This window comes from Lonchura striata, chromosome 10 (genome assembly GCF_050655825.1).
Source record: "Lonchura striata isolate lonStrDom1 chromosome 10, ASM5065582v1, whole genome shotgun sequence".
Classification (NCBI taxonomy): domain Eukaryota; kingdom Metazoa; phylum Chordata; class Aves; order Passeriformes; family Estrildidae; genus Lonchura; species Lonchura striata.
The window spans coordinates 21421784-21642450 of NC_140712.1; the positions used below are offsets into that span (position 1 = coordinate 21421784).

General features: G+C 43.7%; 1 protein-coding gene across 3 annotated transcripts; it reads right to left on the reverse strand.

The window, feature by feature from the left end:
* Window positions 1-882: 882 nt before the first annotated feature.
* Window positions 883-172179, reverse strand: IGF1R (insulin like growth factor 1 receptor). 3 transcript variants are annotated; one of them, XM_021552606.4, is made up of 21 exons: window positions 171941-172179; window positions 141794-142339; window positions 45270-45582; window positions 42664-42809; window positions 41070-41214; window positions 36667-36881; window positions 34598-34724; window positions 33123-33361; window positions 32492-32659; window positions 32114-32318; window positions 27687-27973; window positions 26119-26255; window positions 25660-25819; window positions 24540-24642; window positions 23124-23194; window positions 21601-21830; window positions 21212-21322; window positions 20426-20585; window positions 18139-18268; window positions 14418-14552; window positions 883-8381 (listed from the first exon to the last, which is right to left on the reverse strand). In XM_021552606.4, the coding sequence occupies exons 1-21, from the start codon at window positions 172032-172034 to the stop codon at window positions 8015-8017; spliced, it is 4089 nt and encodes a 1362-aa protein (XP_021408281.1). In that variant the 5' UTR covers window positions 172035-172179; the 3' UTR covers window positions 883-8014. The 3 variants fall into 3 exon arrangements, with proteins under 3 accessions (XP_021408281.1, XP_021408280.1, XP_085445048.1); XM_021552605.4 differs by having other exon boundaries at window positions 24540-24645; XM_085588922.1 differs by lacking the exon at window positions 171941-172179 and adding an exon at window positions 170481-171185 and having other exon boundaries at window positions 24540-24645.
* Between the last annotated feature and the right edge of the window lie 48488 nt (window positions 172180-220667).

Genomic DNA, 220667 nt, shown 5'->3' on the forward strand with positions numbered 1-220667 from the left:
ACAGCCACCTCCCCCAAATTCTCAGTGCCTGTCACAAGGGAAAACCCTATAGTCCTTCCACAAAGCCCAGCCCAAAGGCAAATCCAACAGCTAACCTGTCCTGAGAAAGGCAATCCTGAAGCACTGTGCTGTGGGGAGGGCTAGGGCACATGAGGTTACCTACAGAACAGGCACCAAAGGAGATTCCAAATTGTAAAATATAGGAGCAGACTCCTCCACATCTCAAACTGCTCCATACAGAAGTGCTGGGTACCACAGAGGTCACAGCACTGCCCTTCAGCACACAGGGAATGTCCACGCTCTCCTCTGAAATCCTGCTGCCAGCAGAAAAGGACAAGATGAAAATCACTCAGGAGCAGCACAGCAGCAGCTCAATCTGGACACCTGGGATTTCTTGAGGGAAACAAAAGCCTCTTCCTCAAGCACCATCAGTAAAAAGCACAAGAGACAAACACAACAGCACAGGCAGCTGCTGGGGCTTCAGGCCACCTCTGAGCTTTGTTTTAGTCAACATGTTGATGCCAAGAGTCTGAGGAAGTGGAAACACCAAGCTAATCCTGGTTTTTTGAAACCAGGTGCTGGCTGGCTGAATGCCTCACACGGGGATTGCTCTGTAGGTAAATAAATAACAATGCTCACCTTATTCATAGGAACGGCCTCATGCAAAACTGCTCAAATCTCAGCCATGAAGGATCCAAAAGCTCAGTGTCTCTGGATGAAAATACTTTTGATTTCAACCAAACAATGGCAGTACTAACTCTAATTAAGAGTAGCTCAATTAGATGCAGCAAGAAAGGGCAGAGGAAGACCAGAGCAGCTTTTCTGAGTTTTCTAACCTGTTCTTGCTTTGCATAAGAAGCAACAAAATCAGAAACAAACAAATGCATACAGAATTCTTTTATTTAACTTAAATCATGTAGTACTGAAACTACTAGAAAAAAGCAGAGTAAGAGAAACTAAAGGAGCCTTAGCTTCAGCCATTCAAAATAGACAAAGTTTCTTCTTTTCATAATGTAAAGAATCCCGAGTATATCGCAATAACAGGAATAAATTCTTACAACAGAATATACAAAAACATTTTGAAATTTTTTTTATCTACTGATTTTAATATAAACACAGGAATTTCTTTAGGAATAATTTATACACAGCAAGTCTTTTTATGTAGTAAATTGGCCATGTTATTGTTTAATTTTCTCTTAAAAAAATTTAAACAAGAAAAACTGGAAAATGTATTTGCAACTGCATCCATTCCTTAGCACTTTCTAGTTTTTTTGTCCCAGAGGTAGACAAACTCTGGCCAATCCTTTCATCTCAAACCTCACTGGTTCAGAAAACAGAAGAAGATAAAGGTGTCCCTGTCCACAGCAGAGAGGTTGCATCTTCAAGATTTTTAAATAACAATAAATAGGAACTCTGCCTTGCTCATTTCAACAAAGCTTCCAATGGTGCTCAACAGCTTCAGAAGCTGCACACAAGCATTTAAAGTGATAAGAAATTTGCAAAGAATTCTTCAATAGTAATTACCAAAACCACCTTTCCTCTTTCCCTGATGCAGTTGCATCCTTCAAAGCACGAGGCCCCCGTGGCACAGGTGCTGAGCGCCCCGAGAGCCTGGGGAGCAGCAAACCCCGCTCTGTTTCCCGACCAGTGAGGTTCCTGTCATCCGTGAAGGTAACTGCCCTAGACAGCAAAGTGAAATGACCAGGTAAGAGGATCCCACCCCAACCAGAGGGCTCTGGAAGACCAGGATACTGAAGATACAGAACATTTTCCCACCTCCTTTACTCACTTGCTGTATACTGGGTCACAAAGCTTGGGCGGGACGGGGGAGAGGGACAAGCCATGAATTGGACAAGTCAGCGATTCCTTTTTGGCATATTGTAAAGCTAACTAATAACTGGTACCATGGAAAAACTGATCACAGACAGACACACCCACACACGGACACAGAAAAGTGCCCTTAAATTATATTTTAGGCATTTATAAACTACAAACATTTTATAAAATTATTCTATGTACTTACAAAATGCAATGAAACATTTAGTTAGTTCTTGTAAACCAGATCTTCGTCAACTGACTACCCGTAATCTACTGGACTTAAAGCCCTATTGAAAATGCTAATTAATGGTTACTAATCAACAGAACGCATACCCAAAAAATATATATGAGCACACACACATATGCACACACACAAACTAGTGAAGTCCTAAGCTACTTGCAGAACAGGCCGGCTGTAGGTGAGACCGATCCGCACAGGCCAATGACCAACCACTGCCACACTCCTGGTAAGGAATTTACTGCTCCAGCTGCAAAGTCCAGAGGTTCATTTACAAGTACCAACAATCAGAACTGGGACACCTGAGCGCAGATGCTGTCCCACAGATAAAGCTCAGGATACTACCTCAAACTTCTGCCAAGCCCTGTGTCTCTGTAAATCCCCACTGCTGCGTCCTTTGTTGTCAGGTGTCTCCCCACAAATTCCTCTGTGCTGACTGACCCAGCTGCTCCATGTCAGAGGCTGTTCAGCACCTCTAAGCAACCAGTTCTGAACTGAGGTGCCCTTTGAAGCCCTCCTGTCTACTTGAGTTCTGTATCTTCAGCACCCCTGGCCACTTGTGTTGTTTCTACACATCATTCTTCAATCCTTGTCTGCACATCTACTCATGGGTTAAGTTGCAACATCTGGCTTTATCACTGGTTAGTAAGGAGTGGATCCCTTGCACCTTCCTCCACTGTTGTTCAGCCCAGTGATTGAATACACGGTTGACAAACAAAATAGGAATAACAGGAAACAAGTGTTACTTGTACTAATGGAATGAAAAGGGTTTAAATATATATATATCTATATTATAAATATACATATGCAGATATATATATGTATATATAGATATATATGTATGGAGTTACACCAACAATAGGAGCGTTGTTCACTTAGACTTGGATTGAACCCAACACCCCTCAGCAGTTCCCAGAGGGGATGACAGCAGCTCCCTCTGGTCACAATTGTCCTGGGCAAACTGGGCTTTCTTTCCTTTAAAAGACCAAGAGGAGCATCAGTGCACCTGGCACCAGCTGGGAGGAGCAGGGGCATCACACAGGGAGGCTCCACACCTTGCCCCGTGCTGGGCTGCCACCTCTGGTTTATCCTCCCACCGAGGAGCACCTGGTTGAGTGCCACGGCTGTGTCTGCACAGCAATCGTGTTCCCTGCAACCAAACCACCTCCTCTGCCAGGGCACTGTGTGGTGCCACTCGGGAGAGACCCAGAGCCGAGCCCTGGGTCCCGCTGCCGCCTGCTCCCCTCGGTGACGCCAGCTCGTTATCCCACCGCATCGGAACATCTCGGTGCCGTTCCTCAAAATGCTGGTTTTCAGGGCTCGGTGGGCTTTTGTGTTTAATTTATAAACAAACTGGATTACTTTAACTTTATTCAAACATAGCTGAAGTTCTAAATAAATTTTCCATACCAGACAAGCCAGTGGTCTCAGGGAAGAACAACATTACAAACCATATTATGACTCTATCAAGCCAACATTAATTCTCAGTTGTTCACATGCACAAACAACTCGATTTACTGTCCAAGGGAAGTCTGCATGAAAAACCCATGTGAATAAAGCTATTCAAAATGCACAAAACACAACAAAAAAAGCTATGGAAACAAACAGAACAAAAAAGGAATTAAGCTTGAATTGCAAACACAGAATGCAATGGTATCATGAAGGTGGTTTGGTCCAGGAGAGCTGACTGCCATCACACACGGACACGAGGCCTCGTGGCTGTCTTCTACTGAAGTGCTTTTTGAAATGCTTCTTGTGATGCTATGTCATTAGTGTTTCTTCCTAATGCATTGTAAAACCACCTATGTACAATTCTACAAACCAGTTACTCGGACAGTTTTAACAAAACCCTCCTAGCCAGCTGAAAGATCTGAGGATCTCCAGTTGTGGTAATCAATATGTGCAAGGGAGGGGAACAGCCACTGCACCCAAAGGTCACTTGAACATCAGACATGGAAAACCAAATGAATCTAGTGAAAACTTCCAATTTTGCTGGTTTCTCAGGACTAGGGAGAAAGTCCCCCCAAAGCCAAACTCTAGTAATTAACCACAGCGCTGTGTATCCAAGAGGCCGGGTACAACTCCAAGTAGCCAAGCACCACATTACTCAGATACCACAACCAACACCTGCACGAACAGCTGCCAGAGCTGGAAAAAAGGAAACATTATACAGCAAGCTGATGGCAAGCTCGTGTTAGTCCTGTGTGCTTGTAAACCACTTACATGCTGTCAGAGGGCAGTTAAAATTTGATGGCTGGTCCATCAGAATCCACAGTTATAATGCATATAAACTGGGGAAGAAAAGGGAACTGACTTTTTACTGGCACATTAAAAAAAATCAATTCAATGTTAGTTTTGAAAAAAAAAATGAAAAAAAAAAAATCAGTGCTCTCATCAAACAGAAGCAGCAAAGATCAAAGCTTTAAATTTGATGTATCAGCCAGTGACAGGTTTTGGTCAAGAAAGCCATGCCATCCCATATGAGCCAATTTATTTTGGGGATCTGATTCAGCCAAATATCTTTTTGATGCTTGTGACATCTGAGCAAGAACTGGCAGGAACGACAGTCCATTCTACAGGACAAACAGAAAGAACATTCCCTTTAGTATTTCTTCTGGACCTTCAAACATTGTAAACATTTGATTTCTGTAAAAGATTTCAGGAAATACTCACAATTTCAAGTTCCTTTATCAGGTCAGCTGCATTTCCACTCATCCAAACACGCAGAATTTTGCTGCTGACCCAAGGGCTGCTGTGACAGCATATTAAAAAGCCTCTGTGTTTCCTTAAAGAATGGTCACCCTAAGTCAGACAACTCTTGGGTTTCTCCTCACAACAAATTTTAAGAAAATCTCCTCACAAATGTTAAGAAAACAGAGAAATCCCTTGGAATTGAGGCAAATATTCTGAGGTGACCGTCTGTGGCAGGCAGTGACTGTTCCCCTCCAGAACCTAGAGCATGTGGTATATGGAGTGAGAGGTTACCAGTATCAACGGCATTTATTGGCTGCTGAGAAATGTGAGATGTATTTTTTTATATACACACATATAAAAAATTAAGAGTGAGGTAGATAAATGTTTGAAAAAAAAAATCAAAAACTGTCCCCCTGTCATACTCTAAAACCCTTATCTCAGTATTTAAATTCATTATGGGGCATCTCTACAGTGATTTAAACTGATATCACAAAAATAAATAAAAAATCCTACATAGAATACCTTCTTAATTAACTTTTTTGTCTTTTTCATTTTCAAAAGGGAAAAATAACTATGGGACAGAGGCAAGAGAAGATAATGGGACCTAAACTACACAAGCAAAAAGCACTACAAACTTTTAAAAATCTCCAGTCAAAACTAGCAATCAGTATATTTTTACTCATTGTTCTTACTCAAAAGATTTGAACATTTCCATCCCAGAACCACCTCTTCCTGCCATCGTTTGGTTGGATCAGTGCTAAACAAAGGCCTAGACTGGAACTAAGGTAAGATGAGCGACTGCAGCGACTCCTTGGGCCTCGACTTCCTGACGGCCCCTCCTTCCCCTCTCACCAAGGCTTCTGCAACTGAACAAACAAGCTCACTCGTCTTCTTTTGTTCTGAGGTTTGGTCTGTGATTTAAGCCACAAGCTTGGACTTGTACAGGTTTCCATAGCTGCCAACACTTCACTGTCTGCTAGCCGAGCCGCCGGCCCCAGCTCCGCGCTTCCCACCGGCCCCACGGAAACGGCGCGGGGGCTTCCCTTTGCTTGGGGGGGCTTTTCTTCACCAGGGCTGGGAAGCACAGCCCAGGTGCCCTCCACGAGGGCTCCCTCCACGAGGGCTCCCTCCACGAGGGCTTCCCCATCAGGAAGGTGAAGAGCTGGGGTTGGCTGGAGCCAGGTGATGGATGGCTACCCTAGGAATGCCTGGCATCAACAGCTGCACCTGGCACAGCTCTTGTTCACAGGGTGGAAGGGGTGAAAGAATTGTTTTAAGGATCAGTGACCCAAAAGCCTGGTGTCTGCTGTTGTACCCAACTAATAATTTAAAAATAATACATGTGTGTGTGTGTGTGTGTCTGTGTGTGTGGGGATGGGCGGGTGGATGTGTGAACAAGCAGGGAGGGCAGGAGGGGTAGGACCCTTGTACAACAATGAATAGAAACACTGAACAAGAATGCACTAAATAGTTAACCTTTTGTTTCTGACCTGAGTTTGTATCACGCCTAGCACTGTAAGAGACTCGCGTGCTGTCTGGGCAGAGGTTAGTGGGAAGGAAGGAAAACTGGGGCTTAAAAACACCACACCACAGCACTGCCAGAGTGTTCCTGTGCGGGGTGTCCCTTCTTTCTCCTCATCCCCCTCCAAAGCCCTGTAGCCCACACAGCCAAGATGTTGTAAAACAACTAATGGGAAGGAAAATAAAATAAAAAAAAAAATTTAAAAAAAAGGAGGAAATGTATTTATAAAAAGGCATTAAACAGTTCATGGCAAATCATATGAAAGGTATCAGTTACTGGGAAGGAGGAAGTAAAAGTTACACACTATAGTACAAAGCATAAGAAAATTTGTTGAAGTGGAAGGGAAGGAGGGCAGACCTGAAGGTTTTCATAGATTAAATCCACAAAGATAAAGAACAAAAAAAATAGCAGCTTTTTTCTGTACAGACATATAGATGAGTATCTGAACCGTAAGAAAGTTATAAAAGTGACACAAAAGACAATGTGTATGCAAATGATCCATGGTCTAACATAGAACTGCAAGACCCTTCGAGAAGTCTTAATAATAAAGAGAAAAGGTCAACAAAGCATCATATACTTGAATCCGGTTACTGCTTTTTTTTGTCTTCTCCAATTTATGTTTCTAGGTGTTTTTTCCTTGCAAGCCTGGGAAGGAAGGCAGGCTGCAACGATGGAGATCTCGGCCGCTTATTTTCAGGTTTTTCGTAACTCATTTTTGGCGGGCGGTTGACTTTTTTTGTACGAAATGCACATGTTTGTTTAGCTCACCACTGCCAGTTTTGTCCAGAATTCACTGGGATGGGGACAGGGGTGGAGGGAGGGCTGGTTCTTTACCCCATCCCTTTTATCTTCTCCATCACAAGAAAAAAAAAAATAAAAATCACATTTTGTCCAGTTTTGAAAAAGGATCTAGACAATTTGACTTTTTAATTTTTTTTTTTTAAATACCAGTGCATGACTGAATAGAACATATTGGTCAGGATCTGTTTTGAACAGAGCAGTTGATTACTGTGCTCCTTCCATGACTACAAAAAAACAGAAAAGTAAGCAAAAAAAAAAACCAAACTAAAACAAAAAACAAAGAGTTCTTTTTTTTTTTTTTTTTTTTGGCAAAATTTGGCAGCGTTGAAAATGGTAACAGCCTTGGACGAATGATGGCCCTTTTTTATTCTTTTACATGTTCCTAAAAAGATTAAAGAGCAACATTAAAAATCCAGTCATTTTTAGTTTAGGGTTTTTTTGTGTGTGTTTTCTTTGTTTGTGTTTTTTTTTTTTATAAAGACCTACAGTGTTAGGCAGGTGCTTGCAGGGGTACTGGGAACCACCTGGCCTGCAATATCTTTGATCTGATAAAAGTGCTGAACGGTTGAACTTGCACGCAGATATGTTTCCCATTATGAAGCAAAAAGAGAGACAGAAAGAAAGAGAAAGGAGAGAGAGAAGAGAGAGAGACATCAGATCTCAAGTTTTCTGTTGCTATTAAGTGCTAACATTAAGAGTTTTAAAAGGCCAACTGTGTGCCCCATGACTGGAGTCCTTGACTGAAACAAACATCTGCTTGCATATTGAAAAAAAAAGAAAAAGACGGTAACTTGTTTACTGAAAAAAGGGTTCTCCCAAGTGCAGCTATGGCAGTTCTGAAGATCCACTGAGGTACAGTAGGCTTTTGAATATATTGTGATTTTCTTTCTTTCTTCCCCCAATGCCTGTGTGTGTGTTTTGTTTCTGCGAGGCTCCGCGGATCAGCAGGCCGAGGACTGGGGCAGCGGCAGGGCCCTCTCGTTCTTGCGGCCCCCGTTCATGTGCGCGTAGGGCTGGCGCTCCTCGAAGCTGGCCCGCAGCACCACCACGCCGGGGCCGTTCTCGGCCTTGTGTCCTGAGTGCTTGTCAGTGGGTTGCAGGGTGGAGGAGGGGTCTAAAGGAATGCTCTCCATGTTTTCAGTCTCCAGGTCAAGCTCCTCTGTGTCCGGAGGTTTGTTCTCTTCACTGTAGAAGAAGGAGACCTCTTTGAAGGCTGGGTCTAGCTCGTCTTTGATGCTACCAATGATTTCCAGGAAGGAGGGTCTCATTTTCGGGTTGTACTGCCAGCACATGCGCATCAGTTCGAACCTGGGCAGGGAACACACAGGAGAAACTTTTACTGTGGGGTTTTAGAGCCATGACTGGGTCAGACCACACGTTTTAGAGAATCATCCCACCCCGAGGGAAGCCAAAGTGACAGAACTTTCACAGGCTGAGATCCCCAGGGTTGTGGGTTCAATACCTACAACTCACCATTTACTTAAGAGTTGGACTGGATGATCCTGGGGATCCCCTCCAGCTCACAATATGCTGTCAATCTCTGTGTCACATTTCGACCTTCCTTCTCATCACCCGTTCACTCCCATACCTCCTGCCTCACCTGTTCTGCTCCCTCACACACACCTTGTGTCTCGCGGGTACCTGACATCCAGAACCATTGCATACTCTTATTCTGACTTGGTATTTCTCTTTTTCCCCTAAATTACCCTGTGCTTACTCAGCCATAAGCTACATTGCACCTCTTGGAGTATCTTTTTCAAACAACTCATCCCATCCCATCAATACTGACTTGGAAAAAAAATTAAAATAGGAAATACAGGCAAGGTAAAGCACTGCCTTTTTCCCCTGAAAGAAGAAAATTACATTAAAATTAATTGTAATCCCCAGCAGACATTTGGCAATCTCAAAGACATTCTCTAATCTTTTTATTTTAAAATTAGGTTGTTTTCATTTACGGCCAGGGATGCATTAATATTTTACAGAGTGTGAGATCATCTGTTTAAGCACATCCATGATTAGATCTGTACAATGTCCCATGCTGGCAAAACAAAACCACAAAATGAAACTGTAATACAGACATAATGAAAACAGCATTTTCATGACACAGCAAAATTGGATATTCCCAAGAGATCGCCCTGAGCTTTAAACATAACACAAGAAAGGATTTCACCGTCTGTGAAGGTGGAATAGGGATGTCTTCTGTTAACACAGCACAGTAATAGGACAAATTTAAATAAGAAAAGGAAGATTAGCATTAATTCTTTGAGCCAATCCTCTGTGTACACAGCGCTCAGAGGAACACGCTGTGTGGAGGAAGTCACTGCTGGCCAAAACTACTACTCTGTGCTAGAGTAAGAATGGATCTAAAAATAAAATAAAACCAAGAAAGATCTCTCAGTTAAGGTAATGCACATCTCTGACTCACCTGCCAGCACTGGGACCTGCAGCCCCAGTGAGACCCCCTTGGCTTGCTGGGGTTTATTACCCACCTCTGCCAACCTTCCCTTAAGCCAGGTCAACCAAAATTTTAATTTCAATTCTAGATAAAAACACCGTATTTCTAACTTCCACAGATTTTCAGGGCTCAAATGAGCAATTCTATTTGAACTTTTCATTAGCTCTCACTGCCTTGTGCCCTCAGTTGACCAGATCTCTGCATCAGTGTGAAAAAAAATTATTTTTAAATTAAACAGACAAAAACAAACAAGCAAACAAATTCACTCTCTTTTTGTATAGGACCTAAATTCATCCCAGAGTAATGCCCCTGTTGTAGAACAACCCTTTTAATAGGACTGACACTGAGCTGGAGAAGCCTGGGCTCTGCAGCCCATGGTGGGTCTGGAGAGAGCTCAGGAGCCCTGGCCTGAAACAAAGCCCCAGCAAAGAAAGCCCCTGCCCAGAAACTCGGGAAATTGGGAAATACTGTTGCACCTCCACTGTGTTCTCAGCTGACGTGAGCCAGCAGAGAGGGCAAGTGGCTGTGTTTGGGCTGCAAACACTGCTGAGTGCTTCAACCAAACCCAAAGCAATCTTCACTGAAGTGCATCTAAAGTGCCCAGTATCCCTGCCAGAGCTCCACTGGCACGGCTCCGCGTGAACAAACGTCAGCCACCTGAGAATGGCCTTGTGACACCCAGCAAGAGCTGGCAAAACCAGTCTGTGCTGGGAGAACTCCCCGGGTACTCAATGCTGCATTGTAACCGCACGTAGACACGTAAACACTGCCCAGCTCCTGCTTGTTTTTGAGTCTGTGAAAAGCCTTTCAGAGCAAAAGCGCAGCCAGGCTATAAAACTGCACCGTACCCTCGCCCACAAGGGTGAGGAAAGCTTGAGACATAAATATATAAAATCCATTTCTGTTACTTCATTGCTGTTTCCCTTCCAGCTGACTGCTGTGTCCCTGAATAGAAGCTTGGCTGGAGCCAGGAACTCTGGATATTCGCTGGCGCGGCGCCCCGAGGCCTAAGGGCAATGCTAAGGAGATACCACAAGCAGCGGAGTAATGCATGTGACATCAGCACAAACAAGGACATGTGATGTTTCTTTTAAGCCATTCCAGATTTAAAAACCCTACAGAGTTCCCATAAAAGGATTTTTTTTTTCTTTTTAATTCTGTGTGTTCGCAGGCCTTGTTTACATTATCTTAAACAAAATAAAAACCTTTCCAATAGACAATGGAGGAATTTACAGGCTGTTAATACAACCTGAGCAGATTTATAAAGTACGTTCCTGACTGGTGGCAAGTGAGCTCCAGGGAGCTGGAGGCACCACCGTGGGTTAGGGGAATAGTCAACATCCCTCTGTGCATCTTTTGCTTAAGGAACTGAACAGAAACTGAGTTCTGTTTGTACTGAGACATAAAAAAAACCCAGAAAATGGAAAGTTCCTATAGAAGCTGCATTCCATTTGTGCTTTGCAATACACTTGATTTGGTGGGGAGAAGCAAAAGGACCTCCCCTCCCCTGCTGGTGCCGTGTGCTGCCAGTGCCTCTGCAGAGCAGACCCCGGATTCTGAGCAGGAACAAAGGGAAATCAGCACTGCGTAAATAGTCTACAATGCATGTGGGGGAAGCAATCCTGCTTCAAAAACAGAGTGGAATTCCAGCCTCCACGACTTTTAAAAGCCCCATGGGAACACACTGTCTGAGAGCTTCAGCTGTACCAAAGCTTGGTGCCACGCAGCCGTCACCTGATGAGCAGTGCCATAACAATGGGAGGACATAAAAACATCACTGAGTGCACAGGAAGAGGAGAAAAACAGCAAAGCTTCTCCTGGCACTGTCTTACTGAACCATCTGTCTTATTGCATGGATCTGTCTGCAGAGCCACGCGAGCTATGCCAAGAGGGTGTAGCATAAACACAACTGAGGCTTGTTTCACCCTGTACAACAGTAAAGAGCCTCCAGAAATACCCTCCCCTTTGTGCTTTGCCCTTTTCACAGGAATTCACTACCTCCCAGCCACAGGACAATCCCCTGTAAAATCCCCCTTTGGCCAAGCATCCTTTGCCCTGCACAGCCACACTGTAGAGAGAACCTTTCTGGCTCCATCTAAAAGCTGCTGACCCACTGTGCCAGGGTAGGGGAGCACAGGCACTGACCAGCATGATCAGCTTGGCAGGGTTGGAGACACAGAGGGTCCCAGCCTGCCTGCACCCTGCAGAATTCATGGGGGGATCACGAGGTCCTGAGGGGATCTCCTGCTCTGTGGCTGGAGGGTGCAGGGCTGTGTCACCATCACATCACCTGCATGGCTAAAAGTAGCAGATTTGGTGACAGCAAGACTCTTCTCTCTGTTCTCATCTACACTTCCCCACAGCAGTTACCTCCTCCACCTGTTCTGGAGGTTTCTCTCTGTCAGCACACTCCCCTCTCTCCACAGACAGCTCCGCTGATATTCTGACCAGAATTTCACCTGCTTCCAAGCTGAGGAAGAACAAAGTTCTTGTGATTTTGTACCTACCCCATGAGACTCAGGAGCACAGAGCTCCCCTCCTCACCTGCCTTCAGGCAGCAGCAAGCCCAAGTGACCTCCCTGCAGCCAAGCTTTGCTTTTGGGACATCTGGAGTTAATATTAGGAGTCAATACTAAAGTATCACAGACCAATCTCCACCAGCAAGAATTTGTGCTACCTAAAAAGTACCTCCCACTAGCACAGACATGCCAAGAAACCTGCCTTTAAACACAATCTTTTAGCAACCTCCACAAAGAAGAGGATCCCTTGGTTTACAAAGGGTTCCATAAAGCACTGGAGAAAGCAGTGGCCTGGAACATGCTGGGATGCAGGGTAAGATCCATGTGCCATTTCAGGGCTCTTAGACACAGTTAGAAACACTCTTCTACCCATGTTCTGATCTTCCTGCAGATCCCCAGCTGAGAAGGAGGTTACTGGGCCCTGGAGAGGATCTCTGCCTACAGAGCAGCTCTGGTCCTGCCAGCAGGGTGTGGGTGAGGGCTGGGAGCAGTGGGGAGGTCACCGAGGGTGGCACAGCACTGTCACAGCTTCCTGGGCAGGGAAAGAAGTGAAAATGTGCAAAGAATAAAGCACCACAGGAACATAAGAGGTTTTTTGATTGCCAAGTGCATGTGCAGGAACAAAGGTGAAGGTTACTCTTGGAGCTCCCTACTGTTATTCCTACAATTGCCTACTTGAATTTCAGCAGATTTGGGTGTCTGTACTAAAAGAAAGACAAAACAAGCTGAAAGGGAGCAAAAGCAAGTCACAATAAGGTCATACTTTTTTTTTTCTTTTTACATTTGGGATAAAGCCAAGATGTTTTTTATCACTAAAAAAAAAAAAAAAAAAAAAAAAAAAAAGGTAAAACAAAAAATCACCACTAATGTGGATGTGCCTTAGGTCGCAGTTCAGCCTCATTCTTTTTTCTGACAGAGCAAAGCAGCACAATTCAAAGGCAGATTTTTTTTTATTCTGCACCTCTGCTGGGCAGAACCAGCATGTGAACAGCTTCTCCACGAGGAGCACCACAAGAAAGGCCTTGGCTCTTACACACCAGTGCAAAGATTTGCTCTGCCAGACTTTAACCAAGTTCTCCCAGCTCACAAGCCAGGACCTTGAAAGTGGATTCATCCAGTAGCAACAGCCCTGGAGCAGAGGAGATTCCCTGAGGAGGGGGAGGAAGGAGAACTGGGTGGGCTGCAGCAGAGAAAACTTCTGGCCTGACTCCCCTCCCACCCCTGCTCATACCACACACACCCCAGCTTAACAGGAATTTCTAATGCTGCATCTCTCCCCAGTGAGGCTGTTCTCACTGCAGAGGTGCTTCCTCCTGTGAACCCATCACATCCCTGTCCTTCCCCATTTGTGCCCACCCCATTACACAGCTCTGACCATGTTAAACAATGTCCAGTCAATCCAACTGCCAGGAATTCTGCACAGCATCTCGAAAGGGAAAGAATGTGAAACCAAGGAATCACATGGCAGCTACACCTCCCCCTGCATATACCACCCACCCCCCTCAAACAACAAAACAACACTGCCTGTCATCTGAAACCACAGCCAGGCTCCGGCCAAAAAAGCTATTTTCCTAAGAATCCCAAGCAGCTGAGGCCCTTAAGTGATTGTATCCCTTCTGTGGGCCTCCAACAAATTTCAATAACTGCAAGATGCAGTATTTCCTTCCCAAAAGTCAGTTTGGGAAGTATATCAAAGCAATAAAGTCTGAACAACTGAAACTGCTGTACACAAAGGCCAGCAGAAGTATTTCAGCAATGTAAAGCTAAAAACTGAAGCTGCTGCACTGCACATCCTCTGCTGCTGTGAGGCTTTGGGTCAATCCTGGGGCAGGGAGAGGTTTTTCTGTGGAAAACCTCACCCTGTGCTTGCAGGGAAGGAAACTGTTAGCAGGGGGGATTGGTTTATCTTAATGGGACAAGTGCTGTGCCTGAAACAGTAGATCAAATCCAGCTTCAGATACATTGATTTATCTGTATGCTGAACTAAAAAGTTTAATTCCAGTGTTTACACACATTTCAGCTTGTCCCATGCTCTCTTCTCTCTTTATGCTCAACAGAATTACTTTAAGCAGAAGAGATATGATTTAGGCACAGGGCCTCCTGATTATGTAGCAAATGTCACTTACAAAGTGACATTTTTATTAAGCCTAATTTTATTCAGTAACACAAAGCTTGGATTTTGTTTGCTTATTAGAGGAGATAGCCCAACATGAGATTCTGGCCACAAGCAAAGTTTGCCTGGAATGTCTCACTACCATGAAACACTGGATTGACAGAGACTGAGCAGCCCCTCCTGAGGTAGCTGGCAAGAGCAGAGCCTGCAGGGCTCAGAGGCAGGAGCTGTGCCCACAGGGCAGTGGTGGCACTTACAGCATGTCGGGACAGTTGTCTGGCTTTTCCAGCAGCCCCCCTTCCATGACGAAGCGCAGCACCTGCTCGTTGGTCATGCCCTGGTACGGCTGCTCCGCCAGCGTCGCGATCTCCCACAGCACCACGCCGAAGGACCTGCAGGAACAGCACAGCTTCAGGGCTCCCAGCCATCCCAGCCAAGGGTGCACTTCTTACAACATGCTGAGCCTATCCACGGGTATTTTCAAGGTGTCCATGGGTGTTTTCTTTTAGCAAAGAATTCTGGTTACTCAAAAAACACGTGCCTGTGGTGACAGTCACAACTCCTCCCTCAAGAGACTGCTGACTTCAAACATCTCCACTCTAGTGGGAGAAGGGCTCAGTGAGGAAAAACCCCTTTGTGACATGCATGTAACTGTGTTCCTGAAATACAACTTCCAGCTCCTTCCAGGTAACTACAAAGGACGGCAGAAGTGAAAAAAGCAGTTTGTCTAATAATAGGAATTGATTACTGGCAAAGGAAGATAAGCATAGTTATGTAATTGGGTAGTTTGAACGTAAGTATTGACACTTTCTAAAAATATCTCAATTTAAAATTAGATTATTGAGCAGACACAGCTCAAATTGTCTGCCCTGCACTGAAGAGTCATCTACTTTTAGAGCTGCTGGGCAAAGAAGGAAAATCTCGATGCTGTGTGGTAAAATGCTGAGTCAAGCTGAGTGAAAAACACGCAGTTCCACTGGGGGGGTCTTATGAAAACAGGAGTCCAGTGTCATTAGCTGGTTATGGCCCTGTGGTTTTATCTTTCAGATATCCCTGGGATCTAAACTGGTTTGCATCTGGAGCCAGAAGCCACAAACTGCCTTGCAATTGTTTTCCTTTTAGGGGAGGGAGGGACAGGGGTCAACTCAACATTTGGGTGCCTTTGAAGCTTCTTTGATCACCGCAGGGATAACGAGGACAAGCCTTGCACACCTACTCGTCAGATTATCCTAACAAATAAACTCAGATTGCTCCTTCCAGGCAACTTCCAGCCTTGAAAGAATGCAAGATGCTGAGGATTTATTTATAGAAATCCACCCTCACCCTGAACAGTATTACATTAATTTTAAAATGTCCTCCTAACTACAACAAAACCAGCCCTGTCTAATTACCTCATTCTTCAGCCTGAAAAGCATTAAAAGAATGAGTTGCTAAAATAAAGCTCCACCCTTCAAACCTCCAGACACTCTTCCTTCCTGCAGTTGCCATTTCACCTTACAGCTTATAAATCCTGGACTCCAACCACTCAACAGGATTTTGTCTTATTGACATCTTGGCTTCTAAAACTGATCTCAAAGAACGTGGAACTACTATGTCACAATATCTGCCCAGAAAGGCAGGAAAAAAAAATCACAACCTTTTGTTTACTGTTTGATGCAAATAAATGGCCCCCAAAACAGCCAAGCTCCACAGTTTACACTGAGCAGCTTCAAATCTGAACCAATAAAAGGATTCAGGGAATTTTTCCTGGCATGAAGAGATCTCAAATGTATAGTGTCTGGTGTAAAAGTCACTGAGAAGGAATGATCCTTTTAGCCATAAGCAGATCAAGTAAATAGACAGTATTTCATGACATTGTTAAGTCAAGTTCCACTACATTTGGAATTTAGATTGAAATTTCTCTGTAGCTGTGGATACATGTTCTAAACAAACAGCAAATTTCTCATGTTGAGCCTGGTTTTTTGTGCCTCCAGACAAGTACACCAAATTTCAGAGTAAATCACTTCCAACAATTAAGATGCCAAACCATCCCAAGGAGAAACTCTCTGAAATACCCATGAGTACCTTGAGCCTCCTCTCCATAAGATAATTAATTTCCTCTCTATGCTTACAAGTAAAAATCCAAGAGTCAAGATTTTACTGCTCCCTTCTCTTCAGCTTTCCAATCCTGTAATCAGTAAACTACTTCCCAGGCCAGGGTATTCACTCAGATTGTCCCACTGATGAACTGCAGTACCATTTGCACAATCCTGCTTTGGACTGAGCAACCAACAAATGCCAAATCATGGAATCCCAGGATGGGGCTTGGGCTGGAGGAAAACTTAAAGCCCATCTTGTTCCACCACTTGCCAAGAGCAGAGACACCTTCCACTATCCCAGGTTGCTCCAAATCCTGTCCAACCTGGCCTTGGACACTTCCAGGGATGGGGCAGCCACAGCTTCTCTGGGGAACCTGTGCCAGGGCCTCACCACCCTCACAGGGAAGAAATTCTTCCCAATATTCAATCTAAACCTCCTCTCTTCCTTGTTAGGGAAGCACTCAACATACTTCCTGCAACAACTACAGCACTAATTTACATCTGACACCTTATTTGGCATCACTTGGGTTTTATTGTTCGGAATTTAAGTTATTTTTAAAGAATAACATAACTTAAGAGGCCCAGGCTAAAAGAAAGCACGTGGAGAACACACATGGGACATCCCCAGTGCTCACCCCTGAGCTGCTGAAGAACCCTTTGGAGGCAATGGCTGGACCTGAAAATTCCTGTTGTGGGGTTGGAACAGGCAGCTCTGCCAGCTCCTCACTCCAGGCTTGCTCAGTTTGCACCTGGGGATTTTTTTGTGATATAGTCCAAATTTCTGACTGCTTTGTGAAGCCATTACAAGTCCCAAAATTCTTTTATTGGGGGGACTGCCAAAAGCATGCCTGCACTGTTCAATGAGATAAATGGCTAATACAGGGCTTCCCTTCCACTTAATGTGGTTGTTTTCATCTGCTTCCAAGTCTGAGGGTTACTGGATTCAAAAGTAAGTTACTAGCCATATGTAAAATAAAATTTAAGCATCATTCTAGTGCTTTGCTTTTTCACTTGAATTCCTCTTAGGAACTTTCTGTTCAGAGCTGGTGCTGTGAACTACAGACCACTGACTCCAAACTCCTCAAGCTGCTCACAGAAAATGCAGTTTACTCCTAAAACACCATTCCTACTGACTTGTAGACATTTGGAGGCAATCAGCTGCCAATTCTGTAACAGATCAGCAGTAAAAACATCTTGTTAGGAAGGCAGAGAAACCATAAAAGACAGAGGAGAGGTTTTGCCAGTACACAACCATCTTCTGCCAAGTCCTCTCTACCTATCTCCAAAAACTGAGGGGTGTGTGGGGAATTGTTCCAGGGGATTACTTCTCCTAAGTACACGCCTCTATTAATATCTGCATAGATACAGCAAGCATGCAGTGTGCTTTGAAAGAAAACCCTATTTCTGCATCTTGCAGTATATAAACCAAGCAAAAAAAGCTCCAAATAGAGAGGGATATGCACAAGAGAGAACTCCCCCAAAAAAGCCTGGGGAAAGTGATGTTATTTACATAGAAGGTTTTGATGGAAAAGCAGGTCAGCATTAGGTAAACCTTTCTATATTCTTGGAAACTTTTAATGCTTTTTTTGAAGGAGGACAATTTTAAAAATGACAACTTGCTCTTCCAGGTGAAGGTAATTTTTTTTCACTGCACAACTGATTTTACAACTAACAGCAGGAAACATGTTGCCACCTCCAGTTCTGGAAATCCATTTAATTCTGCTCTCCCTGAGAGCAAAATTCAACCTCCTGAGTTCTTGCTGAAACACGAACTCACAGAACAAGAGAGTTACCTCTGAATGGACAGCACATGCAGTACATTAGTTAAGACTACTAAAACAAGAAGAGAGGCTGGAAAGAAGGAGGTTTAAGCAGTTTTTCAGAGCCCCCTTTTTGTTACCAGACGTCGGAGTGCGTTGTGAAGACTCCATCTTTCAGTGACTCCGGGGACATCCAGCGGACAGGCAGCAAACCCTTCCCTCCTTTCCGGTAATAATCTGTCTCGTAGATGTCTCTCGTCATGCCAAAATCTAGAAGGTAGAAATACTCTGTGTTTGTGTGAGAAAATGATGAGCATTTCCCCTTCCTACAAGGCAGAGAATCACACTTGGATGTGAGGAGTCTGTGCTGCGTTCCCACGCCACTTGGCTTTGCAGACACTTCAGCTGCTGCCTCAGGGCTGGTGACCTTCCCTCCCAACACCGACAGGCTGTGCCACTGACTTCAGGGGTGACAAGTCTGAATGGTTTAAAAATAGGAATGTGAAAATTACACCATTTATGCTTAAGCTTTGCAATAAGATGAGTGTTCTGAAGGTCATATAATTCACTAATTGTTCCCCAAATTCAGTGATTTTATTTTTTTTTTAAGGAGCTCCTTTAGTACGTATAACTATTGGGTTTAATTGAACAATCTCACATGCTGAAGGAAATACTTCTCTTGGTTTTCATTTTCCTATTTCCAAAGGTAATTCTCAGTTTCTGTACAATATTCCATTTCAAGTGCTACAGAGGATTATGCTGTTCATTTGTGATTAACACACCCAAGTACTAAAGACATACTTCCGGTTTATAGCCATGCTTAGCTGTAAATTCGTAAGCATTTGCAAGACTTGGATCTAAAAATGCTCATCCTCCTGACTATAACTTGGATTTATTCCAGTGGTTTTTCTCTCTACAATCAGCCTGAGACAGAATTTCTGGGTTTCACACTTGCCTATTGAATCCAGTCACTGTGTTCTCAAAAAGTTAATACATTAGAGGTCATCAGTCCTCTGACTGATATTAAATGCTGTCTCATGGCACACAGGACAAAATTCATTTCACCAACACAGACCTGTAATTGCCCCTTTTTTCCCCCAGGAAACTTGCACAGAACTCCCCCAGCTCTCTCAGTTATCACCAGTCTGTGGTGAGTGACCAACCAGGGGTACCAGGGACACCAGTACCCAGGGTGACTATGACTGAAATCCCATCTGTGCAGCTCTTCCATCACTCCCACACACCAGGGTGACTTTATGCCGGCTGAATGGAAGATTCTTTCAAAATGTAATGCAAATAAGAAACAGACACGCAGTGAGCACAGGGTAGTGTGGCATAAAGCTCTTCCTCTGAGATCTGAACAGTCTGAGTTGGTGTATTCCAGCCAAGATGCTCCTAAACTGTTTCAGCATGAGGGGATTTTCAATGCTGCTACATAAACAAGAGCAATGTAGCACGTTTACAAAATGCTTTTGGGGTAACCATGAACATGTTAAAGGGAAGAAATGTACCATATCTTCAGTTTACAGAATTGTAAAAGAGGCTGATGGGGGCATGAGTAGAAAACTAAAATGGGAAGGATTTAGGCTGACTTCCCAAGAACCTGCAGAAAATACACAAAATCCCCAAAAGATCTTATTTCCTAATTAACTGACTCAAAATGAAATCATTTTTTCTTTCTCCCAAATGACAGGATTACTTACACAAATTATCAAAATAGCTGAGTTAAGCTCAGAGAAAAAGAATTAGTTTCCTACAGCAGAAGGCTGTTGCTATACATGTTATTTTAATATGCACAACTCAAAAACAGCCAACAGCTTAAAATCACTCTCTCTGGAGAGAAGACTGAAAAAACTCATCTGACACTATTTTGGAGGGATGGTGAAAGGAAAAAAAAAAAAGGGTGATCTAACAGCAGAGCAGAAGAAAAGCCATTCAGCTGTCTGGGAAGCAGAACTCCAGTTTAGACTGGAAAGCACCCAGCTGAAGTCATTCCACTTCCAACTCAGATATGATTTAAAATAATCCTAAAATTCTCATTCTTGAATCAATAAAAAGGAGGCAGAATTATTTTTGTGCATTGTCAGAGACATGAATGACACACCAGTGATAACTACACCATCCACCCAGATGTCTGCAGTACTTGAACCTAAATCACTGCTTCTTTTTAAACCCACATGCTGCACTGTTGGCTCACTGGAACAACAGCAAGCAGAGGTATTCCAGAGGTTTCAACTCAGTGTTAACCGCTCACAGGTCTTAAATCACAGCAAATCTTTACAAGGAACATATTTCATTCTGCAGATATTTCAACTAGAGCTGAGTTAAAAAAAAAAAAAAAAAACAAAAAAAAAAAACAAAAAGCCTTCCAAGACACTGATTTTCCAGGGTGATTCTACGAGCTGTGTCAGGGTCAGGACAGCCCACCTCCAATTTTGACTGTGAAGTCCTCGGCCACCATGCAGTTCCTGGCGGCGAGGTCCCTGTGCACGAACTTGTTGGCGTTGAGATAGGCCATGCCGTCGGCGATCTCCCCCGCCATCTGGATCATCTTCTTCAGCGTCGGGGGCGCCTGCCCAGGGTTGTTCTGAGCAAGATGAAGATCAGTTAACAGACCACATCCATTCTCCTGTGCACATACTGTGCTCATGCGCTGTTCCTTTAATTTATCCACACTGGAATTTCTAGATCAAGGGCAAAAGCTGCTGAGCTCATTTTCTACATAGGCTGCTGTGATTTCAGTGGCAAGTGACCTGTGTGTCATCTTTATCCTTCAGCCTCTGCATCATATGAGACAATTTTAGCTGTTAGACTGATGGCCTATGCATGAGAGTTTGCACAGGAGCTAAGATAACAGATATTTACTTTTCAGCAGGGGCAATGGGCAGGACACACAACATGAAACAATTATCCTAACACGTGTTCTTAAACCAGCCAATTTCTGTAACATCTTGATGAGAAAGTAGATCTGACAAGAGACCTAATGCAAATCTGGAAAAGAGGACTCGGTGGCTAAAGAAGGGACCTATTCCATGTGGCACCCTGGGCTGCCTCACGAAAGAGCTGCTGGAGATCATGCAACAGCTCATGTTTTGTCCTTAGACTGAAGGAGAAGGGCAGGAAAGGCTAATTGCCTGCTGCTTCCAACGTGAGGCTGTCTTGTTCAAGATGATTCAAACTGAAGAAATAAACATCCAGCGACTCATGACTCACCTCTGTGTCTGGCCTCAATGATCTCAGGTAACTTTTGAGGTCCCCACGTGTCATCAGCTCCATGATAACCAGTGTAGGCTGGCCCTGAGAAACAACACCAAGCAGCCGAACCTGGCAGAGGAAAAACAAATATTCAGTACAAGTATAAATGTTAAAATTAACAGTTTAAACAGCTAATTATCAGTTATTCACGTTGATATGTAGCCCTGTGGGAAAGGTCTGAATGTACATTTGGTTCCTCTTTCTGACTGGGGTTTCATGATAATATTACAAAGCTGTGCAGAGTCGAAGCTAAAATCCCAAATTCCCACTTCAGACCCAGAACAGCCTTGTGTCTATGAGCACCAGGGCTGGACGAGTCACAGCCTCATCACATCTTTAGGACTCACCACATGGTGACAGTTGAACTCCTTCATCACCGAGGCCTCGTTCAGGAACTCGATCCTCTCGCGCATGCTCGCGGACTCATTGACCGTCTTGATGGCCACCCTGGTCTCTGGCTCGTCCTTCACCACTCCCTTGGCTATTCCCTCGTACACCATTCCAAAGGAGCCTTGCCCAAGCTCCCGACACATGGTGATCTTCTCCCGGGGCACCTCCCACTCGTCAGGAACGTACACTGAGGGGAGAGAACAGGCCCTGATGTTCCACAGCTGCCCGTGCTGGGACCGCTCCCTGCCCCACGACAGCAACTGCCCCGACAGCTCTGGGGCTCCAGCTCCACACAGAATGCTGAGACCCTGCACCATGTGTGCAACCAGGACAGGGGCTGTCCCATACAGAGGCAGGGGGATGGTGGCATACAAATAAATCTGAAAGAAAGGTGGACTTGAAGCGGCTTCACTATGGTACTGACATACAGGGATAGAAATAAGGAACCTCAAAGCCAAAACTAGGGTGGGAAGAGGCTCAAATCAATGCTTTAGGTAAAATCTTTTATCGGAATCCTTGCTCTCCTAACTCTCCCAGACAGCATCAAACATACTTGATCATCTGTATCAGTTTAGTGTCTGCTGTATTCTCTATTAACACTGATTTTATGGCTAGAGGGAAGCAGACTCTGATCCAGCAGTTCTTTGCATGGCACTATTCTGATCCCTTGCACACACACCATTGCACCAGCAAAGGCAGAACTCGCTGCTGCTGCTGCAGGTCTTTGATCTGAGGCAGAAAAGAGCTCTCAGAAGGTGACTGCCAGGAGGCAGGACTGCCTCAGGCAAGAAGACATCCGAGTACTCACTGATGCTGCTGCCTATCAGTCACCAAAGGAGGGGACAGTTGTGTCACATGCTCTGCATGGGTGAAATGACAGGATGAAAACAGAGGATTATAGCATGAACACTGACAGACCTTTAACCTTAATGGTGTTGCTACAAAAAATAACAGTAAAATAATCTGCTGCCACTCTGGGTAAACCCATTACTCTCCTGGGGGCTTTTGGAAATACTATTCCAGCAAGAATTCTACAACAACAGCACCAAACTAAACCATAAACAGGAAAACTGAGGTCTCAAGGACACCTGTCTGGTGTTGTGATTTCTTCAAGTAGTGGGTTTGTTTCAATAGGGCAAAAACAGAGCTTAAAAAAGGCAAACATGAATGAAAGACCACAAATTCATTCATTCTTTTTTCATTCCAGTGAAAACATCACTGGATGAGTAGATGTTAATCTGAAAGTGAAGCTAGTGAATCTGTACTTGCCTCAGGTGGATGAAACTACAGGAAAACAATTCAAAAACTCCCCAGTTTCAATAGAGAAGTGGCATTTACGTATTAGCAATTGTGGATTCCAGGGCTGTCCTAATAGGGCAAGTGGCTTTACAACATAACTTTTAGGGTTTCATACCTTTCAAAGTCAGACACCAAGAGAACACAGGGCAGTAAAGGCATCACAAGTTAAGGTCACACTCACCATCTGAGGCACTGAAGTACTCGGGGTTCACAGAAGCATAAAGTACTCCATTGCCCAGTCTGTCACTGTTCCTGTAGAAATACTGGGGTTTATTTCTTTTATCTTTAAATCTGAGTATATTTCAGACCATCTCTTCCACAGCTTTTCCACCACTTGCTCAACCACAGAATATTATTTACTGCATGTGGAGTTTTTCAGACAAAGGGACAAACTGAGATCTTATCTACCTGACATAATCAATGGGAACGCAGTCCGGAACAGTTTGTCAGGAATTCTGGAGTCTTCTCTATACCAAATGAGCAGCAGGAAAATGTAAACACAAGGTACTTCTAGCTGCCGGGTAAATTTCTTTTAAGAATGGCAACTATATTTTTATACAACCAGGAGAGAATGAGAATGCTCTTTACCATCATCAGCTCTGCGACGAGAGTGAAGTTTCTTAGCAAAAGTGGGGGATTCCATTCAACTATTTCCCAAGTGTTTATAATACTTTATTTTAAAACCACACAATAACACACCTCCCAATTTTACTGGGGTGATTTTCAGAATAATAAATATAATAAATGCACTTTGAGAGATTTTGCAGGAGACAGGCTCACTGAGAAAATATTCTTGCATTAGAACAACAGTTTAAAACAGGACAAAATTATCAGGAATTTCACCTAGGAGAGCCTAAGGAAGGCAAAGCAGGTGTTGTAATCACCAGAGACAAAGCCCTGCCTGGAGAGCTTGAGCAGAACTGGTACCACTGTCTGCAGTACTACCAGCAAATTAGAGCTGGAAATCATGGGATACCAATGAGCATAATTAATGTGAAAGTAATAAAAAACATCCACAGCTAGGAAGTGGCAAGACTGAACATTTGTACTGCTATTAAGTTCTCGTTATGTATTTCAATGAGATTAAAAAAAAATAAATCATTAGCTACAAAAAACAAAACTGAAGAAAACAAATTACCAGAATAGTCCCAGTGATAGCTCTCTTGGCCAGAATATAATTTTTTGGGTGGATGTAAGACTTCAAAAAACCCTCCAGAATTTGAAAAAAATCAGATTAACTTAAATGGACCTAAATTTTCATAATTTATATTGACACATATTTCAGTCAAATCTTCTTGTTATACAGGTCCAGCGTGTACCACCAGTGCCTCACTGATATGTTCCTCACAAGCCTTCCTCTTCCCAGTCAAACATGATACTGCAATAAAAACCCTCTTCATATCTCCAGCAGCAGCAGCCAGATGCTGCTAACCCTAAACCACCTCCTTTTCCATGCCAACAAGGCAGAATCTACCTCAGCCTCTCAACTCCTCTGAATGTCATTTCTCTTTTTAATTTCCAACTCGCTCCATGGGCACGGATTTGAAAATAAACAATTCCCCTCCTGCAGCTTTAAACACCAGCACATGGAACTCACCTCTTTTTGTTAACGACATAGAGCATTACCAGCAATGCCCCAAGGATGAACAGCAGAACAATAGGGAGCACAATTACCAAGTGCAGGAAGTTTCCATAGTTTGCTGCTGCAACCAACAAGAAAACAATTGTATCAGAGTTTCTGTAAAACCTCTGTTAACAAAGAAACATTCAAAACCCACTCAGTGTATTTCCATACAGGGAAGAAATCAAAGTTCTCATTTTCTTGTCTGATGTGGAAAAATGCACTCGGAAACCCTCCCTGACTGCAGATGAGTGAAACAAGAAAGCAGACACTGAAAGGCATTAATTTTGTACAGAACAGTGTCTGTCTGGGCTTTGTTTTCACAAGTTATGCTTAAAGGACTTGCATTCCTCAGTGAACAATATCCAATTGTTCACTTGAACATTCACCTTTTTTTCCACCTTTTGTTCACCTCGCAGCTGCTTATATTCAGAACATACATGCGCTGCTCTTCACTTCAAATTGTTCGAAGTTCAGCAACCAGAAAACCAAAAAGGTATAAAAAGGTGTTGCTGCAGTTTTCTGGGGATATACCTGCTTTACAACTAAACACAGAATGTCTTAAAGAGGGTCTCTGTGGTCATGTTCTTCCAAAATATCAATTTACTCCCATTGTCAGGACCAGCATCACCCTTTGATCAGGACACTTTTTATCAAATGTCACTCAGAACAGGTCAACCTGCCAGCCAAAAATCTACACAAATGATTTGTTTCTCCAATTATTTTGCAATTTTAAGCAGGTTTGCCTTTTTGCCACAGGTTTTGTACATGGCAGCTCCCAGCTGTTGTAGCTAACATCACATTCCCAACATAGCTGCACATCCCAGGAAGCCACAGCAGGGTGTTCACAGTCACACCTGGCTGCACCTCTCACAGACACCCAAAGCTGCAAGGAAAGGACCACACCTCACATACCCCTCCTGGTTGTCAACACTTGCCAAAGAAATGGACCAGAGAAGAGCTCCCAAAGAACCATCAGCAAGTCAGAGGAGAGTTCAGAGGCAAGAGGCTCAGATACCCACTTACATCAACATCAGGAATTATTAACAAGACAATTAACCCCCAATTTGACAGAGACTATAAACATTTGTCTTACATTTGGGCTGCACATAGAAAGAGATGGGCTCAGTCCAGGACCCATTCCCAGCTAAGGAAGTGGCCTGAACTCTGGCAGAATAGTTTCCAGGGTTCAAGTGAGTTAGTTTAGCTCCTCCAAGCTTCTTGTATTCCTGTCTGGAAACACATTCCCGCTTCTCCTAGAAAAAAAAAGCAATTTACACATGTTATTAACTTTATATTATGGAGAAAGCAAAATAGCTGTAGGATAAGCTCATTTTTATAACTAAAAGCCCCACCTGATCAGTTTTACTTCAAACACCATAAGGAGATATGTGGAATTTAAGAACTCAAAGGAAATGAAGGAAAGACATGATGGCAAGTGCTGGGTGCCTGAAATCACAATTTCTGTTTGTGCAGCACTGCACAAAAGCATGTTAAGAAAGATCCTTTTTTGTGTATAAATTAAGAGTTATGAGCAGTAATGTCAAATCCTCACCTCACCATGCTGCCCATATTTGATTTCATACATCAGGATCAGCCCATTTGGATTTGCAGGCTCCAACCACTTCAGGTAGACAGTATTTTCCTCTTTTGCTTCCCATGATACCGTTCCTGGAATGTTGTCTGCTCCCTCTGTAAAATATTTACAGGTGATGTGAGAACAACACCTATGACTGAAACAGGAACTTCAGCAAGAGTGGAGGAAAATGGAAGGTTCACAATATTCTTCAGGTGCAAAAGCTCAGCAACAAAAGCCATTCAAATCCAGGGAACAAACTCCACTGACCAAGGGCCTGCTGGAGATTAGCTCACTCTGAACTACTGGTTCCCAGAAAATCAGTGCAGAGCACACAGCTCCACCAGGCATGGGCTCTGTGTGCCAAAAAACCCTGGTTATTAGCACCTGATTCTTCCTTCCTAACCCCCCCAACATCAAAACAGTGCAGGGAGCTATTCCCACCAAATGGCTGCAAACAGCTGTAAACACACAACATCTGCCCCACTGACAGCCTTTTCCTAAAACTGTCATAGGAAATCCATCCCCATTTAAAACAGAATCTCAGCAGCAATTCAGGAACTGCTTTATCCCTGTTTAGTTCCTAATAATTTTGCGTGACTTATTAAAAACTTAACAGGACTGTGAAGCACGTTTCAATCTGGACTGAAAAAACACCACCTTCTCAAAGATCTCAAAGATAACAGAAGAAAACGGGATTGTTTAGCTTTTAATTTTCAGAGCATGAGAACACTTCTTTCCTCTTCTCTGATCTCACAGATTTCCATATTTCCTTGAAATAAGCAATACTTTTTGCCTTTTTTACTGACACAGCTGGATCTGGATTATGATAGCCTTTCCTTCCAGAAACAAAACAAAATTGCTACCATTCTGCATCCAATATCCCCAGACATCTGCTGGAGTCAGAAGCTCGTTGCTGGATGCATATGAGCTTACACTAAAATCATCTCTATTCTTCTCAGAAGTACAATCTGCAAAAGTCCCAAAGACGAGCACAGCATTCAGTGCTTCCTATTTGAAATAGTCTAGAGGCCAGGGAATGGGCACAAAGAAACACAGTATTCCTCCTGTTCCCAGGCTGGACAAATGCATGGTCGTTCTGTGACAGAAGAAACATTTGGCAAACATTCCCACCAGCAAAACTCCAACATCTGCAAACAGTTCTGAGCAAACACAGCAAAACCAAACATTAGCAGAGAAATGTTGCTGTGGCCCTATTCAGCACACAGGGAGCTGAGGAACAAAACCTTTCAGCCCACCATGTCTGGGGGTCTCACTTCTATTGCTGGGAAACAGAGCCTCTCCTAATGATCCTGGCAGTCAACTTCTCCCTTTCTCCAGCTCCTAGCACAGACTCAAACACATCACTCGGTACACACACCAGTCAAGGATGCAAAACAAAAAAATCTATGCAGCTCCAATTTATCCTACTGCATGGAATTTTTTTTACTGTACCCCAACGTAATTCTAAGTGTTTTGGGAGAGCTTGTCCCCCCCTGAGCTTGCTCTCTGCCCAGGAAAGGCAGAGCTGCCCCGTGTAAGCATACCTGAGGGCATCGTTCTGGCAAACACGAAGTTGGAGGCGCTGCAGCCGAGCGTGTCGGCCTCGTGGTTGCAGCTGTGAATATCGATGCGGTAAAGAGTGAAAGGCTGGAGATGGGAGATCACAGTCCTCTCCTTGCCATCCACCTTGGTCTCAAAGAAGGGATATTCCACCTCGCTCTCCTCCGTGTCAGAGGCGTTGGTGAAGTGGTCGGTCCCGGTCGCGTTCCGGCTCCGAGTGGCCAGGGTGGCGTTGGCGATTCGGAACACGTCCCTCCGCTTCCGGTCAGGCCTGGGAGCAGACAGAGGTACAGAAAAGGGCTCTTTAGAGAAAATCCACTTCTCCAGCTTCAGGAAAACTGTGCCAAACACCCCAGCCAAACAGGCAACAGCTGATAAAAAAGCTAAATAAAGGAAACTGCGAAACAAGAGGAAAATTTTCTCTAAATCTGAACCACCATATGCCAGCACATCTCATGTCTCTCTTTTGGTCAGGAACCAACCAAATCTCTGAAGCTCACTCTGTTCCCTAAGATGAACATGCAAACTTCTGACCTCACACAATAAACGAACCAGCAAAGAACAGATTCAACATTATTCAACAAGCATCCTGGATTTGTGTTTCAGCAATGCTGATGTTTAAAATAAAAATCAGATGCTAAAGGTTGAAAGGGTAGGGGGGAAAAATTGTTTTGAAGTTTGCTGGATTAGCAAAGGAAGATGAGCCTACTGAGAGTTAGCTTTGCAGTTGTGATGAAATTAGAATGCATTGCACTGACAGGAGAAACCTTGGAATGCAGCTGAAGGCCACGAAGGTTCACCACCACTCCGGTGGTCATCTGTGTGTCTCTGCTTCTCTCACCCAAACAAAAGCTCTGCAAATCCTCCCACGTAAGAAGACTCAGTACTAATATTGTGTAGAGGCAAAAGTTCAATGAGCAGCTTTGCCTTTACAGGCATTAGGGTGAAATTTAGGCAGCGTTAAAAAGTTGAGGATTTACAGCCACACCATTGCCTCCTCAAGCCCAGGGAACTGTCGTAGTGGACAGCCCCAAGTGACAGGACAAGGATCACTCTCAGAACCACATGGATCAGGTAACCAACACCCTGTGGCCAGACACTGGACCTGTCCCTTGGTCCTGCCCCAGATCTGAGGCTGTTCTGTACAGGAGCACCAACTACACAGGGCAGCCTGGCTTTACTGCTCCTGCTCCTTTGACTCCAAGGGCTGCAGGAATGCCCACGACCAGAAAGCAACACCCCAGGGGAGATAAAGGAGAAAGGTAGAAGAGTCACACTACAAAACTTATTTGGGCTTGGATCCTACCCCTGAAATCATTTCACTGCTGCCCCATGGAACAGGTACCAAGGGCATGAGGTCCAACAGCTCTACCAGAGAGCAAACTACAAACCAGGCTAATGAGGCCTCCCTCGAACACACAACAGGGGGAAAGATGACTCAACAGGAGAACTTAATTCACTGTCAAATATATCATCTGAGTACATGCAGCCACAGAGCACACTGCAGAGAGAGCCAAAAACAGGCTCACTCAGTTTTGAAACCTTCTGGCAGAAGTTGGATGAATTTTTTTTTTAGGAGCTCACTAGAAAAATTTTCAAAATCCCTTTACTACGTAGTGAGTAGTCGTTTTGACACTCTAACCACCATGTAAACCACGTCACAGAAATAAACACAGACAAGAAAGAATTTCCTAGGTTAGCAACAAATTGTTTAAGCAACACCCAAGTGAATATCTTGTCAGTTAAGGTAATTTCATAGGACATAAGCATTTGTGCCTTGTCTACACTGGTATCTATGGAAGTTACTAAACCTATTCACCCTGCTTACAATGTGTATTGATTTACTGCTTTAGCTCAGTGGAAAGAACAAACTTCTCATCAGGAAAAAGTTGGATTCCTAGCCCTGACCTGATGAACATTTGCACACATTCTGTGGTTAAAGCAGTGAAAATAAAAAGTTTGTTTTTAATCAACCACAAAAGCGTGTGCCAATGCAAGAACCCAAAAGGCCTGACTTTTCACTGGTTTTCTGGGATGCATGGAGCTTCAACTATTTGGTGGTATCTGGGGGTGGAAGAGGCTACAGCCCTTCCTTGTCTTTGGAGGAAAAGATAAAGGAACACAAAACTTGTTGGGGAAAACTATAGCCATGTCAGGAAGAGAAAAGAGCTGCAGGGATAACCACAAGGCAAAAGTAATTAAAACATCATGAGATTTGAGCTCGGTGCTTTTCCATCATGCAGCTTCCTGCATTCATGAAATGCAGAGATAAAGACAAAAAACTAGTATCCAAGGAAGTAAGGAAAATTCTCGAGATAAAAACTTGAAAAATCATTTATTCTATTAAGGGAGAAGAAGGAAAAGAAATGCAAGAGAAAAATTAAAAATAACACTATAAAAAAATCAATCAAATAAAAAAGATTTTTTAAAAAAGTTGGGCTGTTTAACAGCAAAGCTCACTCTTTCTGTATCTCATGGCAATTTTATTGCTCAGACTACACACAGAGCCTGTCCCATCCTGCTCATTTGGGAAACAAAAACCTTGAAGAAGAAACTCATTCCCCTCTGGTAGTGAGTGTTTCTTCAAGACTAAGCAGAATCCTGTCTGAAATGCATCACAGCACTAATACACATGAGGTCATCCAGAAGTTGCACAAGAGATTAGATCAATTGACTTCTTAAACAATCTTAAAACCTCCCAGTCAAATACTTTCATGCTGTATTACACACAGCAACTCTTTCATAATAACCTGGACACAGGTAGAACACTAGAAATAAATACTCCTATTGAGGTTTACACTAACACATTAATTAACTTCTCCCTTGGGAAAGAGAGAAAAAAATGACATAAAGTAACAAGCTGCTTAGATTTGTCCCATGGAGATGTCTCACCAGCTCATAAACTTTAATTTCCCTGACATACAGTCTCTTAAAAGTTGCTTGGCTATGCAGCTATTGCTGAGCATTGTCCCTTATCTGCTCCTGCTGTTACAAAACACCCTAATGGCAGTAATTTAAGAGAAAAGGACAAGCTTTCAGGAAATTCTCTATGAACTGATCAGTTTATTTGTTACTGAGTTCAAGGTTCTGTGAGTTTTCTTGGAGGGGGGCAGGACTGCAAAAAAATTTAGGAGAAGACAACACATTCTGATTTACAAATGACTGGGGAAACAGAAAAACTTCCTTTTCAACAGACTTTCAAGTTGTTTACACTTGACTCATGGCTTTCAAAACTCCTCGCTGTGCATTTCATGAAGTCCAAAATCAGATGTTGTGATTTCCCATGGCTCATGATTTCCATCATGATCAGACATGGAGGCTGCAACTTCCCTGTACCTGATCTTGGCTGCTGCTTCTCATCATCACTGCACAAATGCTCAGTGTGACCCAAACACAGCTCAGATAACATACTTCACACCTCCCAAGAGAGGCAGGATTTAGCTCCTCATTTTTTGGATAAAGCTAAGAAGCATTGCAAATAGCAAGGTCTCAAGGCCAACAAGTCAATCCAACACATCCTTGAATAAAGGTCCAAAAAATCACAATGGAGAATGATATGAACCAGCATCAATGAGCAGCAATGCCACACTTTAGAGCTCTCAAACACAGGATTTGACCACAGACTTCCCCTGCCAGGAGGGAGAATGAGACAAGGTGCACCACTGAGGTCTAACAGTGCATTAAAAACTGTAACACAACAGCTGCACACTGCGTGCCCTGCCCTGCATCCAATCCCCCAAAGGAACGACAGCTTACCTGAAAGATAAATTGGAAACTCAAGGATCAAAATCACCAATTAATTCAGTAGGATCTACTCTGTGTAGAGTATCAGCAGCACAGAATCATTACAACTCTACTTAACATGTAAGCAGGTGTTTATTGTGGGAGAGTGGAAATATTTAATACCTCTCTGCAGTGCTGACCCAGGAAACACACAGGCCCTTTGCAATTAGTGCAGTGAGAAAAAGGAAACCAGTTTCAATTCTGTGAGGCAGCTGTGCCCTTAATTTCAAAGATAAATTCAGATTAGGAGCACAAGCACTTAAATGGTTATTTAGAGAAAAATCACATCTGAAGCCCTCTGTCTGCCTCATGTTGCTCGTCTCTGAAACCCTTACAGACAACGAGCTCCTTAAGTGACTCTTGAGTCTGAAAAGAAACCATCACTGAAATCCTTGATCAATATAGGTAAGAACCCTTACTTATGGGCTAGAATTGAAAGAAAGAAAGGAAAATTGGCAAATAAGAGAAACTGCAAAGTAAGGCTGGGGATTGTCTCACATGAAAGGAAAGTGTTTCAGTGTTTCAGTTGTTTCTGTGTGCTTTCATGTCCAGGAAACCTCCGCTCTAGGGAATGTTAAAAGATGGAATTATCAGCCCTACTTCCAAAGAAGCGTCCAAAACCCATTACCTGGGGACAAAGATGGAGTTATGAAGGAAGTTCTCAAAGACTTTCCGGTACTCTGCTTCCTCCTTCTCCGCCTGCTTTTCTGCCTCTGTCTTGGGACAAGCACAACAAGGTCCTTTTTCTCCCCCACAGCCCTCTGGCTTGGTGGGCTCAGTGGCTTCTTCTGTATCAATGGTCCCATCAGCATATCTTCGAATTGGGACTTTATCTTGAAAGGAAAGAAAAGAAACAGAGCTGGTTTCTTTCTCTCCAGATCATGGACACAGCAACAATTCCTATTTACCCATCCCCTCTACTGGCTGTTATTTAGCTCTTGCCAGTGAAGAGCCCTGGCAGGCAGAGTCCCAGGCATTTCAGCACAAGAGCACTCAGCTCGCCTACCTTTGGAGCAGTAATTGTGTCTGTACAGGTAACTGTCCTGAGGCTGCTGCTGCCAGCGCACAATGTAGTAGGAGAGGTTCCCATTGGGAAGAGAGGGAGGATTCCATTTCACAATCAGCTGGGATGAGGAGTTGGATGCTGAAATAACATCCAGGGGAATGGATGGCACTAGAGAAGGAAAAAAGAATGAAAAAATAAAGATATTTAAATCTAATATAACCCTAAATGTATTTCCATGTAAGCTGTTGAGTGAATCCCAATGCATTTCTACAGTGCAAGGAGAAACACCACCTAATTTCAAATAAAGGATTTTCTACTTATGCCAACAGTTAAAGGTTCAACTGCAAACAAGTCCCAACCCAACATTGTACTTAAATTAATCTTTACAATGGAACAAAGCCTGTGATTCTAACTTCATAAACCTCCCATAGTTCCTAATGAAAGTGATATCTAGAAAAACAGTTTTAATTCAAATTTTAATCCTACTTTCATAATTAGTGAAACTGCTAGCACTATGCATATCATCTGCACACAAAATTTTATTTCTGTATCAACAGCAAAACTTGCACAATAATGCACTAATCACACCTGCAGCATTATCAACCTCTCACCCCAGAGTCCAGCATCTCACCTGCAGCATTGGTTCGAATATATATAATTTCACTTTTTGCTCCATGAATATGATGATTTTCCATCATTGTGAGTGTAACAGCCTTGACATAAATGGCATACTGAGTCCAAGGTTTCAACCCCTGCAGCAGAATTCCAGGATTGTTCTCCTTGTTTGGTGGCAGGTCAACATCAACCATGTTCCAGCTATTGGAGCCACAGGCATCTTGCCCGTCATACTCTGTCACATTTTTGAATGGTCTGAAATATTCAAAGAAAGTAGCACAAATATTTATTTTCTCCCAAAGATTGTCATACACATATGAGAGTGCCTCACTTCAAAGTTGCTCAATGAAACAAATAAAGCTTACTTGTTTTCCACAGCAGAATATACCAGGAAAAAAAAATCTGTATTTCCAAGAAGTACAAAATTCAGAGTTCAGTTTTAGTCATGAGCAATAAAGCAACATTCTCCAAGAGAACACTATATTTATCTTTTTTTTTTTCACTCAAAACAGTCAGTGAAATGCTTCAGACATATTTAGACTTTAAATAAACATATATTAAACAGAAGCAACTCAAAACAGTTATTGATAGTGGCCAAGCTTTTTACCATAAAGAACCCAAAGTTCCAAGACTGGCCTTGACCAGTCCAACGGGCTTTTTACCCTTTTATTTCTACACAATACAAACACATTTATACAGTTCTACTTTTCAGAAGTTGCAACACTGGTGCAAGAGCATACAAACTCTTGTTATTAATATCTGTAATCTTGCCAGAGCTGGCTTCTTTGTAGAACAACACAATGACCTTTTTCAAGTGATGCTGGACATGAACCATTTGTGCTTCCATGTCTTACATCTTTGCTCCATGTATCATTATCAGCATTCCAAACCTCCCTTTCACATCTCCACACTGCTTGGACAGTTATTTCCGTGCTCATTTGTTGTTTTTTATTATTTTAAATCTGAGCCATTACAAGGACATGCTAAGGCAGAGGCATCTCCTGAGTAATTTGGATTTCTCCAGTAACTGCCCCACACTTGCATTATCAAGAGATACTAATGCAGGAAATTACCAAAGCTGTACAGTCTAAATAACCCCAAACCCTGAGCAGACAATTTATCCACGTGGCAGGGCAAACTCCTGACCTGGGACGCCCTCCAGTCAATACTCTGACTACAGAAAGCAAGTATCTCAGTAAACATGATTACTTAGGAGGAGCTCCAAATCAGACCCCTGAGAAGAGCCAAGCCATCCACCTTTCTCTTTTTCCAAATTTGAAACTTCCTGATAGATTTGCAATCCATTTGTAGGACTCATTCAAGCCAGTCCTCTTTTTAAAGGAGGCTTGTGCTCCACCAAGAAAAGAATCAGAACAAAAGCAGGACTTGAGGAAGAAATACACAAACTGGATGAGCCATCCCCACTGTAGGAACAGAATCTTCTGCTCTCTCTTGGACTGCCCTGGTTCATCTCTGATGACATCTACTTACGCCTCTTTGTAGTAAACGGTGAAGCTGATGAGGTCTCTGTAATCTGGAGGGCGATACCGCTCCCATGTCAGTTTAATCCGGTTCTTGAGCGTCGTGTTGGAAACAAAATGCAGAATTTTGCTTTCACCTGCAATGCAAAAGGACAGGACATGCCAGAGTTGGCATCACATCACCTGTCAGTGTTTTTTGTTTCTTAGATACTGGTTTTAGCTAAGGAGCCTTTCCAGTAGCACCTATGACACCACAGGATACCAACAGCCTTTGCAGAGCTTCCTCTTTCCTCCTACTACATTTGAGTGCGTAAGGGAAAGCAGTGGCCTTGGCAATCAATTTAAAAAATGCTTGAGCCATTTGTTATTAATTTTTTGAGGTGGATTTTCTTTTAATACATCATCAGAAAGCTCTTGAAAACTACTTCATTCTCTCCCTGAGGGAGGAATGGAAGCCCTGTTTATCCACAGGACTGGTTTTGAAAGCCCTGAATTCATCATCCGGCTCCAAAGCACGTGCAGAGCAGTCACTGGCCTCTGTGTGCTCACTCTCCAGGACAACTTTTGACAACTACCATTTGTTTTTCTGGAGACTGGACAACATGGAAAAGACAAAGGAGTTTACATTCCTATTCATCAGAGGCTGGACCAAGAACTCCAAAACCCAGTTCATATACAGCACAACCATTTGATGGCAGCAACTTCCAGCTACTCTTCTGAACAGACCTGGATGGAAGCCCACAGCTTTGAAATGAATGGCTTCCCATTACCAACTCACTGAGCTTTCCAACCCAAAACAAAATAGCATTTTAAAAACTTAATTCTTGGATGAAGAAATTGTGTTCTGTCAACTGTGAGCTGGTTTCTAATGTTCCATAGAAGTTCTGAAAATAAAGAGGTTTTCACCCTCGTGTACACTGGCACTGTTGGTGCTATCTTTGCAAAGGCAGTTGAGCTTTTGTTGATTCTTTTGCCCTTCTCAGAGTCAGAAAGCTTTCTGTACTGGTTTCTTAAAAAAGCAGGCAGCAGCTGGCACTGGCCTCAGTGGTAGTAAGGCCTGGCTGTGTGTCTGTAACTCCTCCAGGACTGCAAGGCTTTGCCCTATTGAACGTGCAAAGAATGGAGGGTGCTTACAACAAGGATCTGGGCCATCTGCGTGTGCATCGTGCCCAAAGAGACATTCAGCAGACTACGTGTCCCAGTTTTGTAAGCACCATCCACAACAAGGGGACTTGACTTATACACAAGATCCATTTTAGTTTACTCAGCTCCAAAAACTCTACGAAGCAACCAAAGGAAAAATGCATTGCCAGTTTTAAGGGTTTGAGGTGAAACTTGTAGGCATTCTTCATTCCTAGAAGAGAGATTGCTTTAAAATGTCCTGTTACACCTGCAGACCTGATGTGCAGACCACCAAAGCCAAGAGAGGATTTTCCAATAACCCTAACCATTGTAGAATCCAAAATTAAATGCAGATACGCTCAGGCTTAAGAATATTTCAGAACATTAAAAAGTGTTCTCAATTCAAAAGCAAGTAATTTGAAAATGAAGCAGAGCAAACTAAGTTTGAAACAAGCATTTCTAGCGACCAGGTACAAAATTTGGCAGGAGCTTAAATGAAGTTGAATGTAACAGACACAATTTGTTTTGGTGTCCATGGAATTGTTATTCAGCAGTTTAGTATCAAGAAAGAATAAGTATCAGAGAGGGGAAAACCCCTATAATGATGCACAAAGGAGACAGAGAAATTGCTCCTTGTTGGAGACATCAAACTACTGGATTTCATTTCTCATGCTTCTATTGTTATCTGCTGCTGTCACAAAACAGGGCATGTGGGAAGAAGTCATCTCCTACAAGTGGGTTTTACAGATGAAATAGGTAACCACATCATTTTCCACTCATGTAGAGGTACCTTCACAGCTACAGTTTAAAGCCTGAACAAGCAGAAGGCCTGAAAACCTCCTGCAGATCCTAAACTCTAAATACTGCAATGGTCAGCAATGTGTCAGCATGTTGGGTTTGCTCTTGTGACAACCGCCTATGCAGCTGGCATTGGGATTTTTTTGTTTGTTTACTTACAAGAGGCTCTCTCCCCATTGTTCCTTGGATTTATATCTCCTTTGCTCTGTCGTCCCTTGGTTCCTGAAACCTCCTCCATACGGTAAATCTCAGAAACACACAGTTTAGGATTAAATGCAAAGTACATTTTCCCCTCACTGATTGTCAAGTTATGATGGTTCCAGTCCCACAGCTGCTGAAGATTGTGGTTGTCAAGCACGTAGAAGGAATAATTCCTAGAAGGAAGTTTTTGAAGAAAAAATACTCATTTTAATTCACAGCTCATTCCAACAAAGAATACCTTACTACAAGAAAACTTTGAAACACTCTATTTGTTTCAGCAAAGAGCTTTCTTCTCTTCCATGGAGCAAGTTAACCTTGACTGTTTAGGGGGCGAGGAAATGAATGTGACACAGGACTCCAAAGGTGACACCACACCATCTAAACCCCACTCCAACGTGTTTTAGGAGTTGTATAGGAGTGCTATGAGGAACACACAAATTTATGTCTTCTGAACAGCAGGTCTCTACACTGGATTTTCCATTTGGTGGCAAATGGGAAGCAGTAACCTTAGATACTTTATGGAAGGAAAAGCCTTCTGGAGTTTTGAAAATAAAACAGTCATTAACACAGCTCTTGCTTATGTTTACAAAAACAACTCTAAAAGTTTGCATAGTGAGGCTTCCCAGCCTCTCTGTTCTACCTCTTGGCCCTATAAAGATTTCCTACATTGTGCCAAGAACAGTTGCACCTGCACATCAAAACCCAACAGCAAACAGTTGTACTGACTGCAGAGGATCCACACTTCAGAGCACAGAACTAAACACAGGCAGCTGTGCTGAGCCCACTCCCTAAGCACTGCCCTGGAATAACATGCGCATCCTTTATTTCCACAGATACTGTACACAAAGCTGTATGCAAAAGGCCTATTAAATATTATGAAAGCCCTATTAAATATTATGAAGAAATTCCTGGTACTACTCAATTGGGCTGAATTGGGGAAAAAGCCATACATGCAACAGAAGCAAGATTGTAGGCTCTACATCAGCTGCAAGACAACACCTGCAAGGACACTCATACTTTAGGATAGTAGAGACAAGAATGCACTGGGAAATGAGACAAAGGTCTGTGTAGCTGATGAACCTAAATCAAGATAACCCACCATGGCAGCATTTATTTCACTCTGCTGGGAAGTTCCCCCATCATTAATTACAGCAACACAAAATCCACTATTAACACTATGAAGCCCATCTTACATTGCTAAGCTCTTGTCAACAGAGCTACACCGGGCTTTCTACAAACCCTTCCAACAGAGTTTCTGCAGGGAAATGTGCAAACCAACCATAGGGTTAATAAAAATCTGCCATATTATTACTCATTTATGGTTTTCCATCAATTATTCCATTTTAAATTTAGCATTAATTCCTCCCTCACCAACCTGAAACAAAAACTGTGCATTCTGGCTCAAAACTGCACAGATTTTCCATTTCTTGTAATAATGTGAAAGAAAAGTTGTTTCTCTTACTTCCATCTGTCCTCTAATTACCCAGGACTTGATTTCTAATGAAGTTGCTATACCTGGTACCACTTCACACAGATGCTGAGAAGAATGTGCTCAGTTAACAAAGAAGCAGAGACATGTTTGTGCTTTAAATGCATTCTGCCAGGAGAGAACAAGGATGTTGAAGTGCCTGTGGGATTTCACAGACATCACCAAATCATGTGTTGATTTGAAAGTACCACACCTTAGTGAAGTTCAGTGTTTCCTTGTTTGAAAAGCTAAATATAAGAGCTTCTGAAACCTCCATACAAACCCAGCCTCACATCTCAGTGTACAAGCTACCCAACTTTTTCAAACTTGACTCACACAGGCAACTGAGAAACCTCCCCCAAAATCAGGGCCGAGCTGAGGAGCATCCCCATGGGAGCCTGCACTGCAGCCAGGTGTCACCACAGGTCTGGAGAGTGTCATTCATTCCCCACCCACCCTCGGCACAGGGTGCATGCTCTGCTGGAATGCTGTGGTTACATCAGTCCTTGCTGCTCTCCTGAAGACTGTCTGAATTCACCACACCCTGACAATAATGATCCCAGGAAAACAAGCCATAAATTCCTCAGTGAGGAACCACACAACAGGCCTGACAGCTGATGCCTCTGCTTCAAAATGGTGTAGAAAACAGGGGGGAGGTTGTTTTGATTTTATAGGCTGTCCCCCAGTTTGCTGCAGAGGTTGAAGCACAACATCAGAGCAGGTCAGTGCCACAAATGAAACACCTCCTCAGTCATCATCTCACTTGCTCCTGAAGGCCACACACTGCTCATTTTCCAGTACCCAAGCTGGGATGCTCTGGGATGTGCTGCCCACACACCATCCATACACACAGCAGTGAACACAGGGATCCCAGCTGAGGATGGTGGGGCCTGGCAGAGTCAGCACCAGATGAGAACATAAAACCCTGCAACAGACACTGAGACCCCTCTGGCAGCACATCTCCACCTCAGTTTCCCTATTTGCAAGGAGAAATTACTTTCTTGCTGTGGAAGCACGTTCACTACAGACATGGTTTTCAAAAGAGGCAATGAAAACTCTAAACACGAACAAAGCAGATTTCCCTCTAAACTTTCCACTTTCTGTGATAACCAAGGCAAGCAACAGCAACTGAATAAGGACCAAAGAACATCTGAAGTGCTGTTTTGTCAGTCCAGTTCAATAAATAAAAGGACAGTGGCTGTGGGGTCAGTCACGAAATGAGCAACAATCATAATTGACCTTAAGTTACCCTCTCTGTCACACCTCAAGGCACTGCTGACACAAACAGCTCTTGTTCCAGCAGCCCACTGCTTTCCAGGTTAAGATCCCACTCCTTGTTTTTCATAGTTCTGCCCAAGTAATTGTTCAGGCTCAGTCCTTCCTTGTCAGGTGCCTACTTCCACCTAAGTATTTTCGGACATTTTATTTAGACTGTGGTAATGTCTAAATTATGCCAAGCATTTTCCAAGCAAAGAGACTGCCCCTGGCCCTTAGTATGTCACTACAGTAATTTCCTAACACAGGGGAATTTTAGCACAAGGAGCTCTTTACCATACATGTGTTCACCTCCCCACTCAGCCCCGTTTTCTTCTTTAAAGCTGCACCTACTTGCTTCTCTGTTTGGGAATCTGACTGGTAAACCTCCCGTTTCCTCTTGGTTCAGCTCTGTTTGCTGACAGACAAGGTACTATAAACACAATCACTACCTGAGACACAAAGCTAAACTCAAATTCAAAGAGGTCAAGGGAGAGAAGCAAAGACAAGTCAATAACTGCAGTGCCTGTGAGGGCACGGCCAATCCCACGGGATCTGCAGTTGGAAACAAACTCCACGGAGCCAGTGCCCTTCCTGGGCACACAGCATGCTCTGCAAGGACAGCAGGCAGAGCTGCCCTCGCACTCACGCTGTCAGATGCTGGAATTTTAACTATTTAAGGCTGACAAAAAGACTATCCTGAGAGAAGGAGGAAGGCTATGAAAAATCCCTGTTGCTTTAACATTATACAGTCAGGGCAGATGTCAGACATGAGCAACCTTTCCAATGACCCTCACATTTCCTGTGTTCTACAATTTCCCCCAATTCTTCATTTAATAGTTCTGTCATTATGGAGGGGACTGATTTCTTCCACAGAACACTGGTTTAAACTTGGGATGGCTACTTGATTTGGGATGAGAAAGAGCAAGACAGTTTGCTGGAGGACCCTCGCCACACCTCAGCATACACACTCTGCAGGAATAAAAACTTTTGCCTTGAGAAACTTTCACCATAACAGGAAAACAGAAGTTATGTGCAGCAATAAGCATCACATGGTGAGTAATTATAGAAGCAATATAATCCACAGCAAACATTTCAAGGGATCAACTTTTCCTGACCAGTCTTCTGCATGCTTAGTAGATAATCCATGTAATGCTAACATTTCAGGGAGCTGCAAACAATTGCAACTTGCACTGTTTTTCACTTCCAGTTGCACTCCCTGGCCAGTAAAACTCATATTTTCTTTCAGCTGAGTTCTCCACAAAACCCAACAGTAAAGAACTACAAAGAAATCCAGTTGTTTCTGAAGATGCTCTTTTCTCAAACAGAGCAAAAATAACAAGCAAAACTGCTTTATTGATGTAAAGAATCTATCTAGAAAAACCTAAAGTGAAAAGCAACAGTAAAGGTACCATAAAATACTTGTCATATACTCAATATAACATGCTGATTTGGACAGTAATGCAAATGAGCAATGCTATGCAGAGATGCTCAGGAGGAGAAAAACACTGAATAGTGAAAAACACTAAATTTATGGAAGAGGCAACTCCATAAATGAAAGTGAATGGGTTTTAGGAGACTTATTCTCCACAGCTTTGTACTAAAGTGAAATTGCAGTCACAAATATCTGAACACTTACCCATCCACCTGTTCCTCTCCCAGAATGTACCGCAGGTTCTTCAGGAAAGACAGGGAGACCAACGCATGGGAATGACGAATCTTCACATATCCTGTTACTGTCTCAATCAGACCCATAAAATTCTCCAGTTCTGAGGCAATGTTATCTACAGCGAGAAAAAGATAATGGTTATTTTAACAGAATTCACAGCTTTGACTAATATTCTGCTTTGTGCAGCATTAGCTCAGTAAAAGAAAATGTTTGTACTTGCTACTTTTGAAAATGAGAGACACTGGTTTTCCTCCCCCAAAACAGTTGCCTGTGCAACCAGATGGTTGAAGGGCAAAATAAAGCCACAGAGTAACAGTGGGAAACCAGTCTTGCTTTTCCATCCTGGAACACCTGATTTTTCCATGGGCATTGCCCTCTGAAGCCAGCACCAAATGGTGAGCCAGCACTCTGGCAGGGATGAAAAGACCCTTGTGTAAATGTACACACCATGAGATGGAATTGCTCTCTAGATGTGGAGCAAAGGTCAGGCAGAAAGCTCCACTGGAAAGCAGAGAATGAGATTGAAGATAAACAGGAGAGGGTATGTTCCTCATCTGCTCTGGGCCACAGAGCATTGCTTTCCATGACCTGAAAAGGTACAAAACTGAACCAGTTGATGAAACAGCAAAGATAAAACCATCAGGAAATCCTTCTGCCATGGATCATGTTCCAGACAACTCACTTTCCCAAGCCAAATAATTTGATGCTCTTTGGCACTCTAAAATAATGCTTAAATAAAATAAAAAAACCCACATGCTTGCCTCAAGTAACTGGAACATCTCCCCTAAGGGAAGATTGTACCTGTAGCAGTGTTACCACAAATTTAAAAATCTACATGCTGCTGTAACTAAACCCTGGAACTTTGATTCAGCATGAGGTAGGGAATCAAACAGATCCCAATCTTTCAATCTTATTCATCAAACTAAAAGTGACCTTCCATAGGGACATACAAGTCCAATAAAAACTAACAGCAATTTTTACTCTGCTTTTAAGAGCTCATCAACTGTCAACACCTCCCTGGCTGATGAATCACTGCTCTGACAAATTTAATCCATTGCTTGCTCAAGACATGTGACAGAAGTGGCCAGCTCACTAATGCTGACCATCTAGCAGCATAGTGTTAGGCTTTATAAGAGCTCTCAGCACTCTGGATTCCCTGTTCTAGCAAAACACCACACCTTGCCTCAAGAAATGAGGCTCTGCAGTCTTACAGTGCCACGTGACAAGTTATTTACCTATCCAGATACAAGGATTTTAAACTTTTCCACCTTCTTGGGCCTTTATTACTCCTTTGGGACCACTGCTTGTCTAACTGCCTAATCCTGGTTCCTTGTCCTGCCAAAAAACCTAACAAAAATGCCAGCTTTCCCCAGGAGCTGAATACCCAATCCACCCGCGTGGGGCAGGACAGGGCTGCAAGGGCCAAACCAAACAGGAGCACTGCTCTGGGCCTGGAAAGCAAACAGCCTGCTGAGTTTTTTCATGTTCTTATCATTACGCTGACGACAGAAGGAAAAACGTGAAAAGCCTTATCGGGGTTCCGAAAGGGAGGGCGATCACTTACTGCCACGGCGGATGTTGATCAGCAGATTTCCCTTGAGAATTGTGCATCCCTGCAACATTTGTGCTGATGTCACCGAGTCAATGGTCTTTGTTTTCCCATCCTCACAGATTTTGGGGCAAGGCCCCTCACAAGGGCTGCAGAACATGCTGTGAGGAAAGAGGGGGATATTAAAAATAAACAGTGATATGCAACTCTGAATACACAGACTGCTCTGAGTTGAATTTTGGAAGATAATTCCCTCTAAAGCTTAGGCAAATCCTCCAGGCCAGAATGAAAGCTGCCATGCTTGTTCAGGATACTCTTGCCTGCTGCACTCCAGAGAAGCTGGAGCATTGTACCTCATACAGCGGCCCATACCCATAGTGTGCCAGCTTCTGGAAGGCTCTGTGGTCCTTCCAAAGTCAAAGGCACTTCAGGTAAAACCCAGCGCCCTTACAGCTGTGCATTTCCTCCAACTGAATTGCTCCCCTCCCATTTACAAAGGCAGCCTCAAAGTGCAGGGAGGTTTCATGCTAATCCAAGCCCAACCTCACAAAATAGGCCAGCCAGGAACTGGAGATGGGAAAATACTGTTCACATTCTTATAAAGTTGTCTGTGTCCATGTCCATAAACCAATATTCAAAGCTCTGCACTGGGGAATTCCATGTTCCTAGCCATTTAACTCAGAAAGACAAGTGTGGGGACAGAGCGAGGAGGGATGTGGAGAAAGTGAGCAGTCAATTAGTCACTACTTCTTACAGCTTAAGAGGCATTAAAGCAGCAAGTTGAAGGAAAGAGAAGATTGTGTCTTGATGCAAGGACAACTAATTGGCAACAGAAATCGGGAGAGGAAGGCCAGAAGTCTAAGCAGGTTCAAAATGAGTGATATAGATGGAAACATCAAGAAATACACACCCCCAAACACAGAGCAACCAGACTGCCAGAAGCTGGGAGGCAACACTGAAACACAGGCTCATTTCTCCTTATAGGCATTCAGATACATTTTTAGCAGCCAAACTCAAACAGCAAGAACTCAGCCTTTGGCTGCAGGAGCTTTTTAAATGCTCCATGTTTTTTCCTACATATTCATCTCAAAGTTGGACACTTCATGTGTGCACAACACAGGCCCTCTGATCACTCTTCCTGGTAAATGTCTTTCCTCGTTGAAGGTAATTTTTATTTTCCAATTTATTCTAGCCATTTTACTTAGTATTTCACAATTACTTACTGCACCTAGTATCACTTTAGAGAGGAAAAATAAGAATTACAAAAACCCAAACCCAGCTCCAAAGACAAAGGCTTCTGCTGACAACACTGACGGACAGAGACTTACTATTAATTTTTTTTAAAATAAAGTGAACCCACTTTCCTCTGAGGCATAAAGAAACGTGTAAATTGGTAGCAGTTTTCCATGCATAAACCATAAGAGAAAGAAGCTCCTTTTCTAAGTAGTAAGCTCCTATTTCAAAATCCTGCTCTTTAACATGCCACAAACCACTAAAAGCTGCAGACACAAGAAAGAGGATTCAACTAAATGTACAAAGAATGCTGGAAATGCTTTCCATTTGCAACTATTTGTTAACAGCACCTCTGGGGAACAGAACATTCACTAGACTTGAGTTACAGCTCCTTTCAATGTCTGCAGAGAGCACAACACCGAGATAAGACAGGATGGCCGCGCACTCCAGCGTAAGCGGCTCAAACAGCTGCTACTACAAGCTCCAGGAGATAACAAAAGCTGCATTTCTCAGGTGAATATCTGGATTTGGGCAAAGGCTGTGTTAAGTTGCTTGTATCCAAATGCCAACTGGAGACTGCCTGGAACAGATGGATGACACGCATGCAGAGACACACAACTGCTGCATCACCACAATCACCTTTCCAGAAAACACAGCAGCCTACAAAGATCTTTTAGCATAATACTGAAGCACTACAAATTTTAGAACACTGACTATCCTTTACTGAAAGACCATGATTTCCAAGGGACAGTAGGCAACGAAGGCTGCTTGCTTAAGCCACTGGAAATTACAAAAATCACAAGCAAACATTGCTCCACCTCTTAGAATTAAATAACAGGAGGAGAGTGACACTCTTACAAGGAATTATTCTGTGTGATACTGTTGGCTGCTGCATGATTTTTGTCACCATCTATATGATTACTTCTTTCTAAAACACCATTTTTATCTCCTGGAAATAGTGAGAAAAGGGAAATGAAATACACTGAAGAATACACATGTCTAAAATGCAGGCACACATAAAGCAAATAATATGCACGGCAAGATAACTCCCTATGGCTTGTTTTGTGTCATAATGGTCATCAGCCAACTCCAACCTTGGGCTTCACACTTGCTTTGTTACTCTCTACTTGAAGACCTGGTTCTGCATTGCATGAGCTCCTCCAGCCCTTTGAAGAACCACAGCCCACTGACATTGCACAGGACTGCACACACCCATCAGGTGGATCCCTCATGGAAAGTTCTAAGCTTCTACCAGGAAGCCACCTAATCCCCCACGGAAATTCCCCCTCCTACATCCTCCCCTCTACCCCAAATAGTTTGCACCCCAAGCTGGCCCTGAACAGGGAGTGGCAAGCCCACAGGGGACAGGCAGACGGAAGCCGCGTTACCTTTGGCTGCCGTTGCGGATGAAGCCCGAGGGACACTCGGCCATGCACTCGTCGTTGTGAATCACGAACTTCTCGTACTCGCTGGCGTCCGTGGCGGGGACTTTGGAGCAGAACTCCCTGGTGACACAGCGCCAGCCCTCGAACTTGTAGGTGTTGGGGGGGCAGGTGGGCAGGCACACGCCCTCGTAGTAGTAGTTGCGGCAGGCCACGCACGCCGTGTTGTTGTCGGGCGCCGTGCAGCTCCCCAGGCACTCGGGGTGGCAACACTCGTTTTGGTCTGTGCAGGCTCGCTTCCCACACGAGCTGGGGCACACTGCAGGACACAAAGAAAAGGAGCATCAGCATCACCTGCTGAGGGTGTGGCACTAAAGGAAAACTCTGCTCTATGCGACTCTGTGGTGATTCATTCCGTGCGATCTAGAGCATCTCTAGAAAAGAAAAACAAACCCACTACTGTAAAAAATTATGGTTTTCTCAGCTTTAGTTGCCTGAAAGTATCTTTTTCTCAGATCAAATTTATGACATGAACCAAGTAAGTAAAAAGAAAACTGCTGAAAGCAAGATCAACATAAGGATAATGGAAACAGGCAGTACTGGAACCTATTCCATAGCCCCAGTATTATGGACAATTTTTTTTTTGGCATACTGACTTATTGTCTTTCTAAGCATTTCTTGCCTTTCCTATCTGTACTTCAAATTGGTCTTTTATTGGCAAGAAAACAAGCTTCCTTCAAAACAACTTAATTACACTTGTAGAAGGAAGCACTGATCTGTGCAGCACACATGGTTGGGCTGACCCCAGTGCAGCATCCCAATGTTGCTTATGTGTGCAAAATGCGGTTTAATAAAGTATCAAATCATCATCCACATCAAATACCGAGGAATTACGGAGCTACTATTTTCCCCTGAAGAGCATAACAGTTCTGCCTTATCCTCAAATTCTGGGTTCACAGAACAAAATATGAAAGGGAGGGAAAAAAAAGGGGTACAAATTTATGGAGACATTTGTTTTATGTGAAAGCGTTTCAGCTTGGAAGACACGAACAAAGAGCAGAATCCTCAGCAGCCGAGCTCACCACTGCTAGATCAAAAGAAGTGGCAGCATTATATTTATGTAACAACAGCATTTTGATTACAGCACTCTATGGCCTTTTAGCCACACGAGTCGTGTGCCAGAGGCTCTGGAAACACACAGATTGCAAATCTGGTTTGCATTAAGTAGCTGTTTGCCACTTTCTAACTTAGCTAAAACACTGTATCAGTAACAACAGCAGCAAACTGGATTTCAGTGGTGCCACTACAGAGAGATCCAAGTGAAGCAACAGACATTTAAAGTGAATGATTTCAGCGGAAAGCAGAGAATCAGGAGAGAAGTTAACATCCCAAAATGACCATGCAAGCAGCTGATGAAATTCCACACAAGTTCTTCACTGTGATTTATCTCTCAGTTTGCAGCTACAGTATTGTTTTAATGCAGGACTAAACACTCTAAAATTTTAACGCCCTCCTCTTCCCACTAAGTCCAGGCTTTGCAGTTTTTACAGTCCCATTCAGCAGAACTCCACCACCTTGACACAGGACAAAATGCTCAAGACTGCTATTAGGCAATAATAATAACAACAACAATAACAATAATTCCCCCACAAAAACAAACAAAAACCCACAAAAACCCGCTTGCTCACAGCTCTGCATTCAGGATGTTGACATCTTACACTGACTTCTGATTATAAAGAGCCATTTTCTGACAGCTTTAAGTAGTGTCCACCTTGAAAAGGACTTGTCAAAATGCTATTGAAGAATTTTGCATTTCTTGTCAGAATGATTCTATATTGACTCTGATTAATTTTAATCACCTTGTTTTGAAATAGATGGAGGGGGGAGACTGTGAGAACAAGGAGGTGGGACCATAAGCACTGCTGGTGCCTGCTCAGGGACCACAACTACTACATGAAAACCAAATTAAGAAATTTTTTGCAGAGCCTGTAAGACTACAGAGAGCAGGAATGTAGAGGCAATCACTGCTAAATAATTCATTGTCTGAAGATGCTGATGATTTTTTTTCTTGAAAATAAAACAAACCATATACACCAAACCCATATACTAAAATAAAACATGCATGCAGGCGTGTATTCTCTTTTTGACTGTAATCTGCACCAGTGCAAAAGAAGTCTGCCCAGATGCCACCTTAGTAAGGCAGCACAAATTGCCTCGCACCTTACGCTACACAGGACTTGCATCTGGCACTACTAAGGGATTAAATAAAAAAAATAAATCAGTGTGTCTTGCTAGCAGATGGACTGCTGTGCTGAGTGGGTGCCAGAACTCAGATTTCATGTGGTAGCTACATTTCCAGTTCAAAGCCCTACTAAAAAAAACCACACACACCCCACTCTATGCCTCCACAAAGTTCATTACTGGATGTATTGATCAAATACATGATGTCTTTGTTTTCATCTGAAAAATTTGCTGGGAAACAAACACTGCTGCACTAAGTATTGGGATAAACATAGATTAAGTTTATTTCATTCCTGGGAAAGACTCCTGTATTCCCTTAATGCCTCTGTCATTCATGAGCAGTCTGCTATAAAAATAGGATTCCCTGCATCTCCTGCTAAATCTGCTGACTCTGGTCTATGGAAATATAAATTGGAGCACAGAAGGATGCACAAGTTCACATGAAAAAGGCAATCAGTGAAACAGGTTTACAAAACTATTGTAATATTTTAATCACAACCATTTTAACGTGAACTTTTGAAAACTTTATAAAGATAATTTTTTAAAAGCTCAGCAACCTCGCTTTTTGCTCAGTCCTATTTTCTGCTTGTTCTTGCTAACGTTGGCAGAGTTTTCAGCCTGGAGACAATACGGGCATCCTGTTTCTTTGAAGAGGCAGAACAAGAACTTCTGTGTGTGTGTAGGACATATTATCAACAACAAAAAAAGCCTTATCTGCCTTACATGCCAGCTCCCTCAGATATCCCTGTTCTAAAAACCTTACTAAACAACACATGCTGACCTCACAGTCCAGACCCATCTATTCTCCCCCCACCCTCCTGCTAGTTGGGCTCCTAGATTTGCACCAAAACATGTAAAATGCAGGTTCCAAAGACTTTAGCCAAAAAAAAAAAAAAAAGTGCTCTGCAATACACTCAGTAACTTTTTGACTTTATTCTTACATTAGAGGTACAAACAGGAGAAAACAGTGGGCTGACATTTGGGGACAGAACTTATCAGCCAGGTACAACAGAGTCTCAGAACATGAAGGCTGATGACGATAGACAAAAAAAAAAAAAAAAAAACTACCCTCGGAACAAATCCTTGCTGACAAGTCCAAGGGCAAAAAATGCTTAATTGTCATCACATGGAGATACCAAAATAATGGAAAATTTCAGAGACCTTGGAGGGCAGCCATGGGAGGAGGAAGTCAAAGCAAGATGTGGAGAAGGGCAGACCCTTAAGCACTTTAATAAAGACATGATGGAGGCCTGACTAGACCAGCATCCATTTACATTTTAGGAGTGAAAGAAGTGTCAGATCTTCAGAGAAAGATAGTACAAGAGTATCAGTAACCACTAATCCAATTTCCCAGAGCAAAACCAACAACAGAACTTTCCTTTTCTATCCGTACTTCACCTTCTGATTTCTTCAAATGAGTTTTCCCTGCCAACAAAACATTCACTAGATTTTCCAAATACTATTAAGATACTGTGATCACTGATAAAAAAGAAAAAAAAAGGCAAAACTTTTCAATCCAAGATGCCTGTTTACTAAGCAAATCAGATTTAGACCTGACATACAGCAAGGGGACACCTTAAAACAAAATGCAAGAAACATCTTAGAAGCTCAAGGAGCCCCAAGAAAATCTGACTCAGAGACTCATTATCCTCAATTAAAACCCCCAAGATGCTAAACCAGAACTGCAAACACAAAGCAAGGTTTAGAAATCCTCAAACACAGCTCTAGGGAAAAAAAAAAAAAAAATTAAAAAGCAAGCAACAAATCATCTGCCTGCATTTACAACAGCTCCCCTTTGGACAGGCTCAGGCTGAGGAGGTGGCAGTAAGTTTGTCTGACATCTAATCCCTCCCTGCTATGCCGAGCGTGCGCCACGCCAGGGCTCGCTGCAAACGCCCCGCGTTGACATCATGGCCATCGCACAGTTTGGGCAGACAAAGTGTTCTTATCATCTCCAAGACGCCATGAGTTCAGCCATGCTGGAGCACAAAAATCAGGTGAATAAACAATCAGTCACAGGGAGTGAAAATGCAGCCAGAGGAGGAAGACTCCTGGCAAGCAGAGGCGCCGGCCTCGGCCAAGGATGGCACCGCGCCAGTCACATGCGGGCAAGCAAAAGGTTGCCAAGTGTGGGATAAATATTTTTTAAAGATTCTTTCTCTCCTTGTAAAAAGATATTTGATTTTTTTTTTTGGTATACTCTTTTTGGCTTTTTTAGAGCATCCTTCAGATAAAATAATGTTTCAGAAAAAAAAAAAAAAAGGGGGAAAAAAACACCTCGTTTTGAGCAGAAACTAGAGGAGGAAGGGAGTGTTTTCTCCTAGCCAACTACTGAAAAAAAGTAGCTGTCTAAATTTATCCACAAAGACAGAAAAATACAGTCACTTTTGGAATGTTAATCCTTCTACATGACAGGATTTTTAAAATATTGCATTTTAATGGGCTAAACTTTGGTACGGCCTTTCAAACAGCTGACTTCAAATGCTCAAACAGCCTATACAAGACCTGATTTCTTTTGCCCAATATTCTGTTAGAATAGAGAGACTGGAGAGACATTACTCAGAAAATCCAGTTCCAGTGATTCATGGTCAGGGCTGGAATCAGAAAGTACATAATAAAAGGAAATACACATATTAAATACATGCAGTAGTGTGTTCTGATCACAGAAATATGGGTAAAAGTAATCTCCAAGGCACTGAAGAGGCCACTCAGAGCAGTGGTGTAAATCTTTATATTATCACAGAAACAACTATTAGCAGCTTATCAACAATGGTGTAGTTTCTCTTTTCTGTTCCATCTCATATTCAGTGAAAATCCTGAAGGTAAAAAATGCTGCCATGTTGAACCACTTTCTAACAGTTAAAGCACAAAGTCTGGCAGCTTTTGACATTAACTGCCAGGTCTCAAAAGTTCAGTTCAACCCAGCACTGATCTAGGATCTGAAAGAGATCATCTCCTCCTTTTAAACCTCCAGTATGTAGAGTCATGTCCCCCAGCAAAATACTTGGATACATACACACACTAAGAGGGCATGAAGTCGATGGCCCACAAGCTATGTCTGACTCGAGATCAGTCATGTATTTCCACATTTAAATCCTAGTCACTACCAAGCCATTTTTATCCCTGGGACCTTTCCAAGGATCCTGAAATTATTCTGAAGTTGTTCAGGGAATTATTTTCTTCCCACTACACCTGGTCAGCCTCCACATAAGGCTTTTTGGTCTCTTGCTTTTTGGTATTTCTGTTTGTCATAAATGCCTTTATCCCTGCATGAAGGAGTGGGTGTGATGAAGCATCCAGAACCTCAAAATAACCTCAGTGGATTTGCCCAGCCTGATATCAGCCCACTAACTGCACAATTTTTAATCATATGAAAGATTGATCAGGGAATCTGTTCTTACATTCCCCTCCTCAGGATTTTACAGGTGAAAAACAATACACAGCCAGTTGTGCAGCAGCTGGAGCCAACTGCTCAGACGGAAGCACCTGTAGATGATTCTGAAGCAAAGGAAGTGGAAGAAAGGAGTGGGAGACAGGTTAGGAGAGGAAGGTCCAGCACCATCCAGCACCTGGAAACTCTCAGATTCCACCAGATGCAATGAGGAAACGTTCATCATCCAATGAGCATATTCCAGTTGGATGCCCTGGAGTTTGATGACCCCACACATCGCTCTTTTGGCCACCTCTCATTCATTCCTTACCCTAGAAGTTGTACCAAAACAGCCTCCAGGCTTCCCAGCTGTGATACAAAACAACATGTGTGCCAGATCCATTTTATTCAGAGCCGAGGACTTGGGGACACTCTTTGGCACCGCAAAACTCCCAAATCCCTTCAGTTTTCTGCAAATGAAGCAATCAACCCTGCTAAATGCTCCAGCAGTGTTACAGGAACTCCCATCACACCGAAATGAGAGCGAAGTGAAGAAAACAACCACCTTGTCCCACAGTCAACAGGAACCCATGGACAGCACAGGTAGTGTGCATCTGCTCCCAAGTGCGTAAGGAAGGCGCAAACAAACACGAGTTACTGACTAACCCAGGCAGCACAAACTGCATTCTCTTTCAAAACAGTTTATGTTGCCCAGCACAGCCCAGACTGGCATCATTGCAGCTGGCACTCGGGAGAATGAGGAAAAAAACAAGTCCATTTAGTTCCTTCCACACCAGTATGAATTCAGCACATAAAAAAACCCACGGAGGCAGATACACAACCATCTCTGGGGATTTGGGGCCAGTTGCACTCTATCTTCAACACTGGGTAAACAAACTGGCCAGGAATGTTTTACCATCAGTACTGCACTGTTCCAGAAACATTTCCTCTATGCACGAGGAAATTTCCCACTGGAAGATGCAAATCAGAACAGTAACATTGATCAGAGTGGGGATGAAGGCAGGAACATGAGGGTCCCCCGGGGTGGTAAAAGCTGCTCCCCCATCCACTGCCATCCCCCAGCACTCACTGTCACAGATTTCTCCACTGAAGTTCCTGAACTCTGCAGTAACAGATAAGGAAAGCAAAGTGCTGCTGAAGAACAGCTCTGAGGCAAATTATTTTTCTTTTTTCTGCAGATTACGAGCGATATATTGGGGTTTTACTTGTTCTTGCTTAAAGCTAGATTTAATCTGTCTGTCTTCCAAATGCTGCAAGTGTAAGGCAATAAGCTTTACAGGATTTAATTAATATACTGCAAGCAAGGAGTGCTGGTCAGCCATCTCCTGGCAAAAGCCCAGCTGGAGGAGGACTACTATTCACATTCCAGATTTATTCTAAAGGAGGAAGACAGGCTGATAACATTATCACACTGGCCTAAATTATGTAGTTCTCTTAATGCTGAAGGATCACAGCAGTTTAATCCAGGGCAAACGAGAGTCACTGGTTTGGAGGGATTCAGCTCCTGCTCCATTTCAGGAATGCCCTTTTGCTTTCATGCCTCTACACCCATCAACAGCTTAACCATTCTGGCACCAGCAATGAAACAGAATGTTCGTCTTGGAGGCTGAATCAACACGGCTCCAGCCAAAGGCTAATTACACTAAAATTAAAGGGGAAAAAAATGCTTCAGGAAAACTGTTCATAATACACACAGTGGGGCAAACCTAGAAAGTTTTTGTTCATCTCCAATTCAGAGATGACAACAACAAATGACAAAACCTGTTGAATTCTAAACATTAGAAAGATGAAAATTCAAGGTAACAGCCAGAAAGACCAAGAACATTCAAACTGCTTTACTACAGAGCAAGATTTTTCAAGCTGTTCACCTGTTATTGAGATAGGCCACTAAAACCAGGATTAAGATCCAGATGTTCAGGAGCCTGAGAAAAGACCAGGATGATACTGGAAGGGCAGAAAAAGATGGTTTGCAAAGTTATCAGAGACACCTAGTGCATTTGTTTTAAATAAAAACTACTAAATCTGGGAGTATGGCATCACTTATGATATTTGTACATTGCAAGTGAAAGGCACCCTGCTAACAACAGCAATGATGATCCAAACAATATTAAGGCAATTATGCCAAAATGATCAAATAAAGTATTTCCTTCAGGACTTCCAGAAATACAAGAGTGTAAGCAAATCTGACAGCAACTGAAGATTGTGCTCTAGAGATCCACAACAATCAAAGGGTGAGCTCTTTCCTTGGTTTTAATAACTATGGAATATATTTTTCATTCTAAAACATCCTCTATTATAAACGCAGAGGGAATACAGAAAGTTCCAAAATTTCTAAGACAGGAAGATTGTGCATTAATCCATTTCTTAATGCATTTTTACAAATTTACAGGCAACACTGACAGTGGGAAAGATACAGCTGACTTTAAAGCTGTATTAGAATTACTTTCCTCTCATACACTACAACCATGGATGGAAGCGTCCCAGAGGGAAATGGGAAAATGTTATCTTTTTAGACCTGATGCAAATTGCTTTAATAATCTGTAAATCACCCTGAACTATCTGGATCTAAACTTTTAACTCCACCCTCCCTGGTCTGATCTGCAAACAACAGAACTGCTGCAACAGTTGCCTGTGTGTACAGGAAAGCTGGAGCTGGGCTGCAGAACCTGCTTTGGGAAGTGCAAGGATGCTCCCAGTCCATTGCGGCACTGGGCACGACCACAAACCCAAAGCAGGGCCCAAGTGAACTGCTGCAAGTTCAGCAGCTCTGAATTCCCAGAGAGCTCAAACCAAGCAAAGGACTCAAACACCTGAGCCAGAAGGCACTGGGAGAAAGTGCCTTGGGTCAGCAAGGAGCAGGGATGGAACAGCAGCAGCTGGGAGTGCTCAGTGCTTCCTGCTAACCCAAGTGAGGGATGACAGTGTCATCCTGCCTGTGCTCAGCTCGCTATCTTTAAAAACCTCCTCCGTTGTGAGACTGAACTATTTCAGTTCTTCCAACAGCTTGATAAATAAACTGTTTGACTGTGACATCCCCCAGAAACTGCAAACACACAGGAGATACTCACGGGACAAACGGCGCGCACAGCGCTGCCGGCCGCGCGCTCACGCACAGCTCAGCCTTGGATGCTTGAGTTGTCTCTGCTGATACATTTCCACACGCTTTTGAGGAATTCCTGCTAGCATGACTGGGAAAAAATAATAATGACATTGCTTCGGACTTTCTAAATCCTTCCCTGTAGTAAGGATTTGTGATCAGATTAGGGAGTACCAGAGGTTTATTTATTTATTTGTAGGAAGGACAGCCAAGGTGAGCTGTATCCCGGGATCTGACAGGGGCTCCAGGCTGCAGCAAAGCCAGCTCAGAGACACTGCCTGGCTGCTCTGAAGCTGGAGACGGCATCAGACAGCACTTATTAAAGTAAAAGAGGGGATTCATGTTTTTGATATTGGCACAAAGTGGGAAGCACGCTGCTTCCCACTCTGTTTTTGCTCGAGTTTGGCACGTTTGAGCTACGCTTTTCTTCTCCGGTACCTTTTTTTGTCATCTCAAGTCACATTCACATGAACATATAAATACGCAGATCCTTACGCTCTGTGTATAGCGTACTTACAAGGATGCTCTCAAAAAAGAATATTCTTTTCACACACTAAAAAAATTATACAGAGTTATTTTAAATTCAGAACTGTTTGTATATTCCTTATAAGTTTATAAAACTCTCACTGTCCTCCCATGACTAACGAAACTGGAATTGAGAGAGTATTCTATATTTATAACTCGTCTGGTTGCTCATGCCTATGGCCCTATTTCCACCCTCCATTACTGTACACAGAGCTATGTGAGGTATTGTGGGTTCCCAAACTTCACCGATTTCCTAACAAGGCAGGCCTGTGTCCCGGAGGAACAAGCTGGGGGCTGTTTCATTCGAGCATTGGCCGAACTCAGAGGGAGAGGCCTTGAGCACTGTGGTTTTGGCAGCTCATCTTGAAGCTGGTATTAGAGGCCGTGTCTGGGCAGTGACACGCCGAGCTGGCACCGGGCTGGGGATCGATGCTGTGTCTGCAGCACAAACCCTCTGGGATTCCTACACACTCACCCCAGTGACTGCAGCGCTCCGCTGAGCGGCTCCTGGGTCACCTACAGCACAGACACACCACAGGCACCAGGCTAAGCCTGACAGAATCACTGGCCCTTCAAAATCCAAAGGAGGCAAAACCCTCAAATTTTATCCAGAACACCCCTGAGAGCATGGTGTGTTCACTGATGTTGGCCCACTACAGACCTCCAGTGGCTGGCAGAGAAAGAGACTCTATCAGGTATCTAAATGCAGCAAAATAAGGAAAAAATGGATTACATACAAATGAGGGCTGGGTGGCATTCCTTATCCATATGAACACCATAGACTCATGCAATCATACCCCTTCTTTTGAACAGAAACACTTTTCTAGTTCAAAAATCCCAGCAAGAAATCTGAGGTTTTGTCATTGCAGAGGCGCCTCATAATTCATGCATTTTTAAGTCATGCCAGGCACCTGAGGGACACAAAACTTTTTAATTCACAGCTTCTATATATGCTCAATATAAATAAATATTTATCCAAAAAGCAGAGGGAAAATAGATACAGACATTTTTTTAGAATTCAAAATATGTTGGTGGTTGGGATTAGGGTCTAACACTTATGGAGGTGGATTCACTACAAGGCCAGGATGGATAAAGCCTTGAGTAAACTGGTCTAGTGGAAATTGTCTCTGCCCATAGGAGGAGGTTTGGGATTACATGAGTTTAAGGTCCCTTCCAACCCTTGACATTCTAGGCTTCACTATTCATTAGAGTACTAGAGCTATAAAAAGCCCACAAAAAGCAAGAAACCCACAACTCTTCCGAAGAGGTTTTGCTGAAAACCAAGTTCAGAAGAATTTATCTGGGGGTCTAAATGCTTCACACACAAAAGCAAGGCAAGATCTGGACTATGGTTAGAAAGTTTAGAGCTCCAAAAAAGCATTACCAGGAAAGCAAATGGTGAACATGGACTACTTTGTGTAATTGAACTGAGAACGTCTTCCCCTAGGAAAATAAATGTTCCCTTAGAATGCTGTAGCTGAGAGAGTGACAGCTCCTAAATCCTCCTGGAAGGCAAATCAAGAACACCTGCCCCTCCTTCCCTTTAATCCCAGGGTCACTGTCTCTGCTGTGGGTAGGCAGTGGTGCTGCAGCTTTTTTCCCCTGAATTTATTCAGCCGCTCTCTTTGCTTTGCAATAAAGCTGTCAGGATTAACAGGCAGCTCTGGTGAGTCAGATGTTCAAAGAGAAAACATGATCTGTACCTCTCCCCATCGCTACAGCAATTCTACTGGTGGAATTGTTTTCCATCACTTGCCACACAAGACAAACTTTTAAGAGCTATTAAACACTCCTCCAGCTTAGCAAGAAGAAAAATTATCTAAATTTATCAAAGGAGCTAAAGTTCACTACACTTTGAGGAAAGGATTTAAATATGGATTATGCTTTCATCCAACTAGACCACTGAGTAAAATCATAAAAAGGTTTTTAAAGAACTAAAGAGAGCAAAGCTTAGTATGACATTTATTTTTTTTTAAGTTTTGTATTATTTACATACTTTAAAAAATGTTTATGCTGAAGTACAGCAATGCTGTTTTTCCAGAGCATGTGATAACTTGACAGACCCTTTCCTACAGTTTTTAAAAATTCTCTTTTAGTGTTAAAATTCCACTAAGGATTTAATTAATTCTGCAGAGAGCTAGTATTAGTTACAGGAGAAAACCCAGGTTTCCAAAAGAAACAAGCTTTACAATTCAATAATATCAGTATTTACAGGTTCTTCATGCAGAATGTGCAGACTTCAGACAGACCATGAAACTTTCCACAACCTCGTTTACCCCAGAAATTACTGGATTTATAGGACACCCACAAACACCTACAAATGGAAAATTTATCGAATTCTAAGCTTTATTTCTCAATAATGCCATAGTAACAAGCTGCAATTACCTTTTCTTCCAGTTACAGGTCTCTCTGAGCCAATAACTGCAGGTATCTTTGGTTATAGAGGTCAAAGGGGTGAAAGCTTCACCACACTTCCCATTTTCCACCTCCTCATGATCCTACACTGTGTTTTCAGAGGTACGTACTCCTCCTTCTACTGATCTATTCTGAACACACCAGCCATGCCATTCCTACATTCTCCAGTTGTATATTTACAGAACACAAAGCAGAACAAGAACAAAATATTTCTGGCCGTGCTGCAGATATCAATACCATATCACCCCCACAAACATTTAATGCTGATGATGAGAAATGTTGTGACAGTTATGTACCACCTCTGGTCCAGCTGGTCCTCACTATAAAAGGGGACCAGTGGCTGCTTTTGGCCAGCTGGAGGGGGGACAGGGCTGTATTGCCATCACTTAATTTGAGAACCACTTTCCTATTCCATCATTAGAAATGGTATTTCTCTTCCAATGTTTACAAGTGCAACATAAAACAACAATTGGATGCGTCTCTATTTCAAGAAGGGCAGGCTCACCCTGCTTTCTCTGCAGTTATGTGAACCTCAACTTCCATACCCATTAAATGAAGTTTTCTGTAAATCATGCAAACACTAGCCAGAACACACTGTTTGAAAATCACACTGGTTAAAAAACAAACAAATCCCAGACAAATTCAAATTTGCAGACAGAACCTTCACTGAAAAACAATGAAAGGGAACTACCAAAAACAGTAGATCCTGCTTGTTGATGGCTCTGAAACAAGAAACTGGGAGGGGAAAAAATAATTAGTATTCCAGGATGTCCCACGCACACACCCAAAACTAAAAGCATTAAATTGGGTGGGAATAGAATAGCTGATCTTGCCTGCAGTCAAATACAGAAGTATCATTTAAATTGCAAATTACAGAGCAACAGATTTTTGCACAAAGTTCAAGGCTGTTCTATGGTTTGTTTTTATGAATTAGGAATGACGTGGGGAAAAATTAAGGGGTTGGGCCAGCTACTACCCTTAATACATATTTCAGCTTAAATATTTCTCAGATTCATTTGATGCACTTTATCCAGGCACCAGGGCTCGTTAAAGTGATGACAGAAAGCAAAGCAGCTTCCCAGAGATCATCCCCAAGGATGCAGCATCCGCTGCTGGCCGCGCTGCCGCTGGAGGATTAACTGCTGCAGAAGGATCTCCAAACTCCTAATTACTCCCTCCTCCCCACATCATGTCCTTCCCCACATGGGAAACTTTTAATCCATTTATACCTTTCCTGGGCAGCTCTTTTCAACCAATAGTTCATCTGACAAAGCTTCTGCCTCCCTTTCCCAGGTTTTAAAGAGCTTGCTCCTACCAGCATCAGCTTCTTGGCATTGGCTCCCACAAATTAAACTTGATGAATGCTTAGTAACAGAAAAATACATACTTCACATTCATACAGTGCTTCTTAATCAGCAGTTATCAAAATGCTTTACAAAGTATGAAATCTAATCAAGTGGCTGGTTTTGATGCAGGGTTTGGGGGGATAAATACAATTAAAAAAAAAAAAAAGCTGAGTTGCTCCATGTTACAGCAAAAGGCAGAAGATTTAGGAACAGAAGAAGCTGTTTGACTTGATATGCAAAAGCCTCTGACACTACGTGACCATAACTTTCTTTTAAAATGCAACCAGTCCTGAATTACAGACTTCAGCACACAACTACTGAAGGCTATTCAGAGGACCTGGGGCTCAAGTATTTTCTTGCCAGGCTGTTAGCATATAATAGAGAAAAGACTAAGTGATCTTCTAAAAATTATTTTTGAAATCAGCTTGCTTTGGGATTTTCTACTAGTGAATATGTCAGTAGCCACAAAAAAACCCACGTATTTCACTCTAGTAATGAACCCCAGCCTAGTCTAAAATGTAAAATACCCTTGAAATATCCAACTTGGGTCTTTTGAGACAAGCACAAAGACTCTGGTGAAGATTCTGAAGGCTTTAAGGAATGACAACAAATGGCAACACCTTCAGCATGGAAAGAAGTGAGGTAGTCTGACCAAAGAGTATTGAGCCAAAGTCTTTACAGTGACACATGACAGATCACAGTGTCACAAAAAAAAAAGGTTGGAAAGGACCTCCAAGATCATCAAATCCAATCTTTGGCCCATCACCACCTTGTCCACTAAACCAGAGCACTGAGTGCCATGTCCAGTCACTTCAGGGATAGGGACTCCACCGCTTCCCTGGGCAGTCTCTTCCAATGCCTGACCAGTCTCTCAGTGAAGAACTTCTTCATGTCCAACCTGAACCTCTCCTGGCACAGCTTGATGCCATTTCTCTTGTCCTGTTGCTGCTTGCCTGAGACAAGAGCCAAACTCCCTCGTGGCAGGGAGTTGTAGAGAGCAACAAGGCCATCCCTGAGCCTCCTCTTATCCAGGCTGAACACTCCCAGCCCTCTCAGCTGCTTACTTGGTCCAGACAAGTCAGCACCACATCACTTAACCCTAAATTCAGCTGAAAGGCTCATTAAAACCTGCAGTAGGGTAAAGAATGTAAGCAGAATCTTGGGATTCTTAAGAAAACGTGCATCAAGTATCTTCTCCAAAGGTTTCTGTCTTAGATATCTGAACTCAAGGACTTTTTGATTTTTTTTTTAAGGTTTCCTAATTAATAAGCCAAATGGCTTTACAAATTAATTTCACTTTTTAAAATACTTTTTTTTTTTCTTTGTTTTGTCATTCTGGGTTTTTTAATCACACATGCAGATGGTGCCACCTGGGAAAATTTACACACTTACATCATTAAGTGTCTTTGAATTAACTTCATGCCAATAATTGTTTTTAAGACATAACAGTGCCAAATTTGTCACTCGAGAAAAGTTAATCTAATTATTTTCCTGCTCACTTGAGAGAGATGGTGAGTTCTTCCATTGAGAAACAGACACATATGGACAGAACTTAGCCACTTCCCGACCATCTTCTTATCTCTGGTCCCCACTTGACTGTCCAATGTTTGATGGAACCTCCACTACACAACCAGTGTCAGCCACAACTGGATTTTCTCAGCCAGCAGCCCCAGTACCCTGCAGTCACAGCTGGATTTAACAACACACTAGTGAGGATGTGACAGGACTTCACCCACGGCACAAAGATGGAACCTGGAGTCTCCATGAGCTGCCCACAGCTGCACTGCTTGGGACACTGTCCAAACCATCTGCATCTGAACCTGGAAGATTGCTCCAAATGGCCTTTTTTTAAGATTAACAAATGCATCTGCCTTAAAAATTATAATTTAGGGGATGACATTACCAGGTCAATGTGTTCCTGAGCACTATCTTTGAGAAAAGACAATTTAAAAAGCATTTTGTGGCTGTTGGTACAATGGGTAACAAAATCCAAATAGGCTCAGAACAAATAACTTAATAGCAATGTCTGTGGAAACCAAAACCTTTTTAAATGCAGTTTGAAATCTGCCAAGTTACACTTAAAATAATCTGTACAAGGCCACAGGCCCCTTTGGCCAGCTTCTGATTCCCTCAGATTTCACCTCACCTGCACAGCTTTGCTCACCTTTCTCATCGTTCCTGGGTAGATGAACACAGGATCCTGTTCCCTCTGCCATCTCCTGCTCTACATTAGCTTTCCCTCTGCTCCCCTGTTAGCCTAAATTATCCTTCCGGAGCTTGCACACTCTGCAGCCTCTTCCTTGAGCTCTTAAATCACTCCTCAAGCCTTGCTCCTATCCAGACTACTAAAAATGCAACCTCATGAGCTATTACCCACAAAGCATTAAAAAAGTATCCTCATGAACCTGGTATTCCACAAATCTTCACACAACCTACTGGGCACCCTATCGAGAACCACAAGCTACCAAGTTGATGCACATGTGAATCTAGTTTTTGTTGATTTATATCAGGGTTACCTTGATAAAACAACAATGTTGACATACATCCAACAAATTACAGCTGAGCCCCAGTATCTAAGGATGAAGATCTCAGCTAAGAAGTATTCAGCAGCTCTAAGTCTAATCTCATGATCCAAGTTATTTTCTTAGCGAAGTCCTGCAGTGTATATGGTTTCATGGACAGCATCCTACTCATTTATAATGTGCATGCTGTCAATCAAAAGACTTAATAATTGAGCTACAATCACATTTAGAGCTAAATGCTTTTGAAGTCTAATCATTCCAAATCAAGGCTCAGCAGGCCAGTCCAAAGAATCGTGTCACATTCCAGAGCGCTGCGGCTTCCACCGGGTACACAGTGGGTCTAAGTAATTATGTGCCAGAGAATCCATTTTTAATAAAAACTCTACTGGTTAAATAGGGAAAAAATATGCACAGAACAAACTATTTTTTTTTTAATTGATGTATAATCATTATTTTAGCTCACTTATTTTATCTCTACACGTTCTCACGTGACAGTAAGCGTGGTGCTTGCTCCTGTTAGTGTCTTGCTGTCAACAAAGAAGATCAGCCTGCACTGCAAACACCTGCATTAGAGAGGCTTCTTACAGGTTCAATGACTCTTTGTGTATCCTAAACCCCACAACTGAAAAGAGCCCAAAAAATAAACAGGAAAAAAGGGGAGGGGGCGGGGAAGCAGCGCCGTGCGCGGTTTCGTTCAGCACCGCTCCCGAGCCATTCGGAGGAGGCGCGGCTCGGGGCCGGCTCCCGCTGCCCGCAGCGCCGCACGCCCACGCCAGGCTTTGTTTATGAGTCTGGAGCAGCATCACGAGCATCCCTGCCCCACGGGATCCACAGCCACCGCCCCCACGCCACGGCTCCATGGAAATAGCCCTCCGACATATCCCTTCTTCCCAGCCCGGCACACGCAGCCCGTGCGCTCCTGGCGCCGCAGCGCTCCGGCGCGCAGCTCCCGACTCCAGCCTTCAAATCAAAGCCAAGCTGGAGCAGCAGCCATTCAAAGCGCGGAATAAAAGCTCTTTTAAGAGCTCACACGCACAAAACAAAGGGAAATTTAAAGGCAGAGCTTATCATAACCTCAGTCGGATTCTGCAGGTATAGATTTCTCTTCATAAAAATCAATAGAAGATGATTTTAAGCCGTTTGATTTCATTACTCTGTATCAAATCTCGGCTGTGAATGGAACATCTGAATCAATCTGCAAAGCCGCTACAGGCTACGCTGTCACAGCCTTTCACGTGCCTTCTCTCTACCACTCTCACCACAAAGACAGCGAGATAAAAACCTCACACTGGAGGATATTTGATATTTCTAAACAAGTACCAGCAGCAGACTGGGTTTTTCGCTTTAGCCCTCTGATTTTTCACACTGATGTTGCAGGTGGAAAAGAACTAAACACGAACTGCACACAACACACTAGTTTGCTGCAGTGGTGACTGGAGAGCTAAAATGTCCTGTTTCCAGTACTGAGAGATGAAAACATGTTGAACTAAACAAATGCACATGTGCATTCTTCATGCTGAGGCTGTGGGGTTTCACCACAAAAGAAACACACTATAGAACATTTAATGCATTAAAAAAAGATGGCACAGTGGATTTCTATGCTGTGCTCTGAATCATGACGAGAGGCTTGTTAAAACCTGAGCAGACACACAAAAACAAATGTCGTGGCAATAGGATTATTTTTTATATCTGCTTTAGTCAATATGTCATAATATAAAAACCTGGAGTTTCAATCTCTGGACTTCTCCGAGTCTCAGCACCTAAATTATGTCCCTTTAGTTAAATTGCTGCCTTCATAATCCAGTCAGCACATCCCAAGCTCCACATTCAGAAAGGTTGTGATCCCATTTGTTTCCCACTTGTAAGACTGCCAGTGAGAGGGAGCGAGAGGCACGGCACAGCCTCCCACACGTATCCTGAACACCCCCAATCCATATGCGAGTCACTCCAACACCCAGCTCTGCACCTCAAAAGCTGCACTGCTCACAACTTCAAACAAATGTCTCATCTCTCCTCCATGCATCGTTGTCAGAATTACTTAAAGAGTGAAAAATGGGAATAATTTGCTCCTTTTGAGCACAGACTACTCCTGACAGGATCAGTGTGAACAACTTGCAATTTGAGAAAAAAAGAAATAATTCAGAAAAAGTACTGTGAATAAAGTATCAGGCTTTGAATCTGTTAAATAACTGCTATGAAACATATTACTGATATTTTTTACACTTTTTTTTTTTTTAATGGCTATTCTGGATTACTGTAAGACTTCTTTGTTCACTGAATACAGACACTCCTATTACCTGCCTGGTGGATGGTACCACACCCCCTCTAAATCCTCCAAATCATGTATCTGCACATGTATTGACAGTTTAGGGGAGGCAGGACTCAGCAGGACCATGGGGGGGTTGTTTGTTTTCTGTATTCAGAATCAGAAAGTGAAAATGAATGCAAATACCTCCTTTCTTGGCAGCAGGCAGCGCATTGTGAGCATCTCAGCCTCCCAGACTGAGCACTGCAGCTGCAGAGCGGAAGAAATAAATAAATAAGAGCCCAACCCTACCAGTGAGGTATTTCAAAGGACAAAGGATATAAAAAGAAGAGCTGCAATAGAGATTTCAGCGCAGCCACAAGTGACACATCCCAAATTCCTGTGCGTTGTAGCTGCTCTCGGATTACTCCTTTATTTTTAAGCTCCTTACAATAAGTCTTGCTTATCAGTCATTCACATCCACCCCTCATTTCCCACCCTGTTGTGATCTGCTGTGAAGGCCATCCCCCATCCATCACCCCTTGGTGGTTGTTTCTTTCACTGCACAGACATCCCATCAATTTGAAGATCCAGGTAGCAAACCCCATGGGCTCTAGATGCACTCGTATTTTAAATGCACTGAATAATAATTTATCCTACCGCTTTTCAGAGCTGATCTTGAGGTGATGGACTTGAGGTGTTTGGCTTTGTTTTTGAAATCAGCTGAGCAGCCCAGATCCCTGTGAGTGATGCAGGAGCAACAGGTACTGTGACCTCCTGCTCTGGGCTACAGAACCCAAAGAGATGGAACCAGCTACTCCAGTACTCTCAAAGTTTGCATTTTGTTTCACTTGGGTTGTCTCACCAGCCAGGAACAAACATCAGCTGGGAAGTGATGTGACTTTTCCCCTTTCTGGCACAGTGAAGAAACAACAAACCCAAAGATGCAGGTCACAGCCTGGAGCCTGCACAGGTAAAAGGACCCATTCCCAAGCTCTCAAAACCCCAAGTCTGCTGAGCTCTGAAGGGAACAGGAAGCCCATCAGCCCACACAGCTCAGGAAGACAAAGTAAAAAACATATTTAAGCTTTTCTTTTTTTTAAAGCAGCACTTCATTCCTGACTTCTGAAAACTAAAAATTTTGGTTTAGAAACTGTGACAATTAGGATGGTTACCTGGGGTAGAAAGGATCTATTTTTGCAGACATAACTAAACAGAAATTATTTTCTTCAAAACTTTTGCTGTTGATTTTGAAAGCCAAAAATATGACCACAGAATAACACTGTGCCTTTTCACAATCATTGCAGAAATGTGATACTTTATATACAGGCACCATACAGCACAAGAAAACCATTTTTCTGGTAGAAGAAGAAATTACATGCCTGTATTATTTAATCAGAAGAGAGCTTGGGAAATCAGGAGATTAACCTCAGTGATATAATTCTGCTAGCAAAATTCACTCAGTAGAAATATTAATTGCTACACTTAACTTGTTACAAGTTGGGCGTAATTCCCTAGAAGCATTTTATCAGATCCACAATAGTCCACATATTTGAAAAGATCTGCTACAAAATACGTTGGAGCACAAGTGAAAGGGATAAACACCAATATAATTCTTCAGCTTCTATCTAAAGACCTGTCAGGTTTGCTTCTCAATAAACACGTGAAGGAACTCTTCATACCCTGCCTGCTGCTCTAAGCCATGCATTTCACTCCTCACAGGAAAACACATTTCAAAAGCCACTGGAAAACTGCCACCTCGTACTACCCATGATTTAAATTTAACTTAAAAAAATTAGTTAAGTACATCTGTCCTAGAAAGGAGAGCTATCACAACAAAGCAAGATTTCTCCATATACACGTTGCCTCTGGAATCTGCTGCTTCCCCTGCACCACGTGCATCGTTTCTGCAACACGATGAAATTCAGAGCGAACAAATAATTCCAGCAGGAACTCATAGAAGTTTCACAAAAGGCAAACATTGTTTTTTGAAAATCAAATCCTAGTTGTGAAGTTAATCTTCACTACAGAAGACTACTGGAACAGTAAAGCAGGGGAAAAAAGCCCTTACTTGAGCAAATACGTATAGAAAGGTGGTTAGCTGTGGGGCTTGGAAACTTGAATGGTCTAAGGATATGGCAAGAGATTTTTGCAGCAGAAAATCTTTTAATAGATACTCTTGGAGAGGGAGGGGGGGAAGTAAATTTTGGAGCACACATGTAATTTTTCAGGTCAGATGCATCTGTTCCATTAACGGATTTCACTAGCACTGGTTTTCAACACAGTTTTTCCCTAGCCAGAAGTTAATGCTTGTCCCATTTGACCCTGGAACAGAGCAGACAGTAAAATATTTAGAAGAGTTGATGAAGCTGGTAACAAGAATAAAGTGCTTAAAATGAGAGAGTGCAATTAAGCCACCAATAAACTAGGTCAAATTATTGGAGTGCAGAGTACCCTGAAATACAGTAAAAAGTAACTATTATAATTGTAATTTCCATCCCAGGTCATTTAAATGATTAATAGCAGGAGTTAGAAAAAAATTAATTAATTCCTGCTACTAATTCAATTTTGTTGTATTTCCTTGGGTTGTCTGGACTTCTAAGCTTAGTACTCAAAGTCCTGTATGCTTGTATTAAAATAACCTGATGGACTTGTACTTTTACACATTTGTTGGGGCCTAAATCTCTTTCATATTATTCGTATTTACCAACACCTGCACTGAAACTATATTTCCACCACGACCTGCATAGAGGTACCTGAAGAACAGAGTTGTTGATGTTGGAAAAGATAAGAGTCATGTAAGATAAGAGTCCAACCATTAACGCAGGGATGCCAAGGCCACCGGTAAATTATGCCCCTAAGTAAGGGCAGGATGCAGCCACACTTGGGGATGCTGCCATGCCTGGAATTAGCGAGGATCATGGAGCACACGGGCGTGGAGGCTCTGCCGGTCACTGCACCAGCGCTGGCCGTGAGCAGCAGCCCCAGGCAGAACAAACACCGGGTGCTCCGGCCCCCTGAGCGCCACATCCGCAGCCAGATGTGCCCCACAGCTGTCTGCACATCCCTGTGCCCCTGCCAGGCAGAGCTGGGTGGCAAACACCTCCAGGAGCCCAGGGAAGGTCTCCAGGCGTGTGACAGGGCCAGCGCCAGGCGTGTCCCTGCAGGAGCGGCAGCACGGCTGCCTTCGCCGCCCGTTCCCACGCACTGCCAGCAGCCCCGACACGAATGATTCCCATCCACTACTCCTCCATCACACCCGCTGCGAGCTCTCCGTGCCGCTGCGATGGGGGAAACCTGCCTCGGGTCACGGCAAAAGTACAAATCCGCTTATTTTAACACGACGCTGCCACGCTTCCTTCTCCGCGCTCTCCCGAGACGGGGACAAGCACCTCCCTGCAGAACGCCCGAAGGCTGCCTTTGCCTGGGGAAGGGAGGTGGAAACACCATCGTTTGGGTCGCCCTGGCACGGCAGAGGCTCCTGCCCCTCTCTGCAGCCGTGCCCGCCCCAGTGCCCTCGCTGGCAGGCAGAGGAGCTGCCCGTCCGCGGTGCCCCCTCCGCACCCGGCGGGAGGTGAGCGGCGAGCGCGGCTCCCGCACAAAGGAGCTCAGAGCACGGACCCTCCCCTCCGCCCTCCGCCCCTTCCTTCACCTTCCCTCGCCTCCAGCCCTCCAAACAGACCTCGGCCTTTCATAAAGGGTGGAAAAAAAACCCCCAGAATAACCCACCCTACAGCAACCCCATGTTTTTCTCTACAGGGCGACTGAAACAGCTCCTGTATTAATGAGGAGAAAACCAAATTTAGAAGAGGAGCAGCATCCAAATATAGGCTCCAACACACCTCGCTCTTGAAAAGGGTCTCACTGTTTCCCTCCCGCCCTGAGAGGAGCCACGGGCTGAGCTCACAGCGCCGGGGGCTGTGCCTGCCCCGCAGCTCAGCAGCATCCTGCATCCCACCGCAGCATCCCCACGGGAATGCAGCATCCCGCTGCCCCACGGTCACCGGAGCCCCATCCCAACATCCCCCAGGACAGCAGCCCGCCGCCGCCCGGCCCGGCACAGAGCTGGTATTTTGGCAGATGCCAATAATCCTGCTCCCCAGGGAGGATCCCTGGGACTGGCCTGTTATTCCAGGCTGAAAGTAGTAAACAACCTCCCAGGGGCTGGAGACAGAGGTAAACCCCAAAGATGCCGTGTCCTTGCTGGAGCGAGTGCTATTACAGGACAAAAACAACATGGAGCTTCTCAGGCTGTGCTAAAAAAAAAATGTAAGGCAAAAGTTAAGAATGCTGCTCCTATAAGAGGAAAAAAAAATTAAATCAAAGTCATATGTTTCTCCAGAGGATTTTATGAGTTTGTTTACGACAAACTGTGTTCATGAATGTTCTGAGATTCAGAAAATAATTTTACTTATTTTCTACCCAGGTAGATTTTATAAAGATCTTTCTCCTCCTTTTACAAACATCTACTTTTTCTGCCAAAGGGACAAAAGAAAACAAGGTGGGGAAGGAAATATCAATGCACTCAAATCAGCCATGGTTTTTCCTACACATATAGAAACATGCTAGCAAAACCAAGGCTTGGTATTTAGCTTGATAACATACAGATGAGAACATTCCCAATAAATCTGCCCCACAGGGGAGGATTTTAAAATTTGTTAAAAATGCTATTTGACCACATTCTGTTGCTATATTTGAGTGATGTCACACTTGTTGCAAGACAAAATGTGCCGCTCAGAGTCACATCTAAGGCAGCTCTAAGCAGGATGGGGGGATTAGTTTGGCCTCTTTCAAGAGAATAAATTATTGCTGAAGATGTTTACACAATGCAGCTCCATGAGCTGAAAGGTTGCTTTCAGAAGAGGCCCAGGCCCTGCCGGAGGAATGCGAGCACAGCCCAGGGCAGGCCGAGGCTCAGCAGCTCCATTTCAGCCTCTGTCTCTTCCTTCAGGTGACTATTTTTGGGACGCACAGAGTTGTGTGTGTTGGGGCTGGAACCAGCCAGCTCTGAAAACATTTGGAGTATTTTAGACACGACAGTCTCAGCATCGTATTCTAAAAGCAACCTGCACTGTAGGAAATGTTGAGAGCAAAAAAAGGGGAAAGTGCAGCAGCAGTAAATAAGAACTGGAATCTAAAAATCAGATCACAGTGAAAAGTTGTCCTTCTTGCTACCACTGCACAACTACAGCAATCAAAAAACTCACTGTTCTACAGGCACAGAGCATCATAAGGGAGCACAAATTCGGCCTCCATTTACTCCCCTATAACACAGTATTCCCTAATTTTTACACAGCTGTATGCAGACATCCCTACATGTCACACATCAAGAAACACTAAACACAAATTTAAATGAAACACCATTGACATTTTGTTTCCGTCTTCTCAAAACAAAGAATAACTAGACTGAACCCTTTGACAACACTCAAAATCTGTGTATTAAAAAGAGAGGGGGTGGTGCAGGGAGGAAGAAAACGCTCTCAGATGTGTGCCCAGCTCCTCACTACTGAATCTTTTGTCCAAATACACAGTAGAAAATAAAGAGACATGGGGATTGTCAGGGTGCTGAGATTCAAAACAGAAGGGCTTGGGAGGAGGGACAAAAGACCTGCTGTAAAAGCATCTGCAAAGTAAGCAGGAACTGCAGTCCACCCAGTACCCACTTTCATGTCTTGCCATTAAATTCCTCATGTAGAGATGACAAAAAAACCGTGCACTGACTTGAAGACTATGAAGAACCTACATTAAACCTCATGGTTTTACCCCTGCTTAAAATTAGGAAATAACTTCAGGATCTTGACCAACAAAGCCCAAGGCCCCAGGCTGCTGTACTGAGCACAGTGGATGCCCCAAACCCTCCAGAGCAGGGAATGTGAGCTGGGAATGCAGAGGCTCCAGTGAAAAGCAGTCTTAATAACATAGCAGCAGCTAGCTTACTGTCAGTAGGCTTAGTAGAGTTTGCACTTCCTCTGTGTTGTGGGGGCTTTGTGTATGCTTGATTTGATTTTTAAGGAGGACAGAGCCACCAGGAAGGCTGAAGCAATTCCACAGACACTACACAGCAACAGCTGCACTGGGAAAGAAAAACAGATGTCAGCACACCGTGTTTCTATACCTAGTAATAAAATATTTATGGATCATTCTCCTTTCTTCCCTCTCCCAGTTTCCTCTGCTCTGCTGGACATACATTCTCTGAAAACTCAGCTGCCTAAGCCTGACTTTTGCTCCACTTGGCAGTGTTCTGTTTATGGTTGGATTCAACGACCCCAAAGCTCTTTGCCAACCTAATGACTCCATGATTCAGGTATCTCTTGTTTCCCAGAGACCCACTGCTGAGTCCCCACAGCACACTCTGTGTGAGCCATCACCTTCCATTCCCAAAAGCCAAAGCCACTGGAGCCACTGTCCTAACAGGTTCCTCCACCAGGAACCTTGGAAAAGCAGGATGACAGTTCCTGGGGATCAGGCAAGGTTAGACATGCAGAGTCACTGGGGAGGAGTGACACTGTAGCAAGTAACAAAAACCTGCAGAGTTTCCTGCATCCACCTGGTTGCCAGCAACACTAAGCACCTGGCTTTGAGGTGTAACCTTTCATTATGCACCCTACACCAAACAGTACAGCTCCCTCCCTCATCCCCACACCTCCTTTTAAAAGGGGAGAAAATCTCCCTTTGCAAGAGGAAAACTTCTTTAAAAAACTTAAAAAATAAAACATCATTTAGGCAAGAGAATATTCAGAATTTATGGCTTAGATTTGCATGCCTGCAGGCAAATCAGAGGCAAGACATCTCTGATCAACGATGCAGTTCTTATCTCCTGTAGACAAAGCAACACCTCCATCAAGCATATGGATCATCAACGTGCCTCTTGGAAGGGACAGGGGAGATTAGGTATCACCAGTTATACAAGCTGCACTTTACAAATCCCGTGTCAATTAAAAGATGCTGTGTATTCTGAAACTCCCACACTCTCCATGCCTACACATCTTCTGTAGGCTGTATTGGCAGTGAAAGTAGTGGCATTTGGCCCAATAACTGAGAGGATGCTAAAGCTTAATTCAATCCTCTTCCCTGCACTCTGGGTGCAAACAAAACTAACAAACAGAACATGTCAAAGCTGGCCAAAAAGTTTTTCCAAGTACTACATCATTCATGCACAACAAATGCTCCATCCAGCATTTTCTGTCACATAACAGGAAGCTGCAGTGCTGAGGCCCCCCAGAACACCTCTCCTCATCCTTCCCACAGTTGCATCCTCCCTTGGGACCCAGAGGGGTGACCTCACCAAAACCCACCCTAGGGAGGACTTTAAATTGCAGATATTTTACTGAAATACTTAAAAAAAAAAAAAAAAATCCTAACACTGTAAAAATGCAGGTTACTCACATCTCAAATACAGACTGCAACTCTGAGGCCTTCAGCTCAAAAAGGATGGAAAAAACTAGAAAAGGCACAAAGCAGCATAAGAAAGACCCAGAACTATTCACACATGCATGAAAACAAAGACTTGTCTTCAGTACTTCAGCCTGAAGAAAAAAATAGAATTAAAAACCAGTTACTGTCAGAATAATTGCAAGCAAAATGCTTAAACCCACATCTAATTCCTACTAATAACTGGACTGCTCCTCCACATTCCTTCTATTACCCAGAGATACTGTTAATGCACTGAAATTAATTCTGCTTTTGAAGCACTCCGAGTATCCAGACCCCAAAATCTTGTGGGTTACCCAAACTGTCCAACATCCTCAAGGCTACACCTTACACCTCCTCAGAAATTGCCTCTTCACTTGTAAGTTTACCTTTTTTTACTGAAGGATCTCTCAAATCCTATTTTCATGTTCTTTTGCAAAACATTCAGATGTTTAGTTCAATTATGATTTTTTTATCCTGCTACAGTTAAACTAAATGTTCTCATTAAAAAAGAACACATTCAATTATGAAATCTGCAATTTTAATTACAATTTTCTATCCCCATCTACTTTGAAACTCAAACCAAACCAGGACTGTTGTTTGTTCATGTCTGAACAATGTTTTTATTTACCGTGGATAAACGGAGCCTTATCTAATACCACTTACATGGAGTTATAAATTGATTTTTGATTAATGTTTAATCAAAAACAAAGAGATCCATCTGTGCAAAAAAAGTAGGAAGCAGAAAGCCCTGTCCATAGGAATTCCTTCTGTGTCAGCTCTCCCAAGCTCTGTGTATCAACATGAGATCCTTCCTCTTCTGCTGCTACGAGGATGCAGCTCTGTTGACAGAGCACTTTACAATACCCAGATAGCTTCCTTCAGGAAACACTAATTTAAAACAAGATTATTTATTTTAAATACAAAAGCTCTACAACCGACAACATGGAGTAAACATTTTAAATCTCAAAGGCTCATAAAAATTAAGAGCATTAATGACAATCTTCCCTATTTCTGGCAGGCAGCCAGCTGCCAAAGCAGACAGTGAGCAAAGCTCAGGTACCTCCAGGTCCCTCCTGCCCAGCACTGGCAGCTGGCAGGGCCACAGGTGAAACCAGCATTCAAATCCCATGCTTCCCTGAGGATGAAATCACAGTTCTAATGAAAACTGAATATTCAAGTCTTCATTGGAACACACGAGACTTCTCCATCAAGGGATCAAAGTCCAGGGAAGCACCAGCAGCACACAAGATCAATACAGTGTAATAAAATAAAAAAAAAACCGAAAAACAAGAAGGATGAACATTTCTAGCTGTAATCAAAATAATAAAAGAGGTTATCTAACCTCAAAAGGAGTTTCAGTCTCTCTCTTTCAAAGCAGAAGCACATATTCCAGTTTGGTGGTGTAAATGCCCTGACAACATGTCCTTGGGAGGGATGGAGTGGGGGGAGTGATGCCAAGGCAATCCCAGGATATTTGGGGAGATCAGAAACATCAGGAAGGCAGTAAGTCTTTAAGAAGCCAAGGGTGAAGTGGCTGCTTCCTCCTCTGAATGGAGCCTGAGCAACACCTGAGTTAATCCCCAGGATCTTTTGTTTCTTTCTGTGTCTCTTTCTTGTATTCATGGTAAGAGCCCAGAAAAGCAAACAGTGCTGCTCTAAAACATTTGGTCCCCAAACCTCTTTTTGACAAATGTAAATACACACTATTTTTTTTCAACAATTAAGAACTCCCAAAGGAAGATGGAATATTAAAAAAGTGACAAGAACAATCTTAATTATAGCTCTGTTAACACATTATGATAATAAGTACTTGTTCTTTATCAGACACTTGAAAAAAATTATTATTGTTCTGAACTATACAAAGGCTGGTCTAAAGAACAAGGATCTTTGTCTCTTGCTGCCAGAAGAAACAGAATTTCCTGAGGCCTGTTTCTGCCTTCAACTAACAGTTTTGATTTGGGCTTTAGAAAAATAACTGCATGTCCTCAGCTGGAGGGAAAAGAGTTCCCTTCTTCCCCCTCTCCCAGATGCTCACAGGAGAGCAGCATCACCAGTGGTAATAACACTGTGTTTCATCAGCCTTCAGGAAAAACAAAACCAAACCTCTGGCTGTCCTGGCTCAGGTAAACAACAGGAGTTCATTACAGAGTTAATACTTGGGCTTGTTCTTATTCCTCTTCCTCCTTTGCACCTCCCCTCGAGCCCCCGGACTAGAATTACAGCCCAACAATAGCCCGATTGTCGCCCCCGGCAGCAACTTCCAGCCCAACAATAGATCTTCCCCTTTTCTCTCCACCCAAAGGAAAATTAATAAGGAAAAATTTCTCTGATTACAGGGTAAAGAAAAACATTTTTAAGGGGGAAGACAGAGAGACCTGTGTATATAGCATGAGGTTCTGAGCTTTCTTTGTACAGAAGAATGTGCATTCCCTTTCCCAGGCTGCTTTGTATCCCACAAACCCTCCTATGCAGGGGAAGAGATGGGGAGGAAGGTTATGTGCTCTGGCATGAATGGCATTTCCTAAGAAGGTCACTTTAACCACCACTTTAAAGGGTCCTTCCTTTAAGAAGTGTCACCTATTCCCACAAACGTGAAGGGGAGAGCTGTGAGCCCCCTTTATTTCAGTGATAACCTGGAAATGCACATGCCTGCTCTCCAAAACAGAGCTCACAGGAATTCACACTCAGAGGGGAGAAACAGGCTGGTTTTACAAAGCAAACATTGTTTTTTGTGGGGAAAGAGTATTTACACATAGGAACAAATATGTTTTATTTCCCACTTTCCAGATGAAAAAATACATGTTACTGCACTGCAAATATTTTGGTAACATGTGCCAAAAGCCAAAAACAAAGAGAGAAGCCCTTCCTTTGGAGAGGGAAAAGAATCCCCACCTACTAGAGCCATGGCTGCACAAAGTCCAGCATTAGGCTCATGATTTGTTTCTGCCTGCTAAGGAGCCTAACATTTATTTCGGCATCAAAGCGATAACAAAGATTCAAAGCTGCTTTCTAAAAAAGTTCTCAAGTATTTAAAGAATTTGTTTGTGCTCTGCCAAATATCCCTCTGTTCCTCACAGGGCTCTACCCCTGCAATCAGGGCAACATCTGTTGGTTTGGGGTGACAAGAGAAGAAATTGGGTATTTTGTGATTCTGCACTGCACAAACTGCCCAACATGTCGGTCACATTGATATTAATTTCAGGTTCTGCCTGCACAGTATTTACTCATGCAACAGCTAGTTAAAAGCTCTGTCCAAGTGGCTTTAAGTATTTGAGATTTATCTCCACTAGTCAAGGTTTATTCTCCTTTAGTTTTAAGTACTTTACAAAATCACTGCTCTCCATAGTTCTGACATCTGACTTCTCAGTGAAACTACTAAAAAAGGTTCTATCATTTGGCTATTGCAATAGGGAACACTTAAAAAAGCAGAGTTCTTATTGGTTTCAACAAGAAAAATCTTCTTGATGTTTGGTAAGAATATACACACAGAAGAACCCAACACTAGAAGTGTGTCAGCAGAGCTCCCACGTTAGCTGAAGTCCCAGTCCAAGGTTATTTCCAATGACTAAATTCAAGGTTTGAGTTTAAACACAAACTTGCAGCTCACCAGGACCATGCTCACCTGTGGATCAGGCCAGGATTCCTTAGTCTTGCTCAGCAGGAGCCAGGCACTGGCAGTGTGCAGCTCTTGGGCAGCCCTGCTCAAATCCTGTTCAAGAGTGTTCCTGTTCCACCATCTCTGGAACCTTTACCTGCTCTCTTCAAACAATTTCTCCAGTGATACGTAGGTCCTGAAGCTGTGATTTAGCTCCTAAATTTGAGGAAATGTTAAAAATGCAAAAGCCATGCTATTCCAACAACCAGCAAGTATCTCTGTAGGAGACAGGAATTCTATTGCCTTTGAAAAAATTCTGCATTCACCAGAAAAGCATTTTAGCAGAGATTTTTTTTTTAATATAGAATTAACACTGACATCGTTACTTACAGTCCTTAAGGAGGATTACTAACATCTCTTTGCTTCATTTCCTTTTTGGTTTATGCTTAAGGACAAATATTTTGTTTATAGTGAACTGAGCACACATCCAGCTGATCTCTCTGAGCACTTCCTGCAAGTTCACTTGGCAAAAAATCTCTGGACTGCCAAAGGCTGCCCCACAGTCCCTCAGATACCAGGGTATGGCTGTGGAGTTGGACTGGAAAATGAGACACACCAGCTATTCTTCTTTCTCCATGAAGGCATTTATGAGGTGAGGATGTCATGCAGAAATCCAGTATCTACAACAGCTCATAAATAATGCACCGTTTGACACTTCTATCACAGACACACTTAAAAGGAGGAACAAAAATGTACCACCCGTGGCTTGTTTATGTAGGTAAAGTTAAAATTAACTTCAAACTCCATTTCATTTTATGGTTGTGAATAATCCTCACCTCTGCCTGTTCTTTCCACAGTTGTGATTATAAAGGAACATATGAGAAAACTGCATTTTTGCAGCTTTCTAGAGCTTAACCCTCCCTGCCAGCTTCTCTAACCTGCCAGGGAAGGAACACACAGGTGAAGTGAAATGCTGCCACTACACAATGTCTCTCAAAATAAGAATATTCGTCCACGAGAAAGTGATCTTTCTTATAATTCAGTCCTCTGTCTTCTGGAATAGATTGGTGCTAATGCCCAAGCAGAAATGTACAAAAAACTGATTAAATTCAATTGCTATGATGGTTAACAATGGTATCTCTCCAGAAATTCCAGTTTCTTGGACAGCTGAGGCCATTCGAAGACCATGCAATGAATCTCTTAACCAGTATCTGCAATTCTACAGCCAAGTAGAACACATGGATTTCTCCTGTAAATCTTTTATAAAGGCAGTATAAAAAAAAAAATCAAAGCAAAATCATAGACCGCCTTGCCCAAGATCCCCAGAGATGCCAGAGCCTTCCCAATGCTCTACACCCATCCCACAAAATCTGTAATAATAATAATAATATTCTGGAAGGTGGGGAGGGTTGCTTTTAGAACTGCTGAAAATAACATGCTGTGATTGCATCTTGCAGCCACTGCATGCTCAGAGTGAAAACACATCCAGCTCCTCCTGCCTGTCCCGATACCCCTGTAGGTATACGAGTTCCCTCAGCACCTCAGAGGCATCCAGCCCTCCCAGAGAGAGCCCCAAAGGCCATGGGAGTGGGGACATTTTCCAGCAGAGCTCAGTGGGTGCCAGCCCAGGCAGGCAGAGGCTGGGCTGGGACTCAGGTACTGCACTACATAAACAAAACCTTCAGCAGGAGGTGCTGCAGGAGGCAAAAAGGAGAGAGAGCAAAGATAATGAATAAAAATAGCACAGGAACACTTTTGGCTCACATGCCCCACAATCTATACCAGCCTTACTCTTCTGTCAAGTTACAGCCACCTTGGTTTCTAGGCCAGGGCACAGCCAGCTCCATTCCTCACTCACATCATTCCTGTACAGCCCAAGAAAAGCAGCACCAAGGAAGAAGTGGCCAGGAAACCCAGCCCATCCCCAGGTCCCTGACTGTCCTCCCTGGCTCACATGTAGCCACACTTAACAATTTTTAGCAGTCTGCTGGGACAGCTATGATTCCTCACTTCAGTTCATTTAAGGACCTTAATTGTTTGTTTTGGCTCCAACCAGCAACCGTGTTTATGAAAAACAGGTTAAGCTTTTGGCACCAAATTGTTTTCAGAAACCCTCAGCCTTTGAAATAGTGCCTTCTTAAAAAAAATGTTTTTCTACCTTGAGATGCTGCATTTCTCTCCAGAGAGACATTTCACCTCCACTGCTCACTACACTGGTGATACCTTTTTGTGTTCCCATTAATAACTCATTTTCCTCAACAGTTCACAACTTGATCTAAAAGATTCTGTCTAAACATGTGACATTTCAGAGAAATCTGAAGTTATTATTTCCAAATAAGAAACCACTCTATGTGGCCACTCATGAATTTGAAATGTTCGTGGTAGAGGTGCATAAATAAGGTGGACTTGTACACTGTGAGTACGTCTACATGGAAGCAAGATTGTAGAATTTATCCCTTTAATTCAAGAAACTCTCTTGATGCCCCACTGCATCCTGTGTACTGCTACCAAAAACTGTACAACAGGACAGTTCTGCAAGACAAGAATCTCTCCAATCCAAAACTGGCCACAAGATTCTACACTCCTGTTTGAGTTTATAAAGGCATATTTTACTCCACACTCAAAAGGCTCAAATGCCAAAAAATACCCAGAAATCACATCCCAGAGTGAGAATCCATCATTCCAGGGCAGAACATGCTTATGAAGGCCCATGTATAACTGCATTAGGAAATCCTGAGTACAGATCATTCACTTGCTTTTTTAGTTCATTAAAAATCTCCTTCCATAAACTTTTATTTGAGTTAATGGTTTTCTACAGTATTTTGTTAGTCTTAGTACCTCAAAGACTCATTTGGATGTAGAAGAAGGGTATCAGCTGTTACTGTTTTCCCCTGAAGGCGCAGTCAGAAATGAAATGGCTAGAAGTCTTAATAGTGCAAAATTACCAAAAGCTCATATTAAAACAAGAAACACCTATTTTTCCACCAAAAAGGGTGGTGAAAAGAGAGTATCAACACTGAGCTTCATTGAGCCAAGCTAAGACTGTAAATGGCCTGATGTCATTTCTTGTCCATTTGAAATGGTTTTGGTCTCCAGCTTGATCATATCCAGGAAAAAATTTCCAATAGACTAATGCCAATACAGCCACCCTCTTTTTGGGTTATAATTGGTACATCTTATAAGGTTTAAAAGCCACAAAATGTTCCAAAACAGCCTGGAGTCACTAGGACAATGCTCTCTTGGGACAAAATCACTCCAATATTCTTCAGTCTACTTCCTAGAGAAACAATCTGAATTAAAGCAGCCACCATCCCTCTACAGGCTGCTCAAATCCCAAAGTGCAACACCAGAATCCTGCTGACTGCTCTTTCCAACTGTTTGGAATCCAAGGAGGCCAAGCCATCCTGCAGCACTCAGGTAAGACACAGAGCTTGGGTTGGGCAGCTCCGTGGAGACATCACCAGGGATGTCACTTTAGCCACCAACAACAGAGAAGTGGGAAAGAGGAAAGAGAGAACAAAGAGCACAAACAGATCCAAGCCCTCTGGGTAACTGTGTCTATCAATTTAAATTTAGTATCAGCTTACTCAAAGTGAGTCCAACCTCAGAATGCAGCTTTGGTCTAACAACTGACATATAAAATTAAAGTTCATGCAATAGAAGGCTCTGGTGGAAAGGGAAGCTGTATGATTTCAACTCCTCCAGCAGTGCCAGCCAACATTTTCTAACCAACCGCCTACAGTTTGACCTCCAGCTCCTTTATTGAGTCTCTTAAATGCCAGTCTGGGTTTTAAGAGGACAAAAATCTCACCACTACCTCAGTTCTTCTATCAAAGCATCCTGCTGGCAAAGAAGGGGCTGCTCAAGGGGAAATACAGAGGGTGGAGAGGGAAGAATGTCCAAGCCATCTGACAAAACTGGAGTCATCTCCACCACCAGCTGAGTTAGCACCACATCCCCCAGCCCTGGTGCTACAGCAGGAAATTTTCACAAATCAGCACACTGAGCTACTAGAAGAGAACCAGGCTATCAAGTAAGTCAGCACAAGTCAAACACATTAGCAATAGTCCAGAAATTCCTGACATGGAACCCAAAAGGCCAGTCTAGAACTTAATGCAGACTTGGAGCACTGCTGGTGCACTTCCCAATTCAAACAGCTCACAAATCCACCTTAGGAATGTAAAACTCTATTAAAGGACCTCAGCAGTTTGGTATAAGTTCATGTTACCATTCCACCAGGTTTACTTCAGAGATAAGCAATCTCCTATATCAGGTTATTATTTCTATTACCATAAACAATCCCAACTGTGCCCTGTGTACATCTTCAGAAGGAACAAGGATACACCTACACTTACTGATTGTGCTTGGGCCACACAGGCAGCTGCATTTTTATATCTTCACGTGCCCTTGGCTCATTCCATTGTCATGGAATGCACACTCTGTATCTCTATGCACATACAAGAGTCCACCCCAACAGGCATCCATCAGCTGGAATATTTTACAGTCTCTTTTGCTGTTTTGGAACACATTGATATCTGTAAAATATGGGAAGCATCTTCCTAAGCTCAGTATCAATGCTGCTAAACCACTCAAGATGAACTTAAATGCCTCATGTTATTTTAATTATTTTTCTAAAACATCTTATCTTTATCTCAGTGCTTGTCATTACAACAGGATTCTTTACCAGAAAAGAATAAAACTGCGAGAAGGACTGAAATCTTAAATCTTTACTCCTGTTGGCCTAATGATACAGTTCTCCATACACCTGGCAATGAAGAAAATAAATTCAGAGATGCTTTTTGATTTATAGCTCCAGTGTGGTTTCTCAATAATACAGCTATCTTAGACTGCTGCATACATTTTAAAAGTATTCCAGCTCCTTCAGAGATGAATTACAGTAGCTACATCTTTAACTGAAGCTCACATAATTTTTTTTTTCCCTCCAAGAAAACAATTACAAAACATTAAATCACTTTTATAATGCACTATGAAAACAAAAACCTTTAATTTGGGTTATGATCTGAATGGTTCGTACAGGACACTTGGGGTACTTCTGTGCTTCACTCCCTGCCTGCAGCAGCTCCACCTGCTTTAATCTGACCATTTCCCAGTTTATAAGGACAGCACACCTCCTGTAGAACTGTATCTTCTCATGCCCCACAGAAGGGATCCCAAACACACTTAACACCACCTTGCCCAAGCCTCGTGCTTGGCTCTCATTCCAGCAATAGTTCCAGGCATCCCAAATTGGGTCACATGGCTGTCCTTGAAGTTGATCAAACATCTCTTGTACATGTCGTGGGAAATCCAGTGTAGACTACAATAGGAAGGACATTCCAGTACCTGGACTGGAGAAGATTATCTATCCCTGAAAAGCTAAAACCATCAGAGCCCCCTGACACTATTTCCCCTTATCCCAAATGCAGATGAAGTCTATGTAACAAAACTTACAGCCTTCCTTCCATCCTCCTCCTCATTATGCTTCTGAAGAAAAACAAAAATAAAATAAAAGAAGGAAGTACTACAAATTATAATAGAGGACCTTGTCTATCTGGTAAAACTAGACTTTTGTTCTAGATCTGTTCGTTCGCATCTTTCTTTCCTGGCATCAACAACAACCTCATAGAGTAAAATCATTTATTTCTTTTAAATCTACCTCAAACTGTAGATACAGTCATTGTTTTGAATATCAAAAAGGGTGCCTCAGCTCTCTGGTTTGAAAACCTATTAAATTTCACTCAGAAATAATAAACAGCTCTTACAGCCTCCAACAGCTTGAACCACCAAGATGCTTGACACAGCCTCTGCAGAGTGGATAGGAGAGAAAGAAACAACGTGAGCAATTTAGAGCTCATATGTGGGATTTGCCAATATAAAAAACACTTAAATGTGTAACACAAAATAAGTATGGAAATAATAATGGTGTACAATACACATCAAAAGTAGCAAACTCATGTATCCTACCCAGCATACACAAGAACAGTAAGTGCTGTAAGGAAAAAAAAAAACCCAAAGGAAATTGCTTTGCCTGCTTGCCACGTGCTCCATGGAAGAGCTCCCACCCAGCTCTTAGGTCTTGGGAAACTTTGGAACCTCATGAACTGCAGGAGTGATGGATTGTGTTTTATGTGCACTTAACTCTGAAATAATGAACTTCAGCAGGTTTGCTTCTCTCTGTTCCCGGTGGTGAGGAAGGGACAAGTGGCCAGAGGAGGCTGCTGGTGCTGCCAGGCGTGTGACATCAGCCCTCTGGATTGGCTGCCAGTGACATCATTTTATTATTCAGCCTCATGTTTGCATTTCAGCTTCCCCCTTTCAGGGACCTCCGGACCTCACACAGCTCCTGGGAGCCGAGGGAGCGAGGCCGCGCGTCCGAGCCGCCGTCCCCACCTCGGAGTCCGGAACAGCCGGGGAGAACAGGCCTCTCTGGTTGTTCTGGAGCTGGGGAAGGCGACGGTGCTGGGAGGCCAACCAGGGGTCATGGGCTTACAGCAAGAGCTAAAGCAGAATCCTTAAGAAATTTGTTGCAGAAAAAAACCTGGAGAGTGGCAAATGGAAACCACATGCAACGCATCAGCAGAGTTAACAACACCCCAACACACAGGCGGAATTGCACATGGATATAACAGCGTGTATGGAAACAGTGCAAAGACTGCTCATCCACAGGATCCATTCTTTTGTTAACATCCATAAGGGATCCCCCACAAAGCAGCATCATCCCTGTTTACCCTCCACAACATGAGGCTGCCTTTGTTCCAAGCTCACATCCTGCTTCCCCTTACCCGCTCGCCCCTTCTGAACTCGGACGCACAAGAATGTTAATTTCTCAAGTGATTTTTGTAAAAGCACAGAATGCAAGTAACTTGATATTTTCTCCATCTTGAAAAATATTATTTTATAGCACATACAAGAGTAGGAAAATATATCTGGTCTACAACAATGCTTTGGGAAAATAAACTGAAGAAAGGGCTGCTCTGCCTCTGGGTACCTACTACCCAATATGTTTTCTGTTCAGCACACACCAGGATGTGTGTGAGTATATCCAAACGCATATATCTGTGAATTATTCATGTGCACACAAACACAGATCAATCAGGCAAAAGATGAGTTTCCAGCAAGTACAAAAACACCTAAGTTAATGCTAAGCTTGAGTGACTGCTCTCAGGCACGGTGTACTGCACCCGCCTGCTCATGGATCCAAAAGTACCTACAGAGCCTGCATCTGAAAAACATGTTATGAGCAATTTACACAAAACCAATTAAACACAATCATGCTCTCAAAACTAGCTCATCTACAAAATGCATTTTCTACTCAATCCCAGCAGCGTGAATTTGAAGTGTGTATCCTACAACCCACACCATCCCACGGAAAGAACACAACCCTGAAGGACAGCAATCCTACAAGTCCCAAGCCTCTGACCCATTCCCAGGGATATGGACAGGCACCCTGCCATGCAGGAGTGGGGCTCAGACAGGCTGCACTGCTGTCCAACACAGCCTACCAAGAAAAGCTCCTTGTGCATGACAGGCACTACCACAAACCACTGTTTAAATTCAAGCCAACATAACTTCAAGTTCTACCTTAATTCACGTCCAGCATCACTACCCTACATCAATTTTACACTTTATTATGCCACTATTTCTCCTCTATTAAGAGAACATCTGTATTTCAGGATAACACATCAATGTGTTTGGTTTTATTTTAAAACTATCCCCCAAACTCCTGAACTACTTTTAAGGCTGCATCTTCATTTAACTTTAATATATACTGCTTCCTTGTGGTGGTGCATCCCCCATTCCTCCCCACAGCAACCTAAAACTCATTCATGACATTCCTACCTTGGCATGTTTTACCATGACAATAATTCAGTCCTCTTTAGACCCAAGGAAGCTGAATGCTTTTATGTGCAAATGAAATAAAAATAACTATAAAACTCTTCTGACTTCAACTCCGAGACAGCAACAAGATGAGGGAAAACCACTGGTGAATATAAGAAAATACAGAGTGAGATTCTTCTTTTGTTTACCATGTGTGGTTTGGAATATGGGATTTCACTAGGGTATTTTCCAGTGACCGTGATATCTGTGATCAAAATTTTCTTCCTGCCATGTAAGAAATGACTTGTAAATGCAGAATTTGGTCTCCTCAACACATTTGGAGCTGGGTTAACAGGGTGAAGTCCCCATGGATCAGGGACAACACAGGTAGAGCTCTGCAGCAGGCACAGAGAGCTGCTGGAAGACAGATCTGCTCTCTGCTACCATCACAAGGGAGCAGGTCATGCTTGGAGCACCACATTGAGCCCTCTGGTTCAGAAAGCTTTCCCTGACTTCAGCAAAACAGGCTGCAGTAAAGCAGGACATGTAACAAACTCTTTGTTTATCACACACTTTCTAGAATGCTCTAAACCACCAAGCAATCAGTTTTGCACAAAGCAGGGCATTCTCATCACTCACAAGAACATTCATTCTTCCTCCACACAAAACACTGCACCTGAGCATACCTTGGAGCAGGGATGGCCTTAGGGAACCATGCTAGTTTCCAGGGAAATTACACTTCTTTAGCTCCCCTGGCAAAAGGAAAATGTTTACTGGCTGGCCTGATACAGCTTTTTCAAAGAATTACAAAGTTGAGTTCTCCTCAGTCTGATTTTGGCTATGAGACTGTGAAAGTTTCCAGACTTTTCCTCTAAACACCACAGACCTCAATGAGCCTTCCTAACATTCCTTCAACCAACCAACCAGCCCAAAAATGATGCAAATCAGAGGAGGACTGGAAGAGTCACCACTGCAAAAGGATTCTTCCATCACAAGCCAGTGGCAAGAACATGCAAGATATCTCCTCAAACATAAAAAGAAAGCAAGCTCCCAGTTGATGAAATAAGACTGACAAGCATCAGTCTTAGGTGGATTTCTTTCAGAAATCATGTTATAGCAACTACTGGTCACCTAAAACAGTTTCTCAAGCTCAATTTAAACAAACATGGCCTTTAAGAAAAAAACCTGGCCTTTAAGAAAATGGTTCTGAGATTTATTTTGCACAGTACTGGCACAACAGGCAGTATTACACCTGTTGAACATTTATTTGTTGCTTTTAGTATTTTCTAGTTTAGCTCTCTTTTGCAAATGTGGAAAGGCTTGCATTTATTAGCAAGAAACTACACTTCCAATGCCTTCTATGTCACCTGCAGAGAGGGCTCAAGCTGAGAAAAATGGGTTCAAGTGATGCCATTTATTTTGAGTCTCTCCATCAAGATCAGCTTCTGGATCCTCCCTAGCTCCTTCCTTCTCTCACTACGCCTACACTTCCAGGGAAAACTAAGGAAAATCTAACACCTCCAAATGCTGCCACATATAAAAAACATACTAGACAAAACGTGAAGGACATGAACTAAATCCCAAGAAGGAGCCTGTGGGTATCTTTTATTTATAACACTGAATGAAATTCTGTAGAATTGGAGGTGGGGGGAGGCTGTTTCCACAGCAGGACTTCCCCTGCAGCACAGACTGCAGGCATGGGCACTCTCTGCTACTCAGAAAGAATTTGGAACAACTGGACAGGAAGAACAAAAGCAAGAAATACTAAGCTCCAAACAAGAAGAGAGGTAAACTCAGCTTCCCCCACCCACCTTCCACAAAAACATCAAATATTTCCTTTCATAAATAATTGCAATAGGATGCCGTAGACTTTTCCAAGCGGACAATAGCTGGATTGTGTAATGTTTTGCCCCAGGCAGGGCCCGGGGGGAGGGGGACACAAAGGCTGGCTTTCAGGGCTTGGGGCCTCTCACTCCTGCTCCAGCAGCCTTCCTCCCTTCCTACTCCCTTCCTACTCCTTCCCTTCCCTGCTGGCCCTCGCTGGACCGGCCATCGAGGTTGCTGCTGCACACGCAACAAGAGGCAGCAAAAGCAAACAAACACAACTTATGAAGCCCCTCTGGCCCTGCCACAGACCTCACATGGAGCAACATCTCTTTTTTTCCCCAGGAGGGGACACTGGGGAGTGATTTGGGGGTGCTGGTGACAGCCACGGGTGACCAGTGACAGCTGCACCCACTGGTCACGCTCCCCTGGCCCATCAAGTGCCACCAAAGGAGCCCAGCCTAAGGCTGGGTCTCAGATCTGAGGGCAAAGCTGAGCTGGGGATATTAAAAGAAAACAATCAAAAGACCTTTCCTCCCTCCCCATAAGGTGTTTTGAAAGAGTCGCCCATTCCAGTTGGGAAAGCTGAGTGCTGTAATTCCTGGACTGCTTCACCATCCTCCTGCATGTTCAGGATTGGAACACCACCCACCGTGGCACCATCAAAGGAGCCCCGGTGCTCCCCAGTCCCCAGGCAGCCACTGCTCCCCTTTCCTGTGCCAGCCCAGAGCCCAAACCAGCAACAGCTTTGCCTGTCCCAGGCTCTCTGCAAACTATTTCTTCCAAACAAGTGATTGAAGGTGCCTGCCCCACCTCGGAGATAAGCACACTCAAAAAAATTACATATATATATATTTTTATCACCTGCATCAGGAAGTACTCAGGCTGGGAAAAGCCAGAGTAACAGGAGTGCCCAACCCTGCCTGCCCAAAATATGCATTAATTCTCCTTAGTAGAGCAGCCTGTACTTGTAGCACCTCAGCACTGTCATCTCACCAAAGCCACATGTTTACTGTAATATTGTTTATATATAACCAGGATATTATTCTGTGTAAACCAACTATAATAGTATGATGTCAGCTATGAGACCAAATGGACTCTTCTTTACAACAGAAACAAGCAGAGGACACTTGGCCAGTTACATGAGCATGGGTAGTTGTGCCAAGTTTGCAATAAATCAGGTTGTTTTGTTTGAGTTTTGAAGTGCAGCAAAAAGACGTCAATAAATGCATCAGTGCAGGTAAAATGATCACATTTCAAAACACCCAGCACGTCAGGTGAACAGAAAACAAAGGACAGGTGCTGGCCACAGAAAGTAAACCTAATTTATGACAAATTTATGCAAAACACCTGCTGCAAAACCGACAAAAATAAAATCACACAGAATATAGAAGAAAAATATATGGTCAAAAAACTTTCCAAGGTGCATCTAGAAATAGAGACACTGCTTGGTTTTCCATAGGCTAAGGCATAAAGAGGCACATAGAAAATGGGGAAAATCTAATGGAGCAAAATCACTTTATCATTGACCTTACCTGATCATGCTTTTAGAAATGTGCTTTGAGACAACAGAGTGCATTTGAGCAATGTTCTCCTTTTCTACAGAAGGAGGATTAAAATCATGTGACAGCCACAGAACACACCTAAACATCCAAAGAGTCCCTCCCTGTCCCAAATCAGAGCTCTGTGACTTCCCCTCTGCCAGCCCCAGCCTGGCAGGGCAGCACTGGCTCCTCTGCACTTTGGAGCCCCTTCAACCTCTGCCTGTCCACCTCAGCACTTACCAAGTAAACTAACAGAGACTCAACCAAACTTCACTAAGGCATGTAAGAAAGAATAAAATTAATGAAGCACCTTCATTTTTTGAGTCAGAAGTATTTGCCCCACCTCTCTACACACAGATACCTATTTTTACCTCCAGACTCATTGCTGATAATTTGCAGAGATTTAAGCCACCACCCAGCAACTAACATTTCCACAATACGTATCTGTAAGAGCTTGGTCTGGGGTTACAGTCATTCTGTGTTTCCCTCTTCTCAGGCAACAGAAGGTTCTGACTGAAGTTAATACACGTGCAAATGTATTTGAGAGACACAGTAACATCATGTATACACCAGAGAGTGAAAATCCTGAGTATAAATCAAATTAGTTCAAAACTGCTTTAGAAGCTCATTCCACAACCTATTTCAACCAATCTCTGTCATGACAATATCCAGCCTGGCCTCAGTAAATCCCTCCATTCAGATCATGGACGATTTTGGGAGAATGGTCAATCACTGGTACAGTCACATTTTGATTTATTGAGGGCTTGGGCCATCCAGGCCTTGTGTGGATCAGCAGAGCCAAGCACCAGAAAAGGACATTTACACCTACTCCTACTGCTTTTCTACACAAATATTACACTTTGAAAAGCATGGATGAAAAACATGAGAACTTTAAGAAAAGCAGTTACTTAGTTAACCAAGCATTTATTTCTAATACCAAATGTCATACTTCCCAAAAACTTTTATCCTGAGAGCCAAACTGTAATACTTGGATGTGAGGCACATCTTACACCACCTCGGTTAAGGACTGGGATTCAGTTCTTTAAATGAAAGGCTAAACCTGTGCTATTCTTGACTAGTGGGAGTCTGGGCTTTACAAGGCACCTTATCGTGAGAACAGGCTCTCTCAAGATTCCCAAACCCAATTTCTAAACCAAAAAGATTCAGATAAGTATCTGAGCATTTGCAATGCTTATCTGCTAGCTGTTCTCATTTCTGCCTTGATGTTTTGTAGGGCTCCACAACAAATGTTTGCCTAAACTCTAAAGAGAATTTAATGGCTATGCAAGTTAAAATTCCTCCACACATAGAGATAATTTAGAGGGAAATCTCCCATGTTTTTCTGGAGAACGTAGAAACTACATTTACCTTCTTTACATGTGGCGCAGTCTTTGACAACACTTAAAAGTCTCCTACCTACCCACATGACCAGTGTTGGGGTCTTCATGAAGTTTGCCCATAAGTCACATACACAAACTGCCAGAAAAAATAAATTATTTTCCTCTGTAACTTCATTTTTTAGTTCAACTTTCAAAAAGCTTATTTCTGTGATCTTGTAGGATGGGCCATTTACTTAAAGTAAGGAGTTTCTCACCATCCTCAAACAAGCACAGCCCCTTATGCAGTGACCTGGGGTACTTCGGTTTTTTCCCCAGTCCATCCCCTTTTGCTTTACTGAGCAAAAACACCTTCTAACATCAAGATATAGTATTATCCCAGGTTAGGATCATGTGTTTAGGCTCATCTGAATGTGGAAACCCTGCTTTGCAATGCAAGGTAGTATTCCATAATTACACAGCAAGGCAGGTACCTTGCTAGTAAAAATATTCCGGGTACAAAAGCAGAAACGCAGCGCAGCAGCTCCCACCCGATCTGCAACAAGAGCTCTGCTCTGTGCAAGCCTGGCAACCCAAGGATTTCAAAACCACTTCAGACCCACAAATTCAGTGCCAGCTGGGAGAGGGCAGATCGCATGTTGAAGCTTTATAACGAAGTGAGAAGGTAAGATACAGCAACTTCTGCAAAACACCTCCTAATGACAGCCCACACAGCCATTACAGAGGCCAAACATATCAGCTTCCCACTCAGCAAAGCTGCCAGAACTCAACTCAAAGCAGAATTTATACAAACGGAACAAACAGTATCATATTCAGCTATCGCTTGTGACTGCCTTCATTTTGAGAGCGAGAAAACCAAAGGATTCTGAGCTACAGATAGAAAGGGGGAAAGGCCTTTCCCACCCTCACAAACAGAACAATCCTTCTGTTACCCTGTTTTGAAACTTCTCAATACTCCAAAGCAGCTCTGCAGCCATAAGGACTTGCAGCATTTCAAGATAGTAGTTTTCTTACCCTAAAAAAAATTCCAAGCACATAACCAGAAGCTCTTCACATACACTCTCCTTGCTTTCACACCCCAAATGCCATAAACATCATTAGCATCTTATTGCCTGTTTTCCTTTTACTCCTCTTTATTCATTAGATCAGAAGTCTTTAGTGGGAGAATATTAAAACACAGAGGAACATCAGTATCACACACAGAGAGAATCCTTGGGAACTCACACTGACCTTCTAAATGTGAACTAAATCCCTGCAACAACACTAAACATAAGGCATTACATGTAGCAGGGCCTCACTCTCAGGGTTTCTAAAATTTAAGATTGGGACGGAAAAGCTTCTGTGAGTATGAAAATAAATTCCTGATACACTGGGTGTTCATCAGAGTGAAAAGGCATCTAATACTATTTCTTTTTTACTTTGAGGGACAAGCTTACATAACTTAGGATTTCCAGTACTTCCTTCTTAAATTGCATGACATGATATTACTGGAATCAACAAGTTAGATCACTTGTCTTGCACATCAAAATACATAAAAAGATACCAGGATGAAATAAAGAGGGTGGTGCAAACAAAAACAAATACCCTATGAATAAAAGCATTACCTAAGAGCCAGCTTCCCCTCTCAGTATTTTCAAGAAAATTCTAAGAGGATTTGCAGAGTTAAAGATAAGGACCAGAAGAGAGATAACAGATGGCAATGGAAAGAAAGCAGCATGTAATAACTTGATAGGGTACATTCAGTACTCCAGTACGTTAGAAGAAACCCAGAGACAACTTCCACGTGCTGTTACTTGGTTCCCTATTTATGAACAGCAGCATCATCAAGGGCTCAACACATAATATTTAGTTTTGTATTTACTGGTCTCTGTTTCAGCAGGCCAGCCCAGTAAAGAGAGACTCTGAACATGACCTGGCCACCAGCCTGGGCTCCTCACCCTGCACAGAATCCATGGGAGCAAGGCTGCAGTAGTAACACAGCACCTGCAAACACCCAAGGCTGAACAAAGGCTGCTTCTGTGGTGGGGTTGTTTGGCTGGGGGATTTTGCTGGGTTTTTTTGTTGTTTTCCAAGGCTGCACTTCAGAGCTCTGTGTTTTCTGAGAAGCAGCAGACACAGTCTCCCAGTCTTGCCAAGCAACCAAAATATTGCTGGTCAATAACCTTCTCTGCTACCACCACAATTGTTGCTTTTTTGTTTTGCTTAAACTTCCCAGGCTACAAGCCAAGCCTTTCAGAGGCAGTGCATTGCCTTGAAGGTAAAGGTTGGTGATCCTGCATTTTTTTACACTCCCAGCCTCATGGCCCTGGTAAAAGCACTGCTGACAAACACTGTCTAACCTGTTTGTCCTATTCCACCCAGGGAGGAGGTCAGGCTTCCATGCCTGGGCCCCCATGGTTCTCAGCTCCAGAGGTGGAGGTACCTCAGAAGCTACCTGAAAAATGGCAGTGAGCAAAGGCAAGAGAATGCTTTTGCGTGTCTTGATCCAGAAGTCAGAATTACTACATAAGAAAAACTGAACAGGTCTGAAGTTGTACCTGGAGAACTGAAATGTGAAGGTATTTTGCATCCCCATAGCAGGGATAGCAACACACACAGAGGCAAAGCTGCCCAGCTGTGAGCTGCATGTGCTCAGACTGTGGAGGAAGGAGACACACAAGGGACACAAACTGCCATGAACTGCTGCAAAAAAATCTGCTAAACAAGACTCCCTCAAAACCACCTTACAGGAGCAAACACCTAAAACAGTATTGAAAAACTACAAACTGTACAGCCCAAGGCTGCCAAGGCACTTTGTACCACCCTTCCCCTGAGTGTGCTTTGTGGAGTTTTGTCTTTCAGTGAAGTCAGGGTGCTCAAATTATGATAAAAGACTTTCATCTTTGGCCATGAGATGTCAAGTCCCCAGTACAGTTATGATTTGAGAAGGACAAACTGCAAGGTTATCATAGATGGGGCCAGTTTCAAAGCAAGTCAACCCAAATGGTAAGGAATTACAGTTCTGACCTACACCCAAGCCCATCTTTTTATTTGTTGGAGACACAGGGGCATGGAGTCAAGCTACAGTAGTTTAAAAAACAGAAACAAAACAAAGAACTAAAAAAAAAAAGAAAAAAAAAAGAAACAAAACGCACAAGCAAATAATAACCCACCCCACTGTACCTCCCTTGGCAAGTACAACACAATCTGTAGATCTGCATGGCCAGAGGACAGAGATGTACCAGCCAAACCTGCACCCCATAACTGCACCTGTCCTTCCCAAGGTCACTTCAGAAAGCTCTCCAGGCTGCTCTGTATAACTCAAGCCGCTCTGCAGGATCTGCTCATAAATAAATATATAACACACACATGTATTTAAAAACCTAAGTACAACGCCAGCCATTTCTCATGTTTGTTGTGTTTCTGTTCAACCAGCTGTACACAGACTTGCTTGGTAAAAAATACAGCTGTGTAGAAATCCCGTTAAGGAGAACAGCTATACTTTTAATTACCTCCAAGGCACAGATTCCAGCACACAAAAACACAGAAGGGCAATGTTTTGCTTTGGTGGTGGGGTTGGGGGTTGTTTTTTAATTTGTTTAAAAAGTGCTCAGGTCAGTGGCAATTAAAAAATTCCTGCAGTAGCTTAGAATCAACTAAAGCCCAGAACAATCTGTAATAACATCACACAGTATCACCCTATTTATCAACCCATAGCTCATGAACCACAGATAAAAAGTTTCTGCCCCAGACATAAATAAGCAAAGACAAATTTACGTCATGCAAGAAAAGCTCTGCAAGGAAAGAAATCAGTGAGACAGGCAGAGATAGAGATAACGTGTTCTTTGGGCTCAAAATACCCAACTGCTCTGGAAGCACTGCAGTAAGGGTGTATCCTACAGCAAAAAGAATTCCCATGGAGATCACAGGGATGTTTTAAAACCAGATGCAGCAGGACAGAGTTTCTTCTCAAGTGTATGAACTGAAAAGTGTATTCAAGCCTGTAGTTTGTGCAGGATTTTAATCTGCAGCAAGGTCAGAGCTCCATGTACCTACACAGGATTCTGCATGCAGCCAGCCTTGGCTCTCTCCATGTGACTTCTCTTGGAAGAATAAGAATAGTCCATCAGTCTACCCCACAGGCTCACTTTAAATCTTTAATTTTCTTATGTTCAAGCTGCTCAAATGGAAATCTCGCCTAACAAGCACAGAACAGAGGCTCAGCTCATGCTAGATATAAAGATTAAAAAATCCGGGATTTCCCCATCTCCTTTCAGCCTAACTTGGCAACAAATGAATTTAATTTCAAGAAAAGATAACCACAAAATAAAATAATATATATTTTCCACATACTAAAAATAACTGACAATTGTTATGGGTTTGTTTGTTTAATAATATATTAATATGAGGAAACTAAGAGGTATTTTCCTTCTTTGTTTCAGCTCAGTTTCACTAAATAGCTTATAAAACCCCCAAAGAACATGTCTGAAACTGCAAAGCCACAAACACATCCCTCCCCACTTCCCTTCCCAAGTCCTAGTCCCTAATGTGCAACTAGGTAAAGCTCAGGGAAGGAGAAGGGAGTTTTATTAGCAGAGGGCTCAGAATTGGAGGGCAACCACTGAACGTCGCCTGGAGCTAAACCTCTAAAGTTCCTCGTTGGCGAAGTGCGCCTGCCTTTGATCCGCCGAGTTCAGAGTCCGCTTACTTAACCTCCACAGGAAGAGCTCACTTATGTGGTGCAAGATGAGCTCTTTCCTACACTTTCTTCCACACTTCTAAAATCTGGCACACTGACAGGCTTTGCACATTTCCAAATATTTAAAAAAAAAAATAGCTCAGCAAGAATTTACAAGTAGTGATATCGCTGACGACAACCCACAAACCATCTACCTCCCAAAATGTGATTTTTTTAATGAGCCGGGTCCACAAGAGATCACAAGTTCCAGCGTCAAGGATATCTCCTGAACTAAACATGATAAGCCAACAATCTCACAAAGTATTTTAGTGTGTACTTTGTTGAGCATCCTACCAAAATAATTGATACAGAATTGCAGAGAGAGACTGACAAGGTCCGTCCAGAAGAGATACCCAAAGTATTCCAGTATCTTCCTTGTTTATAGAAAACTTAAGAAAAACTGTCCCGAAGACATTTCCCGACACATTTAGAGCAGGATTTTGTAGATGCCTCTGCACCACTTTGGTGGGGTCATAGTAAACATGCAGCCTACACTCACACAGAAACAACATGTTGGTTTGGTTGACTCTCAGGAAAAACAAATGGAAATAAGATTGTGCAGTCTGGGTGGAAGAAGAGCCAAGTCTGCCTGCAACTGCTCCAAGTTTTCCATCAGCTGGGTCTTGGAGGTACAACTCCTATGCCCAAACTATGCCCCAAGTACCCAACTCTCCACATGAACACTTATTTCTGCACTGTAGTCCATTATCTGTGCATTGCTCATCATCAAAAAACCAACATCATCTGCAGACATCTTCTGTAACAACCTGAAGCCTCATCCAGTCGCTGTGAGCCAGCCTTTTGTAGTCCCAAGCCTCTCAAGTCATCTCAGCTTACTCATCCCTCAAGGCTTTTCTTCAGAGAGGAGTCTGCACTAATGGACACGAGTCACAAAGTGGCCCTTAACCCACCAACACTAAAAAGGAGACAGATCAGAGGGAACCAGATTTTATATCATTAGAAGTTTATCACTGCTTACTTTGATATCACCAGAATGCAAACTAGTCTGGCTAGAATTTGCTTTGGGGAGGTGAGCACAGCTCTGCTCAACTCTGTCTGCCCACACACATGGGGAGTGGAATGTAAATGCAAAGGTAAAGTGCCCACCCAGTTAAAAAATTATTTCAGAATCCTAATATTAACAGGAAATAAACAGGATTAACCTGCCTCCCCCACCCCTGAGACAATTCTCCTACATCCAAGTAATGACCTGCTGTGAAGTGACTTGCAATGCTTCCCATCTAGGCTAGGAAAATTAATTTACAAACAGAGTATTTCTGGCAGTTCTGATGAGACTGATTACAGAAAAATGATGCACTCATGTGAATGAAGTGGGAAATGAGTAATTATCATGGAATCCCAGAATAGTTTAGGTTGGAAGGGACCTTGAAGCTCATCTTATTCCAACCCCCTTGCCATGAGCAGGGACACCTCCCACTACCCCAGTTGCTCCATCCAACCTGGCCTTGAACACTTCCAGGGATGGTGCAGCCACAGCTTCTCTAGGCAATTATTTTTGAGACTTCCAAAGACACGATGAACAAGTGCTAACACCAGAACTTCACTGGGGAAAGTGAAAACTGCAAGAGAATATAAACTCAACCCAGCACATGCTGCTTAAAATTGTTTTGAAACTTATGGCTTAGCAGAGGACATATTCTTGATGCTGGAACTTGTGATATCTTGTTGACGTGGTCTGGGTCTACAAAAAATAAAATTCTGGAAGCAGGTGCTTTGTGAGTTGTCATCAGCAATATCATTACTTGTAAATTAGTCAATATCTTAAAAAGAGACATTAACTTGCACACCTTAAATTCGAAAGCAATGCTGCCCTGGCTTTAGAAAGGTTACTGTTGGTTATTAAGTTTCTAGTCCTAAACTGCCTCTACTGTTACAGCTCAAAGCAGCAGCTTTAACTGAGTTGCCTGTCTCTTTGTGGGTTTGTTTTGAAAGAAGCTCAATTATGCTCAGGACAATGGCCTGTCTCTTCATTTTGGGTGAATAGGAAGCAAGGGTGCCGTTGTCACCCGGCTTCAATGCAGTCACAACAAAGGGCTCTGAAGTGCCGAAAATAATGGGCTACCTAAAGAGCGCGGGAGGAGGAAGGAGAGGGAGCTCCGCACTAGCCACGGTTCCCCTCCCGGTGGCCCGAGGGCTGTGCGTGCCAAGGGCCGTGCCAGGGGCTGGGAGGCAGCGCAGGGAGCTGCCACCACGGCGGCCCCGGGCCGAGGACACGGAGGGGACACAGCTCTGAAGGCACAGGGGCGGCTGGCTGGGTTGGTTTATGGAAAAGGCAAAACCAGGAGCCACGAGCTGTGGTGTATGGGTGGGCTTGGGGGGAAAGGGAACAGGGGCGGGAAGGCAACAGCACGGAAGCGAAGAGAGCCACACGGCAGATTCCGCGAGAAAACAGAAGGGACCTCGTGGTAACTCGTTTTTTAAAAAACCAGGACATAGTACTGCTGAAAGGCAGCGGGTGAATGAAAGGCAGCGCAGGCTGCTATTGTAGCTGCAGTCCCTCCTCCCCTTCTGGTGCCTCATTCATAAATGGCTGCTGGGGCTGGCGGCACAGCCGGGCTCGGCTGCGCAGGGCACAGCCCGGCCTGGCAGCGCCTCGCCGCTGCTGCTCCACACACACACACACAGACACACACACACACAGCCGCTGTCCCTGCTCCATAAACACACACACACACAGACACCCGCTGTCCCTGCTCCATAAAAACACACCCGCTGTCCCTGCTCCATAAAAACACACACACACAGACACCCGCTGCCCCTGCTCCATAAACACACACACACACACAGACACACAGACACACAGCCGCTGCCCCTGCTCCATAACAACACACACACACACACACACACAGCCGCTGTCCCTGCTCCATAAACACACACACACACAGACACCCGCTGCCCCTGCTCCATAAACACACACACACACACACACAGACACACAGCCGCTGCCCCTGCTCCATAACAACACACACACACACAGACAGCCGCTGCCCCTGCTCCATAAACACACACACACACACACAGACACACACACAGACACACAGACACACAGCCGCTGCCCCTGCTCCATAAAAACACACACACACACAGACACACACAGACACACAGACACACAGCCGCTGTCCCTGCTCCATAAACACACACACACACACACACAGACACCCGCTGTTCCTGCTCCATAAAAACACACACACACAGACACCCGCTGCCCCTGCTCCATAAACACACACAGACACACAGACACACAGACACACAGCCGCTGCCCCTGCTCCATAACAACACACACACACACACAGCCGCTGTCCCTGCTCCATAAAAACACACACACACAGACACACACCCGCTGCCCCTGCTCCATAAACACACACACACACACACACACACAGACACACAGCCGCTGCCCCTGCTCCATAAAAACACACACACACACAGACACACAGCCGCTGCCCCTGCTCCATAAAAACACACACACACACACACACACACACAGCCGCTGCCCCTGCTCCATAAAAACACACACACACAGACACACACCCGCTGTCCCTGCTCCATAAAAACACACACACACCCACTGCCCCTGCTCCATAAAAACACACACACACACACACCCGCTGCCCCTGCTCCATAAAAACACACACACACACACCCGCTGTCCCTGCTCCATAAAAACACACACACACACGCTGTCCCTGCTGCATAAAAACACACACACACAGACACACACCCGCTGTCCCTGCTCCATAAAAACACACACACACACACACGCTGTCCCTGCTCCATAAAAACACACCCGCTGTCCCTGCTCCATAAAAACACACCCACTGCCCCTGCTCCATAAAAACACACCCGCTGTCCCTGCTGCACACACACACACCCGCTGTCCCTGTTCCACACACACACACACACCCGCTGTCCCTGTTCCACACACACACACACACCCGCTGTCCCTGTTCCACACACACACACACCCGCTGTCCCTGTTCCACACACACACACACCCGCTGTCCCTGCTGCACACACACACACACCCGCTGTCCCTGTTCCACACACACACACACCCGCTGTCCCTGCTGCACACACACACACACCCGCTGTCCCTGTTCCACACACACACACCCGCTGTCCCTGTTCCACACACACACACCCGCTGTCCCTGTTCCACACACACACACCCGCTGTCCCTGTTCCACACACACACACCCGCTGAAGGAGCCCAGCCGACCCATCGAGCCCCACTGGGTGTGCGTGCACAGAGAAACAAACGAACAAGACTTCAAGAAGAATTCATCCCCCCCAATCTTGTTAAAAGCAATGAAAACGCTTTCCTTTGCATGCCCAGCTTAGGTAATTCTGGTGTTCCCTGTATTTGAAGCTAAGAATTCCTTCAGAACATTTTAATTAGGAAGAACAAGACTCAAACGTGCCATAACAATATCAGTACTAATAAATCATGGGCTATACAGTATCCTACTGTTTGTAGCTACAAAGGGGAATTTCCAAAATGCTTCATTCAAAAAGAAAAAAGGAAGAAAAATGAAAGAAAATGCGCACAGAAGTGAGGCAGATGCATGAAGGAAGGTAAAGAACCACCTGTTATACTCAAGACTTACACAGATGAAGGAATATTAAGAAAACTGTCTCTAGGTATTGCCCAAAAACTGAATAATTAATGATAGATGGTGAAGGAAGCCAAGGCCTGACCAAGGACCTTATTTCATTATCAGAAAATAAATTAATTACTGAGGCTGTTACTTATTTCTGATTCTCCTGGTAAACAAAATTCCTGCTAAAAAAACAGCAATTCTCCTGCTAAATAATAAATCAGGAGTTTAATCCACTTTTTAAAAAGCAATTTAATAACAGACTTACTTCTACAGCCAACTTTCCAAGAAGATAAGTAATTCCCTTAAGAAAGCAGTTTCTTATTCCAAAATTAGAATAATTCGACAATGTAAAAGATGACAAATAACATCTCTCTTCCGTTCTGCTAACCCTCCAGAGGGGCCCCAGCCCAAGCAGCAGGCAAGTGGGAGCAGGCATCTGCCCAGTTCACCAGCAGGAAAAGGCAGCCTGCCCTCCTCCTTTTCATTTTACACTGGGTAGGAAGAAAGGAAGGATCACATTTACACTAGTGAAAAAATAAAGGCCTTGCAGAAGTAACTCAAGATCCCAGCTACATCTTTTATCACCAAAACAGTTTTCTCTCTAGACCAGAAAAAAAAAAAGGCCTTGGATTAACACAAGCTCAAACTTGAATCAAACAGATTAAAGATGCAGTCATTTCCATGTCAACGTTTCAAAAAGTGCCCACAGAATACTGTAAGATGGTGCAAGATCCTCAGCACTGATCCAGCATCTCACAGGCATTTCAAAAGAGAATTTCCAAACTCCCAGCCAGGTTACCATTACCACACCTGATTCACCTGGACGCCTGCAGTTACCAAAAGGAGTTTACTCCACTTATGCATCAATCATCTAAGATTCAAAAAGCACTTTAAAAATGCAGGCAGTGTCCACCCTGTTCCCACCCACATCACCCTTCAGGTTCCCTCTCCTCTTATCACACACTTGTGAAGCCTGTAAGTTTTTTAATCCATAGTGTGGCTTCTGAAGAACCAGAACTGTTACCAGAGCCAAAAGCAAACCACAGCTGGCATCTCTCCCCCGAAGAACTATTTGTGAAATATTTTGCAAGTTGTCTAAGTCTAAAGCATAGTTCTGGAGAGAAATTCCCACTGGCACTTGATGAGTATGTTGCTCCCCACAGGTGTGATCACTGGAGATTTTCTACTCCCAAAAAAAGAGCTGAACCCACAAGCCCTGCAGGAGAGCGTGAACACATCAGCACCAATTTTCTATGAGTGCCATTTCCATTAACCCTGGTGGAACCATTTTCACTACAACAGCACTAACAAGGACAGAAAACTATTTGTAACACAAAACTCTTGTGTTCATCATCTGGGTCCCCTGCAGGACAGATAAATCAAAGGGCAGCCCCCATTCAGCTGCTTGTTTGGCCCAAATCATCTAGAAGGAATTTTTTGTTTGGCCAAGACACAAGACAGTTCCACATTCTCAATGCACAAGGCCACATGCCCTGAGCCACTGTACACTGGCCACATTTCCAAAGTACTAACTACCACGAGCATTCATGTTTATATTTATGTATGTACATATGCATATAACATACATATACAGACATTTTAGCCTGCTTCACAGCACAGCATCCCAGGAAATAACCCAGAGGGAAGGATATTCCTCAATTTCCCTTAAATTTTGTGGCTAGGGCCTTAAAGTACATCTTTTGCAGAGGTATGATGTGATAATAGAAAGTCCCTGGAAAGCTTCAGAAGGGAAATAGCCCCTTCAGGTACCCCCAAACAAGCAAAAAAATCCAAAAACCCAATCCAAACTTTGGATTATGATATCCTTTAAAGCTCTGCAATACCCTGCCATTTTGAATCAAAAGCAGATCAAATTTTGCAGATGAACAGCACACTGGGTTGTTTTTGCAGCCTATAAACCACAGCTCTTCCTCCTGTTTGTGAGTTAGATCTTCTCATATAGCAAATAAGGCAAGCCAGACAAGGTTCTCCCTCTCTAACCTCGATCCTCCGTGACCTCAAGCAGCACGGACATGCTTTTTGTCCACAGATGTCCATGTCACCTGTATCCAAACACCATGAGCCACAAGACACACCCCAACACTCTACAGCTGAAGTAGAACTTCTGGGACAAAACCAGAAGCCACAAACTGCAAGTGCCAGCGATTGTATCTTGCAGGAGGAAACCTGCTCTCAGATCTCAACAATCTACCAAGACCTAACACAACATTAAGTGATGGAAATAACTTGTTCACCTTAAATGAGAAACTCTAGAGGAGACAGCTGAGTGCTTAATATACATCAAAACCATTACTTTTGCAGCCAGCCAGAAAGCCCACATATTTTTCTATTTTCTTCCTGGGGGTGTCAGCTCAAAGTCTCTTGCATAGGCTCAACACTGGCTTATGACTAGTAAAACAGCTTTTATACATTCCTCTTCCATTCAAACATCATTATGTACTTTTCTGCAACTTCACCATGATCAAAGTCCTCACAAAACAGCAAAACAAAGTGACAAACAGGATGTATACTTAGAACTTCAGCTGTGCTGGCAAAACACACAGTATCATTTATGTTCCATTTCAGATCAGTTTGTCCAAAAAATAACCAGTACAAATCATATTATGTTCATACCAACAGGAAAAAAAAAGGTAAGATACACAAAAAGAAGCAGAGCAAATGAGTTTTCATCTCTGTCACCAAACAAGAACAGACTTTTTCTGTTAGCAGAGATAAAGCAATTGGAGACAAAAGTAAGGAATTAACATTTCCTCTACGCTAGCAACCACCATCCGGAGGTGTATGGCTTGGAGCCAGGCTGTCCAGCAAAACACTGGAGAGATCTCATGCAAGAGTCAAGCCAGTATCAACTATTCCCTGTGTCCCAACCCCAGAGAACAGCCCTTGAGTCACCACTGGAACAGGAACTTCACTTATCTCCATTTTATCTCAGCACTGGGTCACCCATTTTATTGCTGTGTGGACACTGATATTCTTGTACTTCCCATTTTTTCACTCACCTGTCAGTCCACTCCTCATCACCTCTAGCCCATATTTCAGCACTGTAATTGGGACTGCAGGTGTCACCACTTGATCTCAAAGCATCTCTGTGGGGCACAGTTAGAAATTCAAGAGTGTCCCAGTACTTTCCACAGTTGATACTGGAAAGAGAGGCAGGACACCTTACAGAGCACACATTGATTCTCATATGGAAAGAACTGGTGCTGACTTAAGTTAGTTCTCAATTCCCTGGAGTACTGAACCAGTATCAACAGGACTATTCACAAATATGAAGTGCAGTATAGTCTTAAAGCATTTGCTGAAGACAAACATTCATCAGTTATTTTGTTTCTTAATTGAGGTTCTCCATAAATGGTTTTGCTGTGTATGACACAGAGGCCAAACACAACAGCAGGGGTTTGTCTCTCTGTGTAGTTTTCTAATACTGTCAGAGAGCTGCTTTGTAGCATCATTACATTTACCTATCAACTTCCATATTACTTTTTTTGTGCTGTCAAATTCTTACAGGAACTCCTTGGACATCCTTTCATCTGCACTTCCACCAGATAGAAGATGCTCACTTCTGCCTCCCCAGTTACCTTCTAATTTTAGCAAGTCCTCTTCCAGACCCTCTTTTTCCACATTGCCCACAAGTCACCCAATGTGATGCACACAGTACATGTGCAGACAGTTCAACCCTGATTTCTACACAGATCTGGATGCACCTACAGGAGGGAGATCCTAATCTGGTGTAATATTTACTTCCAAAATGGATTTGGTACTTCAGTGTGCTGTGGTAACAACAGCCACCAAAATGGAAACCTCACCAGGGCATGGAACCTGTTTTCGTGTTTAGCTCAAGAATTACCCAATGCACACAATAGTTCTCATTATTATCATAAACCAGTTTTACTCTAAGCCGTCAGCTCCAGCAAGAGTCTGTCCAAGGCGGGGGAACCTCCCCAAACTTATTTGGGTACAGTATTTAGCTGACTTAATTTGAAGCTGCTTTTCCCTTCCAAACATGCACGCCTACTCAGCAAACGGTAACCACAGCTGACTCAGAGGAGGAGGACAGGCTCCTCAGCTTTTTTCTTCCTGTACAAGAGAAAAACAAGAGGGCACAACACTCACAGCCTCCCTCCTTCCTCCCAATCACAGCCAGCTCAAACAGCACTGCCTCTAAACAGAGCCAGGAGAAACCTCTTTCTGGGACACAAGCAACAATAAAACCTCTGGTCTCAAGGCAAACAAGCATCCTCAGTTGAAGCCTGGGGAGGCTATGGGTTTAAAAAGCTGTGTGGAAAGCCAAACTCCGTATCATCCCTCTTCCCACACACAGGGACTCAAAGGGCAGAACCAGGCCATCGTCTCCTCTCCCCTTTCCAGGCGCCTCACGCTCCCTCAGACGAGGCTGCAGTGCCTGGAGCAGCTTAAAACAGACACGGGGCCTCAAAAAGACGGGAGGAGGAGGCACCGAGCTGCCCTCCCTCATCCGGCACTGCTCAGCCCTTCCTCTGCTTCACCCCTCCTGTTGTTGCTGCTTGTTTTCCTGACTCCGAGCACAGAAAGCGCCAGCCTGCTAAAGCCGCACCCTGGAATAAAAAAAATCATAAACACGGGCTGATTTACATGCGTGCATTACTTGAATAAACACATCCCTGGCACCGAAAAATCCTCTGGTACAGCAAGGCACCAGCTCCGTCCAGAGCGCTGCTGCACAGACAGTGCAACATCTCAGTCAGGCACCTGGAGCAGAAAAGGCACTTCCACATTCCCAGTAACAAGGAGCAAGAATCTGCCCCATGCACACATGAAAGAATCTGCCCCATGTACACACGAAAGAGGCAACTCCAGAGAAGCATTACAAGCCTTAAAGATTGATAAGCACTCAGTCTTTATGCAAAAGAAATGTTGATGTTTCCAAAAGCGCAGGAAAATACCATACAAATCCCACAAGCACAGAAACCTGTTGTCCAAAGCAATAAACACTTTCAGTCAACAACATCAGCCCTACCCTTTCTAAGGAATCGAGACTGCAAATGAAGCACAGACCACAGCTTTTTCTGAGGACTTAGAAGTGTTTTCTGTGTGCAAGATTTCAAAACACTCCTGAGATGGCCAATTTCATCTCATAAAGGGGAAAGTAGAAAGACAGATTTCCACAGATTAGACTGAGGAAAAGCACCTTACAAAGCTTTGATGCCCTGTCACACCAGCCTCATTCCTCAGAGCAGCTGGTCATTCCCTGCAGTGCTGCAAGCTGGACACAAGCTTCAGAACTGAGCCCCTCAAGACAGGACACATTTTCACATCAGAGTCATTCAAGCTTACTCACATACAGTCAATACTTTTTATACTTTTTTAAAGTCACTAGAAATTTGCTTTTCCTAGCTTTTTAACTTTGCAGTGCTTTAAAACACACAGCAAATACAACAGAAGCACAGCATTCCTGTATGGGGTGCAAATCCATTTCAACCCCACTTGGCTACTCTTCTAAAGGATTCTTGGATTTTAATATCCACTGAAAAAATGTACAGCTACTCCTGACAGCTATGCTTAGCTCCCTATAGTATATATATGGGTAAACAGCAGAGCCCTCTGCTCAGGGGCTACAGAGGAGGATTTTCATAAGGGAACTCATCATTTGCCCTTTTAACACAACGGGACACTGCCAGGCTGTGACAAACCATCCCCTGGGACCATCCCTTGGTCATCCTGATCTCCAAGTCTTGCCAGCTCACTGACCGTCCCCACCAAAGCACAGACTAAGTGACAGCCAATACACCACCTTCCTCCAGCTTTGGGAGCAACAAAACCTTTCCAGCTATTCTCAGGAATCCTCCAGCAGAGCACGGAGTGGTGTGTGCCAGGAATGGAATGCTGAGGAAGGATCTGCACAACGTGACATGAAAATTCTCCTGAAACTGTAGGATATTTGTATCAAACATTCCTCTACAATGAACTTTGATTTCTCTGAACCTCCCTTTGTTTTTCACACCTGGATTTAGAGTTGTCTCTACCCAACAGAACCCACTCCTGACTGCTCTCCTGAGTGACAACCTTTCTGGATTTTTGTGTTTAAGGTAGGAGGAGATGTTTGAGTTAATATGACCTTAATTACACTATGAGCTGCTCATCTTTATCAGCTCAGTTTCTGGCAGCAGCAGGTCCCCACTGAGCAGACGCTCCCAGCTGTTGGCTTTGCTGCTCCTCACCATGCCGAGATTATGAAAAACAGTTATAGTTCCCCCACCAAATGAATACAATACTACTAGGGAAAAAAACCTAATTTAACTGACAAGCTGCCATTACAGCATTCATCTTCCCCTCCTCTTCTGCCACATGATAGTACCAGTAAGGATTTGTTTGAACTACAGAAAGTCAGAGAAAATGGTGTCATCACCAGATAATATAAACTATCAGACTACCTGTTCATTTCAGCTACAGAAAGAACTTGCTCATGGGAAAGGGAACTAATACAGAGAATACAAGTTCACAGCAGCCAGTGGCTCTAAGATGCACAGCCATGTGTTCAAGCTTTTCAAAAGCCAAAACCATCCCAAGCTCAGGTCTCAGCCTTTCAAAGGCACTTCTGTGTAGGACAAGAGATGGGAATCAGTAACTTGCCTAACAGGTAGGAAACACATTGATCCCATATCCAAAGTACCAGCACTGCTGGCTCGTCACACACTGCCTGTGTGTGGTTTCACACATAGTGAAACTCAGGTTGCCTCTGTACCACCAATGATCCCTAAGCTGAATTAAAAGGATTTATTTATTATTCACTAGTGAACACTGCCAGCTCTGCAAGGATGGCATTCCTAACACAGGCTCATGCAAGGGTAGGTGTGGAAAAGGAACTGAAGATCAAGTCCAAGACAGCTAAAATTTAAGGTTATTTCCTGCAGCCAATTAGGCTAAAGATGCAGTTAAAGGTCTGCTTTTCCTAAAGTGCAAGGTGTGGTATTCATTCTTGAGCTACCATCTAGACTATTGTAAGCTGTGATACTCTTTTTAAGATTTATTCACAAATAACAGATTTGACTGTCCTGAAAATTTTTTCCACATGCTACACTTTATTATTCTTCACTTCAAAGCTCTGGAAATTCAGAAGCCTGAAATACATTGCAGTTAATAGCACTTCCAGTTTCTTAGATCTAATTACAACCTGAGATACCACTGCAAGTTAACTTCTAGTCAGTTCTGGCTCTTCTCCCACCCAAAACAAAGTTTACGCTTGCATTCTTAGTTCCCTGACTACATTTGCCTATTTTAAAGTAGCAGAAATTATTTTTATTGTTAAAAATAACTACCATAAATCAGTTGGGATTGCAGTTAAAATACTTGACTGTATGATAACTAGACAATAAGAAAGCAATGACAGACTGCATCTAAACCCAGCAGAAAAAACATGCATCTATCCACTTTTTTCTCTTTGCTCTTTTTTTACCTCCTTTCTGAAGGAGCCAGAAATAATTACAGAGAACAAATACGTTATTCATTTATATATAACATCACACATATACACAGAATATACTGTACATACTCATACATGATCACAATATATTCAATCTGCAAATTAAATAAATGCAGTAACTTCTATTTTGAATTAGTCAGCAACACACAAGTGTAGCAATGAGACCATCAAAGGTGAGCTTATTTTCCCTCAGATGAGGGGAAAGCTCTGATCACAAGTTATCAGAGAACCTACCAAATGCAACAAAATTTATAAGTTTTAACAATTAGAAAAGTACTGAGGTTAAAAGCTGAAGAATGCAAATGCCATCCACTCTTTAGCACTGAGAGGGATCCCAGAGAGAAATCTGCTTTGAGGGGGGAAAAATTCAAACAAAAAAAAACCGTTCTCTGGGTGGCAGAAGTTGAAATGGTTTCTAAACTGTCAGGATGAGGAAAAAACAATAAAACTAACACCAGGAAGGTAAAAGAGTTACAACTAAAGGATGGACAAACCAACATCCCGTAACTGTGACTGGCCAGTCAGATGGGTGGGGGAGAAAAACTTCCCCCATCTTAGAAACAGGAAAAGTTGTACTGCAGACCAGTCATCAGGAAACCCTAGAGGAAACGAGCAGGTTTATCTCACTGAGCCCCTACAGACTTTTCAGGAAGTACTCCAGGAAATAATGAAAGGCTTCCCTGGCCAGCCGTGGCTGCCAGCAGAGATCCAGCAGCCAAGTGAGGTCTAAGCAGCGAGGGGCAGGGGTCCAGGTGGTAGATCTGAAGCCTCCTTCCCTCTAGGGAGCAATAAAAGAGGCTTCACCATGTGGGATGCACTCCATCCCCTCTCAACAGGCTGATTTGGCCAAGGGCAAAAACCTGCCACTGATTAGAACAACGATCTAAGCCAACATACGAAGGAATTAAACTTGAGGGGGAAAAAGAAAATTCCACATTTACAGTCTATTTCCATCTCTTTTGGTAACATGAGATGCAGGCTATTCCAACAGCAAGCAAAAGCTTTCAGTGGAGTGCACAAAACATTAATATTTTCTGTTGTGTGGGTTTCACAAGTCTGCTGTGGCCTTAGGGGAAAGTCAAAACCACTGCTCAGGTACTGCACAGCTTTTGAGTCATCCAAACCCTGCAGCCACCTCTCCAGCAGCACTGACAAAAACACAGCGTTGGGATAACTAAAGCCATCAGGTGATGCTTCCAAGCATCACCAACTGTTGCTCCAACTGCTGCTCTGGCAAAGGGTTGAGATGGCATCTAACACGTTCAGAGACATTTAGCAGGCTCTGGGAATAAAACAAGCCAACCTTGCCACTCTAAAAGCGGAGCACTGGATCTCACACACCCAAATTTTAGGTGGAATCAAGACACCAGTGAACAAAGCACAAAGGCTTAAATCTGAAAAACACTAATTACGTCAACACCTTTATTTTTAAAACATTCAAGTGAATTTTCAGAATTGTTTGCTACTGATGTGCATATATACATCACTGATTCAAAAAAAAAATTAGGAAGACCAAAATGTGTAGGTACATATTAAAACCTGTCCTAGGCTGAGCCCCAGCAGGTTGAGCAAGGGGATTTTCATCCTCTGCTCTGGTGAAACCCCACCTGTTGTGCTGCCTTCAGCTCTGGGGTCCCAAACATCAGGAACAAGTCCAGGGGAGCCCACAAAGATGTTCCAAGGGAGGGAGAAACTCTGCAAATAGGCTGAGACCTGGGTGTGTTTCTGAAGAAATCACCCATTTTAGTCTACCCTGGCAATGAATCAGTATGACAATACACTATGTTGGCACTTGTTGTGTCGGGATTTGAAGAAATTTAAAGGACAGTCTATCAAAATTAGTGTAACTCCACAATACAAGCCTGGAAGGGAAGCACTGAGATAATTTTATAGCTCAATAAATGTGACAAAGGATCTGCTTCTACTACAGCCACAAACTCCAGTTCCTGGGGAAAACTCCAGATGCAAAAGCTACCCAGGAAGCTGCAGGATCCACACATTCCAGCCTCTGAACCACAGCACCTCACAGAACTCCACGGGGTCACCGAGCTGCCTGAGGTACCAGCATTTCTGTGAACCTCTAAACGCAGAGCTGAATCCCTCCTACTCCATTCCTCACTGCATCCTTTTCCCAAAATGAACTGTAAATCTTCTGTACATTCAGTGAAGGAGGGAAAAAAAAAAAAAGAAAAAGGGTTTATATTCATCTCATGCATTAGCTTTTCGTGAGCTCTGTTACAAGCTGTCCATATAGCAACCAGAATTTACTCTTTAACCTTAACTCCTAGCAACATTTTTAAATTCTGGTAGCAGCATCTTTGATGCCTAAAGATTAGGCTGACTTTGGCAGTCTGTGGAAAACATATCTATGCATTGCAAATAAATGCTTTTCCATTTCTTCTAAGCAAATGGCACAAATTATTTCTGAAGTTGCAGGTTTTTGTTTTAGGCAAGCAAATAGGGGGAAAAAGGGCTTGCAACACCATAATGAGAAAAACCAGTAGCAGACTACCAGACAACCAGACACCAGAATAAATCCTTGATAAAGTCTGTTTGTTCAAGTAATTCATCAAGAACTGAAGGAATTTGAGGAATACCTGCTTGATAGATCAAAAAGTCAAGGAAAATGATAACAGAAATATTTAACTGTTTACATCTACTTTTTTTTCAGCCTTTTTTAAGGAAAGCCCTGCTACACTGCATGAAGCAAACTGACTCTTAGTGTCAGCTATGTTCTCTGCAGACACCCTGTAATTCCTGGGCCTCCACCTGACTGCACGCTGCCTCCTCGCACTCAGATCATGCTGTGTGTGCAGAAAGTAAACCCAGGGCTGCTGAAACCTCACTTGCTGCTTCTCCAGAGCTCTCCTGTGCTCTCAGGCTGGGAGCAGCCACAGCTCCAGGATGCACTTGGGGAGAGCATATCTGGTGGTTATGTCAGAGGACAGCAAGTCTGGCATCACACTTCTATTTCAAGCGGTGCCAGGGACTGTGACCTTGAACAAGTCCCTTCACCAGCTGTTAAGGTACAGACTTCACTGTACAAGGAGGAGCTGTGATGCTTTAATCCTTTCAGAAACAAAGGGTTGCATGTTTTCAAGTACTGGATTAATCATTCTCTAGATTACTTCTTTTCTTATCTCAAATGGATGCTTTATCCTAGGACAATGAAAATTCACAAGGCTCATTGCTCTGAAATACTGCATTCATAAATGCTAGTGTTAAAAACTCTTGTGTGTAATTATTTACCTAGTTTTAATCAATCATCACAACTGACATTGACTCAAAATGCATTCTGTGGCTTTGCTTCATGACTTTTTCCCCCTGCTTTTCACTGAAGTGAAACTTTCCTGACCCAAAAAAAATCACACTTCTCGGTTTCCCCTTTCAGTTGTAAAAGCATCCCAGATCAGTGCTCTGGGCTGGGGCTGATCCTTCTAGGGATGAGGAGATAAGCCAACAATTTTTTATTAAAATAGAAAACATTCTTATTCATATCTGGCCATTCCACTGCCTTTTTTCTTAAAATTAAGTAAACAGGACTTAAATTTAGAGCTAAAACAAAGTTGACAGTGACCCTGTTATAACAACAAGACTTCAAGTGCTTTACAGTCCAGTGCCAGTTCAAAGTTTAGATTCTGGCCAACTGACTGTTGGAGAAATAAATTAATATTTCATTACATAAATAAATTTCAATAAACTGTTCTGGTTTGAACTCCACATCTTTATCAGGAACACGAGGTAATGCAAACACTCTTTTTCCATAAAAAGAACATCCATAAATTCAAAAGGAAAGAGTAGGTTTCAGTGGCGGAAAAATATTATTCAACATCCCAGTTAACCACAGAATGTCACTGCTGATCTGCTGGCAGCACACTGGCAGACAGGTACTTAATTCTTAGAGGGGTTTGTCTCAGCCCCTTTATTCTATGTACATTGGAGCTGTTCAAATCGTTAGAAATAAGTTTAAAGATCGTTTATCCAACATGCAATTTTATTTGATCCCCCCAATCAATCCACAACTTTAATTTCATTTTAACCACAAAAGAGCAGAGAACACTTGTCTTTACAACAGGGCTTGCTCACACACCTCTGACAGCACACAGACTTGGGTGGCTTCACCCGCCATTCCAGACAAGGCTCCTTTCTTCATTTACCAAATTTGCATGGCGGGACACAGCTTCCCTCCAGGATTATTTTCTATTTCCAGGTAGCAAAGCTGTCCCTGAACAAACTGCACTATTTCACAGCTATCTATAGCACATAGCAGGCAGCAAGTAATTTTAATCCCAAATCCTCTTCCCGCTTCCTGACACCAACAGCTTTTAGACACAGCATCTCTGGCTGAGAAACTTTGATGAAACAGTGTCTTTGGATAAAAACCCCTGGATTATTCCCTGCAGCAGAACACTAACCATCTCAGCTTTGTCAGGCTCTCCTTGTGCTCTCACAGTAGCAGTGAGGAAGAGTTCACCCCTAAAAGCAACACCTTTTGTTTGCAGCTGGAAAACCTGAATCACTGAGCCCCAGAACCCCAGCTTTGCATGAATGTCTCCTGAAATCCAGTTGGAAATCCAGCTCCACCTGAAACCCCCAGCAGCCCCTTTGGGATTTCAGGTTTTACACAGCACTGCAGGGAACAAGTGCCAGCAGCAGCTCAGTCTGTTTTGGTGGGTGATCTGGCAACGTCTGTGACTTCCCCACAGGTTCCACATCTTCCTTTCTTGCTTTCATACCACCTCTCTCCCAGCAGAAAAATAAGGTGTGGACAGATTTATTTGCCAAGTTAAGTATCCATAACTTGTTCCACGCTCCTAATCCCTCCTCAGAAAACATAACCTTCATAAGTGAGAGTGAAATATATGCAAGAACATGAACCAATGCAAAACACCTCCAATTTTAGATGTTCAGCTCATATTAAACTAATCAAGCTTATTAATATTTTAAAATTATTTCAGTCACTTCATTTTAAAAGGGCTTTTTGCAGTAAGTCTGGTGAAGTTTTGTTAAAATTTTTGCCCTACTTAGTCAAAGCTTAATAAAGAGTATTTTAATTCTTTTCAATTTAGTAACAACATTTACAGAGCTGAGAGGTGCCCCAAGAATGAGACTGGCAGAATGAAGAGAGTGATGCCATTTATACTTTTTTTTTTCTTTATTCTGAGGAGTTCTGTAACTACATTTATTGACTAGCCAGTGAGTGCAGTTCTGCAGTGGTCTATTTTCTTGTACCAATTACTAAGAAATTTGAAAGTGAGAACTGAGCTTTACATCACAAGTTCTCACACTCCCACTGAGCAACTACTACAACTGAAAAAACTGCAGAATCCCAGTATTCCAGAACAAGCAGGGGAAGAGAGAAAGGAGAGAAGAAAACGTGAAGACACACAACAAGCTCCTCTGTCCACAGAGTGGCAGAAGCTACACTGAAATCAGTGCCACAACTCTTAACCTGTGTTACTAAAATTACATCTGACTGGGGAGGAAGATTTGTTTGGAGAGGGGAAAGGTATTAAAAAATAAAATTTTTCTCAAGTTTTCCTCCAGTACTCAGAAAAATATTCAGCATTCCAAGAGATTTCTGACTAATACATCTAGCTTTATGTCCCCTCTCATCCCAGCAGAAACTGTAATATTTCATGACTGATACAGAGGGATGGATAGAGAGATGCTCCAAGGATGGCTGTTTTCAGTAACAAGAGCACAAATTTGGATCACTTTCTCAATTTAAAACGATTTCCATGTTCCCAGGTTACAATCAGGACAAGTCTATTCCATGTTCCCTTATTAGCCAGCCAACACTAACTGAATGCAGACTTAGAGACTTCACTCCAGGCAAAAAAGCCACATACAAAGAGCTTAAGACCTCCAAACATTCAGAGCTGCAGACCAGGTTTAGCCTTGTCTCTCATTTCCCTGTGTTTCAAAGTGAATCTTAACAATCCTCTAAGTGCTTAAGAGTTTCCCAAGACTGTGTTTGTTAAAAATCAGAGCACTGAAAGAACTTTCTAGGGATTTTGTCATGTACTTTGACTACCTCTAAGTTAATAAAAACATTCTGTCTTCAGTAAGACTCCACTAGAAGATTTTTACTGAATCAGAGGGACAAAATTACCGAAAAGGAAAAATGGGCTTTTTTAGCTCATGACAAATAATTTGTGGGAAAAGTAGATCACCTTTTTCCTTGTTCTTGGAAAAAGAAGCCTGAATGCATTTTCTATCATACCAATCCTACAGGACTGAGTTGAATACAGAAATCAAGGCTGACATTATGGATTGATGTCTACAATGCTCCAGTCATCCTCCTCTACAGCTGTGATGGGACAGATAACTTTAACCTGGATGGTAGGCAGCATAAAAAAGGAGATCAGAAACCCCAACTATCTTTTCTGGAAATTCGCACCCTCTAGGAAAAACACATGTTTAATCTCCTACTCTTTTACTATCAACAGACTTCCTACGAGTACATGCAAAGGCCCTGTCTCCCATAGATTTAAACATTACATTCTTGTCCCTTACAGCCTCCAGGAAATCTGAGCAATTTGTAGAAAGCATTTCTACAGCTTCCCTCCTCCTCTACTCCAACAAGCTGCTGCAGCACTAGAACCAGTGCAACTCAGCATACACAAAAGATAAATGCTCCCAAGGATATCAAAACCACTTCTCCAAATGCAGTTAAAGGCAAAGGCAGAAGCCACTGCCAGCCTGAGTGCACAGATGAAGGAGGAGCTGCAGGAGCACTCCCAACCCTGAAGAAGCCTGAGCCAGCCCCGCTCTTCCCATCACTTGGGAGGTTTAGGCAAACTTGACAGACTTTGCCTGGAGGAAGTTAGCACTCCAATTATTCCACCAGCTCTTGAGAGGAGGTGGAGCAACTGCTGGCACAGGAGCAATAGAAAACAGCTGGGAATCAGCAAAGTCTCAACAAGCACAGGATGTAGATGGACAACAGCTAAATTCATTTACTGAAATGACTTAAGCTCTTTTGTAAGCTTTAGCCCTGGCCTCAGATATGCCAGACGATACCCTGGTTACTCAATCTCAGGCATTCCAGCCAAGGGAGAAGCAAAATGTCCAATACCCTCCCCTTCTGCATCTCCTCCCACCCAACCCCCCAAAAACCCCTCTTTACAGACTCAAGGCAGGTTTAGGGTTTCTCCAAGGGGAGGGTGAGGGGGGAATTAAAAAAAAAAAAAAAAAAAAAAGAGTTGGCAATTCCTTCCATACTACTTCCTAAGAAGGACTTATTAAAAAGCCTTTAAAAACCCCATAAGCTAATAAATTATTACATCAGGGAGCAGTAACTCATTATCTTGCGTAGCCAAGTCAGAAGTAGCCAATTTAGGCAGCCGAAATTTCCATTGATAGTTAACCCTCACTTCCACAGCCTTTGGAGGGAAACAATATCTGTGCCAGACAGCAGGAGCTGCAGAGGTAATCCTAGCTGGGCGTGCAGTCCATCTCAGTGAGAACAAGCTCAGACAACTTGAATTTCCTCCAGCTCAGCTGCAACCTGTCATCCTTTTCACCAACACACCTACTTGACCCCCAACCATACAATCATCATTTTAACATGCTGCACAAAGCCTTAAAGTGACAGCTTCATTTGCTGTATGTAACTGATTTTTTAATGTGAACGAAATGGTTTAGTGGTTATAAGAGACAACATGACAATAGTAATCCCACCTCAGTATGATTTAGAAGCTCCCAATATCAGAGTATTGTTCTGCCTTCCACAGTTCAAACTCTTGAAATGCCCTGTCCAAGGCAGACTTGTGCTTCCAAAGTGTTACAAGAAGATTACTCCTAGATGGAATTCCAGTAACAGCACCAGTTTTGCTACACTTATGTCCTACTTCTGCCTGACATGTCTTAACTAAATTTAACCCACTAATCCCAGCACACCTGAGACAGACAGCAGCCACTAACACTATCACTCCTACCTTAAACAGGAACACAAACCACAAAGTAAGATTACACAGATTAAGTGATTGACTCGAGGTCAGAGGAAGTATACTGTCTGTCCCGAATGTGAGCTGTGGACGAGGTAACCTCCAGCCCCGACCCCTCTGGCTTTCTGCATGCTGCTGCACCATCTCCCTCCCTGTTTCCTCTCCCAGCACTGCCAATCAGTGTACAGACTTGCTCCTGCATTTCAGCAGGGCAGATTTAGGGGCTGTGGCTGCCTCTGTTCTGTTCCTTGGGCCAACACGAGCTCGGAGGAAGCATCTCACAGCTGCACATTTGCCCTCAACACTCACCACAGAGCCAAGGCCAGCTCTAACGCTGCACAGCCCCACAGTAATTGGCTTTCCACAGCCAGGGAGACTTCATGTCTCCTTCTCAAAGCACATCTTTTAGCCATGCAGCAGCCTGAGGCACCAAACCCTCCTGCCAGGCTCCCTGTTCCAACCAGCAGCCGCCCAGGACCAAGGAGAGAAACAAGGGAACACTTAACATGGTATGAAGGAGCTCCCTGGCAATTCCACCAAGCAAGCAGATTAAATGAGCTTTTTAAACCATCAGTTAAAAACAGGTATTGGCAACATCTTCCAGCACATCAGTTTGCTGTCCAAAAGGGCAAAGCAAACCCATTTATTTCCAGTGGCATGAAGGAGGAAAGAACTCAGTCTGGGGCAGCACTCGATGTAAAGTGATTGAATCCACAACCAGCACTTCCAGTCACCTCAGAAAAGACAAGAGACCTCCACATCCACCACACTATTGACCACTGCAAATGAACAGCATCTGGGCATTGTGAGCTGCCCTGAGAAGTCTCTGGTTAGGACAGAAATTAAGCATATGCAATAATTCAAACAGAGTAACATCAGACAAGACTGATGACTACTAGCCTGGAACTGCTCAGCCCTCTAAATTGGTAGTCTGTAGGGTGAGAGAGGGTAATTAAAATATAAAAGATTCACTAGATTAATTACCTTGCACACAGTATAAAAATATTTGTATGCATACTATATGTCTATTTATTCCTGAATATGCAAAAATCCCTGCATACATTATCCCCTCCAAACAAACACCCCCTACACAGAGCATGGGACATCCAAGAACATGAGTGTAAGTCTGTGAAGTTCTCTTCAGGACTTGTCAAAATTCTTCATACTTAGAAGGTTATACTAGGCCTACAAAAAGGAAAAGCTGTGCCCTAGAACACATACCAGGTGAGCCCCATTCCTTAGCCACAGCTGCAACTGGGGACATACCCTGAAGCCCCTGTTCAAAGGCAGTACTGAAATATGACAACCACATGGCAAATGAAGCACTTGGATATGCAGGAAAGGCCCTGCTGGACAAGATTCATAATGAAACCAGAATTTTAAAAGACCCTTCTTATTTCTGCTTGAACTCACTGGAATGAAGACTTCAAAATACTTTCACTGAGAGCAGACCACATACACTGTATTCCTAAAGGAAAAGGCTATATATTTTATTCACTACCATCCTTTTTGTCTCATCTCTTTTTCATTCTATTTCCTGCCAAAGCATCAAAATCACAAAAAAAATAGGTCCCTAATACTGAGTTCATCAAGTGAGTTCAACAACATCACCATGCCAGATGCTTTTGACAGTGCTCTCTACAAGCAATAACTGAAATTACCAAGATTGGTCAAAGTAATAAACCATGGTTCTGAAAGTCACCAGAGATAGAAATATTTTCTCATCTTATTAGTTGTTCCCATTTTGCTTTTCACAGAACACCACAAATATGGCATTTTTTAAAAATCACTGATTTTAGTAGTGTCTCATTTGTAGTTGCCATGGATGCAGTATTTTGTTCTATTCTGCATTAATAGTTTGACTGTTAACTCTCTACTCACACATCCTAAAAACGTGGAGCTGCTGGAAACCCTGGTCCTTAGGCATAAGGAAGGTGGGGCCATACAGGATTCCGCACTAATTCTAAAAATTCGTGGTTCATCTTGAACAGATTATTGTGGTGCAGACACTCTTAGCATAGAATTTTAAATATGAGGACGGAATAAACTCCAGTATTAAAAATTCAAGGGCCTAACACTTTTCCACATACTTTTTATTCAAATCTGCCGGAAGAACCAAAGAAAAAAAAATACAAACAGCTTTTCTCTGGCCTGATGCATCTTGGTCCAACAGCTTCCTACTGATTTCTGTAGTTAAACAGTTGACCCTTGCCAGGAATGGGACCCAAAGTGAAAACAGTCATAGTTTGCCAAGTGAAGCAGAATCCACAAACAAGCATCTCACACTGGCTACAAACTGCTTCCTTAGAGAGATTTAAGAGGGAGAAGGGAAGGAAGGCATATTGGGGTAGGGCTGGGTGTTCTCTGAAGTGCATTATTTACAAATCAGAAATTAATGCATAAAAATGTATTACCAAAGAGAGGGAGACACAGAATTTACTCTCCAAAGCCTGCTATATTTTTCCAATTAATCTCCCCCTAGTTTTACAAACACACTTTGGCCTAATGAAATAAGTTTGCCTAACTTGTGCATTTCCACTGCAGAACACTGTCTAACCAGAGAAAGTTGCCACAGAAATAATGGAACTTCTCAAGATTAAGTCTTTTCTGTGTACACACTGTCAAGCTGTACAAGTTCACCAGAAAATAAGGTTCATTATTTATTATATGCAACACTAGGAAATCTGTAACACTTACAAAGACCATTATGATGCCATTAAAAATATTTCATGTTCAGCTTTCTAGGCATTGTGGGCACACAGCCATCTCTACAATAATTATTATATTTATCACTATGTAAACTAACTGTAATGCTTCATTAAGATAGAGAAAAATGGTATCAGAGAGGTCCCTGCAAGAGCCAGTAACACTCTCCTCAGTGAGATGGAGGTTTCCTGTCTGCAACTGCTTGCTGGGATGCTCTGGGAGATTTTATTCTGGTAAGACAATACAGCAACGTGTTAAGGAGGGTCCTGAGCTACCATGTATGGCCTGCAAAGGCATTTAGGGAATAAATACACATGCTGGACTCTCCTAAAGACCACAATACAGAGGTTTTAGCTTGCATGGTGAACTGCTCATACAAAGCTACATGTCTTTCAAACCCAAAAGTCCTTGAGAGATGCCTTTTAAGGTCACTCAGGAAGCAAGAGAAGTCTCTATTCTCTAAATACATGCATGTCCACACTGTGCTGGGAAGGGAATGGGTCTGGACCCCAAAGGGTTAAAAATTAAACCAATGAGCATGGAAAGCCAGAGTTCCCTGCTATCTGCTTGACCTAACAGCCTGGCAGGCACAGGCAGCTTTTGTCCTCACACATGCATCTCGTTTGAATCACAGGGCTCCTTCTAACATGGAAAAATACTGACGTGACTTCAACGTAAGCTATAAGCCTTGGAGAGATTTCAAACATGTTTGACACTGATAGGGGACTAATTGTACAAAACTCCAAAGATCCACAGGGACAAAGAGTTGCCGACAAAGGCTTGCTCTCCCTTTTGAGTTTGTGCAACCAGAGCCTTCCAACAGAGACATTTTCCAACAAAAAAATCCCACCAACACCACAGTGGTGTGTTCTCCATTTTCCCTCTGTCTCCCCAGAAGATTCTGGTGTAGGCCTGAGAGCAGACTGAGCTCTTTGCTGCTGGATTTCCAAAACCACTTAACACTGAGTCTCTTTCATTGTAAGCGATGGGTTCAGCCACCCAACCCAGCTGCAGGACACCACAGTCTCAGTGCCTGACCTTACAGGATGGACATTGTCCACACTGGTTCTACCTGTTCTATTAAATCAATCAACTGAGGGAAAAAAATGCATTGCCTTTGGAATTTTGTGTGATTAAAAGGAAATGATGAACAAAACTACCAGAGGCAGGTGCCTGAATGACACCAGCATCAGTTGATTGTGCTCTCTGCACTACTACAATTTAAGTCAGCACAGCCACCACAGGATACTGGATATGCTGGAATTTACATTGCTGTTAATGGCAGAGCTGTTTACCAGTCCCACATTCAATCATCAGAAACACACAGTCTCAAAAGCCCAAATCTTTTTTACTTTTCTACTTTTTTTAAGGGTTCTTATCTAAAAACTCTTATCCAGCTTCTAAAGCAGGATTCAAACTGCCAGGGAGTCAGCAAGAACTGCAGTAATTTCCATTTATGACCAGCAGAATCTGCTCTCAGAATAAAGTCAATGCAGCAAGATAAGACAGAGTGGCCACCCAGATCCAGATCGACTGGTCACTAAAGCCTTGTCACTACAGATAAGGGTCATTAAGGAAGCACAAGCACACCAGAGAAATAGGGATTTGCAGCATGAGGAATTTCTGAGGAGTGACAGTTTTAAACTTCTAGAGACAGGAAAAACAGGAGGGGTGATAAGTGCTGCAGTTCTTCTCTGCCACACACAGTAAACAGTGCAAACCAGCCCGCATTGATTAAGCTTTTCCAAGCTGCCTGGATTATCAGAGAAGGATGGGCAGATGCTTCCTGCCTCAAGTCAACCCCTCTCATTACTGTCAGATGGGAAAAAGGATCGACCTCAGTGCATTTCTTACAGAGAGCATTACACTGCAGAACAGCAAGCCTCCACCTCAGCAGATAAAAATTCCAGATTTACCTCCTTTAATTCTGCGTGAAAAGAGTTAGGACAGGAGGGTGTTTCTTTTCCAGAGGAAAGACAATATAAATCTCAAGCACTTTAGCAAAGAGCTGAGGTACAGCCTCACAAACTGACTCCACAGCCTGCTCTCCCTGCTCAGAAGGCACAGACCAAGAGCATCCCAACTGCATTTGGGCCTCTCATGTATTTCCTTACTCAAACCCCAAATGGCATTTTACAGTCAAATCCTGTTATTTACTGAGGAATGCAAGACCTAAAGAATACAACCAAAATTCCATCAACATTCTTGCTTTCAAGGGCAGGATTAGAGCAGCAGCAACATTATGGGTCTTTCTACAGCCCCTCCATCAACACTCAGGCATTTGCACAGTGCCTGACCTGCAGCCCCGCAGCAGCACACGCCACGTGCTGAATGAACTTCTGGACAGGAGAGAAAAGGGCCACTGCAGTGTCAGCTACAGGCATGACAGTCCTGCAAGAAAGCAGTGCTTAGCTCTTATAAACGAGGAGGAAAAAAAACCAAACAGCAGGCTCGGGTCATAGGTAAAACACAGCACACACAACAAGCTCATCATCCACTCCAAGACAGAAAATTCCACATGTCTCTGCTCTAAATCCTGCTGTCTAGGGAAACTGCAACACCCTATATTCTAAGCAAAGTACTTGATGCCAATACCATGACAGGGTTTTTCCATCCCTTTATTATAAGTAAAGAAGAAAAATACTGGAAGCTTTAGAAAACTTTACTTATTGCAGTCTAAGTCCCGGGGATGGGGACATGAGAATACACACTGTACACATTACACAGCTCCCCAACCACGCTGCTGTCTCCAAGGTAAAAGAATAATCACAGTGACCTGTGTTACTGCTGACCTGCTGCTAACCACAGACACATTTCTTCTAAGGGGTGATTATGAGGGCTAAAGTAGCCCTGTGTCTCACAGGGCTCCTGCTATGTCACTGTTAGTTCACTCTAACACTGAACTTGATGGAGTCCCCTCCACCAGATCTCAACAATGCTGCAGAGCAGGGACATCTCTACCTTTGCAGCAGCATGATCTGAGAGGGAAAGGAAGCCCAGAGTAATCAATAATTCATGGAACTATGAGACAAACTACTCCTCTTTCTGTAAAAACGCATGAGTGGGAAAGCAATTTGCTTCAATTCTTCATAAAATTACACTGGTGGATTAATTGGTGTGCAGTCTAACCCTATAAATCCAGTGCTGGGGCAGGCAGGACAAGCAGCCTTGGAGCACAGGACAGGCAGCAAGGCTCCTTCCCTGGCTGGAATGTGGCGCTGGGCACTGCAGGAGAGCAGCAAAGCCTTGCCAGTGTCCTCCACCTTCCCTGCCTGACACACAGGGAGCTCTGTCTCCTCCCAGAGCAACGTCCCTTGTCCCCCGTGCCTGCAAGGTGGAGTTGGGTGCCAAAGATCTGCTCAGCACCTTGGGCTGTGGTTGTCTGCCTTGGCAACACTCAAAGGAGCTTCTGAGGCCTGGGTGACTCCAGGGGAGACTACAGGGTTCATGCACAGCAGGGAAAGGCAATGATCAGCACTTGAAGCCAATGAAGGGGAAGAAGCTGCTGCACAAAACAGTCACACATTTCTGAACATGCTATGCCCTCAAAACATCCCCAGAGTTCACAGATTCTGGCTTTACTCGTAAGCTAAAGTAAGCATTTATCTGAGTGCTCTACCTTCCATCTGCAATGCCAATTCCACTCAGTTCCTGACATAAAATACACTTCTCCTAACATAAAATGCCTGCCACAACAGAGAAAGCCTGGGATTAGTCCCATTTCTCTGACGGGGTTTGCTGATGCTGACCTCAGAATGCAGGACAAAGGAAATGGAGCTCATAACTCAAGCTTGCATCTACTGCCTTTTCTCTTTTCACAGCAGACATAGTACCAAAAACACTAAACCTGGGATAATTCCCACCCACTGGAAGAGAATGATTAAGAAGAAATTTTCTCCTTTGTTACTGGTAACCAAAGTTACGACCATCAGTTGTAGAGGAAAAAAAAAAAAACCCACCCTACTTAGAACAAAATACAAAAAAATTTTCTTACACATTCTTATCATAAACCCACACAGGTCAATCTCCAGCAGTCCCCAAGGAATCATGCTAATTAAAAAGACACAAACAAAACTACACCAAAGGAGGACTTTATTTATTCTGATGCTATCATAATAAATTTCTTCTCCAGGGTGCACTGATCTTCAAACAAACATTATTCTCCCTACCTCCTCCACTCCTGCCACTCTGAAGTCTTTAGTCAAACATCTTAGCATCTGATAGCCAACACATTTACATTCAGCAGCAGACATCCACAAATAGTTTGGATTTTTATACATAAGAATTTTCAGGAATTGGAATTTATTTCTTCTCACCAGAAAAATCCAAAGGGAGTGTGAAATAGGGATAGCTCTGAAAATCACACACACCTCCCAAGCTAGACGATTAAGTCAGCATTTCTCACAAGCAATTCTTTAAACTTATGTTCATGATATAGGCAGAAAAAGGTATTTTTTACTACAGCAAAATAAAAGATATTTCTTTGCAAGATAAAGAAAAAATCAGACATAGAAAAACATGGTAATTATGCTAAAAAAATTAAAATCCTAATGAACTTCAGGCATGATCTTCAGGCACCGGCACAGAGAAGATCTCACAGAAAGTCCCTCTCTTGGAGCCTTCTCATAGCTACCAGCAGAGATAAACCTGCTGTAAAACCCATCTTCTCACATCTCACCCTTAAACCACTGAATTCCAGGCTCGGGCTGATATCACACACTACAGAGGTCCAAGCCAAGTGCTGCCAGGAAAGCTCCCCATGGCCCCAGATAGTATCACTTTAAACCCTGTCCACTTGAAGCCCCTGATTACTGTGTTATTCCAGACCACAGACCAAAAAGGCCTCTAAAATAATCAGGGCCAGTTCCACAAGAGCTTTGCAGATTACAACCCAGACCTAAAAACATGTCTGATAATGTACAGGAAGCAGATGTAGTATCTGCCATATGAGGAACCAAGGCATTCCACTGCTAGATCCCTCACTAAAGTAGATTGACCATGCTAGAGGAGATTTCTGAAGTGAAGGGGGGGAAAAAGCAAAAAAAAGAAAGGTGGTTTCACTCCATTTCCTAACACTTCTAAATCACATTCTAAAAAAAAAAAAAAAACACATACCAGCCTTCCCCCTTACCCCCATCACACATGGATCCCTTGTTCCCAAAACACTGATGGCTCAGCTGAGATCCTCACCTCTCCACACTCAGCTCTCCATCATGATACTCAGGCAGAAACAAAATCCCAAGAAGGCAAAAGACTGACCCCAGGCACTCTCACTTGTCTCAGCCAGATGCACAATCAAGACCAAAATCCCCAGGCCCTTGAGGTGCACTCCACCCTCCACCCCACACCCAATTTTTTGCTGTCCTGAGGAGAAGCCTGAAATTAAGATCCACATTCAGAAGGAGGCTGAGCCTTCTGGCAAACTTCACACATGAAAAGCAGGATGTGTTCATTCCTTAGCAACTGCATGTTCATTGCTATCCATGTGGAAGATACACAGGGCTTTGCTTTTTGCTAGAATTGAAAAAATGAATGGTTTTGCTCCCGAAACATTCCAATTTTTACCTGCTAAAAGCAAGTTCCAGAGACCTGTGTTGTTTCTATGATACTGCTGGGACTAGAAGATGGCTCAGTATGTGTTTTTCTAGGCACTGGAAGACATGTGAGAAAGGCCACCGAGGGAGGGTGACAGGAGACAATAGACAGACAACTCGTGAACTGGCACATCCCACCAGGTGGATGACACACACTTGTACCAAAAGTCTCCCTGAGAGCCACGTGGATCCCTGGCAGCCCCTGGATGTCTCTAAAAGGTATGGATGACATTCTGTCCCCATGTGACAAGCCTCCAATGCCATCCTACCTTTGCAGCTGAGCCCCACCAAGTAAGTACCCAGGAGGACAGAACCTGCAGAACTACACTTTGTGAGCCTCCAGAATTCACCACTTCTCCCTCCTCTTGCATGGCAGATGCTCTCCAAGCCATTCCATTAAATACTTCAGTATGAAATGGATGGATTTTTTTAGCTATTATTATTGTTGAAAATTAGGCCTGATTGGTTACTTGACCAAAAAAAAAGAAAAAAAGCTGTTTTGTTAACACAATACTTAGAACTCAAAAAGGCCCTAAACACCCACAAAACACATTCCTGCACTGCAAACTTGGGATACAGCTGAAAATGGTTCCCATGTCTCTTTGCAAAGCTTATTACAACTGGGATTTAACATAAAACCTGGCTTAAAGTGCCCCAGTTGCCCCAAGGACTAGGGCAGCACCTTCCTTGTGTCACTGGAAGTATTTGCAGGGCTGTACAGAGTTCTGGACCAGGAAACTTGATCCAAGTTAAAAATACAGTTTATTTTCTGGGACCAAGTTATTTTTAACCAGATGGAGTTCTCTGCTCCCAGTCACTGCTCGAGTCCATAAACAATTGTACCAGCACAAAGGTTGCTACAGGGCAGGAAAGCATTTAAGCCAGCCATGCTACTAGGAGGGGGGAAAGAAAAAAAATAGAAAAAGAAAAGCACAGCTGTGCTTGGGATTGATGACTGGCATCTTCGAGGTATTTTTCCTTTAATACCTATGTAATACCAATTTCATTGTCACTACAGCAATCCACAAAAAATGCTTACATTCCCAGATCCTTCTAAAGAGATATCCAGAGCTCCCCCAACACTACACCCCCTCTGAACATCCACTCCTCTCCCATCATGAGTCTTCCACTGCCTAGAAAAACATGTACTGAGCCATATTCTAGTCCCAGCAGTGTCATAGAAACAACCTGTGGCTCTTTTCAAGGTGAGATTCCTAGAATTCAAACTGGGACCCAAGAGGAAAAAACACAACCAAAAAACTCCCCCAAAAGTTCCAACACACACAGAAAAAACCCCACCCACTCATCAAGACTTATTTCTGACTCCACAGGTTTTCGTTTCCCCACCACCTGAAGGTTTTCTTCACAGTGGTAACAGCTGAAGGATTTTTTGTGTCAGCCTCACTCTGCACAACAGATGGGAAACCCATCCCAGCCCCACGCTGGGAACCACCAGCTCATGTCCTCCTGCCCAGCTATGGAGAGGAAAATCAGCTTCAGCAAGGAGATACTGATGCAAGTATGGCCCATACTTGGTACCAAAGTAATCAGCCACAGGCCTGAAGTATTTTCAGTTTCAAACCTAGACCTAGTGGGGAAATATGTCAGCAAGAATGTAAGTCACCGCTGAGTGCCTTCAATCAGCTTTTTCATGGAGATTATTTTGTTTTAAAGGAAATAAGGGCCATCTTTTTGCAGGTGCTGGTGTTGAGCACACAAGGAAAGTGTATTTTCCCTCTTCATTTGATACTTATTTATAAGATTAGATCATGGATCTCCAAATAGAGACATAACACTACACATCTTCATTCTTACAAAGCCCGAATGCTTTGTCTTACTTTTTTAATAGTTCTAATCTTGTGCCTCACTGCACTGGTACTTACAGAATAGATCTGTGTGCAGCAAGAGAGGCTTGCAGCTTTCAGTAATTCAGCACGTTACAGCTAAAGATAATTCCCAGATGAAGTTTTCTTACTTCCAACACAATCCCAAAAATCCACATTCAATGCTGACTTACGTAGGTGTGGTCACAGACAGCAGCTGAACACACGCAGCTGCTGGAGCACCATTGCCTGTCATTACCCTGCATCCAGGCACAAAATTAAGGAATTTATCTTGTGGTGGGTGTGGCAAAATTGAAAAAACAATGGTGAGGGTTTTTTAATTTTTTTTATAAAATTGCTTCCAAATACAAGGATGAAATTTATTTGTGCATTTCAAAGAACAAGAAATTTTAAAGGCAATGATGGGTGGATGAATTAGAAAAATTAATGTGGATTAGAGCTGAAACAACAAAAGATGTTTTTAGCTCAGTAAATGCTTTTATGGTTACTTCAAAACATTGCCAGTTTAAGTGTGACTAATTTGCAAAATATTTAATTGTCTGAAAAAATGTATTGGTTTTGTGCAAATATGAAATCCAAATACTTCACACACATCTACTTAAATGCATGCAAGCACGGCTAGTTTTCTTCCTTTTACTGGCTTGATTTGCAATTACTTTTTTAAATTAAAAAAAACAACTTCATAGATTTAACATCAAGCACTTCAGGGCTTCAGATCAGGTAAAATGCAAAGGTAATCTCTTGCAGAATTTTAACAAGATCCTAACATAAAAACACATTCCAACATGAAATCATTGAGTATTATGTGATGTGGATAATATTTTTTTTTAATGCAAAACTGTCTTGTCTCAGAGCACCATCCTGTAGTACAGGGCTCAAATACTTAATAAAAGGATTGCCCTATCTAAATAATGTTGATTAAGTGGTTTTTATTTCAAAACATCCCACTAAGCTTTGCAATCTGTATCCTGTTTTCACTCACTTCTTGGGAGCAGCTGCCCTTAAAGTGATTAATAGTGCATCACACTTAAGTCCACAAAGCCACGATGACAATATCAAATTGAAGAGCAAAGAAAACACCAAAGAGTTGTGTACTCTGAACTGCTGACACATCTCCCATAATTCTGAGAAAAAGTACCTTTGCTGAGTGCTGATTCAAGCAGTGAAGATCTGCACTGAACTCTGTAAAACCACTGTTTGGAACACAACAATACCTCCAGTATTAAACTGCAGCATCAGTAATCAAAAATAGAATCCTAATGCCAATCAGTCAAGCTCTTCCAAGGCTTAAGTTTTCTTTGAAGTTCTCCCTTCCAGGACTGAGCAGTCCTGACCCTCCTTGTGTGTACCAGGTCTGTCAAGGCAGCAGCCCAGGGTAGCCTGTAACACAAACAAATCCACAGTGCATCTAAAATGGGGCTCTAAAAATGCAGAAACTTGGTAGATCAGCACACTGGTACTTACAAGTTTTGGAATGCTTTGCATATTTTTCAAGGTTTACTGTTTTTGGCAGGGGAATTTAATAGTCTTACATACAATTCTGTAAGTGTTGCCTAAAGAAGTTCACCACTTTCACGTTGCTGGTGCATGAAAATGGTAACATACCACCCTACCTGCTTTAGAGCAGGGAGGAACAACTTAAATAGTAATTTCTTCCTCACTATCTGAAGTTTTCCTTTCATGTAAGTTTCATCCAAAAACCAAAACAAGCCAAATATAATTAATACATTCACATAATTGCCAGTAACTCTCAAATTGGCCCAGTTTCACTACAACTTGACTGCTTTCAACAACCAGCCACCTCCAACCCCTCTTTTTTCCCTTGGGCATTTCCAGAAGAATCTTCAGTGTAAAACAAGGACATGGAAGATTACTGAGTAAACTGCTGCAGGTCACAGTTCAATACTGTCCAGCTCTAGACTTTGGCAGAGCAGGCAGGACAAAGAGCTGGGTCTGCGTGTGTGAGACAAGCAAAAAACACCAAGCTACAACCCAGGAACAGTGACCCCGACTCCTCATCCACAACAAACTGTTTGCCATCTATGAGCTACAAAAAATCCCATTGTTACTCTGCTTGCTTGGGTTTGCTAGATAAAAGCACATTGATAAAAACGCTGCTGGCTGAGCTCCTGTGCGGCGCAGCTTCCGCCGGCTCTCCGCGCTGAGTGCAGGACGATGCTCAGACAGAGGATTAGGAGCCACACAAAAGCCATGTGCTCTCCAGCCATACACCCCAGCTACAGAGACTCCAGACAGGGCACAGAAAGCACTGACAGTGCCCCAGCCAGCTCCCAGGGACACGGGGCTCTAAAAACAGCCATTCCGAATTGCAACGAGGGCTTGGGGAAACACATTTGTTTCTACAACTCTAACCTGACCAAGTCAATGCTTTCAGTCAATGCACTTCACAGGGATAACTCCCTGGAGGATTTTTTTTTAAAAGCTGGAGTTTCCTCAGAATTCAAGTTTGCTTCATCTTTCTTCTAGCTGCAACAAATTAAATGCTCGCTCTCCATCCACACTCCAATAAATCCCCAACTCCAACAGGTGGATAAAAGAGTCGGAAAAACAAACGCATGCCACCATCTTACGTTAGTCCGTGGACTGTGGTTACACATAAAATAGATGCCCAAAGGGGTTTTTTTAAGTTTCAAAATCCACAGGCATAGCAAGTTCCTGGAGGGGATGGCCACTGAACATCACGTCCGTGCCACTGCCACTAAGCTGGCGAGGCACAAGCTCCTGGCTGCATTTCCAGACGAGCAGCACGTGATCCTCCTTCCACTCCCACCTCCTGGGCACGTGCATCTGACCGAGCCATTTAAGTGTCCTGCATCTCATCTTCCCCACACATGAGCATCTCTTGCCCCCTGTCCCTCCAACAGCATTATCCCACAGGCAAAGCTGCTGAGGATCGGGATATTCTCCCTCACGTGCAGATCTAAGCCTCTTCTCCCTCGAGCTGACTTGACCTTCACCTTTCCAAGCCATGCCTTACCTTCTGAGAAAGGATCCTCCAAGGAAGAGCTTTTGGTTCATTCACAAAAATTGACATAAACTTCTGTCTTTCTAACATTCTCCTACCACAACATTTAAATTTCTGCATTTGTTCCCACAAACCAGTTATTCCTGAGGGAAATTGTTCCATTTAAAACAAACAAAATAGCCTCTTCATAAAGTTTCTGCTTGCTAAAGGTTTATTTTATTACAGGAAAACCTTTTCAATTTCTTTTATGTCCCAAAAAACAGTCATGCTCCTAGAAGGCTCAAAAGAACATTCCAGGTGACTTGAGTTCACTATAAGAAGACACATCAGTGTTGGTTTGCTCCTTGAAAATGAAAATAAATATACACCAAAACCTTATACATAATATATTGCTGAGTGATATCTGGACCAACTAATCTGACCAGAGCTGTCATTTCACGTGCAGTGATGCTTTTTTTGTGTTGTCTGGAGTGGCCTCAGGAGAGGCCAGATCAGCCAGCCAGGCAGGACTGTGCCATGGGTGACATGTTTATCAATCAACAAAACAAAGTCACTCTTTTTCTGTAGGCTACCCACTAACTATCACTTACACACACATTTAAGTACAGAACTGACCTATTTTCCTAGGCCAAATTTGCATTATTCCTTCGTAACTGAACTTGGCTGCAGAAAGATGCTAAAAGGAGACGAACAGTTTTTACACCACTGTAAACAGAAGTCAAAAAAAACCCCATGAGACATTTCAACTACAAATTCAAAAAAAGAGGGTTCATTTACATGAGTTTTCAGGCTGTCATGGCAGATGTTATTTTTGAAATGACTGTTCTCCCTCACGAGGAGGAAAAGTACTGTCAGGATGCACACACATTGCAGGCTTCTCAGCAAGTATCAGCACAGCAGTTCATGTTCCCAAAGACATACCTGCACCAGCATTTCAGCAGATAATGGATTTCACCTTCCCATTCACCTTGACTACACAATTCTAGATTCACAGTGCTTACACTCCTTTTATGCCTAACTAAACTCAGCTTGGAGAAGAGAAAAGCGTTTGAAATTTGTCTTGTTCTTAATGCAGATACAATTAAATGAAATAGGTAAGTTCCTAATAGAACTGAATCATGAACAAATGATAAAATATTTAATTTATTTTCAGTCTTTTAGAAGAGTTAGAGTGATTCATGCAAGCTGCTAACAGGTAACATTGGCTTCTCTCACTGAGATGCATTTTAAAAAAAGCTTTCCAGAACTAATATAGTTAATTCTCATTAGCTACTTCTCCATCAGTAGTGACAGAATAATTAATATGATAACAACCAAGATAATCAGAATATTATCTAGACAGACTGTTTTTTACCTTACTTAAGAAAAAACTTAATACATTCTGTTCTTGCCTTACATATATGAGTGGAGGCATGAAAGAGGGAGCTAAAAATTAACAGTGAAGTAGGTATTCCTTCATGGGTACTTTTTCTTCCTCTACAACACCTCAATTCTCTAGGCAGCACACTGGAAGAAAAATCTGTAAGCTGTCCTGTTGGGTATTTATACTCAAGTGATGTATTTGAATCTGTTTTGCTTTATGTGCTTCACATGTGCTTCCAAAACAACTCCAGCATAGCCACCCAAACAGATTTCTTTTCCAGAAGCAGCAAGCTGAAATATGTAATATATAGTCCTATACATCACTCGTCCAGGGAAATACAGGAAAAGAGGGTTACACAGTAACAAAAAATGCCTTTAACAACAAGATTTTCATTAATTCTTATATTGTAGACAAAAGGTACCTGCAGCCACTGACAAACACTGGTACACCACAATACTCATGTTAAATAAGATTATCCTCCTTATGGGGCAGATGAGACATTGCAACTTAAGTGACTGTCCCATAAACTAAGCTCAATCTCACACCTCAAAATGCAAAACCCATTTCAAAGAGCTGCCCACACAGAGATGTAACACAGGGAGACACAGACACAAAGCATCAGGTAAAGTCCTTCAAAATTCAGACATGTCAGAGATGATCAAAGGTTTAAGAATACTGGAAAAGGGAACAAAAAATCTGTTTAAAGATTTTTCAATGTATTTTACAAAGAGAACAATAGCAATAAATTACCTTACTTCTCTTACTAGGGTTAGTTACGGCAATTTTAAACCCATAATCACAAATTTCTTTATACAGGAAACATTGAACTGACATGTTTCCCATCATTATCACAGTGTTTAGCATGTAAATTGATAAAGACACGAAGTGTCTACAAACATTTATTTTTAAACTGTTTGGAACACAGTAAATAATTAAATGCTTTTTCTCTTTGCCCACAGGAAAAGGAGAATGAATACAGGGCATAAGAAGCACTGCTCAGCATCTTCCTAAAACTAATATATTTAATATATGTCAAATGTGCTGGGAGAAATGGCTTCGTCTTGCAGAAAAGCATCTTAAAAAAAAAAAGAACAAACCCAAATTAAACAACCCAATAAAAATACAGTGAGGCAAGACAAGACATTCATCATTTGTCTGTTGTTATTTTAATAATACCAATGATCTAATGATTGAGCTTTTGAAAGATACAAGATAAAACTAAGTTATTCTTCCAAGAAAGGTATGTAAGATTTCTTTCACAAGCTTCAAAATCAGCTGCTCCAGCTTTCTACAATTTTGTTTTAGATGCTAAAAGCAGGCAGCATTATTTTCCCCCTTCTGAAATCCAAACTTTCCAAATGGAGCATGACAAAAGCTGAAGTCCTGAGTTAACTTCCACAACAAGCTACAGGCACGCAGGGGAATCTGGTGTGCCGGAGCAGTTCTCAACAACATTGTTATCAGAGAAATGCTGACATCCAGCATTTAATCTACCAGCAAAACTGGAGTCTGCATTCTCTCTCACCAGAGCCTCCAAAGCTCATCTGCAGCACAGACTGATCCATGCTTTAACAAGACATATTAGAAAGCAATTAAATTTATTTTCTGGTTGATTTCTGGATTCAAATAAAACATGTCCCCAGGCTATAACCAGCAAGAAATTCTTCACTTACAATTAAATTACTGGTTACTTTTCTGCACTCCTTGTTGGGGTTAAATGAAAAAACACCAAAAAATAAAAAATAAAAAAACAAAGTGCCTGGGGTTCCACAAGGCCTTTCTCTTACCATAAAACAATCAAAGCTCCATGGCCATTTTCCCACCCAAACAATAAAAGTAATAAACACTACTCAGACATTCCCAAAACTGATGGATTAACAAAAGAGGATGAAGGGTGTGGGGGGTAAAACGAGGTCTGACAACAACAAACCCTGGGGAACACACAGGACTGGGGAGATTCCACCAGCCCAATTAGAGCCACGTGACCCACGTGGGGTGGAATTGCTCTGAAAAAACAAAAAAAATCTCCAAAAAAAGCCCACAAAATCCGAAGGGATACACACACAGGAAGAGACACGGCATCAGCCTGGCACTTCGACCTCCTTTTTGTGCGTGGAGCACGAGCCAGGCACAGCCCAGGTGCTGCTCCGTGCCCAGCCAGGGGGATTGTCCCACGCTGGGACACACCTGCAGCACCTTTCCCATCCCTCTGCACTCCCAGGGCAGCACAGCCACGTGCAGATGCTGCGTTTGGAGCTTCTGCCACAAAGCACAGTGAAATCACAAGGAGTGCCCACCACTGGCTCCAAAAGGAGGGGAATGGAACTCAATTCCACAGCTAAACTGGGGATTTTTTTTTCTAGCTACCTACAGAAATAGCTGCAATAATCAAAGGCTCTCTGACATCTAGGATTTTTAAAAAGGAAAAAAAAGCAACAGAAAGACCCAGCGAAAACTGCTGTCAAAGCCAACTTAGAAGATTAATTATAAGGTGTCTGCTTAAATAAATAAATCCAGTGTAATTGCAGAATCTAGAAATTACTACTATGGATTATAAAAGCCACTTCTGGTTGGCCTGCTCTAAACCAACCAATTTAAAAACCCATCAGATATATGAATGGCATAAAAGCCTGGGTATAAACAGCCATGTCAAGTGCATTGTCTGTCTTCAAGTAAATTATATTAATGAACCAAAATTGTTTGGTTGTTTTTCACACCATGAGACAATGTTTACACTTGGCAAAATCCTCTGGCCTAGATTTTCAAATAGGACTACTGGTTTCAGGCACCTCACATTTGATTTGTCAGACCACCCACCAGAGAGCTGTGAACCAGAACACTTCTTAAGAGAAATAAAATCTGTTAGCCAACCAGGGTATGGCACCAACAAACCAAATTTCACCTTTTTTTTTCATTCACAGAAAATGTTGATAATGCATGTCAATCATTAAAATGGGAATCCAAACATTAAGTTAGAGTATGACGCCACTGCTTCATAGGAAAAACACACTGATGACTTAAGGAGCAGGGAACAAGATAAGAAATCAGTGGCAAGACTGCAGCAGTTCTGCCAGTGACAGAAAGTTGATATATTCAAAAATCCTTCCTATAAACTGGAGGATGATTTATTTTATCCATCTTGCCTTAGGATGAAGAGTGATGCATTCACAGAGAAACACCCAGCATTCATTTAGAAACTCTGGTTTGCAAATGCATTTTGACAGAATGTCCAGAGAGTAAGAATATGAGATGCTTCCTTAATTAAAGTTCACTTGATGAGGACAGGCCTCTAAAACACACCCCAGTCTAGGCTTTACCTGAAGCTGCTGATACCTGCACCTCTGTGTCTCAAACTAGCAAAGAGTTTCTCCACCCGAGGCACAGCCCAGAGTAGCAGAAATAAAAGACATAAGAAATCAAGCAGCCCTCTATACTCCACGCTACAAAGCAAACCATCTGGCCTAGAATATTTTTCTCAACAATTACTATTTTCTTGCCTAGTCCTACACAATAGGTAGTGAGGAAGCAGACTAAAGCATGTCAAAAGAAGCCTTCCAAAGGAAATGCACTTAGAACAGACCCTCAGGAATACTTTCCTCACCTGGAGACAAGACTGCTACAGATGTAAGAGTCATTCAAGTACAGATAATGATTTATCTGGAAGTCGTTTTGAGAAGCAATTCCCTTGTATAATTAAGGAAGCTTGGCTCAGGGAGCAGGGAGGCAAAGGCAAACAAACAAGTTTGCAATCAGAGTGTAACTTGCATCCATGTTTGTGCTCAGAAGAGAAGGGCTTGCTAAACCTGAGTTCCTGGTCCCTGTTTAACTGGTTCATCACTTGCCCCTGGCTGTCCCTTCAGCTCTCACATCTGCAACAGCACAAACACTGTTTTTATTATTTCTGCTAATCTTATATTCTATGTATTACATACAACACTAAGTGTTTATTACTTCAGCATGTGGGTAGGTTAAACCACACCTGCTTCACAAGAATGGAAAAAGAAATTACTAGTGCAACAAAGCACTTAACAAGTAAATTAAAAGAGTTGAGTACCTCCTTCACCTAATTCTACTCAGGTACACATTACTATAAGCACATTTCTAGACTCTTCCTCTGTTGGTGCTGCAGTTACTATACTTCAGCTATCATATCCTAGAAAGTTCCTGTTTCCAGACTCTCTTTCCTACAGTACAATGACAAAATCAACCTTCTGTACCTGCAACCCCTTGTAATACAGTTCAAGGTCTCTCTCCAGATACTTCAAATGCTCCATGGAAATGGCTCAAGCTACCCAAGAGATCCCATCTCACTGCTGGGAGTGCACAGCAGCAGCATTTCACCAGATAGTCACTGAGTACCAAAAAACCCATCAGAACTTAGAAGCACAGAAAGCTGAACCTTCATGTAAACTGACTCCAGAACGCAAAATGACCAAAGACTTTACAGCTTCCCAACTAAGGTACAAACACATTCCCAAACATATTTCAGCTCTCTCACAATTAATTTTTCATCCACAAGACACACCCATTCACCCACACAAAGCCAAACAAGCCCAGCACAAACCCTATAAATTTAATCAAGGAAGGAAGAGTAAGCATGAGATGTTTATTTCTATTTTTAAATACTTGGGAGGTGCCCCAATACTCCCTGCCTACATAGATAACTAAGTAGGTGCTCCAGAACTGTGAGATCCAGTGCACGATCTGGCACGAGCAGGCACAGCCAAGTAGCAAAACATGAGAGAAGCTCAAAAGGCGATTAAGAAAGCTATTAAGAAAGGCTTTTGAAATAATTGTTTCCTCTAAGCCAGGACAGACACTAACTCAGGGTGTTACTGCAGAGAAGAATACATATATATATACACACATATATACATCCGTATTCAAGCACACCGAAATGCTCTAAGCAGACTATGGTTTATAAAGAACAAGACAGTCTCCTCCTTGTTCCCACAGTTTGTTTCTGCCTCAAGCAAAGTTGGTTGCCACTCTGGTTGCTCTCTCCCTCACCCAAATGGTTTGCATAGCAGATATGCTGAACAATCAAGTTTGAACCAGGCCCTAATCCTGCTGACTTTTCTCGCAAAACTGCTGGAAAGGAATTCTTCCTGGCAGCTGCAGTGCCTCTGCTCATTAGTTTACCAAGCAGCAGCAGAATGAACTGGACAGGCACATCATTTCTGTGCTGCTGCAGAGAACAGAGATAAGGGCCAGGCAGGCAAAAGGAAGGCTCCCAGTTTCCCAAACACATAATGGGAAGGAGAACAGAAAAACAGAGGTTTGAGAAGAAAGAGAGCTTGCAAGTACCCAGGCAAGTTACTGCCACACTTGCTGCTGTTGTGGGAACCTCCTTTCCCTTTGCTGTAAGATTTGAGGGTGAGGATGTCAACCTTTTAGGTTTTTTTTAACTCCTTCTTTAGGGCATTGTGTTTAACCAGGCATGGCACAGTTATTTGCACCAATTCCAGTGTCTCCTGGATACTAGAAGAATGAGTAGGATAACATTGCAAAATAGCTGTCCACTTGCTCATGATGTTCTTTGTCCAGGCAGCACCCTCACATACAGGTCAGATCATGCAGCCCACTCAGCACGTAGAGAGATGCAAATGTTTTTGCTTCTTGCTATGCAATTTCCTTGAAGTAACCCCATTATTGCACACTTAATGTAAACAGAGCTTTGCACCATTTATGGCAAAAGGTGAGCTCTGTGTTGTTGAACAACATTTCCTCCTCCTCCCTCATCCCAGGCCAGCTACCATGTCAATAAATATTTAAAAAGTAGACAAGAAAACCAAGAAAGCTTCATAGCTTGATGTTTTGAGTTACTACACATATGATGTTGAATTTATCTACTGGAAAGCATATGGACATTGTATCCAGAATCCAGAGCATGAACAGCACAGGACAGGTACAGCACATTGATCTGAGTACCGTTAAAACAGTGCCATGATTAAAACAGCAATGCTGGTTCACAGAAAATGTTCCTTTTAGACCAGGCAAGAAGCTAGAGCTGGAACTTGTGATCACCACAGACTTCAGGGGTCTCCCACTGTCACCAGGGACCTGCTGAAAGATTTCCATGGCATTCTCCACTCCAGAAATGCCCTCTGACTTCCTTTTCTCCCAAAAAGGTCATCTGACAGGTGCACATAACTCTAATCATTCAGAGTAGCATCCTAAGGGTAGAAAATAATAAATTTTTTGCCTAGGAAGATGATTTTTTTTCATCTTTAAGATGTATTCCAATTACTAATATTCTCCTGTAAACCACTTGATCCTAAAGCAGCCCTTGAATTTAAGATCTCTCTACAGCTGGTTTGCTGGAAGCGGTATTTGTTTTTCCTGCCACCACTCTCTTCATCTCCTGGTGCAAGGTATTACTGATTATTTTAATTTCTTTTCTACAGAAGAGAAATGGATGCACACAGACAAACAACTGCAGTGAACAGAAGAGGAAGAAGGCTTCATCTCTGAATTAGGGATTTGCATACTGGTTTTATCTGTAACACCCACTGCAGTACTTTATCCCAGACTCTCAGATCTCAAAAGACAGAGCAGACAGTGACTCACTGCAATTTCGGTTCTGTATGTAGCGCTTCACGTGGACCAGTCAATTCTGATTCTGCCAAACAGCCTTCACAGGCACTCAAAGTAAACCAGCTTCTCTAAAAAAGAGCTCCTATTCATGCGCTGCCTTCATGAGGAAAGCTCCAGAGATGGAAGGGAATTTAGTCAATGTTTCCCCTTTGTGCTGTAATGATTTAAGATTCAATTAATACAACACAGGGAGGCACTAATTCCGAAACACCTGCCTTCGTGATAACTGGATTAAGACCTCCAAACTTGCTGCACTCCTACCAGTGCCAGCCTGCCAAATGACAGCAGTTGTCAATAGCGACCAACTGGAGGCTGGGGTTTCCACTAAATCCTAGAGCACTCTTTAAAGAGGATTCCCCACAAAAGGGAAAGGGAAAAAAATAGAAAAAACACCCCACTTGACAGCTCTGAATTTGTTTAGCCAGAAGTCACAGCTCCTCTCCTGCACGCTTTGAAGGCTGGAGACTGGCTCCTATCAGATCCTTTCAAATCCCTCAAAGAAAGGGAAGAGACAAAACCAAATAAAGGGGATAGGGCATCCTCAGAGACAGAGCTACTCCCTCACTGATCAATACACTCTGGGCTCTAGAGAGAACAGCTCCAAGAAAGATTTTGGGGCAAAATGCTGGCAGGGTGGGGAAGAGCAGGGCAGCTGGTTGCATTGGGAGAAGAGCCAACAGGTTTGGGCTTCAAGTGGGGTTTTTCTCCTCTTTTGTCCGCCTCAAAACAGGGGTTTTCTTTGGATTCGTTTGGGCAGCATGAAAAAAAAAGTGTTTCAGAATTAAGACCATGCTGGTCTGAAATCTAGGGAGAAACTTTTGAGGCTGGTGTGCCAGACCAGTAATTAATAAAGTGAAACATTTTCCTTACCTTTTCAACACTACAGAAACTATTTCAACCACACAAGAAGGAGCTGAATTTTTTTTTTTTTTTTATCCTTTACACTCCTTCATCACCCTGACCTATTGGAACCACACTTGAAAGCTCGATCGGAGCATTCAGTGATACATAACTTCCATTTTAGTGAAACAATCCATCTGCTCCATGTGACTCAGAGCCTGCTTTAAGAATGCAATACTGTTTAGGCCAACGGTTGCACCGCACAAAGTGTTTTGTTCACATGCATTCCTTTGGGATGACAGAGCCTATCCACGGCCCTAACGGTTGGGGCCTGTGGTTTTTTTCCCTCATCCGCTGAATGCTGCAGTGACTAAGCTGACAAAAATTCCTAGCCAATTATAAACCCACTTAAAGAGACAGGCAAACCCCCTGCAACCTTCCCTTGCTATCCTATACGGGAAGTTTCTATACATAGAAAAACATCTCCTCCTCCCAAGGCCTGCGTTGATATAAAAGACTTTCTCTGCGCGCCCAACACTTCAAACATGCTTCCTAAATGGCATCATTTCCCAAAACCATAACCTTTAATCATCCATCTATATCCCTCACACATGAACTGGAAAAAAATAATTAAAAAAAAAAATTAAGCTAAATTGACCCCATAATTGATTGAAAATTTAGAGAAGCCATTAATGGGGGAAGATGAGCCTGGACAGCCATTCAGCAATGTTCATTAAGGGGGGAACAGTTAAGTGCCTATAAACCCAATATTTTGCAAGAACACATCAAGAGGGTCACATTTGGTGTACAAAGTAGAAGTTTGATCCACCTAAGAGCATAAGTTGAACTTTAACTAGCAACAACGGAGAACTTTTGAGTTGCCCCTCAAATCCCTCTCAGCAATCAAATTCCAAAGAAAACACCAGCCTTTCCCAAGAGTCATGTGCTGAATTCATCCACTGTCAAGGGCTACACAAATACATTTAATAATTAGCCCGGGCATATAGAACAGTGCTTTGGGCAGGTAACTACACGCTCACTTTGCCCAGCAAGAAACAGTAAACAAAAAAAATATGGAGAGAATGGCATATGGTTTCCAGCTTTAAAAAGCCAGGCTCTGGGGCACCTCAGACTCTCCCCATTTTATGGTGGGCAAACTCGTTGCTAAATCATTTTTAGCACTCGCCTGATAGCACATGCACATTCCATTCCCAACACTCAAAAGGAGGGGGAGGAAGCGACAGTCGACAACTGAACCAGGCTGAGTTCACCTCAGAAGAAAAAGGCAATTCAACAATCTGTATTAACATATTATTATCCAAGCATCTTTATATTAGAAGTTAATTCTCATCGACTTAAAAAGGAAATCCCAATATTAGTGGGAGAAAAGGCTAAACAAAGACTTCTTCAGGACTGTTAAACACTGAAAAACTTGCCACATAAACATGATTTATGAAAATGCTTAAGGACAATCAATTCCTACATTAATGTGAAGGAAAAACAGGAAAATGGCTCTTCCTATGCAAAGTTTTTAGAGAATATGACTCCTATCCAGATTGAGCCTAAGTTTCCCCTTCCTTCAGTCAATTTCAAATTTAATTGCAGATCAGCCATCACAAAATACGTATTTCTACACATTCCATGAAAATGGGACAACTGGACAGGTGAAGGACAGATCACTTTATGGCCCTCCACCAAGATAAGAAGACTGCAGCTCAAGTCCACCCCTTGTCTGACATCTATACAAGCATTACCTGCCAAAGCTGAAACCCCTAGGAAAACTCACAACCCACTCCAAGCTGGACTCATTGCATGGATAAGGGCCACAGAAATCTGCAGAAAATGCTAAGCCAGGCTGAGTTTGCCTTGTCCCTGTGACATCTGCAAGAACAGAGCAAAACCACAGCTTTCTTTTAGTTTTACACTTGACATTTCCCTGACATTTTCCCTATAACACTGCTAGCTGTTCTCAGCTCCCGGTTGTTTTGCAAATTCATCATAAAATGAAAGCCTTACATTACATCTAATTAGCTATCCAATACAATTGTCTATTCTATTAACAAACATTTGTCTAATATATATCAATGGCGCCTGGAAATCCACGTTAAGCACATTAATGAAAGATCTGGTTCAAGTTTGGATTTGTATTTAATTGCATAGATTTAACATGCCACTGCTGCATAGGAAAGTAAACCAAAAAATTCTCTAAACAGGGCATCACTTTCAGTCTGCTCCAGGATGAAAACAAATCATTAAGAACAGCAGAGTGCTGCAAGCAAAACCAAAAGCATTCTGTTTCCAACCCTAGCTAGCAGCAGATTATCAAGTTTCTGAAACATCACTAACACACAGTACCTCTAAAAGAAAATTTAGGATGTGACTGAAGTTTTAAAGCACTTCCTTTTATTTTTCTTATTTTAAGTTCAAAATAAATAAACATCATCTTAGAAATCCTCACTGGATGTGACTGCAGCCACCATTTCTCTCTCCCCCTCTGCTCCATAGCCTTGGACCCCTTGGGCTGCAGAGTCATTCCCTTCTCCCATGAGCTTCCACATAACCTGAGGTTAGACCAGGATTTATTTTCAAGCACTCCCCATCAGAAGGTTGTCAGGCACACAGTGTGCAACCTGGTGAAGCTTTTGTATCCTCCTGTAAGGAAGAACTGGCACTCTTTTCTTCCCCAGCCTTTACCACACAGCATCAGAGAAACTCAACTGAGGAATGAATATACACACACAACCCAGAAAACCAAGGAATTACTATTTCCTATCAGTGACCTCCCAACTGCACTTCTACAGGGCTTTTTCTGACACCAAAACAGTTTCTTGGCACAAGACAACTCAAGTAAATCTATTAGAATGGTCTCTAATAAAACAGAGTTTGTATTACCCAGAGTAACTGGGCACATACATTTAATCACTCCACCACCTATAAGGAATTGTAGTGCCACTGAAATCATGGCCTCATTTACTGTCTCATTCCACAATACATGGATTACCCCTTCCCATTATCTCAAACAACACAAAGAAAATGAAATTTCTCCAATAGCATGGATGGCCACTAAAATGTAGCTCCAAAATTTATTCCAAAATGTGGGGGAAAGTTCTAAATATTTTCGAAGTATTCTTAAAAGTTAGTTGCTTTCTCTTTTTTTTTTTTTTTTTTTCTTTTTGGAACATGTAGCAAAGCGCTGGACTGAGCTCACTGCATCATCTTTTCATACTGGAAAATGAAACTCCCAAATTTAAAGACCTCTCAAAACAAACAAATCTCTGAGCCAAAAGAAACTAGGAAGCCACGATGAGTACTTAACATTATCACATAGTTTTAGGTGGCTAGTGCAGGCTGCAAGATTCTTCCCAGGTTATGCCATTTTATAATAGAACAAAGAAAAATGGCAAGTATACATTTGTTTAATTTTAGCCCTTTTCTCAGAATATAAACCACTGCTACAATAATTAACTGCAGATTGGCCTAAACTGCTCTGCGGCCATTCCAGCTTACTAATTAAATATGCTCTCACAGCCATAATAAAAATTCTGGGAAACCTCTGGCTGGAGAGCAAACTTCTCAGGAGGGAAGCAAAAGTCAGCAAAAAAACTTCATTCAGAAGGAAAACACTAAGAAAATCTTTTTAACGTACTCCAGATTTTTCTAACTCAGTGACACCAACTGTGCCTTTTACAATTATTATCTTTTTGTGACTATTTATTCCTTTCAGAAGATGTTTATTTGCTGGAGAGTTTGCATACCACCAAATACAACCAACAAAAAACCTGTCCATTTCAAAATATGGTCAGGTTTATATGACACCTAATTTTTTTTAAACCAACAAAGGTAGTATTAGTGTTACGCAGACCAACACCTAACATTTTACCACATCTAATTTGCTTGCTGAAAGAGTAAAACTTAAAAGCATGTTGTCCTCTGCTGACATATATAATATCTACTATATTTCAGTGTTCAAGGGGGAAAAAAATGCAGCAGAAAACAGAAAAAAAAAAGGTATGCAAAGATAATTTTAAGAAAAATAAGATAATTTGATTCATCATCTCCAGCTCCCAACTTCTTCCCCTCTCTTGCTGCCTACGCAGTTCATGTATGTTCACTGTTTCTAAAGGACAGAGGAATACAGTGAATACTCCTCAAAGAGGAGAAGACAGGGAGAGAAAAGGGGGGAGAAAAAGTGCAGCACATGTTTTTCAGCACTACTCTGCTGAATCAACAGGGAGCAGATTCCCAGCTGGTGCACACTGTAAGCACTGCACAAGTCAATGGAGCCATGTCAAACGACACCACTCAACTGCATTATCTTCTGAGCTCCGTGTAAACAAACAGGAGCAGATTCCGAATATTTGTGAGAATACATCATGTTACTGTCTCCATATGTTTAAACATTTTAGTAGAAGGCACATATGGACCACTCTTCCCACTCACTGTCATTCTCTCCCTCCTGCTCCTCATACACTGTATCTTCTCGGGCCATTGTCAAACTAATTCAAAAATGAATAAGGATACATTTTCATTAAAAACATTTTGTGCTTAGCTGCCATCTGCTTCATTGGCCTCCAAATCCTCACATGCCTTTTCCATGGTCCTCAGTTTCACACATTGAGAAGCTCAAAGTTTTCTCCTGTTGTATTCTGCAGTGAGGTCTACATGAGCTATTGTTTCATGTCAAATTCATCTCTTGAACCAAGTGCTTAATGCTTACAGCCCTCACCATGCCTTCTTTCTCTACAATGCCAAATTACATATCCTTTTTTTAATGCCTAAACTCTAATCTTAAAGGTCCCACACACACTTCAGATACTCCCTGTCACTGTTTTTATGAGAAGCATGGCTATTCCACTCCCTCTGGGAAACATGGGAGCTCCAATTTGCTCTCACAAGGGGGGGACCCAGACAGTGCTCTCGTCCTGACCCACAGAAGCAGCAGCTGAAGCCAACACCCCTTTCCTGAGAGAGGTAACAGCCTGTCTTCATCATAACCAGACCCATTGTCTTTTCTGAGTAGGAAAAGTTTCAGTAAGTGTTTGACACTGAGCACCTCCAGCTTGACTGGGGGAAAGAAGACAAATAATTAAGATAGGGGGAAAACCCAACAGGGCACCATAGGTCTTATATACAGATCACTGCTATTACTTTTTTCAAATAGTTTGCCCAGCTCATTTCTTACAGCCCAAGCAATAGCAAAAGTGTCTTAGGAAGCATTAGCTGGACTTGCTTGAAAAAAAGAACACAAAGGTTATGGTAGACCAGGGATCCTGAACTTCCAGGCAGGCTTTCAAGGGTGTAATTTACATTTGGTTACTGCAGGCTTGGAAAGGTCTAGTGACTAAGGCAGCAGACCTCAAAAGTTAATCATCAGCAAGAGGATTACAGAAAACAACCCAAGTTTTCTTTACAGCAGACCACTGGACAGGCAGAGCTAGTGTGTCATCAGACACAAGCCTTGCAAGGGGTACAGTGGGAACAGTTTTTCTGGTTCTCACATCAGTTGCTGAGCAAGATGCAGGCAGCTTCCATAAACCTTTCTAGCAGTCACAACTGCCAGAAAAAAAAGAAAAACATAAAAGGCCATAGTCTCATTTGTATGTCTGGACACTCAGTTTTTATCTTTTCCATCTCCACCTGTGCCCCAAAGCACTGATGCAAACAAACAACTTCAGTACTCTCCTTTTATCTTGAGGGATTCTTCTATGTGGCCTTGCAACCCCAGTGAGGCACAGCTGGCATTGAATACACCAACATAAAAGTAGGTGCAAGTCGGAGAGAAGAGAGCATGCCAAGCCCAACACAACATGCTGCAGCTCCAAAGAGAGCAAACTCGTATTGCTGCTGCCTTGGGGCACTCAAAGGTAAAGGAATGTACACTACACAGAAACCAGGGCAACCAAACTGGCAGGAGAGCTGCTGACGCTTTATGCTGAGCCTTAAAAATACCCAGAAAAATCTAAAAGTTACAGTTTCTTTGTAGCTTGCTCTTTTATACAAGTGTCCATGGATTATTCTAACTCGGACACAGCATATCCTTCCCTCCCTCCTCCCTCAGCATTGTTCCTGCACAAGTTATATTGAAGGAAGCACAAGCTTCTTCCTTTGTTTGTGAGCAAGAAAAAGAAGGAAAAAAACAACTTCCACTCATTGGCAAAACTAAACAGAAGCCAGGCTACTTAAAGTACCAAGTGTTCCCACACAACATTTACCCACCAACTTCAGATCTTTCAGCGTAAAACCTAAACAAGGACAAGAGAGATTTAATACACACTCCTCCAAAGACACAGAGCAAAGAAAAATAAAAAGGCACAAAGTAACCTTGAATGACAGAGAGCATTTTCAGCTTGACATTACTGTGACGCACAAGGAGAATGTCAGGGTTAAATTAGATACTGTACTAGAAAAATATTCCCTGGAAAATAACATAGGTGTCGTATCTCGACCTGTAGGAAAACGCCAACTGAACCACTCAGTAACTGAAAGGTCCTTCCTTTTCTTCTTTTTCATGTCTTGTGTGATTTCATACTGCAAGAGTCCTCTCCTGATCAGGAGTTCATTGCCAAAGTGCCCGAGCAATCTAGCAGGGGAGACAAAAAGCTTCCTTTGGAACAACTGCACTTTTGTACTTCCCTTGTTTTTCTTCAGAGCAGGAGTACTTTGGGGTTGTTTTCTTTTTACATGAATGGCCTGCAAGTTTGAAGTCATCTTCCTTCAAGTCTGTGTCTTAACACAACAAACAGATTAGAACAAGCCCAAGTTTCTCACTCTGCTTATTGATTAGAACTTGATAATTTCTTTATATGCTGTACATCCTAAGATACTCTAAACCAAATTGTTTTTCCACACAGTAATGCTCTTAACGAGCCTTTCAAGGCTGTTTTCCAATACTTGCTTTCTTCTTCACAATCTCCCATGAAAGGAGATGAAAGCATATATGGAAAAAAAAAAAACATTACCTACACCCTTGTCTTCAAAGTCCTGCTATCACAGTCTATGACCTCATTTTATTTAAACAAATTTCTTCTCATGTGTATTTGGGATCTAAATTATTTTAACAGTCCCTGAGATGCCAAAAAAGTTTTTTTTTGCACATTACTTTTGTCTACTCCAAATAGGCAAAGCACACAACAGAAAGCAAGTAAGTCATTATATCTCATTAAATACACTCTTTTTACATCTATTCAAACCACCGAGGGCAATGAGGTTGCACAGGAGTCACCTTGGTCACCCTCTGTAGACAACAGAGTTACACTCTGTTAATGAAGACATAAATTTGGCCTGCAGGATTCACAGAACCACTCCCCTCACCCTGGGCAAAGCACAAAGTCTCCCAGTAACAGGCTGAGGGGGTTTCTTTGCTCTGTTTAAAAAACGAACTTTATTTCCTGTAAGTATTGATAAAAGCACATACTCCAAATGCCTTTTGCAGAGGTATTTTTGGCATGTGTTGACTGAAACTGCCCCACGAGCTACTTTAATTGCAGTTCTAATTGCACAGGAGGACTCCACAAGCAACTGACAAGCCACTTTAGAAAAACACAACATGCCCAGATGAAGGTAACCCGAATACAGTCCTGATTTCTCTCACACTGTGGTGCTTCCTATCATTACGGCAGCTTTGGTCAAGACTGCATGTGGAATTTAGGAACTGTTCCTCCCAGTGACGACTGTTGGTAATTAAGTCCTACTGATACTGCAGGGCTCAGCTTTCGTAAAGTTACAGGATGAACTCAAAAAGCCATGTAATCATGTTACCTGAGTAAATTATGTGTTTGTTTACTCTATTTTTAAAAAGTGAGAAGGGATCAAGTTTTGTTTTTGCTAATACTTGCTATCAGAAAGACATAAACCTGCCAGATAAGAACAAAACAGGCAAGGGTAACCTCGCTGGAAGTGAAGATATTCATGGACTCTTTGACTCTACAGACTGTACTGTGAAAATTAATGTCCGTAAACAAGTCCTTACGTACAGGATTTACCATTACAGGAATGTCTGGAGGTGCACGCCAAGAGAAGCAAAAAACAAAGTCCAGTTAACAGCTTCAGCACGCACGGCAACAGCTCTGGCACACACGGAATGTCACTGCAGCAGGAGGAGATGGCACTCGATGGCCACCTCCTGCCAAATCCTCAAGGCAGGTAAAGCTGCCTCCAGCTTTGCTACAATGGCATTGGTTCCATACTTACACTTCCCACCTTTTCCAAGAGGAAATAACTCGGGGAGTTTGTTGGGCCGTGTTTTACAGTTGCCGATTTGTGTTTTCTCTTTTTATTTTTAATTTAAGTGAGACAAACTGTGGCAGCATTCTCCTATGAAAATCCTGTGAGAGGATGTGCTGCCACAACAAACCTTTACTGACTGGGGAAGAATCTATTTGTGTGGCAACTGGGTAACTCATGCAAACTATAAACAACTAGAATAAAAGTTTCAGTTGCTGAAGAGCTTAAAATAAACCCACAAAACTAAACATTCAAAAGAGGTAACAAAAACAGGATATCTCCTCAAATCTTACTTTTCTGGCAGTGGTTTGTGGTCCAGCAGCGGTAGTTGTACTCATTGTTAATAGATGTCTTCTCACACAATGGCTTCTCTTCCATTGTTCCCGGACACAAGTCCCCACATTCCTTTGGAGGTTTATTCCCAACGATGTAGTTATTGGACACTGCATCTAGGATGAGAGACCAGTCCACTGTGGAGAGGTAACACAGGTCAGAGTTCTTCTCGATCCGGATGGCCCCACGGGTGATGTTCCTCAAGTTGTGAAGCCCAATCTCCTTAAGATTCGTCATTTCAAAGATCACCAAGGCATAGTTATAGAAGAGGTTCCTGCCACGAATGACTGTGAGGTTGGGGAAGAGATCACTGAGGCTTTCCAAGCCTGCCACACGGAACAGCAGCAAGTAGTCAGTGATGACAGTGAGCTTTGGGAAGCGGAAGTTGCGGTAATCCTCCGCTTTGGAGATGAGCAGGATCTGCAGGAAACCCTCGATCACCGTGCAGTTCTCCAGGCGCTTCAGCTCATGGATATCATTGCGAATGTCGACATTTGGCCCGCAAACTGAAATGGAAAAGGAGGAAGAAAAGTTAGTAAATAAGCTGCAAATAGTTAGTAAATAAGGCATTCCTAAACCTTTTGAAACTGGAACGTAAGAAGGATATTCTGATGGCCATAAGATTTTTAACTTTTAATTAGGTTGCAGTGTTAAAATAGAAAATGAGTGCTTGATTTACACCTACATGGAACCTTCATTTCATTTAACCTGTCACGCTAAGCACTGCCAGGAGCACCACGGGGATGGCAGCTCTCCCTATACTCTGCAGCACACAGAGACACGTTGGGTTATTATTGCTGATGACAAGAGCTGCATTACACTGAGGAATAAAAAGATAAGCCAAATGCTTTTGCACGCCCCGCTTCAAATTAGATCATGAACGTGTGCCCAGAGCAGGGCGTCAGCCACATCACTTCAAACCAGTCAGGTGAAACAGAAAGTGATCCAGTGGTCATTATGTTACTATTTCACTCCCCACCCTGCTTAAGACACAGGCACACAAAGAGGGCATTTCCCAGAAAATTACAACTCCGGCCTCAAATCACTCTTTCCTTCCAGGGTCACACGCCAAACAAGCCCTAATTCTTGGAATGCTAGTCTTGCAGTAGGTCAGCAACAACACTAAATCCACAGAAAGCTGGTCAGCACTTCCTGCTCTGTGACTGGGAAGAAAACAAAGTGCTTGGACTTATAGCATTGAATTCCTGTTTGCATGTTCCAGTAAACCAAGTTTCACTAATTTTGGCACCAAGATATAAAAAAGTCTCTTGAGTTCTAAGAAACACAGGATAAATTTATTTACAAGAACATGGAGCATCACAGTGAAGAATCTTTCCTTGAAAACAGCAGATTGAACTCAATGAACTCAATGAAGAAAATAATGACCAAAAGGATTATTCCCAAATAAATCTATGTATTAAGTTTTTCCATATTAGAGACACATCTCAATAACAACATTAAAGGCACTAGAAGACATGTGTGTTAATAATGCAATATTTAGACACATACAATCCACTTGGACTTAAAACAAAGAACTACAGAGTGTAGAAAGCTGTTATTCTTCAAAACCCTCAGAGCTGGTCTTCTTTGGAAAACATGGAAAAAAGATTCCCCATTAGAGATACTAAGTTGCTTGTAAGCAAACAAAGCAAAATGCCTATTTATTTAAGCAACCCAAACCTCAAATAAACACCAAGCAATTCAATTTTGTGGAAAGGTTCTCTTTTAATGCATACTAGGCTTAATTATTTTAAAAACCTCTTTTCCTCAGACAAGAGGAAGGTCTAAACAAGCATTGCAGCCAAAAAACTTAAATTCTAACCCAGACAAATTGTCCAGAGATTCAGAAATTGCACTGACAATAGAAAGCAGTCCTTCCATCCCACAACACTTATCTAAGGCTAATAACTTAAGCTAACAAAAGATCCAGAGCATGAGCATGCTAAAACCACAGCAACTCTAATACCCAACGAGGACTTAAAGACTTCTAAGTCTTTAAAAGACTAAAGGACTTTCTGGTTAGAGGGACAGCATAAAAAAATAAAATAGGGCGAAATCTTTGTTAGGAAACAGATGTTTCTACACAAACTATTACCTAATCTTCCTTCTGTAAAGATTCAAGCTGAAAGCAAAGGCTATTAAATGTGACTTGCTGCACTGAAGTAGCTATGTGCAAGAAAGTTCATTCCCTAGACCTTAAAAAAAACAAAACAAAACAAAACACCAAGACTAATGTACCACCAGGAACACTTGGTCCCCATGAGCACTGAGACAGGAAATCCCCATTTTTGTACATACTGATTTCAGAAAAATTGGACTCTACTGCTGGAATATGTGTCACAGCTTGAACTTCAGGAAAACATTAAAAAGGGTGAATGGGTTGGCACTATCCATCTTTAGAAGCCAGATAGAAGAGGGAGAATATTAAAGAACTCCAAGGTAGTAGATCTGGTAAGAGATGCACTGGTTAGTGCAGAAGTGAGGAGTTCTCCCCTGAACCTGTAGGAAAAACAACCTTGAGCCTTATTAAACTCCTTCAATGAGCTGGTACCCATGTCTTGCTTTCAACTTCAGAAATCATGTTCTAAAGCCACAAACCCTCCATCCACCACAGGTACTGTGCCCTCTGCCCAAAGGGTATTTACACTCTGACAGTGAGCTTCTTTTGTTTCAAAAAGGCAAGTTAAAACACACACAATGTCCCCCATTAAACCCTTTTGGCTTCCATCTCTGCCTGCTGGCAGGCCAAGGTGAACAGTATGGCTCCTGCTATGGCAAAGCAAAAGTAGCAGAATTTATTCTCCTGCCATAAAAGTTTAGAAAGCCTAACTGCTCCAAGCCCTTTATTTTGTTAAAGAAATAAAATTTGCACTTGTGCTGACATTTTGCAGGCAAGGTTCCAGAGTGATGGGTTTAAAAACAGCTGAGTTACAATACCCTAAAGAACAATTTGTAAGAGAAATGGCAGCAACCGTTAACTAAAGCATTATATATCTGTTCGTGTCTCTGTTTGAGGCTGGGCTTTCAAAGTCGTATTGCTTTTAGCTTCATGTTTGTTTCAGCTCAAAAGTTACTTAATTTTAGATATTTAATGCTTTTATAAATCGATGAAATTTCTAGAGCTCCGTGGCAAAAGTATGCACTCACTTGCCTCAGTTATGAAACATCATCCCCTCAATATGGAAAAGGATGAAGTGCAGTGGGGTCCCACATTAGAAATTGATCACAGATGAGTGGCTGTTGACATTGCTGATTTAAGAACTTACTAGTTCATCTAGTGAGTTATGTTTTTCAGAACTTTACACATATAATGAGAACTGCAGAGACACAAATGTGAAATAGGACAAGCATTGTGGGCCATCCTGACACTTGGAAAAATCAGCTCCCATTAAAGAAGATATCTTTTAAAAAAATTTTCTTTTGGGTTCACATTGTTCACCAGAGTTAATTATACCACAATACATCATCTTTTTCTCACGTTTTTCTCTCTGCTCTGAAAAGGATTCTATGAAAAACAAATTAATCAGAGCTCAAAGTCAACTCCAATTTCCATCTGGCTGTTCTGTGTTTTCTTTGGATGCCATTTGAGAGAAAGCGTATATGGACTCACAATATAAACTCGTCTGTCAGACACAATGAAGTGCACAGAAAATGCTCTTTAGAGCATTTATACTCCATTTAAGAGTTTTGAATATTCCAGTTTAGAGAACTTTTTTAATATGACTAGGATAACTTGCCTTTGTTTTACATTTAATTCAGAACTGGAAATTAACTATTATGTATTTATTTTGCTCACTAACAGCACATAAAAATGCAACAGATGTTTATTACCCTGCCCGGCTAGTTCTGGGTAGATTATAAACACCCAGGATAATTACCAATAGTCAGATTCATGCTGTTTTCATTCAGCTGCCTACAGATTTCCAAGCCTTTCCTTAAACTGCCTATCATTTATCAGACTCGGCCTAAAACAAGAACCTAATTCAGAGTCAGACATTTGTTCTTTAAAGGCAAATGTATTTATTTTTTTAAAAGATAACTCCCCAGTATGGTAAAATACCAAAGTGAAGCAACGCAGTCTGTACCTAGACAAACACAAATGCCTCCCTGGAAACAGCTCTTTAGTAAAGGAGTCCTGAGAACAAGAAGCCCTGTTGTGCTCTTTTTTTTATGGGGAGGATCCTATGGGCAAACTGCAGGGCATATAAACTTCCAAAGGCAATAGAAATACCCACTCCACACCCCAGTCATCCAGACGATCTGCAGCCCATTCCTAGTCAGAAGAGAGATCCAAGCCGACTCATGTAACTGAGATGGGGTCAATGAACTACCAGGAAAAGTGATTGCACGTAACAGGTTCATACGAGAGTAATTAATGCTCCTTGATCTGGCAGAGCCTCCTGGCAAGTCTCTGTGTAAGTGGTGCCCTGGCTGGGAGCAGAGCTGGGCTGTGAACACACACAGCACCACTGCTGAGGACAGGCTGGGCAGGCTCCAAACCAGCTGTGTCACAGAGTGCAGTGATCCAGCAGATTCCTCTCGACCTTAACTATAATTTGCCAAAGCTCACTTGGATCATTAAAACCATTTTGACACACAGAGCTGCCTTGTCACCTTGAGAAACACCTGCTATCTCATCACCATCTATTTACAAACAGTCATTTACTCCACACACAGCTCTTCACTCTTTTCCTATATCCACCAGTTACTTCAGGTCACTGGTGACTCCTGAAAGGACTTGGCTGTTGCCCTTCAGTGTTTCGAAGGAACCCTTCTCTTCTTTCTACAAAACCTCATGCTAGCACAGACAAAGCAGCAGAGAGCTTTCTGTTCAACATTCACCCTACACTACAACTTCTGCTGGCTACACCACATCCCATCTGGACATAAATTCATCACAGCTAATTCACTATCAATACCAAGGTGTTCATGGGCAGCATTGACAGCTCACACATTCACTGGTTTTCATAAGAGAAGGATTCATTTCCTACAAGAAGCAATTTCATCATGGTGTAGTTACAAGTTTTGTATTCCTCCAGGTTGCTCCATTTAGAAGTTCTAAAGAAACACAACTATGTTAATTTTTCTTGGAAAAAACCACACTCCTTGACATTTTAAGCCTTGCCTTTGACACTTGACTTTTTTGGATGACATTAGAAGGCTGTACTGCACTGCACAGTCTCAATATCCTCCCAACTAGCCAGAAGTTAAAGATGGAGCAACCACCACTATCCAGCCCTCTCAACACCACAAAGTCTCAGACAAAACAGCACCAAGGCAGCTCTGAGTCAATCCAGCACATCCCTTTCACAATCCTAAGGCCTTTTCAGCACAAGTCTACCCCAGCTGGATCAGGTTTTCCCTAGCAACAGAGACTTGTTCAGCCTGAGCAGTCCTTTACGTCTCTGAAATGAGAACGAGAATGAGGATAGACAGCCTGCCATGAGCATCTCACCAGCAACCTCAATATCAGTTCACATTCACCTTTTTTCTGCTTTCTGATTTCCCTTTGTTTTCCCCCTCCTGAATTCACTCCTGTGAGAACTGTTTCCTTTACTTCACAGTAGAGATGCAAAGTTAATTTTAAACAAGGATACCTCCAGTGTTTCCGTTTTACAAAGAGCATCCCTTGACACTGGTTGCTGAAAACAAGCACTGAAGGTACAGAAATTGATTTAATTCCACATTGTTTTCCTGACCAGGGGTTGTAACACCCATTCTGAGGGCCAAGTCTGTGATCCACAAGGTTCCAAAGAGTTCTTTTTTAAGGGAGGGCATGAGGTTGCTCAACTTCTCATCTACCCTGAAATTCTGCACAGCTGGTAACAAGCACAGTATGTCACCATCAGTGCTGGATGAATTCCCACACAAAGAAAGAACTACAAGGCTTAATACAAGAACACAATTGTGGCTGGTTCTACTTTTAGAGAGTAGCTTGCTTACACCACCACATCTCACTTTGCCAATAATGGCTTTTCTGAGCACACTCCACTCCAAGAAGAGGTTGGCTTTCCCAGACAGTTACTGCTGCTCTCTGGTCAGCACGGAGCTGATGTTACTGAGTGCAGAACATTGCTCTCTCCCAAACTGCTCTAATGAAAGAGGCCTGACCACATCACCCCACAGTAATGTCAGCTCAGGGCTGTGGGTCTTTCTGGGAGATCAGCACATCTTCTGAACAGTGTTGTTATTTATTCCCAACAGAGCCACTTCCTTTTCATCATGTGTTTTTTAGTTTTAATCTATGGCAGGTCCTTATAAATAAAAGAGTCCAAAACAGCTACTGAATGTGGCTGTGGTCCAGCTGCCCTCATCCCAGATTCCCAGCATGCAGCACATCCCTTTTCAGGCAAGCATCTCCAGAGTTCCCATCCCTCTCTCACAACAACAAAACATGTTTATTGCACTGAGTGCATTTAGATCTGCATAATGTACCACGGGCTGCATATTGACATGTTTACTATCTGCTGGATCAACTCAATGGAGGGGTTAACTGGCACACTGGAAAAAATCTTAGGGATCCGAAAAACTTCCTTGAAGACACTAAAAGGTTGAATGATGCTAGGAGAAAGAAACTGAACTTAGGATAAAGCAAATCATCAGGAGTTATCCTACATGACTGCCATTGGTTAGAAGAGAAGCAGAAGGACACATGACTGAAAACAGAAGGAATAGTCTGAAAATGAGATGCCCATAAAGACTAGAAACAGAGGAAAGTATAACTTGACCTTAATATCTCTCTTCATTTTTATTCCCACGAATTATGCATGTTTTAAGGAAGCCATCAGGACTCTCATATAGCCCTAAAATAATCCCTTTTAAGTGTTATTCAGTCATCACTGACCAGAGAGTCACTGCAGCCCATGGCCTGGGCCTAAGCCTTCTTTGTTCCTGTAGTTTCAATGACATGGAAGGCAAAGCTAGAAAGTCTGAGAAGGAGCAGCATAACAACCACAATTTCCCTTCGAGCCCATGAAAAGTTTCAGTACAGTTGCACCACTTGCAGACGTAAGGAAAAAAAAATTACTACTGAAGTCTCAGGATTCTTTAATTGCATACTCTGCAAAGAAGAAATTAAATGTGGAGTTCACAGAAATCAGTGGTTGGAGAGATTGCTTATGACACTTTACATTAACACAGGATTCCACCACCCACTGAGCTCTTGGTTTTGCCTCCGTAGTGACACTATGAATGAGATATATATTTTAGTGTCTTTAATGTACTTACACAACCTCCCACAAAATTTCTGTACTCTCTAAGCTCACCTATCCTGTATGTGTCACATCAATCACTAGATCTCTTCCCAGGGAAGCCAGCTTCTGTGTTACCTCTTGGGATGTCAGAACCAGTAACAAGGAGGGAACTAAATCTACATCACGATTCAAGCTGCTTCCCTACCCACTGAACTATTTCTCTTTACTGAATATGCTACATAAACCTCTTTACATTTACCAAGATTTTATGAAGCTACATCTTTCAAGGTGGGGAGGGGATAGATAAAAGGCACCCCACGACCCAGAAAATGTCAATCATTTTAGAGTTTGCTAAGCAATACCATAATTGAACTTAAACTTCTGTATTTCCAGCACTAGCACAACGCTGCCATCTTTGGCTTTCAAAACATGAAAGGGAATACTCAAACCCAAACAAAACCCCACTGTTTCCATTTGAATATGAGTCCTGAGAACATTCTTCATAATATATCTAAGGCCAAGAAGGAGGGCTTGGGGTTTTTTTCATTTAATTACAAGTTAAGCTTTAGAGGACAAAGCCAGACCACTAAGATCTTCAGAATACTCACAGGACTCGAGACTATATTGCAATTTAGCTTGTAATTTCTGAGAAACATAGTCTATTATCATTAATTTACCTCATGCTACTCATCACTCCTATAAACCTTTTACAGAATTCTTTTCACCCAGATTTGGAAAGAAAAAGTGGTGTCACAAGAGGCCAATCAAATTTGGTGCAAATACTTTAAAAGGCAACTAGATTCCCCTTCTCCACACACATTCTCCTTGTCTCCCACAGCCCTTAGAAAAACACACACATCCTACTTTAATCTTCTCTTCTGCCACTCTACTAACTATATATTCCAAATCCAAGGGCTCCTGTGTTACCACGCTGACCAGAACAAAACACTCACAAAAATAACCCACAAAAGGGCGACAACCCACATCACAAACTCAAACTGTCTCTGCCTTTTTGCTCTTACAATTTTCAGCTGTCATTGGCTAAAGATATCTCTGGCATTGTTGCTTTCCATGAACTTCCTCCAACTTCCCCATAAGTTTACACAAATAAAATTTCAGAATAAATCACGTTTTTGTCCCTCATCTCGCTTGGGTCCTCTCTGCCAACATTTTACTTTGAATATCAACAGGAACAGCAGCTTAGCAAAAATGGAGCCAACAAAACGAACTGAATCCCTTTAATAACACTGATTGATGCCTTCTCTACACAGCTCACCAGAGCAAGGAGGTCTAGAATTAGCCCAGCTCACGTGAAAGCAGCCTCATGACAAGTCATCCCCAAATTAATCCTCTCTGACCAAGGCTGCTCTGATACACCACATCCCCCAGGGGTTCCTGTGAAGCCACATCCATTACCTCCTGCTGCTGAAATAGCACATCAGCTGGCATGGATTCCTGCTCATCCTCATGGGTGCACAGGGCAGGAATGGAGGGAGGGTAACATCCAGCCCAGAACCCCCAGCTACCAAAGCCAGCAAAAGAAGCAGCAAAATTTTAACCCCGATCTGCAGTACCCAGGTTATGGGCAATGCCTGTAAGAGTCTCTGCTAACTCGAAGATGAACCTCACCAGCAAATTCCTCACCCATTAACACCCCGTAGGTGTCAAACACTGAAAGCCATTGTTTGAACCCTACAGTGGCTGGAGCTGAACACTCTAACCCCTGGCAAGCTGCTCCTGTGCTTTTATAGGCAAGGGAAAGCTGTCAGAAGCACCAGCTGAATGCAATTCCAGGATAATTCCCTGCAACACTGCAGAGTCACAGCCTGGTCGAGTTTGTGAGAAAATTGTCAAACAACAACAACAATAAAAAATAAAATAAAAAAAAATAAAATTAAAAAAAAACTGCAGAAGAAAGCAAGTAATGCCCAAATCTCTAAAGATGAGCCCACTCCTCACTCCTCACTCCTCACAGGAGACAGACTTCAAACCTCTGCACTTTTTCTTATCCCACACCTTGACAGCGCCATAAAATGAGCACGTGCCATTCTACACAAAATGTGTAACATACAAGTGAGTAGGTGGCACATTATGATCAATAACTATGAGAGTAAAACATTTTTAATGGTGCTAATAATGTTTAAACCCAATGCCAGCAGCTTCAGTCTAATGCCTGCTAAAGCAAAAATGGAAGACTGAAATTACAAGCTGTTTATAACACTGAATTTATGTTTCACAATCTGTGATGACAATAGAGCTTAGCAAAAATTGTCTCTCCTGGGGACTGTTCTTTCCACCTTTAAAAAAAATAGTTGTGCACATGATTTTATTTATTTGTTTTTAAAACAGTTGTCTGCACATCCAAGTGACTCAGCAATTGGCTGACAGAAACCTATGGGATATGTACTTAGGTAGCTGGGATATGCAGCCAAATTCTTCCAGAATGAAAATTCATCATGTGGCTGGGCTCAGCAACTCACATTTAGGAAGACTTTACCATGCCACCCTGCAGTAATCTAGGAAAGCTGTCACTCTTTAAAAGCTTTTGGGGATTTTTTTTAGTATTATTATTTTCCAAAAATGGCTGCCTAATCAGGCCAGATCATTCAGGCTTCATGAGAAGCCAACTGACAAAACAATATCATAACATACAATTGCATCCATAATGGTCAGCAAAGGATTTAATAGTGAGTCATAGATCCACAGAAAAATTACAAGTCTGATGCAATTACTCTTAACAATAAGCAACACAGGGCCCTACTATGCTGTGCTAACCAGCTCTTAAGCAGTCAAACACTGAAATCCTATATTCTCTGGCCTTCCACAGCAATGTTTCTGTTTTAACAAACTAAACTAAGACTTCCATTAGTCGCTTATTTCCAACAAAATAGAAATTTAACATGGTGCTAAAAAAACCCAATGATCTAACTGAACAGAAGAAAAAGTTAATGCTGTCAAACTTCATTTAACAGAACAGGGAGCTCTCCCACCCCTCCCTTCACATGGCAGCTACACAGCTCAAAAATCACATAGGTCATGCTGTAACCTGCTTTCTCAAGGCAGTTAAAATATGACCAACTTGCAATCCCCAAAAAGGGCTTTAAAGGTATTAAATTACATATATGCAGGTGCTGTGGGGCTTTCCAGCCATGAGCTAACTAGGTTGAAAAAAGAACCTTCCTCTCCAAATACAAGGTAAAACACGTGGGCTGGCACCAAAGACAAGGTAACGTAGTTCAGGCCTTATCAACCAAAAACACTTGCATCAGAACACAATTTAAGGCAAATGTGAACCAAAGTAGCTATATCAGGAGGAGTTCCTACATGAACTCACTTTCCTGGTGAATTGGATGCTTCTGACTCACTTTTAGTATCACAAACCCAGCCCAAGCAAGGGAAGTGTCCTTTGTTCCACAAAGGCAGCATTCACACGGTATTTATTGTCTTGGAGGCACCACAGCACAATAACCATGGAAAAACAGAACCAAACACCTCTGTGATACCACTCAAGGAGAGTCCCTCCTCAAACAAAACATCCTTAATGCACACAGGTGAGAAGCTACCAGGCAAACAAGGTTAAGCATGGGAAACCAGAGCTCTTTAGGCACAGTCAACCACCGGAACTCCAGGAGTTTCATTTCTCTGAAAATACAAGAAAAGCTTGAGTATAGGATTTTCAACATATCTATGCAGATGTTCTCATCAGCAATTGATTGAACCTTACTGTAAAACAGTAAAAATAAAAAATAAAATAACCTAAATAGATATAACTTCTTAAAAAGAGAAGAGCCAACAGTGGTTTACTTCCAGCTGCTTCCCACACTTAAATTCAAGGTGACATTTCAGCCCATACTGTTTCACATTTACACACTGCCCAAGACATTGGATTTCCAACCTCACACGCAGTTTTTAGACACTGCCTAGATGCACTGTGGGTGATGCACGATGCTGCAATTCTGGTGAGCAGAACACTTTGGGTATTTAACCAGTCAGGCTCTGCTAAGTTCTATTGCTTGGCAACTGCAATTCCTGTCACCATATCCACTTTCATCAGAAGAGCACTGGAATGGCAGAGCAAGCAGGAAAATTATTATTCACCCTCTGGTAGGTGCTTCTGGAGAGCCTGGGTGCAACAGGTTACCCTGATGCATTTCTAACAAATTCCCTCTTGAGAAAGCAGTGGGTCCAAGAGGGTGAGACAAATAAATCCATGGCACCCTTCATTCAGCAGCTCCTCATCAGGGATTACCTACTCCAGCCCCCTTCTCAGCCAAAACTGGGGGGAAGAGTGTTGCAAGAAGGGTGTTGCAAGACTTTGGGGGGAAGAGGATGCAGGAAGTTACAGGAGATGGGACTAGGACAAACCAAGAAATATCAAACCTGCATGCTGCTCTAGGCAACCCCAACTTCAGGAACCTCCCCTCACTGGGATCTGCAGCAGCACAGATTTATTCCAGAAGGTAAATCAAGGCACAACCAAGATGGAGGGCTCAGTCTTCATCACTTGTTTTACCCTTTACCTCATATACACACCCCTCTCCCACCTAAAGGCACAGATAAGCCTGACTGTAGCTAGCTCCCTGGCACTATTTCACTATTTGTTGTGGTCATGAAGAAGATAATGTAAGAAATTAGAAGAAATTTGAGTCAGAAAAGATAGATAACATCAAGGAGAGAAAAACAACCGAGTGAAAGTTTTGCTTTGTTTTTATAGTGGATATCTACAGAGGGATGTACACAAAATGAGATTTTAACTCGGGTACACAACTTTAAAGTCATCTTTAAAATAAGCTTGCTGCATTCACCATGAAAAAATTAATCTAAACATGCTTTTCTAGGTTTAACCTGAACTGATTCTTGAAATGCACCATTTTTTGAAAGATCTCATTCTCTCAAAAAGCAATTTTCACCTTAGACAGGGGGGACACAACACACTAGAAGTTTCCAGACTCGAATTTTCTTAACTGCAATAGAACTTAACTGCCATGACCTAGTTGATGGAATTAAAATATCATATCCTCCCTGGAGGAACTATGGAGTGAACAACTGCTGTCAAAAGGTGGTTTAGCACCACAACACCTGGAACCTCAGCCTGTGAGCAGGTGTGTTTCTTCAGCAAAGTATTAACAAATGTGCACTACTTAATATTTAAATTATTATAGAAAATATATTTATAATTAACCAGTGATAAGAAATCTTTCCTTAGAGAACTTTGATTAAAAATTAAACAGTGAACTTTATCCACTGCAAGAGATGAAAGGAGGAACTAGACAAAGGGAAGCAAGAGAAACCACATGAACCCTGTAATATACTCCTAAATATATAAGCCTAAGTGACATATTCTTTAGTTTCATTGCATTCAGAAACCTTTTTATCATGATAACAATTCAGACACTTTACATTCTGCAAGATAGACAAAAAAATATTAGCTGATCTGAATAGCTGCCATCTCCCAAACAGAGGGACCACCCAAAAAAATAATTCTGAATGTCTCCTGATGAGAAGGAAACTGACACACGAACAGAAGCTGCTTACAAGACTTGAGAATTAGGCTTCATGACTGCATCAAAGCAAACCTCTCTCTGGACCCAGACTACATTGAAAAAAGTTTTGGTGAGACTGTTTCCTTCGGACACAAGGAAGGTTTCTCTCCAAGCTCTGAAATCCCACAACTAATTATAGCACCCCACATCCTTCCCCACCATCATCAACAGCAAAACCAGCTGCCAATCTGGGAAGTAGAAGAAGAATGTAATCTCTACTGTGCCACTACAGCCACCCCAAAAAAGGCATTCTCCTGCCTGCAGTTATGATTTGCCTGCCCAAACAACATGAAGTCCCATCAGCCAGAGAGCTCCTGCCAACACAAGCCGTGCTGCCGGGGCGGGTGCTCGGTGGCACAACCGCGCCAGGTAACAGCGCCACATCCACGTCCAAACACAAAGCTTTAAACCAAGCCAGAGAAAGAAAAACAGAAAGTAAGAGGAGGGGGGAAAAGCACAAGTAAAAAGGTTTTGGACAAGAACACCCTCCTTTCCAGCTGCCAGCTTGAAGGTGAACTGGTGTGGGAGCAGAGGTGATGGACAGCCCTCGGCCTCGCCTCACCCGTCTGACAGCTCGGCCGGCCTCGCTCCACTGTTGTGAAAGAAAACCACGGTATTTGTGCAAGGCTAGTTGGTTCCACGTTAAGAAAACACATCTGAGCCGACAGTGCTTTGCTTTACCACATGCCAGCTTCATTCAGCTTCAGAGTCAGAAACCAGGACTCGGTCTCCTCATTGCCTCCACAGTTAACCAGCAATTTAGGACACAGAGAAAGTCCTGAACTCAGAACCACCCCTGATCAGGGAAAGGGCCACACTGCCTTTAACAGAAAACTTCCTAGTCCACTTTAGAAAGCATGAGTGCCCAAAGAAGGAGGTCCCTAAGTGACAGGAATGACTGTGTTGGGTAACGCTGCATAAAGACGTGAACAATGGAACAGATAAAAACAAAGAAATTCAAAGAAAGAGACCGGGAAGCAACCTTTCTTTTGGTGCGAACTTGTGCACACCCATGTAAGCGAGATAAGAAACAGGAATAGGGCTTCATAGAGACCGTTAATTTATTCAAATGTCACAACAAAAAGAGAATACTGTCACCAACAGACCCTGGGAGCTCCAGGCAGCTAAACCAATCCAAAGGGTGACAGTTTATCAGAAAGGAAAGGCTGGTCAAAGGAAGTAATGAAGCAGATATCTATCAAAGAACAAAAAGCAGATCTGAGCACAGAGCCAGAAGCAAGACTGCACCAGAACTTACAAATGAAGTGTAAAACACCAGACTTGGCAATCCTGCTGCCAAGGAATTATTTACCACCCCACGATCAATATCACAATACACACAGAGACGAGTATTTTTATCTCAACCTCCATTTGACCCGGTGGGAGCTACAGACACTTTCTCACACTAATTCACATATTTCAAGGAGAGTCAAGATGGGAAAAAAGGAGTTGGAAGCATTTCAGGTTCTGTCTTATTTCAGCCCATTTTCACTGAATCATACCAAAACTATCTGAGGGAATAGTTCAGAATTGATTTGTGCTACCCAAGACCTGATCAGTAAAGCAAAATATTCAAGGATCACGGGAAGAGGTTTTGTTCATGCATTGAGCCAAATCCTGGTTGTGATGTTAGTCCTTTCAAGTCTTTGCCCTTCCTTCAGTGCATCAAAAGCATCTCTTAAAATTCCTCTGAAAAGCCTGGACAAGTGCCTGAACTTCCAAGATCTATTCTCTATAGCCTTGAGCAAGAGTGATAGGAAATAAGCTTTCCTTCTCAATGGCTACTTTTAAGTTTAAAAAAAAAAAAAAAAAAAAAAAGGCAACCACTATTGGAAACTGCAGCTCAGAAAATAGGGAAGGAGGGGAAGGCAATGGAGGGAGGAAGAAGAGGTCTCATTTTCAGAGAATCAAGTTGAAAAGTCCTTATTTCAGTGAACTGGCAAATAGTGTGTTAGACATCTTGCTTCTGAAACATAACCACGCTAAAGGGAAAAGGGTTAATTATGTCCCTTATGCTCCAGAGTATTTCAACAGGCTACATATTATGTTCTTCTGAAGGGCAAGTTGTTCTTTTATTTATTGTTTAAAGCACAAACATAAACATGAAGTCTCCAACCCTAAGGTGGTGATTACTACTTTTACCTAAGCAGAAATGCAGGGCTGCAGGCTTTCTCTGCTATAAAGCTTTTAAACCTGTTCTGTTCCTCTGACATTTTCCCCCCTCACTCTTCTCTGATAGAGATCACAAAAACAACTAAGACATCTGACATACAGGAGAACATCCTGCTGATTAAGAGAAAACAAGAGCACATTACTCTTGAGAGGATACAAAGCACCACTTCCTAATGTGTTCTACTCTGTCAGCACAACAGGCTTGTCATTTCAAAGGGAAACTGGTCATATTGATTTTTTCCAAAACATAAGTATTAAAAAAATATTATACATTTAATTGGTCTTAACAAAGTCTTCTTGTAGTGGGCACATCAACAGAGATCCTACAAGGCAGGATATAAGGTATCAAGGTGTGGCTGTAAGTATTTGGAAGATTCTCTGCAGCATTGGGAACTACCAAGATCGCTGCTCATAAGCTTCTTGCAGCTCCTTTAAACCTCAGTACGACTGAGAGGTGTCTTTAAAGTGTGGCAACTCTTACTCCTGAATTCACAACACCCTGAACAAACATCATACTTTGCTGAAAACCAGTGTCCTTTCCATGCCTCACCAAATTTCAACCACGCAAATCAGTGCTCCCTGTTTGCTCAACTTTTTCTAGAGGAAAGGAAAGCTCTTTACACCCTCTCAGAGAAATTTATTCCTCTCGTTGTTCCTTTGCAAAAGCCAGACCAAGTGAATCAGCTCCTCTGACTGAAAACCGCACACCCAGCCTGTCAGGAAGCAGTCAGTATTTTTTTTTCCTGTTGTGTTTACAAATTCAAAATCTGAGCTGTTCTCAGACAGCAGGGTCAGCTATCTCTTTTTCTGCCATTCCCATTTTTCGTCAACCTTCATTACGGCAACACTGAGAAAAACTTGTATATGCTTTCCAAGGAAAAGGTATATTTCTTCTTCTCCTGCTTCTTTATTTCTTTTTTAACACAGTATATCAGAGTGTACAGCCAGGACAGGTTTCAGTGGTTCAAAGACCATCTGAAAAGTTAGACAGAACACAGGTTGTTACTTCCCCTTTGAGAATACCCCTTCAGAACAATTCTTTGAAATCAGGATTTTGTGAGGGATGCAGCAGAGGCGCATCCTCCCACCTCCTCTTAGTCCTCCAGGGAACTAAACTAAGTTCTCTCTTCCTGAAGTGATAATTCAAGGCTTCTTTATAGCTTGTTTCCAGTATAACTCAGAACAGTGTGCATCCTCCCTTTAATTTCTTCCAACAAATCCTGTTTCAGCAGAATTTACTCTCACATATGCAACGTGGGCAGAGTCTAGTAATATGACTTAATAGTTCCTAACCAAAGAAAAAAAAAGGTTTTGCTAACAGTAAGCTCTAGGAAGGAAAAAGAGAAATTTTAAATCTTACCTGCACTTACCAGCATTTCTAATTACTATCTGTCAAAAGAGCATTCCCATCACAAGAACAAAGCTGCAGAATGACAGATAATTTGCCATCCATCAAAAGGTAATTGCAAACAACGACAACAGACACACAAAATGTTCTGTGTCCCATCCCACTGCTGCCCCTGCATCCCCCCTCTGCCACTGTGCCTCGCTGCAGAGGAGCAAGGCACTGCCACAGCAACAGCACTGGAGCACGGGGATTTCAGGGGAGAATGAATGGTCTGAGCCAAGCAACAGAAACACGGGGACACTAGAAAGAACTCCAGTACTGAGGAGACAAATGAGAACTTTAATCTTCAGTTTCTATCATTAGCCACTGAGGATGCCTCTTCCCCCCACCTGGCTGCGGGGTGAGCGTGTTCTCGTGTGCAGATTACCATTGCTGGGAGGTAACTCAGCCGGCCAGACCATCACACACACACCTGTTCTCACTGCAGACACCCCTGTCCTGACACCCAGGGCAGCGTTGAGTTACTCCGGAGAGAGTCACTTCCACATTCCACCCTCCAACTCCCCTCCAAGAAGCGATCAGTCACTCTCAGCTTTCACACTTCAGTAATTTCGGAATCAACAGGAAATGGAGATCAATTGTGATTTTACTAACTCAATAGTGACTCATCATTCAACTCCCTGTAGCCTTCGAATTCATCTGTGAAGAGACGCGATAGCGAGGCCAAATTAAAAATAGCAAATCTGGCTCACTCACAATTAACACTCACTTGTCCATCAGATTTGCCCCAGATTGCGAAATTTTTGGGATTGCGACATTCTGACAGTTTTGCGTCAGATCCAAACGCACTCACAATTTGCCTTTCTCAACTCAACCAGGAAAAATAATCAATGGGAAAATGTATTATATAAATCAACTGTGCCACACCCTCTAACATCCATCCACCACTCATTTTGAACATGTCTAAATAAGAGTTAACTCTGCCTATCGGTGTTCCCAGCTACTGACAATGAATCTTTTATTCTTCATATTATGAAAACACTCTCAAATCATTAATTTCTTTCTGCTTACACAACCTTCAAGCCAAAAAAAAAAACCCACATTTGCATGAAATCGAAAGTCAATAAAAAACAATTATTTCATTTACAAAAATAGAAAATCATTTTATATAAACCACTTAAATGCATTCTTCTAAAAATAAACTTAATTACAAATCTAACATGAAATTGTAACAGCATATATTAGGGCAAATGCCTACTGTAATTTGAATAAAATAAAAATAGTCAGCATATAATTTACACTAAAAAAAAAGTTGGGGACTGGTGAATTTGCTGTTCAGCGCTCTCTTGGAGCCACCCTTTGATGAAATGCTCAGAGAGCTTTTACCTTCAACAGCTACTTCTGCAGTGCTTCATTTCAGTTTACTCCAATGGTTCAGTTCAATGAGCTCTTAATCCCAAATTAAGAAGGACTCCCTGCATAGAAACCTGTGAAACAGTCAGTGGGCAAGGTCTATGAACTTTTAACTTTTGAGAAACAATGACAAACTATTTTCTCTGTTTATTTTATTTTAATCATGCCTCTCTTTCACACTTGGAGTTTTAATTAAGTCTCAAAACCCAGATCTTCTGCATTTCAATTAAAATTCCATTTTCCATCCAAATAAAAAAATAACACAAATGAGAAGTAATCTACCAGAAAATACATCATTTGCCATTTTGTCACTTAAAAATGTGAAAATTAAGGATCTGAGCCAATGCATCCAAGGCATCTAATTATTTACATGAATTTGTAGAAACACATTGCTATTCACTAGCAAAAAGGTCTGTACTTTCAAAAATGGTTGTTTGTGAATCAGAGTTCTAACAGCTGTCAGTCATTACAAAAATCCAACTAAAAAATGCAAAATGAGATTAAAACTGTGTATTCAGAGCAAGCTCTTCCTGTTTGCTGTTATAAGTCACTATGAAAACCATTTACTTCATCTCAATAAAAGAAAAAGCAATACATACTAGCAGCGCTCTGAGGCCTTCATACTAAGGAAGAAACAAACTTTGAAGGACAGATTGGACCAAAATTCACAACATTTTCACCAGAAGGTTGCAAAGCCACGGGATCCCATCCCCCTGGCCTCTCACAGTTCACTTCCATGAGAACAGAGGGGAATGCACACAGCCAGGCTGTGCAGACATCCTAAATGGAGCAGCCCTCCCTCTTCCTGCAAAACTCAGTAAACATGGCAAGACAATTACATCCTCAGCCCCTTCGCTCTCCCCTTCTCCCCATGAAACAGGATTCACCTCCTCCCATGTCAGCAGCTCTGGGAGAAGCTGCAAGGGCATTAAACATAAACTCGAGATGCTGGGAGCAGGGACAGACATGCTGAGCTCAGAGCAGTGTTTTGGTCCTGCAGTGAACAAGGGCTGTGGCCCACACGTGCAACAAGCAGGAAACACTACAGAGCTGCACTTTTCTGTGAGCAGCTGCTCCTGAAGGAAGAGAAATCCCATGGAATGAGCACAGCATCCCAGCACAACCCACCTCAACTCTTGTTTCACTCTGGCTGCACGTGACAGCAGGTAATGCTCACAGCTGCCTGTGAAAACCTGGGTGTATTTTTAGTGTAATATACTATCTCCTTATCAGTCAGCTGATGCCAACACCCCCATTCTCACACTCCTGCTCAGATGCAGTCATGGAACGCCTGGCAAGGAGCAGCTTCCCAGTGGAAGTGCTGTCACCTGGATGACAGAGCCACACAAGCATCCCAAGTCACGTCCCTGCTGCAGCCACGAAGCCTTTAACCACCCCCCAAGGACAGCACTTTCAGTATTTCACAAATGGGGAGGGAAATGCAGACACCCGGAGGAGGAATACAATTTCTTCCCAACCCTTCAATACTGGCAGCTCCTGAAGCACGAGATGTGATCACTCCCTATTTTAGCATGCATGACTACCAATGCTCACACGAATTATCTGGTTCCTTTTAAAATCCAGTATTTAAAATTACAGTATTTAACTTGAGGCTTTTCTATCCAGCTAGTGGATGGATAAAGGTGAATGCACCAGTATCAACATCTTGCTATGTTTTATTTGCTCTTTGTTAAAAGGAAGACCCTTGCTCTGAATTTATACTTTTCAAATCAGTATTTAAGCAAAATTAAATCTGGAAAGAAAAACAAATGTGAACACAACTATGCAGCATTATGATTCCCACATCTGATTCCCACATTCCAACTCTCTTTCCCTTCAACACTGCAATGTATTACAGACAAATTTAAAAATAAAGTCACTGATATCAACTACAAAGACACCAAGAAAATCCTCAGACAATGTTGGCTTAGCCAGTGGAATGTGTAATTCTTGCTTACATACTATCACTTTCTTTCATGAAAAATACTGGAAATATCTTTTTGCCAGGTTAACCAACTCTGACTTCAATCTTGCTGACATTTCTTAAGTAGAGCTGAATAATTCCATTCATATGCAAATGGTACAATAAGTCGTGAGTAGCAGCATTTGCAGCTCCCTCACAGAGATGAGCATTTACTCTCCCCAAGCCTCATCCACAGTGATGCACCCAAAATGATATCGGGCCCTAAAGGTACAGCCTCAGCAATTTACAGAAGGAATATCTTCAGCCTTGATGTTTGTTGGTTTTTTTTCCACTTTGTGGGGTATTTTTAAATATTAAGGAGATGAAAGAATCGAGAACTGAGATTGCATCTGTTGCCATCACAATTTAACCACAGTCCATGTATTTATACAATGGAATCTCCAAAATAACACTGCATCTGTTAAGATGACAGTGATTTTCCATGGGCTGCTCTGTGTTGTAGCAGAGTTACTCTAAAGCTGTCGCTTTTGAAGTGCTGATTGCGATCCACCCCAAATTCTTTTCATAATCTTCCTCAAACGTGATGAATTATAAAGCTGATGTGTTCCTCGGTGTGGCTTGGGAACAACAAAACCCTCATACATCTCATCAGTGGGCATTTGGCACTGAAGTCTCACAGCTAATGCAACATGTTTATTTAAACAATGAACTACCCAAAGAGCTCACAGCCCGTGTACAAACAGATGTGTGTTTCATGTGTGCTCTGCTGCAGCCCAGAACCTCCAGCACACACACTCCACTGCACTTCTGTGCCTGATTCCTGCAGGATAACAACGCCACTGACTTGGAAGGGCCTTTGTTCCTTCACTGGCCACTTCACAACCACAACCCACCTAAGAATATCTAAGCATATCTAAGCATGAATCTTAAAAGAGACTAACACCAGAATTTGAACATTCAGTATGTATGTCATGCCTGTTGTTGAGACATAGTAAAAAGGAAAATATTTGTCCACGTAGTCAGCCTACTCCAGTGTGACAAAAATATAAACATTTTATTAGCAGTCACACAAAAAAAGAAACAAACAAACCTTCAGTTACTTCCAGGCAGGACCCTGGCAGGCTCAAGTCAGCCTCTAACCAAGCCAAATTTCAAGTTTGAAATAACCAAGTTGCTTTTCTTACACCCCATTGCTACTCTTTTCTACAGGGACAACTGCAGACACCCCAGCTCCACAAAGGGTGTAGCTGCTGGGAATACCAACATTACTTAGTAACACAACATCTCCACATCCAAGGTGCGAAAGCAGCAGGAATAACAACAGACCCTTTGACTTTTTGCATCCTCCTGCACATACAAGCGGTCACACATCCTACTGGTCTCCAACTTCCCCCAGTCTCCAGTCTCTCAGGTCTGAGGAAGAGAAGCAAAGTGCACAGAGTAACTGTAACTTACACGCATCTCTGAACACAAGTGGATATTCACTCATTCCTTACATCACAGGAGACACAGTGTTTGCAAGGGACCAATAAATTTACATCCGCCTCACAAACGAACAACATGACAAAAGCTTCAGCCACAATGAACTGAAACATGATGTAAACTGCAGCATCACACACTACTTCCTCCTGCTGGGGTTCAGAACAACCAGAGAGAAACAACAGCTAATCCAGTAGCGGAAGTCAGGCTCTATCCCAATTCCAGTAGGCTCCCCCTTCCATTCAGTGGAACTCTGAACTCTTAAAAGTTTGTGTCATCACCCTGCTGAGTCTCTCTATAGTTGGTTCTTGGCTGAAAGAAAGGTAGAACTACCTGAAAGCTTAAAAAAACCTAATCCATGCTATGTTAAGTCCAGCAGTATTTTGGAGAACACACCAAATCCCCAGTGGGACACATGGAATTTGACTAAGGAAGACAACTTAACTACACATCAAAAATCGCAGAAAATAGAAAAAAAGAACATAATAAAACTAATTTCTGCCCTGGCAGAGCACAGGGACAGGGCAAACAAGGAATTTCCATTGCCATTTCAACTCTTCACACTTCAGTCAAGTGTTACTCTGAGGTCAGCTGAGCTGAGCAAACACGTGTCTGTTCCTACCGTGCAGGGCTGGTTCCTCACTCCCTGCCCAACATGAACAGAGTGCACTCTTCAAATCTTTCAAGGCTACTCTCACACAGACAGACCCAAGGGGATGTGAGAAGAGCAGCAGGGAAATAAAAAGTACTACTTGTAGAAGGTCAAAATGTGGAGACAACTCTAAACTGAAGCCAATGGACATAATAAGGAAAGCAGCCCAGCGAGATGCAGGGATAAAGCCCTTCCCTGCAAGCACAAGCCAATTTTCTTGTAAGAAGTTGGTTATAGACAGTTTCCAGGGGCAGCTGTCACCAGATCTTTCTCCAAAATGCTGTATCCCTTTGACTAAGGCTTAAGATTTGAACTATCCCTGTCTACAAGAAGACCTTCCACTTTCAGAAAATCCTGCAATCATTTTTATGGCTGCTCTATCACACATCATTATGGGGGCTTCTTCCCCTACCCCATAAATTCCTTTGGGAGCTTGCTTCTCAAGTATAATGAGCTGCCTGTCTACAGAATCAGGAAAATCAGCACTGAGCCAATTTCTGTTTGGGGAAGCCACTTCTGCATCCAAGAGACCTGAAATTCTCTTTCCCCACCACTAACTCTCTCCAAACACAATGGCTCAGCTCAGCTCCTGCAGACTTTTACTGGAAGACTTCTCAAGCTGAGTACCACGATCCATATACAAATCAGACACCGGGTCCCACTAAGTACAAGCACCTTGCTAGAACAGCTCTTACAAACCCACAGCAATGCTAACAGAGAAGAGGAAATAAAACAAAGTGATGCCACCCTAACCTCAGCAACACACAGCAATCAGCAGACTCTTTCAACTGCTGTGCTTAAACTTTTCATCCCATAAATGCTCTCCCTGTTGCAGCAGAAATGTGTCTGTAACTAAAAACAAAGCGAGCAAAACATCACCTTGGTCCTCCCTGCAGCTTCGTCTCATCTGTCTTACACAAGAACTGCCACTACACCATAGTTTGGAGATAATGATGTACTTTCACTGGAGAATCACACACTCAGCTGCAGTTACCTACTGTATTCCAGTAGTAACAAATGGGAGAGATACTTCAAAGAGCACATTATCCCAGCTCTAATTTATGCATGCTCCCTCTTACCATCAAGCCATTTATTTTAAACCTGTCAGATATACTTGTAACATAGCATCATGAATAATTTAGAAAGTAATCTGTATAAACCAAGTTTATAAACTTAACAGCAGGTACAGTACCTTTCATTCAAGCAGACTGCTCTCTGATAAAGTACAAGGGATCTTTGACTACTTCAGCATGTATTCATTTCATGCATCCTGAACTTCAAAAAATTCTTCTTTCCTGCCTCCAATCAAACCCTCTGCTATTTGAACAGTATTGTGTAAGGAGCTCACTTAAATGAGTAGTGTAATAATTTGCAAATTGTTCATACTAAAGGAAAAAAAAACTACAAAGCTGCTGGAAACAGTCAGTAAAAATGACCCATCACCAATTCAACAGCAGGGGAAAACCACTCATGTAAAGTTTGTCATTAAAAACTCTTCACGTTTCCTGCATCTGCCTGATGTTGTCACTTTCTGACACTGCTCCCAGCACAGGCAGAAGGGATGTTCGACAAAGAACTCCCAAAAAAGCCCACCTGTTAAGAGAAAGTGTTTTGATCAGTTGATGCTCACACTTCCAAGTAAACAGAGCTATCTTTACAGCATGTAATGGCACCAATAAGGGGCTGGAGATAACATTCCCTGACCGGTCACAGAGCTATTGCAGCAACGTGTGCCTTGCTGGCAACACAGGCAAACAAACTCATTCAGCCAGGAGACCTGCCCCAAACACACACCTTCACAAAGCAAGGATTCATCGAAGCAGGACACACACACCAAACTTATAAACTATGGTGGTAAAGCACATACACGTGCAGTACAACCGTTTCCTGCTTTAAAAGATTTATCTGTATCACATACACATTTTTGAGTCAACAATGAAACAAAGTCTTAAAACCCAACACGGTCAGCACCTCGGTGACAGCAGGAATTACTGCTCTAAGTTATTATTAAAGTGACTTTGTGCTGCTGCAAAAGTGTACATTTGGTATTCTACCCAATTATTTACTGGTGGATTGGTCCTCTAAAGGAATAAACTTAGTACTTTATTGGGGCGTGAGATCCATTCTCCTCAGACAGGTCAAAGAAAATAGTCTCATTGAAAAATTATCTGGGAAGTCCCTGAAATATATAAATGTTTGTTCCTGCTCATACCATCAAGTTTACCAAAAAAGAAACAGACTAACTAGAAATGTACAGGGCTGGATACTCCAAAATAAATAAATAAATAAAATTCTGTTACATTAAAGATTAATTAAGGAGATGCATTCTGGCAAACCTGGGTGAGTTGTTAAGGTTTAACTCACCCTTATCACAAACAGACTAACTGGAAATGTACAAGTCTGGATACTCCAAAATAATTAAATAAATAAAATTCTGTTACATTAAGGCTTAGGAGTCATATGCAAATCAATCTGTAAATAAAGAAACAACGGTTTTGCTTTTCAGCACATTTTAAACAATCTCGTGCCACAACAGCAACTTCCTGAGGATATCAACACTGAGGAAGTTAATTGGTGTCTCACAAGATATCCTAAGGGAATGGCTCATGTTTTGCATTTGCAAAGGTTAGAAAGCAAAACTTTGTGATAAGGGCGAGTTAAACCTTCACAACACACCCGGGCTTGCCAGAATGCATCTCCTTAATTAATTAATAAATCAAACTGTTATCAAACTTAATGAGCAAAACCAAGAAGTCCTGTCTAAAGGAACCAGAATCTATCTTTGAGCTTGAGGACTCGGTACAGCTGTTTGCAGAGCACAGAAATGTATGAATGAACACTGTGTGCTGCTGATCATTTGCTGGTCCTCAAAGTTTCTCTCAGACAGTTCTGGACACAAAAAAAAAGACAAATATAGTACTCCAGAAATCAGTCCAGATTGTACCTGTCATGACTTGGCTCACAGGGGAAAAAAAGCAGCCCAAAAAACCACACACAAGACAGGCTGGCTAACAACCACCAATGTGTCTTCATCAACTGCTGTTTGTTGAGTTCTGCTTTTGTACAATAAAAAAAAAAAAAAAAAAAAAAAAAAGTGAAACTATTCTAAGTGGCTTTCATAAATCACAAAAACTAATCCAACTAACCTACACAAAGAAGCTGTCTATACAATTTACAGTGATAGAAAAATTATACATGTCAAATAGATCAAAATACTAAAACAGTATTTCTGCCTTTCAAACACATCACTGCATTCCCAAAGTCTTTCTGCACACAAACTCTTAAAAGCAGCACATTCCATTAGCACCAAAGCCCAGAAACCCTAAAAGCTTAGCTCTGTCAGGAAGATCCAAACTAAACTGCAACTACAAATCTGCAACAATTTTAATTATGAGACTCCCGAGACAAATACCTAAACTGTAGTTTTTTTCTAAAATTTAGCATCCACAGTGGTTTTCAATAATAAACTGCAGTTTACCCATTCCTATGCAGGCACTCACACACAAATAAAAAACAGCTGCTACTTGATAACATCCGAAAGCATTTCCAAATGTGAAAGCTTTAAACTGAGATCCAAGTAAGAATGTATTTAATTTCATAGACCAAAGTTCCAGGAATTTTTTCAGCTTTTCAAGTACAATAATGCTCATGAAGTTCATTAACTTAACTACAGATAATTCAGATAAATATACTAACTTCTTAAAAATAATTGAATTCAGCACATTTTGTAAGTTATGAGCTTTAGAGCCATTACAGATGATGAGCTAGATAAGTTGTTTGCTGTGTGGGATCACAAAGTTAACATCCAGTGTGAGAAAAACAGGTTTTCTGCATGTGTTATTGCCTCTCTCTCTCTCTCTCAAAGTTCAGGACCATAAACAAACTTCTCTACAATTAAGTTTGCGGTAGCTCACAATTCACACAGATGGAATATACACAATATAATTAATCATTTAACAAAACTGCCTCTTCTACTCTCACTGAGATAATCATTCCAGTGATCACTGGTAAAATCTACCTCAGAGTAAAAAGAAAACAAAAATTACTGGGGAAGAGAAAAGGCATTAGTTAAACATGAACTGAAATTATCCTTTAAAGCTAATAGTTTCAGCCCTGAAATGGATTTTAATTTTAAATGTTAGATGCTTAAAAAAAAATTCTCCTCCAAGATCTCCTTAGTACATGCCAGTTTAGCAGAAAATTAAACAGGATTTGAAACAACTTTTCGCATAGTAACACATACTGATAGAAATTAATTATTTACAAATGAAGACAGATTAAAAAACCATCATGTGGATGCTCTTTAACATTAGATTTTGTGTGTATCTTTCAAGATGAAAACAATTTCAGCATCACTGGCATGTGCTTTAACTATACCCTAGAATTAGTTTGGAGGAAAAACACATCAGGGAAAAGCTGACACAAAAATTAACACAGTAGTTGATCGTATCTGAGCAATTTCCCTATTAAACTAAATAAATCATGTCTTCTGTTGTGCTGAAGTCAATCTAATTGATCTGTCTTCTTGCTCTCGGCAGCCCTTTCCTTCCCTCACTTCTCAGAGCATAAGAACTAAGTTAAATTTTCTTCACTTTACACACACAAAACCCCCCAGTGTTTCTCCCTCAAATGTTGGTTCAACACTGAAACTTCCAACACACCCTTTTTCCACACCCATCCCTCTGCTTCCCCACGTTCAACACATTTTGCCTGATATTAGCTAAGTCCCTTCCATTTCCTAACCCTCTCAGTTTCTGACTCACACGAGCCTTTGCTCCAGTTCTGGTTTGCAAACCTGAAGTCCAACCCAACACAATCAAGAAAAGGTCCAAGGACTGCCAGGCTCACTCTCCTTGCCCCGGACTCCGGGCACCATCACTCTCTGCACACCTCCCTCCGCTCCCCTTTCTGCTGAACTCCCTGATGCCAGCTCCTCACTGGCTCTGGCATTGTCTATTCACAACCTCAATTCCAGCAGGAATTATCCAGCTCCCAGTTACCAACGTTCCCTAACCACTGGGTGTACAGGAAAATGCTGATGCAAAAGCGAGGTGTGTGTAACGCTGACACTCAGCAGGTCATGAGGGCTTTACTAAGCAACCTGGGAGAGAGATTAAGCATCAGCATGAGCTACTGTTCATTATCAGAAACACAACATCCAGCCTGGATAGACAAACAAAAGCCCTGCGCTAACATGAGCAGACCCATCAAGATATCCATCAATCTGAAGTACTATCACACCTAAAACTATTATTTTCCTTCTAAGTGTTTAACCCATTCCCTCCTAGACATTCCCTCTGTAAACACACAGAAAGCTGAAAATCAAAATCCCCATCGTGCTCAAGGGAGAAAAGGAAGAAAACATCGTGTTTATGCCTCATCCTAAACACACCCCCAGCATCAAACAGCCTCCAATAGTTGTAGCTTTATGCATCAAATGCATAGGTATAGCATCCCAAACTCTAGCTTAATGAAAGGTCTTCTCATTTCCATTTTTGTGCCGTTCTAACAACTATCTCAGGGAATTCTCAGCATTTTTTAAGTACTTTTTCTGAATCAGAAGCTTTCCACTGAAGTTACCTGCATTTTAAAGAGGTTTCTGTCACATAACTACACACACATTTTATATAATTTAGCATTAAAGGGATGGGTCTCTCCCCTCCAGTTGTAACTCCTTTGTATTCCTATTTAGGAATGCCTTGCTTGTTTGACCGAAAATGGAAGTGCCTTTTAGCTATGACACAGTATATATGAAAAACAAATAAAAATTAAGATTAATCTTCCTTCCACTATTATGGGGAGAGAGAAGAATATGAAGAGATGTAAAACATCTGCTCTGGAGATCATTTTTCCCCCTAACAGCAAAATTCTTTCAGCAATAACTCGTGAAAACAAAGGCTATTAAACTGTAAACTACAAAGGCAATCGATTAGAGGCAGTATTCAGCTAAGACAAGTTTTTCAGCATATCTTCCCGTATTTAAATGCCTGGATCTTCTTCAGAAGATATTTCATTTGGGATGTTCATTTTAGGTAAGTGGTAACCACAAACACTTCAGAGGACTAGAACCTAAAATCCTGACATACTCTTCCTGCGTTACTTCATTGTTGGGTGAGCATTTTTATTTCAAGGTACTTTGTACCAGGTAAGACAAGGAAAACAATTCTAAGTGTGTATCCTAGCAGTTTAAGGATGCATCAAATCTCCTCCTCCTCCTGTTCTGTTTCTCCACGCTACTGGATCCTTTGTAAGCCCTTCCCTGAAGAAGGGCACGGGGGTTTTGTTTTTGAACTTAAAGATTAATCTCCCTTCTTGAAAACAGCTCTAGCCAAAAAGTTCAACTCATGGAAGTAAGACTGCAGCTCTCCAGCCCTAGCTGGCCCAAAAGCCTAGACTGGGCCTTAATTTGCAAGGAGTTAACAGGCATTTACTGCCTAACGAAACATAATTATTACTCAACATGCATTACAGGCTCCGTCTATGTGCTTCTTGCTCACTTATCTTTTTTTGTGTACTTGGCCTCACTGCCAGTGCATCCAAAGAACTTCCCTTTCTTTTCAATCTGAAACCACTACTTGTAGAAAAGCCCTCCTGCCTCCTGAATTCCTTCCCTTTACATTTAAAATGGAGAAATTTGATCTCCTCGTTCCTTCCCTCCAACAGCGCATATCTTTCTGAAAGGGAGAGGCACACAACAGCTCCAGGAGTGTATTGAAAAACACACGGCAGAAGAAATTAAAGCATCAGGATGCAGTACAGGAACATCCCTGATTCTGCAGACGCTGAAGGAGAGGGAGCACTGTTTAAAATGGTTGGGCTCCAAGGCACATTTACCATCTCCCCGTATACAGAAATACTCCAGGAAGAAAAGGGAAGGCTAATTTCATGCAAGAGATCCTCAATCCAGCGTGAGCCCGACATACCAGGAGAAAACCGATCAGCCCCGGGATTAATCCGGCGATGATTGCAGTGTAATCAATGGCAGCGCAGCCCTCCCTGCCCCCTCGATTCCCCCTGCGCCCGAGAGGGGCGGGCACTGCAACACAATCACAGGTTGGGAACGCACAAAAACAAAGTCGGGGCTCTGGCAGCTCCCGAGCGAGGCGGGCGGGCGCGGGGATGGGCAGAGGCTCCGCGGCAGGAGGGAGCCGATCCACGTTCTCCCGGTGCTCCCGGGGAAGCGGCTCGCACGCTGCTCCAACCTCGGCGCTGGCTGCAACACGGCCGCTTGGAAAAATGCATCCCCCTCAGATCGCAGCCCGTTCCGCCATCAAACCTTTCTATTTACGCACAAACGTCAATGTGCGAATTAATTCCCTTTTTAAAATTAACGGCAGCCCGTGGCCTTTAGATTGCGGGATGCCGCCGTAATTCCGCACACAGCGAGTGAAACCCCTCCTCGGCGGTAAAAGGCAAGGCGTTCATTTCCAGGAATTCCTCACTCACTACAGCAGGTTCCTGCATACAGCCTCTAAATATTGACAGAGATCAAGCTCCTTCCATGAGGGGGAAAGCGAGCGGAGTCCTCCCCAGCCCGCGAGTGTTTACTACGCAGCTCGCAGCCCTGGCTGCGGCGCCTGAGCGCTGCCCCGCGCTCGGGGGGGACACAAAGGAGGGGCACGGCCCCCTCCGCCGGGCTCGGGGCTGCGGCGCTGCCGACCCGTGTGTACAGCCAGGCAGCCGCCTCCCGGGGAGGAAGGCGGGCATGGCAGGGAGGGAGACGCGCAGCCCCGGGTTGTTAAACGTGCTGGAGGAGCAGACGCGTAACAGGAGGAAAACACGCAGAGCCCCGCGGGCAGGGGCGAGACCCGCTCGGCGCCGCGGCGGGAAACGGCGGGAGCGCCCCTCACAGCCGCGGGCAGGGAGCCCTCACACGGGCCCCGGGGCCAACAGGGACCCCCACAAGGACAGGGAGCCCCTCGCACACAGCCCAGACACGCAGGGAAGCCCCTCACGCACACACACGGCGAGGGAGCCCCTCGCACAGGGAACCCCATCGCACACACGGGGAACCCCTTCGGCAGCCCCCTCTCACACACACACACACACACAGGGAGCCCCTCACGCACACACCCAAACACAGGGAGCCCCTCACGCATCCCCACACAGGCAGGGAGCCCCCCCCATCACCAGCCCACTCACACACATTCATACAGGGACCCCCCCTCACATACACGCGCAACACCCACATACACACACACACGTTCACACAGGGACACGCACACACACAAGGGAGCCCCCCACACACAAACACCGGTACCCCTCACGCCCCCCCAAACACGCACAGGCAGCCGCCGCCCTCGCCCCCTCCCCGGCAGCCTGACTCGGGGGCTCCCTCACCGCGGGGTCCCCCGCAGCACCCCCGGGCACGCACTGTACTCACTTTCCCCATTTGTTGGCCACAGACAAAGTGCGGCGAAAACGAGCAGGAACCCCCAGACGACGGCGAGGGACCCTCCTCCAGCGCCAGACTTCATTCCTCTTTCTTTAATTGGACAAAATCCCCCTTTCCGAAAACAAAACAAAGCAAAAAGAAGTCCAAAATTGTTCACTTTCTTTCCTCTCCCCGTCCTCTAAAAATAACGAGCGGCGGAGGAGCAGCGGGGCAGGGTAAATAAATCCACGTTGCCTCAAGAAATGAAGGAAAAAAAAAAAAAAGGAAAAAAAAAAAAAAAAAACACGACCCTTCGGAGCGGCAAACCGGAGGGTTGTTGAGGTCCCTGGGTGTTGATCTTCCGGAGCAAGCACACCAAAAATACACAGATATTCACGATGTATTAACGGCAACAACAAGGCATGGAAGCCCCGGGGCGACGCTGTCTCCGGGGCGGCGGGGCGGGCTCGGGGCGGCGGGCGGGGGGCGCCGCCGTCTCCCCTCAGCGCTGGCTGCGGTGGTACATCGTGCACAGGAGCCGCAAACACGAGGCACATCGGGGCTGGCAGTCGGCATCTTCAACCTCCATTTTCAAACACCGCACACACGCACACACACAGAGACACAAAAACTGGGAGGGCCGCGGAGGGAGGGGAAGGGGGGGGCGCGACCCAGACAATCCTATTACAAAACAACAACAGCTCCGCCGTCCCCCCGCGCGGGGACGGGGCTGCCCCGGCGGGATCCCCGCGGCTCCGCTCCCCGCTCCGCCGGGGAGGGTGGGGGGTACACCCCACGCACAACCACCACCCACAACAACACCGCCGCCGCCACCACGAGTCCGGCTGCCTGCAGAGGCTCGAAATGCAGAATTTGGGTCGAAAATGAATTAAAAAGGCTTCCCCCCCTACTCCTCCTCTTCCTCTCCTCGGCGCGGCTGCCACAAGGTCCTTCTCAAAAAAAAAAAAAAAAAAAAAAAAAAGAAGAAGGAAAAAAAAAAGAGAAAAAAAAGCCGAATCCAGGACACACACACAAAGCAGCAGCAGCAGCGGCAGCAGCAGCGGGGCGAGCGGAGCGCTCAGCACCCCGCCTCCTCCCCCCGCAGCTCTCCTCTTCGCATCCCTCCGAGCCGCCTTGCCATCGCGGCGGGGGCGGGGGGGAGGAGGACGACGACAACAACAACAACAACAAAAACCACCCAGCGAATTTGTAAATCCTTTTCCTTTTTTTTTTTTTTTTTTTTCCTTTCCTCCCTTTCCTCCTCTTTTCCCTCCTCCTCTGGGTGCGCGCGCGCTGCGAACCTTCCCCCGGCGCTGCCCAGCCCAAGGCAGGGGGAGGGGGATCCGGGAGAGGTGTGGGGGTGTGGGTGTGTGTATGTGTGTGAGTGTGAGCAGGGGGGGCTGCGGGGGGCGAGGAAGGCGATCCGGTTTGCTGAAGGTCAAACCCCAGGAGCTTGTTGCGAAGGGTCTGTAATTCCTCCGGGGAGGGAACGGGGCGGGGAGGGAGACCGGGGGGGGGGAAGGGTCTGCTGCTCTGCTGCTCCTCCCGATTAATTCGCCGCTTGCTTGCAGCAGGGTTCGCAGCGCTCTGCTGCCGCGTCTGCCCCCCCAATCCTCCTCCTCCTTCTCCTCCGCGCTGCCTCCCTGTGCACGACGGAGAGCGAGCGCTGGTAAACAAGAGCTCGGCGTCGCTCCGCCGGCGCTTCTCCGCTCTGCGGCCGCGCGGGGACGGGGCTTGCGCCCGCCCGCCTTCCCTTCCCTTCCCTTCCCTTCCCTTCCCTCCCCTTCCCTTCCCTTCCCTTCCCTTCCCTTCCCTTCCCTCCCCTTCCCTTCCGCGCGCGCTCCCGTTCCCCCCGCGGGCTCCCCCCGCCCAGGCGGCGGCGCCGGCGGCGCGCGCGGAGGCGGCGGCGGCGCGAGCGAGCGCCGAGAAAAACCCGGAGCGGAGCGGAGCCGGACCGGGAGGATGCTGCACCTCGGGATGCTGCGGGGCCGCCGCCGCTCCTGCCTCTGCCCCGGCCTTCCCAAACCGGGAAACGGCAGCAGGAGACCTGGGGGATACAGCGAGCATCCTGCGGGGCGGCGGGAGAGCCCACGAGCGAGCCCTGCCAGTGGAAACACTGCTATGTTCCTGACAAATAAGTAAATATATTCAATTAAACATATAAAAAAGGCAGGGATGGGATTAGGAGGAAGGAGAAATCCATAGCTGTGATTTTTGCATGGCGTGTTTGTTTATTTATGGCATTTAATGGAAGCTGCTCCTCAGTTTCATACTGAGAACAGGGCCAAGGGCTGAGCCCGGAGCGCTGCTCCCAGGGATGCGGGTCAGGAGCGAGGGACAGGGATGCCAAGGCTTGGCCCAGTGCAGGCGACAAACCACGGTGGAACACGCCCCAAGAGCACGCCCCCATTCACACTCACCATCCTCTCCTCACACGCTCACCATCCCCATCCAACCCTCCAGCATTGTCACTCCGTTTCTCAGCTGCTCACTCGTACCCCTCGATGACATTGGGCACCCAGGCCCCAAATGATGGGGACATGGGATGAGTTGGAGCAGAAAAGGTTTGGGCTTTTCAGACTCGGAAGACGTGGGCCGTGTTCCCGCTGTTTCGCTGGAGCTCGTAGTAGCCATGCTGTACGGCATATGGGTGTCCTGAGTAATCACAGATTTGTTGCAATACTTTGGCATGGGGAGATAGCAAAATGATGCTGAAGTATAAGAAAGCAGACATCTGTGAGCATTAGCTATATTCTAGGCTGTTGGTTGTTTTTTTTTTAAAAAAGTACATTAAGAAATTCGCAAATGTCACATTATTAATGCAAATGTCAAAATTAAGTTTTTACATTTAAACCTGAATTCTTGAGCATCTTGTATTACAATATCCTTCATTGACACTACCCCATCATTTCCAACAACCTTGTACTGTACGTGTTTTTCTTCTTGTAGTTTTCCCATCCATTCTTCTACTGTTTGCCTTGTGAAAATGGTCCTGTTGTCTGAATTACTCATTAGCTCTTGTACTCCTTAGGAAAGATGGAAATGTTCAATTCTGTGTCACAGAAATTGAAGGGAAGATCCTCACTGAGTACAACAGGGCTAGGATTGCCACATGAGCACACCTATGCAGGACTCTGTCAATAATTCAAGAATAACTCAAAACTATAACCCTCCCGAGATTCCCTGTAGGAAGATCAGACATTTTCACCTGAAACCATCCTGGACTGCCACATGTGTGGTTGGTTGATTTTATCAACCACACACAGGCTCTCATGTCCTCAAATTGAACCAGAGAGATCTTCATGTGCCATAAATTTTTACTGTTGCTGGGTACAGCTGTGGCTGCTACGGGCGCCGGTTCTGAGCAGAACAAGTGTCCTTTCTATGCATGTCATGGCATTGATGCAGCATAAATTGTAACGTCTTATTTGCCAATTAATGTCTTGCTGTGTAAAGACAGAGCTGAAGTGGGAACTGCGTGTCTATCCTTCATCATTCTGCTGTCATAAAGAACTTTTATTTTTGTCAAATAGCCTTTCTTTCGTTACTTTGGTGAATAGGGTGTCATGGACAAGCCCATTGTACTGGGTGATGTACAGGCAGAGAGCAGAAAGATGTGCTGTGCCCCAAAAGAGCTTCCAGTCTCATATAAACACAGCCCTATAGGTGTTGTAACATAGTTTATTTCTGGAATCTGTTGGATTCTTTTAAAAATTAAAAAAAAATATGGTAATAACAGCACATTTTTGAACAGGAGGTGTTTGCAGTGCTCTCCATCCTCCTGAGCTCCTGATGTGAAATTCATAATTTGTAGTTATCTGGCTGGATTCTGTCAGGATGTCTTTATTTTATTCTGTGGAAGTATGCGGGAGGAATCCCTTTTTCTGTGAATGCCCAGGTGCCCATAGCTCTGGTCTCTTAACCTCTTAAGAGGAGAACTGTGCACAATCTTCAGCTTTCCTCATTCTTTTCTGTGTTGAGCAGCTTCCAGTGCCAGCCAGGCACTTGCACATGCTCAGCTTTAGAGCACCCTTTCAATCAGATCTGGCTCTTGTATGTTGGCATATTTCTCCAGGAAGGCTCCTGTTCTTTTCAGTGGATATATTTAAATCAGGATTTTTCAGTGTGTACAACCACACCATGGTTATATCCTTGATGATGAAAACCTCAAGCACACTGTCCCTGTACCATGTGTAAAATTAAAGTTATAATTTGGACAAATTAAAGTTAATTTTCATAACAAGGTGCTTCACGAGTAAATCATAAAATGGTGTCTCCTCGTCTCTGTCCTATGGGTTCTACAATCATTCCTCCTCTCTGTTTGCACTAGGCTTTTGCTCCCCCTTTGTCCACTGCTGGTTTATGGTCCCCGAGATAGATGGACAGAAAGAAACACCTGGTTACACACACACATTTTACCCTCTAGAGCGTGATGCTGAATGCCACCAGCATACCTGTGTCCTGTTTAAAATACCACTTAAGTGGAAAACTCAGGAAATGTGGCAGTGGGGATGAAACAACATGGTTAAAACAGCCACTGACCCCGGTCTCTCAAAACATATATCTGCCCAAGGCAAATATCCTCACACTCAGCCATACTTTTGTTTTAACAGCAGCCTCACCACTGCTTTCTGGGGCCACCACTGGGGAGGAAGAGGCCTCATCATTCCCCTGCCTCGGTGCTCGGACTCCATATAGGCTTGACTAGACTTTATTTTGGCTTCTGCAGCACATTCAGGGCAGCCTGACCTCTTTACCAGACGCTTGCTTGTCATAACCTTTATGCATCTGAACATTTTGTATTACCGGCAGAAGGAGCTGCTGAAATTTGTTCTCCTGCCTTCTCCAGCCGTGTCAGCTCCCCGGGATGAAGGTCAGCCATCACAGAGCACTGCCTGAGTCTGCTCCAGGGGCTGCTTTTTGGAATGTCTCTGCAGCTCCTGGCCCCTGCCGTGGGCCAGCAGCTGAGAGCACCCACTGCAGCCACCTCGCCTGCCCCAGGAGCTGCTGGTGCTGCCAGCTCACCTTGTTCAGCCTCTGCTCCAGGCTGAACGCTCTCCTTGCGGGGAGGTGCGGGTAGGTAAGAGTTCCAGGTGGGAATTGTGCCTGGGTGAGTGATACATCTCTTACACAGCCTGGGGAGTGGGTTTTGTACACCTGAAAGGCAAACAGAAATCCTTGGAATTCACTCTTTCCCCCCCTCCAAATCTCCCCTTATAAAAAGCATTTTATGGACTCATAACAAGCCAGGCAAAATGTGGGTTGCCCCTTTCTACCACGTTTTTCACTTTTTGCCAGTTTTTGCTCTGTATTGAGTCACACCCTGTACCAATGACCTTCACAGGCTCCCGACTGCAGGAGGATGCTCAGTCTCCTCCCTGCAAGGGGACAGGAGCGCAGCACACCTCAGATGGATGCTGGCTGGGCAGGTTGAAATTATTAACTCCTCTGTCTGTAAAGCCTCTCTGGCCTCTGACCATCTTCTCTTTCCCAGATCTGCAGGAATAGGGTAGAAGGGAACATCTCACTGTAACATTGAGAGGGCTGTGCAGAATCCTGCAGCTGCAGGAGAACAGCCTCCTAGAACAAAGAGAAGGAAAAACAAAAAAAAAACCAATTGGACATGTTTGATTTCACATGTGTGAAAGATTTAACTACCAGAGAGCTAATCAGACCCAAATGAAGGCTATTTCTTTGGCTCTGAGTGATTTCTGTTTCTCCTGGCCCTAAAACTACTGCAAGCAGGAGCTGAAGATTGTTCCCTTCTGGAGCAAAGAAAAAGCAGAAGGAAGAAAGGGTACTGTTTATTACCTCTTTCCCATACACATCCCTCCTTCAAACCAGGGATATGCAGTTACATGGATGATTTAAGGGCAGCAGCTGAGTAGGAATAACTATAAAATTCATGTTTTAATAACAACAACAATAATAAGCACACAACAGCATTTATAACCCTAGTTACAGGCCTGAGATATCATATCCATAGCAACTGCAGCAAGCGGTGAATGCCATATATTTAGAGTTCCCGTGCACCTGCCTAAAATAGCCTCTGATAAATTATGCTGATGTTTGTGCCTTTTTGACAGGGTTTTAAAGGGCTGTCGATGCACTCTGCAGCCACGCCGAGCCTTTGTGGCACGGCACAGCAGCAGCCAATCCCCTTCCCTACCAGATTTCACGCCTGTGTCCCCTCTTGTGCTTCTGGGTGTGAGAAATGAGTGACAAAAGGCACCTCAAAGGTGAGCAGAGTGAGCCAGAGGTGCAGGGACCAGCTGCTCCCAGCGGCTGTTGGTTCCCCACTCCAGCTGTCAGAACCTGCCTCCCGTTAATGGATTGAATTAATAAACTGTTGCAAGTAATTAGGGCTCTATCCTGCTCCTGTTGCAGGCCGTGTTGAGGTGATCACGCTGCATATTAATGGGGTGTGTGTAAATAGTTTACAAAGAGTTAATGAGTGGCTGGGAGGTGTTGGTGGCCAGTCAGTTGTGGGGATTGGTGCAGAGTCCAACAGGTCAATTGGGTGCTTGTAACCGTGGCTTATGAGCATCCACCAGGCCATCTGTTGATGTGCTTATTGCATTTTATAGCACAAACTCCCCATGTCTGCAACGTGCTTATAACAGCTATTAATCTTGTATCGTTAACTCTTTCAAAGCAACATGTATTTGAACTTTAACATCACCAGCAAGGATTTCACCAAGCTAATAAGGAGAGGGATCTGATTTTCACCCCATGTGCTGTGCAGCAAGGGTCTGTCCCTATTGTATTATATGATATTTGCATTGGCCACTTTGTGTTTTCACATCTTAAACTTAAATATGGATGTACACAAGTCCTGTGGAACATGAAGCAACCTGGTCTAGCAGAAGGTGTCACAGCCCCACGCAAAGGGGCTGGAAAGACACAATGTTTAGATGATGTTTAAAGCCCCTTCCAACCCAAACCATTCCAGGAATTCTGTGAAGCAGGCCCAGGGAATATGTGATGCTGTGAGAGGGATGTGCTCGTATCACTACCTGGAAGAAACTTGCTGCATTTTCCAATTGATTAGTAACATCATCACTAGATCTTATAATGTGTTTATAGGCAATTAAATGTCACAGTTCATTTGTAAGGAGAATAATTATTGCTGCTGTGAAGAAAGAAGCACAGGTGCAGAATTGACTCCAGTGACTTTAAGCTCACTCCTTAATTCTCCTTACCTGCAGGAGAATTGAAAGAGCCCAAAATACTCTATTGGGGGGGGGGGGGGAGTGGTTTTTTTTAAGACCTTATGTATACAATAATTTATTTATGACAGATTTTAAAATAAAATTCTTGTTTGTCTCTAAATTTGCAGTTGACTCAAAATGGAGCTGAATATATGAAAGTTAAGATTATTTGTTCTAGTTTTGCAGAACATATAAATGGAACCCAAAATAAAGTAATCAGAGGATTATTAGGATGAAACAATGGAATTATAGGCTGTAGGTATTAATTTATATCAAATATTTGATAGAGTTTTATATAGAATAAAAGGACCTAAACATTATAAAATCACAATATATACAAAAATACATGCTTTTATTTATCCACATTTCCGTCATTTCAATTACATGCTATCATCAAAACACCTTCAAACCTAAGGAACTCCAAACTATCTTATATTTACAAGAAGAAATAAAATGTTTATTCAAAAAGATTATGGAAAAGCACAGCCTTAAGACTAATAAATTATACCTCCAGCATTAAAAAAAAAGTTTCAGAAAATTGTTCAAGAAAAAACCCTGACTCCTTCTTGGCTGAAATAAGATTTTTGACTTCCTATAAAATCCAGGGCTGGGCAGGTATTTTTTCAAAGACATCAAATTATGGATTGGATCAAATTGGATTTTAGGGTAAATTAATGTGCAACCCTGAATAGCTGCATATACATCTAAATCATATTGCAAATGCTTTAAAGCTGTTGGAACATATTTCCAGGTGGTTTGGGAATGTGTAAATATTAGCACATTCTGAAGGCTGGTTTTAAAAGGCCCTTCATACTCGATAGGTCTTGACATCAATTTTCCCCTAATTTGCTCTGTGTGTGTGTGTGCGAGTGCTCTGTGTGACCACCTTGGATTTTAAAAGGGATGACTCATATGGGTTTAGTGGTAGAAGAAGGAATATTGGGCTAGAGATGGAGGGCATGGAAAGAAAGTTGTTAATCATAAGCAGCTTGGAAAATAATTTTTTTTTTTTTTTCCAGGACATGCCAACTACAAGAAGTTACAATATTCCTTTGAAAGATGGGTTTCCATCAGATCAGCCCCCAGGCACTCACTGCCTTTAACCCCTTCCTCTGTCCTTGCCCTTTTTCCATGTGGGAGTGTTCAGAGTGAGCACAGCGCCCATGAAATTTTCTCCTTCTCCACACCTTGTTTACAAAACTACTGCATTTAAATAAATTAGTCAAATATAGAAGGTTCTTGGTTTGTGTATCAAGGAAATGAACTAGAAATATGAACTTTAAATGCTTTCAAACTTTAGGTTATTTCAGGCTGAATCTGGATACAGAACACAGGTTGTGGATCTAATGCCGGTTTTATTTAGAATTTTGAAAGAATTAAAACTGACTAGTTTTGTAATGCAGGGCCTCCAAGATTATTTCTGTTGTTGTGCTCTTAACTTTCTCTACCTCCAAACCTCTTGCCAAGAACACGTGTGCTTTCCGAGGAGACTGGTGCCATTATACAGCAATTACTCAAAAAATGGACTTTGAATCTCACTTGTTTAAATCCCAGTTACCAGCCAATTATAACCCCAACAGAGACAAACTGGCTCCTTTACATAATGCCTTTGTTAACTCCCCTGTATTCAGTGCCACGTGGATACATTCAAGCTACTGCTTTTTTTTCTGGATGGACTCCTCCAGCCTGTCTGGACTTTTATTCTGCCCCTGGAGACAGTCACAGCTTAAATTCCATCCAAATTGGGAAGATGTAGAATAACAGCTCTTGAGACCAACCATCAAATAGTTTATATAAATATAATATGCCCTCCTTAGTGACTTAGGACCACTTTTTCTGCAAGTTAACAAACATTTGGGATCATTTAAATATTTATCCAAATAATTTGGATGGACCAATCAAAGCATTTCCCCTCGTATCTCTCCCAGTCACACACTCCCCATTTTCTTCTCCCACAGCATTTCTGGAACTGGTATTCATGCAAATGAACTGGGGGAACACTGACAATTTGTCCTTCAGCATCGTGTGAGCTTCTGGATTTGTTTTGTGTGGGAGAGTTGTCATTTGTCTGGAAGTTCCCATAGTGAATTTATTGGTCTTCTGACGTTCCTGGCGCCAGGTCTGCATTCCCACAAAACAAGCCAGAAGAAACTTTGGAAACAGAACCTTTATAGTATCCACATATTGGGCCATATTCAACTCCAAAGTCAGCAGGTGCAACTCCCATTGATTTCAGTGGGAATTCTGTCTGCTAAGGCTGGAGCTGAACTTGGTCCATAGCATATGGCACCTTTCCCAAAAACTCTCTTCACTGAATGCTGGGAATGAAGCAAAGCTTAATACACTTCTCTGCTGTCCCTAGGAAAGGAATCAGTCTGTCTTTTCAACAGACTGTAGAGAAACAAATACCTGCCAGTCTTGCAGAGCTGCTTTTGCCATTGTGCCCCAGTGTGAACATCTGACATGTTCTCCTGAACTCACACTTCCCCTTGTCTAAAGATGGTCTGTCCAAGATAATCCTTTTCTTTTTTATGTGAGGCTTAAAAAGCAGAATTCATTTTGTCTTTTTTTTTTCTTCATGACACAGTGTTTCTTATGCAACGAGTTTTAAACATCACTGTAAAAACCTTCAAATGCAAATAATTTCAGAAAGAATCTCTCCTGAAAAGGAGCATGATTTTGTCTGAAGAAATGTTCTTTCTGCTAAGTCATCCTACAGAAGAAAATAGCATCAGATAACATTTTATTTAAATCCCTGAAAGAGGAGGGAAAGCTCTCAGGTGCATTTTTAAGACCCTCACATTTTGGGATGTGTCGCTGAAACTGAACATATGCTTAAGTATATTCTTAAATAAGACCCTTTGAATGAGGTCTTACATAACTGTATCTTCATACCAGAGGATTTGCATTTTGTAGTATTTGCAACAGCAAGTGTAGAAAAATTAAAATAGCATTATAATCTCCAGGCAAAATTATGTGTGGGTTAAAGCATGAGATTCCGATTCGTCAGCGAAATCTGGTGAGAGCAGATTTTTCAGGGGAATGTCCATCATTGTAGGGGCAGGTTCTTATCAGGCAGGGCTGTTCTCACAGGAGTTTGGCATAGATTAGTTTATGTAAATTCAAGATAAACTGCTGAGTGAGATAGGAGGATGCCTGGCTACTTTCCCCACCTTCTCAATCCAGATAGAAATAACTGAGACGAGGCCATGTCCTCACCTGCTTGAGTGGAGTTGTCAAAATGTTCCTCCCCTCATTTAGTCCCACCACACTCACTGTCAAACATGCCTTTGAAAAATCCTCTTGTAGGCTTCTAGCTGGCAGAAATCTACCCGTGGACATTTATGAAATGTTATTTTCACTTTCCAACAAGCAAACCTGCAGGAATTTTCCTGAGGAGGCAGCAGGGCAGTTCCATCAGAGAGATGCGTGGTAGGCATGCTAGGGAGATTCAAGGTGTTTTCTCCCTCATTTTTCATTCTAGGTGGTGGCTTTTCCTTCACTTCAAATACTCACAGTAACAGCTATTGCTCCCAAATCAAACAAAACCAAGCCATAACTGTGGGACCTTCTAAACTGCTTTTAGTCCAAATTTTTGTCATTTATAGGTAGACCCCTCAGAGCAGATTTCTGGTGTAACACATTAGCTCTGTGGTCTCAAAGACCATCAACAAATGCATGGAAGTTGCACCCCTGACCAGTGTGTTGAGGGGAAACCAAGGCAAAGGTCTGGAGAGCAGAAGAAAGGATTTCTACAAAGCATCTTCTTCCAAGGAGCCAGAGGGCAGGATTGTCATTCAGCAGTGCCACTTGGTGCATCATGCACCTCAAATATACTATATAACTCATAAAATATATTGAAGAAATATCAACTTCTTCAACAAACACAGAGGAACCATAAACAAAGTTCCCAGGGGAAAAAACTGTGAGATTTCTGAGTTAGAAGATTGAGCAGGCAATACTAGAAGATGTGGTCTGTAAAGGAGCCTTCCAAAATTCTTGCTCATGGTCCTAAATACCATCCTGCATCAGTTCAAACCAAAGATTTTCCTCATGAGAAATATTTGTGCAGAGCCTGAAATGGGGAGAAAAGTATTTCAAAAATTACTGTGAAAAGCATCTGATTTTACCAAGTCTGAAACACCTCAGGAAAAAGCTTTGAAGAATATCAGCTTTTGGGGCTGGAGGTGTCATTGCTCCTGAAGAACAAGAACAGGTCTGTATAGCCACTTTTTTTCCTCCTGGATCCCAGGTATTAATCCTGGCATTTAAACACTGAAACCTCCTGGTTTCTCCACATGTCCCCACAAGCCACTCTGGCTTTAGTGATGGTACAGGAGTTTTATCCCTGTGCTGTAATTCTGTCCCTTGTAAAGCCCAGCACTGTGGAGCAGGCACAGTAAACTGGAGACAATCAAAGTCTTTGAGGGTAATAGGAGGTTTTTATATATTTTTGTGTGTTTAGCAGCTTATGGGGCTGTATAACTTCAGAGCCCAAATGCAGCAGTGGCCTCTTCAGATCACACTATTAATATCAGACCAGGAGCAGTGCTGCTGCTCCTGAATTCTGGCTCAGCAGGGGGAGATTTCCAGCCCTCCCAGTCCCCAGGACCAGTGTCATCCTCTCCAGTGGGAGCTGGGCAGTGCTGCCTGGGATTGCAGTGCTGTCAGTGAGGCTGAGGAGAAGCTTTCTGCAGTGGTGCAGGTGTAGCCAAAGATGGGAATTTGGCTTATTTGCTGCTAGGGATGACCTACATTGCAGTAGCAGAGACATTTTCAAAGGGAGAATAAGTTTTCTTTGCTCATGGCACCCATCCAGGTTTTTTTCTCTAAGAACAAGATCTCCTCCACACTTTAACCCCAAGTCAGGACTCAAGGCCACCTCCATAGTGGCACATCCCACAGTGTGTACCCAACACCCCAGATCAAATCAACATTTTGAGGACTTATTTTCCATCTGCCCCAATAAGACCACTCCTCAAAATCAGCTTGTCATTGTTCCTGCAAGGGAATAATCAAGATTTGAGCTATATTACAATCCTCTCCCCACTGAAGTTAACATGGATGGTGCTCTTCTCAGCTCTGGCATTTGGCACTTCTGCAGCCTCCGGATTCTTCTGAGGGTCCAGAGAGCAGAACTTGTCTCCATCTTCCCATCTGCTCTCTGAAAATAGCTGGAAATTAAGGTTAAAAACTGCCTTGCCTTTGGGCTTTACTTTCCTCTGCCTCTCTATAGGAGTCACAGGAGCATCATGCCTAGAGCAGCCTCCTGGCACTACACAAGCCTCAGCAGCTGATCACAGGCTGGTGTGCCTGAAATATTTTCCTGACATTCCATTCCTGTGGAAGGACTCACCAAAAAAAAAAGAGAAACCGAAACCTAAACCAATCTAGAAACACCCAAAACCTAACAATCCCTCCAAAAAATCATCTGGAGAAGGTTTCTGAGGTCACTATTGGTGGGTAGGATCAAGCTCAGCTTGCATTGCCTGTGTGGTTTTATGGGACGCTCCTGCACTTAGGAAAAGTAGGGGTTAAATTACTCTTTTTCCCAGATTTTTTTTTTTTTTTTTTTTGGAAGGATGACTGAGCAAGAAGCAGCACTGTGACTGCAATGCATCCCTTATTTCCCATCAGTAAGAGGTGTGTGAACAGCAGTGGGAAATGACAGGAACAGTGTTTGTACAATGCATTGCCACTTTGGAAAATTTGGGTGCTGGTAATAAACTGTCACATATGCAGGGCTAACACAAATTAAGTCTGTGATACACCAAATGTCATCACATTTTCAAATTGAGAGCATCTTGCTCAGAAAATCTTTTTAATTTTGAGTTCCCAGTGCCTTGAAACAACTCCCCAGCAGCAGACATGTCCCAGCACCTGAGCAGTGAGCACAGGACAGAAGGGAAAAAAAACCAGTTTTTTTCCCCATTAGTGGTATTTTGCTCCTTCCCACACTAATTGGAATTCAGATAATGTTAACATTTCCATTCTTATGTTAAAATTAATAGTAGACTGCTGGTATTTCAGCTAGACATTAATTGTATAATATTCGTACGACAAATGCTATTAGTTTTAGAAATCTTCTAGATAAACTTATATAAATTTGTCACCACAAACCCATGAAAAACTTTCATGCATATTAATTAGGGCTTTTCTATAGTAATGCCAGAATCCTGAATAGTCCAATGTTAGCTGCCTACTTCTAAATAAGAAGGGGAATATCCAGCTGTGTTACTCCATTCTTTCAGTCTTTTTTCCCTCCTAATTGTAAGCCTGGCATTTCTCACCAGTGTGTAACACTGAAGAAATTCCCTTCATACCAGGACTGTCTGCCACACAATGTGTTGTATAACAGGTTAATATTTTACAGCTATTATCTGACTGCTATTTGAATTTGAGTGATTAGAAAGGGAGAAGAAAACACACACAAGTCTTCTGTAGAAATGGAGTGAACAGCTGGGATGCACCTCCCCAAATCCACAGGAGGTAGCAGAGGTTTCAGCCACAGGAAACTCCACGAGCCCAGTTCCTCCCAGTGAAACCTCACTGGTAGCAGCCTAGCAGCAGTTTGCAGGGGCCAGACCCTGAGCTCAGCTCAGGGGCCTCGAGTGGGAAGGAAAACAAAATAACTGCAGACATGCTGGAGGAAAAGTGCAGCTTTGTGTTACCTGCCAGCCCTGCCCCACCGTGGCATCCTACCCCATCACTGCCAGCCTCGGGGCTCTCAGCTGCCATTCACATTCACTCTGAGCCAGGAATTGTCTCTTCAGATGTCCTCTGTACTCCTCACGTTTTGGTCCTGCAAAGAAGCACCCCCTGCTCCCTTCCTTTCCCATAACACAGAGATAAACTCATTTCCCTCTGGCTGGGACTGCTGCCCACCCTCCACACCTGCACGTTCCTTTCACAAACCCCTCCCTGTGCTGCAAGGGAGAGGAGCTCCCCAGCTGGCAGAACCCATCAGAGATCCATTGAAGTCACCTGTCTGATGATCTTCCTGGATATTCCACTGTAAAAACCTCATGGCAGGTTTTATTGTCATCCTGTTTGCATTAGAGGGCAATCCAGATGTTAGGATCATTACTCAGTTGTCCCTTGAAGATTCTACCGACCAGGCTTTCCTTCCAGCCCTCCATTACCTCCTCAGCTATTCCATGCCTTACCCAAACAAGTGTTTGAAGGTCAACTTATTTTCAAGGCGAGCCTGCAGTTCTAATCCAAGCCTCTTTTCTAAAAGAATGCACCAGCCTGACTATGAAGCACAAGCTGGTTCAGTAGGAAACACACTCAAGAAAGCTCCTTTAAAAAACCAAAGCAAACTTGAGAGGTAAAACTACTTATTTTAGTAATGAAATATTACATATTAAAGTAAATAAGTACTTAGCAGTGTACAAAATGCCAGAAACTCTTAGACATCCACTCTTTACTCATGACTGTTAGAAAATGACTTTCACAAATGTTCTGCAGTGCTTTGTGTAACCTGAGTTTCCCCATTTCCCTTCATTGTATCCCTTTGTGCAATTCAGATTTGTAAATCATTCCAGGAAACTTTATATTAACTCACAAGAGCCCTCCAAGACAATATCCTGTAATTTCCACTGGTCTGAGTCAGACCTAGTCATATCAGCTCAGAAATATCCGTGACCTTTAAGTGTCATTTTCCTTCTGGTGATCACAGAAAACCAAAGTAACTCCTGGATAAAGTTTTGCTTCTTGATTTGGAAGAAGGAGGTTTTGCCCATACTTGCAGCCCAGCTGAATTCACACTGAATAATTTCATTATGCCTCTGTAAATTCCCCTTACAGCTTAAAAGGCACCGGGTATTTTTCTTCCATTGATTACAGCTGAGTAGTCTAACGCAGCTGCATTTCAATGGAAGTGAAGTGATTCCTTTATATCACAGCTATTTTGCCAAGAGCATATGGTGTGAGGTGGATGAAAAGGAGAGTATTGCAGGCAGCCACAGCAGAGCCTCATCCATCACACCCTGAGCCTCCCAGAGCAGCATTTTCCTGTCTCCCCATCCCTCACCACCTCCTCCTTGCCGGGATGTGCAGTGACAGGAGCACTCCCAGTGTCCCTCAAGCAGCCCAGACATCCCATCCTCTGCTTGGTTCCTGCCCCAGCTCGGCAGAACCACTTCCAAGAGCCAGAAAAGCTGCTGCATCGTGGCTATAGAGGAAACATCAGTGAGGGTGGCTGTGCCTTCCCATCCTCCATGCAGTGTTTCAACCAAGCAGCCAAGGTAGGAAGGGACTGGTGGCACAGGGATGCAAAAACTTCCATCCCACCAGGGAATATTCACCGGGAGTACAGCCTGGGCAGTGAATCCAGCCTTCAGGGCAGCCCTTCAATCCCACAATGGGATCCTGTTTTATTTCTGACAGCCTCTGCTAGAGAACGTTCACTGATGCATCCATAACCTTCTCCCGACAAACCTGCTGCTTCCCAAGGAAGGCAGAAACTCATCCTCTTTTGTTTTCATCCATTTTCACAGTGTACTTGTGCTGAGCTGACTGACGTGTGAATAAGCCCCAGGAGAGTTTTACCTAGGACACTTCTACTAAATATTGCTGGTGTGGTAGGAGGGTGCAAACGCAAGGGAGGCATTTGGAACAGACTTGTAAACAGTTGCCTTGGTACTAATTAGAGTGTTACATTGTCTGGTGGGATCCACTCCCAGGAATGTGCAGAGCCTGGATTAACTTTTCCAGAGCCAGGGTGGCAGACTGTAAGCAGGCAAGATCAGGAAATGGCTTGTAAGAGGAGTTGGGTTACTTTTGAATCTCTTTTCCTGAGGGCTTTTTTACTGGTTACCAGAAAAGATGTAATTTTGCCCAATATCCCAACAGCTGCACCTGCATTATCATGTGGTCCAGGTTCTTTTTACAAAAAATTGTCATTTATCCACTGTATGTGGGGCTGCTCATGTGAAAGCAGCGTGGTGCAAGGAACCATCTCCAGAGGAGGATTTCCAAGTCCTGGGGTGTGCTGCTAAGATCTTTTTTGACCTGTTTGGCAACCTCAGCCAAGACACTTCTCCTGTCCTTGCCCATCCTCTCTAAACTTTATTTTCCTGGTCCTGGGCTCTGCAGGTGCCCTTACCTGTATGGGAGCCAGGCCCACCAAGGTGCTGCTGCAGCTCAGGGGGGAACAAGCACAGACAATCAGGTCTGAGGAGGTTTCAGGACTGTCTCATCTTGGCACAGTTTGAAGCACCCTCCTCTTAACACTGCCATGAATTCTTCCACAGACCTTATGGTCAAAATCATCTTGTTTTCATCTTCTTTTTTTAATGTTTCTTTATTCAACTAATCTATTAAACCTGCTTATTATGAGTATCTGTTTTTCCTGTGGATCTTCCTCCATTTGGCAGTGGAAGTGAGGCTGTTCTGTTTCTTCAGCACCAGTCTCTGGCTCGGGACCTGAACACAAGAATCACCTGCCCACCATTCATTCCATCAGGGAGTATGTTAGTTCTTCATCCCTGAATGCTCTCAGGAAAAAAGGATCCAGATTTTCTCCTCAGCCAGTATTTCCAGGAACATTCTGGAAGTCTTTCCTAGAAAAAGGACTGCTGAGAATACAAATGCTGGGACTTGAGGCTGGATAGAAGATGTTGTGCACATAGGAGATACCCTGGAAAAGGAAAGGAAATGCTCTCATCCCTCAGCAGAGAATCAGCACACGAGGTGATCTTTCCTGTGCAAAGGATCAGACCTGATTTAGGATATATGGGAGATCTCATTAGCACAGTCTGGCCATTTATTGCACATACTAATCACTTACTTAATGGTATTGCTATTTGATTATTTAATTACTGTAGCATCCCTTTTGATCCCTCCTTTGTACACGCTTAAGTGTAACAATTTCCAATTAATTAAATGGCTCTGGATCTCATATTACTCTTTTAAATAAAAAGAAGAGAGGTTGAAGATAGCTATGTGAATTAATTCTGGGATTGCTGAGACTTTTTTCAGCCTGTTTGCTCAGTTACAGAGGATTACTTCCAGGTTCTGAATTCAGAATTCTTGAGTGTACAAAGTGAAAAAGTGCAGGGAACCAGCACAGCCCACAAAATCAAGAGATGAGTTTCTGTGGGGTTTCTGATAACCCTCTTTGTGAAAAATTCTAGGTGATATTATTTCAGCAATTTCCCCTACCATGGTTATTTTTCTTTTATAAGGACAGCTGAATTGCTTGTATTTAAAGTGATTTAAAAATTTCAAGACTACTCCCCCCCCCCAAAAAAAAAAAATAAAAATGCAGTCTAAATGTCATGCAAACCTGACACCAGAGATCTGACTGCAAGCTCATCTAGCATAATGTCCACTAGAAATGCCCACTGGAAATTTAATCAATTCCACAATAAATTCTTCTTTTATTAATGAGTAGCTGATTGGATTTGCTTTCTGTGACTTGACATGTGTGAGTCCACCTGCCAGTTTTTGTGGCTTTAACCACCAGGTTTGAAAGGCTTTTCCCACTCACTCTCTTTACATCACTATGAAAAAAACAAAAAACAACAAACCAAAAAAACCACCAAACAAAAACCCAGACGAAGAACAAAAGGAAACTCCCCGAGTGACCGCACAGTGGAAACACTGAAACCAAACACCCTCTCCGCAAAGTGATATCGAATGAACCAAGTAAACAACCTGCAAAGAAAGAGATAAACCCATGCTTCTTATCTCTTTCAATTTTTGTAACCTTAGACATCAGTTTTGACCACAACAAAAAATCAGGCGGAAAGGCGAATTTAAGAAACTCCTATAGGAATGGGAGAGGATCCGGCGGAGCCGCTCCTGACGCATCCCAGGAGAGGCGGCTCGGGCCGGACCGGCTCGGGCCGTGGCCCGCATCCCGCCGAGCCCCAGATGGCCGAACTGGGGATGCTCGCTCGCCCCGTCTGCGGCGGCTCCTTTCTCTTTTCCTCTTGGTGTCGAGTGAGTCACTAGGCAGGAATTGCATCTCATGCGGGCCATATGCAGGGAGCTGCAGAGATCTGACTCAGAGATGTAAATCCGTGTCGTGGGGAGGCACCGGGGGGTTCGCCACGCTTTATTCTTGCCGTCTTTTTTGTTGGTGTGGAGGTAAAAAAAAAAAAAAAAAGAAAAAGAAAAAAAAGAAACCACACCTCAAAACACCTCTTTTTTGTGATTTTAGGGATGTTTAGTGTCAATTTGATGGGAAGGCGCGCCCGAGCCGGGATGCTCCGGGCTCAGCCGCCTGCAGAAGGAGCCCAGCGCGGAGTTCCGCGGGTCCCAGCGCTCGCATTTCTGCCGCCGGGACCTCCCACGTCCTCCGGAGCCGCGGAGGCACGGAAATCATTTTGCTCTCGTGTGTGTGTGTGTATATGTATGTATGTGTGTGTGTGTGTGTGTGTATATGTGTGTATGTGTGTATGTGTGTGTGTGCCTGAGCGTGTCAGCCCCGAGTGCTGGGGCAGCACCAGCCCGGGCCCAGGCGCTGCTCGGGGCTGCGAGAGGCGGCCGCAGCTCGCTGGGGAGCGGGGCGCTGGGATGCTGGGATGCTCCCGGGTGGCTCCCCCCGGTCCCTGCCCCGGTCCCTGCCCCGGGACTGCCCCGGCTGCTCCCGCCGGGTCCCGATCCCACGGGTGAGATCCGCTCCGGGTTTTGGGGCGCCGCATACTTTGCCCATGACATAGGGCGGGGGCTGGCGCCAAGACGCGGGGTGGATTATGCCGGGGGAACCTGGAGCCTCACAGGGAAATTCATTCATCCCGAGAGAAGAGAAGGAAAAACCCCAAGAGCCCGGGCTGAGCCCCGCTGCAGAGAGGTGCCTCTTATCTTACACTCAGCTCTGCCCCGGGTGCTGATGCCAGCGAGCTCTGCCTTAGTCCCTTTGCTTTGCTTTGATTATTCATAAAATCTTCCGAGCTGGGATGCTGAGGGGAAATGAAATGAAAGGTGCGTGGTGTGAATTATTTGGAGTTGTAAAGCCTTGAGACAGGACCACAGGTGGGCATTCCCTTGACATCATCTTTCTTAGCGTGAGCACAACTTTCCCCAATGCCTTTCCCATACAAAATCATCCTTGTGATCAGATGGAAAAGCTACCATGGATTTCATCTGGACAGAAGGAACCCAAACTAAAGTATTAGTAGCCTTTAAATGTAAAAAATTAAAACGGACCTGGGGAGCAAAGAATTTTAAAAATAAAATGACATTTCTTTCCGTCTCCCCTCTGAGGGCTGGCAGAGCTGCTTGAGGCCGCTCACATTGCCCAAGGTTGGGTCCTTGGGACTGCAACCACTGCACGAACCTGTGCAAGAGCTGCTCAAGGCTGCAGTGTTGCATCACAGCTGTGAAGTGCAGAAGGATTTTGCATAACTCTCCACTTTTAATTCTGTTGTTACCCCACGCTCTGGGTGTCTGAGATGGCTCCTCCAAGGAGTGCATGAGCAGAAGCTCTCCAGAGGCTGGAGCAGACAGAAGATCCTAATCTGGGTGGTGAAGGGTTTGTGCTCTGGGGCTGTGCAGAAACTTGCTCGGAACCAAATGTAAGCTTGGAATTTCAGGACTGTCCTAATTAATTTTCTGCTTCTCCCTGATCCCCAAAATGTGAGCAGACCCCCATGCAGCAAAGACAGGCTGCCAGCTGTGTGCTCTGCCAGGGGAGCCCCTTCGTGGGGAACTCCAGTGGCCTCATTCCATAAATCATGACAAGGAGCTGCTACTGCAAGGCTGAAAATCCAGTGGTGGATGTCGAGTCCAGAGGGGTGAGAGGAGCAGGTACACCCTGAGCAGGGCAACAGGAGCTTGCAATGCCTGTGCACCTCCTTCCTCCCATCTCCTGCTCCTGGTCCTGCCAGGGAAATTCAGATTTCATTGTGCCACTCTTGAGAAAAACAACTTCAGGCTGGGGGCCGGCAGACAGGGCTCAGTGAGGGCTGGGTGAGGCAGGAACGATGCAGAAAGAGAGGATGGGGGGAAGAGCAGGAGCTGCAGGTCTGGGCACAGTCGTGCCTCCAGTAGGAATTTTGCAAGTCCCTGTCTGCACAGTGTTGTTGTTGATTTTGCCATCTTTGATCCAGGTAAACAGGACTTGTGTGCACAATGAAAACAAACAAGCCAGGCTGGAAAATATCATGAGTCAATGAGGCTCTTTAGGTGCCTCCACCTTCCCTAACCCCAAGTCAGCAAATGCTGAAGTGCTTGGCAAATCCAGGGAAGAGCCTGGGACTCAGAGCCCGGGGCAGCTCCAGCCGCCCTCTCCTGCTTAATTAAAAGAGCATCAATGAAATGTTTAAGTACCGGGCCATCAGCGCTGCCTGATGAGTACTGGACTGGCAGCCCTGGCAAGCAGGTTCCCTCTGCTTCTGAACCTCCCGCTGGCTGTGAAGGATGCTCCCAAACGAAACGTGGCATCAGCAGGACACCATTTATCGCTGATTATCACTTGCTGCAGGGAGCAGCTCACTCCCTGCGCTCCTCCTCGCCTCTTTCCTGCAGATGCCATCGGCCAGAGCTGACACTGGGAACAGCCCAGATCTCCTTTCAGCCGGAGCCGTCTCTCGGGGTGACTCAAAAGTTTGGTTCTTTCTTAAAGTTCTCTGCACCAGGCTGAAGAGGGAAAAAAAAAATTAAAAATTAAAAAACAAAACAAAACAAAACAAAACAAAACAAACAAACAAACCAAACCTAAAAACCGTTCTCTGTTTTTGCGTTTTACTTTGGCTGGATCACTTCCTGCATCACGCTGAAGGCTGGAATTGATGGTCTGGAGGTCTTTTCCGACGCTAATGATTCAAGGATTCTGTTGTTTTTGTGATGTAGCACTCACACTTTCTGGCATCAAGACAAATGGTGGCAAATTCCCGGGAGCCCCGGAGGAGCAGGGCACGTTCAGAGCCACCCTGGATGCGTTCTGGTGCGAATGGGAGGAGGCTGGGGTGGAGGCAGCTCTTCCTGAACTCCATCTCGGAGCCCTCTGAGCTGCTCTCTCAGCTCTGCCCCCAGTACACCGCTCCGCTCTGCAGACTGAGATGCTCAGAAAATTCAATAATGTATATTTTTAACAGAGCACAGAGCGGTAACACCATATGGGTGCTTTAAATTTTGTTCTTGCAGCCTTCATCCCCTTCTCAAAAGGTGCTCACCCTCTCCCTGGTTTAGCCAGGGGGACCTGGTATCTCTGGGCAACATTTCATGGTTGGACTTGATGATCTCAAAGTCTTTTCTAACAACGCTTAACAATTCTGTGACTCCATAGTTGCTCATAAACATTTTTTTTTTTTAACTTTTAAATATTTTTTTAGCTCTGACGACAAGAAGATCAAGCACACACTTATCATTAACCCTTTTCTGTCTGTTCTGAAAACTCTGCTGTCCTTCCCCACTCCCTGCAGAGGCAGCAGTGGCTTCTTGGTCTTGCTGAGCCCATGAGGCACCCTAGGGGAGATCCAGGAAAAAAATGGGATTATTGGGATGGAGATTCAAGATGCCAAGAGGAAAAAGAGACTGGAGACTGCCCCAGGGTACCAGGGGTGCTGTCACCCCAAAAGCTTCTCCCTCCCCACGAGTGCAGTTTTTTCCCCTCACAGGATGATTCTGGCATCCAAACGGCTTAATGGCAAATTATTGTTATTATTATTATTATTATTATTATTATTATCATCATCATCATCATCATCATCATCATCATCATCATCATTACTTCAAAGTAATCATGAGTGTTGGGTATTTGGGAACCTACAAAGAGAGCTTAGCCCCTGAATATATTTTAAATTATATGCTGTGTAAAATGAACATGAGACACTGAGCAATTTCTCATCTCTGAGTGGTTTTAAATAGACAATAAAAAACCCCAAGATAGTAGATAATATTTTATTGCAGAATATAAATTAATCTCTGTTTAGCTAAGCAGAGAGCATATCACTCAAAAATTAAATGCTGGGCACCTAAAAATAAATATAATTGTTAAATAACATAACTAATAGTAAGAATGTCCCACAGAATTATCTCTGTTTTCATCATATGTAGCTCTTTGATTATTTAACTGTTTTATTTTCTTGCTTGAAAAAAAAAAACCAACATGATTTTATTTAGTTATTTCCATGTTAAAACACCTTGCCCACAAAACGAAATTATTTTTTTAAAAGCATTGCTGAAATTAAGTTACATTATTTCTACCCTAAAAGTACCATAAGTAAAAGTAGGAAGATTCCAGTGGAAAGAGACCAATATAATTGTTCTTTTATTTGGCATATTTTATTTATGCTTCAGAATAGTTTTGCCATTTCCAATGGAAATATTTATCTGTTCATTTCATGAAAAGGGATTAATTATAACTATTTTAACATTTTTAATAATAGTAACTTATTTTAATATTTTCTTTTTAAAATTAAAATTTTTAAAGCACAGATTTAATGTAAAACATACAAAGACTACAATCAATTTCTAGAATGAAACCACTTTACAAAGGATGTACCAGCCAATTGACCCGAGAACTGTATTGATCATTCTCTTTTTTTTTGTTTTTTCAGACTAACAGGATATTTTTGTTTTCTTTGTTTCCTTTAGAAAAATCCCGGGGTTTTCCAATTTAGGATTTTTCAGGGAATATCCACTAAGTGGAATTAAACCTATTACATTTTCCAATAGGCTTCTGCAGAGACTTTGTGAAAATCGGTGCTGTACAAGGATTGTTCACAAAGTTAATTTTCCTCTGAGTGTAACAGGGATTTATCTGAAAACAGGCATCAGGCTTTGCCTTGAGATAGATCCAATTTCCACCTCATGCTACGAGAGTAAATCAGGTGTAAGCACTGCACCCAGTGGAGCTGTGTTGGTGTAAAATCACTGCAAGAAACACTGAAATGCAGCTTTTCCTAACAGCAATCCAACTGGAAACCTGATTTTCTCTGATTTACTCCCTGGAATTTGTACCCATTTATATTTAAAACCTTCCTGCTATTTGCAGCCTCCAAATTTCCAGCCAGCACCCACTCCTGGGACATTCCCCAGGATGGTGCTGAGGCTGTTTTTACAGGAGGCAGATTCTGTGTCCCTCCTGTGGGTAACCAGGGCCGTGGTCAAAAACTCTGATTTGGAACTCATGGCACAAGGAGTAACCAAAATATGAGTTGTGGTGGCTCTCATGGTGGCAGGGTCTGTCCTGTCCCCAGAGGAGATGATCCTATGATCTGTGCCTGTTCCACTTAAAAAAAAAAAAAAAAAAAAAATTAAAGGAATATTTTAAAGTGGCAAACACTGTATAGTTTTATTTATAGATTTCCCCCCCCCCGCACCCCCAATTGCATAAATTGATTTGCAAGTGAGGAGTCTGAAAAGTTTCTTAAAAGTTTAGAGTCTTAAAAATTAAAAAAACTTGTTAAAAACTTCCCTTTCTTCCTGCTCATACTTGAGAACTGTCCTTACACAGCACTATCAGCCTTGGTTTGGATTATAATCATTGGGATTAAAGATTTTAGTGGTATTTTCCAACCTAAACGAGTTCCTGATTCAATGATTCTTAGAATAATGTCTGGAAAACCCAGCTCTGAAATGTGATGCCAGTGTCTCAGGAGCTGGGGAGATCCAGAGCCAAAACGATAATCCTTGAATTCCCCAACCTGATTAAGTCACGGTGGTTTTCAGGAACTGTTTGGAGGATTGGTAAGATTTGCTTAAAGTATTATTTTGATTTTAAGTTTATAATGTCAAAACCATTTGCTCAAATGAAAGGAAAACGAAACCATACGTTTTCGTAGGATCAGGCAACATTTTCCCATCACAGTTTCATTTTATGTATTTTATGTATTGTCTATATTCACAGAGTCACAGAATATCCTGAGCTGGGAGGGACCCACATTCAATTTAACATGATACATTTCTTATGTATTTCATATATTCAGTTTCTCATATGATAAATAAATATTTATATAATATAATAATAAATATATTATTTAGGGTTGCTTGAAAAAGGGAAATATTAATTCCAGCACACTGCATTACAAAAACTTTTAATAACCTGAAAAAATAAAAGTGTAAACCTAATGCTTTTTTTTATTTGGGGTGGTTTTGTTTTGTTTGGTTTGGTTTGGGGTTTTTTTTGCAAGCAAATTAGTAACCTTTCAACCTGGTATGCATTTTTCTCATTGACTCTTGTGTTTCCTGATTGCAGCCATGACCAGGGTCAGAAACAATAAAATTCAATGAGAAGGACAATTCCCAGAGCTTTCTGAGCCAATATTCTATGTCTCAGAGGTTGGGATCACTCAAATAAAGATCAGGGTGATATCAGAACTTTCAGTTCTTTATCCAAACAGCTGAGGCTTTTCCAGATGCCCCATCACAGCTCCATAATCATCTGGAGTTCTATCAGTGATGCTCATTCCTATTTCACAGGCTATAATAAACACAGCAAAAATTTGATGAGGTTCCATTTGAGGTTAAATGTTTCCATGAGAGAATAATTTCTGTTTATAACAAGGAAAAAAAAAAAAAAAAAAAAAAAAAGACCACTGCTCTATTTTTAAAACCTAATTTAGAGCTGGTATCCAAAATATCAGTCACAACAGAACATGAATGAGGCAGGATTATGCTCCCTTCTCCATGGTTTTTCATGGAAATGAGGGCACCCTGAGCAGGGGGAGCTGCCAGCCTTTGTCCTGCCATCGCAGGTGGCTCCTTTGTGTCACCCTCAGCAACAGATTGCCCTGCCCTGCCCAGGGCACAGCCTTCCCATCCACGTGTGTCACTTTGTCCCTAAAAATTGACTTTGTCCCATGGAAAAGGCAGAGCATCCCTTCCTGCTCCCTCCCAAGGGGTTTGGGCCCTGGGGTGTCCCTGCTGGGGTGTCACTGCTGGGGTGTCACTGCTGGGGTGTCACTGCACACGAGGGAAGGAGAGGAAGGACAAGGGGATGAAGTGATGACACAAAGGTTGGGAGGGATGAGCCTGCACTGCCAAGGAGCTTCCCCAGGGCTGTGGGCACGTGGGAATGAGCAACTCCTGCCAAGGGGTGAAAGCTCCAACCCTGGGACTGCCTGGTGCAGCAGCAAATTGGGCCATTTGTCAGTGCAAACAAGTGCTCAGACACACATCCCATTGCCACCGAGCTTGTGGCTGCTCGGAACGGGAGCTCAGCAGGGTCCTGATGAGGAAGATGATGCTGCTGCACAGCCCAGGGAAAGCAGGACCAGGAGCTGTCATTAATTGTCCCTTGCACCGCTGGCTGGAGCCTGGGCTGGCTGATGAACAAAGCCACCCCAGCCCTGGAGCACTGACCCTCCCGTGGGGTGAGAGGGAAGGAAATGCATTCGTCTCCTTCTGCAGCTCGGCAGCAGCAGCAGCTGCAGCACACATGCAGGTGATTTTCCCCAGGGTCCTACCAAAAGTCCAAGATAAGACTGAGGAACCTCTGGGGCTGTGTTCACCTGCTCTTCTCCCTGCCTTGAGCTGGCGGCTGCATTTCCTGCCCTCTCCTTGACTTCAGTGGATTTTTAGGGCACTCAGGGAAGAAAACTTCCATAATTACAGGCACTGATGTGTTAAGAGCACTCCAGATGCTTTCCCCTGGTTTTGCATCGGAGGAAGCAGGCATGCATAGTTTCTTTTTTCCCTAAATCATGCGGTTATTTGGAATTTAAGCATTTCTGCCTACGGAGATGCTCATCCTGTTTTTATGCTGTGTTGTTTTTGAGCCATAGGCTGCAGTCTCTTGTCAGTAAGAAAACAATGGAATGACTTGCTTTTGTTTCTTTTCAGACGCAGAACACGACACTAGAGCACTGCAAAGTGCCTGTTAGAAACATGGCTTTGCTTGTGCAAGAGGGTCATTAACATGTTTCAAGGCCAGGTTGGATGAGGCTTTAAACACCCTGGTCTAGGGGAAGGTGTCCCTGCCCGTGTCAGGGGATTAGAGATGAGCTCTGAGATCCCTTCCAACACAAATAATTCTGGGATTCTCTTACTCCATGGCTTAGAAAATTCAAGCAAGACAGCAAGGAGTGCCTTTAACCTTGCTGGGATGGACAGAGATGTGTCCTGGGCAGCCCAGCAGGTCCCACCAAACCGAGGGAGATCTGCTGCTGCCAGGACTTGCAGGCCAGCATGGCACAGATTCCTTTGCTGCTCTGCAGCCACCTCAGACACGAGGCTTAAAGCCACCCTCTGCAGGAAGAACCTATATTAGAGCAGCTGGAAATCACCTTTTCATTGAGGAATGAAGAAATCTTAGACACCTCCAGCAACCTGACCCTGCAGAAAGCAGCAGCAGAGGGTCCTGGGGGAGGTGGGGAGGAGGGGTCCCAGGGGTTTCACCGGTGGCTTTTGGGGACACCACAGCGCTGGTTATGGAGCGCTCACATTGAAGGCTCCAGTTCTGGGAGTTTTGCTGTCGTGGGGCCAGAGAAGCTCAGAAATGTGAAGCCAAGGAGGCAGAATCAGACAGGCAGTAAGTGCCTTTGAGAGCTGGCAACCTGGAAACCCTGTGCCTGGGGACAAGTGTGAAGCTCCTTCCTGTTGCTGAACAACAGGGCTAAGGGGAAACTCAGGATTTTTCAGCCCAAAGGTAGCACCACCAAGAAAATGAATAAATTTAATATCCCCTGCAGTGTGTTGCCATTCTTCCTCCCAGAGACATGTAGCTGGATGAGACCAACTTATGTCAAAGCTTGAAAAAAATCAGGAGTTACAGGTGTTAAGGCTTCATTCTGGGAAAATAAAGCACATTTGGTACAGGAGAGGTTTCCAGGCAGGATGTAGCTGCCAGGTCAAACAGGCTGAAGGAGGCAGGGAGGGAATTGGCACTTTTGAGCAGTGTTTAAATGTCGTTAGATGCGACTTTGTTTTAAACAAGACAGGTAACTGGGAAAGTTACACCCAACCCAATTTGGGACTGGAGAGATCCCATCTGTTCTGCACAGCACCCCCACACTCCTCTGTGTTAGCTGAGGACTCAGGCCCCCAAATCCATTCCCCCCCAAAAAAAACCCCCCACACACAAGCTCTTTCCCCTCTCATCTCCCAGTGCCCACCAGTATGTGCTGGGGCTGGATCCTGGGCTCCCACCAGGCCTGGCAGAAAGGGAATCTTCTACAGAGAGATTTTACACTTCCAGGTAAAAAGGCTTGAAGAGGTGGGAAACAGAAAGATCCTCAGCAATTTCCTCAGTTTAACAACTTTTTAATTGGATGGCATTGATTATTTCAGAGATGAAGTGTATTTGGAATATGGAGACAACACAAAGGCATGAATGAAGATTAAGTCTTGCTTCCAACCCCAGAAAATGTTCAAAAGAGTTACCAGAGTATTTGAAAATATTTTTAATAGTTTGGAACAACTAAATTTAGCTAAGCTGCAGATAGGCCTCTCTTTATTACAGCCAGAGTTACTATGGCAACATGCTACAATTATTTATCGCCATGACGATCCACTGGAGATTTTTTAAATGCATTATCTATTTTTGTTTGCATTGTCATTCCTGCCAGGGGAGGGAAGACACCAATTTGGTGCTCTGTGAAATGGTCAACATTTCACCCCAGCCATGGCAGGGTGGAGGCTGGGGGAGATTTTAAATTAAGCGGCAGGAAAAGCCATGGAACAACCTCTATCAGGATTATTTTTTTCCCCTTTTTTTAGTCAAAAATAGGTTACTGTTTCTAACTGACAAGTGAATAAGAGCTTGTTCTTTGCCAGTCTTCCTCCTGACTGCTCTTTGATAATCTGAGATACCAGAAACAAATGGGAATGAATGAGTTCTGCAACACCCAGGAACTGTTATTATCTCTGCCACGGGGAGAGGGAAATGCAGACGAGCTATATTAGGCAACTTCTCTAAGGTCACATCAGCAGGCAGCGATAAGGATGTGATTAGGACCTGCTTCCCTGGCCACATCCTCCAGTGTGGCGGCAGCATCACGAATCCAGTGCTGCTGTCACAAGTGCTCTGCATCTTTATTATGTACCCCAGGTCAGGGGAAATTGGAAAAGCCTGTCAGTCCCTGGTTGCAGGAATGAGGGAGGGATATCTGCAAAGTGCTGCCACTGCATTTGTTTGGCTGTGACAGCAGAGGAGCTCCACCAGCTCACCAATGCTGGGGGGCTCTTTTTTGGGTGCCAGGTGGGTTTTGCTGCCCTTGCTCAGCCCACACCAGAGGTTCAGGTGCTCCAAGCTGGAGATGTCTTGCCCTGGCAGAGGCAGAGCAGACCTCCCTCCACGCCTGGACACGGTGTGTGGGTAACCCTGTCTGGAAGCACACCACCATGTCCCTGTTCCCTCTGCAGGATGATGCCTGAGCGGAGTGGACGTGCTTGAGGAAAGGTTGGTGGATATTGTTCTGACACATCCCAATAATGCTCTGCTGGTCTCGTCCAGGGTGATGGTTAAGTAATCCTAAGGAGGACATGGAAAGAGCTCCCTTTGTGACTCTCTGACTAATGAAAAGCCCTTTATATAACGCTGCAATCAACTGCATGGGGCTGCTGGGACGGGTAATTGGGCTACGAATGGGCTCCATTTATGGGACATTATGTAATTTACCATTCTGTCACCATCCGCTCCCAAAACTGTGACTCTTTTTCCAAGGCTCACATTTCCAAGCAATCATCAAGATTTGGCCCTTCACATCTTGTGTCATGAGCAGGATCTTTACAGGTGCAGCTGGTTTGGATTAAACTTGACTCTCCTGTGCACTAAGGAGAGCGAGAGGCAGCTCCTGGTGGGACAGTCCAGGTTTTGGCTTCTGTACAGCACATGTAGATGCAAAATCCTTCTTCTTAGAGGGGGTTGTGGGTTCAAGCAACACATCTCATAAAAGCAGCTGTGGGACTTGCTGTGCCTGTGCCTGAGGGGAGCCAGGCAGACATTCCCAGAGGGTACTGCTCTATTTATGAGATTATTTCCAATAGTCTTCAAGGGCTCTTGCTGTAGGGGTAGGGCAGCACAACAAGACCAAAACCAGGCTGAAGAGCGTGAAAAACAAGGGAGGCTTCCTTGCCAGGCCTGTTCCTGACAGGGGCCCACCCTTGGCACACTCTGTGGCACAGACACTCCTCTCTGTCAGAGCTGTGTGTGCCTGCAGATCCCCACATCACATCCCACAGCAAATCAACAGAGCTGCATGGACTGGAGCAAACCCCAGAGCACTCCTGCTGTCATGTCAATAATCCCTGAGCAAAGTGAGCTTGGGAACTGCTGCTTTCGACCAGAGACATTGACAGTCATTGATTTAATACTTTTCCTCCATCTTCCAAGGCTGAACCAGTGCTGTGGAGATCCACTCTGCTGTTTTCTCCCCTGACTAAATGAAGCACAGGTCCGACTACAAAATCCCTGGGGTCTGCTGATAAAAGCCTCAGAGATGTTTGCATGAAGCCTGAACACAACCAGCTCTGTGGCTGGAGCAGTTGGTGGGTAATAGCTGGGTTACACAGAAAACCAATCTGTTCTCCATCTGGCAGTGAGAATATCACTGGAAGGAAAAGGAGGCAGGACCAGAACTATTAAGACCTCCAAAGTTCATTGCTGCTGCAAAAGTCCACAAACAGAGAGAACAGGAGCATCTGCCAGCATGGTTTGAGGCCCTGAGGATATGGGAGGTGAGCTGGAGACTGGGTTTTCCCTGATTCTGCAGGTTTGTAACCAGGGTGGGGACAGGGTGAGCACCGTCCCTCTGATGTTGATGCCCAGTGTGGCTTGGGGGTCCTTTTGCAATGCACACCACGACCTGACATAGAGGAGCTGAAGATATAGCTAAATTATATTTGATGTGTTTTTTAGGACAAGAGAAAAGCTTTGAGGAATTAAAGCCTTGTACTAAGCACTGCAAATATGCAAAGTAAAGGGCAATTTCTCTTCCCAGCTACAAAAACAGGTGGAATTGCAACAGAGAGGTGGAAACACACATATATTCAGTGATTTTTCACAGGTCACACAGAGTGTTTTCATTGCTCAGACTATTTACCGATGTGAAAAACAAAATCCTGCTTGTAAAATCAGAAACACACATTTTGGAAAGGTATTTTCTGAGAATTAAATCTGGTTGGCATCCTGAGCCAGTCCTTGCAGAGGCTATTGTGTGGAATGCAGGAGGACAGATCTGGTTTTAGGCCAGGTCTGTGAGATGACACTGAGCGTCTGATGTTTCCCAAGTGATGAATTATTTCAAGGAACAACCTGGGCGATAGCAGCCCCCCGTGTCACGGCGGCAGGGTGAGAGAGGAAGACTTTTAAATGTTAATTAGCAGGGAAGAGCTGTCTTGCAGACTAACCACAAAGATCTCCGGTGATGGCAGGAGGCAAAGGAGAGCAGCAGAGCATTTCATTTGTAATGCATGGTTTTATTTCACCTTGGAGATCCTCTCATTGATGGGTTTGGCAGGCAGATAATGAGACTGCATTGCTGTAGGGTCCCTGACTGCAAGGTGCTTAAGCACAAAGGAAGCCCCCAGGAAACCTCCTGGCAGGGGGCAGGAAGCCTGGCACTGGACAGGGATCACGGGAAGAGGCAAGAGGAAAAGTTGTACCTGCAGACAGGTGAGAAAGAGCAGAGGCTGAAGGTGCCCAGTCCCAGCTGGGCAAGGGGAGGATGAAATGGCAGAGGGAGGATGAGGTGATCCTACAGAGGTAAGAAAATATTGAGCTGGGTGATGGGGCCAGTTTGAGCTCAAATGCTCCTTTCCATTGCTTCCTTTATCCATGTGGATGCCTCCTGAGCCAATCCCACCCCTGTGCCAATGCCATCAGGCTGGGAGCACTTTCCAGCCCCCCAGCCCTTGCCATCACCTTTTTGGTAAGTGCTCAGAGGTGCTGTGGCTCTCCCACATGGGAAAGGGATGTAGTGCCCTGAGGAGAATGGATGGGGCTTTAACTGGAATGCTGATGTGCCAAGTGCCACTGCAACTGCTTGGGGCAGAGCTCCATTCCACTGCTCTGCTTTGGGTTCCTCCACTGGGTCAAGGGGGTGACCTCTGCCCTGGCTGCCCCATGAAGAACATCAGTGGGGTGTGGGGTAGAGCCATGCTCCCTCCTGAGCCAGAGGAAACACCTCTGCCTTTGCTTGGGCTGGAAGACACACCCATCTCCAGGCCCTCCTAAACTGGAGGAGTGACTCCATCACTCCACCACAAATTACTTCATTGACATTGTAAGGGCAAAACACAGTGTCAGACAAGAATGAAGCCAAATGTTGATGCCTGAATCTTTCTCTCTGATTAACCACAAATTAAAAAAAAAAAGTAAACCATGGGCAGAGGAACCAGCTGATAATGTGTGCTGGTGCTGCAGGGACAGGTGACTGCTGCAGATGCATTTTGCTCAGTTACACAGTTTTAAAAGTGTTTTTTATCCCAGGATGAAAAGGGCTGTATAACAGTAAGATTTCTTTGTCCATCTGTCTGTCTGTCCATCTCCAGAGCATGGTCTGAATGTGCTTATTCCTGCACTTAAGGGGAACTGCAGTTACAGCACTCCTGCACATTTAACACTATTTCCAAGTCCCTCTTGACTTCCTTTTTCGTCCTTCTTCAGGGCTATGTTTAGATTCCAATTTCCAATCTCCTGGTCTGAGATTGTTATTAAAATGCAGCACTGGTAATGCTCCATGCATCCCAGGCACAACAAACCACTGCAGGCGGGCACAGCACTGGGGAGAGAAGGGCTCAGAGTGACCACAGAGTGTTTAAAAACCATCCAGTTTTGCTTTGTGTAGATCTAAAGGCTATTCCCACGTATTATAGACAAATATGGAAATGGGGAAGGGAGGGATAAGAGTGTGATCTGCAGAACCAAACAGAAGGGCTATAATTAATCAGGTAATTGCAGTATTTGCATGGAGTGTCTGTAAATATTACCTCTAGTTCTAAGTACGGTACTTTGGACCACGTATCTTATCGTGGAACAACCCGTCAAATAGCAAACACATCCACTTGACTGGAATATAATGAATATTAGGTCAGCCAAATGCAAACTGACTAAATTAATTTGTAGTTGTGTACCAAGTGATGTTGTGCGATAATTTAATGAAACCCTTCAAATAAATATCCGCTGGGGAACAATGCCGAGGAGCAAGCGGAGTGTGCAGGGAAGGATTGCTGGGGGGGGTGTGGGTACAGAAGGAGGTCCTGGAGAGCAATCAGGACTGAGGGGATCTCACAGAGCACAGGGGAGGATGTGAGGGCTGAGCAGGGACCACGGTGGTGGCTCTGCAGAGAGCCTTGGACCTCAGAGCTGCTCCTGAAGGAGCTTAGATGGGATGCCCAGGGCTGGGCTCAGCCTCTGGAGCGAGTGTGACGCTGGTGGAGCTCCGTGGATGGCCTTGGCCCCCGTGGGGTTGCCCTGATGCTGCTGGGTTGTGCCGCTCCCCGGGACAGCTGCTGGCTGGTGGGAGGGTGATTTGGAGCAGTGTGACAAAGGACATCTCGGTCCTGTGGGACATGCAGAGCCAAGCGAATGGGTTTGAGTCCTCCTTTAAATGTTTTGGTTCCTCAATCAGATCATCTGGGGACTGAAAAACAAAACATTATTTCTGCCTTTTTCATATCCCTCTGGTTGTTTTTTGTTTGGGCAAGGGCAAAATAATCACTGAAACAGCTCATTTGAGGAGCCACAATGTGTTGATCCCAGTGGGAATCTGGGGGCAGAATGAGCCCTTTTTGAAGGGGTGTCTGCATGGGAGGGATGCTGCCCATTGCTCCAGCACACACGGGACTGGAATTATTCCACAGAAAAGCACAGCTGACAGATGGGGTGCTCAGAGCAGACTCTGAGCAGTGCTGTGGGGCTGGGGTCACCCTCTTGCAGCAGAGAGCCCAGGCCATGCAGAAATCCTGCTGGGAAACCCCTAGAGCACTGGAGGTCACCGGGGACTCAGCGACCTCAGCAGCAGCACAGGAGCTCTGCAGGATGGAACCCTGAGGATGAGAAACTAGTGGGAAATGCTGATCCCAATGGTGCCATTCCCCTGAACACCCCACTGGCAGGTGGGGACCCTGCTGTCCCAGATGCTGCTGGGGTCTCAGCCTGTAACCCTGCAGAAACCAGAGCCCTGGGCTGGAGCTGCTCTGTCCCTGAGCTCTCCAATCTCCCAGCACAAAGCTGACTCCACAGCAGCCAGAGCTGCTGTTCTGTGGTCACAGCAGCAAGAGGGGGAATTCCTCTGACCAGAACAGTCCTGGTGCTGCATTCCCAGGGGAGCAAAGTAGCTAACTTAGTTATATTGACATAAGAGATGCCCTTGAACTGGGATTATAGGACATATGCTGAATTTATTGGGAAGGGGTTTATTAATTTGCCCGCATGATGTGTCACAGGACTGTCTGCTAAGTTTACATCAGCTATTCACAGTGATATCAGGTGCCCTTTATCAGATTCTGCATCAGTCACCTCGGAGTGAGACCACAGAGGAGCAACTGCTAAGGGCTAATAAAGACAGAGCGCCGGTGATAATGGCTGCCAGTAAACCAGAGGGTGTTTGGGGTGTTCCATGTCAGCCCAAATCCAGGCAGAGAGGAGTCTGAGACACAAGTGGTGGAAAGGTCAGGCAGGGTCATGCCAGCACAGACTGAGCAGGAGCTGCTCAGTTGGCCCCTCTGATGACCCAGCACTTGTCCCAGCAGGACAGGCTGCAGCAGAGGCCACAGAGGGCCCTTGCTCCCACTGAGGAGGCTCTGCTCCCCTGAGAGGTTGTGAGGATCCTTCCTGCAGCTCCAGGACTCATTGCTGGAGCAGCCAGGGGGTGGGAGAGCAGATGGCTGTGGGCAGAGGTGGGCTGAAGGTTGAAGAGTAACAGGCTCATGCCAGGTATGAGCTGCAGCTGGGGCCAAGGGGTGGTGGGGGAAGTCAAACACAAATACGGAGACAGGCATTGCAGCAAGGCAGCACTAAATGCACCTCCTGCCACAGAGGAGGAACCAATATTAATTCTCAAACTCATTATAGAGAGAAATACCCTCCCGTATCACTATGGGATGAGATAAGCATCAGCACAGGATAAAAAAATTAAGCACATAAGGATAGAGAAGGAACTGAGGAGCTTTTTCAGCAGGAATGCACTTACCCCACGCAATGGGGGTGTCCCTGTCCCCACACAACCCAAGGCTCCACCATCACCAGAGCTGCTGCATTTTGGCTGGTGGCTGTGGATATCCTTGGCAGCTCCAGCCTCTACATTTACCCACTTGGCAGGAGGATTTGTTGGGTAAGGCTGTAGCCACGTTCCTGAGGTGGCCCTGGGAAATTCTCCTCCTCCTCCTCCTCCTCCTCCTTGCCTTGCTGCTCAGCTACAGGGGCAGGGAGGGGAAGATGCTGTGGAAGGCACTCCAAAAAGTGCCCTGGAGGCAGAGAGAACCTCCTCTGTGCAAAGCCTGCCTGTGCCAGTCCGGGCAGAGCCCTCATGACATCAGCTCCAAAGCAGCTCCACAACACTCCGAGGAGACCCTGCTGTGTGCCATGGAGGGAACCTGCTCCGGCTGGGGCAGATCCACACTGCAGAACAGCCAGCCTGGAGCCTCAGAGGGACTCTGCTCTGTCTCCACAGCCCCTGGGACCCTGCCTGACACCCAGATCCCTGCCAGGGCACAGGAGATGCTGCTCTATGCACGGAGGTGATCCTCACCTCAAGTAGTACTGGCCCAACAAAGACTAAGATCGCCCCGGGATGGCATTTTTGGTAACTGGAGATTTTATACCAATTTAACCATTCCCTCACCCCCTGCTGAACCTGCCCCTTCTATGTGCACCTGATTTACACCACAGCATCCATGATCAGAACCGGTCCCCACCCTGGGAACCAGTTTAATACCAGGTCTGCTGTGCTGATGCTGATCTGGGGGAGCCCCAGGAGTCTCAGGAGCATTGCTGGGGTTCACATCTGTGATGTTCCCCAGGCTCACTCAGGAAGGAGCAATCCCAGGAAAGTTCTTTTCATTCCCTTGCTTCTCTAAATCCTCCAACCCTTGTGTTTAAGGCTGTCTTCAAGCTGACTGTGAAATGGCATCGAATTAACCTGGCTGTGAGCACCTGTTTGCAAACGTGACCGTGCTGACTCTGCCTTGGAGTGTTTCCTAAATGCAGCCAGGAGAGTCCAGACTCCCAGCCCATCATCCCAGTGTGGCAGGAGGCTTTGCTGGGAGCCTTCTGCCAGGGAGCAAGCCCTGCTTGGCTGCAGGCAAGGACCTACAAGCCCACAGGAGCCCGGGACAGGTGTTCCTGCTGCTCCCACTTGTGAAGGCATTGCGAAGTGTGGGAGGGTGCTGGAGACTCTGTAATTATAGCCTGTGAATTTAAATCCCACAGTTTGCAGGAGTTCTGGGATATTTCATGCAGCGTAAGCTCAGCAACACCTTCGTGACAACATGAAGACTCATAAGTTTGTGCCTTGCTGTAGCAAGGTGTGAGTGTTCATTAACCCTCAATCCACCAATGATGCTTTCTGTAAATGATGGGGAAAAGCCAGAGAAAAAAGAGGAAAAGCTGAAGGAAAACACTCAGAGGTGCCTTTGGTAGCTGCAGAGCTCAGAGGAGGCCCTTGAATCATAGAATCATGGAATTCTAGACTGGTTTGGGATGGGAGCGACCTTAAATATCACCTTGTTCCACACCCCTGCCATGGGCAGGTTTACATTCCACTAGACCAGGGTGCCCAAAGCCCAGTCTGGCCTTGGCTTAGCTAATCCTGATTCCCTGCTTGGGTTTGTTTCTGCCTCTGAGTGCGAAGCATTAATAAAGGGAGAGTTTCTTGTTATCACTTTGAAATTTCTTCACCCAAATTAATCTCTGCTGCAAATACAGAGATACAGCTCCTGCCATTCTGCAATAACCCCCTTGTTCTCATTTACTTTTTTCAAAGAAAATTCCCTTGAGTTTAGAGGGGCTCATATTGGGCTCCCAAACTGAAGAACATCATCAGGGATTGGAATCCTTCACCCTCTGGATCTCGGTTTGCCTCCTACTGGGGAGAGCAGCCGTGCTCCACGGGTTGCTCACTAATATGTGCAAAGCGCTTGGGGAGGTTGATGATTTTCAAGCCATGAGTATTAGTTATGCACATTGTTTAGCACTGCCAGTTACCTCAGCATATTTATTTAATAAATGTATCAGTCTGCACTGCTTCAGAGATCACGCTGCCCTGTTTAGCCACCTGCAGCCTCAGCCACACTCTCCTTCCCCCTCCCGCCTGGGACACAGGCACAGCCTCAGCACCCCACCAAACCCTTGGTGATGATTATCACCAGCAGTGCTCCTGAACTCTTCAAAATATAATGGGAGCTTTGCTGGAGTTAATTCCCACTGACTTGTGGCAAGTACTACTGAACTGCATCTTCAGCCACCTGAGATTTCCTTGCTGAACCTAAAAAAGGCTGACCCAAGTTTGGGAGTCCTTCCTTCACTCTCTTATCATAACTCATAGAGCCAACAGGCTGTTTCCTCTGGAATAATAAATATGCCTTGAAACAGAGGTGAAAACAGGGCCAGAGAGTGCTGGGAGCACTGGGGCAGGCAGTGACACGTTCATGTTGCTCCTTCTCCACTCAGTATCAGAGGCAGCTCTTCCTGCTCGAGTGCTGCCCCAGGCCTCGGATGGGGATGTGGGACTGACATTTTTGGGGCCTCCTGGGCGAGGGAAGCACAAGGTAGGGCAGGAACACCATGGTGAGGTCTTTTTCAACCTCATAAAGAAACAAAGACTGTAACTAAGTAACGTCATTGCACAACACTTTGTCTTAAGCCTTTTGCTCTCCCTGTCCTCAATGGATGGGGGTGATCAACAGACGTGGAGTCTTACTGAGAAGGGGCCCTTCTCCATTCCCAAAACTGCCTGTAATTGGGTTTTAGATTCCTAAATGACAGTGGAAAATGTTTGTGAATAAGATACCCCAGTGACAGCGGTAATTTACATGCACCAAAGCATCAGCTTCTCACACAGCTGCGGGTTTTCTAAAAATTGGAAAAATTTAGTGTCCTCACATCTCTGTTCCTCTGTCAAAAATGACTGTGAAGTTCAAGAATGACTGTGGGGTATACACAGACAAAAAAACCACAGAAAGAAGCAACAGCCTGCAACAGGCAGGTGAAAATGCTGAGTGTGTGATGCCTTTGTGTGAGCACATCCTTCTGTGCGAATCCTTAATACACCCAGGAAATGTCAAAAAAATACATTTGAGCTTGAACTTCTCCTCAGCCCAGACATGAGCACTTCAGACTGGTTAGTCTTTAGAAATAGCAGGAAAGTTGGGAGACATTGGGAGGTTTTCTAGCACAGCTTGATTGTACTCAGCACTTCAGCAAGGTCGTGCCATAGATAAATAGATATTTTTCCCCATCGTGGCTGGCTTTGCCTTTCATTGCATTCATGAGAGCAGAAGAGCAGGTCTGAGCCTCCTGCCTGGGTGAAACTCCATTGACACGAGTTGTAAGACTTGCACAAATGAGAGCAGAGTTCGACCTCTGGCTTTGAAGTATCCTTGTCCCAACAGATTTATCACCGGGGCCACACGAAGGCCTTGAAAGAGAGGAAGCAGTTCTGTTTTGCAGCCCTTTCTTCTCAAAAGTTTGTTTGCAGTTGTCCTTTTATTATTATCTTAGCTCCAGCGATTACACATGTGGGGCCCCTCATGCTTTGAGGACTTTTTGCTCTGACAGAATCCCAGGGCTGTTAATTAAAAGACTATTTTAAAATAAAAATCACTTGTTTAGTGGGTTTAGCTGGTTGTGGCCCCAGTATCAGATTTTACTTGACGACTCATAATTAGTCACTGCAGAAGGATGGCTGAGTGGGAGGCAAAGGGTTACGAGGGAAGGCTGGAGAAAGGAAAGATACGTATCATTAAATAAAAATGTGACCACCCATGATTACAAGTGTTGTAGTCCTCCTTTTAACAAGCACACACCGTACTTTCATTAACCCGGGCCTGCCTGAATAGCAGCCTGTCTGGCCGAGCGGGCAGTGATTTTGTAAAAGCTGGCCCTAATGACAAAGACAGGCCACCTACCCCGAACTTTTCTCTATGACTTTATTCTTCAGCAGTGCTCAAGTGTAAATAAACTTGTTTACTCCCATCAGGATGGTAATGAGAACGAAGCCTTATTTGTTTCTGCACAATGACGAAGTAATTTGTGCGTGGCCCAAGTGGGGAAAGGGGGGCTGGGGGGCAGCTCTGCTCTGTGGTCCCTCCATAGACAAAGTTGCTGCAGTCAGTGTTTTCCTTTGCTCTTCATTGTGTGCCACGGGTCAGCGAGGGAGAACTTCCCATCCTCAAGCTCACACGTAGGGCTGGGGAGGGAAGAGCAAAGGGAACAGAGCAATAAGTGAAGTGAGGAGTCAGACCAGCCTATCCGGGAGGGAGAGAGTGACTAAGTGAGAGGGAAGGGGAGTTACCTGGTCAGGCTTGTGAGTCACTATAGAAAATGTACAGAGCGGCACAACCTGGTGCTTGCTTGGGTTTTTTCCACTCAGACTGGTGTCTCTGAAGCGTTAATGAATCACAGCAACAGCACAGGGAGGATGTATGGAAGGGGGAAGGGGAACTCAGGCAGGTCAGGCAGAGGGAGAAGCTGGCACCGCTGAGGGCCAGGAGCAAGGGGAGAGGCTGGAAGGGGCCAGGGCCTTTCCAGGAAAGATGAGAATGAAGTGAGGGTGTACTCATGGGTGGCTGGAGCTGACTAAAGCTTGCTGTGGCAGAAAGGGCCCCTTCTGGCTGCACTCACCCTCTGTGTGTCCCATGGCCTCTCTCTTCTGAGGGTTTAGGCAGCCTGGCAGGTGAGGACCTGACTGATCAAAATCAATCCCTTCATTTTTTTGGTATGGTTTGTTTTCAGCTGATCAAACTGAACTGGAGAGAGAGCATTTGTTTCAAATGTTAAAACAAGTGGTTTATAATGGATTTTTTAATTGTTGCTGGAACTAAGAGCAGAGATGGGGTAATGTGGTCTCAGCTCACTGTACCCTTAACAAGGCAGGCAGTGCAGATTCAGCTGGTGTTTGTTAATAATGTTCTTTTTCAGAAAGTTACAAATAATAAGTTTAGAAAAATAATTTAGAAAAATGCAAACAACCACTAATTCCCCCAACAAAAATGACATGACCAAACCAAAATAGAATTGAAGGAGAGGAGGAAAAAGGCAGACCAGACAAAATCTCCCTTGGCAAGATTGTCAGGAACCCTTGTCGTCAGCTCCAGGCTCCTCTTCCAGAGTTGGGAAGGCCAGTGTACCTAGACACCGAAGAGGATTTTGCAGGAGACCCACTCTGTGGGAAGCAGGTAGAGGGATGAGAGGGGGGGAAACTGGAGCCCAATTCATAGATGCAGCAGTGGCCAGAGCTGTGCAGCAATTCCCAAGTACAGATGGGTTAGCAGAGCTCAGGTGTGTCTGGAGCACAGCAGGTACTTGGAAGGTGCTGAGGCACTCGGTAGGGAATAGAAATGTAAAATCCCTTAGGCCATAGCGTGTTACATTCCTGAGTTCCAGACAAGTCTGTGGTTTTACCCTGCCACAGCATCGGGGTGCAGCCTGCTCAGAGCAGTCGGGGAGTGCTCCACACTCAGTCAGGAGCAGGAACTGGCCTAACTGCAGTGCCTGGAGTGGATAAACACCCCTGACATGGGTATTTTAGCAGCACAAATAGTGTCTCCTAACAGAGCTTTGGACGGGCCTCGCATCCAAGGCAGCACCGAATTCCCAGCTCCCCTCACTGTGAGAGATCTTGCCTGCCTTGTGCTCCTGTTGCACCTGCAACGTGTGGAGCCATTCCTTGTGGTGAATTCCCTCCATTTTGCCTGTGTAAATCAGGCCACTGAGCTTTCCAGAATGTAATCCCTGCCTGACTGCAGCTGTGGAAGTTCTGCTCAGCCTTCCACTGGTGTCAAGGTGACTCTGCAGAAGAGCTGTCCAGAAGGCCACGGGGACACGGCGACCTCACTGCCTCGTCCTGCTTGCAGCGGGCGCAGCGACACTCACAGCTGTGACTCCGGGCACAACAGAAACAGTTCATCTGGGTAATAACACTTCGCTCCTCTGTAGCACCTTCCTCAAGCACCTCGAAGTGCTTTTCAAACATGAATGCGTTAAAGCTTTGCCGCCCTCCTGATGGAAGTGAAAAGGAAGGCAAAACACAGCTCAGCGATGCTACACACAAGCTGGAAAACTCTCCAAATTGTTTCCATGGGGACTGAAGCGCAGCCCTCTCTGTGAACAGCGGCGGGATCAGCCCACCCCTCCGAAATGCCAAGGGAGCAGGAGCACAGCCTTGACTGCTGGGAGGTGGAAACCATCTGAGGAAGGGCGTGAGCAAGTCTGGATGTAGAAAGACCTCCCTTCTAAAAAATAGATTTGTATGACTCTCTGGTGAAAGATGTTTAAAAAACCAAATCACTGAATCCTCCTGAGCAAGCACCTGATCCAACTCCTCTGGGAAATGAGGGTTTGCATGAAGCTCCTTAATCTGTAGGAACCAGAAATCCCAGGCAAAGCTGTGGAGCTGTAAAACCTTCCTAGCACTGCACAACATCCCCAATGACCTCGTTTTCCCAACTCACCCCAGGCAGCACAACACAACGCCCTTCCAACACCGCCTCTGCTCTCACTCAGAAATAACAAATGTCACCTGCAAAACCTCTGGCACCACCTCACACATTTGTCCCAGGGCTTTTACCCTATGCCTGTCTCGTTTTGATGTTGTCTAGCAAGGAAAACCTGACAGAACCCCAACACAGGGAAATACAGGAAGCACATTCCCTGCATAAGGCACCTCTGCTACATGACTAAAGATGCAGATGCCCTCAAGCTGTAGAAGAACTGCATCAATGCCCAAAAATCACAGTATCTTTGTGCCTCTTTCCTGTCTGCTTATCCTCACACCTGCTGTTCACAGGGCTGAATTTCTGGGTTTCCAGTTCTGCACTCTCCGACCACAGAGCTGGAGCTTTCACCTGAGAGCTGATGATGTGTCCAGGGCACAGGAATGTTGAGAGCTTTGGTGTTATAAAAGATCTCAGAGCAGGAACCAGATCATTGTTTTGGTTCTGAATGTACCAAGAAAGTGCTGCTTCAGAGGTGTTGGCAAAGGTGAGGTAAGGACCTGGTGACTTTTCTCTCTAAGACAGACTTAATAAAGGGCAAAATGGAGGCAACAATTAATGTTTGGACTGGAACACTGAACCCTGAAAAGACAAAATAACTGCATGTATTTGCTTCTCTGAATGACAGGAATTCATCATTCTTGACACGGCTAAATGTTACTTCCTAATTCAGATTTGTTTCATCCAGTGAATTGGAATAATTAAAATGGTAGATCCAGCCTGGCTCACAGGCTCTCCAATACCAAACCAGAGCTAAATCTGACAAGCACCAGCAGGCAAATGAAAAGGCCAGAGAGATTATTAAAAATCAGTGTAACACCATAATAAGCACTGAGATAAATGAAAATAGCACAGTACAATTTAATGGTGGGGGTCTGTTATAAATTATTGAGTTATTTGTATTTTGGGATTGATTGCCACAATAACTGCCTTGCAGATGTTCCTGTTGTTAACCCTCAAGGCCTTCAGCAGGACAAATGGCTCAGACTATCATTTATAAAAATTACTCCTTTCAAGGCTTTTTGAGCTTGTGATTAAATATTGTCCTAAATGAGGATGGGTTAATGGTCAGTATGACTGGAATAAGAAATTAAACTTGTCCCCCTTAGCTGACTGTCAAAATGGGCAAGGGCATGGGAGGAGGAGAGTTAAGATTTGTCCTGCCAATCCAATTGCTTGAAGTTTAGACAAGTATGAGATATATATGCTTTATAGAACACTGAAAATTGTTGCATAGCTTGAGAAATGCATTTGTTTGTGCATGAAGAACCTTAAAATGTATCTCCTATTCTCCTATGTGGAAACAGCCAGTGTGTTCCCAACCAGAATAGCACAGAGAGTGGAATGGGGTGTGGAAAATTTGGGGAAGATGTTGTATCAACACACAGGCTGGAAACTCCCATTTTGAAGGTTTAACCCAAGCTACCAAGGCTAAGAGGAGATGAGAGACCAGCCTGGCTCCTGTGAGCTGCCCTTACCAGGCTCTCCTGTCCTTGTGCCACTGCCCCAGCTGAGGTAGGACCACCACCTCCGAGCTACCACCCTCTCCCAAGAGTACAAGGGCTTTTAACCTTAAATAACAATTATAGCTGATGATCAGACACAGCCAAAAGGTTGTGGGGACACAGGAAAACAGGATGATCCAGCTGAAATCAGAGGTGGTGCATCTGTGTGAGCAGATCTGCCACTTCTCCCTGCACAGACGCCTGGCTGACAGACAGCAGAAGAGCAGCGCTGTTGCTGAGGCTCCTCTGAATATTTTGAGACTGATTAAATTCTGAGTGCAAATGCTCTCAGCAGTTTCCTTGCAAACAACCTGCTGTTAAAAAATGTGATCAACAACCTCTCAGGTGTGTTTTCCAGAATCTCAAATAGCCCAGATGCGGTGCTGCCCTTCACCACCCCGCAAACTGGGGCAGCCAAAACATGGGTGGGAGGACAGCAGGAGAAGGCTGGAGGCCAAAATGGTGTAGAAGGCTGAAAAGGGGTGAGAGGATGAAAAACAGCTGAAATAGGGTGCCAGGCTAAAAACTGGGTTGCAGGCAGAAAAAAAAAGACAGCAAAAGGAAAACAGGACTGCAGTTCCAGAAGGGAAGGGGAGGGAGGTTCAAAATGATGGGAGGTTCAAAAAGGGGTGTAAGAGGAGTGTCCAGCTGTAAAAAAGGGTGTCCAGCCAAAAATGAGGGTGTCAGGCCAAAAAGAGGAGTGGGAGTTTAGGAAGGATTGTGATGCAGAAAAGGGGTTGGAGGCTGAATAGTGGGATGGGAAAGCCAGAGAGGGAGGGGGGCCAAAGATGGATGGGAGGCCAAAAACCGGTGGGAGGCCTGGAGACAGTGGGAGATTGCAAAAGTTTTGGAGACCAGGAGGGGTTTATGTTCCAAGGACAGTGCATGGGAAACCCAAAAGTGGGGGAGGCTGGGAGGAGTAAGACACTGGCAGAGGGTGGGAGGTTGAAGAAGACCAGAAGACCAAGAAGAAGTGGAAGGGGGACAGAGGTGATCTCCGAGAATGCTCCAAGAGCCATCTTATGCCAATGGCTCTTGTGCTGCAGCAAGGAACAGCTGTCATCCACACTGAAACTGGGGGACAAAAATAAAAAAAAAAAAAAAGAAAAGAAAAAAAAAAGAAAGAAGAAAAAACTTCCCTCAAATGGTACAAGAATGAATCTCAACTCCCACCTCCAGCATCCAAAACCAGTGAAGGACAGCATCACATTAGATCCGACCCAACAACAGCCATGAGGCTGCTCAGCCCCGGTGAAATAAAAAACCGGAGAGGGGCTGGCGGGAGAGGTGCTTCTGATGGCATTTATGGGCCTCTCGGCTATCGGGAGGCACAATCTCCTCGTAAAGCCCAGCGAAACCCTGTAGCAACAGCCTGCGATAACCACATGAAAGGCCGGGTCCTGCCCGCTGGCCTTTTGTCGGGAGCTGCCGGGGCAGCGTGGAATGTCGCACGCAGCAGCCAGGCAGCCCAGGTTGTGTCCTCGCTCCTCCCCGGGCTGCTCCTGCAGAAAACAGGGTATTTAAGCAGGAGGAACAAAGCTATTTATATCCTAAAGTGTTCTTTTACGCTTGGGAGCTGAGACTGTAGCCTCGACATCAAAGATAACTTCATAATAGCCTTTTAGTGGAAATAACCCTTATTTACAAGAAAGTTCTGTCGCTAGGCTGAGATGTAAAACAGGAGCAGTAGATATTGCTCATAATGCACTGGAAGAGTTTATTCCATACATGGCCTTTTCATAAGCTTCTAAAAGCAGCAATTTCAGGTTAGAAGTCATGGAGAAAATTTTGGACCCATTGAAGAAGCACAAGCAATTTCATTACCTGTGTTATGAAGAACACCTTAGCTTATGAAAGCCCAGCAGTTTTTTTGATCTAATTTATTTTTTATCACTTTTTCTGTTTAGATTACTGTCTGTAGAGCTGGACAATGCAAGAACATTGGGGCCTTTTCTGCTCCTTGGCAATTTAACTGTACCATTCCTATGCCTAAGAACACTGAGGACAACTACATGTTCTTTCAATTTCTTAAAAATAAAATAAAAAAACCCATAACAAAAAGCAGCAGAATCAAATGGCCTTTATCCCCAGCCCCAAATTAGTGATATTCATTCTCTATGTCCTCCTCATGGCTTTTCTAAAGTGATCAAAACTGGGACAGTTAAATTATCTTGTGTGCTTCCTTCAAGCAGGGAAATGCTGCCCAGACAAAAGAAGTATAAATACCATAGATGAAGTAAGTTATTGCAACATCACCATAATTTTATCTCTGTGGTACCCATCTTTGTTCCTTCCCTCTTTCTTTGAATTCAAGTACAAGAGCAGAGTTTTGTATTGAAAAAAAAATTAGTTCTAATTTAGTTAGCACAGGAATGAACCCAGAAGACAGGGAATGCCAACAGTTATGTAGCAGATATTCCACATAATAGACACCTCAAAGGTGCAACCAAATCTGCCAGATAATACAACTTTTTTAAGTATCTAAGGCATATATTTTTATTATTTTTGCACTACTGCAGCCAGGTTCTCAAGTTAAGAAAACAAAGAAATACTAAAATCTGTGTGCTTTGGTTGGAGAGTGTTTGCAACCTCAGACAAGGAGCAAAAGTTATGTAAAGGGCCGGGCACAAAGTTCTCCTGGGTAAAACGCACCATCTAGAGGTGGCCACCGCTTCTGCAAGTGTTCCTCGACAAAACGCAGGCAGAAGTGGCCAAACCTCTCACCGAGACGGAAAATCACCTTGACAGAGGCAACAAAGTGCCTTAATCACTACCTCTGCACTCTTTGGAATGAATATTTCCGAGGGAGCTCCTAAAGAAAGGTCCTTCTGCACCAGGTCAAATAAGGCTCCTGTTTTCAAAGGCCTCTCCAAAGGAGAACCAGGTCATTGCTGGTGCCTCGAACATCTGAAGGTCACAGGAGGAAGGGCTTTGCTCGGGGCTGTGGCAGGTAGGGATGCACAAATGACTCTGCTGACACGCTCTTGCTATTTCGAGTTATAGCTCTGCAAAGATTTATCCAAAGGGGTGCAAATAGGATAGGATGACATATAGGGAATTGATCTTCCTAAAAGAAAGAATAAATCCATAAACTGTGGAACTCCCAGTGAAGTCAGAAAGGACAGTATAGCTGCTGCAGGGATTGTGGGAATGGCAAAGCATTCCCCTGGGCTGGAAGCACAGATGAGCCTCAGTTCCAGGCCATGGAGAATCATTCCCTGCCTCAGCAACATTTTAGCCAGTTTTTGCATGTCTCCAGGCTTTGTAGAGCCTCAGAAAGGGGAGCAGAGATCTGAAGTCCACCTTTTCCTGGTACTGGGGATATATCTGATATTCATTTAACAGGAAATGGCTGGTGTTTGCTTTATTTTCTCTGTTATAAAGCAGGGTGGCCATGAAAGCCAGAAGGTGAGGATGGGAAATACTGCACTTCACACTCCCTCCCACCCACCACAGAGGGAATATTCCTCCGCTGTTCTAATTGCAGGAGCTGTCTATAAACAAAAACCTGTTTTGAAACTCCCATATAAACAGCAATCACAACATCTTGCACCATTTTAATGAACCCTGTTTTCTTCACGTCAAATCCATCTCAGGAGCGTCAGAATCAGAACATTTCCCCAGTGACAGCTCCATCCTTTAAACTCTGCAGATGAGAGAGCACGCAGAACAAGCTGTGCTGAGGCAGGATTAAGAGTTACCAGGGTGACACTTTGTAGTTTGGAGGATGCTGACAAGGAGCTTCACAAAAGCACAAGACCTTCACTGGAGCTGAAGCGACACAGAGACCCAATTTGCCTCAGCTGTCACTGAAGTAGCAAAGAAGATTGTAAATTCCCCCTCCCCAGTCTTTGATTCTATTACCTGTGCATCACAGCTGAATTCCTAGGGGCAGGATGTGGCCTCTGGCAGCAGGGATTTACCTTAGAAGGAGGGATGCTCCACACCTCCACCTTGGAACTGCTGAAGGTCTTCACTTTCCCTTCTATCAAGGTCCAACATGTTTCTCCCCACAGAGAAGGAGAAATAACTGTGGCAGCAAAAGCCTTTAGCAGTTTTTAATTTGCCCACCCTTGGCTGACTATGTCAGGTTTCTTTCCCTTTTTCTGCAGGTGCAAATGAATTAATGTGTCCACATATTTGCACCATTCAGGCAATTCTCAATCGTCCACTGAGTGCTGGAAGCCAGTTGCAAAACTTCAAGATCTGTCTCAGAAATTACTTGCCCAAACTTTGCCCCTTTAAGCCTTGCCTGCCCTAGCCCACAAATTCCTTGCTCAATTGCATATCCACCATATATATACAGCCAATGGAGAGGTAGATTCCCCAGCCTGGAAAGCTGTCCTGCATCTAGAGAGATTTACTTATGGTGTTTTTTCAAGAAACCAAAGGTTTTTCATAAAAGCAGAGATCACCATCTACTGTTTTCAATGATGAAGTAATAAAAAATTATGGTTACAGTTGCAGCAAGAAAACAGTCAAATTGTCAGTAAGAGGTGACAAGGGGCTGAGAGCTGGACATTTGGCTGGACATCCACAGTGGACCCCTGGGAGCTTGTTTAGTCCAGCTCTGGCCGGTGCAGCGGCGCTGCTCTGTGTGGACATCAGTGTCACTCAGGGTTTTTAGGACAACAGTGACATCAGAGGGAGAAAAAGCCTCCAGTAAACCACAGGAAGGTAGCTCTTCCCAGAAGTATAGTGGTTTCCCTCATAAAAGAACAGCAGGTGTTAGAGTGTCACCGAGGGACTTGACTGCGACCACAAAGCCAAGAAAACTCAAGTGCCTTTAGTAAACCTCGGCTTCTCAGTGACCTCTGAGGGAGCAAATCTGCCAAGGCTAAATTGGCTGACTTTTAGGCCAAAGCCAACGATTTATCTGTGTTGGTTAGGCTCAAATCCTGGAGGCTTTATTGAGATTAGAAGAAAACTTGCTCAGCAGAGAGCAAAGCGGCAGCCAAAATTTGGCCTTTCTGAGGGCAGGGAGGTGTAGTCCTGTGGGAAGGCTTTGGGAAGGGTCACACAGAGCAGTGAAGGAGTTGCAGTGCCCAGAGCAGGTCAGTGGGGTACATCTGTGCCCTGACCCAGCTTTGTGGGGCTTGTGCCAAATTCCAGTTCTTTGGTTGGGAGCAGTCCTAAGGAGCAAGGTGGGACCTGTGCTGCCTTACATGAAGCAGCAAATCTCTGCAAAACTCCCAGTGCTGCAGCAGTGGGTGAAATAGAAATGTGTGTGTGTCAGAGAGGGAGAGGAGAATGCCTGGGGAGATGAGAAAGGCTGAAATGAGTCACTCCTTGTCTTTTTTGTCTAATTTGGTAGATAATACAGGGTGTGATGCTTCACTGCCTCCTCGCTGAGTTTCAGGCAGTCAATGAAAGGATCCAGCTGGATCCAGCCCTTATATGGTGCAAAAAGAGGCCGGGAGAAGCAGGCACAGGGACGCGCAGGCTGCAAGCGCCTCGGCCCTGAGGCGAGATGCTCTTCTGCTGGGCAAAGGTTTATGGTTGTGACACAAAGTCAAAATTGGAGGTGTTCCACTTAAAAAGTAGTGTTATGAAGCAGCATTTGACACTTGATTTAAACCTAAGCCAGCCACAGTGCAGTAACAGCAGCAGGTGATGGCAAACAGGGTGAATCCAGAAATCCCTCATGGGGAGCAGAGCTCCCGGGGCTGTGCCGGGAGCGCAGGATGAGCCCCCTCAGCACGGTGCCAGCTGGGAGAACAAGAATGCCAAGCAAAGGGGATCAGGAGAGCAGTGCTGGGAGTTCGCTAAGCAGGGCTTGGCTCCCTGAGCCTGACTTTATTTCCCAAGCCTGGCCTTGCTCTCTGAACAGGACTCAGCTCCCTGAGCTCGACTTTGCTTCCCGAGCCCGGCTTTGATCTCTTAGAAGGGCTTTGCTCTCTGAACGGGGCTTTGCTCCACGAGTGGGACTTGGCTCCTCAGGCCGGGCTCTGTTCCTCAGGCCGGGCTCTGCTCCCTGAGGCGGGCTCTGCTCCCTGAGGCGGGCTCTGCTCCTCAGGGCGGGCTCCGTTCCTCAGGCCGGGCTCCGTTCCTCAGGCCGGGCTCTGCTCCTCAGGCCGGGCTCTGCTCCTCAGGCCGGGCTCTGCTCCCTCAGGCCGGGCTCCGTTCCTCAGGCCGGGCTCTGTTCCTCAGGCCGGGCTCTGCTCCCTCAGGCCGGGCTCCGTTCCTCAGGCCGGGCTCTGTTCCTCAGGCCGGGCTCTGCTCCCTGAGGCGGGCTCTGCTCCTCAGGCCGGGCTCTGCTCCTCAGCCCGGGCTCTGCTCCTCAGCCCGGGCTCTGTTCCTCAGGCCGGGCTCTGCTCCTCAGGCCGGGCTCTGTTCCTCAGGCCGGGCTCTGCTCCTCAGGCCGAGCTCTGTTCCTCAGGCCGGGCTCTGTTCCTCAGGCCGAGCTCTGTTCCTCAGGCCGGGCTCCGCTCCCTCAGGCCGGGCTCTGCTCCTCAGGCCGGGCTCTGTTCC

Bases quoted from the DNA above. Each gene is read 5' to 3' on its own strand.
- IGF1R (XM_021552605.4), bottom strand. From the start codon at position 172,034: ATGAAGTCTGGCGCTGGAGGAGGGTCCCTCGCCGTCGTCTGGGGGTTC. The intron at 32,660-33,122 runs GTGAGATGCTGG...TTCCTTCTCTAG, and splicing joins TATTCGAACCAATGCTGCAG to TGCCATCCATTCCCCTGGAT. The intron at 32,319-32,491 runs GTAGGCGAGCTG...TTTCCTTTCAAG, and splicing joins ACACAATTACTGCTCCAAAG to ATAAAGTCCCAATTCGAAGA.